The 282,893-nt window shown below is 42.6% G+C and overlaps 2 protein-coding genes across 15 annotated transcripts; one reads left to right on the top strand and one right to left on the bottom strand.

Annotated features, from left to right (window-relative positions):
- Positions 1 to 47,467: 47,467 nt before the first annotated feature.
- On the bottom strand, positions 47,468 to 262,642 carry DOCK9 (dedicator of cytokinesis 9). 14 transcript variants are annotated; one of them, XM_082675481.1, is made up of 54 exons: positions 223,263 to 223,414; positions 200,175 to 200,291; positions 181,551 to 181,640; positions 177,945 to 178,027; positions 176,186 to 176,255; positions 174,090 to 174,185; positions 172,953 to 173,087; positions 167,428 to 167,602; positions 166,425 to 166,492; positions 157,233 to 157,307; positions 155,777 to 155,917; positions 155,161 to 155,364; positions 154,645 to 154,767; positions 151,136 to 151,218; positions 150,418 to 150,540; positions 143,058 to 143,137; positions 142,790 to 142,977; positions 142,589 to 142,654; positions 141,382 to 141,474; positions 140,234 to 140,357; positions 139,761 to 139,882; positions 138,597 to 138,683; positions 138,119 to 138,208; positions 136,731 to 136,846; positions 136,385 to 136,454; positions 135,453 to 135,578; positions 134,836 to 134,907; positions 120,044 to 120,190; positions 119,760 to 119,843; positions 118,920 to 119,031; positions 115,569 to 115,747; positions 115,214 to 115,327; positions 112,891 to 113,011; positions 108,048 to 108,181; positions 105,892 to 106,006; positions 102,417 to 102,483; positions 100,995 to 101,042; positions 98,252 to 98,388; positions 90,455 to 90,570; positions 84,582 to 84,719; positions 84,281 to 84,463; positions 82,930 to 83,043; positions 82,595 to 82,810; positions 81,066 to 81,123; positions 80,100 to 80,177; positions 78,758 to 78,864; positions 67,004 to 67,126; positions 66,374 to 66,487; positions 64,683 to 64,829; positions 60,905 to 61,115; positions 55,417 to 55,607; positions 52,302 to 52,402; positions 52,029 to 52,167; positions 47,468 to 48,428 (listed from the first exon to the last, which is right to left on the bottom strand). In XM_082675481.1, exons 1-54 carry the CDS (start codon positions 223,386 to 223,388, stop codon positions 48,375 to 48,377), a joined length of 6,291 nt encoding a protein of 2,096 aa, XP_082531607.1. In that variant the 5' UTR covers positions 223,389 to 223,414; the 3' UTR covers positions 47,468 to 48,374. The 14 variants fall into 14 exon arrangements, 13 of the variants coding, with proteins under 13 accessions (XP_082531607.1, XP_082531613.1, XP_082531608.1 ...); XM_082675487.1 differs by lacking the exon at positions 47,468 to 48,428 and adding an exon at positions 48,884 to 50,085 and having other exon boundaries at positions 223,263 to 223,486; XM_082675482.1 differs by lacking the exon at positions 47,468 to 48,428 and adding an exon at positions 48,884 to 50,085 and having other exon boundaries at positions 98,252 to 98,319.
- Positions 123,162 to 123,434, top strand: KRTAP3-1 (keratin associated protein 3-1; the record flags this gene model as incomplete). Its single annotated transcript, XM_082675347.1, is given in 2 exon segments — positions 123,162 to 123,401; positions 123,405 to 123,434. Coding segments are annotated over 2 exon segments (270 nt in total), but the record flags the coding sequence as incomplete, so codon positions are not given.
- Positions 262,643 to 282,893: the final 20,251 nt, after the last annotated feature.

Here is a 282,893-nt window from a genome sequence, read left to right as displayed (position 1 = left end):
CAGAGCTACTTACTGGATGTAATACTGCAGTCAGCATTTCTTAATACACCCGTGTCCTCTCAGGATTGCTGTCTGAGGAAGCTAAGTGTGGAAGGGGGGTTACGTCGAGCCTTAAGTCTGAACTCAAATTTCAACTGTCACAAGATTCTGTTTACTCTGGTAGAGTTGGGTCTATTGTTGATATCCTGATAGTAAATCTGATCGGCATATTTGAGTGGTCTGATGTTTCTAGCATCTTTCATGGGTCACTTGGTTTTAACTACTGGGTCAGAGTAAAACAGCTTAGCCAGTCCCGGCATATAGCAACCATGGAACCAATGCTGGCTCTTACTGTTATTCTAAGCCTAGCAGTGCTTTTGTCTCTCTTTTGGTTAAAGAATTTAGTAAAAATAAGTGTACATTATAAACCTCTATGATTACTGACTTCTGAGGACAGCAGGAAAAACCAAGAAAGACACACTATTGCTTTCCAGTAGTTGATGGAATCTCTCCATTAAGGTGACTATTTCCTACTACTTAACGGAGCACATTCCATATTTTGAACCATTTAGGGATAGAAACCCTAACTTTAATGTTTTATTACCTAGAAACTGATAACTCCCTCAGCAACATGATGGGCGTAAAGAGTGCTTTTCTAGGATTTAGACTTGGGAAGGGAAGGAAGAGGCATCTTTGCTGGATCTAACAGAGAAGCTCGTGCCTGCATGCAGAGAGAAAAGTATTCCCTATCATCGCCGGGAGGGAAATTGAGGGAGAGATTTAAGCACTGCATCGTGTGTTGGGGATGACATTTCTTCAGTTGCATGGTGTGGGTGGCAGAACAGTGGTCCCCCGAAGATGTCCATGTCCCAATCCCCAGGGCTTGTGGGTATGTTACCCTCCACGGCAAAAGGACTTTGTAGGTGTGATTCATTCAAGGACCCTGAGATGGGGCATTTATCCTGGATTATCTGGGTGGCCTCAGCACCATCAAAAGTGTCTTTGAAAGAGTCAAAGGAGGAGATATGAAGACAGAAGCAGAAGTTGGGGTGACAGCAATCGCTAGAAGGCCACCACGATCCAAGGTATGTGGTGACCTCTAGAAGCTGAAAGGACAAGGAAATGGATTCTGTCCCTTGAGCCTCCAGAAGGAACCAGCCCTGCCAACACCTTGCTTTTGCCCCAGTGAAGCCCACGTCAGGCTTCTGACCTCCAGAGCTTTAAGACGATAATTCTGTGTTGTTTTAAGCCACTGTTTGTGGTGATCTGTTACAGCAGCCATAGGAGACTAATTCACGTGGGTTTGCCTCAAGCTCTGTAGATGGAGGTTTCATCTCTATTTACATAGATCATAAGACTCACATCTCCTAGCAAGTTTTATTTGTCAGCAACATGTCCTTTTATCACTTGTTTTCCTGAGCTACACTTTCTATCCGAGGGCTTAGGCGTCCATACGCGGCACCTGCCTTTTTGATGGGATTTGGCAGCATCTGTACTTGCTCAGCTGCCTTCTGCAGGTTTCTGACTCTTCATAACCCATCTCTAAAGTGGGGATGCTGCCCTACAGGGTGGCTACCCCAGGACTAAGGGGGTCTGAAAACGGTTTCATAAACCGGGAGTAAAACGAGTTTCCTCGATTATGGCTCTTTTAGGCTGTGCATATGCCTCACAAAGTTGGTCACAGGAGACCCCAGGGGACACAATGCTCCTGCTAGAATATACTTAGCCTCACTCTCAGCAGAAGTAGCTTCTGAGTTAAGGTGAGAACTCCTCTCACAATATTACCCCTGCAGTTAGTAGATGGAAGGACATGGGACTTTGGAATCAGCTTGGAGACAATCTTCCCAGCCATGAGGCTCTGGTCAAAACACTCAACCACTGGCCTTCCATCTCTTCATCCAGAAATGCTAACACCTTCTTTGCAGGTTGGTTAGTAAGATCGAAGCTACATTAATAAGATGAAGTTTGTTATTTACTGCATCCCATGAAGACATCTGGGTAGTGTGGATGGATGTTTGGAATGGAGTGACTTTAAAATAGGGACAAGAATTTGCCATGGGGAGCCCTGGCAGGGGTGAGAGGTGGCCCTTGAAGAAAGAGGCCGTCCCCTCCAGGGTTGCTCTCATTGACCAAAATCAGAAGGTCCTTATGATGTCACCTGGGGAAATCAGGTCATGGGATGAGGAAGTTGTGGACAGAGAAAAGGCAGACTTCTCAAATACAAGCACAGCGGCAAGCACTGACTTTCAGTCAAGCTGTTTTCAAATCGGCAGCAGCATAGTGCGTGACTGTGTGAGTGGCTGCAGGCGTGAAAGGAACGTTCAAAAATTCTCCAGCGCAGCGGTTCTCCACGTGTGGTCCCTGCACCAGCAGAAGCAGCTCCTGGGAACTCCATGGAAATGCAAACTCTCAGGTCCAGCCCAGACCCATGGAATCAAAAGCTCAGAGGGTGGGGCCAGCTGTCTGTGCCGGGGATACAGGTTGGGAGCCACTCGCTGCCCCAGAGCAGAGCTAGGGAGCCACACGGGAGGGGTTGGGGCGCAGGCAGGCGCTGAGCATCACTCACGTCTGGGTGATCAGCTCCTATGATGTGATTCTGGCCTCGGCTCTTCATTCCCTCTTTCTGAGCTCTGTCCTCCGTTCACCAGGACGACGGTGACAAACAAGACGCCTTGCCTCACCTTCCCGCCCCCTGCCCACCCCACTGACATGAGCGTCCCGGGTGAAGGCTCTCAGGACTGCCCTCAAACCTCGCTGGCTCTGCTACCTGCAAGGCCAGGCCTCCCCTGCGGACCTGACTTCCGTCATCTTCCACCGCAGCAGTCCAGACAGGCCTCCTACTTCTCCCTCCCTCCAGGCTCCTTCATGGCTCCCGGCAGCATTAGGGCAGTTAGCGCCTCCCCCCGCCACGCACCCATCAGTCTCCCCATCCTCTCTCCCCGCTTAGATCCCTTTAGCCTCTTTACAATCACCCCAGACACAGCGAGCTGTTCTGACTTCTGGAAAGTGTTTCAGAGCCTCACATATCATATGATCCCCCCCACCTTTTTTTCTTTTTTGAGAAAATAAAGCGTGTGCCATTTCAAAAAGAGCCCAGCAGGACATGCACCAGGCATAACTGCAGCTGAGCTGAGACTTGGTGGCGGGAGAGGCAGGGGGGCCTGGTGTTGCACCCCTGCTTTGATTTTTTTTCCAAAATTGATCAGCTTTGATCAAGAAGTGAAAGGGCTTTTCTTTCCTTCAATGGGTTTTTCCCACAGGAGTCAGGCTAGTTACAGAACAGGCTCTGCACCTGTCACCCAAGGCCCTAGTTTCCAGAGTGGCTCTTCCTGAGGCTGTTTCTTGCCTGATAGATGATTTTTTTCCTTCCTGGAATGTCTGGCCACATGTCCCACCTCAGGGTCCCTGCTCCTCCGCATGGCAGTTTTGTGTGCTTTAGAAAATTGTGATCTTTCCAGCCGGATCCTGCCTGGAAGGCGAGGCTTGCAAGTGGAGAGCGGCTTGGTGGTGCCTTCCAGCCGGGGCCCTCCTTCTGGGGCCCCCAGGATGGGCGCAGCCTGCACACCGATGGGCACAGGCCCTGCCCACCCTTCACTTGTTTTTATAGAAATAGACTACCTCCTTCCCCACTAAGAGAGAACCTATTTTTCCTTTGATACATTGACAGATAGCTACATAAACACAGAACATACTGATGTATGGTTTTCCTAAAGCCATTTAATCAAGCTCCTGGCTGTCCTGCCGGCACCGCTGCTAAAAGCAAATGCGTTATCAGGCCTTTGAGAACGAAGAATTTCAGCTAAACCCGAGGAACATGGAGCTGCTTTAGAAATCTGGGGAAGCCAGTGCTCATGGGACAGTGTAGGTTTTATGACGTGACCCTGGCACGATGCCGTGGCAGGGGCTCAGCCTGGGGCGCTGGCGACCTTGTATCCACACAGACCGAGGCGTGAGCCCAGATGCCGGGGCGTGGGGCTCTCTGTGCAGCCCCAGAGGAGACAGACGTGGGGTATGAAACCGTCCGGCTGCAGCCTGGCACTGGCTCCTCAGCCACGGGGTCCCTCACCACCGTGCTGCCGGCATCGGCCCCTGTTGTTTTGGCGTCGCCCTTCCTGCCTAGTCTTCCCTGTGGGTGCAGTGAGCTGCCTCGTGGCATCCCGAGCCGCCCAGCAGCCAGGCCTGGTCCTGTGTGTGTCCGACGGCCAGGCCTTCATCTTTCTTGAAACCTCCTTCTCTCGGCCAGGGGCCCCCTGGTCAGGGCCTTCGTTTCCTGGGGCTGCCACAACACTGTACCATGGACAGAGAGGCTTAACACGATGGAGGTGCATCGTCTCGCAGTTCTGGAGGCTGGAAGGCTGAGACCAGGCATGGGCAGAGCTGCTCCTCCTAAGGCTGTGAGGGAGGATCTGTTCGCTGCCTATCCCCCAGCCCCCGGTGGGTTGCTGGCCACCTCTGATGTTCTTTGGCTTGTATGAGCATCACCCGGTCTCTGCCTTCACCTTCACCTGGTCTTCTCCCCTTCGGTGCGTGTGGGTCCAAATCTCCCCTCTTACAAGGACACCAGTCACACTGGATTAGGGCCGCCTCCTCCAGCATGACCTCATCTGAACTGATTCCATCTGTGATGACCCTATTTCTACATAAAGTCACATTCTCAGGTGCTGGGGGTTAGGACTTCAGTATATGAATTCGGGGGTGACATAATTAAACCCGTAACAGTCGAGGGCATTTGTAGTACTCGACCTATTGTTGTAGGTTACAGATATCCTCCTACCTTTTAAAAAGGTTTCTACACATGACTGTCTAAAATCACAGGCTTAAGAGGCCCGTCATGACTGCTTCTGATGGTTTTATAAATCACCTACAACTTCTAGCATCTTGTTTCCATAACCACAGATGTGAATCATTGATCGCCATTCCCGTTCTCCTTCAGAAAGAAATCACCTCCAGGGGCCCCAGGACCCAACCCCCTCGGTACATGCTCAAAAGTTGTTTATGCCTCTTTTGCAGGGAAAGGGCAGCCAGGCCAGAGGGTGCGACAGAGTTAGTACGTAGTAAGGTGCTACGCAAAACAGAAAGATCCAGGGACAGGCCTGAGTTCTGCCTCAGGTGTAGGCAGATCAGTTACTCAGGGTTAAGGAAGGCAATCCTTGCTCTCCAGGGACTTCCTGTATCTACACCTGGACATTCTTGTTTTCTAGAAGAACACCCTGTATTCTGAACTTAGAATGAGGCTGACTCTAAATGCTATGACTGCTGAGAGCGAATAAACACACATATTCTCAGGGTAAAGACAGACCTTTCCTCAGAGCTGCTCTAAAAGGAAACAGGAGAGGACGTGAGGGGAAGCGTCTCTCAGCCTCCTGGACATCACTTTCCCACCACCGCAAGTGACGCACTCCAAGCAGGCAAGAGAAACAAGCGTATTAGCGTCGGCCCTGATAATGTCGTGTGTTTCATAGGAGAAAACAATGCCAAAGGCACACAAGTGTCACTAAATTGAAAAAACAACAACAACAACAACTAAAAACCAATCTTCTGGTCTTTGGGGGAGTTTGTTTGGAGGCAATTAAGTTAGAGATCCAAAATTTTAGACACAAAGTTTTTTACTCTTAGATGTTAAATCGCGACTAGAAAAACAGCTTTCTGATCACGGTTAAGTGTGAAGTTAGGCTCCAACACTAGGTACAGAATGCAAATCTTTTCCTCCGTTGATATTTAGGTTGTACATGCCTCATTCTTATCCTGAGAATACATGAGAATATCCATAAGAAATTTCTAGAAGTAGAACGTTGGTAAAATATTATGTGTATTTTAAATTCCGTCAGATATTACCTAACAACTCTCCATGGAAGTGTTAGGTGACTTATTTTTTCCAGTCTTATAATTTTAGAATGAACACGCACAGAAGAGACAGCTATTAAAAAAAATAAACACTATTCATAGTTAAAGACTGCCTGGAAACTTTATCCACAGATTAGTAATACAGTATCAACAGAGTCTGACCATTATTTTTAGAACTAATTTGAGGTAAATTACCCATGTCTTATGACATCACTGTGAACATTTCTGATTCACCTACTATTATACATGGGGGGGGGTGTTTACAGACCAATTCTGTTATTAATAGATTGCTGTTCAGAACTGATTAGAGCTATGACTTGAAAGTCCATCTGTCTTGCTGCAGGGAAGACACTAGTTACTAAATGTAGCACCTAAGCTGAGGATGCAGGTCATAATGGAACCATCTTTGCACGGTAAGAATATTTCCTAACTAAAGTTATGGACAAATAACACATATATCAGAGAGAATATTTTCTATTACCATGTGTACTGGGTTAAATAGTGTTCTCCCAAAACTACTGTGCTTTCCATAATCCTAGAAGGTGACCTTATGCAGATGAGAAGGTGCAGATGAGAAGAGGGAAGATGAGGTCACTCTGGAGTAGGGTGGGTTCTGAATCCCATATGACCAGTGTCCTGATGAGGAGACAGCCATACACAGAGGGAAGATGATGGCCACGTGATGATGAACGCAGAGACCGGAGTGATGTGTCCACGAGCCGAGGCATGCTGGCAACACCCGAAGCTAAGAGAAAGGCATGGGACAGATTCTCCCCTAGAGCCTTCGGAGACAGCGTGGCCCTGCTGACACCTGGATTTTGGACTTCCAGCCCCCAGCAATGTGAGAGAATACATTTCTGTGGCTTTAGACAAACTGGTTTGTGATACTTTTGTTACAGCAGCCACAGGGAACGAACACATTACAGGAGCTTCTGTGTTTTGACTAAATAAGAATAACTTTTGCTCCTCCCAGAACATTTCAGGTGTACCTCCTGCCGTGTCCTGATAGAGCTTACGATGAAACTCCGCAGATAGCAGAGGTTTTCAGCGCTGACTCTGAGAACCCTGAACGGGTCTTCTTACGCGGTATACTTCGTGAGCTTTCTGGTCTTATGTCTGATCCTTGAACCAAACTTTCCTGACGGGCACATGTTCCGTTTCACACATTTCTACGTCATACCTGGGGACTCTGACCCCTCTGTGCGATGAGAGGCTCCTGGCGGCAGCCCAGTGGGAGGCCCTGGCTGGTTTCCAGTCTCGGAAGGACTAGACCCTCCTCCTCCTTCAGGAGAGTCTGCGGAAGATCCTATCCCTTCCCCTTGCCTGTGGCACCTTCCAGCTGCTGAGATGGTCCTGTAACCCTGTACTACCTGCTCACGGTAGCCACACCTGGACCGAATCTGGGTGGCAAGCAAAGGCCTGACAGCCCGTGCACATTGACCCCATGAGTTGACCCCACCGTGCTGTTTCCTCAGTGATATATTTCTGACCTTTGAAACCAGGGGACAAAGTTACAAAACAGCGAGTCCCTGGTTCTTTATGTTGCTATCCCGTGGACTTTATGAGTTCACGGTTCTCATCCATCTCCTGACAATACTGCCCTTATTCTTTCACCATCATCATGGAGGAACATGGAATGTCCTCAGAGTCCACCCTTGTTTAGATTTTCTTATCAGCTCACCTGGGACACCCACATACTTTCTCTCCTGCCAAGGATGGAATCAGGATGTAATTGTGTCCAAGAGCTGCCACCACCCAGAGAAGTGGGAAAACAGAGCTGGCTGGTAGTCCCTGCCCCATGGCTCCATTCATCTGGCTCGACCCTGGAGGACAGAGGCCTCCCTGTGAAGCAGCCTGGTAGCTCACAATCCCTCAATCTGCCTCTGTCCTTCAGTAACTCAAAGGGCAGCAGGAAAATTATTAATCAAAATCCAAGTGAACCAAAAATGGAATAATTCCACTCAGGACATTTTGTAGGGGTGTGAAGGACTATGCAAACATTTACCATTAAGATGGCAAATCCTCCCACTCTGATGTGGTAAGCTGCTGCTTTCCTAACACTTTATACGGGTCTCATAATACTTTGTTCACCTCACCTATAACTCAGTGCGAGAAAATGTTGTTTACGGGCTTGCGCTCCTGCCCTTGAGGATATGAGTCTCCTCAAGGCAGGAAAGTTTTATTCCCTTATGTGGTAAAACAAACAAACAAGCAAACAAAAACTGCATAAATAGGAGATTCAGGTCAACCCCCTGCCAGCCTTAGCTGGACCACGTTGAGTCAAGGCTCCCTTTCCTAAGACTGCCTTTGTGAGCTAATTTTTAAATTCTAGCTACTAATTTGACCCAAATTTGGACAAGCCAGGGTCCAGACTACACTAGATCTTCTTGCCATGACCTCATTTTGGGGGGCACAGTAGCAACATCTGGACATGGGCAAGGGTAGAGAAAAAGAAAGTTGTCAGGTAGAGTCACTTAGGGCAGTGGTTCTCAAAGTGCGGTCCTGGGACTGGCAGCAGCAGCAGCATCTGGGAACTTGCAGATGCAAATGCTTGAGCCCTGCCCTGACCCACCAAAGCAGAGACGCTAGGGCTGCGGTCCAGGCGCGCATTAGAATGAGCCTTTGCTCAAGTGATCCCGACACATGCTGAAGCCTAAAAACCCCTGACTTAGAGTAATGTCAGCCTAAAAGGACCCAATGTCAGAAGTTCTCTCTTTTTACTGCAAGGGAGGAAGACTTTCTCCCAAGGTTGGGATGCCCAAGGCTCCCTTTGGCGTGGGGTACCCTCAGCTTCCAGCAGCACGCTTACAGCCTACAGCAGGAATGCCAGCCTCCCTGGTCCTTCGGCTGTGTTCACAGGTCTACCCAAGAGCTTCTAGAAAGAGGAGAGAATGTGGAAGGACTTTTAAAGGACCAGGTTTGAGGGAACTTCAAGGCTAGTCCCTCCTTTTATACTCAGGAAACTGACTTGAAAAACTCTTCAGAATTGCATACAAGGCCAGAAGGAAGCTGAGGGCTGGAGGGGAGGAATGTGATAAAGCGTCATCACTAAGTAAATGAACTTCTCAGGTCGGCCTGGAGGCCCTGGCATGGGGGGCAGGAAAACCGGAAGCCTCTTCCTAGAACCCGAAGCCTCGTCAACCTCCCTTTTCAGAGTCATATATGTGGCATGCGACAGGGCAGGATCTATGGTTTGCCAGGACCAAAGTGAGGGAAGGAATTGGTGAGAACAACAACTTTGGCATATACCTTTGCTAAGCTCTGGGCTAGGGAGTCGGGTGGGGGTAACAGGACGGAAACAGAATATTCCAAATCTTCCCCAAAAGCATCCCCAGCCCTCCAAAGGTCTCAGAGGCGGCGCTCCAGTCACTGAGGTTTGCTGCCCTTCGGAGACCTAACTCCACCAGGCAGGCTGGTCCCTGCCTCCTCTGGCCCCGACTCTGATAATCACACACACCCTTTAAAGCAAAGGTCAGCAGCTATGGTACGGCACCAGATCCAGCCCCCAACCCATTTTTGTATGGCTCGTAAGCTAAGAATCGTGTCTACGTTTTAAAACAATCGAAAAACGCTTTTAAAGACTATTTTATGACACCTGCAAAGCATATAAAATTCACACTTCCGTGCCCATTGATAAAGTTTTACTGAAACACAGATTCGCCCATTTGTTTCATATTTCAAATTACAAGGGTGCACTTGAGTCGTTGCCACAGACACTGTGTGGCCCCCGGAACCAAAAATATCTACTATCTGGCCCTTTTCAAGGCAAACGCTTCTCTAAGAACTTTCCTTGCTTCTTTCCCTCCTGCTGGATTCACCAAGCTTTCCAAGTGTTCCCCTTTCAGTCACGAGGGGATCTGAAACAATCTTGGCATCATCTAAGTCACAAAGATCTGCTCTTAAGAGGGGAAGTTACTGCTACTTTTTTAAATTAAAAGACATTTCCTAATTATTTGTTTCATTTACTAACTAGACCGAGATATTGAAAATTTAGGACTTGAGTAAACATAAGACTGGTATCTGAATATAAACTTTTTGTTGCTACTCACATGCTATGCCAATCTCAGTTGCAAAACAAACAACCCCCCACCCCCAAACCCTTAAGCGCCAATCTGTAAACTAGAAAGTCAGTTCACTGGGGACTATACTTCAAAAGCTAACCTTGTGTTCATCCACTGACAATCAGGCTGCCGACAGCTACCCCGATTGGAACTGTGTTAGGAAAAGTTCTAATTCGGCATGGATACCATTCAGGTATTTGGGATCTGAAAACCAAAATGAATATTTCAGAGCACCTCCCAGAAAAGTTACATAGAGTGACAAGCAAATGGTGTTTGAGGCAGGACCCAGAGCTCCAGCCCAGGAGTGGGGCTGCCTGCAAAGCTGAGCTCTGATGGGTACCGGCCCCTGACAGCCTGCACTGGAGAGGAGGCTGCAGCATCTTTCTGGAACGAGCATACTTAGCACCGCTAGAAGTCCCAAGGGTGACCCACTAAATACTGCTGCTCCAGGACCACGACTCGGCATGGCACAGAGAGTCTGAGAGCCAGGTGCCCATGCACACCCGGCATTGGGCTCCTACACAGCTCAGTGCTGCCACTGAGGGTGGTATGGACATTTCTGCCTAATGGCTGAGGGAGTCAAGAGCCACAGAGCTTAGCTTACTGATGCAAGATCACAGAGGGAGCAAGTGGCAGAGCAGGAATACAAGTGCAGGCCAAAGTCAGACCGGGTTCTCTCAACCACGTGGCCACACTCTGACAGCCTGCACCCATCCATGCACAGGCTTGCAGGGAGAAGAGGGCTGCTGGTCTCTTGCAGCTCCGTTCTGCTTCTGCGTTCATTCCAGAGCTGTTTATTCGGAAGCAGGCAGGATTAAATTGTTTTCTATTTGTTCCGCCGGCACTCCATGCCTACCTGTGGAGGACCGGCTACTCTCCTCTATGCCTTCTCTTGAAGCTCGAAGACAGCGGCAGAACGTTAAATAGGGCCCCAAAGGGCCAGCCCCAGTTCCTCTTGGACCAGGGCTCCCTCAGCAGCTCTGGAGTCACCTGGCCAGCCAGAGGCAAGAGAAGCGCCAGAACAGCCCCTGAGCGCCCCGCTCCCCCCTCCTGGACGGAGGCTCTGCTGGCCCTGCCATCACCAGCACGATGCAGTCTAGGTTCCAGCCCACTCTCAGCCCACAGGGTGGGAACACAGAGACCGAGGATTCACAACAGGTAGGCAGGTCAAGGTTACTGCGTTCGTTCTTCCAACCTGTGACCGGGCGCCTGGGGTCCTCTGCCTCCGCGCCCGGGGACGAGATGGGGCGGGGAGGCTGCCCGCCCTGCAAACACGCCCCAGCCTGCGAATCCCACCGCCACCCCGGGCTCCGCTGACCCCCGGTCGCTTCCCGCCGCGGCGAGGTGTCCCTGATGCGCGCCTGCCCTCCCGCGGTGCCAGCGTTGCCGGCTCCGCCCGCAGGTCCGCCAGCCGCCGGCGACCGCGGGGACCTGCGTGGCAGCCCGGCCCCGCCCCTCGGCGACCCCTCCGCGGCGCCCCGACTGCGCAGCCCCTGCGCCGGGCTCCCCGCGACCCCGGCCCCGCGCGCCTACCCATGGTGGCGGCTCCGAGGGCTCCCTGCGACTGGCGAGCGAGGAGTCCAGGACGGAGGACTTTTTGCTAAGGCGTTGCTTCCTGTGACTTGGTGTGCAGGCCCTGCCCAGCACCTGTGTAGCTGGAGGCGCTCGGGCGGGGCAGCAGGGCTCCACCCTTGGAGGCGGTGGAACGGCAGAGACAGAGGTCAGAGACCCTGGAGCCCCAGCAGAGGGACACCTGTCCGTAGCCGGCACCTGGACTCCGCTGTTCAGACACCCCTGGCCCTCGGGGGCCGGCCAGAGGCATAGCGCGGGTGACAGGGGGGACCTGGGCCGGGGACGCCCCAGCTTGAGCGCGCATCTGAACCACGGAGAAGGAGCATGAAATTCAGGGCCCTCGGCCTCAGCTGGATTTGCTGACTCAGTAGGTCGGGGTGGGGCTCGAGAATTTGCGTTTCTAACAAGTGCTAAGGTGAGGTTGACAGCTGTTGCTCAGGGGACCGCACTCTGGAAAGCACTGCCTGGGAAAGCACTACGTCTGCGCAGGGAAGCAAAAGTGGGTGGAAGGCTGCTCAGTTTAATGTGTGCGCGGTGCCCGGACTTGTGTCTTTAGGTGGAGTGTGAGTGTGGAAAGCATTTATGGAGGATTCTGCACTTCCTTTCTTTAAGAATAAAAGGGGACTTCCCCAGTGGTTAAGAATCCGCCTGCCAATGCAGGGGACATGAGTTCCATCCGTGATCAGAGAAGATCCCACATGATGCGGAGCAACTAAGCCCGTGCAACTACTACTGAGCTTGTGCCCTAGAGCCCGGGAGCCACAACTACCGAGCCCACGCGCCCAGAGCCTGTTCTCCGCAACAAGAGAAACCACCGCAATGAGAAGCCCGCGCACCGCAACGAAGAGTAGCCCCCGCTCGACGCAACTAGAGAAAGCCCACGCGCTGCAACAAAGACCCAATGCAGCCAAAAATAAATAAATAAATAAAATTGATTTAAAAAATAAATAAATCAAAATCTAATAAACACCATTATGCTATTGAAATTGTAAATGTTCACTGCAGAGTCAGGCAATAGAATATGATTACATTTTCATGGTACCTTTTCTGATTACATTTACTCCGTGGTTCCAGTGTTTCACTCCTGTGCCAAGCAGAATGTTCCAGATGTCACTGTCAAATGGATTTCTTTTCTAAGCCCCACCACTGGTTCCATTTGAGGCACGTTTTAGTTTGCCTTACACAACTGTTGTATAGCTTTTCTTCTTCTTTTTCATAATTGCGTTTAGCTTTTTTCTTACTGCTAGAATAAGCACACGCTTTCACTTTATTCTGAAGATTATCCAACTCTCTAATCATGCTATTACATGGAAACCACTTTCTTCTAGAGGGTTCACCCTTACATCTGGCTCCCATCAGGGCTGAGTGCCCTGTGGGCTTGGGGCACAGTCCTGCTGGGACTCCCCTCCAGGGCTCTTCCCGATAGGATTTCTGCTGTTGGATCCCATGACTCACTGACTTCCTCCCTCCTTCCTTCTCCCCTTCCTTTCCTTCCTTGGAGAACATAATCAGAAAGGGTGCTTGGCAAACACATTTTCTACCTGCCTGAAAACATCTTCATTTTGCTCTTACACCTGAATGAACTTCTTCGTTGGAATTCAATTTCCCTCAGAATTACGAAGACATGGCCTCTTGTCTTCCAGCATCAGTGTAGCTGCAGAGTTCATTTATTTTTTTCACTGTAGGTTTCCTTCTAAGTTTTTCACTCTTCTCATGAGAACGTGCCTAGAGGTGAGTTTATGGGGGTTTTTATACATCTTTATTGGAGTATAATTGCTTTACATTGTTGTGTTAGTTTCTGCTGTATAACAAAGTGAATCAGCTATATGTATACACATATCCCCATAACCCCACCTTCTTGTGTCTCTCTCCCACCCCCCCATCCCACCCCTCTAAGTGGTCACAAAGCACCGAGTTGACCTCCCTGTGCTATGCAGCTGCTTCCCACTAGCTATCGATTTTGCATTTGGTAGTGTATATATGTCCATGTCACTCTCTCACTTCGTCCCAGCTTCCCCTTCCCCCCAACCCGTGTCCTCAAGTTCATTCTCTACGTCTGTGTCTTTATTCCCGTCTTGCCCCTAGGTTCTTCAGAACCTTATTTTTTTTTTTAGATTCCATATATATGTGTTAGCATACGGTATTTGTTTTTCTCTTTCTGACTTACTTCACTCTGTATGACAGACTCTAGGTCCATCCACCTCATTACAAATAACTCAATTTCGTTCCTTTTTATGGCTGAGTAATATTCCATTGTATATATGTGCCACATCTTCTTTATCCATTCATCTGTCAATGGACATTTAGGTTGCTTCCATGTCCTGGCTATTGTAAATAGAGCTGTAGTGAACATTGTGGTACATGACTCTTTTTGAATTATGGTCTTCTCAGGGTATATGCCCAGTAGTGGGATTGCTGGGTCATATGGTAGTTCTATTTTTAGTTTTTTAAGGAGCCTCCAAACTGTTCTCCATAGTGGCTGCATCAATTTACATTCCCACCAACAGTGCAAGAGGGTTCCCTTTTCTCCACACCCTCTCCAGCATCTATTGTTTGTAGACATTTTGATGATGGCCATTCTGACCGGCGTTACGTGATACCTCATTGTGATTTTGATTTGCATTTCTCTAATGATTAGTGATGTTGAGTATCCTTTCATATGTTTGTTGGCAATCTGTATACCTTCTTTGGAGAAATGTCTATTTAGGTCTTCTGCCCAGTTTTGGATTGGGTTGGTTTTTTTCATATTGAGCTGCAAGAGCTGCTTGTATATTTTGGAGATTAATCTTTTGTCGGTTGCTTCATTTGCAAATATTTTCTCCCATTCTGAGGGTTGTCTTTTTGTCTTGTTTATGGTTTCCCTTGCTATGCAAAAGCTTTTAAGTTTCATTAGGTCCCATTTGTTTATTTTTGTTTTTATTTCCATTACTCTAGGAGGTGGGTCAAAAAGGATCTTGCTTTGATTTATTTCATAGAGTGTTCTGCCTATGTTTTCCTCTAAGAGTTTTATAAAGTCTGGCCTTACATTTAGATCTTTAATCCATTCTGAGTTTATTTTTGTGTATGGTGTTAGGAAGTGTTCTAATTTCATTCTTTTACATGTAGCTGTCCAGTTTTCCCAGCACCACTTATTGAAGAGGCTGTCTTTTATCCATTGTATATTCTTGCCTCCTTTGTCAAAAATAAGGTGACCATATGTGCATGGGTTTATCTCTGGGCTTTCTACGCTCTTCCATTGATCTATATTTCTGTTTTTGTGCCAGTACCATACTGTCTTGATTACTGTAGCTTTGTAGTATAGTCTGCAGTCAGGGAGCCTGATTCCTCCAGCTCTGTTTCTCTTTCTCAAGATTGCTTTGACTATTTGGGGTCTTTTGTGTGTCCATACAAATTGTAAAATTTTTTGTTCTAGTTCTGTGAAAAATGCCACTGATAACTTGATAGGCATTGCACTGAATCTGTAGATTGCTTTGGGTAGTAGAGTCATTTTCAACAATGTTGATTCTTCCAGTCCAAAAACATGGTGTATCTCTCCATCTGTTTGTATCATCTTTAATTTCTTTTATCAGTGTCTTACAGTTTTCTGCATACAGGTCTTCCTTTGGTAGGTTTATTCCTAGGTATTTTATTCTTTTTGTTGCAACGGTAAATGGGAGTGTTTCCTTAATTTCTCTTTCAGATTTTTCATCATTAGTGTATAGGAATGCAAGAGATTTCTGTGCATTAATTTTGTATCCTGCTACTTTACCAAATTCATTGATTAGCACTAGTAGTTTTCTGGTAGCCTCTTTAGGATTCTCTATGTATAGTATCATGTCATCTGCAAACAGTGACAGCTGTACTTCTTTTCTGATTTGGATTCCTCTTATTTCTTTTTCTTCTCTGATTGCTGTGGCTAAAACTTCCCAAACTATGTTGAATAATAGTGGTGAGAGTGGGCAACCTTGCCTTGTTCCTGATCTTAGAGGAAGTGGTTTCAGTTTTTCACCATTGAGAACGATGTTGGCTGTGGGTCTGTCATATACGGCCTTTATTATGTTGAGGTAAGTGCCCTCTATGCCTACTTTCTTGAGGGTTTTTATCATAAATCGGTGTTGAATTTTGTCGAAAGCTTTCTCTGCATCTATTGAGATGATCATATAGTTTTTATCCTTCAATTTGTTAATATGGTGTATCACGTTGATTGATTTGCATATATTGAAGAATCCTTGCATTCCTGGAATAAACCCCACTTGATCATGGTGTATGACCCTTTTAATGTGCTGCTGGATTCTGTTTGTTAGTATTATTATTATTTTTTTTTTGCAGTACGCAGGCCTCTCACTGTTGTGGCCTCTCCCATTGCGGAGCACAGGCTCCGGACGCGCAGGCTCAGCGGCCATGGCTCACGGGCGCAGCCGCTCTGTGGCATGTGGGATCTTCCCAGACCAGGGCAGGAACCCGTGTTCCCTGCATTGGCAGGCAGACTCTCAACCACTGCACCACCAGGAAGCCCTGTTTGCTAGTATTTTGTTGAGGATTTTTGCATCTATGTTCATCAGTGATATTGGCGTGTAGTTTTCTTTTTTTGTGACATCTTTGTTCGGATTTGGTATCAGGGTGATGGTGGCCTCATAGGATGAGTTTGGGAGTGTTCCTCCCTCTGCTATATTTTGGAAGCGTTTGAGAAGGATAGCTGTTAGCTCTTCTCTAAATGTTTGATAGAATTCACCCATGAAGCCATTGGTCCTGGGCTTTTGTTTGTTGGAAGATTTTTAATCACAGTTTCAATTTCAGTGCTTGTGATTGGTCTGTTTATATTTTTTATTTCTTCCTGGTTCAGTCTCAGAAGGTTATGCTTTTCTAAGAATTTGTCCATTTCTTCCAGGTTGTCCATTTTATTGGCATATAGTAGCTTGTAGTAATCTCTCATGATCCTCTGTATTTCTGCAGTGTCAGTTGTTACTTCTCCTTTTTCATTTCTAATTCTGTTGATCTGAGTCTTTTCCCTTTTTTTCCTGATGAGTCTGGCTAATGGTTTATCAATTTTGTTTATCTTCTCAGAGAACCAGCTTTTAGTTTTATTCATCTTTGCTATCGTTTTCTTCATTTCTTTTTCATTTATTTCTGATCTGATCTTTATGATTTCTTTCCTTCTGCTAACTTTGGGGGTTTTTTTCTTCTTCTTTCTCTAATTGCTTTAGGTGTAGGGTTAGGTTGTTTATTTGAGATGTTTCTTGTTTCTTCAGGTAGGATTGTATTGCTATAAACTTCCCTCTTAGAACTGCTTTGGCTGCATCCCATAGGTTTTGGGTTGTCATGTTTTCACTGTCATTTGTTTCTACGTATTTTTTGATTTCCTCTTTGATTTCTTCAGTGATCTCTTGGTTATTTAGTAGTGTATTGTTTAGCCTCCACGTGTTTGTATTTTTTACAGTTTTTTTCCTGTAATTGATATCTAGTCTCATAGTGTTGTGGTTGGAAAAGATATTTGATACGATTTCAATTTTCTTAAATTTAACAAGGCTTGATTTGTGACCCAAGATATGATCTATCCTGGAGAATGTTCCATGAGCACTTGAGAAGAAAGTGTATTCTGTTGTTTTTGGATGGAATGTCCTATAAATATCAATTAAGTCCATCTGGTATAATGTGTCATTTAAAGCTTGTGTTTCCTTATTTATTTTCATTTTGGATGATCTGTCCATTGGTGAAAATGGGGTGCTAAAGTCCCCTACGATTACTGTGTTACTGTCAGTTTCCCCTTTTATGGCTGTTAGCATTTGCCTTATGTATTGAGGTGCTCCTATGTTGGGGTGCATAAATATTTACAATTGTTATAGCTTCTTGGATTGACCCCTTGATCATTATGTAGTGTCCTTCTTTGTCTCTTGTAATAGTCTTTATTTTAAAGTCTATTTTGTCTGATATAAGAATTGCTACTCCAGCTTTCTTGTGATTTCCATTTGCATGGAATATCTTTTTCCATCCCCTCACTTTCAGTCTGTATGTGTCCCTAGGTCTGAAGTGGGTCTCTTGTAGACAGCATATATACGGGTCTTGTTTTTGTATCCATTCAGCCAGTGTATGTCTTTTGGTTGGAGCATTTAATCCATTTACATTTAAGGTAATTATCAATATGTATGTTCCTATTACCATTTTCTTAATTGTTCTGGGCTTCTTATTGTAGGTCTTTTCCTTCTCTTGTGTTTCCTGCCTAGAGAAGTTCCTTTAGCATTTGTTGTAAAGCTGGTTTGGTGGTGAATTCTCTTAGCTTTTGCTTGTCTGTAAAGGTTTTAATTTCTCTGTCGAATATGAATGAGATCCTTGCTGGGTAGAGTAATCTTGGTTGTAGGCTTTTCTCTGTCATCACTTTAAATAGGTCCTGTCACTCCCTTCTGGCTTGCAGAGTTTCTGCTGAAAGATCAGCTGTTAACCTTATGGGGATTCCCTTGTATATTATTTGTTGCTTTTCCCTTGCTGCTTTTAATATTTTTTCTTTGTATTTAATTTTTGATAGTTTGATTAATATGTGTCTTGGCATGTTTCTCCTTGGATTTATCCTGTATGGGATTCTCTAGGCTTCCTGGACCTGACTATTTCCTTTTCCATGTTACTGAAGTTTTCAACTATAATCTCTTCAAATATTTTCTCAGTCCCTTTTTTTTTTTTCCTCTTCTTCTTCTGGGACCCCTATAATTCAAATGTTGGTGCATTTAATGTTGTTCCAGAAGTCTCTGAGACTGTCCTCAATTCTTTTCATTCTGTTCTGCGGTAGTTATTTCCACTATTTTATCTTCCAGGTCACTTATCCGTTCTTCTTCCTCAGTTATTCTATTGATTCCTTCTAGAGAATTTTTGATATCATTTATTCTGTTATTCATCAGTTTGTTTGCTCTTTAGTTCTTCTAGGTCCTTGTTAAACATTTCTTGTATTTTCTCCATTCTATTTCCAAGATTTTGGATTATCTATCATTACTCTGAATTCTTTTTCAGGTAGACTGCCTATTTCCTCTTCATTTGTTTGGTCTGGTGGGTTTTTACCTTGCTCCTTCATCTGCTGCGTATTTCTCTGTCTTCTCATTTTTCTTAACTTACTGTCTTTGGGGTCTCCTTTTTTGCAGCCTGCAGGTTCGTAGTTCCCATTGTTTTTGGTGTCTGCCCCCAGTGGCTAAGCTTGGTTCAGTGGGTTGTGTAGGCTTCCTGGTGGAGGGGACTGGTGACTGTATTCTGGTGGATGAGGCTGGATCCTGTCTTTCTGGGGGGCAGGACCATGTTCAGTGGTGTGTTGTGGGGTGTCTGTGAACTTAGTATGATTTTAGGCAGCCTCTCTGCTAATGGGTGGGATTGTGTTCCTGTCTTGCTAGTTGTTTGGCATGGGGTGTCCAGCACTGGAGCTTGCTGGTCATTGAGTGGAGCTGGGTCTTAGTGTTGCAATGGAGATCTCTGGGAGAGCTCTCGCAATTGATATTACGTGGGGCTGGGAGGTCTCTGGTTGTCCAATGCTCCCAACTGAGCTCTCCTACCTCAGAGGCTCAGGCCTGACACCCAGCCAGAGCACCAAGACTCTGTCAGACACACGGCTCAGAAGAAAAGGGAGGGAAAAAAAAGGAAAAAATAAATAAAGTTATTAAGACAAATTTTTTTAATTATTAAAATAAAAAAAGAAGAGAGAAACCAAACCAATAAACAAATCCACCAATGATAAAAAGCACTAAAAACTAAACTAAGATAAACATATAAATCAAAAACAAGTCAGTCACAGACAGCAAACCCCAAGTCTACAGTTGCTCCCAAAGTCCACTGCCTCAATTTTGGGGTGATTCATTTTCTATTCAGGTATTCCACAGATGCAGGGTACATTAAGTTGATTGTGGAGAAACAATCTGTTGCTCCTGAGGCTGTTGGGAGAGATTTCCCTTTTTCTTCTTAGTTCGCACAACTCTTGGGGTTCAGCTTTGGATTTGGCCCTGCCTCTGCATGTAGGTCGCCCTCTGGCGTCTGTTCTTTGCCCAGACAGGAGGGGGTTAATGGAGTGGCTGATTAGGGGGTCTGGCTCACTGAGGCCGGGGGTGAGGGAGGGGTACGGATGTGGGGCAAGCGTGTGGTGGCAGAGGCCAGCAAGACGTGAAAGCCTGAGGCGCACCCTCTTTTCTCCCAGGGAAGTTGTCCCTGGATCACGGGATCCTGGCAGCAGCAGGCTGCACAGGCTAGCGGGAGGGGAGGTGTGGATAGTGACCTGAGCTCGCACACAGGCTCCTTGGTGGCTGTAGCAGCAGCCTTAGCGTCTCATGCCCATCTCTGGTGTCTGTGCTGATAGCCGTGGCTCGTGCCCATCTCTGGGGCTCATTTAGGTGTTCTGAATTCCCTCTCCTCTTGCGCCCCAAAACAATGGTCTCTTGCCTCTTAGGCAGGTCCAGACTTTTTCCCAGACTCCCTCCCGGCTAGCTGTGGTGCACTAGCCCCTTCAGGCTGTGTTCACGCAGCCAACCCCAGTCCTCTCCCTGGGGTCTGACCTCCAAAGCCTGAGCCTCAGCTCCCAGCCCCCACCCGCCCTGGCGGGTGAGCAGACAAGCCTCTCAGGCTGGTGAGTGCTGGTCGGCACTGATCCTCTGTGCCGGAATCTCTCCACTTTGCCCTCCGCACCCCTGTTGCTGCGCTCTCCTCCACGGCTCCGCAGCTCCCCCGCCGCCACCCCCTGTCTCCGCCCGTGAAGGGGCTTCCTAGTGTGTGGAAACCTTTCCTCCTTCACAGCTCCCTCCGAGTGGTGCAGGTTCCATCCCTATTTTTTTGTCTCTGTTTTCTCTTTTTTCTTTTGCCCTACCCAGGTACGTACGGAGTTTTTTGCCTTTGGGGAAGGCTGAGGTCTTCTGCCAGCGTTCAGTAGGTGTTCTGTAGGAGTTGTTCCACAGGTAGATGTATTTTTGATGTATTTGTGGGGAGGAAAGTGATCCCCACGTCTTACTCCTCTGCCATCTTGAAGGTCCTTCAGGAAGATGTTTTTAAATAACAGGGAGAAGGGCCGACAGACCACACATATGGCTGGTTGGGGAGCACAGAAGCAAGGCCTGGGTACTCGATCTCTCTAACTTTCAGTTTCCTCTCTCTCTAAACGGAGCTACTGATCTGTTTGGGCTGTGGCAAAGGGGAGAGGTAGTCTACATTCAGTGTGTGGCATATAACAAGGGCTGTATAGGTACTGTTTTTACATTATTATTCATCATGTGACTCTGGAATATCCCAAATCCAAGCGTAGAGTCAAAACTGAGTTGAGCATCAGTTCTTAGAGGAACTGAACTTCTGCCTGTCCTTTTGCCCCCCACCCCGCCCCAATTTCACCAAAGCTAAGCTCCCAACTACTGCAAGAAGCTGTATGGATCACTAAGAAAGAAAACAACAACGATTAAACGATGACACAAGGCTTTCTTATCACTAGGTACAGGAGGCAACTGATTTCAGAGATGTTTAAATGGGAAAACGTGTCAGAGCCAGTGAGTGATAGTTCATTGGGTTCTACTAGATAATCTCTGTGACTTTGGACCTCACTGGGGCAGGGAGCAGGGGAAGGAGACAGGGAAGGAGATGGGCAGAGGCAGGCAGGAAGCCTCTGAGCTACAGCCAGGACCAGAGGAAGGACTGGGTGGTTTGTAATACTGCACACATGTCTCACATGCACGAACGGCCTGAGCTGCCTGTACACAAGCAACGTTTCCCAGGGACACACCCCGAGAAGGCTGTGGGCTCAGAGACGGACGTGAGAGGCTTCAGAACATTTTGTCTTAAACTTCCTGACTCTTAGGTCGCCCCTTAGCATCTCTAACCTTTGGAAATGTGTTTTATGTCTGTTTCAGGGCAACCTGAGAAAATAAAGATTTTATACCCAGTGTATAAAAAGTACCCTGAAGAGGATTTGTTCCTTTGTTCAGAAATATTTATTGAGCATCTATTATGTGAGTCATATTAAAAATGAGAAGCCCTCCCTGGCGTAGGATTTGCAGTCTTGTGGGATGGGCTGTGCACACTAATGGGTGACTTTTCTGTGTTCAGGTGGCCCGTGAAGAAGAGGAAGCTGTGTAAGGAGCCAAATGTCATACGGGATCTTAAGAGCCTGGGCCCGAAATCCATTTCCACCACTCACTGGCTTTGGCAGCTTGGATGTCCAGCTTTGTGGGGGTCTGTGTGTCTCAGTTACCTCATCTGTAAAATGGGGCTTCACATAGTACTTCTCTCTTAGCATTATTGTAAGGACCCAATGAGTTAACACATGCCTGCCTGTTATGAGTACTTATTAAGTGTTCATTATCTTAACAGTCAGAAGCCACTATCCAAAATTAATTTTTAAATATTAAAAAATTCGAAATAGTATAAAAGACAGTATAAACTCTTTTTCCCATCCTATTCCCCAACTACCTGCTTCTCTTCCCAACAGCCAAATTGTCTTCCAGAGATAATTTAGGTTCATACAAGCAAATGGTAGCACATATATAAATGGCACAGATTATATACACCATTCTGCACCTCGGTTTTTTTAAGCTTGAAACTTTATCTTAGATGGCTTTCCAAATCAGAAGTAAGAAACAGAGGTTTCTCATTCATTTTTTGTTGGTGTTGAATTTTTCTCTGTTATACAGATATCTTGAAAATTGCCTTATAATCTCTTTTAAAAAGGAGCCTTTTTATTTTTTCTATTTTATTTATTTATTTATTTTTGGTTGTGTTGGGTCTTTGTTGCTGCACACGGGCTTTCTGTAGTTGTGGCGAGTGGGGGCTACTCTTCATGTGGTGTGAGGGCTTCTCATTGCGGTGGCTTCTCTTGTTGCAGAGCACAGGCTCCAGGCGTACGGGCTTCAGTAGTTGTGGTACACAGGCTCAGTAGTTGTGGTTCGCAGGCTCAGTAGTTGTGGCGCACGGGCTTAGTTACTCCGCGGCAGGTGGGATCTTCCCAGACCAGGGATCAAACCTGTGTCCCCTGCATTGGCAGGTGGATTCTTAACCACTGAGCCACCAGGGAAGTCCCAAAAAAGACACCTTTTTTAAAATAATGAAACTATTTTAAACTTGAAGAATTTTTATTCTTGTACTCTTAAATTTTAATATTAAAAAATAAATTTTTGGGCTTCCCTGGTGGTGCAGTGGTTGAGAGTCCACCTGCCGATGCAGGGGACACGGGTTTGTGCCCCGGTCCGGGAAGATCCCACATGCCGCGGAGCAGCTGGGCCCGTGAGCCATGGCCGCTGAGCCTGCGCGTCTGGAGCCTGTGCTCCACAACGGGAGAGGCCGCAACAGTGAGAGGCCCGCGTACCGCAAAAAACAAACAAACCAACCAAAAAAAACCAACAACAACAAAATAAATTTTGGATATTCTGATTAATATGTGGCAATAAATTGAAAAATACATATGAAATGGACAATTCCAGAAAAATAGAAATGACATATGGGGCTCAGGATAAAAACCAGAATTCAGAGTTGTAACAATATAGTATCTAAAATGTCCAATTTCAACAACAAAGTATGAGACAGGTGAAGTAGCAGGAAAGTGTTACCCGCCCCCAGCCCCCATTCCGCAAGAGAACACAATCAACAGGAACTGACTGAATGGGCCCAGAGGCTGCATTTCACAGAAAAAATGCTTTGCAGCTTTTATAATTGTGTCCAAAGAATTAAAGGAAGCCATGTTCAGAGAATTAAAGGAAAATATGTTGATAGTGACTTACCAAATAAGAAAATAACAACAAAAAAAATTGAAACTATCACAAGGAACCAAGTGGAAATTCTATAGTTGAAAAGAACAGTGGCCAAAATGAAAAATTCACTAGATGGGCTTAACAGTAGATTTGCGATGGCTGTATCTAGCAGATTTATTCTTCAAGGATAAAAGCATAAAAATACTCCAGTTAAATAAAGATTGGGGTAATGTGTTGCTAGCAAACCTGCCTTACAAGAAATACTAAAGGAAGTACTTCAGGCTGAAAGGAAATGACAACAGATAGTAACCTGAAAAAATTAAGGGTGCTGGAAATAGTAAATTTGAGGGTAAATATAAAACACCGTATAAGTAGACTTTTTAAATTATCGACTCTTAATTTTTTTAAGAAAACAAAATTATGCAAATCAATAACATTATATTGTTGCGTTTATAACATATACAGATGTAATATACAGTTATATGTCAACTATTCAATAATCTAAATTGATAATTGATAATCTAAATGAAAAGGAAAAATTCCTAGAAAGATACAAACTACTGAATTGATTCAACAAGAAATAGGAAGTCTGAATACACCTATAACAAATAAAGAGATTGAATTAGTAAATAGAAACTTCTCCCAAAGAAAAACTAAGCCCAGATGACCTCATGGGTGAATTCTACCAAACATTAAAAGGAGAATTAATGTCAAATCTTTAGAAGCTCTTGGAAAAAAACAGAAGGGGAGGAAACACTTCCCAGCTCATTCTATGAGGCCAGTATTTCCCTAATACCAAAACTAGATAAAGACATCGCAAGAAAAGGTCAGTATCTTTTACGAATATAGAAGAAACTTCCCAACAAATACTAACAAACTGAATCTGGCAACAAACAAAAAGGATTATGCATGACTAAGTAGGATTTATCCCAGGAATGCAAGATTTAACATACAAAAATCAATGTAACACACCATATTAATAGAATAAATGGTAAAACCACATTATTTCAATAAATACAGGAAAAAAATTTGACGACCTCCAACAACTTTTCATGTTAAAAACACTCAGCAAACTAGGACTAGAAGGTACTTCATCAACTTGACGAGGGCCCCCTTTCCCTTCAGATCAGAAACAAAGCCAAGGATGCCTGCTCCCAGCTACTTCTATTCAATCTTGTATCCAGAAATTCCACTACTAGGTGTGGCACAAGAGAGTTGAAAAGACAAAAACATGCACACAAATATTCATAGCAGCATTATTCACAATAGCCAAAAAGTGAAACAACCAAAATGTCCATCACCGGATAAAGGATAAACAAAATGTGGCCCTATCCATATAATGGGATATTATTCAGTCATAAAAAGGAATGACACAGGCTACAACAAGGATGAACCTTGAAAACATTATGATAAGTGAATGAAGCCAGAAACAAAAGCCCACCATAGGAATTTACTTATATAAATGTTCAGACTAGTCAAATTTACTTATATAAATGTTCAGACTAGTCAAATCCAATCTATCCACAGAGATAGAAAGTAGAGTAACAGCTGCCAGAAGCAGGGAGGAAAGGGGTTGGGGACTGACTGTTAGTAGGTGCAGGGTCTCCTTTTGGAGTGATGGAGATGGTCTGGAACTATACACTGGTGAGAGTGTACAATGAACATTCTAAAAACTACTGAATTATATGCTTAAAGGGTGAATTTTACGGTATGGGAATGATATCTCCATTTTTAAAATCCATGAGTTAAAAGAAATTGTACTGGAAGTCCTAGCCAGATCACAAACATACAGCTGGAGAGATTTTCACCCAAGTGCATTCACATATCACCTAATAAAAAATAGAACATTCTTGTAGTTTCAGAAGCACCCCTTGTGCCAGTCACTAAGCCACCTAAAAGTAACCACTCTGCCACCTGCTAACACTGAAGGTGACTTTGAACTTCATATAAATGGAATCATGCGGTATGTACTCTTCACGTCTGACTTCTTTCATCCAACATTACGTTCATCAGATTCACACACGTGCGTGTGTACTTGAAGCACGTTCATTTCTCTTTGTGGATTGCATTCCATTGTGTAAATACACCACAGTTTATCTGCTCATTCTCCTGTTGATGGGCATTTTGGGTTGTTTCTACCTTTTGGCTCTTAGTGTTGTGAACACTTTTGCGTACGTCTTTTATTATATATTTATAAAGCATTTCTCTTGGATATCTTCTGCCGAAGGCTGGTTCATAAGGTATATGTGTGGTCATTTTTAATATGCAATCCCGGATAGTTTTTCCAAGTGTTTGTACCAATTATACTCCCAACAGTGAAACATGAGAGTTACAGGGGGTTTTTTAGAGGCAAAAATATTAAAAATATGTGTTCATCAACATGGCAGGAAAGGCAAGACTGCTGCCATATACTTTATTCGCATGAGCCTAAGGCCATATTGACATCATTTTTCCTTGTCTTTTCTCATGCTGCTCTAGGAAGCTTTTCAGGGCAGGAAGACCCCAGGTCCTGTTACAGCACCCCTGTTACCTAGCCTCTTTCTTAGATGCCTTCAGTACAAACTCTTATGCTGCACTGAGTGAAGGAAAGCACAGGACAAGGCGTCTTTGGGGGCCTGGTATATCCCAAAGGCCCAGAACACTGCCTGGCACATAATAGGAGCTCAAGAAGTATTTGCTGAATGACTGTAGCATCCCTTTTACTCTGGTAGGTAAGTGGATGCTATTATTATCCTCCATTTATTAAGGCAGAGATGAGCTACTGGCTCCAAGTCCACTTTCAGGAGGTGGCAGAGCCAGAATCTAAGCCCAGGCCCCTTGACTCCGGAGCCCAAGAGCTCAGCCATCTGCTCTCCAGCCTCCCATGGACGTTGGCCATGCTTTTGTTTCTGGTGGGGACAAGGTGGGGAAGGAGGGATGCTGGAGCCCTTGGGAAGATGCAAAGTCTAAGAAAGGGCTGTTCTCAGAAGCTGGGAGATTCAGAGTCTTGGGCAACAGGCCGGAGAGCAGGGTGCTGGGAGGGGGATGGTGGTCATGAGCGGAGGTGGACCTTTGGTGACTCAGGTCCACCCCTGGAAGGAAGCAGACCTGCAGGGCTGTGTGCTGGGACTGCATGGTGCGCCCCTTGTAGAACCTCTTTGGTTGAGCTGCCCTTCCACGTGGTGCCCTCGGCTTTCTGATACACAAGGTCTATTGGAAGCTTGTTGCTGAGACGGCCGTTCTTTAGGGACCCTAAGAAGTTCATGTCCTATCTCAGTTTCAGGACCACTTATGTTTTCCTTCAGCAATTGTTTTAGTCACCTACTGAAAATTGAGTTTCTTTCTCCACTGGCAACTAAAACGCCAAATGTGTACGCTTTCCTGTGGGCAAAAGTCTAGGTCTTTAATTATACGCCATTTTGTCTCAGCTCCACTCTTGCCTCTCTTTTATGTTCCTGGCTTGGTTTTCTTCTTTCTACCCACCTTCCACCTGAAATTATTTCTGGAACAATGTGAAATATACATAAATTAGTTCAACATATTAAAGCCTTAATATTAATGAGGAAAGGCCTGTCTTTTCTTGCCTTATCATCTCTTAAGCAGCCCGTGAGCTACTGCTGTTTGCACTGGCTCAGGAAGCACTGGCCTGGGACACTTGGGGTTTTGGTCCTGACTGCCAGCACATCACTGTACCCTTTGAGCCTCCTTCTCCTGTTGTGTGGCTCACTCTGAAGTGGTGAAGAAAAACAAGATAAGCGCAAAGCACTCAGGCAGGTGCTTTATCAGCACAGTAACAGGCATCATCACAGTGACAGCTCTCTTACTGAGACAGAATGCCAGCCCTTGAGCTTCTGCTTACGAATGAATGAGGGCAACCAAGAGTGGGCAGACCGCTCAGGGTCAGGTTCGGGTTCTTGCCTAGAGCTCTTGGCCAGTCATGGAGATGACCATTCCGGAAGTGGTGTGTTGCTGTGGGCACAGAGGGAGAAAGTGACGACTTCAAGCTGATGACCTTCAGATAGAAGAACATTCGGAAGTAATTCTCAGCTGGAGAGGGGACTGGACGGAACTGACCAGCTCTGCTAGCTCACTGCTCTCCCAGCCCCTCCGAGTGGTGGAGGTGACCGCTGTGAGGCTGCACTTGGGGGAGCCTGGCTCTCCTGGATGTCCATGTCTGTGTCCTCAATGTCTTGTGGAGGGAGCCTCCCTCCCTCCTTCTCTCACTCTCCTTCCCCCCACTCTCTCCCCCAGCGTCTCTCAATTCCTTTCATCCAACATGTGGAGCGTTCACTCACCGCCAGGCACTGTGCTTGGCACCAGGAGAGACCAAATGAGAAGGAGACCCCATCTCTGCTCTTCTGAGGCTCACGTTCCAGGCAGGTTATTCTGATACTCAGGAAATAACTGGGGCTGGGTGGGTGGAGGGTTTCAAAGCTGCATCCTCTGTAACCGACCAGCAGATGCTCCAACCAACAGCCTTCACGGAGCTTCAAAACACTGGAACACGCTACTGAAAGGTTTGTGGAATCTTCTTATCTTAAGATTAAAAATCGAAATGATGGTCGTACCTGTTTTCACACATCATATGGTGCATACATAGAATTCCATTAGGCTAACTCATTCCTTAAATATACTGAAGATATTAAAAGAGCTGGCTATTTAGACAGAGTTTTAGCTGAGCGCTGCATCTTGGCGGGAGAGTTGACTTTTGCTGCCAGGCCCCTTGGCTTTGGGTGGGAGACGGGGGGTTGCTTAGAGCAGCGGTTCCCAGACCTTACTGGACAGATGAACCTTGTTGAAACGTAGATTCTGAATCAGAGGTTGGGGTGGAGACCGAGACCCTCCATCTCACAAGCTCCACGTGCTCGTGTGGTTGAGGCTGCTGGTCTGCAACCATCCCACCAACAAGGGATGGGATCAAGGCCTCTCAACGCCGGCACTACTGACAGCGGGACCGGGAAATTCCTCGCCGTAGGGGGCTGCCTTGTGCAGCGCAGGACGCTCAGCCGCATCCCTGGGCTCTTCCCGCGAGATTTCAGCAGCAGCCCCACCCCCGACTGTGACAACCTAAAAAAGGCTCCAAACATCCCCACATGTCCCCTGGGGACCGAACCAAAATTGTTCCCAGTTGAGAACCACTGGGCACATGACTTTCAAAGACCCTCCTCAGTCCAAGTTTCTATGATCACAAGCCGACATCAAAACCCACATGCCACTAAGCCTTTAAAGACGACCCTAGAGCTAGTCTCTAAATGTCCTTTTAAAGGTATGAAGTCTGGGATCAACCTGCCTTTACTACAGCCAAGCGCAGCAGCCCACCCGCCCCCAGCAAAGCCTGGGCTAGCGGCATCTGCACCATTAAAGAGACCCTGGTGTGTGAGAGCCCCACGTGGCGGGGCTGGGGGACAGGGTAGCGCACACTTGCTCTCTGCGCACAGGTGCCTCACTGCGGGGACAGGCGTGAGCCTGCCTTGGGGGACAAGCGCTGTTCATCCCAGCTCAGCCATGGAGACCCTTCCTTGAGAAGCAGGAGGGCAATTCATCGAAATCAGCAGAACACTGATTTTTCTTTACAAGGGAACTTTGCTCCCATTACCCGAGGGGTTAGGAGGCATGCGAAGGCTTTAGATGGGGCTGGACGAGTGGCCAGTGTCTTAGGGCTCATTAGTGCCGGGAAGGATGGGATGGGGCAGAGGCCCAGCGTTCATCTGAGAGCCAGTGTCTCAGCCCCAGGACGAGAGAGAGCAAAATGTGATACGCGGATGCCCATGTATTTGCAAATGCACTATTAGCTCTTACTGCTCTGAAAGAAAAATGAGATGGTATTTCATTAGTAGTTGCATAAACTACTATGTTTCACAAGTAACAAAAGCAAGTCTTTGAATGGAAAGTTACCCGTACAAGAACTACAGAGAAATCTCCCGAGGGAGTGCGAGGTGGGGAGGGCAGGCTGCCACGCATCTAAGGAAGGGGGCGCGGGGCTGTGTCTTGTATTGAAGAAACGGACGGATCTTCCAAAACATTTAAAATCGGTTTTCTTTAAGGAGTAGGAGAGAACGGAGGGACAAGCATAGAAGTTACACTTCTTTAAATGTACCTCTTTTTTCTTATCTATTTTGACCTGGGAACTATGGGAAGTAAAACAATAAATAAAAGACTTTATGTTTTAGTAGTGGTGGGTTCACAGCATAACTGAGTGGAAAGCACAGCGAGTTCTCACATCCTTCCTCTCCACCCTCCCACAAGCACAGCCCCCCACGGACAGCCCGCACCAGAGCGGGACAGTGCCACACTTCTATGAACCCACACTGACGTGCCATTATCACGCCAAATCCATCGCTCACATTAGGGTTTACTCTTGGATTCTGACAAGTGTATGATGACGTGCTTCCACCATTACGGTAGCGTTCAGAGTATTCTCACTGTCCCCAGAAGCCTCCGTGCTCCACCTCGCCATCCTTCCTCTGCCTTAACCCCTGGCAACCACTGATCTTTTTATTGTCTCCCCAGTTTTGCCTTTTCCAGAACATTGGCAAATCCCACAGTAAGTGGTGACGTATATTGTGTGTTCTGTGGGCTATGTGGTTAGTTGGAATCACACAGTGTGTAGTCTCTGCAGGTTGGTTTCTTTCACTAATCAGTATGCATTTAAGTTTCTTCCATGTCTTTTTGTGCTACGTAAGTCTTTCACCAAGTCATAAGCAAGATTAAATTTCAAAAGAACAATCTTTACAAATCGAAAACAAAATAATATAGATGAACTTAACTAGTCCAAGTGACTTTGAAGTGCAGTAATTTAACTGGACATCCCTAATGGGATAAAACCTAAGGACCAAAATAACTGCAAAAAATTGTTTTAAACTGTTTCTAACACTTGGTATTATTGAGTTATATTTTTGGAGAGAGTGTCAGTATTGTTATTCTGAGGTTGTCAAGTATGTAACATGGAATAAAGCAAGTAGGTAATTAGTGGTATTCAAATTCCATCCCGAATGTCCTGAAAGCCAGTCTTGTCGGTGTGGAGGAAAGGGGATAGAGTTGGAGGACAGGAGAGGTTAGTGGGCACCTGCAGTCCTGGACTGAGTTGGAAGTAGCATTACGAGCTCATGTGGGGTGGTTAGCATTTTATAGACGTGCGTTTCCTAGTTCTTCCACTGTAAAGACCTAAAACCAGTGACCAACCCAGAACAGTGAGCACCCCTAGTGTCCAGACCAGTGGCTTGCAAATTTCTAACCAACAAACCCCAGGTATTCTGGGAGAATGGGCTGATGCCATGGCTGGGCCAGAAAATAGACAAGACGAGTCTGGACCACCTCATGATACCCAGGAGCAAGGAAGTTATCCAGGACTTCGAGGGTCGTGGCTTCAGGGACCACAAACAGCCTGGCTCCCACTGGCCAGGATGGGACAATCTGAACATCAGTGAGAATGCCGACTGCAGCGCCATAAAATGTTTAAATCTGTGCATTCATGAGGGCACTAGAAAGAAGAAAGCAAATTGGTCACGTAGGAGGATGCTAGTGAGCTAAGTCATTGTTTTGAGAACTGGTAAATTATAGGGAAAGAGTTAAGTATTCAGTCTGCTTTTCCTACATGAACTGTGCTGAGGGCTAACCAAGTGGTGGATGACGGGAGGTTTTTCTTATGAGAAAAAGTCCAGTTAGTAAGTGAAGACAGAACATCACTATTTTGCAACCTCTAATCAATGAATGGAACTGAGGATCATGTCAGCCCCACAAGACATTCTCTGTCTCAGGAATGGAAGCACTACCACCTCCAAGACAGTTGTGCTAAAAAAAAAAAAAAAAATCCAAATCTACATCTGATCAAGCCTCTGGATCCAAATACCCATAGAGAGGCAATACAAAGGATGGAATGGACATTCTAGGGATGTAATCTGCAAAATCCGGTGGGAAGATCTGTGGGACAAACGGCCCACTTTCTTCAACATGTAAATTTCAAAGAACTAAAAGGTGGAGGGGAAACATATAGATTAAAAAGAGTCCGGACTTCCCTGGTGGCGCAGTGGTTAAGAATCTGCCTCCCAATGCAGGGGACAGGGGTTCGAGCCCTGGTCCGGAAAGATCCACATGCCACGGAGTAACTAAGCCCGTGTGTCACAACCGCTGAGCCTGCACACTAGAGCCCATGAGCCACAACTACTGAGCCCATGTGCTGCAACTGCTGAAGCCTGCGTGCCTAGAGCCCGTGCTCCACAACAAGAGAAGCCACTGCAATGAGAGGCCCGTGCACCGCAATGAAGAGTAGCCCCTGCTTGCTGCAACCAGAGAAAGCCGAGTGCAGCAACGAAGACCCAACACAGCCAAAAATAAATAAATAAATATATTTTTAAAAAAAAGAGTCCAAAGAAACATCTGCTTCTCAACATGTGACTAATGATGAAAAAAACAATTTTAAAGAAGTATGATATTTGCATAGCATCATTAATCCTAATCCACCATTATGTCATATAGAATAGTTTTTCTGCCCTGAAAATCCTCTGTGCTTCATCTATTCCAACCCTATCCACAGCAACTTTGGTCGACCACGATCTGTTTATTGCCTGGATCATTTTGTCTTTCCTGGAATGTCATATACATTGAATCATATAGTATGCAGCCTTTCAAACTGGCTGCTTTCATTTAGCAATATACACCATTTGTGCCTTGAAAACCATTTCCCTTTATTACTTAGTGATATTCCACTGTATGGATGTACCACAGTTTCCAATTGTTTATCAGTTCTCTTTGAGGGACACCTTGATTGCTTCTAGTTTTGGCCAATAATGAACGAAGCTGCTACAAACATTCATCAAAAAAAAAAAAAAGTATGACATTAAAAGACAATTGGAAGTAACACTGACTGGGTATTTGATGATATTAAGGGACAACTGTTAATTATAAGGCATAATAATGGTATCTTCATCTTTTAAAGCTACATCCTGAACTATCTGAGGGTGAACCGAGACAATGTCTGGAATGTGCTTCTAAATGACACAGGATTTGTGACCACCTAGAGGGGTGGGATAGGGAGGGTGGGAGGGAGGGAGATACAAGAGGGAAGAGATATGGGGATATATGTATATGTATAGCTGATTCATTCTGTTATAAAGCAGAAACTAACACACCATTGTAAAGCAATTATACTCCAATAAAGATGTTAAAAAAAAACTTTAAAAAAAATTAATTAATGACAGAGGAGGGGGCAGAGGCTGGGGGTGAGAACAGGTGAGACAGGACTGGCCATGACTCATCACTACTGAAGTTGTGGGGTGGGTTTGTCTCTCTTGTATATGTTTGAAATTCTCCATCATATAAAAGCAAAAGAAAGAAAGATCAGAATCAAGTATATAGGAAGACCATAGGCTAACACAACATTGTAAAGCAATTATACTCCAATAAAGATGTTGGAAAAAGAAAAGGACCACAGGCTCCAGAGGAAGCGACGTCTTTGCCTTTATGTTGAATTTACTTTCAAGCTCTCTCACTGTGGCCCAGCTGCCTGGCCTCTGTCACCTGGGCCTGGAGCCTAAAGGACCATTAGTGATAGCTCTAATCAGGCAGCGTGATGGTTACGAGCATGGGCTCTGGAGCCAAATGCATGCTTCAGACAGAAGCTCTGCCACCTCCCAGCTGTGTGGGTGACCTTGCCCCAATCCGTCACCTTGCCTTCCTCTCCATTCCCTGGTCTATGAGTGGGGCTGACAGTAGTGCCACTTTAGGGGCAGATTAAATAAGTTCACGTTGTAAAGCCCTAGAGCAGTGCCTACTGCGTAGTGAGCACTAAACATGCGTTAGCTTCCCCTCTTTATTCTTTTTTTTTTAACATCATTATTGGAGTATAATTGCTTTACAATGGTGTGTTAGTTTCTGCTTTATAACAAAGTGAATCAGCTATACATATACATATGTTCCCATATCTCTTCCCTCTTGCGTCTCCCTCCCTCCCACCCTCCCTATCCCACCCCTCTAGGTGGTCACAAATCTTTCACTTTCTCTTCAGCTCCAGCTCTGCGATAGGAGCTCTGAGTGAACAAGTGCTAAATAAGAAGCACAGACCACCATGTGGGTACTGCCTCTGCTTGGGGGGTGTGGGCTGTGCCCCAGAGGAGGCCACAGCCAACCAGCACCCACATTACGGAACCCTGGCCCATCAGAGGGCTGCGGTCGGGCCAGGGCACCCCAGGCCAATGTTATCTCACGTGCAAATATGCCAAACCCTCAAGGTCAGGGCGAACTGAAGCAACAGGGAAGTGCTCACTGGGCCACAGTGGGGACAAAGAGGCAGTCCATGGGTCCCTGGGATGTTTCTGAAGTTCTGTCCTCAGGGCAGTACAAGGACAGGACAGAAAGGGACACAGGCGCCAGGCTCTGTGTGCACATCCATGGACCCTGGCAACAACCCTGTGAGCCTGGCCGGGCCAGACAGCGTGAGGCACCTGCCCAAAGCCACGTCGCTGTACGTAGCCGAGCTGGTATTTGAACACACAGACCTGTGTGATTCCAGAGCCCCCTGGAAAGTTGACAAATTTTACCAGATCCTCCCCAGCCCTGGGAAAGTAAAAACAGAGCAACGTTTATGAAGCCCCATTTCATTACACATACCTCATTTTTACATGGCGGGGCCATCAAATGGGCTGAGAAAGGCTTCTGTGATGAGTGCTTGGACTCAGCACATGTTGAGTTCAGATTCTAATCCATTTCCAAGGGGGGTCGTCAAGGAGACAGGTAGACAGAGTCTGGAGTTTGCAGAAGTCTGCGCTGGAGACACAAATGTGGAAGTCGTCATACAGCAGCACGTAGAGGCAGTCAGTCAAGATCACCAAGGGAGTGGGTGAAGGCAGACAAAGGAAGTGATGCCTGGAGCCCTGGGGCCCAGCAGCTGCATCTGAGAAGTAGGGACCATGAGGTAGAAGGAAGGCAAGAGAGGGCTGTGTCCCAGGAGCCAAGGCAAAGTGAGGACTGAGGACTGACCACGGGGTTTGGCCACAGGAGAGGCAAGGGAGGACGTGACAGGAGCGGTGTTGGTGGAGCCCTGGTACCCATGCCTCGGGCCTAAAGCAGCCCCACGACCTGGGCGGCAGAGCAAGGAGGTCAGGGGTGTCTCCATGGAGCTTTGCAAAACGACTTGCTTGCTGCCAGAGGAAGTAGACCTGAGGTCACAGGAGCACAGGCAGAACTGGTACCTTCCCAAGAGGCCCCCAGGGCAAGACAGGCTCACGTTCCTGCTGCTTTTGCCCCTTGTACCCAGTGCTCTGTCCTAGGGCAAAGCCTTCTGGACGGGCACAGCCTTGGTGACACCATGGAGATGAAGGGGCTTGAGACCTGCACCAGGGCCACCCCCTCCTCTCACCCCAGGCTGAGGGAGACGCTCCCTCTCAGGGCACCCCAGGTGGGTGCATGGGGCCCAGGAGGGCACTGCCATGTGGACGACTCAGGAGGAACGGGAGCCCTTGCCCCCTCCTTCCAGTAGAAACTAAAGGAGGGCGACCCTCCAAATCGAGTAGAGGAGAAGCGTTGACTCCTGGTTCCATGGAAAGGGGGGTCTACACCAGCGACAGGGTGAAGCAGGCTATGCCAGGGCATCTGGCATTTCCCACCACACTGAGTCCTGGGACCGAGCAACCCTGGGGGGCCGCACGGCTTCCCTGCAGAGCCACAGGGGGTCTTCTTTCCTCCCCTCAGACCTAAAATGACTTCTGCTGCACCCTCCAATAAGCCTTCCTCCCCACCCACCTCCGCCCCCTGCCCGCTGGTGCAGTTAGCATCACATGTAAGAGGGGAAATCACAGGTAGAAAGAATTCTCACAAAGATTGATGGATCAGATTGATCTTGGAAGGAGAGTTTTAAATGATGTGTTAATTTGTGTGAATCTCCTGTTGATGGAACTTCAAACAGTGAAATAAGAAAGGGCAGGAAAACCCACGTGCCAATAGGCTTTTTAAAAACTTCTTTTCTCATTACAAATAGCTCAATTTCATTTCTTTTTATGGCTGAGTAATATTCCATTGTATATATGTGCCACATCTTCTTTATCCATTCATCCGATAGACCTAGAGTCTGTCATACAGAGTGAAGTAAGTCAGAAAGAGAAAGACAAATACCATATGCTAACACATATATATGGAATTTAAGAAAAAAATGTCATGAAGAACCTAGGGGTAAGACAGGAATAAAGACACAGACCTACTGGAGAACGGACTTGAGGATATGGGGAGGGGGAAGGGTGAGCTGTGACAAAGCGAGAGAGTGGCATGGACGTATATACACTACCAAACGTAAAATAGATAGCTAGTGGGAAGCAGCCGCATAGCGCAGGGAGATCAGCTCGGTGCTTTGTGACCACCTAGGGGGGTGGGATAGAGAGGGTGGGAGGGAGGGAGATGCAAGAGGGAAGAGATATGGGAACATATGTATATGTATAACTGATTCACGCTGTTATAAAGCAGAAACTAACACACCATTGTAAAGCAATTATACCCCAATAAAGATGTTAAAAAAACCCCACAAAACTAAAAACTTCTTTTCTATCATATTTTATTACAAGATATTGAATATAGTTCCCTGTGCTATAAGGTAGTTCCTTGTTGTTTATCTATTTTATATACAGTAGTGTGTATATATTAATCCCATACTCCTAATTTACCCCTCCCCCTGCTTTCCCCTTCAGTAACCATAAGTTTGTTTTCTATGTCTGTAAGTCTATTTCTGTTTTGTAAATAAGTTCATTTGTATCATTTTTAATTAGATTCCACATATAAGTGATATCCTATGGTATTTGTCTTTGTCTGACTTACTTCATTTAGTATGATAATCTCTTGGTCCATCCATGTAGCTGCAAATGGCATTATTTTGTTCTTTTTTATGGCTGAGTAATATTCCATTATATATATGTGCCACATTTTCTTTATCCATTCCTCTGTTGATGGACACTTAGGTTGCTTCCATGTCTTGGCTATTGTAAATAATGCTGCTATGAACATTAGGGATGCATGTATCTTTTCAAATTAGAGCTTTTGTCTTTTCTGGACATATGCCCAGGAGTAGGATTGCTGGATCATATGGTAACTCTATTTTTAGCTTTTTAAGGAACCTCCATACTGTTTTCCATCGTGGCTACAGCGGGCTTCTTAAAAAATAAAGTGGGATGGTGATGAGGATCCCCTTCAAAACGCCCACTAGGCTTCCAGGTAAATGCTCCCTGAGAAGATAGGAACGTTGGGTGAAGAGGTGATAGTGCCTTGGAACCACGTTTCTCAGTAGGCTGGGTTCTCTTACAGTTTGCAGAGCAGAGCCTGTTTTGGAGCGGGAATTGGTAGAATTGGATACCCACAATGAGATGTCTATGCCTCATCACGTGCGCTGCCTCATGGCTCTCCAGGTGGGACAAGGGGAAGGTGGCCCCGGAACGAGCTGCTTAGCTTGCTTTTGAAGGAAGTGAGCTCCAATCCAGGAGAGGCTGACAGACTGGTAAGTCTAGATGCTCCTACACAGCCTTTACTCAGAGCAAAAACTTCCAAGGCTGAGGCAAGCCAAAATTTAGGGTCAAGAAGCACCAGGAGATTCAAAAGACACAGAGAAAACACTGGAGTGAAGTCAGCTGAAATGTTGATGGTAGTTATCTGGAAGGAACGGGGCAGGGGGGACTATGGATATTTTTATTCTCGTTAAATATTTTTCAGTACTTTAGACATTTTCTACTAGGAGCAGGTATTGCTTTCCCAATTAGAAAAAAGCTATTTTTGTAAAGAGTCAAGGAAATAAAAAAGCTTATTAGATTTGCCCAGAACGTGAGATTTTTGACTGGGAAGAGATTTTACAGGGATAAATTAATCTATTCTCAACCAAACAAGTCTAGGGACTTCCCTGGCGGTCCAGTGGTTAGGACTCTGCGCTCCCAGTGCAGGGGGCACAGGTTCGATCCCTGGTCAGGGAATTAAGATCCCACATGCCACGAGGTGTGGCCTAGATAAATAAACAAACTAAACGAGTCTAGAAAGCCTAAAATGTCTAAAAATGTAGGAAATTTGAGTTTAGAATCTGGATATTGTTCTTCATGTTTGGAATCTGCACAGTGACATAAAATGATCATTTTTAGTACTATATAATGTTTTACTTTAAAAGAGTACAATAAGTGAAACAGCAATATCTTATGTTTTTTTTTTCTACTTTTGAAAGTGCTCCACTTTTTTCGTGACCGCCAGGATGCTCAGAGCTAAATTTCGCGCTTAGCCCGTCTTGTACAGTTGTACAGCCACGTCCTCCCTCTGTTCCTTAACTTCCATGATTTTATGCTTGCTTAGATGATTCTACTATATTTTTTTTTTTTTTACCGGTACGCGGGCCTCTCACTGTTGTGGCCTCTCCCGTTGCGGAGCACAGGCTCCGGACACGCAGGCTCAGCGGCCACGGCTCACGGGCCCAGCCGCTCTGCGGCATGTGGGATCCTCCCGGACCGGGGCACGAACCCGTGTCCCCTGCATCGGCAGGCGGATTCTCAACCACTGCGCCACCAGGGAAGCCCGATTCTACTTTTAATATGTCTTTATTACAAGCTCCCCACAATCCTTTCAGGGAGTGGGTGGGACATAATAATAAGAATAAATGATCTTATTTCAGAGAAAACCTCTGTGAAGTCAAGAGGAACAGGGATTTATCTCGTTTACAGATGATGAAGCTGATGGGATCCACTTGAACTAGAACCCAACTTTTCAGACTTCTCATCCAGTGCTTTTCACTGTGCCAAGCTAAGTAGTGGGGCATCAGGATGGCTGGCTGTGACCATGTCAGGGAGGGTGACAGGAGAGGCCATATTGCCACCCACTCCTGGTCACTCCCCATCTGGAAAGGCTGAAAGCAGTTGACCAGGTGACATGCCCACATTGCTATATGTGAAGAACCAGCCAAACAAGACTGCCAAAGCCAACGGTAACAATTAATATTTCCCAATCTTGGTTTCAGAGCAAGGGTTAGTTCCTCCAAACACTTGCTGTCCTCATTTCTGTCCTGGTTTGGTGACATTTTTGTTCAAACTGCTTTCCCCCCCGAGGGTCCTGAGCTTCTCCACACAGCCGGGGAAGCTTTTGCTCTGTCTTCCCTCATGACTGGAAATCTCGCTGGGTTATTCTGTTTTGGGCTGCCATAACAAGGTACCACAGACAGGGGGGCTTAAACGACAGAAATTAATTTTCTCACAGTTCTGGAGGCTGGAAGTCCAAGATTAAGGTATTGGCAGGGTAGGTTCTTTTTGAGGGCCGTGAAGGATGGATCTGTTCCAGGCCTCTCTCCTTGTCTTTTAGGTGGCCGTCTACCCTCTGCGTTTTCACACCATTTTCCCTCTGTGCATGTATGTCTGAATTTCTTCTTCTTACAAGGACTCTCATGATATTGGATTAGAGCCCATCCTAATGACCTCCTTTTAACTTGGTTATCTCTATAAAGACACTATCTCCAAATGAGGTCAAATTCTAAGGTACAAGGGTTAGGACTTCAACATGAATTTTTGGGGGAAAGAGTTCAGCCCATAATGCTTGCCCTCCATCTCCTGGTTTGGACAACAGCCCCTGCAGAGGCCCACGATGCTAGGAGGCCCCGGGCATCCAGGCTGGCAAGGGCATATCCACCCTTCTTCAGCCAGCAGCTGACCCAGATCCTGGGTCAGACAAATCTCAACTAGAACCCCAGCTCCACCATTTACTGTGTGACCTTGGCCATTTCCTCCATTTCTCTGAGGTTTGGTTTCTTCACATGAAACCATCTCCTACCTAACAGGATCATTATGAGAAATAAGAGTAACAGTGTCTGTGAAGTGCTGGCACCTGGGAGGAATCCGCGAGGTGAGGCCAAGGCTGATACTTAAGCAGATTACCAGCTTTAGCTGGGAGACGCCAGGCCTGTCCTATCTCTGAGCTGCCGGGTCAGTCACACCCAGAGCAAAGGCTTCCCCGGGAGAGTCTCTGGGCCTCCTCTCTGAGGGACACATCTTCCCCCTTTGAGCATCTTTCAGAGCTCAGCTCAATACCTTGTGTCCAAAGAAAGAAGTTCTTTCTCAACTTCCCTCATGCCTGGTGACCTCAACAACCTAAGGATGGGTTGGGCCTTGATCCAGGGGTTATGCTGCTTCAGTTTCTAAGGTTTAGTAACTCAGCCTCATTTCTTCACCCATAGTTCCCTTTACAAAGCACAGATCATACATGTGAGGGTTAATTTTGTGTGTCAAGTTGACACACATGGGGTGCCCAGATATTTGGCCAAACATTATTCTGGGTGTTTCTCTAAGGGTGTTTTTGGATGAGGTTAACACTTAAGTCAGTAGACTGAGTCAAGCAGGTTGCTTTCCGTAATGTGATGGGCTTCGCCCAATCAGCTGAAGACTGGAACAGTACAAAAGGCTGATCCTCCCCAGAGTAAGAGAGCGCTCTTCCTGCCTGACAACCTTTGAACAGAACATCGGCGTTTTTTCCTGCCTTTGGACTCAAAATGAAACACTGGCTCTTCCTGTGTCTCTAGCCTGCTGGGCTTCAGACTAGAACTACCCCATTGGCTCTTCCTGCGTCTCCTGCTTCTGACTCACTTCACCCTACAGATCTTGGGAATTGCTGCCTTCCATAACTGTGTGAGCCAGTTCCTTAAAATAAATGTTTACACACACGTGCATGCGCACACACATGCATGCACACACTCGCACACGTCTTAGTGGTTCTGTTTCTCTGGAGAACCCTAATAAAACAGGTAATCCCAGGTGACTAATGCCAGCATACCTGTAGATGTCACCACCCAAATCCCAACCAGTGGGTCTACATTCCAGCAAACTCTAATTGACACTGACTTCAAGGAACCATTGTAACCATTGTTCTCACTTTTCCAAACAAGAGGAGGGCATTCCTTTTCTGCCTCGAAGGTCCCCCTTTAATACGCATATCACCCCCACCTGAAGTAGGAGGTGATATGGCTTTATCCCTGCCTTGTGGAGGGAGGGACAGAGTGAAAAATAAGTTTGCTCAAGTCACGTGTGGACACGGAAGGAGCAAGCTCCAGACTGGTGGCAAGCCTGTTGCTCAATGTCTGCGCAGCGTGACACGCCCCGGACACTTGCCGGATGACATGCAGCCTCATCTGTACACAGGCTCAGCCGATCTGGGAGTAGTGGTGACCCTCCTCTCCCAGGGTTAGCTGCCCAGGTGGAGGAGGGGACCGCTGCATCCGTGCTCCCAGCTGGAGTCTCGACAAGCATACCGGAGCCACTGCTCCACACAGAACAGGGAGAAAAGGCAGGACAGAGGATGGGTCTTGTATGGTCTAATGGAGGAGTCCCCAGAGTGCCTTCTGTGGGACACTGGTCCTGGGACAGGCTTTAGAGAAGCAAAATGGATTGCCTCAATGAATTAATCTGGGGAAATGCCCCTTAGGAGACCTATCTTGGAAGCAAAGTCCATGAAGATGACTCTGAGGAGTACCGTAGGAAGAGCTTGCTTAACTTTGCCTCACTATACCCATACATTTTTAATTTTGTTTCCCCATAATACCAATTAACATCCCACATCCTTTGGAATCAGTAATGTTCCACAGGACATGTGCAGGGAAACACGGGTCCAAACAATTATTGAGCAAGAATTAATACCGAATTTTCTCCTGTTTCCTCATTTGGGCTGAATCTTGATTAAAAAAAAAAAAAGTGGTATTTACTCTGAGCTTACTCAGAGCCAATTAAGTAGTTAAGTTCTTTTTTTTTTTTTTTTTTTTTGCGGTACGCGGGCCTCTCACTGTTGTGGTCTCTCCCGTTGTGGAGCACAGGCTCCGGACGCGCAGGTTCAACGGCCATGGCTCACGGGCCCAGCCACTCCGTGGCAAGTAGGGATCCCCCTGGACCGGGGCACGAACCCATGTCCCCTGCATCGGCAGGTGGACTCTAAACCACTGCGCCACCAGGGAAGCCCTAGTAGTTAAGTTCTTAACTCCTTAACTCCTGTAATCCTCAGGGCCACGGGAGGTGCTGGGAACCATTAGCATCCCCATTTAACAGATGGGGAGACCGAGACAAAAAAGTTAAGAAACTTTCCCACTGTCAAACAGCTAGTAAGTGTAGACTGAATTAAGATACAGTTCACCTCTGGTGGCTTAATTTCCTTGTCTTTTTCTAGTTGCTCAAGTCCAAATAATACCATCCAGCTGTCCCAGGCAGATTCTATAGTCCAAAGTGAACTGTAATTGGAACATCTGTCAGAAAACTTTCAAATACAACTACGAATCCAAGAAAGATGCTAAGCTTTAAAGGAGACAAAATAATGAGCTGTGCCCTTGACCTCGTGTTATGTTTTGAAGAGCAATTTGGGTGAACTGCCACAGTCTTACTTTTCTTGATTCGTTTCTGTACTGCATGGATTTTCTGCAAGGTGCAGCTGTTATCCTTGCAAATCAGAAAAAATAAAATTACAAAGTGCCCTGGGGTCCAGGCAGTGGTCAGAGAGGAGGTGGGCATGGGGGAGGACAAAGGGCATGGTCTGCCAAAAGGAGGTGGTTCTGTCCAAACTCTGGGGGCTGCACTGCTGTTCCGGCCTGTGCTAGAGTTTTCTAGAACAGAAGACACCTCTGTCTCCTGGGGTGACATCCCTGGACAGAGGAGATGGAACTTCCTGACAAATGGCAGAGTCCATCCAATGCCAGCAAGGCCCTACAGAGCACACAGGGACCTCAGGAAGAGAACGTGGCTTTAGGGACTGCATGGTCTCTGGAAGTGGAGGCCATGCAATATGCTGGTTAGTTCCTAGGGAGCGCTAGTTAAAGCAATACCAGGTGTCTTAGTTTCCCTTTGCTGCTGTAACCAATCACCGTAAACTTAGTGACTTAACACAGACTTATTATCTCCCACTTCTGGGAGTCAGAAGTCTGAAATCAGTTTCGCTGGGCTAAAGTCAAGGTGTTGGCAGGGCGGGTTCCTTCCAGAGTCTCCAGGACAGAACTTGTTTCCTTGTCTTTTCTGGCTTCACAAGGCTGCCAACATCCCTTGGCTCGTGGCTCCTTCCTGCATTTTGCAAGCTCATCAGCCCAATTTCTGCTTCTGTCATCACGTCACCTTCTCTGACTCTCACTTCCCCTGCATCCCTCTTACAAGGACCTCTGATTATACCAGCCCACCTGGATAATCCAGGATGGTCTCCCGCTCAGGGGCCATGATTCAGCCCATCACTACAGGGAACAGAGGCTATTGTTCTCTGTGAATACTAAGAAACACAAGTGTTAAAGTACTAAAGATATAACCTTGATCCCATCAGTTGGTGAAGCAGGGAATGGGAAATGACAGGCACGACAGCCAAGGGGATGGCGTGGTTCACAACAGGACTCAAGGCCAAGTTCTCAGGCTCTGTCCCAAGGCTGGAATGACCCAGAGACTTGCTTGGTCATGATTGCACTGAGTTGGTTGCAAACTATACGAGTGCCAAGAGAATGACAAACATGCATCCAAATTCTGCCTGTGCTCATGGGGACCGCCCCCCCCCCCACCGGACTTGTCACCATGAGGAAATGGTGACAAGGAGAATAGGGACACGGATATAATTATGAAGAAGCAGCCCAGAGTCAGGAAAAGGCAACTTCATCATTTTTCTACCATTGTGAGACCTGCTTCGCTTACTGAAACATTTGACAGCATTTGTGTCCCCAACTCGAAGCACAGGCCGGTCACTCTGAGTGTGGAGCTCAAGTGCCACATGCACTCTGCTTGACGCCAGCCACGGTCTTGGCTCAAACAACCCCCTTAAGGTGACATAGCCCATCCTGGCAGTAGGAGCACCTAGCTGGGCAGGAGATAGGATAGGGCGGGCAGCACGCAGCCTCGGGTATCCCTCAGGCTGCCCTCTCACGGCCTCCCACTTCCTTCCCATCCCACCCCCTCTTTAACTCCCTGCAACCACTTAACTGTCCTCCATTTCTGTCATTTTGTCATTTCAAGAATGTTATGTGAATGGAATCATACTGTATGTAACTTGGGGATGAGCTCTTTTCGCCCGTCCTAGTCCCTGGAGAGTCATAGGTGTTGTATGCACCTGTAGTTCACTCCGTTCTACTGTTGAGTGGCATCCACGGCCTGGGTGCACCGCAGTCTGTTGAGGAGCTTCTAGATTGACCTATTATACAAAAAGCAGCTATAAACATTGGTGTAATGGTTTCTGTGTGAATGAATATTTTCATTTCTCTGGGATGAATACCCAAGAGTGCAATCCCTGGGTCATACAGTGATCACATACATGGCTCCTTAAGGAACCGCCAAACTGGCCAATTTACTTTCCCATCAGCAATTTACAAGTGATTCAGTTTCTCTACACTCTCACCAGCATTTGGTGGTGTCACTATCCTCCCCAGTGAAATGTTTATCCTAGTCTTTGGCCCATGTTCTAATTGGATTGATTTTTTTCTGGTGAGTTTTGAGTGTTCTTTATATATTCTAGATATTAGTCCTTTGTTGGATATATTGGTTTGCAAATATTTTCTCCCAGTCTGTAGCTTATAGTTTCATCCTCTTAACAGAGTCCTCTCAGAATGAAAGTTTTTACTTCTACTTTTAAAATTCAATTTATCAATTTGTCCTTTCATGGGTCATGCTTTTGCTGTCAAGTCCAGGCTCCCCAGGGGTCTCCACGGGCACCGCAGGGGCAGAACTCTTGCTAGGCCAGCGCGGCTGAGAGTCCTGGCTCCTTTCAGGCCTTCTGATCCCACCCTGGCAGGTGTGCTGGACCCGTGCTCCAGCCTAGAGAGGGTGGGAGTCTAGCTCCCCACCTGGCCATTGCTGATGTGGGTGTGGGTTAGGATGTTTTTCCTGTGGTGTTGGCTGTAGTAGTGCCACCGTGGCCTAAAAATTTTCTGTCTTGCTACGCTGCCCTTCTCATTTTCCTCTGGAAGAGAGAGCAGCTTCTGTTTCATTTATTTTTTTAATGGTGGTTAAATACATATAAAAGTTACCGTTTTAAGGTGTACAGTTCTGTGGCACAAAGTATATTCATACTATTTTGCCACCAGCACCACCACCCAGCCCACAACATTTTCATCGTACCCAGCTGAACCTCTGTACCGAACCTCTGTACCGATTAAACACTAACTCCCCATTTCCCATCCCCCCAGGCCCTGGCAATCACCCTTCTACTTTCTGTCCATGTAAATCTGACTGCTCTAGGACCTCATATAAGTGGAACCATGCAAGATTTGTCCTTTTGTGACTAGCTTGTTTCACTGAGCATGTCTTCAAGGTTCATCCATGTCGTAGCACATTAGAATCTCTTCCTTTTAAAGCAGCATAATATACTGTTGTATTGTTTACTACATTTTGTTTACCAATCCATTCATCAGTGGACACCTGGGTTGCTTCCATCATTCGGTTATTGTGAACACAGGTGTACAAATGCTATGCTATACATAGGTGTACAAATATCTGTTCAAGTACCTACTTTCAATTCTTTTGGGCATATCCTCCTAAGTAGAATTGCTGGATCATATGGTAATTTTATATTTAATTTTTGAGGGACCATCATACCACCTTCCACAAGAGCTGTACAATTTTACATTCCTACCAGCAATGCACAGGTGTCTCAATTTCTTCACATCCTTATCAAAACTTTTTTTTTTTTTTTTTGGATAATAACTATAATAATGAGCGTGAAGTGGTGTTGATCTTCTTTTGTCTGTGCCTGTAGGTATTTCCGTGTTGCTGAATTCTTCAGCTCCAAGCATGGGATATAAGAGGCATAAAGAAAACTGGGGGACTTCCCTGGTGGTGCAGTGGTTAAGAATCCACCTGTCAATGCAGGGGACACGGGTTTGAGCCCTGGTCTGGGAGGATCCCACATGCCGCGGAGCAACTAAGCCCATGCACCACAACTACTGAGCCTATGCTCTAGAGCCCACGAGCCACAACTACTGAGCCCGTGTGCCACAACTACTGAAACCTGCGTGCCTAGAGCCCGTGCTCTGCAACGAGAAGCCACAGCAATGAGAAGCCTGCGCACCGCAACGAAGAGTAGCCCCTGCTCGCCGCAACTAGAGAAAGCCCGCATGCAGCAACGAAGATCCAACGCAGCCTAAATAAATAAACTTATAAAAAAAAAGAAAAAAAAAAAGCCTTGAACAAAATTAAAAAAAAAACAAAAAAACTGGGGGGCTTACCACTGTTATCGTTCTTTGGGTCCCAGTGTTGCTGGCTGGTCTGCTTCCTTCACTTTACCTTTCAGAGTCTTCTTATGTTTGTTTGTTTTTTAAGGTATAATGTCCAGGGTTTTTAGTTGTATTTAGTGGAAGGGATAGGGAAAAGTTTATTTACTTTACATAGTAGATATACCGTATCAAGAGAACCTTGAATTTCTTTTAACATATAAGTGCCCTCTCCGTCTCTTTTTTCTTGAAATTTACTGAAGAAATCAGATCGTTTGTTCTACACAGCTTCCCACAGAACTGGATTTTGCTGATTGCATTCCCCGTGGTGTCATTTAACATGTTCCTCTGTGTCCTGTATTTCCCAGGGAATTGGTGATTAGATTTAGACTTGATCAGATTCAGGTTACAGTTTTTGGCAAGACTCCGTCATAGATGGTGGTGTGTACTTCCATCATGAGGCATGTATCACCTCTTCGTCTTTCTTGGTAATATTAGCTCCTTCAATCGTTGCTATCTTTATTTTTCTAGTATCATCATGAACTTAATTATATAATTTTAACCCACTGCTATTATTATTCTTGTTTATGTTCACCCCATATCTACCTAGAAGGAGCTTCTTGAAATTCTCTTGACAGGGTCTGTGGTGTCTTTGCCAGTCCCGTGGAAGTCAGGTATGAGAAGACGCTCCAGACTCACCTTGGACATTTTCTGCCCTAAATCTAGAATCAGCCATTCTCCATGGAGCCTGGATAGTTTTGGTCAGAAAGGTATTTAGAGACCACAATTTGGGCACTTAGAGGTGCTCATTAGCTACTGGCTTGGTCATTGTTTTTAAGTCTTTTCAGTTAACCAAGTGAGGAAATAAGTGTGTATTTAAGATAAATATATGATGAGTTCAAATTCATATCTCCATATCAAATTCAGAACTAAAGGGTTTTAATTTAACCTATTTTTGTCTTATAGATGTAACTTTTTTTTCTCCCATGCCAAAAACTTGGTTCCTAATGATATCCACGTAATCACTCAGTTACTTTCTCCAACAGTAAACACACAACAGTCTCAGAATGACAATATAATCTCACAAAAACAAAACACCACTTCCACAAAACAAAACAATTATTGAAAATGTTTTTTGTGTATTAACCAATCATTTATTTATTTGTTGCTACTATTTTTGTCCTTAGGGTACATGTCACTAGAGATGCACAGTGAAATTCCTGTATTTTAAAGTCATTTGAAATAATTCCTATGTATTTGTGTCATCAACTGTATATGTGGTTATGTTATTTCATTTTGCTTTCAATTCTTAGGAATCAAAAATTTATTTTAATAATTTTGTAAATATTCACATGGTTCTAGAGCCAAATCTATGAAGCAAATTATATTTGAACAGGGTAATCCTCTAACTCTGTCCCCTATGTATTATTCCCTCTCTCCCCATATAGGTAATAACTTAAAACTTTTCTTTTTTGATTTTTCCCTTCCATCTAAAAAAAACCAATTATCTCTGCTTCCTTATCCCTCCTTTCTTGAATAATGAGTAGCACACTATTTGCACTTTTCTCTGTCTTGTGTTTTGTACATATGGTATCTTGAAGATCACTCCAAAGCAGTAAACAGAGATATTAATCCCTTTTTATAGCTACACAGTGGAGTCACTGTGTAGATGTACAATAGTTTATGCAAACAATCCCCTGTTGATGGAAATCAAAATGTTTTTGAACAGAGTTTCTACACTGAGTAACTCTGACATACGGTTATGTAAATCCCAATGATTATTACATAAGTCACCTTTTAATTTCACATCCCTACTCTCAACAGCTTTCTCCATGCAAGGGGCTGACTTTATTTATGTATACTACCTAGAGTTAGTTAGTTCCCAGGTGGCAAATATCCCTGATAAAGTACTGAATAGTGTTTTAATTCCCAAGTTACGTCAAAGAATTTTCCCAAAGGGGGAATGGGGAGTTCTTGTTTAATGAGTACAGAGTTTTTGTTTGGGAATATGAAAAAGTTCTGTAGATAAATGGTGGTGATGGTTGCACAACAATAAGAATGTACTTAATGCCACTGAACTGTACATTTAAAAATGGTTAAAATGGTAAATTTCATGTTATGTATATTTTACCACAATAAAAAAAAAGAATAAGATCTATGGAAAACATTTAAAAATTTATTGAAAATTAGCAATAAAGATTTCTTAATGTTAAAAAACACAATTTTCCCCAATAAACTGCTACTTTAATGTGTAACTTTATACCAAAATTAAAATTTTATGCATAAACTAAATGAGGTTTTTAATTGATGTGAATGTGTTTCAGTACAGGGTCAATAGATGTCTTCATCTTAGCGATGGTTCCTTTCTCCACTGTTGTAATTAGTGAGGGTTGGCCACCTTCCAAGCTGACTCTTATCTGACATGAAATCTGTACAAATTACTTCCCAAGTTTAACCACAAGGTAGCAAGTTAGCTCTTTCTAGATACATTTATCTTACTGCACGATGACCTGCATTTTATGGCTTCTAAATGAGTCATTTGTGACCAGGAAATCCAGCTCGGCGACAGGGAGACAAACTCTTATACCTATCCCTGCTGGTGTTAGGGAGAGTCAAGGTTTATTACACGGGGCCGACATGTCAGAGACTCAGGGCAAACGCAGAGAATCTTCTCAAGCCCTAAGTCTGGATCCACTAATGAATGGGCTGCAGCCTGGTGAGCTGTCGTAACTCCTCACATCTCTTCTTCATGACCTTGTCGCCATCTGTAAAATACAGCCTTGCCCACTGACAGAGAAGTTCCAAAGACACCATAAGATCCTTGGCATCTGGGTGCTCAGGATGTACACAGCATCATGATTTCCTTCCTCAACTGGTTATGAAAAAAGACAGCCTCCAAAACCCTTCAAGTAGGAAAACCAGCTATTTTATTTCTTGTGAAAGACTCCTCTTTCTTCCATCGCTGGAACTCTGGGGCTGAGTGGCTCCTCCGCTGGGTCCCTGGGCACAACCACAGGCAGGACCAGCACCTGCAGTCTGAGGCATCACTTGACTCGGCTTCAGCGTTTATGATGATGTAGGGCACAGGCAGTGTGGGCACACCTGGCCGCTGATGCATTGCTGGGATAAATGACCATCTTATCCCAGAGTACTCACCTTCAAAGCAAGCAGGGAGATGATAAAGATGGAGACCTTGGTAGAGTTGAAGAGGAAAAGACAGAAGTATTAACTTGTCTATGTATACTTGGGAACAACCAGTAGAATTCAGAGCCAGACTGCAGTGCAACAAGGCATTTATCCACATCCCCTGGAAGATCTGGCCCCTAGCCCTGCCTCTTGAAATCTGTACCATGGAAACTTTGCACAAAGGCAGAGAAACGGGTATAATGATTCCCACGTACCCAGCCTCAGCTTCCACAATTACCAACATCTGTCACCTACCTACCCTCTTTTTTCCCCCTTAGGTACTTTAAAGCAAATTTCTTTTGCCACATTATTTCACCCCCAAATATTTCAATATCCTGCCCCTCTTAGGACTGTCAGACAATAAATACCCAATACTCACTACCGGAAAATTAGCAATGTTATTTTTAATACAGCTGTGGTACAGAATGTTTAATTACAGCAGGGCAGAGATTCTAGTTAAATAAAATTAAAAACCTTTATTTTTCCCAAATATAAAATTACTAAATTAATGTCTGAAAAGAAAATATAACATGGTGAAAGCTTTACATTACACCACTGTTCACCACAGGATTTATGATTTACCAATGACATACTCCACCGTTTTGGCAAAAGGATGAAATTTTTAAAACAGTTTATAAACCTAACATAGCAAAGACTGTATACATCTCCATATTGCACTTTTTTTATGTACAAGAATAAAACAGTAAAGTCAAGTGTGTTGCATATACTAAGAACAACACAAATCTGTCACAATTAAACTTTATGCGGAAGCTGATGGGAGTATTAAAAATGTAGAAATGTCATACGTGTATGTACACAATGCCAAGACTGTATTAACAAACTCTGTGTACATAACAGTATACTGTACTACTTTAAATGTTTAGCATAGTTGTGTTTATTAATACAGGCCTTTGGTTCTAAACTGCTTGACTAGTCTTAAGCTCACATAGTTTCTTAAGCTTTCATATTTTTTAAATGCAAGTAAATGAGTATAAAAGCACTAAACCTCCGGGTTCACTGGTACAAAAATTACAATGGTCAGTTCCCTTAGGTCATCAAAAACTAGTCACAAAAATAGTTCTTGTATTCAACCTGAATGTGCCACGGGAAAAAAAAAATATTTTCAAGATTTTCCAGCTTAGCCTAGAGGCAAAAGGTTACCCCAGCCTCGATTTCAGTGCTATGTACATTCCAGAATACTTGTTTTCTCCAGGCCGTTTATTTTTAATACTACTCTGTAAGGAAGAATAAAATTTAACTCCAGCTTAAGAGTGTCCGCCACATACCTCTGTTAAGACATAATGAAAATGTTGACTATTGCCAGCAAGGTTTAAAAAAATATGTGTGCTCTCCTACGACCCTGCAGAACACCTGCTATGAAATAACACGGCTCTTTCTTTCCCTTCTCACGCGTTCCCCTCGACTGCTCCTTGGGCTCCGCCTCCCCGGGCCTTGGCATGTGCCCAGTGAGTAGCTTTGGAGATCATCCTGAGTTTGCAAATGACAAAGCAAGTCCCCACACGCGGTCCACGAGATGACGTCACACCACGGAGGACGAGCTGGTCATGCCGTGAACCAGCGTGCTTGTTGGGGTCCCACTGATGGCGTTGAAGATGTGAAGGGAATTCGGCAAAACGCTGGTCTTCTCCTCCAGGGGGCAAATCTCGAGGCACAGAAACACAAGGTTACCCAAGCGTAAACTGCTCCAAATGACACTTCTCACATTTATCATCCAGTGGCCACTGTTACTGTGAGTGGCGGTGCCCTCAGAGAGCTTGGCTTTGGTGGTTTGCAGAGGGAGCGTGTTAGCTCACCTCATAAATGACGTTTTTCAGGTCAGGATTTTAAGGAGAAAGTCAAGAACAACATGTTTTGTTTCCTTTCCAGGTTAGTGAGTGGACAGTCTTCTAACCTCACCAGGTTATAAGGCACCTTGAGGCCTATCCTACACACACTTGATGGGGACACGACCTGGCCTTGTCCCCTGGAAAAGTCTTTTTTAATTGAGTCTGGAGCATCGGTGTTCTCTACCAGCTCCTTCTCTTAGGGTCTTACAGATTTCTACCCTGGGAGCAAGAGAGTGGCTGCCTCGCTGACCCTGATCAAGTCTCTTTCGCGCTCAGTAATGCAGGGAAGAATTCTAAGTGCAAGACTCGGGCTATTGCCAGGTGGAAACTGAGAAGAACATACACACTCAGAGGCTCCCCTGGAAAATCCAAAAGCAAGTCTACTCCAGGTCATGACTCTTTTTGCTCAAGGGTTCAAAGTTTAATCTTCATAGTTGTTGAGATAATGGAAAGTTCAAGGTGTAGTTTAGAGCACGGCATGGCATTGTGTCCATACAATCTGGAAGTTTATTTTAATATTCTCAGCCCACAATTTTCTTCCTACTTTCATCTTTTCTAGTGCCAAGTGCTGGCACCCACTGACCAAGCTCTCCATCCTGTCTGGAGGCCCCATGGAAAAGACCTTGAGCTTTCTGCAAAAACTTGTTCCCATGAGACCTTCTCTTTCTGCTTAATGATTCACATGTTTATTCAGTTTTGTTTTCCTACTTTTCTAAATGCCCAGAAGAGGGCTTCTTTTTGCACGTGCATGGTCATTACGTCAATGTCTGTAGTTGCCCAAACTCAGTAATAACTTTATGTGAGCCAGTTATCAAGATCCAGAGAAATAAAATTAAAAAATGACATTACCATCCCATCTGAACGTGTGAGCATGGAGGAGAGAAAAAAGCAAGTTAAAGCTTAGACATTTAAGTGAGTTTCCTACAACAGAATCCTTCTCACTAAATCATCACATGGTACGTTAACTGACACAAATGGTCTTGGCTTCCATTTTGCGAGAATGAAAGACAGTACCGTAGGGAACAGACAGAAGCAGTCGTGTGCTATCAAGGTGCCAACACTAATCATAAAGACTGAGTCCGTGACTCAGAAGAAGTCGCTGTGGTTGATGGAGAACAGACCCCTCAAGAAGCAATAGGAGATGATCGCCTTTGAGATTCACTCAGTTCCCTGGGCAGCTGTCCCCCCTGATGACCACTGAGCCCACATATGTAATCCTACCAAAAGGAATTCATACACAAGACGACAGTAGCAGTGTAATCAGGAAAGCTGCCCACAATGACAAGGAATAAAGAAGTAGCCTTGAGGAACCCACGAGGGCACCCAGGTCAGCTGTAAACAGTAAAAAACTGAACGACCCTATCTCTTTAAATGGTGAAAGACACTTACTACAACAGAGAATTCCTTAAACCAGGCTGGTAAACCCTCTTCTTCCAAAGGACTGGGTGAATAAAGAAGCTTCCAGGAATGGTATTGGTATTTTTTTTAATGTGAGGTGTTTTTGAGCTAGATTAAGTGATAAAGAGGAGGAGGGTGCTGGTCTCCTCTGGTCATATTAGACAATGACGGGTGACACAGTGTTAGCTGCTCCCCAGGTACCCATGGTTAGGCAGTAGCGGCAGTGCAGCATGCTACACTATCCTTCAGACAGCAAAATTCTGGAAGAATGTCGGAGGGTTTAGGCCATCACTGGGGGCACTTGAGGCCCCAACTGATGTGTGCTCCCCAAAAATGAGAAGCACTCCAGAGTGGCACCTACCTGCTCATGCATGATTTCAGAAAGCTCTCTTGTCATTTCCCTGTAGTTGGCCTTCATTTCCTCCTGATACTCTAACTGGTCCTCTTTGATCAGCCGTTCATTTACCGCTAAGGCTTGACCGCAAGCTTCCACAAATTGCCTGGAACGGTGTGGGAGAGGGAAATCAAGGCATGTACAGAACACAGGATGAGTCCAACTGGTAGGATCTCGTTCTTGAGTGAGCACAGAAATGATCAATACTTGAAGAAAAGAGACATTTCCCGTGTGCTTTACCTGAAAACTTCTTTAAGCAGCTTCACTTTATTGTCAGGATATCTCTTTGTGTTTGTGTCGTCTAAGAAAGCTCGGGCATATGCTAGTGGACCGGCATTGACCTAGATAAAGAACAAAGATCTTAAATTATGTTATGAAGAAAATACCAATTATCATTAATTTAGTTTCAGTTGGCATTTGCTAAAAATGCTGCTTGAGTGAGTTAGTCATGACCTCTGCCCTCCAGGAACTTAGGACACCAAAGAGGAAACCATGAATAAAGCTCATGATGTTATAAGCGATTTGATTTTATCATCTCAGCCTTCATTAGGGCACTTGTGATGATGGTTCATTTTAGGTAGGAAGAACCAATGCTTGGAAAACTTAAGGACCCGTTCAAGGTCGAATAGCCAATAAGCAAAACACCTGAGATCAGAGCCCATGTCCTCCAACTGGTATTTGTGCTACATGACACTGAACTAAGAGGTCAATCTGGCGAGTGCAATGAAAATTGAAAAATTAAGCATATGAGCCAGTTTTAAAAAACCAACTGTTCACCTCATGGAATTGTGTAGATAGCCATGGGCAAGCTGATCTGCTATCCTCAAATGAACTAACCATTCAGTTGGGCTGGAAAGACAAAGATTTGGGGCATTTAGCAACAGGATGAGTGAACCAGAGCCCTGAATGTCTCCTTTAATTCTCCAAGAAGAGTTCGCCGAGGTTGGGTAAGTCAGGAAACGTGGGAGTGTTGAGAGAAAGAAGGTTAGATACACTGGATGGGAAGGAGAAAGTTCCAGGCACCTGAGACATCTTGGGAAAGGTCCTGACCATGTGATTAGTGCACGATTTTTCCTGGGAGGCCTGGTGGACTTGGAAGGTAAGTAGCGAGGGCTGTCCGTCTCGTCTGTGGCTGTCGGTGAAGGGGACGGGCTGTGGTCCTGGTCCACAGTGTACAGGACTTGCACAGTAACTGAGCTGAGAGAATTCACACCAGAGGTGGGGAGACGGGGGGCACAGACATTAGAGGTGGGGCCCTCTGAGACAGGGACAACTAGCTAACCCTTGGTGATAACTGGATATGATTACTGGATATGTGTGGAGAGCTATGTTAACAACCTAAAGGTAACCCAAATGAAGGATTATCCAAAACGATATATATGTTCAGTTTTAAGAAGATGCAGAAGGGAAGCTGATGAGACTTCATGAAGTCCAGCATAACAAGATCTTGGAGTGGAGTGCAGAATCACGGAGCCACCTGATGGCTCTGTCCTGTACAACAGCAAGCCCAGAGGCTCTTGGTGGAAGAATTAAAGAAACACACAAATAAAACAATAAAGTTCATTTCCCCTGACTCCAGCTTTGTTGTTACCCTGGAGGGTGCACATGTATAAACTTAATCTCTTCATTTCATCATGGAATTCTTTGCTTTTAAAGATGATGGGGCATTTATAAAACTCTAAGGTCACTCCTAGAGACTGTCATACGGAGTGAAGTAAGTCAGAAAGAGAAAAACAAATATCGTATATTAACACATATATGTGGAATCTAGTAAAACGGTACAGACGAACCGGTTTTCAGGGCAGAAATAGAGACACAGATGTAGAGAACAAACGTACGGACACCAAGTGGGGAAAGTGGGGTGGGTGGTGGTGGTGGTGGGATGAACTGGGAGATTGGGATTGACATGTATACACTAATATGCATTAAATAGATAACTAATAAGAACCTGCTGTATAAAAAATAAACAAACAAACAAACAAACAAAACCCCTCAAGGTCACTATCAAATGGCAGGGCACATTTTGCCCTTTAGAAGGCTAGACCTGTCCAGCCCCAACCCTTACTGGCACACACACTCTTCCACTGGCCTTAGATAGAGGCTGGATGTTCCCAGGCCAGGTTTTGTTTTAAGCTGCAGAAGATTTTGGCCTCTGGCCCATTATCTAATCAATCATGTGGCTGGAATATTTATCATATTCGCTTGATAACTTATTTTGGCACATTAGTCTTTTGGGCCATAAGGGAAGAGGCTGAAAACATCTGGGAAAACTTTTGCAGTGAATGACAGACATTTAGAAAAATGCTAGGTAACAGCTCAGCGTGGATCTGATAAAAAGTTGACAAAAACTGACTTCAGGAAATGAAACCATTGTATTACAATCTATATGTAACTTTCATAAACACACCCTTCCAGAAAGAGAAAATAATTGGATATGGGAATATATACATAAAGCAGATGATAGAATTATTTATATACATTTAAAAACATCAATAAAGCAAGAAGCATGCTGGTCCCTGGAGGGAGTGATTTAACATCTACTAATTTCTTAGGAAATCATATACGTAAAATACCTGAAAAAAACCCCCATGATTGAAGTGCACTATACAAACATAAAGGTGCATATATCATAAGTGTTTAGCTTGATAAATTTTCACAAACTGAACATATTTGTATAATCAGCACCTAGATCCAGGATGACTTTGTCCATAAATGGTACACATCACTTGAACAGCTATAGGAAAAAATATGTCTTGACCCCTGTATGCTACCACATACAAAAACCAATTCAGATAGATTGCACACCTACACAGGAATCTAAACAAAGAAAACATAGAATATCTCTGACACAGATTTCTTAAAGAGGACACACAAATAAAGGAAAAATTGATTAGCTGGGCTATATTAAAATGAATAATTTTGTTAATAAAAGATACCATTAAGAGAGTGAAACTTAATGTACTTTTTCAGGTGCAATTTTCATAGAAACCAGAAAACAACAGTTTTATAAGAAAACCTATAGCTATCCACACTTGCTTTATATTTAAAAGAGTCTTTATGCTTCCAATTAGGCACACAGAATTCCTCAAATTATTGAAAAACCAGGTTGTATGGAGAGCCACCTCCTACCCCTGGCAGACAACTTGGTGAGAATGACACTCTCGTAGCCCCAAGGCTACCGCCCCTCTGGCATCAGGAGAAACTGCACAAATATTGAAGGGAGGTAACGGGGATCACCTGATAAAGCCAGGGATCTACACTGGACCTTGCTGGTGTGAACGACCTAAAATTTTCCAAGGTCTAAGGATCTGTTCTCTGTTGCCCGGTGGTTTGCTTGGTCCGGCGCCCGGCTCACCTGGACGCTCACACTGCCCTGGAGTTTGAGCTGCAGTTTGATCATGTCCACTTCAGCCGAGGAGCACAGCTGCCGGAGCTCGGCCACTTTCTTACTCATCTCGTCAATGGCCACCTCGATGGGGTTCAGGTCCGTGTGGTGCTGGTACATGACGGGGATCCGCTTCTTCACGTAAGGGAAGCAGTGTATGGCTGTGGATGAACACGGCCTAGAATGAGTCCACAGCTTGCACGTGCTTCACTAGTACTGAGGTAGAAGTGATCATTACTCCCATTCTACAGATAAGGAACCCAGAGCTTGCCTAGGTCACATGCCAGTATTTCGTGGAACCAGAATATTGTCCTCGTTTATCATTGTGCATGACAGGCATCACATAAAGTCAAGAGAGTTGGGTTCTTGTCAACTTTAATATGAGAAGTTTGTCTTTGAAGAAATCACTTTCTCATTCCCGGCTCAATTTTCTCACCCATAAATGCACTACTTCCTTGGAAATTATGAGAGCTGAATGAGCTAGTAGGTATAAGATGGCTTTGCAAATATAAAAAAGACTAAATAAACAGTTTTGAGATATCATATAATAAATTAAGTCCAGAAAAGAGTTCCATAGAAATATGCTTGAGCCATAGAACAACTTTGAATCACATGCTTAAGTTTGTACGGCCAGAGAAATCAATGAAAAATAACATGAGAATATATTTCCAAGCAAAGTATTTTATGAAGCAGAAATTCACAAACTCTTTGAGTTGCATAATAATAAAAGATATTTTAAAACTTTTAAATGATTCAGAAACATTAAATAAAAATATTTAATTTTTCTCACTTTTTTTTTTTAACCAAAAAAGGCGCCACTCGATATTGTTTTCCTTTCTTATAATAAGACACCTGAACATATCAACACCAAAGAGTTCATTTAAAGAAGAACAGAAAGGTTTTCCCGGAGGCACAGTGGTTAAGAATCTGCCTACCAACGCAGGGTACATGGGTTCGAGCCGTGGTCTGGGAAGATCCCACATGCTGCGGAGCAATTAAGCCCGTGCGCCACAACTACTGAGCCTGAGCTCTAGAGCCTGCGAGCCACAATTACTGAGCCCGTGCACCTGGAGCCCATGCTCCGCAACAAGAAGCCACCGCAATGAGAAGGCTACGTGCGTACCGCAAGAAAGACCCAACGCAGCCAAAAATAAATACATAAAATAAAATAAATTTATTTAAAAAAAGAACAGAAAAATAACTGGTTCCAATTTGGTACTGTTTTACATTTCTACCTTATTGCTTGTATGGTATATGTAAAAATCTATAATATTCTTATTTAATATATATTTATGAATAAACAGGTAGACATATGCTTAAAAGCTTATTTTATTTTTTAACAAGCTAAAGTAAGATGGAGTGTTATGTTTGGATTCTTTACTATTTACTAAGTGGCTGGGGAGGGTTTACTCAAAAAGGACTGATCACAAAATGAGAAAGCCCGGCTCCCTGCAAAACACAGAGTTCCCTTGGGTTACCCAGAGTCTGAACAAGGCTGGAAAAGACATTCAACGTGATGCAACCTTGTTTGTCACACACTTACAGGCCTGTTCTAGTCGCTACATGTTTTATCAATCTAAGGCCAAGGGTCTGTGTCTACTATTTCTTCTGTGTTCCTTGTGGACACAGAGTTTTTAAGTGGCAACCCTGGGATTGATAAGTCCTCTTCGGACTGAAGGCTCCTTTGATACATGACAAGAACTAGATGCTGCTGTTTATCAGCCAGGGAGACAGAACACGGCCCTCCGGCCAGAGGTGAACTCGCACGTGATAGACTGACACGCTTTACACAGGGGAGGGCCACTGCATTCTCACTTGTCAGGACACACGTTTCATGAGGCTAACAGCCATGTCCAAACACACGTGATTAGTGTTATCACAGTGTTTTTGAGTGCCACAGTGCGATAGCGCCATTATTTCAGAGAGAAAAACCAACTCCAACAGTGTCTGTGAGATGTGCACATTGCGCTGATTTCACTCAGCCAAGTAAGTCCTGAGTCACTGCTCCTTACGATGGTTAACTGGAGAGTCAACGAGGCAAAGTAGGGGTGTGATGATACAGGAAACTCCAGTCTGTGCGTGAGCCTCCCCGGTCCACGCAATCTGGGACTGCCCCGGCCCCTGCCTTCCTTGTGGGCCTCATCTCTCCTCTCACTGGGGCTCACTCAGCTCCAGCCATGCCTGCCTGCTGGTCGTGCCCTGAATGTGCCGGGCACAGGGACCCCGGCCGCTGGCCTCTGCCCCGACGGCGCCTTCTCCCTCCAGACATGTGCAGGGCCCGCTCCCTCAACTCCTTCAAGTCTGGACTGTCAGTGAAACCTACCCTGGCCACGCCATTAAACTGCAGCCCCCCTGCCCCCAACCCCACAATTCCAACCCCCTTTGCTTTTGTCCAGAACGTGTATGACCTTCCAACACAGATACACTTACCCATTATATTTACTGTTTATCATCTGCCTCCTCCTGCTAGAGTCTAAGCTGCACAAGCCAGAGAGCTCTGTTTTGCTGATATGCCAAGTTGGAACATTGCCTGTGCTCAATGAATTTAGCTGAACTGAAGAATGTGTTACTGCCCAAATGGCTAAATGAAAGAGCAAACTGGCCTGGAAGGTGGAAAATTAGGTGGTGGACTGAGTGAGCCACTGTGTTATTAATCAACGCCCCACACCAGTGATCTGCAGCCCTTCAGGCAGGAGGACGAGGGAGAGATGGCTGAGAAGAGCGGGTGGGTGTACGGTCTGGCTGGACCGAACAGAGGGTGAGGGGCAGGAGGATACTTCCAACCTGAGGAGGAGCCTGGACATGATTTGGAAGACTTTGGAACAGTGACCAGGAAGAAACTCCATGGAATGAGTTCCAAGAAAGAAGGAACAGAGGGAATCACATAGGGAGGCAGGCTCAGAAATTTACACCGAGGGGGCCTGGAGGGCAATCATTAGGTTTTTCAAAGGATTCCACAACTGCAGCTAACTGACTAAACTATCCAGGAAAGTGAGCCAGTCTGGGTTCAGAGGGCAGGGAGGGCAGGGGCTCCCCGACAACTTAGAAGGCCAAAGGTCAGCTCTGAAGCATGCAGTGGAAGAAGAACCTAAGGGATTAATAACACAAGGGAAAACTCTCAAATTCAAAGTCTTCAGAATATCCTGGTCTGTGTGTCTTTAACTGAAGCTGGATGTAGTTTATAGGCTCTTAATAGCATTTTTATAGCCCCTTCTCTAAATCTTTACACTACCCAGTAATTATCCTTCTGAAATTCTCAGAATCTTTCAGGGCAAAAACTGCACCCCTCTTTGGTGCTGTGTTGTGTTATAATCTCCTTTCACTCCTCACCAACCTCAAAAGGCAAGGAGCTCAATGGTGGGTGAGATGTGGCAAAATGAAGTACATTCTTTCCACACCTGGGCATAATTTACAAAATTCTTTGACACCAGATGGATAGTACAAATCTCCTTTTACAGATGAAAAACTAAGGTGCAGCGAGGTTAAGTGACCTGCCCAAGGTCACACAGTGAGGATGTGACTGGGTCTACAGGACCCAGGCCCAGGCTCTGTGCTGCCCACACCTTCTCAAGGTGGTTGTTTCCCAAGCCAACAGCCCCTGTGTCTACTTTGCTTCTCTCTGCAGTGGGGTTACTCTTTGTCCCCTCTGCTCTGGCAGGTACAGAGCTTTGCTCTAGCCCGTTATCTAATCAAAAATATTTCTGTGACATAACTGGCCAGGGAAAGCACCTCATGGTAACTGTTTATGAATCAGTATGCTACCTGAGCAGAATAATCGTAATAAAAAATCCTGATCTTGACTCATCAGTGAGCTAAGTTTATTTAAATCAGCAGTTCTCAAACTTGAGTGGCATCAGAATCACCTGGAAGGCTTGGTTAAACACAACCATCTGGGCCCCACCCCAAGAGTCCTCGATCCAGAAGGTCTGGGTGGAGCCCAAGAATCTGCATTTCTAACAAGTTCCCAGGTGATGCTGATGCTGCTGATATTCGCGCGAATAACCTTTGATAAGCACTGATTTGAGGTCATCACAGCTGTAGAGATAAACGTGGTAAGCTGGTAATTCTCATCAAATGACTCCACCTAGAAATGCAGTTATTTTGCTTAGTAAGAATTTGCTACTGTGTCCATTAGAAAAACAATTCATTTACCTATGGGGAGGGGTTAACGTTTTAGAGGCTAATATTGTTTGTGCCTTACATGTTATCTTATTATTCTAAAAGCAGGAGCAGAGACTCCTTCTTTAAGAATGTAGGGTTTGGGGGTGTTTTTTTTTTTTGTATTTTAATTTTTATCTCAGTTCCCTCATAAGAATGGTGAAAAATCCTGTGCAATATGCTGTTCTGAACTATTTCATAATGAACCATATTCTTTCCTTGGCAACAGCTCTACTGAGACATAAATCACACACCACACAGTTCACCCATTTAAAGTGTACTGTCCACTGGCGAGGGTGGAGCCTCACCTGAAACATGCCACCCTCACAGTGCTCCTTTCACTAACTATTACAATGATCCCTGTTCCCGCCCAGGCGGAACACTTGACAGCATCGACTGCCGGACAAGCAGCGGGTGCTTTCCAGGTTCGACTTAAGTGTGGCCACTCTTTGAAAAATGGGCTTCAATAGCAGAGATAGACACAACTGGCATTCTCAGTAGCCTCCTCACCAATTTTTTTTAAGTCAAGAAAGCGTTTTATTTCAGGTTACCCGTCATTTGCTGACCCTAACCCTAAGAGCGATGGCGTCAAGCTCCCCTAAAGAAGGTAGAAATCACTCTCAAGATGACTCTACACTTGTCAGGAACAGGGAGATGATGCACAGCATAGTTCTGGGGGTGGGTGATCCATGGCTAAGCAGGACCAAAGGATCCATTAAAACTCTGGCACAGCTGAATGGGCAGCCTGTGAATGCACTGAGCTTCCTGGTTCTGGAGGTGCCCAAGCTGAAGGTGGCCAGCCACTCAGAGACTAGGTGGGTGGGGTCCAGCCTCATGTCCCATTTATTCACCCCACCTAGATCTCTGAGCAGGCTCATGCTGGTGTGTAAGGGGTCTCTTCCCATGACACAGATGCAGCACTGTGTGCGGGGGGGCGGTTCTTGACCTGGGGGGGCCACGGGTCTACAGAGTCTGCAAATCACTTGAAATTGTGTGCAAAAGCATTCTGAGCTGTCTTCACCAGATTCTAAAAAGGGTAAGCTACCTGACATTGGGTATGAACTTCTGGTCTGGTGGAAGAATAAAATACAAACAGGTAAATAGAAAAATGTCATGAGTATTCGAAAGCAAGCATTAGATACACGTTAAGCTGAAATGGATATGTAAGGAAAGTTAACTAAGCTCGAAGTGCCTTTCCAATTCTAGATGCTTCTGGGTCCCTTCTGGAGGGCTCTTTATGTTGACATCTGGGCTGATGTCTGGGTGTGATTCTTAAAGAAAGGGGCCAGGAAGACTGTACCTGTCAGTATGGTGCGCCGTTTGCACTGCTCTTCGACGCCTCCCTGCCTTTTCCCAGTCTGGGTGAAGGGCATCTCAAACATGAAGCGGCGAATGTTGTGAGATCTTTCAAACTCCGTTTTTCTTTCTTGCAATTCCTTCTCATCAAAGAATGGGATCACATGAGTCACCTGGATATACGCATACTTGGAATCCAGATCCTTCGGGTTGACCTTTAAATGCATAAAGGAAATGGAATATCGCTATGGCTATTGAAAGGACTCCTCCCAAGCATGCCGAAGCTGTGTGTTTCCACTTCGTATTAGTAAAAGTTTTGGGAAATTTCAGAAAAGTTTGAAAAAAAATAGTACAATGAACACCCACATACCCACCACTGAGAACAATTGCTAATACTTTGCTGTATTTGTTTATATGTGTCTATTCACACACACACGTATATGGAGACTTTTTTTTTAGCTGAAACATTTCAAAGTAAGTGGTTCACATCATGACACTTGAGCCAGCATCTCCTAAACATGAGGATATTCTCCTCCATAACCACAATACATCATCATATGTAACAAAATTAACACTAATTTCCTAATAGTGCCAAATATACCAAGTTGAGATGAATTTCTCAAATGTCCCAGAATATTATTTATAGCTATTTGTGTTTGAACCAGAATCTAATCAATGATTGCATTTTACGTTTAGTTTTGTCTCCTTAGTCTTGTTTAATCTAGACTATTTTTTTCCCATGACATTGACTTTTTTGAAGACATCATGCTAGTTTGTGTGTGGAATGACTCCCCATCTGGATTCCTCTGATTATTTTCTAAGCCGTAGTTTTACATATTTGGCTTAGAGACAAAAATGTTTATTTTACTAATAATGTTTAAAGCCTAGGCCCCCAAATCATAGTTAATCTGTAGATAGATTAGATATAAACAGATGTAGATGAATTAATTTAATACAGGTACAGACTAATCTAAGACTGCTCAGATTATAAATTTAGTTCCTGACAGACTCAGCACATGAATGCTTTTAAAACTACACGGCTAGACCTCGTGGTGCTCTAACTTCTGTGACATGCTAGAAAATTAAACATAGGCACTTTCCATACAAAAAAAAAAGTTAATTTATTAGGGAGATAAATCTACTTTGCACGTATTGTTTTTAAGCTTCTACAGCAATAAAAGGGGACATGAAAGAAATGACCATACAGAGAATTTGGAGACGATCCTGGAATGAGGGCAAACAACTGAGATCAAGATGGGTTTACTGGTCCCAAATTATCATGCACCACTGTTCTCTTAACAGAGACGTGTGTGAAGAAACATGAAAAACAGATGTGCAAGTGCCTTAAACTACAAGTTCAGAAAATACCTAGTCATGAGTTACTTTTCTTTTAGAAAAGGCCATCAGGCCAATCACTATAATTGTATTCGAACCTCTTAGACTTAACTTTCTTCAGCAGAAACAATTTAAAAGCAGAGGAAATGACCATTCTTGCCTGTATTTCAGTGGTGTTTCCCTAGTTTTCACTTTCAAACTTGTATGTGTGCCTCAGCAGAAGGAATAAAGGACTGGTGTTTGAGGAAGAGAAGAAGGTCTAGGACGTCTTTCAGCTGCTGCATCAAGGACCACATATCAAAAGGGCAAGAAGAACTAATGCGTGAGAACCTTAACAGAAGGCTGTTAAGGTTAAAGCCACAACCTGACCCAGACAAAGGTTTTGGTTTCAGAGAAAAAGGCAAGTTGGACCTGAGTGATTTGGTCTAGAAAGGAAGTAGGTCTTAATAAGGTTGTGTTGAGGTTTCTAGCTAAAAATGGACCAACAATGTACATTTGTCCCTTTTCCTTTGCACAACTCTATTAAAATGACAGTATAGAATTAACCAGCAAGGACCAAGAAGAGAGGACAGAACAGCAGTGGATGAATTTAATGAATATCTGGAAGGCAGGTGCATGGAGATGTACTTCCTGACTTGGGAGAGAAAGTTCTAACCCAAGTTCCCATGGAGAGGGGCAACAACAGGGGAGTCAGATCACCCCACAAAAGCCTGTTGTGATAGACTTAATGTCTGCGTTCCCCCAAAATTCTCATGCAGAAATATTAACCTTCAATGTGATGGTATTAGGAGGCAGGAGGTGATTAGGTCAGGAGGGTAGAGCCTTCATGAATGGGATTAGTGCCCTTATAAAAGGGACCCCACAGAGCTCCTTCACCCCTTCCTCCATGTGAGGACCCGACAGTAAGACAGCAGTCTGTGAAGCAGTTAGAAGAACCTCACCTGACACCGAATCTGCCGGTGCCTTGACCTTGGACTTCCCAGCCTCCAAAACTGTGAGAAATAAACTTCTGTTGTTTATAAGCCACCCAGTCTATGGTATCTGTTATGGAGCCTGAACAGACTGGCATCTGTAGAGGACCAGGACCAGGGTTTCGGTGACCAGGAGACGTGTGGGGTGGCAGGTGGCCCAAAGTCTATGTGAGGTGGCAGAACCCTGGGTTCCCTTCCCTAGTTCCAGCCCCACAAGAGAGTAGAGACCGTTCCTTGGAGAAACCGGTCTGGAAAGAGTCTAAGTGGGTTCACCAGTCTCAGCAGAAAGCAGGGGCAAGGAACAGAGCAGGATGCAGGAAGGGCAGGTGAAAGGCTGCAAGCCGGACGTGGGACCTTCGCCCTTGCTCATCCCCTGCCTCCAGAATTCAGAATTATTCCCCCTCCCTTGTCCCCTCCCTACCACCTGGGCAGGAGACTGGAAGAGTCTTCTCTGGAGAAAATGAAGGGCCCCAAGGAAACAGATTCCAGACACTGGGGACTCCAAAGCAGGGCTCAGGCCCCCCAAAAATGAACGAAGGATCCTCCAAAAGGATGAACTGAGAAAAAGGTAGAACTTATTGCTGCTGGAAACTGAGCAGGAGAAGCATTTTTTTTTTTTTTTTTTTTTTTGCAGTATGCAGGCCTCTCACTGTCGTGGCCTCTCCCGTTGCGGAGCACAGACTCCGGACGCGCAGGCTCAGCGGCCATGGCTCACGGGCCCAGCCACTCCGCGGCATGTGGGGTCTTCCCAGACCGGGGCATGAACCCATGTTCCCTGCATCGGCAGGCGGACTCTCAACCGCTGCGCCACCAGGGAAGCCCAGGAGAAGCATTTTTAATGCAAAGAACAGAAGTTCTATCTTGGCCTGAGTTTCCGGAAACAAAGGGATCCCATCTCTCGGGAGATGCCCTGAAGACAGTGGAACACATAAACGTATAGGAAAAACGTGTACGTTCAGAAAGGGTTTTCATGAGAGCGATACAGCAGAGGACAGCCTCTCTAAGTAGAAAGTAGATCTCATTCCTACAAATGTGCTGGCTAATTAGTTCATTCCTTGGTCTCTCTGTCTGCCCATCCATCTGTCCATATATCAGACAGTCAGAGTGTCAAGTAACATGCCAGGCACTGTGCTAAGTGCAAGGAAAAACTACAAAGACAAACAGAACCTAGGACCCTACTCCTACAGAGTTTCTAAATAGCGGGACTAAAAACAGTACATCCTTTCAGATGTTAATTATTTTGTAAAATAATATCTTTAAAATTATGAAATAAAGGTTTGCTTAATGAAAGACACCTGGGACGCACAGAAAGGTATTAAGAAAAAAAAAATACACCTGCCACTCAAGGCCAACCATTCCTGACTTTTTCCTGGGTCTTCTTTTTTCTACCACATTTATAAATATATAATATATGATCAATCATACATAAAAAAACAATATTATATTGCTATAATATGTTTCCAAGCATAGTCATACCTTGCCAGAATCTTGTATCATTTTGACGTTTTCAGAACCAAATTTATCTGAGTAAAGTTTAAGGAGTCTCTGAGAAATTTCTGACAGAGGCGTGAGTTTGGGTTCCTTGTAGATATACTCCTTTCCATCTTCATCTTCAAAGAATCCCTGTGACATAAAGCACAATTAGAGCTATCCTCAAATATAAGCCCAAGGCTTACCACCCAGGAAGGATTCTTTTGTTACAGGAGTTAACAACAACAAAAAAGGGAATGATTCTAAAAACAAAATCAGGCTTTCCGAATAGGAAGGAAAATGATAATAATGTGAGGTCTGGGTGCAAGGTAAAGGCGAAACACAAAATTGCAAACTCATCCAAGAATGCTGTTGTTAAGTGTGGAGGGAAATGAAAGATTGGGGATTCAAGACTGTGTTCCCTCGGTGAAGTCTAATCATGGGATTCAAGCCTGTTTCACATTCCCAAGGAGCAGAACTCACTAAGACTCACTAAGACATGACTCAGCAGCCTGCTATCTGCAGGCCTCAGAAACGCTTCTCCTGATCTCTGCCGTTTACTTGGGATTTTACGGCATAAAAGGAAGCATTCTGGTCTGGCAAAAGTTATGTGAAGTTGGTGTAAATTATGTTTTGTCTTCCTGATGAGACAAATATTAAAGGGCTGTAGCATAAGATCAGGAAATATTTTCATTATCACCAGTCATCATCTGTTTTAGCACCAATCATGTCTCGATACAAGAAGGTTAAGTATTGCATGGGAAGTGAAAAAGGTTGAAAACTAAAAAGCCCCGATTGGGTTAATATTTGAAATAAATTAAAAAAAAAATTTTCTCATCTAAAATGAAAGAGAGAAAATGGTGCAAAAAACACAGTATATAAAAGAAAAAATGCAGGCTAACATGAAACAAAAAACACCCACATCAAACTAGGAGTTTAGATGCAGTGATTTCACTACATTACTTGCTTTTTATGTATTTACTGTAATTACCTCCACATCTGTTTCACTGTCTGTAAACTGGTATTGCTATAAAGTTATAAAAGACAATAAATAACAGGATAAATTGAAGGTTATAGAATGCTCATAGAAAACCACACACCCTGAATAAATGGATTGTAATTTATACTATTTAATCATGTTAGAGACTTGGAGGTTAAACTTTCAGTTAAATTTAAATGACCCCTTTTCTAAAGGGTTTCTGAAATATTACAATGGTAAATCTACTTGCAGAGATATTGTATTATAAAAGATAGAGAAGCACAGGGACAAAGGAAACCACAAAGTCTTAATTTTGGTTTAAAACATGCAGTATAGACGTGTAAGGGAACAGGTGATTTATTTCTGTAAATGGAATAAAATGTTAATTTTGTTTTGGAGTTTGTAATGACTGGACAGATATACATACAGACTTGAAAAGGAAACTTGCAAACCACACTGAGGTACCAAAGATGCCGCTAAGAATATCTTATGGAAGGAGAACTTACCGCTGCCTTAAGAAAGTAATAAAAAGACAGGAAGAAAGAAAAAAAGGCAGAAAGTTTACTACTGAGGAAGATAAGAACCATACTAAACATGACAAATTCATCAAATTAGCATTTCTAGAAAACAGAAAATTTACAAAATACCACTTTGTATATAGAGTTTAAACAAGAAAAAAAGGACTTGGGACGGCCTAGAGAACAGAGAGGAGGCTCACCTGTCCGAAGAAGGCTACTCGGAAGTACGTCCCCAGAAGCCTTCGGCCTGAGTGCATGACCTCGGTCACCTTGCTGTAGGCTCGGTGCAGTGTGTCATACAGATGGGCCAGCCTCTGGAAAGCAGAACAAACCCCATTTCTTCCCACTTGCAACTAGTAGAATTATTTTAAAATAACAATGAAATGATACTACATAGGTGAAAATTCGTTGGGACTTGAGTTTCAAAAAAAAATCAAGAATGAATTTTGACAGCACAACTGGTAGTGATCATTATCCAAGTGTTTTGTTTTCTACCCAAAGGGCCATCCTGCATATTGAAGACCCACTGGATTTCCAGTGCAGTAAGCCCATTCAGTCCTCTGATGACGTTTGCAGTCTTCGCTTCTCCTACTCCATTCCTTAGCTAAGAGGTGGAGTGCCAGAATTCCCACCCCTTGTCGTTTGAGATTTGAGGTCTGGGTAGAGGTGTGACACCTGATGGCTCTGAGGGTGGCGACTGCCAGTGTCACGTGGCGGGTCAGAGGTCATTGCTCAAATGGCCTGCTTGCGCTTTCTGCATATAAGAATGTCTGGGGATGTGTGTCACTCCACTGTCCTCTCAAACGGGAGAGAACAAACCACTCAGATACCTCAAAATCCCTCCGCTTCTCGTAGATGGGGATGATGAGCTTATAAATGTCGGCGATCAGCTCATAGCGTTCGGCCTTCCAGAGTCCGTCTGCACACTGTTCCAGGAGCTCCATGAGCACATCCTGATCAAAGAAGAAGGCCCCCGGCCAGGAAAGAGTGTTACAGGGAAATTGGCATTGTGTTCCTTGCAGAATACATAAACGGTTAAGATGGCCAGGAAGAAAATTTCAAAATATGTAATATTTTTAAACACTAACTTCCATGTTTCTTTTTTTTAATGAGCTATTTTCCAAACATGTTTACAAACAGAAACGAAGGGTCACATTGTGTAACTGTGTAATAGTTAAATGCATGGAAAAAAATTGAAATTGATGGTTTCACACAGGCTCTCAATTTTTGTTCTTAGTTTTCTTTTTCTAAATATAATGTAGATTTTCTTCCTTTCTGAGGAAAATGACAATGCTGAGACATGGAAAGTCACTAAGCATGACTTCAAACAAATTTAAACATCTTAGAGCAATTCAGTAATGGAGTGTGGTAGGCACTACGCCTGCCTCACCAACGTTCTTTCCCTTTTCCTTTCAAAATTTCTTATCTACTTAAGTTTGCGCAGTCACCCTGCCTCCATTAACGCCCTTGAACTTTGGAAGAAGCTAACACTATGACTCAAGGGCTGGGACAGGTGCCTCAGGTTTAAACTAACCAGCATAAATCTATTTTCTGGCCAATCACTGCTTCATCATGTGACCTAAACTGGCCAATCAGGGTGAATTTTAGGACCCTTGCTGGGAATGCTGGGACAGATGCTCTCAGCAGACTGGACATCCCATGGCCAGCCAGGGGCCTGTCTGCCCTATTAACAGAGTGGAGAGCTCCTCCTCCCTTCCAAAGTAACTGTATCTTTTACCACTTTGTTAAACAATCAGATTGATTTGTCAATCCTCTGTGGAATTTACTAATGGAAGTCAATTTATTCGACCTTTATTTAAGCCCATTGGAGTAGGGTTTCATTAATGAGGTTGAGTAAACTTCATGTGCTTATTTGTCATCTATATAGCTTGGGTGAAGTACCTATTCAAATCTTTTCCTCACTCTTCTTCTATTGGGTTATTTTCTTATTATTGGGTTTTGAGAGTTCTTTATATATTTTGCATAAAAGTGATTTATAATTTTCTCCCAATCTGTAGCCTGTCTCTGGATTTTCTTAACAGTGTCTTGTGAAGAGCAGATGTTTTAAATTTTGGTGAAGCTCCATTTATCAAGTTTTTATTTTCTGGATTGTGCTTTATACATTACATCTAAGAGATCTTTATCAAGTTCACAAAGATTATCTCCTATGTTTTCTTCCAGAAGTTTTATAGTTTTATATTTCATATTTAAGTCTAGGATCCTTTGATCCTAGAATACAGTGTAAAGTACAGGTCAACTTATTTTTCCCATATGAATGTCCAGTTGTTCCAACACCACTTGATGAAAGACGGTCCTTTCACCATTGAAGTGCCTTTGAATTTTTGTCAAAAATCAACTGACCATACCTGTGTGGGTCTATTTCTGGCTTCTCTACTTTGTTCCATTGTCTTTGTGCCAATATCACACCGTCTTGATCACTACTGTAGCTTTATAGAAGGGTTTCTCCACAGTGACATGAACAATATTTTGGGCCAGACAACTCTTTTTTCTGGGGGGCTGTCCTATGCATTATAGGATGTTTAGCAGCATTCTTAGCCTTTACCCACTAGATGCCAGTAGCAGTAGCACCACCCTTCCCCCTTTTCCCAAATTGTGACATTAAAAAACCTTTCCAGACACAGCTAAATGTTCCCTGGGCGAGAGGGGGCAAAATCATCCCTAGCTGAGAACCACTGCTTTATCTTGAAATCAGATAGCACGGCTCTTCCAACTTTTTCAAAATTGTTTTGGCTAGTCTAGTTCCTTTGCTTTTCCATATAAATTTTAGAATCTGTTTATCAATTTCTACCAGAACTCCAGATGGGAGTTCGATTAGGATTGCTTTGAATCTATAAATCAATTTAGGGAGAAGTGACATCTTAAAAATACTGAGTCTTTCGCACCACTTATTTAGGACTTCTCTGATTTCTTTCATCAGTGTTTGGTAGTTTTTAGCATACAAATCTCTACAGATTTACACCTAATTTTTCAATGTTTTTGATGCTTTTATAAACAGTACTGTTTTTTAATTTTGATGATTTTTTTTTTTTGGAGTAAAGGCCTTTATTTGAGTAAGATTTAAAGTCATCCAGCATACCTGTTTGTAGGAATTATACAAAATAATTGTTAACAATATGGTGAAACTATGGTATAAGAATCTCTAAACGTGAAGGTTGATTGATTTCTGTACACTGATCTTATGTCCTATGATCTTGCTAAACTCAGTTTTAGTAACTTCTCTTGTAAATTCTTTCAGGTTACTTCTGTCACAAAAGACAACTGCATCTTATGTCAATATACGCAGTTTTATTTCTTTTTCTTACCTTACTGCACTGGCTAGAACCTGCAGCACAATGTCGAATAGGAGTGGTAAAGCAGGTATTCTTGTCTTGTTCCCAATATTAGGGGGAAAGCATCTTAGTCTTTCACCATAAAGTATGATGTTAGCTGTAGGTTTTTTGTAGATAATCTTTTTTCTTGAAGAAGTTCCTTTCTACTCCTAGGATTTTTTTTTTTTTTTAACTCATGAATGGATGTTGAATTTTTTCAAATGATTTTTCTGCATCTATTAAGATGGTCATAAGACTTCCCTTATTTATTCTGTTAATATGGTGAATTATATTAATTGGTTTTTACGGGGCTGGACTAACGGTGCATTGTCAGGGTAAACACCATTTAGTCACAATATATTCCTCTTATTTATATACTGCTAGATTAAATTTGCTAATATAGTTTTTAAGGCTTTTATAGTTGCCTTTTAATATGTTTGTATCCTCCATAGTTCTGTAAATGAAGGGCACGACCTGTGTTTTTCATTACCAGCCTAATGTTTCATTATAGTCCTAATGTCTACGGTTTATAGGTCCAAAGAAAATAAACATTTTAAAAGCAGTTGTGAATCAATTTACCAGAAAATACTACCTAACTGACTTAAACAAACCATCTTTAAAGCAAGACATTTAATGCCTATGCCATATTTACAACATACAAATCATAAAACTGTCATCTGTGTGACTAAACTCTGTACCAATGCTTATAAAGAGGTATATCAGTTATCTCATACTTTTATGGTAGGTCTCATTAAGTGCAAACACTGAAGCCAGAATATGTAGTAATTATCCTAACAGCTACAGACAAAGAAAAAAGTCAGTAAAGGTCCTAACACCATATCTTTTCTTTGTGCATTTGTATTGTGAAGTTGCAAAACCTCTCTCCGTTTTCTCTTAGTTTTGCCTCAAATCTTTTCCAATGGAGAATCTATCCAGGTTAGATATGACAAGATTTTATGATTTTTCTCATGCTTCTCTGATTATAAAAAGCTACATAAAAGAAAAGCATAAAAATAAAACTTGTATAGTGTCAGTGTCAACGTACTTACTTTAGCATATTTGTAAAACTGGGAAGGTAATAAAGGTCTAATCTAATTTGGTAGTTGTGATGATCAAATAAAATTTTATCCATTAAAACGCTCTGAAAACTAAATGCTATATGTAATTAATGGGCCAGTTAAACAAATTTCTCTTTTTCAATCATCACTTTCTACTTTGTATTAATTTTTGAAAAATGAGATCTTACTTCTACTGGATAATGTAATATCCCACAGTGCCACATACATATTTGGTAGGCAAGAATTTCTTGGATGAATGAATCGATCTGCATTTTTGTTAGTAATATAACAATATTACTATTAGCTGTCCTTCGCTGTAGGGAAACGAGTCCTTTATCAAAGCCTTGCAATTCTTACATATCTTAGATCACAGACACTGCACTGGGTATTTATTGAGCATCTTCATTCTCAGTGATGCTGTGGGACTACAGCAAAGGTGAATGAATTCTGAGAAGACCCAATTTCCCATCAGGGATGAGAATGCTGTACAACCAAGGAATTCTTCTGATAACAAAATAGTCAAGGCATGGAAATTTACCCATCTTAAAGCTATTCTTAGGTTTAACTTACAGACTACTCATTTGGCCCCTTCTTTTCTCACTACTGGGTTTTGTTCAAACTATAGTATGGTTCACACTGTAGATGTAAATACACAATGATGACACCCTATTTATTGTGGATGGGATCAGAGAGACCTAAAGGTTCTTAACTCCATGCTTAGCAGTTACAGCACAATAAGACTCTAGAGTAACTTCAATATAATCTCATATAAAATTGAACATTCTTCTCAAAGAGTTATAAATGTTATAACCAGGCACAGTCACTAAACCACATCATTAACTTGATTCTTTCATTCATTCACACATTTTACCAAGAAGCTACTACATACAAGGCACTGTACTCGACACTGGGTTTATAAAACAAACCTATATAAGTAAAATTTAAGTTTCTGTAATTTATAAAAATGGCTCTGTAGATTTTTACTAAACGTGGGCTGGGGGTGGGTTTGGGATAGTTTATCAGGTCATGTGGTATACACGAAACTGGCTTTGAGGAGGAGGCCCTCAAAGACACAGAGAGGTTGTCCTTTGAAGCAGCTAGAACTGATGGACTAGAGACTCACGACCACCGACTGGAAGAGATTTGACGTGCATCCTAAGATACTGAGGACAGAGAAAACCACAGTGATTTCAAATACGTGCCAAACTGCAAGTCAGAAGGTAGACACTCTGAACTGAGAGCAGTAGGCATTTACTGACTTAACGATAGTCTGTGTGTCTCTGAGTGAGTCCAGGGGAGGCCAAGAATCACGTGAAGAGAGCACTTCCTGCTCATAGAGCTCAGATCTCTATGCAGATCCATAAAGAGATTACAAAAGATGGTGGTGAGTGTGCTGATAAACGCACAGGGAATCAGGGACGCAGAGAGGAGCAGCACCTACCCAGTGATGGGGGATGGGGGGCCATGGAAGGTTGCAGAAAGCGATGACTGGCTGAGTCTTACACATCATCAGGCGTTAGTGAGGTTAAGGTGAAAGGTGGGAATAGCAAGGAAGGGGGGGGAGACATTCCAGGGAGAGGGAACAGCCTGGGCAGAGACATGGGAGAGATGGCAGCATGGTGTGTGAGAAATTTATAAGTAGTTTGAGGGCCAGAGTACAAAATCTGAGTCAAACAGGGCAGAGAGATGAGGTCGGGGAGGTGGAAAGATTAAATACACAGATTAAATAGCCACATTCAAAAGTTTTCTAAAAATAAATTAATAATTGAAACATAATTTTATGAGAAATGAAAATGCACACAGACATACATCCACTATCACAACAAGGAAGTATTATATAAGGAAGATGTTACTTGATTTTAAAATGATGTTCTGTCTATACTTCATAAGGCGTCTGCGTATAGCAGCCTTTCAGGTATATTTTGAATGGTTCTAGATTTAGTCACTTAAATATATATCAAATAGAGTTTATGAGTAATCTCCTGGGCCAAATGCTCCTAATTGTGAGACTAAGATTTGAATACTACTTTTACTCATTTGTCAAACCAGAAACACAAGGAAAGTTTAATAACGATGAAATCTGAATTCTTGTGGCATATCAATACTATGGACAATTCAGTTCACTGTGGAAAAATCTGCCATATTTGGTACAAAAAAGTAGACTTCAACCAGGGACACTTCCCAGAATGGCTGGAAAACAGTAATGTTTCATAGAGTGAATAGAGCTTAGTAAATAACTATGAAATAAGTATCACAATTTGATGGTAATTAAGAATTAGGAAATAATACATCATCAACCTATATATGCTACTGGACATTATTTTATCTTTTCTTTTGATTCAGGAGGCATTCAGGATCTATAGTGTATCAGTCTGAATATCACTTTTTATTGTAGAAAATGGTAATGTATACTATAAAAAGCAGAATAGTTAGAGATTTTACCCAATAACAAACTAAAAATGGCTTTTATTTTTAAAAAAAGGCTAAGTCCTTCTCTCATAGAAGGTAGAGTATGGATTACTGAGCATCAAAGCTTAATTTGGTAAGGTAAATTATTCAAGCTAATGTCAACTCTATACCTCGATGTTTACAGCTGGTGCATCAAGTAACAATTCTTTGAATAGAAATAACCAGCAATCACAGACAGCTAAGTTTGAGAGACCATATGTCAACACAAAATTATAAAGAGTCATAAAAACTAAGACATCAGGGCTTCCCTGGTGGTGCAGTGGTTGAGAATCTGCCTGCCAATGCAGGGGACACGGGTTCGAGCCCTGGTCTGGGAGGATCCCACATGCCGCGGAGCAACTAGGCCCGTGAGCCACAACTACTGAGCCTGCGCGTCTGGAGCCTGTGCTCCACAACAAGAGAGGCTGCGATAGTGAGAGGCCTGCACACCGCGATGAAGGGTGGCCCCCGCTTGCTGCAACTAGAGAAAGCCCTCACACAGAAACGAAGACCCAACACAGCCAAAAAATAAATAAATAAATTTATAAAAAAAAAAAACAAAAAACTAAGACATCATAGTAACTAAACATCGGGGCATATATGAATAATATTCTCAACAGAAATTCCACGTATGAATTTACTTTGAATTCTCAGCAATCGCTTGAAAACCAGAACTTACACTGACAGCGGTCAGAGTGGTGACCTTGAAAGGCGATCATACAGAAAGTCTGATAGTTTTCCCCCTTGTTTAAAATCTAAATGCCAAGTTATTTTTTTTCTAAATTGTCAATACACGCAAAGAACTATAAGTAATCACTGGTCGGGGAAAAAAAAAAAACCTCAATGAGCTTTATGCACCTGGAAAGTACACATTTTATGATATTAGACTAGACTTAAAAAGATCTCGGTACACTAAGCTCGTAAGCCATTCAGGAAGCTGTTTAAAATGTAATTAGCCAGTCATTTTTAGGTGTGCCACAGCCATGCGGTTGACGGCACCGAGCACCTGTCTGTGGAAATAGCTCACTAATGCTGTGCATGGGCGCATGTGTGTGCTTGAAAATGCATTATGAGCCTGTGTATTTGCAGGGTATTTAAAGTTTTTTCACTTAAATAATATTTGCCCCATCTTAGGACTGACTGATTTAATTTAACCTTTCTTATGAAGCTAGCTATCTCTTTTATCTACCATTTGGGAATAACCGTAAGCATGTGACCTGGCTCGGGCAATGGCGTACATCATGGCATCATTCACATTTCCACTATATTATCGTTTCTCAAGATACAGTCGAAGATCCTTTGTATCGGAATAATCACCTGGCATGCTTGTTAAAATACAGATTCCCAGGCGCTACAGTCACCCAACTAAATCTGGAGATGGGTGGGGGTGGGTTAGAATGGGAATCTATATTTGTAATAGGAATCTACGTAATTTTTAAGCACACTAAAGCTTGAGGACTAGCACACTAGGTCAAACTTTCTAAGACAGGCACTCCCTCATATATCACTGAGCTGGCACATGGCACACAGCTAGTTTATGGAGTGAATCAACACATGTAAATGTAGAAATTTCTAAGCCACAAAGAACTGAGACAACTTTCAATTCAGATTCTAAGGGACCGTGGTTTAGGTGTTTCTCCTCAATGGCAAGAAAGCATCAGAAGCAGTGTTGTGTGTTGGGGCAGATCACATCATGATCACATCACATCATGCTCACCCTTGTCTCTCCAGCATAAGGAAGCTTAGGAAACATTTGCAACATGAAGCAGGGCAATATGTCCTGGTATGAGACAAGGTCGAGCAGTCAGACAAGTTCCATGGGCCACGTTCCCTACTGCTATTGTTTTCGAGAAGCATTATAAAAGTGAAGATATGCTATATAACTTTGGCGGTTCTAAGAGCACTCTCGGTCAAGGAAAAGTAGATGCTTAGACCACTCTACAGGGTTACAGAAAATTGCCAGGCTTGGATGAGATGTAAACAGAGGAACCACAGAATGTGTTTTGTTGCTAACTCTCTCTTGGGATGTTCTGTAGGTATAAACATTTTATGTTTGTTATTTCTGAGTAGATGCAGTTTGGCTAAGACAAGTCAGTGACCTGCCAGGTGAACCTCACCGTTGCTGGTCTGTGAAACAACACTTGAGGGTGCCAAATACAGTCGATCCTCATTATTTGCTGTGGTTATGTTCTATGGTCACCACCGACACTAAATTTGTGAACACGGAACACGCCCTTCTTGGGGAAATACAGGATTAGGCTCCAGAGAGCCTCTGGTTACAAAATTTTTGGCAATTGATTAGTACATAACCTTGTTTTATGTGTGTTTCTGTTTAAAGACACCTCATTTAGTACATATTGTTGATTCATTAATATTGAACCCACGACCCAAAGCACTGTAACTCCTGCCTGAACAGAGCTTATCTGACAAGTATTTTCTCTGTAAGGCACATCACCTTCCTGAGCTCAGGAACACTGGACAGCACTTCAGCACCATGCTAGGGGGCCAGAGAAGGACCCCTGTTTACAGCACGAGCTGAAACAAGGAGGCAGAATGTTGCCTGTTCAGCCTCAGATGGGAACGTGTGGCCTCAAATTTTTTGCTGCTTTGTGCCTTGTCCCCAAATGACTGTAAAAGCACCTCATGCTGATTCTGGGGTAACAAAGAAATTTTAGCAACTGGGCAAATAATGAGGATGGACTGTATTTTCCAGTTCCCCACTACAGTCCCTTTTGGCCCTGTCCCTCCCTTGCTCTGTGCCATGCGGGCCAATGCACCAGGACTGCTGGCCTGCCTGCTGGGCTCAGCCAGTGGAAGGCCAGCAGGAGACTGGTGGACAGAAGGAGAGTGTGGGGAGGGGGTGCCTCCCTCCCTGCCTCCATGCCAGGACTGAGCCGGGGCAGGTGGCCCCTCTGTGTAGTTTCTCTCTCTCCGCTCCCTTAGCCCACAGGTTGACAGTGGCAACCCAGCTGTTGCTAACCTCCAGGGTTCTGCAATATTCCTTGTTGGTTTCCCTAAACCCTGACCAAACTTTTCAAAATAGTCCCTTTGTTAGACTTGCTTCAATTTCTGAGAGTGCTACCTATTTCCTTCTAGGACCCTGCCTGTATGGGATAATGAGGGAGGGATCTCAAAACAACATGGGCTGCATGGAATTTTGACACCATAGGAAACTCAGAATTCTTCAATCTGCACAGGCTCCAATTTGTGAAACAAAATGTAAACAGGAATGGGATGCTTCTCTTTAATCAAAAGCAGCTGCGGGGGAGTTCGCTCTTTAGATCAGAGTCAAGGAAGATGGACCGCTACCAATAAAAACTCATCTGAGGTCTCCTCCTAGGAGAATTGTGCATTTTTAGGTAGCGCCTCTAAACTCATGTTAGGAGAGCATCTTAGACATTTAAATATATCTAATAATGCACACTAAAAGGGCAATGATTTTTATTAAACTATTGTTCTACACCTATTCCCATCAGCTTTCCCCAAAACTCCTCCTCTGGCAGAGATATTCGACTTTCCCTTTTTCTTGAAACTACGTGGCAGTTTCTGCTTTCGTGACTTTTGGAACACGTTCTTTTTTTCACTGCTGGCTAGTTTCACTCTTAATGTGCAGGGCTTGCTTGGGGCTTTACAACCCCCTGTGACACATCCTAATCAGGATAGATCGTCGTGCACTATGGACCTTGTTAAAGATTTACCAACTTTACACTTCAAGGACAGGGTGGAAAGTCCATATTCTGAAAATAACTGATAAAGCTATCCCTGCCACACGTTCAGTTATTACTCAGAGCGGGTGCCATCCACAAATTTCCCCAATCAAGCCTGCCCTTGACTTCACAGGGCTCATTCCCTAGGCTGCAGAGACTATTCCAGCCTATTACTTAATCTGATGAGCAAACCTGAACTTCACGTTATCATTCCAGATGACAGGTTACCCACAACTGTTTACTTTCGAATCTTTAGTTGTTCTTGGCATTGCTGTTTTCCTTATCGAATCTAAACAAAGTGCTGCGCTCCGGAGGACTGACTGGTCAGCGGGGGACAAGGGTGGTTTCTCCAAGGAAACAATGCATTCAAGCCTCTTTTCAGGGAAGAACCCAGTGCAAGCCCTCCTTGAAGCGAGTTCAAAGCCAAGAGCGTGCGGGCCTTGTTGCCTAAGGGACAGGCACACACGTCAGAGTAAAAAATAAAAAATTACCATTGGGCCAGGCATTTCAAGGTGGAGAAACAGCTGAACTGTTAAGACCATGTAATAACCAACTGGTTATTTTTTTCCCCTTCAGAATACTTAGAGAACTTCATGTATTTTGGTTAAAATTATTTTAATTTTTAAATATGAAGTCACTCTATATATTATCCTTATTTCTCACAGTTAATTTTTAATTTAGAGGGTCATTTGAGACTAGACAATTTTTGGCAGTGGTTCTTAAACTTTTGAGGCTTAAGGTCCCTTTATATAGCATAAACATATTTGAGAATTCTTTAAAAATCGCTGAGAACTTTTGTATACATGGGTGTTATCTCTCAATATTTACAATATTAGGAAGTAAAACTGAAAAAAAGTAAAAAGATTTATTACTTTATACTAAGATAATAAACCTATGACATGTTAATGAAAATAACACTTTTAATGAAAAAACAACATTTTCAAAGAAAAAATTAAGGAGAAGAGTGGCACTGTTTTACATTTTTTGCAACTCTGATGTCTGACTTCGTAGGAGAAGCCTGGATTCCTGTCTCTGCTTCTGCATTCAATCTCTTCAATATGTTGTTCTGGGTGATGTAGACAAAGAAAATCCAGCCTCACAGAGATATTCAATTGGAAAAGTAAGGACCTCATAGACTTCCCGAAAGGGTCTCGGGGACCCCAGGACCACACTTTGAGAATTGCTGATTCATGGTTGGTCAGTGTCATGGAGGATGTTTGCTCATGGGCCCCGCTTACCAGCATGAACATGATCAAAAGTCCTGATATTAATTGCAGGACTTCCACATCATAAACACAAGTATAACAGAGGCAGAAGACGTTTACTCCTTTCTCTGTTCTTTCTCTCCACGTGAAGAAACACGCACACAGAAAATTGGCATTTGTTCAAATTCCTAGCTGTATTTCAGAACTCTCTAGTTTCGGATTTTAAGTGGCTGCAGGGTGATGCTGTTTTGGCAAGAAACTTGCAAAAATTGCTACAATGATCTAAAGTCAAACTTTCTGGTCTCTATGGGGGGTGGGCAAGGGTGGTCTTATCTACTCATGGTGCACAGGCCCTAGCTGACAGCACTCAAGTGGGGGCAGAGAACTGGGGGCCTGGACAGGGGCTGCTCTGTTCTGAGCCCAGTCTGGCCTCTCATGGCCTTGCATGTTTGGGGACATCGGGGAGATATCTTGCGTTGGAGATACTGATCTAAAAGTCAGAAATAAAACCCAGGAACCAGAGAAATTAACTGTTGCGAAGAATGAGAAACTTTATGATTCACAATACTGGGCCTTTTACCCCAAGTGTTCAAGCTCTCAGCCTCACTTCACTATTAACTAGTTCCTCACACTCTCTCCAGAGGAAAGGGGGAGTTCCTGGGAATGGGAATGGCAGAAGCTTTCACTGTTCAGTTTCAGTGTTCTGGAGAATTATCTTAGAGTGAAGTGTGTACACGGCAGCTGCAGACAGAAAATCCCAGTTTGGTGCAGGGGCGGGTGAACGGCAGCACCCGAGACACTGGGGTTACCGGAGCCCTCGCGGGCTGCGGCGCTCACCTCGTTGAAGTGGACGTCCTGCATGCCAACGTCTTCCATCATGGAGGCCTCCTCATCTATGTTCGGGGTAATCACCCTGAAAGCTGTGCATCCTTGTCTAAACATGCCTAGAATTAGAGAGCAGGGGAGACAGTTGGAGCTATCAACCTGAAAGTGGATGAACCGCGAGGGTTCTTCCTGCCCTGTTTGTTTCTGGGTTGAACGAGGACCGATCTTGAAATCTCTTGCGTCTCAGGCCAGCGTTCCCATGGGGAGCCTGGGCGCCACTGTGTGCTTTCCTTCATTCGCTTCCTCAATATTTAACCCTCACTGCCCTCAATTTTTTTTATTTTTCTCACCCCTTTTTATTTTTCACCCACCTTTATTAAAATGTATGTAATCCTTAAATAAACTGAAATAGGTATTGAATCAAATTAATAGCAAGGTAATAACAACAATAGTTTGATTTGGTAAAATGACCCATGCTCAGATACCAAGAAAAATAAAGAAGCCAAAGCCAATCAGAGAAATACAGACTCAAAAACAACTCTGTTTACTTCCAGCTGTCATCTCACCTACTCTGGCTGGGGTAACCCAGAACTCAGATTAGAACTCGCCCTTCTCCTGCAGGAAGCAGTCTACCAAGATGTGACTCGATGGCCGCAGCCGTGAGCTGAGGGGCTGCCTTGGCTGGTTCCATGTCAGCAGCCTGAGGGGTAAGAAGAGGCCTTTCCTCCCATGGAGTCACTGGGGAAAGTTTCATGTCACTTGGACAATGTCAGCTGGGCAAAAACGATCAAGTGAAGAAGGACTTGAAATGTCTTCCTGCTCTACTGAGATTACTGCTTACAGTAAAACAAAAGTCAAAACCTGAACTGAGACCTCCCATGTTTCAGGAAAAAAAGGAACACAGAGTAGTTTGAAATCAAGTCTTGGAAGAGTGGACCCTAAAGTCAGAGATGTTTCTGCTGCACATGGTCTAGGTTTCCAGCCCCTTCATGGGTTGTCTAGCATCTCTGCCAATGTCCAGCTTTCGCCTTGCTTTTGTTTCATGGAGACAAAGATTCCCCTATGCAAAGCACTAACCTGGGAGCTTGAGGATACATGAGTGTACAAAAAGCAGAATTATAAAATCCAACCATCCATGTTTTTGGCTACAGAGTAGATTTAAAAATACAACTCAGCTCTGGTGGAACGACGATGGTGGCCAAAGTGCTTTCTTCTCCTTGCCTGCCATCAAACCAGAGTGGCCAGGAAAAGAAGGGAGGGAAGGAGAGCCAAGTCCATCCCAGCAGAGTTGAAAGAGAAACCCCATACGTCTGAGTGTCACAGGGACGGGGCGGCCGGCCCACCCTCAGCTCACCTCCCCGGCGCCTCCTCTGGCAGGTGCTGTGGCTGGAGGGGAGGAAGGACGGCTCCAGCTGGAGGGCTAGGTCTGCTTCTAAATGTGAGGAGATGTATTACCCGACAGAAGGTCTCAACAGGAAATCGTGCTGGCAGTAAGAGAATACGGAGCCCCTCCCTGGTTTCTTTCTCCTTCCAGCTCTGACGTATGACAAGCCTAGATGCCCTTAAATTCCATTCCAAAGAGCCAGCTGTACCAGAAAGATAGAAATTCCCTGACCTGGCCATCTGTGGTTTCCTCACATTGTGAAGGAATTAGCCAGATCTGGTGCAGCCGTGCTCCAGTACACACATGAACACAACTGGCCTTTCTAAAAGCCCCATGTTCTCAAATTTGAAGTGGAAAAGAGCAACTGGTGTTTAACCAGAGGAGCTGTGACAGAACTCGCGGCCTGCTAACGTGGGAACAAGCACTTAGCACACAGGTGGGTGGCACTCACTCCTGCCAGCTCCTTCCATGGGGCGGCAAGGTTTCCAGCCTGCAAGCTGCCTTCACACACAGCAAAGCCGACCGGGCTGTGCTCCAGAAAATACTGCCTGATCACCTCCTGTTACAGCTGCCTTTTGATTGGTAAACAGTTCCGGTGGGAACTATCTTAAGGGAAAATAAAATCTTTTCAGCTGGAGATTGGCTGGTCAGGGACTCCCAGATGCCAAGCTCATTAACTAGTTTTTGCAATATGGAGTTATTAGTAAGAGGTTATATGACAAAATGCCACCTACTTTTGTTTTGCATTTCTGCGGTGCCTACCACATCAAGCAAATGTCACACCAGTGAATAGAACAATGAATATACTGTACACATACACATACACACACACACAGAAATCCCCCATGTCCACATCTTTCTTAATGGCTCTCACTTGTCTTTGCTGCTTTGTGCAATTTTATATTTATTTCACAAAACCCAGGAATCGTTTCTTACCTTTCCGTGTGAGATATTCTGCCACCAGGGCTGTGACATGGACATAGCACATTGCTGCCTAAAACAAAAGACACGTTTCAGAATCACCAATTATGAAGAATGGCACAATGCTCACAAACAGAAATCTAATGACTATATGTACTTATATTAGATCTCAAGGCATCAACTAGTGTTTCTAATGGCCGACATCTTACCTTTTGAAAAAAGTAGAACAATTCAAATAAATTGAAATTTTTAAACTTTGAATTGAGACAAACGATGGTAAATTTGCTAAGACCTATTTCTATTTAAAATTACTAAATTTAAATGTAAAAGATTTTTAAAAAGCATTTTTTCTTGCTATAAAATTTCAGCATTATTTCTCTTAAAGGGAAAAGAGGATCATTTGAAGAAAAGGCATGTGCATTCTTAGATTCAGAGATGAAGTTATAACTTTCTCCAAAAATTCTAAATGAAAATATTATTTTATGTTAAATGGATAACATTATAAACACCTTAAAACGAAAGAAAAAATAAATTCTTTTCACCAAGTTGCCATGGTTTACAAAACATTAAAGATAGCTGTTGGAAATGAACCTACCATAAGGTTCCAATGTCTGAGCCCTGGTTCTTGTCAGAATGATAAAAAAAATTACTACTACTAACAGTATGTAATTCATTTTCATTATGGCTAATGTATATCTTAGATTAAACTTATGGTCAAACAGAATGGACTCAATCAATAGGTAAAAATAGTTACATAAAATTTTCAGATACAGAACACAGTTTTACTAATTTAAGCAGTTAAAGGGGTTTAAAAGTAAAAGCAGACTTCTTTGGTGGTACTGTTAATCACACCTAAATGCCTCGGGCATGAACCCTGAGCAGAGTTTTCATGGGAACATGAATACTTCCCGCCTTACAGCCTACAGTTTTCCTTATTTCCCCCATTTTACAGATGATGTCATAGAGACACAGAGGGGTTAAGAACTGGCTCAATGTCACCGAGTTAGTCAATGTTGGATCCGGGATCCAGTCTGCCTTGGAGCCCACACTCCCCCTCTGCCCCCGCCATTCTGTCGCTTATTGAACTGTGCAGCTCTGTCCATGAGGGAGCTCTGACATCTGCCACGACTACAGACAGAAACTGACTACCTCAAACAGGAAAAAGCAATGCCCTGTCATTCATGACTTCGATACAGGGAAATCTAATTTTATCATAAAATAGCTGAATTTTAGATCTAGAGAGGAGTTTTGATGCAGAAACTGAGTGCACCTAACTAGCAGGCACCTGTGTGAGCATGGATGTTTTCTAAGAGCCTTCAAACAATGCTCTTTTGTGATGGAGACATCCCCTTACGATGTTGTAAATTGTTAAAATGCTTAGATGACCATGAAGGAACGCCAAGCCCAGCACTGTTTAAAGTATCACATATTTTTAACTGGCTTCTTTGAATTACTGGGAAATTTTTCTCATAATTGGCTTCCTTCAGTGAATGGGACACAATTTGTTTTCTCAAAAGCCCGGATTGACATGCTTGCGGGGCTACCTCGGACAGGTCCCCGTTTTTGACATGGATCCGGGCCATGCTGTCCAGCCACGTCTTCCGGAGCTCGGGGGTGCTGGCGTAGGACTTGGCCAGGCTGTACTGGAGGTCCACCAGCATCTCGGGGTCGTTCTCATGCTCCTTCATCTGGGCCGTGGCCATCAGAACGGTGCGGATCCTTTTGGTCAGGTCCTTCACGTCCGAGGAGAAGGTGGTGTGCTGCAACAAGGGTGGAGGGGGACATGGGGCTTTCAGCTGCATTCTGTCCGTGTGCATATGTATCGGATGATGAGGCGGAGTTTTGGGGGTAAAACATAAAACGAGACCGGGCCACCCACCTTGATGAGCCTGTCACTGTTGGCACAGTTGTTGATGATAGACAAGGACTGCTGGAATCTGGTTCCCCCAATGCCAACAACGTCTGCTATCAGTTGGCTGACGGAAATAATGACCTTAGGGACACACAAACGTGAGCAAATCATTTCACCTTCAAGTGACGCCCCAGGCTCAGCTCCTGGCTTTGGTTAGGATGTGCACGGGGATGGGGCAACGGGGAAGGTGCGAACAAGGATCGCTCCAGTGTGGGAAACAATGTCTGAGTCATCTTCCCCCTTCCAAGAATTATTCTAGAAGGTGATTTTGCTACCCTTCCATCTCGGTTGCACATCAAAATGCTAATCAGGAGAGTGTAGAGGAATGAGAATCAGATAAGCCCACATCACTTGGATGGTTACTTACCTATCACTTTCTCTAATAAAAAGGAAGACCTTATTATTTACCTCTTTGGTTTTTGGCTTGAATTTATATGTACTAAATATTCAGTAAGTGGACTGTCTTTTGCATTTATTATTAAAACATGTACATATGAACTATGCAGTGGGGGAATCTGTCTTTTTGGGGGTCTATAAATAGCACCGCCTTGGGCTTCCCTGGTGGTGCAGTGGTTGAGAGTCCGCCTGCCGATGCAGGGGACACGGGTTCGTGCCCCGGTCCAGGAAGATCCCACATGCCGCGGAGCGGCTGCGCCCGTGAGCCATGGCCGCTGAGCCTGCGCGTCCGGAGCCTGTGCTCCGCAGCGGGTGGGGCCACAGCAGTGAGAAGCCCGCGTATCGCAAAAAAAACCCCCAAAAAACAAATAGCACTGCCTTTACCCAGTTACTCAGCTAAACCGTGGACCATGCCCCTCCCCCCATTCCCCCTTCCCATCCTTTACCTTCACCACACCCAGGTATAATCAGTCACTAAGTACTGTCAACTCAATCTCCTCTCCCTTCTAACCTCACCATGCCTGACCCAGGACAGCATCCTCTCTGGCCTAAACTTAACCATGGTTTCCCCACGGTCTCCCGATCTAAGGCCTTGACTCCCTGATCCATTCTCAGCCTGGAGTCCTGAGGTATCCTCCTATAGGTTCTATAAATCTTTACTCAGTAGAATTTCGGTCAGTCGAACATTGATTCGACATTTAAATGTCAATTTACCAATAGAAACACATCCTGGGCCCAAATCTTACGATGTGGAGGATGAAATAAATAAAACCAGTAAATGTGACTTTTGAATTTTCCATCTAGAGGTCAGATCGTTCAGTACTTACACCGAGGTAACCTGGTAGATGTGACACTCAAAATTTTCCTGCTAAAACATAATTCCACACAGCACACTTGACCTGGAAAGCTAAAGCACACGCACCTGCAGATGCGTCCGGACAAAGGACTTCTTGCCAGTGTAGTCGAAGTTGTTCCTCATCAGGAAGTACAGCAGCTGGGAGGCCTCAGTCCTGATGGAGCTCAGCTTGGAGTTGCAGCATTTCAGGACCTCATAGCACAGGGCTGCGCACATGTCCGCTCTCCGCTCATAGAACGTTGAGGGAAACTACATGGACATGAGGAAGCAAATGAACCCAGAGAGGTTAAGTGCCTCGTTCAGCTCCAGGTAGACACAGGAGAATGGGTGAGAATCAAGAATGACCTTCCCTGGTGAAACAACGTACCTTATAGATTAATGACCTTAAGGCAGTGAAGACATTTTTTAAAGCCGTTTCAGACTGATGTTTTTGAAGAAAACACAGGTAGACGTCAAAAACCTTTTTCATGAGGGGATTATGTCCGTGGTCAGCCAGGAGCTGGTTCTTAAAACACACAAGGACAGCTTGGTCAGTGAGACACGCCAGACACTGCTGATTGGTTTCATACAACTTTCAGCCTCAAAGGTTACATTTTTCAGGTGCTAAGACAACTTATAATTTAAACAAACTTCCCATGAATCCTCTAGGAAAGCACAGAAGTCTCTTGTAGTACAAACAAACTTATCAATAAATTCATGCTTTGGAGAATTTACTTTTTCTACTAAGGGAGAGACCAATTTAAAACTTCCCAGCAAACTGTACTACGGTTTAAAGGACCACTGTGCCTCAGTACTGATTGGGCTTCTATTTATTTACTTATTTTTACTATCACCAGCAACTAATACGGAGGTCATGTTTGCGACACCTTAATTCCAACAGAGAAGTGCCATTACAGGTGTCAGCTAATCAATGGGCTGGAAAAAAGCACTGAAGTGAGGGGTATGGAGCAGGTCCTCTAGCAGTGAGGGCTGGGTTTTCTCCCCCGCCACAGGCTCTCAGGCACTCTGTGAAGCCATGAATCACCAGGCAGTCTGGTAAGGGGGAAAACGCACAGGCTTTGGGTCAGGCACCATTTCTCACGTGCACAGATCTGCACAGGTAAATTGAGCCTGGCCATTCTCATCTGTGAAACAGCGACCCTAAAACTAAGCTTGCATAGTTACTGGGAAGACTTGAGGTCAAGTATATAGCTGATGCCCGCTCTGATCTAGCTCAGTTAAGTGGCAAGAGGGTCACCATTAATTACTTCTCCTCATTCTTCAAGGTTTTCTCCCACCAGCAGCAAATTCACACTGGTTTAACACCGTGAAAGCCTGGTTGGCTACAACTCCCAATGATTGCTGCACATGCACAGTGGACAGAGGTGTCTCCCAACTAAAGGCCAGCATGCAGCCACATGTGCTTGACACCGGAGAGCTGCATCTTCAAATACAGACAGGCCTGTCAGGACAAAGGTGTGTTTGGGAGAATGTGTGCATTTTGCACAAGTAGGCAAAAATGACTATCACTGAAAAAAAATGTCCAGAGGTCAGTACCTCAAACCAACCTTACAGTTTAGCCAAAGGAACAGAGACAGCTTATGTCCAAATAGTTCGGCTGCACAGCAAATTATGGCTGGAGTAACAGTTTTAAGATTTATCTCGTCTTATTGTTGGAGAAAAAGTTTTACTTAAGGAATAAGTTTTGTTTTTTTAGGTCCAGTAATTCACGGGTGTATTTACAGCTGGTAGGACACCTGGAATCCACAGTGATCTTTATATCATGAAACACTGAAGTACAGTATTGAATTCCATCATGTGAAAGAGAAGCAATTTAATGGAGCAGAAAATGTGACTTAATTAACTGAATATGATGTAATTCTCAACCATGAGCAGCTGTTCACCAACCGAAAAAAAAAAGAGGTTGTTTCCAGTGTTTGGGGAACTGCTTAGTGTTTACTGTTTCTGAGCAGTTCTTTTCCCAGGAGTCACAGTCCTTCCTAATTATGGCTGGATTAAGGCTTGCATGAATCTGGGTATGAGCTTTTATTTTCTCAGCCATCTTTGCTGGAGATATCCAGGAGAGACGGTTCATACAAAAATCGCTAAGACCTCTGGCCTTGCTGTCTGAATTGGCCTGTCTCCAAGTTGTTACCACTGGAGTTAAATTTTCCTTCCTTTCACTCTCTCTGGTCAAGGTTTTTGCTTCCCATTTTCAGGATTTAGTCTTCTTTGGGTTCTGATCACAAAACTTGCTTGAAGAATGGAATAAAAATGCATACAGGGCTTCCCTGGTGGCACAGTGGGTGAGAGTCCGCCTGCCGATGCAGGGGACACGGGTTCGTGCCCCAGTCCGGGAAGATCCCACATGCCGCGGAGCGGCTGGGCCCGTGAGCCATGGCCCCTGAGTTGCGCGTCCGGAGCCTGTGCTCCGCAAGGGGAGAGGCCACAACAGTGAGAGGCCCGCATACCGAAAAAAAAAAAAAAATGCATACAAAGATATAAACAACCCCTCATTTAAAGGGGTAAGGGACCTTTCGTCCTGAACACACCCCAGTTTACCAGCTGCCTTCCTTATTTTCCAATCAATTTTCTTCTCTCTCTCTCTCTCTCTCTTTCTCATTAAAAACGTTGAACATTCAGAAAGGCTCAGAGCAGGGAAAAAAGCAAAACAAAAATCACCTTCACTTTTCCACTCATAAATAACCATTGGATAACAATGGAGTATCTCATTTCTACCTCTGTCTCCCTATAGACTTTTACTGAGGATGGGAGAATTTCAGAAATTAAATGAGACGTTAGAATAATGGGAAAGGCATGACTTATTTCTAGCAATAAGGTGGAGAATAGGTTATAAATAATTCTCAGGAATTGCCTGATGTGGATTCAAGTTTGACTGTCGTTACCAGCCTCCTAAGGGAAATGGGGCTTTCAGAGAATGAACACACATTATCAGTAATTTCTAAAGAGCCAGGAACAGGAGAAAAACGAACTTAAACCTCAGGTGCCAAAATGAGATATCTGGAACCACGTTATTTAAGACAGCTACATCCTTCCTAGGGATATGGCTTGATTTTTATTTAGACACTGATTTATAGAATAACTTTAAAAATCTAGCTTCGAGTAGCACTCTCTCTGTCGCAGAGACTCACCAATCACCAGGATGACCTAAACCCCAGGCTCATGGTTGTGCAAACTGGACCCCAGGCTCCCTAGCTGACCCCCATCATCCACGTGCTCCCCACCCTGGTCGTTCACAGCGATCCTTCTCATCGTGTACTTGCTGGTTCTCACCATGCACCTCAAATCAAGAGAAGGCACTACAGAGAATTACTTAAAATACATTTTCAGATTAAATTTATAAGTACATTAAAAATATCATCAACTATTTAAAGGCCAGATTTGGTTTAGGACTGTATTAATAGACATTTTAAAATAGCCAGAGAAGAACCAAGTTTTTCTGCATGTAATCACCTTGGTTTACAAAACACACCTCTCGTGTATTAAACAATATCTGTGAAAGTGCCCACACAGTACCAGCGTCTGGTAAGCGCTTGGTAATTTTCTGTTTTCTGTGTGAGAGATCATTCAGCTACCTTGATATTCACCCAGCTTAGCTCCTTCCCCCATTTCCTGACCTATCTCAGCCTCAATCTCCTTATCTGTAAAATGGGGGATAAGAAGATCTACTGGGCCAGGCTGTTGTGAGGACTGACGCTGAAGACACAGAAGGCACTCAATAAACGGCAGGAAGCTAATATAACAATAAATTGGGGTTCAGGGCTTAAATCTTTTCAAACATTTCCTCTCATTAAGAACGTGATTTCTTGATTGCCTTTGGCAACTTATTAGATGTGGTCAATTAAGAGGCTCACTAACGATGAGGCAACATTTGTGGAAGAAGATTTTTCTGCAAACAATTATGTCAGTTAACTCAATGTAATAATTTAATTTTCCCGATATGCTCCAATTGATGCCTCAGCTGAGTAAATACTTGCAAAGGAAGATCCAAGTGCTGCTGTGCCAGTGGCTCTTGGACCTGTGAACCTAGGCCAGGTAAGCCTACAGCTTGGCATGACATCCTTTAATGCCATAATATTTGCCCATCTTCCCATTTTTTAATGGGTCTGTGTGTGTGTATGCGCTGAGCTTTAAACATCAAAGATTTCTGCACACAGGCATATAGACTCTGATAGAGATCACCTCAGCTCTAAAACACAATCTTCCCTGTGCGTCTCAGGAATCAGACCCTTTACCATAGGATCAGGAAGGCGTGAGCCTAGGGAAAGCGCTTATTGCTAAACTAGAGTCAACATTTGAGCTCCTACTGTGTGTCAGACACAGGACAGATGTTTTTGGATACTTCATATCAATTCATTATACAGTAGGAATAATTGCCACGTTCTAAGTAAGGAAATCAGGGCTTAGAGATGTCAAGCAGACCCACCCAAAGCTTAACATCTGGCTAATGGTGGAGCTGGGGTCTGCAGCCCATGGTGTTTCTGTACACATGGCTGCTCCCAAGTGTCCTGGAGCCTGGTCTGTAGCAGCAGAGTGCTCGTCCATTCTAAGGGTCATCTCACTTTAAGCTACAACAGCCCTGGGAGGCAGATCCTATTTTTTCAATCTTACAAATGAGAAATCTTAGGTCTGGAGACATGAAGTGATTTTCCCAAAGACATTCACCCAACAAATTTACAATCAGCCTTCAATCAGAGACCATCAGATGTTGTCTCTCTCTTGAGTCAGAACCTATTTGGTGGCCAGACACTGGAGATCCGGGAACCTCGACAAATACTCTTCTTTAATATGAAGCAAGCAATTTAAAGGAGGTTGAGTATGAACTGCAGGCTGTGCAGTAAGGAAACTGCCACTATTCTCACAGTGCTGCCAGACCACACCTGTGCCACGTGGTGCCCTCACCTGCCCGTGGCGCCAGAACACACCTGCTGTGCAGCCCCGGGGTTTCCTGCTCATTTATATGCTGAGGCCCAGGGAGAGAGTGGAAGCAAGTGTCCCAACTACTGGTTTGAACTTACGGGTGCACAGTTAGCACTGATATAGTCCAGGGCAAATGCTCACATTACAAATTTCACTGACTATTTACTTAAAAATCTCCAAAAGAAAACAGAAAGAGGTTCAAAACATGGTTCTAGTAGAGTAGTGGTTCTCAGGCCATACTGTCTGTGCACATATCACTCCCAGAGTTTGATTCAGTCAGCCAGGGCCCGAGAACCTGCATTTCTAACAAGCTTCAGGGCCTGCACCTGCTGCCAGCCTGGGGACCATGACTGAAGGTCACTAGAGTAAGGCTCCACGTAAGATGACACTGCTGTCCCCATACTCATCCTAAGGGTCTGTATGCCCTCAGCTCTCGACTGGGTTCCTAGTTATGACATTTCCTGGGGACGTGAGTAGCATGGCTGCTACGAACAAAGGTAAATTATAATAAAGCAACATGATATCAGGTAACTATTTTTACTCTAATAAAGAAACGTGCTTCATGAGAAGAGGAGATGAGTAAAGCACAGATTGACTTTGGGTATGTTTCCCAAATACCCTTGCAAGTAAACATACTGATTCCATATTCAGAGCATATTAACACTAATTCAGCTTCTCTGGAAATGGAAGTAGTTATTGAGTGAGAACGGGAAGGGTTAGGTTCCTAAAAACAAGAACGTGGCTGAAGAGACCATCTTTACCTACGTAAATGTTACTTGCTAAAACCTAAAAATAAGACCAAGATCACTTTTTACTCTCTATACTTGAAATGTTTCTATCATTTAATTTAGTAACAGATCCAAAAAAAATTGAAAAGGTGAATGTTTTTAGGTATTGCTTCTCTACATATAAACATCTAATTTTAATTGCTACCACATGTGGATATGTTTAAAGATAGTAGAGGCAGAAATGCCCAATTAGGTTCCTGTATTTATCATTCTCGAGGGCTCAGCAAAGCCACCTTCCCCGGTAAACGCTTTCATCTGGCCAAGCGTCAACCGCCTCCTGGGACTGTGTCCACCTTTTGCAAGCAGGTGGCACACCCTGACCAGTTAAGCTGTATTATATTTCAGGGAATTCAAGTCATTAACAGTGGAACGGTTTCATTAAGGGAATTTAAGGATTAATGGTTTCCTTACAGGGGCAAAAACAGTTGCTGCAGTAAAAATACAACATAAGAAGTTCTTGCTGATTCAGTTAAATAAACAGAATGAATTTAAAAGGTGAGGCTCTGACCATGAACAGCTGTTCAATACAAACCTTAAATGCCAGTGTAAATAGAGAGAGGGTGTCCAGAGCTGTCAGGCACACCTCAGTAGCAATATTGGCTTCAAGTAACGACTGGTGGAGAACATCTGCGTCCGAGTGGCCATAGCCTGCATGAATCATAACACAAGGTTACTGCCGGCGGCTGAAGAAGAAAGGCTGGCTGACGGTATAGTCACAGTCAACTTTTGATTATTTCCAGAAGGCTTCCTTCAGGGCCTTATCTCCCTGTTTGCCTTTTTTTTTTGGTGGCGGGGTGGGTAAAAGGAGGTATTAAAAATGTTTCCATTCAATTATGACTTTTTCAGCTCTGGGAGGGAAGTAATAGCAGTAAACATTTATTGTGCACTTGCTATGTGCCAGCCATAATTCTATGAACTTTACATGTATCACCTTATTTAATCCCTCAATAGCCCTATGAAGTGTGTACATTATTAAACCCTTTTTGCAGATAAGGAAATGGAGGCCCACAAAGGCTAAACAACTTGTCTTAAGTCACACAGTTGGTAAACAGGGGAGCTAGGACTGGTACATGGACCAGAGTCACTCAATTGCGCCACTTGACTGAGCTGTTAAGATGGTGTGGTAGTGAAGGAGGCTGAGATCTCTGAAGCTCCCCACACAGACAGAGGCTGCAGCACAGCACAGGGAAAGAAAATGAGCTGAGGGGCAGACTGCTGGTCAGTGAATCAAGCTCGTCCCCTTACTAGCTGTGTGACCCTGGGCAAGTTACTTGACCTCTTTATACCTCAGTTTCCTCATCTGTAGAATGGGGATAATAACAGTATCTACCTCAAAGGGTTGCGGTGAGCATTAAATTCATTAATTGCTGTGAAGCTCTTGGAATAGTGCCTGGCACACAGTGAACGCTATGTAAGTCTCAAGTCAATAAAGTAAGGATCTGTTTTATCAGTTGGAATCATGAATGATAACCAAGAGTTGACTGCACTGATAACAGTATTCTACTTGCTTTAATAAAAAAGCACAAAAGCCACTATGACTGAAAGAAATGTTTAAGAAAAGGAGAGGACTTGAGAATCATAATTTAAATACAAACTGATATCTTCTGTATGTGGCTGTAAAATCAATTTAGTATTGATATAAATGTAGTTTGACATACAATTTGAGATTAAATTATGAAATGGTATGCATTAGCAGAAATATATACAAGGGATGCAAAGGTGTTTCAGTATTGATCTAGATTACAAAGAAAGATGGCAATATAATAAAACGTCAGGTAATGTCTTTCTCCAAGGAGCAAAACAAATCAACACTTACTATGTAGGTAATTTTCTTAATACTCCAGAGAGGAGGACATTTTGTACATAGATCAGGAAAATGAAGTACAGAAAGCCTAGAGAATTTTCTTGAGGCCAGTAATGGGATAAAACCAGAAACTACACTCCCAATTCCTTATCCAGGTTACTGTACCATAATCCCTATTATTAAGATAAAATAAAGTAACTAGCATGATGTTATTCTGACTTTAATAAATGTCAGAGATAGAGAATGATTTTTGAAAGACTACAAAAAGCTTTTCTAAAGCTACCGAGTTGCTTTTTAAAGTATGATTAAAAAAAAAAAACTATTATGTGCTTTCATCCAACTTTGCTTTGCTTTTATAATGGTGGTTTTGAGTGGCCTGCATTATTTTCACAGTGTGACAGAGTCATCGTGTCCCTAGTAAGGCTATGGAACACGTTTGGCACCGTGCTAGTTCTGTTTCTTTATATTCCTGGTTTGCTTTTAGGGTTTTTTTTGGTAAGAAATCTAGCAGAAAGGAAGACAGACATTTTTTGGTACTAATATTCACTGAACTGCCTTTGTAAGTCAAGGTATTTCCTCATTTGGTAAGGTTTGTTTGGTGAGATAGCCAACAAAAGAGGAAAACAAACTAATGATTATCGTTACAGTGATCACAAACCAGGGCAAGAGAGGACCAAAAAAAAAAAAAAAAACCGAAACAAAAAACAAAAACAAAACAAACAAAAAAACCACCACCTTTTATCAGACCAACCAAAATTATCACACAGGTCAAAAGGACCCTATACTGAGGGCTGCCATTTATCCCAAATGAAGTTTTATAATCTGGGTTAAACTGTAACAAGGCACTTGCTTTGGTGATTAACTGTATTCTCTGCACAGAACTATCCTTTTCTCTTTCTAGATAACCTATTGGATAAGTGTATCCAAGTGTGATTCTTATAGATGAGATGGTCTACACACTGAAGAACTCCAACAGAGTTTACTTATACCTGGCTGAATGTCTAGAACAATTCAAGAATTGCAATTTGTCAATGTGCTATTTTTTAAACATATATAATCAATGGGCCATGCTAATTAATGACAAAATTTCTCTAAGCTACATTACACTATCTAATCTCCTTTAGAATAAGAGTCAATTCATACAGAAATCTGTCTGCCTGTGTCTGAATCATATAAGAATAAAAGAAACAGTCCTTTTAGCCACAATTGGTTATAATTTGCTTTTCCTTAAACGTTTCGTCTCAAAAATCAGCAGGTTCCTGAACCAGTGTTACTTAAACATCCCTAAAAATAAGTGGCAGCATGGGACGTTGTGTGAGTGACAGAGACTGACTGGACAACCTGCCAAAGGATACCCCCGTGGGGACAGTCTGTCTCAAGACCTGGAACAAAGCTGGGCATGAGGGAAGACTCTAACCAATGGTCACCTTGTTACTGGCTAACACAGGAAAATGAAACTGAGCTGGCAAACCCAAGAAGCGGTCTTAAGAGACACAGTAATTTCTCAGAGCATCAGTCAGCAACTTTTTAAAGCTGACTAAGCAGATTCTGACCAAGGCCAGTAAGAAGTACTGTTAACCCTACTGACTTCCACTAGGGGGTAGTGGTGCCTTGGGGCACAGGCACTGACGTGGTCACTGAGGCAGGTCAGGGAGGGAAGGACTTCCCTGATGCGCCATCTCCAGCAGGCACCTCAGGGGGTGCTTTAGAGACCTTAGGATCCACTGCTCACATGTACACAATTTTCATTCTGCTGTTACTCAGATAAGTGATTTATTCTCAAATCCCCAAACCTTGCAAATACTCAAAGGACGAGGATGAGATTTTTTTCCCTCTAATGTCATCTGCTATGGTTAGACTTACCTAACTTTACTCCGTTTTATGAAGTCCTGTTTCCTGAAAAGCTCGGTTTAGTAATGCTGAGGACATCTGTAAACTACCCCTCCCTCCCCAGTGCCACATCAGAGGTGATGTGGTCAGAAAGGCAGCAGCCTGATCCACTGCCACTCGCCTTTTCCAAAAGTCAGAGGACATTTGGGCTAGAAGAATAAGTCAGATACATATTCTCACAGGAGGTACTTCCTTCTTGAAAGCTGCCTTCACTCTTTATGAAACCAGAATTCTTGTTTTTATTTTTAGTTTTTTTCTCTGGCCCATAATATGAATCCAGAAAAACAATACATTTTATGAAAAAAATATAAATATTGAACAGCTAGGGATCTTCTTGCTAAAAGAAATCCCCAAATGTAGAAGACCGAGCCTCCTAGATACATCAACTCACGGTCTACGGCTTTTACTAACTGCACGTATTTATGCAAAGTATCAGATGGATCCACCACTACACAATCTATTATTGATCTCCATCTCATTTTTATTGCTAAAAAGTTTTTCCCCACAGATGGGCAAGAAGTGGAGAACAGAATAAGGAATGACATTCCAAGGCAAAACATCATGTGATTTGCTGTCTGCCCTCTGATTAACCACCAAAGAAACAAATAGGTTCAAAATGATTTGTGAAACTAGTCTATAATCTCAGAGTTTATACTTGAGGAAATGGTTATACTACCTGCTTTCTAGTCTCAGATTACCTTGCATAAGTGATTGTCACTTAGACAATCAGATACTTAGCTGTATCCGAAAATGGTATGGGATACAGACCCCATACTGTGACAACACTTGGTTTAAGCATATCATACCTTTTAATTTAAAGTCCTCTTTAAGGATACTAAAAATATAAAGAATGACCGACTTTAAATGGGCATTGTGTCAGGTTTTCTCAACTCTGAAACCCTATCAATGGCAAGAAGCACCAATCGATGACAGGCTACCATGTTAGATGTAATATTCAGGATGTATCTGTAAGGTAAGATCTGCTAAATCTGTAAAATATATCCTGACTTCAGAAATGCTAGCAAAGGGGCAAAAATCTATCTCCAAATCAAGAAAATGTGGCTTTATAGACATTTTATTTACTATCTTGAGTACAGACATTTAAAGCATCCAAGCCCATTTCACCTATTTTAAAAGATATATCACCCATGCTTAAGAACTTCTGAGAAATATTGATTTTACTTCAGAGACTATATGCCTCCCCTGCATTTTTTATATTGATTGAATATTATCTAAAATAAAGGAATTTAATTATCATCTATATTCAGTTTCTTACTTGAGATTCATAGATATCAAAGAATATCAGAATTAGATGGGGTCTGAACAGGCCATCTCGTCTAACTCCTCATATGATGCTTAAATGACCTGGACGGTATCCCCAATGGGTCCTCATCAAGTCTCTGTTTTCACATCTCCAGCTGCCAGTACCTATACCAGCTAATAGGTAGTCCAGTTAGAAAATGCTTCCCCATATTCACCTGAGATCTAATTCTCTGCAACTTAATCCAGTGATCTTAAATTGTCTCTTATACTGAATTATATGAAATACAGGTTTTCTTCAAGGGTTTCTACCTCTCGGCTGGCTTCTCTCCCATCACACCAATGGGAAATATGGATTATCATGCAAGTGAATTTAACATATTCCTAGAACAATACATAACATTAAAGTAAATACAAACTGTTATTTTATATTTTTTTGCAAATGAATCACTTATTTGCAAACACGTTTCACTTAGTTTTCCCCTCATCACTCAGTTTATATAAAATATACAAAGTATACTCCGAGCACCTATCACTCTCAATTTGTCCTTTGGCACAAGTCTTTTCTACTGATACACAATGAGTACATGTTGCAGTAAACAGGTCAATGCCTTAATGTTGTAAACATTTACTTTTTATAAGCCTGGGCAATGACCCAAACAACAAACTCCTACCCTTTGAGTGTTTTTAAAATAGTTAAGACCACTGGCCACAGTGAAATTTTCATTATTTCCTATAAAAATCCAAGAGTAAGGGTAAGTGCCCGCTAGCGTTACACGTGTGCTGCGTGTGGTGTCTTTTCCCGTGTCCTACTGTTAATAGGCAATGGAGACAGTGCGGCTTGGCCTGCATCGGCTTAAGTTCCTCGCAGTCCTCTGCTGCCCCCTGCTGGTCACGCTAAGATCTGACAAAGCCTTTCCTACTCAGAGAAAGGAAATGAAAAATGCAGGTGTATAGGGGACTCTTCCTATTTTCATTCTTTTCCAAAATAAATTCATTTTAGACTCTGGCATCCCAGCAAGTCTCTCACATATTGGATCTCTGTCATACTGGTTGGCCCAATAGAAGGTACTGTATTCGTTAAATAGGAATTTTCTTAAAGAGACATACGTGGCTACAAATTCCCCATACAGTATCTAGGTGAAGATGTAAAAACTCATGTATGTATGAGTTCACACACATACACATGAATACATACAGTATACACTCCCTTCTTTTTGGCTTTTGGCCGAGATGATGATTTGGAACTCAAAAAGCTAATGGTGGTAGAGGCTGAAGCCTCCCAAATACAGAATCACAATTAGAGATGTAAGTGAAGACTGAGTTCAGGGTGGAGATGCAAGGACTATGGGACATCAGAAGCTATTCGGGGAAAGCAGGAATTGTGGGCACACATTAAAAGGCTAAAATAATCAGCTACACAGTCTTGACTGGGAAGGCAAACGGAGAAACTTTGATCGAGAATGGTGTCACTGAAAACGGACTAAAGAAAAACTTCGGGTTGAAATAGGAGAGGGGCAGGAAGGACAAGGTTCTCTGTGGGTAGCAGGAAGAGAGAATGGAAATCAACCATGTTAACAATAGGGTTTTTGGCAGTAGAACACAGCCAGCTGTCTCTCTCCTCCAATTCAAACCACCACCGTGAAATCCATTTGCAGAGGGAGGGGTTGCTGCATGTCTTGGTGGATTAAGGTTATTTATTCATGTGTTGATCATTCAGTTTATTTTTGTTTGTTTTCTATGTTTCCTACATGATTATTTTTGGAGGTGGGGCCTTGGTCTGCTTATGATTTTTTTTTTTTACAGTGCTTTAAAGTTTCAGCATTTATTTCAACTGATAGTGAGGTACTGATAGTCCCTGTATTATAAATTATCTGGGCAAAGGCAATGTAGCAAGTCTTGCAAAAAGTGGGAATTTGATTTCTCTTTGCTAAATAGGAAATGAAAACTAAAAATAATGAAACTCCTTGTTTTGTCTGTTTAAACCCTTTGTCTGCAGAGCTAAAATAGCCCTAACAGACAAGATGTTGAAAAGTCAAGTTCTGTAGCCTTAGATGTGTCACTAACGCACATTCCACAGCTAAGTATAGAACCCAGAACTAGCATTTGAAGCCTACCAATTCAGTGTGTGGCAGACTGACATAATATTGATTTAAATTAAGCCTTGAATTTTATAAAGAGAGACTGTACCCACTACATTTAACTTTCTTGGGGGTGGAAGAGTGGGAAGGTGCCATATTTTGATTCCTCAGCATTTTTACTTTGAACTATTCTCAATTTAAGGTGTCAGGAATATATTGTCTATACTCTTAGCCTGTACTAAGAAAGAGGTATGGAAATCACAGTGAATGGAATGAATTCTTATGATTAGAAATGATGAGACGATATTACTAACCATGAATTAAAGACACTGCTTGCAATGAGTACAAATAATTGTCTAGATAGAACAATAACTAGCTATGTCATGCTTGGAGCAAAGATGGGACAATTTAGAGAACATACCACTGACAGAAATGATGACATTAGTTTATAAAGTGCTACATGGTTGATATCTTTTAGGTTTTCTGCTTCAAGAAACCCTTAAGAAGACGAAACACTTAGATTTCTAGAAACAGCACATGATGCTACGCCCCCTCTGGCAATTGATAAAATTAAATTAAAGATATGCTCCCATGTTTTGGCAAAGTCTCTACTGTGAAGTTAGGAAGCCCCAAAGTTAGGAAGGCGAGATGAACAAGAAGTCTCGGTTTGCAAGTGAAGCGGCCTCATAAGCAGACTTCAACCTGATTAAATCTTACCATTGTCTACAGAAATTCCAAGCACACTTGATATCTTTCTCACACTGAAAACACAGAAAAAGTCACTTTGTTATTGGCTTTTCCACACCCTCACACATTGATTCACGGGCTTTACGGTTTCACAGCAGTTTAACGATTAACATACATTCAGGGCTAGAATGTCAGAATGTGGACGCTTGATCAATTACACGCATGGGGTCAGGAACTTGCCCCAGATGTTCTTGGGAGTCACACGGGGAAAACTGATGATAAGTTGGCCACTGGCAACAAATCAAAATACTAAATTAAAAATATCAGAGAATGTCTGGCTATCAGGCCAGATTTTGTTTTAAAAATACCAAGCAGATGGCGTGGGGCAAAGGGTCTAGGCTTTCAGGTCTACTGCTGTAGTTGACCGCGTCCCACATTATGTCATTCTCCTCCGAGGAAGGGAACTGCGCCACGAGCTCTTCATCCTACTGCTCTGAGCTGGAAGAAAAGTCGATTTGGTGATGTGGTGTGGTGTGGCCAGGGGCTCTCCCCTCTGAACTGTCACATGGGATGGCTGGCTGTTACGATGGTGTGTCATGGGACTTACTGTGGTTAAAAGTGAGAGAGTTATCCAGGCTGCCCAGCTGCTGCAATCTGGCATGCATCATTCCTGTTCTGTTACGGGAAACAGGCAATGTCTGAGATTTTCGATCATGAACTATGGGTCCCAACCCCTCCTGGTTCCTGCAACATGAGTGAAATGGGATAGAAGCAAAAGTTAGATTTGTTACACTGCAGCGAGATGGGGAGCATTAGTTAGTGAGGCCAGGACACAGCACGAAGGAGACTGGCCACGCACAGACTAAGCACAGAGGAGCCTGTTTGGGGCCACAGGAGCCAAAGACACACACAGGCAGCAGCACTTGGCAGAGTTCACAGCAAAGCATCTGAAGACGAAGGAGCAAAAACCAGGCCAAAGCAGAGACCTTTTCGGTTTTGGAAAGTCATTTAGAGATGCTACTTTTTAAAAACGTGAGCATCAGTCCAATGTGGTGCTAATGACCAGCATTTGGACAACAGCCAAAACACCACGAATCTTTTTGGATTATATATGTTATTAAACAGCAAAAAAAATTTTTTTAGTTAAAATAATACATTGGAAGAAACAGAGAACAAACATGCAATGGGAAGGATTATATGAGGCGGTTTAACACCTTTATTCTTACCCAGGAAAGGAGGAGAAGAGCCACAACCTTTGTTAGACTTGTCAGCAGTCAAGTGAAGAAAATAGAAAAGTGATCTGGATTAGCAATCAAACAGCTAACTTCCTACTGTGTACCATCACCAGAGCAGATGAAAAATGAGACCAGCGCTGGAATGACACCTGTCCCCCGTCCCGTAGCCAACCGTCTCCCTCACTGTGTTATTGTGTGGAGTAGAACAGGACATGCATGGAATATCATCGGGCAACATGCTGCTGGGTGATTTCAAAGTGACACAATGAGAAGGCGCAGTGTTCACAGAACTGGACCACCACGGAGGGCAAACACTGACAACGTTTAAATCATCACTCAGGATCTCTTCCATGTGCAGCAGAGACCATGGCAATTTTCTATAAAACAGGGCACGTCTTTCCACTGTGCACATTATGAAGTAACACCATCCTCCACCCCGCCTATCTATGCCCATTTATTTTTAAGACAGTCCAAGGAAGCATACTTTTACATGCAAATATATACAGGGTGCTTTAAGAAGTCAGAAGATTTTTCTTTAAAAAAATTAAATTTAGAGACGTAGAAAAAATAAGTTAACTGCTTCACAAAATCCAATTCCAAAATAGTCTGTTGGGGCAGAAATCTTCAGCTTTTCACATTCACCGTGTTCAGCTCTGAGGCTTTTTATTCTATTTGCACAACATTTTCCAAATGCCATCTTGTGAGGTGGGTGACACCACGAGAGGGTGTGAAGCTCCCCCAGCACAGTGTCTTTCTGTTCCAAATATACTGTTTGCCCATCTTCGTGGGACAAAGTCAAAAAGAATGAAGTTATTGTATAAGGACACATTGTATATATTTGCATTTAGTACCCAAAAAACTCAAATGCAAAAATTACTGTTACGATAAAAAATAAGAGTTAAGATTAGAGAACGTTAAATGCCACCACATTTCAATTAAAAATAGAAAGTATTAATAGGAAGAAGGCATAATATAGTCTCTCTAAATCTGCTTTTTAAAATAAAACATACTTTTATTTGACATAAACAGAATTCTGAAACTTTCTCAAATATCTCAAGAAAAAAACAATGTTACCATAAAGAGCGAAATCTTGACACTCAAATAGAAAGTCTATTAAAAATCTATTTCGTATTTCATTGTCGTAAAGCAGAATTATAGATAAGAGAAAAACCTCAATGACAACTAAATTTTAAAGTTTTTCTTAAAACATAAATATGTTTACTTATAATTAAATTTTAGCAACAATAACAATAGAAAAATAGGATGCTTAGACCAAGACCCCATGAATACATTATCACAGGATACACAGCAACGGAAGAAAACAAATACAGGCACACTGAATGGCAACAGGGAAGGAGTAGGAACTCGCTAACGACAAGAGGCAGTCCGAGGAAAGCCTCCAGAGAAGGAGCTGCGTGGCTGCCCATCAGCAGTGAGTGTCCAGCTCTCCTCAAACTCAGCGCAGAAGCGAGAGGATGGCTGCGACAGGGCAGTGAGGGTCTATGATACTCAACAGAGAGTTCTGGTCAGATAGCAACAGAGGGCACAGACAGCTTATTCAGAAAAAGAGGAGAAAAGGCTCAATTTTAGAGATGGTTTTTGTGGCAGTCCAAACAAATTTGAGATGGACTGAAAACATTCTTTCATTAAGGAGGAAAGTGGTTAGATGAGAAATTACTCTCTTTGTAAGTTGGGAGGTGGAATGGTAAAAAAAAGGACCTTTGAAAGTAAAAAAGGGAAAGAGAGATCATTGAGGAAGGAGAAAAAGAAAGAGAGGGACGACACAGCCAGAGGAACTGGGAGAAGAGAAAGAGGAGACAGAAGGAACAGAGCACGAGGGACGATTTGGAAGGAAGTGGAGAAGTGCAGCAACAGGCCACGGAGGAAAATCTTTCCAGGAGGTATGCCTGAGACAGAACAAGACAGAAGGAATGTAGGAACATAGGCGAAAGATGCCACCAGATTTCATGGCAGCAATCCAAAGACCTGCCACTGTCTTCATGGTGGTTTATGAGAATTACAACCGCCAATCCCCACAGACGACAGTTCCCACGCTTCTGGATCCAAGCAACACAGAGAATGACACAACACTTCAAACTAAAACTCCCACAGTACCTGGCGATGTATCGCTTCCCCATGTACTGGAACTGGTGCAAGCAGACTCTGCGGAGAGAATGAAAGATTATTAGGGAGCGATAAAGTCATTGGAGATAAAATTATTTTTGACACATGGCTTTGTTTAAACCCATTTACGGTAACATGTTCAATAAGCTCTTACATCTACCACTAGTCCCTTACTTCTGGTTTTCAGAAATTCTCTGGAAGGTCCCTCTAAACCCAGAGAAAATGATCAAACGCAAGGGAGGCCGCATATTGTGCTGTTATCAGTGCCATGGTGGCTGGTTTGAGCAACACAGAAGAAAGGCCCAGGACCGACAGGATTGACTGTTGACTCTGGGTGTGGATATTTACTCCACATCTGCCTTAGAAGGCATGGTGGAAACCATATGCACTGTTCCAAGTTGCTTATACCATTCTCATTCAGCCTATGTAAGGAGCTTTCTTTTTTCATTCAAGTAAATGGACTGGTTCCTTACAGACATCAAGTATGTATTTTTTTGTTTTATTTTACTGTATTTTATTTACAACATTGATTTAAAAAAAAATCATATATTTAATAAGAGTCAGTTAAAACAACGTCTAGTAAGTTCTTCTGAACTTACTAGAATCTTGTCTCACATGTGACAACTCCCACCTTTAACTCAGCAGAGGAAGTGACCATGAATTTGGGGACCAAGACTGTGATTCCAAAATGCACAAAGCTCTGAACACCATGGGTTTGCCCCGAATTCGTGCAAACACATTTGGCAGCAAATCATGACCCCAACTAACAGAGGTAAAGCTACCTGGTCATGATTTAACCTACTACTGTGAACAATCATAGTACACAGAAGTAACTTCTTACTACAGAAACAATCATGTGCTTGACTGTGGGGTGCTGCGGAATATACTCTCTATGTAAATTTTTCAAAAATCCAAAAAATTCTGGATTTGAAAACTCATCTGGCCCCACTAGTTTTGGATAAGGGATTGTAGATTCGTGTTTCTGGAAGTAAAAAGCTTAAAGGAAAACAGAAACTTAAACTGAAGTAATAAAATAATATAGACTGTATTTAAGATTTCACTTTTACATATTTTTTAATTGTAGCAATTTTTATGTCTCAGTTTCTAAGTATCACCCACCGAATTCAGCTAATAAATGTTGTGTTATTTTATTAAAATGGCTTATACGCACAAGTAGTAACCTCTCATCTACAATAATCACATATCTAATCATTTAAGGCTGTCGCTGTCCACTGGGTCATGAGCCCCTGAGAGTGGGTGTCAGGGTTAGGTCCAGGAGAAAGAGCTTAAGGATAAGTGTGGATGTGAATATATATTGCATTCTTGGTTCAACTGTTGGTGCACTGTATTCTTCACACCTCTTAACTAGCCAGGAAATATCAAGAGTCAATGAGCAAAGACGAAACTACTCACTCCAATATTGTAAAAAAATCCATAAGTTCAGATGTTGAGGCCTTGTTCCAATATGTAAACAAAGCATCTGGAAAGTAAACATTTATTTGATTAGAATTATAATGCCCATTTCGTACATTATAAGATGGGAAGAGACCTCAGAGTGTAGGCCTCCAAACTTTCCTCGGCCCCCTTTTATGGTTGATCAAAGGATAAACCACAGTGACTAATCTATTATAATCGGTAACATGCACAACAGGCTTAGTCAGTATGAAGAAGCTATATTTGAACTTTATTTCAGCATGCATCATCTAGCCCTGCATGGTACCTATTTAACTTATACATAATGTGCTCTTAAATGGACTAGAAAATTACCCACTACAGAATCCCTCCCCAGTAGAGAATCTGTTGAAAATTCTTACATGTACGTAAGTAACCCCTTCCACACACACACACACACACACACACACACACACACACACACACACTGCAGTGGAAGCATGTATCCTACAGGCACTGTTTTGCCCTTTGAGTTTTAATTCAGCAATTAAGCCTGGATCTATCTCAGTCTTTTCCAAGCTGCATAACAGTCCTCTCCATGGATGTACTACCACTGAGTTAACCAGTTCCCCTACTGACAGACATTTACTTGCTCTTCCCCCCAATTCTTTGCTATTATAAATCATGCTTCGGTAAAAATCCTTTTAACATGCGTCCTTGCACACTCGTCCAACTACATCTAAAGGAGAAATTCTTAGAAGTGAACTAGCCATGTTAATAGTGTGCACATTTAAAAATTGACATATATTGTCAAATAGCCCTCCAAATAACAGTGTATGAGAGTTCCTATTTCCTTGCACGATGGTACAAGGTACCAGTGGTCAAGAACCACACCTGCTCTTTACCAAGAGCAACTGGGCACATCTTTAGTTAAGGCAAATCCTACAAATTCACTTACAGGAAGCATTCTCTGTGTATGACTCTTAACCATTCGACATTGCACAAAGAGTGTTAGCGAGTGATAGTTAAACATTTTTGCCTTCTCATATTTTACATTGAAGTTGAGAAATGCGTTAAAAGATTTCTCTCAGGGAAAAAGCCACTGAGTCTTTGGGGCCTGAGATGAGCAAGAGGCTGGCCGCAGAGCTGCTGGAGGCTCATGAAGATGCATGGCAACGGACTTTTATTCTACACTTGTCAAGAACAGTGACAGGCGGGAGAAGCCGTGGGATACATACCAAGTACCTGCTATGCACCAGGCACTGTGTTAGGTCTCATGATTTCACATATATCCTGTCATCGAATCCTCACCATGATCTGGGGCAGAGTTTCCATTTACAAATGAACTAATGAAGGCTCAGAGAAGCTAAGTAACTCTCCCAACTACCAGCTGACAGAAGGCCGGTGGAATGGCGATTTAAATCAAGTGCACCCGATTTTGAAAGCCACGGCTGGCCTCTTAGACCAGAGGGTGGGTCGGGGAGCTTCCATCTCTTGGGGGTTTCAAGTTTAGAATCCAGAGGGACGGACTCTGGTTACTTGAGGCTGGTGTGTTGGGAACCCAGGGAGTTCCCTGGATGCTGGGCCCCTCGGGGTCAACTTGCAGACACCTGAGGCCAGCAGACAGAACCAGCTGGCTAGCCGGGTGGTACCATCGTGGCCTGTCCTTGCTCTGTGCTCTGGCTATTGGCTGAGGAGGGGGGAAGACAGGGCTAAGCTCTATTACGGAGAAAGGAGGCACAAGAAGGCACAGAGGGCGAGGGGCCCTGTGTGTAGAAGGTGCGCATTAAATGTGGGATAAAGGAAAGAGTAGCGACAGAGCTAGTTACACAACTGATTTTGGTTATCTGTCTGGTAAACTATTCTAAAGGCAATTTCTCCCCCACCCCATACTATACACAAAAACCAATGCTTGGTAGATACTAAGATTTAAATGTGAAAATTTAAATAATACAGCTTTAATACAGGAGAATATCTTCAGAGCCTGGGGGGTAGATAAAGATTTCTTAAATGAGACACACAAAAAAATTCTAATTATAAAGGGGAAAAAAAGTGTAACAACAGTAGATGTAAAAAAAAGGATATTCTAAAACTGTTTTGAAGAAGTTGTTGCATTTTTTAAATATGTGCCTGGCCTTCCAAAAGGCTGACTTTAAAGGGTAACTTTCACTTGGATGCAAAATTTCTTGTATATTTGTTTTTTAAAAAGTTATTTTCTAAAAAAAAAAAAAGTTATTTTCTAGTTACACATCACATTTAATATTTGAAATGTAAAATATTTTAAAGAAAACTTTCAATAAAGGAAAAACAGGACTATAATGCTGGCTGAAACTCACTACCATGATGAAAATTGAGAACGTTTGACTTAATGGGAAGAATTTCAACTTTCTAACTGAAAAATCAGAATAAGAGCCTGGGGCTTTTGTATTTGGTCATTATTCACAAAACAAAATCTTGTCTGTTTGTGTTTTTCAAAATAGCTATTTTAAAGTAACAAGCTGACAGAAGAGTAAAATCCTCCAGTTCCAAAGCATTTTAAGGATCGTATGCTGCTCCTAACTTCTGAGCTACAGGTCAGGCTCTTAGTGCTGCTGAAATGGAAGCTCGATACAAAAGAAACACTATTTGCAGCAGAAGTACCTTCCCCTGGATGCTCAATGCCCACACCCCCTGCCACCAGACAAGTGGGCTTCAGGTCTCCACAAATGGCATTTTACTTTCAGAAGAGTTTGTCTTCTCTCAATGACCTTAATGAAGCTCACAGTACCCTTCCTAATTTGTTACAGGAAAATTAAGAAGATTTTTGACCAAGGTAAGAACTGTGACATTATACTATGGCACAGTTTCATGTGATTGCATATATCACACAATCAGAGTTGGAACTGTCCTGCCATGGATGTTTACAAGCTTTAAATGGTACTGATAAAGCATGAATGGTTGTGGTCATTTCTATTTAAAAATGTGGCTGTCAAACCCTTAATCAGAAGCTTAATCTACCAGAACACCACTATTTCCATTAGAAAACTAAACACACCCCACCTCTAGTTAAAGCCAGGAATGTCACACACACTGTAAATGGAAGAGCTGTTTAGGTCACCAACACTACATTCTCTAATTCAAGAGACTGACTAATAAAATTATACAAGTTGCCAGTAAGTTTGCTTGGACAAATGAAATTAAAAAGAAAAAAATCAAAAGCTACTTCATTTATCTGCTTCTGTCTCCCTTAGTGAAGATGTATGTCTGAGCTTAATATAAATTTTTAAAATACGCCATTCACATTTTAGCACTCTTTCTGAAATACAATAATTAATGAAAATAAATTTCCAAATTAAGACTTTTATTTCTAGTACATTCAGTAAATTAATATGTATTTCAAACAAGAGAGAAAATCCCTTTAAATCCTTAAACACTTTGAACCAACTACAATTTTTAAAAAATAAACCAAATACTGAAACAAGGAAAGTAAAACAGGTATCTTCATTTTTTTACCTACCATCAGACATGCTTTTTAAGATGTAGAGGAAACACATCAGCAGGCTCTTAATCTCAGACTGGTCAAGTTTGTCACAGCGAACGACAGAATTTCCCAAAGTGCCACTTTGCTGGTGCTAAAGAAGGAAACAGAGGTGATTTTTCTCCTTCGTTACAGGTAAAACAAAATTAGGTTCACTTTTCTCCCTTGGAAGAGAAAGAGTCTTAGAATTGAGTCAAATCATACAAATTGGAAGGTATAAATGATTTGTCAACGAACTACAAGCACACCGTCACCAAATACACACAAGTGTTAATCCATGGAAGCTCTGTCTTGTCTCCTTGGCACACTCTGCCGGGACAAGCCAGAAGGCACGGACCTTTCAAACTGAAAAAAAACAGTCGTAGTTGCCGGCTTAGTGCCGAAATGCCAAGCAAAACTTCATGCAAAAAACTGTGCGTGCTAAGATCAAAGAGAAATGATGATTCAGAAGATAGTACCAAACCAAACATATCCTCAGGAAAACGTCAAGTGGCTGAAAACAGCAAATTAAGTCCAAGGGGCTGCTATGGATCAGCCACTAAAGCCTGGAGCTGAGTCACTGTTATTCCGTTACATCCTGGGGCAGCCCTGGGGGAAAACCACAGGCAGGTGCCCGATAGGGACAAACAGGGACACCTCAGTGCAGCAGGACCAAAGCCCCTAAAGTGATGAGATCACGCCATCATCAGCTTAGCTCAACACTGCAAACTTCAGAAAGCTCAGGGCGCAGGGTGAGGGCAGCTTTGCCACTAGACAGCAGGTTCACACCATGTTCAAAGCATTCACTTAAAGAAAAAAGAACAAGAATCTCATCTCATTTAAAAAACACAAGAAATTTAAAAATCTTGAAAGTTATATTTCCAATTGAAATCTGGAAAATTTTTTGCCAAATACCAAAGCAGAAAGATCAGTGAAAAAATATCTTTCATTCAAGGTACTGGTGGGCAATGGAAAAGATATATACTAATCAGGTTTAACTAATAACATAACACGAGTATTTTTATTATAAGAAGAGACACACTGCATTTAGCGGCAAAGCCGTGGTGCCGGCGTACCTCCCGCCCACCCACTTCATCAGCGCCGCTGGGAGAGCCCAGGCCTCCCTGCAGCGGGAGCAGGGGCGTCGCCTGTGGGGCCTCTTCCGGCAGAGGCAGCAGCGTTAGCAGCGAGAAGTCCATGGTGACCCGGTGTCTCCTGGCTGACTGGCCGCTCTCCTCCTCTCCAGCTCCGCGTATGACACAAGCCGAGTGCCTTCTGAGCAGCTTCTCCCTCTACGCACGAAGGCATGTCAGGGTCAAGGGAAAAGTTCGACAGGTCATGACACCTGCGCGGAGATGCTCGGACGGCTACAGAACCGCAGCTGAGGGTCATCACGGCGAGGTCGGCCACACAACCGCGGTAAGGTTACGAACCTGACCCCGAGGAAGGGCGGCTTCCACGTTTCTGAGAACTAGGAATACATCCCTAAGAGAATCACTTGTTTATTGGTACATAAACCTGTAACTTAACCTATACATAACTTGTCTATAACTTGAAATAACTTAGGAAAACAGTGGCCGAGGTGAGACTAATCTACTATCATGGTTCCAGGTTTAAATCCAAGCTTTATCCATTTGCACAAAATTCCAAACTTAGGTATTTCAAGAAAACAATAGTTAAATATGAGGAGGATGTGTTGTGCTGGGGGCACAGTATGAATAGAGTGATTTCAAATAAAGCCTTATCCCTGCCTCATCTGTACTACTGATTAATCTTTTCTGGAGCCAGCTTCGGATCCAATGCCCATTCGCATGGGTAACTGTGTTATAATTGGTGTTCCCTGGCACACAGACCGTGGGAATTCTAAGCAAGTGGCATTTTGATTTCCCTACCTGTTCAAACTGCCAGAACCACTGGCTCAAAGTGCTCCACTGTAAACACTGCCCTGATGAAATCCTACAACAGGAACCAGGGGGTTTCAGGGAATGGGCTCCATCCTTAGACCATACTCTGAGATCATCTACCCCAGGTTAACTGAGTTGTTTAAGGAAAAAAAAAAAGGTCATCCTTACTGAACACTAGAACATGAAGCATGTTTACTTTGGGCTAAATCCATTAGTTATAAGAAACACTTAAGTTACGTGAAAAGAAATTACCTTATCCAGGGAATTGCTCTTCTCACTATTCCTTTCTGGAAGGCTGTTCCCGGAATCTGTGCTTATGAGGGATCCTCTTGAATCAGCATTTCTCACACTACTGATGTTTGGAGTTGAGTTTGTATACGGAGAAGCTAAACAGAAATCAAGCCAAGACCAAAGATTTGGTGAGACAGAACAAAATAAAAACAAGTACTGAACTGTAATAAGGGAAACTGCTTCTTTGGCACTTATTTTTCCTGTGAGAGCTGGCTCAAGAGTTTCGTTCAATTACCTCTCCTGTAAAGAACCAGGCCATTTAGATTGAGATACAAATAACCGTTAATCTGAAACATTCAGACATAACCATCAATTCACTTATGAGAAACCACCTTGGATTGCTCAGACTAAAGGAGAACATGCTGGTTCAGACTGGGGTAGAATAAAGACTTCAAAAAATTAAAAAGATAAATCCACCTACAACTATCAAATTAAAAAAAAAACGAAACCATGCAATAAACGTGCAGTACTCAAACGGCAGGCTGAGATACCCCAGAAAACTCTGAGGGGTGTCATGGGACATTTTAAAGTTTCAAGGAAAACACAGTGATACTTGACATCTGCCAGAAACTGTAGTTTCAACCTCCGACTGTGCTACATTCCTTTCCGTGATGTCATATCTCTGTGAAGCGCGGTATTTGGTGGTCGCGATGATAAAATGCAAGTACTGGGTGAAAATCAGTGTGGAACAGGAAATGAGAATGTTGGTGAGAGATCTGATTCCAAATTTGAGAAGCCGTGTAGCGCCCAACAGGCACACACAACCCATTAGTAAGAATCGTGGTTAGTAAAAATAAAAATTTTTTTCTTTATGTATGTATATAGTTTTCAAATGCCTACTAAGTTGTTAGGTTATAAGTACTTATTATTTGGCCCTAAGTACCTAATAAACAGAACCATTAGGTGTTTCTTTTGGCCTTGGGGACTCCATGAAAAATTACTTTGATTAATAAGGGTGCTGTGAATTGAGAACGTTTGGGAATCTCTGCAATAAACAGTTACAAGCAGAAAGGAAATCTAACTTGGAAATAAAATTTGTGACATCTGTTGAAAAAAATAGCATTTTAAGGGAGAAGTCAGCCCCTACCTCAATACTGTGGAATTTTTAAAAGTAATAGATCGACTTCCTGCTTAGATAAGATTTAAATAAATCACATAAGTAAAAATGACTCTTAGACTTGCACATTCTGGCTTGAACCAAAAGGCATGCCTCCGGCTGCAAGGCTGGGCTGGCAGTGCACACTGCGCAAGACTTTCGGCGCCACGCTGCAGCAAGCTGTAAGCACAGCCTCCCACCCCCAAGCTGCTGAGATGCCTTTCCTTGGCACCTCAGAACAGGCAGGCCCTTTTTGGGTTTCAGCCTGCAAATTAGCTGCCATGGGCTGATACATCTCGAAGTTAATCCTCTCCCCGCCCCTAACACTCAGGTTTATCCACCACCATCTCTGAAACCAGTTCAGTGTATTAAGTATATCAAGCAAAGAAGGGCAAGGGAATCTGAAAATGTGAGTGCGGGCAGGAACACGTAAACCACTGACCAGGGGCTGCGCCTACCCAGAATAGGAACTGTGTGATTGACTGCCACAGGGTACAGGTAAAAACCCTATGAAAAAGCCAGGGGCCTTTTTCTATACTCAGAGAGAAAAGAAACATGCACTGTGACCAAATTATAACTATCGTCTTCCTAATATAACCAGACTTCATACTTAGTGTAGAACACAGAACTCAGGAGAAAAAGGCTCTCAGTAAAGTAAAATTAGACATTAAATTCTCAAAGTTTTAGGCTCAGTTCCAGAACAAGAGTTCTAATCTAAGGCAAACAGATGTAAATGCAATAAATCAAAATCAACATGCTGGGGCTTCCCTGGTGGCGCAGTGGTTGAGAGTCCGTCCACCTGTCGATGCAGGGGACACGGGTTCGTGCCCCGGTCCAGGAAGATCCCACATGCCGTGGAGCAGCTAGGCCCATGAGCCATGGCCGCTGAGCCTGCGCGTCTGGAGCCTGTGCTCCGCAAGCGGAGAGGCCACAACAGTGAGAGGCTCGCGTACCGCAAAAAAAAAAAAAATCAACATGCTTAGTAGAACTATGTTCCTGGTGTGTGTGTGTGTGTGTGTGTGTGTGTGTGTGTGTGTGTGTGTGTGTGTGTGTGTGTGTGTGTGTGTGTGTGTGTGTGTGTGTGTTTAATATCCTGGCCCAGTGCATAACTTTTAAAAGAAATTTAGTTCAACTCTCTCCCCTTTGTACAGACAGCAAAATGCAATACACTGAGTAGGTAGGTAAAGGAACCCTGAGCCTAAGAATGCATGCCTTGAGAATGTAATTTTTTTTTTAATTTATTTATTTATTTTTGGCTGTGTTGGGTCTTCGCTGCTGTGCCTGGGCCCCCTCCAGCTGAGGCGAGCGGGGGCCACTCCTTGCCGCGGTGCGCTGGCCTCTCACTGCGGTGGCCTCTCCTGCTGCGGAGCATGGGCTCCAGGTGCGCGGGCCTTAGTAGCTGCAGCACACGGGCTCAGCAGTTGTGGCTCACGGGCTCTAGAGTGCAGGCTCACTAGTTGTGGTGCACGGGCTTAGTTGCTCCGTGGCATGTGAGATCTTCCTGGACCAGGGCTCAAACCCATGTCCCCTGCATTGGCAGGTGGACTCCCAACCGCTGTGCCACCAGGGAAGCCCCTAAAATGAACGTAATCTTTGAGTAGTTTTTATCCAAGCAATGAATCGGTTTCAGAAATTTTCATGCACCATGTTCCAAAGACATTAAAAAAACCGCTGAGGGTACATTCTCAGTAAGTGTGGAAACAGAATTTCCTTAAGAGACGTAAGGAGAAAGTCAGCTCTTGATAAGCACTGGGACTAAAACTAACTGGAAATTCCTTGATGAATAAAAGAAGAATTGCTAAAGCTACCAGAAAACAACTAGTAAACCCAGTTCAAAGGTGGGGGCTGCTTTCCTGGAAGGCATTTCTAAAAGGAAACAAGGATTAAAGTGTTTAAAGATGGGGGCAACATAGATAAAAGCCTGAGTATAAATTAAGTCTATTGTGGTGAATTCCCATGAAAAGTGGATCCAGATCTTGAAATTCAAGAAAGAATGAAATGGGACAAAATTAGCCTTGAGAATTTTTTGTAACTTCACCATGAACACAGAGCAATCAAAGGCCATTTACGTCATTGAAGTTGTGCTAAAGACCCCCCTCGGCTCATCTCTATGTTCTCAAGGCACCCCAAACCCTAACAAGGTGAATGTGGAATTGGAGAATCAAGTCAGAGTCAAAACATCACCTCATTCTAGTTTCATCATTTCCACAAAGTCTTGAATCCTACAGAATACTGGTCAGAGAGGACAGAGAGTTAAGATTTAGGCTACTAAGAGTCTATCACAAAGCATGAATAACACTGAAGAACTGTGCTTGTTATAATGGCAGTCAAATAATAACACTGTTTACCTTGCCAAGCACTGCACACATTCAACTAGCTCTTCATCCCTCACCACGACTCTATTTTTGAGATGTGGACACAGGGTAAAGAGGAGAGACACCCTGCCCATGGCAATTGTAAATGGTTGAGTCTGGATCCAAAGCCACATCTGTCTGGCTTTAAAAACATTGCTGGGAACCGCTGCAGACAAAGCCCCTGAAAGGACCCCTTCCCCACTCCCAGAGAGCGGCTGGGCTTGTGGACAGAGTGAGGCAAAGGAGACAGAGCGAGGGCCCCATGAGAAAGGCAATGGAAATACCATGTGCCAGGCTCTGCGTTTTGTATGAATTAACTCATTTCATCTTTACAACGCCAAATGAGGTAAGTATGACTATGAAAAATACACAGAAACAGAAGTAAGATTAAAGACTGGTATGGGCATTACGGGATAAATCTGAGCATTGGTATGAGGTTTCCAATTTTACAGTCTGGCCAGTTTCATCACCTACATGAAATACCACGTTAGCAACTAGAACAACACAAAAGCTAAGGACATAAACTCAGAATGAACCACAGTCCTGCAGATTGATTAGGTAAAAGGACTGCCCTTTATTCTGCCCTATGAGTTAGTTACATTATTGGGTGGTCTAAGCATTAGCCACAGCAGGATGCTTCATTTATTCAGACTGTGGTGTAAAAGAGAAGAAGAAATGAAGACAGCATAAGCCTGTGAGTGTCTGTGAAGATATATATATATATTTTTGTACCATTATCTTTATGAAGGAGCTGGCACGTGTGCTCAATCAGAGTATTAATAAATACATTTCTCAGGCATTTTCTTATGGAAAAACTACTCAATTTGAATCTTGATTTATGCCATCTGTTTTCCTCCCCATGGGGGCTGCTCTAACATTATTTCAGAGAGAAAAAATATTGTAGGATAGAAGATTTTAGAAAACTGATTTCAGGACTTCTATCTAGCCATAAACCAGTATCTCCATCAGCAATTAGTCTGTCACATCTCATCTAAATCGTTAACACTACAAATACATCCTACCCACCACACACACACTTGCAAAGATATTCTTTTCCTAAAAGTATAAACAATCTAGTTTGAAGATTTAAAATGAAAAATTAACACGCATTAAACAAAAAGCAAACAGGACAGATATGTGGTTAAGTGTACTACATGTGTTATTCCTGAAATCTGAGATCTTTATTTCAGTGTAGAGTTAAGGGGTTTCATAGCTGAGGAGCAAAATCAGGAAAAGAATATTTGAAGTAGAAACTCAAGACTTCAAAGTTCTGATTTGAAAGCTAACAAATGATTGGATTAAAGACACCTTCCGAATTAGACTGCAGAGAAGCAGGTCAGAGCCCGAGCATTACCAATGCCAGAGATGGCACCAAAGAGGTCCTTGTGCAGACTGGCATCCAGCGAGCTCCCAGACTTCTGCGGTGTCACTATCGGGTTCACGGCTGGCAAAGTAAGGGATTCCTCCTTCACAGTCTGTCGAGGAGGAGAGAGACAAGAAACAATTGAAGATGACTTTAAAGGATTCACCAACAGTTCTTGCAAGTGTGAGGGCGAGCATAAGAACAGGACAGAACAGGCTGGCATGTTAAACGTGCCTGAGTGGGAGGAGCACAGCGCGGGGTGGAGGTGGGGTGTGTGGGTCAGAGGAGCGGCAGGAGGAGGGAGCACGGGGCACGTCAGGTCTGGGGTGGGCAGAGAAACCTTGGCCCGTGAAGTCCTGTATTTCCCCAGGAGGTCTAGCACCCTTCCCTTTCCAGAGCTCTGATGCCCAACATTTCTGTAGATTATTTCAATATGTTTCTTCCTTCAGAAGAAGCCCCATGTGCTCTTTCTAACTGGAACGTTGTTTTTTTTCTCTCACATCAGAAATCTTCCCAAATGAGCAACAGTGACCTCACAGTAGCAGCAGTGAAAACCTCTGCAAGGTGGGTGCTTCGTCTGAATTCTCAATCAGTAGAGAAATTATGTTCATTATGAAGTTATGTCATAAAAGGGATTTTACTTTCATGAAAGCCAAAGCAAAAGCTGGTGTTCATTTTTCTCAGGATTGAAGCAGTACAGATAGGTAGCAGTACACCCTGAATTACTTATTCCGATTAGAAAAGCAGACAAATTTAGAGAATACACATGTGAAATACAATGTTGTAGAGGGTGAGATTAGTGTGGTGCATTCCATGTAAGGACAGTGAACATTCACGCTCTTTGGAACTACAAAAACTATTCTATAAACACGGTTCATCTCAATGCACCATCACGTAGGAGATGTATAGAAAACAGGACAAAGCACCACTGTTGGGGGAAAAGGGACAGAAATACACACAAGGGAGCTCCCCCGGTGTATGCTGTAATGACAACGTGGCAAGATGAACAATGGAGCCGGTTCACGGGTCCAGAATAAACAGGAAAAGGGCACTGCTGAACTGCTAACACCTATCCAAATTAATGCCAGATTGTCTCCAACCAAAACACTTTGAGATCATTTCTGGCATCATCCTTCAGTCAACTTAATTTCCAGTATATCTTTAAATGACTGCATAAAGCTAAAGTAAATTAAGGTGGTCAGTTTGGGGAGGTGGGGTCATTCACCCTGGCCCCCCAACATCTAGTCTGATTATCTTTCTAATTTTACAGAGGAACTTCAGCCCAAAGAGGTGGCTTTTCCAAGACTGTGTAGTATGTTACATCAGAACCGGGGCTAGCACTGAGCTCTTATAGCACGGAGGTTAGAACTATGCTTTTTTTTAAAAAACAAAATAAACTCCTTCCTCTATAACTTTTTGTTGGATACACAAAGAAGATCCTGAAATCTTACAAGAAAACAAGCCATCAGGAAAGCATGCCTTTTTATAATGATTTTTTTTTTTTTTTTCTTTTCAGTTCGCGGGCCTCTCATTGTTGTGGCCTCTCCCGCTGCGGAGCACAGGCTCCGGAGGCGCAGGCTCAGAGGCCATGGCTCACGGGCCCAGCCGCTCCGCGGCGTGTGGGATCTTCCTGGACCGGGGCACGAACACGTGTCCCTTGCATCGGCAGGCGGACTCTCAACCACTGCGCCACCAGGGAAGCCCTATAATGATTTTTAACAGGAGTTGAAGGTTTACTGACTGACTCCGTCTTAGCCAGAAATGCAACTTACCAAGACTACTGTAGATTATTATGGTTTTAGGGGCACAAAAAGAGGAGACGTGTATAGTTGAATAGTGTCCTTCCAATTGCATATCCACCCTGAACCTCAGAATGTGACCTTATTTGGAAAGAGGGTCTTTGCAGATGTAATTAAGATGTAAGATAAGACGATGTCATCCTGGATTAGGGTGGGCCCTAAATCCAAGCACTGGTGTCCTTATAACGACAGAACAGGACACCAGAGACACAGACACACACCAGGGAGAACACCATGTGAAGACAGAGGCAGAGATTGGAGTGATACAGCTATAAGCTAAAAAAAGCAAGGATTTCGGGCAACCACCAGAAGCTAGGAGAAAGGCGTAGAACCAGCTCTTCACCCAGAACCTCAAGAAGGAACCAACCCAGCTGACATCTTGATTTTGGACTTCGGGCTTTCTGACTGTGAGAGAATAAATTTCTGTTGTTTTTGGCCAGGCAGTTTGCGGCATTTTGTTAGGGCAGCCACAGGAAGCAAATACAGGCTGTGTCTATGTGAATGCGCTTACGTACACTGCCAGGGTTCACGGGGAAGGGAGACACATCTCTCACGTTGATCCGCTGGACATTCTCAATCAGCAGACCGAACAGAGGCAGGTAGAGAGTGGCTATCCTTGCTTGATGGCTCTGAAACAAAGGCGCAAAGCGTAAGTTTATCCCGGACTCAGAATTTAACGATGGACTGAGCTAGCACTTGGCCATCTCCTGTATTTGGATCCTTCCTATAAAGATTGCTGTTAGATTTTATTGTATAAAAAGAGAAAGTCTTAGTGCTGTTACCACTAATTTTCTAATTGCTTATTTCTTTATATTACTCAAAATGAAGGACACTTATCAATCATATTTCCTTCCATTAGAGAACACTCACCCTGGAAGCATATCTGTCATCAAAAGAATGCTTTATCAGCAGGTTCTTAAGCACACCAATGGCAATCAGCCGGACCTCCCTGAACTCCTGGAGGGCGGTCCCCACCTCCCTCAGTAACAGTCCCACCAAGAAGTGGTTTCTGCAGAACTCATCCGTTAATGAGTAGTCAAGCTGGAGATCTGAAATGAGGATAGAAACCGCTTTAGTTAGAAAGGATGTAACACTCTTTGAATAAAATAAAAACCGAGCCCATCCTTTGCTTTCAGCCTCCCCTGTGTGTGTTATCAGGTGGTCACATCTGGCTTCCAAGGGGAAAGGGCTGATAACCTAAAATACTGCTCTGCACTCCAAAGTGAAAACAAAATTTAAATACAAATAAATGCACTGGATTTTGATTTTAAAAGGTATTACATCCTACATAATTATTAAGTTAGTGAATAGTTTCAGTACCAATTTTTAGAATACAGGACAGCATGTTATATTACAAATGTAATTTTGTTATTGATATGAAATTTAAAAATAAAATTGTAGTAACTGACATCATTGCGGGGGAGTAAATTGTGCATAAGAGACACGTAATTAAAGAATAAATATAGGTGGTCTATTAAAATGTTCTTCACTACATGAGTTCATTTATCGATTTCCTGGTCATTAATGCCCATATATGCCCATTAAAACCCAATGTGTTTAAAATGAACGAGTTACCATATTACCTATTATTTTGCTATCACTGAAGATCTTATTTGACTTAGAATTTTCTAAAATATACTCTTAAAACTTCTTTACCTCAAAAAGCCAATAGAAAACTGATATAAATTAGAACTAAAATGGACAAAGCACCAAATCAAACTAGTAAGTCATCAGCAAGCTAAGTGACAAGACTGAAAGCTCTTCTGGAAAAGAGATAATAAGCAGACGTGAAACCTACTGAGGGAGGGTAAATAAAAGCAGCTAAGCATCACACGCTAAAGCTGAAATACACCTATCCAGAAAGCTGTGGCTCGGATTTAAATTCTTATACTGAATCCATTGTTAGAGGAAAGTCTATAGGCCTCTCCTTTAACTTTAATGCCATGTTAGTTGCTTCTAAACCTACTCAAAGTCTGACCCAAGTCCTATGAACTCTTTAGCAGAAGGAAGGGAAAGAGTGTTCATCTTTCCAGAATACTCATGTCCACTGTTTATGATTTTTAAGTCCAGTTTACTGAAAAGACAGTTCACAGCTTGAATTCACATGATCCCCTTAGAAGGAAAACTATTTATGGGTTTAATTGCACACGTGTGTGTGTGTGTACGTGTGCATGTGCAGAGAGGAGAGTGGAGGAGCAGGTGAGAAGGGTAAGAGGAAGGAGGATGCTGAAAAAAAAAACGAAACTTTATTCCTATCAGTGCAGTTATGGAAATTATCTGTAGCTGACCCACCACCTGCCTAGGGCAGCCCTTCTAGCCACCAAATACCCCGACAGTCTACTAAGAGCTTGTGCGAGTCTGTGGGGTACCTGAAGGGTCTCCTCCTCACTCCTCACTTGGTTCTACAGGATAGACACCTGGGCCAGTGGGGAAGACGGACATTAGCACATGTTCACTGCCCAACCGCTGGGCAGCAAGAGCTATCCTCAGCACCCTGAGAGGTGAGAGGAAAACGGTCACAGTCTCCAAGGACAGGTGGGCTAGGAACTGAAGGTGGGGTGAAGGAGGGTCTGGGGTGCAGGGTAGGGAGCAGTTCACTCCAGGTGGGGCGCTGGGAGAGGCAAGGGGGAGACCTGGCTGGGCCCACAGGGGAGGTGCTGAGTGACTGGCCAGGAGGAAGAGAGGATGCCCAGGGAGGTGCTATGTGAGGCTGAGAAGTGCGGGAAGGGCCTGCCATGTGTGAGGAGCTGGGACCAGCAGGTGTGCCCGGCATGTGGGGAACAGTGCAGGGTGGGACAGGCGGGCGGGCTGGGGTTGGATGGGGGATGCTGAACAGCCCAGGAGCTCAACCCCTCACCTTCTTCAATTATCACCCCAAAGTTGCCTTCTCAGTGAGGCTTTGCCTGGCCACCCGATCTCAATGCCAGCCCATTTCCTATCCCCTTCCCTTGCTTTATTTCTCTCTCCTTAGCACTTATCACTCTCTCATGTTCTACATATTTCACACAGGTAAGACAGCAGGGGATTTCATCCTTCTTGTCCACAACTCTATCCCAAGGCTAGGTAGAGTTGGTGCTGAGCAAGTATTTGCTGAATGCATGACCACCGACTTCAGGCCGCAGTCCCCCTTCTTGCTCTTTAAAAGGCAAGGTATTTACGTCTCTGAATGAATTCCTTTGTGAGTTTCTCTCTGAATTTCAGAGTCAGTTGATTTAGGTGTCATTAATAGTTTGGTGGCATCCTTCCACTTTTTCTCTCCTTTAGCATAAATAATCCTGAGCACATACAAGGTGCTAGATATTACTTGACAGATCCAAGAGACGAATTTGATTCATTTGACTTACTCAGTGAAGACAAAGAAATCTCTGTGAGCTTAATTCTCTTCAAACTCAGAAAGGATACAGAACAGTTAATAAAGACTCAGCATGCAAACATAAAAAGCATGTGAAAAGCCATGTTGCTTGTGACATAGGTTACTGCTACTGCTATAAACAAGGACTATGAAAATGGTGGAATAATACATTTTTGAAATGAAGCAGAGCTTTTTGTTTATTTGCTTTACTTCTTAAAGAAACGTCCTAGAGGACCTAGTGACCCCAGGAGCAAAAAACCAGATGACTCCTGGGGATGCTGTGGCAATGTCTTAGCTACAGTGAGAACAAATTCACTGGTTTATCATCAATTTTAAAACTGATCCAAGTATATGGCAAATGCCTACATGAATAGCATACGTAAGCATTTCAGCAATCACTTGCATTCTTTTTCTTTTAAAGGAGGAAGATGCAAGAAAGCAAGCGTCACACCCCACACCTACCTACAGGAGTGTCATTTGACTCCACAGCTGGTGAAAGAAAAGCTAATTCACAAGAAAAAAGAAAAGTGAAACAAATAAAAATAAACTACAGTAAATAAAATGGATTACTATTGTTTAAGCAATGGAACTTTTCAATGAAAAAGAGTCACACTGGCATGATCTGTAGTCTGGTAAATTTGCACACTGGCATGATCTGTAGTCTGGTAAATTTGCTAAAAAAAAGTAAGTTCCTACATAGCATTTTATCAATTTTTTTTAATGGAAATTTAACAAGAAAAAAATCAATTCATCAATGAAAAATATCAGATAATTTGAATGTCATGTGTGAACTAATTCTCTTTTCTTATTAAAAATGAATGGCTCTCTTTCTGAAAAGACTAGGATTAATATATTTAAAGATAAATTACCTTGATATCTTTGAATCCTGCCTTTTCCAAATGGCATTGGTAAATTCAATGGAATATAATGTTCATGATTGCACACCACACGGAGAAATTCAAATTTGTATTCAAAGAGGGTCTGCAGGAAAAATATGGTTAGTCGTAAGTTAAATGCCTCAGTGGATACTTTATACAGCCTCCTGAAAAACCTATTAGGAATCACACACTTGTCTTTAGCCTCTTCCCTGTCTTAGAGCTGCAGGCTCTGGGCTATTTTACAGATTTCAGAATGTCTGCAGGGATTTGTTTGAAAATTGGGAACACATTTCATTAAACAATGTCCTCCACTGACTTTTAGGGCATTTATGATTTATGCTCCTCTTACTTCAATAAAGGATTTCAGGCAGCTTATAATTATAGGCACAGGTTCAGTGCAATAAAAAAATGCGTAAGGCAGAGCTTTAAAATAGACACGCAAGGGAAGAGACAGATAATTCTAGCAGAGAAAGGCTACATGGTTATTTCTGTTACCTTGTTAAATAAACTATGATTTGCAACACATATACTTTTAGTTTTGCAGCTGAGAAGTCATTTAAGGTATTTATGAGAAAAATCAACAGGTATTTATGTTGCATATGGAATTACTGTGTCCTTAATATCTCACACATTAATGCAAGTACTAGTTAGTACTAGTTAGTATCTCCAAGAGAGGAGAATGAATAGTGCCTCTGGGACTGAAAGAAAATTCTGATGTGAACCAAGAGAAACAGGTGGGTATCCAGATGTCACTCAGAGAGACAAAAAGAACAGTGTGTAACACACACACACACACACACACACACACACACACACGTGCGCACAGGCTACCTTAGGATCTCCAGGAGCAAAGCAGCTGATGTAGTTGTTGATCTGCTTAAAGACAAAGCCCCTATCCATGAAGGTGAAACATCTCTGTGGAGGAAACAACCCACAAAGTTTAAGTATTTAGGCTTTTTTTGAAAGTTGGCTTCTAATCTGCATTTATTGTAAGTTTATCCTTTGGCATAAAAACCTGCCATCAACGTTCACTAAGCATCTATATGTACGAGTCACTCTGCTAGAAAAAGCACATTAGGCACTCGGCAGACACCCTCTTCCCCGGAGGCCCCCACCTTGATGAACACAGCCAGGCTATGATTCGCATTCTTAGACGCCTCCGGGTTATCTCGAAACTTCTGAGTGATGTGTGGCATCAGCATATTCACAACAGTTTCCACTGCATGATGATAGGATGCAGGAAATCTCTGGTTTCGCAATAACTAAAAAGGATGTAGAGCAAACATTTATTATTTCTTAAGTTGCAACCTTCGAGGGGAAAAAAAACCCCACCTCATCCCTGAGTTCATTTCAAAAACCCAGGGCTCTCATCTTATTTATCTGAAATTAGATAAGATAAATTATTCTTTCTTCTCTCGAAGTACTGTATGAGTATTCTAATACTTCAAATAAATGCTGTGGATCAGGTCTGAGATGTTAGACTTCAGTACGATAAAGACCACTGTGGAGGTATTTATAAAAATGTGGAGATGCACCTTTACTTCCAGAGATTCTGATCAGACCAGCATTTTTACTGCCTTTTACTTTGATTCTCATGCCTGTATCTTTCAGAGCTTTCTTTAGAAAACACTGTCTTAGGTTTAATCCTCAAGTACTCAGACTGAACACACACAGAATGGTGACTGTATGTCACTAGTTGAAACTGCTTAGAAGTCCTCTTTAAATTGACTTTACATAATAATTTTTCCCCATCAGGAACGCTTGCCTAAGAAATTACACACAGGTCACTTAGCAATTAGCTACCACTTACCATATATCTTCTACACACCAGGCACTGCACTAGATATTTTTATGTACTTTTTCATTAAATTCTTAAACACCCTCATATTATAGAGGGTCAGAGAGGTTAGGTAAATGTGTCTTCAGTCACACAGCTAACAATAACAAGATTCAAAGCCAGATCTACAATGAGTTTAAAGCCTATGCTCTTTCTGCTCTGTGATGCTGCGCTGCCCCCTCTGGCCCCAGTGCATGGAACCATTTATTGAAGGCCTGGAATGTGAAGGGGGCTGAACTGGATGCTCCGCGACACTTACCCGTGCATGCACGTGATTCTAAGAGCACGTAATTCTAACAGCCACAACAGGGGGGTGTTTTCATCCCCACATTACAGATGAGATGAAACTGAAGCTTGGAAGGATTCAATAAAAAATACTAACTGACCTTTAATATCTTTCCTTTCCTTCTCCCTTTCAGTGGCCGAACTCCTGGGTTTTACAGGGCACATGGCTGCCCAGCTAGAGACTGCATTTCCCAGCATAAGTTGTGGCAAGATAATGGCCATGTGACTAGTTCTGGCCAATGGGCTGTAAGAGGCTTGCCTTTCTCATAAAAGGAGCTGCTTGCCTACCAAGTCCTCCTCTTTGCCACTGCCTGGAATGTGGAGTGGTGGTGAGCCAGCTTCTCAGCTATGCAGACGAGGGTGACACCTGGGCTGGAGAGTTGGATAGGAGCTTGAGCCCCTGAATGACCTTGCGGGACAAGATCCCCACTGTCTGAGCTGCCTACTGGCTCATAATTTTCCAAAAGAGAGAAATGAACCTTCTGTCTTAATTTAGCCACTATTATTTTGGCCTCTTTTGGAGCAGCCAAACCAGTATCCTAATATCAAACAAATAGTATTTTGTAAAACTAGAACTGGAGCCTAGGTATTTATGCTATGAAAGCATGCATTATTTTATGCATTAAATACCAGAACCTACTATGAAATTTTGAAATGCCAGCTTTGTAATAATCTCAGTTCTCAAACCAATAACAAGACAATCTTTGTAAATGTACATAAACTCAAGAATCCAGTGAGGGAAGGATCAAGTCATAAGAAATGGAAGTTTACCTACTTTCAAAAACAGAAGAGTAAAATTTTAAATTCCAAAAGGACTTTGTTCCATATGTGCAAACCAGTAACTCTATATCCTGAGGTGTCAGCCTCAACAGATGATCAGCTTCCAGGAACCCAGGTAAGGCCAACTCTAACCACCAGGCATGATCGCCAGCTACCTAAGCTGGCCATTCCTAAAAAAGAGGTCTCCCAAGAAAAGCCTACAGAATGGGGCTGAGTCAACAGCTGCTTAAACCATGAAAAGTGGACGGGGAACTCTATAATGGCAGCATGGGGTGGACCGAATGGAACCCATTAGTCAATATTATTATAACTAAAAGTGGGACAACCAGACTCCTATGCCTCTGACGTGATACAGTAGCACCAGCCAAGGTGTATCCTTGCCACAAAGAAAATCAAACCTGGATGGAAATAAGCCTCTAGATATCACTACACAAGGGTACAGGATACAGAGGGTACAGAGAATCATGTCACGTATCACTGCAAGGTTACAACTGGCCAAATCTAGAATATGGAAAATTCTGCAGGACAAATGGTCTACTTTCTTCAACAAATACACTGCATTAAAGAAACAAACAAATGGAGAGGAAACAGTGTGAGGATCCAAGAAACTTCAGAGACACATCAACCCAATGCAGTGTGTGGACTATGTTTAGATCCTGATTCAGACCAACTGTAAAATGACATTTTTAAGACACCTGGGGGAAACGGAATACAGATGGGGTGTTGGATGATAATAGAGAAATATTTCTAACTTTATTGAGTGTCATATGGTGCAATGGTTATTCTTTTTTAAGGCTTTATCCATTGGATATTATACACTAGTTTTATAGATGAAATGATAAAATATTGGGGAACTGCTTTAAAAATACTCTAGGAAAAAAGAAGTATGAGGGTGGATACCTAAAGCAAGAATGGCAGAGTGTTGATAACTGTTGAAGCTGGGTGGGTGAGAGGCACATGAGATTCATGAAACTATTCCCTTTCTTTTTCTTTTTAAAAATGTCTATAATAAAATTTTTTTAATGGTGAGATAAAGCTCTCCCTGCAGTGACAAACAGCTATTGTCTAGAGTCCTCATTTGGCAACAAAGCAATGAGGCAAGACACACACTGAAGGGTAATAAAGACTGAGGTAATGAGATGACTTTATGGAGATTATTATAAACTGAGATGGAAGAACATGATCTAGGCTAATGAGCTGATATCTAGGGGAGTGAGTGTTATAAGCGCTGGCTCAGGAGAGGACAGACACTAAGACAGCAGGAGACTTCTCAGCCAAACGAAACCTACCTCCTGACCATGTCCTGCAGCCGGATCTCCCTTTGGTAATGCTGCAGCGTCCACAGTGGCCCGGCCACAACCATCTATGCCTCCAACAAGGGCTGCCGGTGCTCGGTCTGCCGGCCCAGCACCTGCCCACACCTGATCTGCCTCCTCCAGCCCACCTGCTGCGCCCCATGCCCCCCACCCTGCTGTCAGCCCGACACCTTCATGCCCTCCTGCTGGCTGCTCAGCTCCTGCCACCAGACCCCTGGCCTGAGTGGGATCTCCCTGATGACCCACACTCAGCCTTGAAGCGAAGGGCCCTGCGGGCCCTGCTGCTGACAGCCACGTCTCCACAGACACCAGCGAGGGGCTATACCATGTCCTACATCATCTGGGTGCCGCATCCACTGCCGCCCAAGTCGCTGCCCACTGCGCAAGGACATCCAAAAGCCTTCACGCGTTCAGTGCTGTGCTCCTTGCTGTGTTCTACTCTCCTGGGTGTAGAGACCTCTCTTCTACAGGCCATTTCACTGCTCAGTGTTAACAATAAATAAGACTACTAGTTAATAAACTTCATTCTCCTGGCTTAGCAAATGACAGTAACAACAGAAAAGTAATGGGATAGACAAGAAATTTGCCAATGACATTTCCAGCAGTCTCAAGTTACTCCCTCTCACTGGAATCCCTACATCACTTCTCTCTTTTGTCCTGCAAGTTCTTTCCTTCTCCCGTGTCCTCGTTTTCATCTGCAGAACTCGGTCTTCTCTCTAACCTTTCTGTGTTTACTTCTCTCTGCACCCTGCTGGTGCCATATCCTTACAGGGAAAAGGCTGCCCTCCCCTTCGTGCTGGCTCACGTGGGCATGGGGGTGACCCATTCAGATCAGGAGGACGAGCAGCCCTCCAGGTAGACAAAGGAGGGAAATGGAAGGAGTCTGGGCCTCTGTAACTCTGTGGAATGGAACCCCCATACTACCCTGGACTTTGAGGTGAGAAGAAATAAACTTTTTCTCTTGTGTGTCAATATTACTTTAGATCTCTGTCACAGCAGCTGAACCCATAGCCCTAAAGCATAAGATCTCCCAAGAAAACTGATCACCTCCACCTTCCCTGGTAAACCATGCCCCGATTCTCTCTTTGGAAAGCTCCATTCTACTGTACGCTCACACTTAATATCCAGGTGGCCTTTTATCCCCCATTCAATCTGACTTTACTACGTTCTAAGTCAGATTTATTGAGGTTTAATTTACATACACTAAAATTCACCCTTTTAAGGTACACAGTTGGGTTCATCTGGACAAATGAATACAGCTGTGTAACCACTACCACAGCTAAGATACAGTCCATTTCTATCACCCAAAAAAACTTCCTCTTGGGCTTCCCTGGTGGTGCAGTGGTTGAGAGTCCACCTGCCGATGCAGGGGACACAGGATCGTGCCCCAGTCTGGGAAGATCCCACGTGCCACAGAGCAGCTGGGCCCGTGAGCCATGGCCGCTGAGCCTGCGTGTCCGGAGCCTGTGCTCAGCAACGGGAGAGGCCACAACAGTGAGAGGCCCGCGTACCGCAAAAAAAAAAACAAAAAAATTCCTCTTGTCCCTTTGAATCCCCTCCCCCACGCTGGCCCCTGGAAACCACTGCTCTGTTTTCTGTCCCTGTAGTTTACCTTTTTCTAGAATGTCATATAAATGAACACATACAGTGTATAGTGTATCGTGTATATGTGACCACAGTGACCTCCTTCACATAACATAATGCTTTCGAGATCCATCCGTGTTACTGGATGGAAATCAAATCAATACTTTGTTCCTTTTTATTACTAAGTAGTATTCCATTGTATGGAGTTACCACAACCTGTCTATCATTCACCAGTTACTGGACATTTCCAGTTTTGGGCTCCTATGAATAAAACTGCTATGCACATTGGCATACAGGTCTTTGTGTGGATATCTGTTTTCATTTCTCTTTGGTAAATACTTTAGAAGTATAATTGCTGGGTCAAATTATTGGTTCTGTCTTAATATCCTCTCTTATTCATTCATAATGGTTTGTGTCCTCATCCTCAAGCCTACCTCTTCCCTCCCAATGCTAGATCTTCATCAGCATCACCAGAAAATGTCATTTAGAGAGCTAAAAAAAATAAATAAATAAAAGACATATAAACAATGACAGGTGCATTAATCTGTTCCACAGACTATTTAAACTCCAGGAGGAAGGGAGACTCATTGGTACAAAAGTTTCCCAATCACTCTGCTAACATTTACACTCTCTTCCATCTTGTCACTACCCTGCCTTTCTATGGTCTCTACCAAATCGTCTGCTGCTGGACCACAAAGCTCCCCAAAATAATCCTTCTAGGCCCAGGCAAAGTTCCAGCTCCAGCTCCACGTGAATCTACCACGTTGGAGCTTGTACACCTTCCTGCACTCTCCTCTGACTGCATGTTCTCCTTCTCCAAGGACTCTGTGAGCTTCAAGGTTGAGGACGCACCCTCCACTCTACCTGCATTTCTCCTCAGTGCTCTGCACAGAACAAACTATTTGAAACAATGACTCATGGATGGAAGTATGGCTATTACTGTTCTGCCATCATGTATGTACAGAGTTCACACATATGGTTTAGAGGAAGTCCAGGCAGTACACTTAGAACATGAACCATATACCACCCTTTTGTTCACTCTTCAAATGAAAGCTCTTTCCTTGCTCAATTAAGACAGAAAATGGTTGAAAGCTAAACAACTGACACTTAAAGGTAGATATTCATCCTGTCCACTGCCAGGTTTCCAGCTTCCCCGAGGAACACCTGTGGAATGCTAACAATTTGCGTGATTCAGTATGGGAGGGAAGGAAACTCAAAATGAGTCTGCTGAAATTACAGTTGCTAAAAATAAATGACAGAAAAAACACACCTAAAATATGCTGACCTTAGAGGCAGAGTGGGAACTCCTCAGTAAGCCCCAATGAGGCCTGTTTTGTATCTTTCTCAAAAACTGCTTATTACAAATTCTAAGGACCTCACCTATAAAACACTCAAGTTTGGCACAGTCATATGTTATCAATCCAAACTTTGCAGGTTCATCTGCGGTAGTAAAGAAATTGATTACTTTAGATGCTAGTTCAGAGAGGCTCCGATTCACAGCTCTCCTCCGCAAGTGTAGCAAAGTGTAGTTTGCTTGGCCGCGGACGGGAAGGTGGACATATATACATGGTTGCCTTCATCTTCGGTACAACAGCGTGCAGATTTATCCCTCCTCATATATGGGCATCAGATGGAACAACCCTGCCAGCACCGGGACTGGAAAATGAAGGCCTCAGTTCAAGACACACTATGCCCCCAAATGCTGATCCACGGCAGATATCCTTGGGCAGGGCTTTCAGCAACACTGAAAGCAACATCTGGCTCTTACATGAATCCATGGCCCAGGTGCCCCTACAAGACAGTTGTGTGCCTGTTCATGGCACTTTAAGACAGACTCACCAATGAGGAAGAAAGTCAAGGTCGGGATTATAAACACATTGGATTATACTGACAACCTTCAGCCTAAAAACAGAAAAACTCTGAGGGGATCTGATCATGATTCTGGAAATCACAAGTGGTACAGAAATGGTGACTATGAACTTGTTCCCTAAATCCAGAACACAGGGATCAGGGACTAGGACATGCAATTCTTAATATGTAAATATAAGACAAACATTAAAATAAATAATTCAAACATAAAAACTCATTACTCCTAAGATATGAGGCAAAGTTAATGCACGCTTCAAAAACTGAGAGAAGTTCCTAGATCAAGGTGTGGTTTAGGGGAAGGGTGGCATGATTTAGGGGAAGGATGCTATCTTGGGTGACATGGAAGCAGAAGCCACAGGAGAGACCCTCTAAAAGTGAATAATGTCAAACTCCCCAAAGTGGGGAGCTGGTGTTTTGAATCTCTTTTTATAGTAAATTATGCTGCGATTAAGCTTTCTCCTTTTGGATGCCTGTGTTTCTTTGCAAACTGGATAATTTTAAAATAAACTACTTCTAAAAACTGTCTGAATGCTGTTTTGAGACCAAGATATAATTAACTTACAGAAAAGGTTCTGCATGGCAGCATCTGAGTGCTTTGTGTAAAGTTCCAAGTACAAACTATTCCCTCGTGGCGTTGGAGAATGGGGTTATAGGCTGGGAATGGCAGAACACTTGAGATAGGCTGATCCTGCCTCTAGCATGACTCTTGGCTCTGCTCAATTGTGTGACCCTGGGCAGGTCACTTCATGGGTACAGACTTCCGTCTCTACCTCTGTGAAATAAGGGAGGAGTTGGACAAGAAGTTAGCTTTCTGGTCCCTACTGACCCTAAAGTTCTACGGTTTAATTTGCCATCTTGAGAAAAGATCACACACAATTAAATTCCTTTATTAATTTTTTATCACAGTTCTCAGATAGATGACACTGATAGTTGATTTTAAATATACTTCTCAACCAGTCTCTCCATGAGGAAGCTTGCACAAACCTCTCAGATAGCCTCATCCACAAGAGGGCAGACAGAAGCAAGATGAACTACAATCCTGTAGCCTGTGGAAAGAAAACCACATTCACAGAAAGATAAACAAAATGAAAAGGCAGAGGACTATGTCCCAGATGAAGGAACAAGATAAAAACCCAGAAAAACAACTAAATGAGGTGGAGATAGGCAACCTTCCAGAAAAAGAATTCAGAATAATGATACTGAAGATGATCCAGGACCTCAGAAAAAGAAAGGAGGCAAAGGTCGAGAAGATGCAAGAAATGTTTAACAAAGACTTGGAGAACTAAAGGATAAACACCTAGAAGAATTAAAAAACAAACAAACAGAGATGATTAATACAATAACTGAAATGAAAAACACACTGGAAGGAATCAATAGCAGAATAACTGAGGCAGAAGAACACATAAGTGACCTGGAAGACAGAAGGGTGGAATTCACTGCAATGGAACAGAATAAAGAAAAAAGAATGAAAAGAAATGAAGCCAGCCTAAGAGACCTCTGGGACAACATTAAACTCAACAACATTTGCATTATAGGGGTCCCAGAAGGAGAAGAGAAAGAGAAAGGACCTGAGAAAATATTTGAAGAGATTATAGTCAAAAACTTTCCTAACATGGGAAAGGAAATAGCCACCCAAGTCCAGGAAGTGCAGAGAGTCCCAGGCAGGATAAACCCAAGGAGAAACACGCTGAGACGCACAGTAATCAAACTGACAAGGATTAAAGACAAAGAAAAATTATTAAAAGCAGCAGGGAAGGGCTTCCCTGGTGGTGCAGTGGTTGAGAGTCCACCTGCTGATGCAGGGGACACAGGTTCGTGCCCCGGTCCGGGAAGATCCCACATGCTGTGGAGCGGCTGGGCCTGTGAGCTATGGCCGCTGAGCCTGCACGTCCGGAGCCTGTGCTCCACAACAGGAGAGGCCGCAACTGTGAGAGGCCCGCGTACCGCAAAAAAAAAAAAAAAAAAAAGCAGCAGGGAAAAACGACAAATAACATACAAGTGAACTCCCATAAGGTTAACAGCTGATTTCTCAGCAGAAACTCTACAAGCCAGAAGGGAATGGCACGATATCTTTAAAGCAATGAAAGGGAAGGACCTACAACCAAGATTACTTTACCCAGCAAGGATCTCATTCAGATTTGACAGAGAAATCAAAAGCTTTATAGACAAGCAAAAGCTAAGAGAATTCAGCACCACTCAACCAGCTTTACAACAAATGCTAAAGGAACTTCTCTAGGCAGGAAACACAAGAGAAGGAAAAGACCTACGAAAACAAACCCAAAACAATTAAGAAAATGGTAACAGGAACATGCATATTGATAATTACCTTAAATGTAAATGGATTAAATGCTCCAACCAAAAGACATAGACTGACTGAACTGATACAAAAACAAGGCCCATATATATGCTGTCTACCAAGAGACCCACTTCAGATCTAGGGACACATACAGACTGAAAGTTAGGGGATGGAAAAAGATATTCTATGCAAATGAAAATCAAAAGAAAGCTGGAGTAGCAATTCTCCTATCAGACAAAATAGACTTTAAAATAAAGAATGTTATAAGAGACAAGGAAGGACACGACCTAATGATCAAAGGATCAATCCAAGAAGAAGATATAATAATTATAAATATATATGCACCCAACATAGGAGCACTCAATACATAAGGCAAATGCTAACAGCTATAAAAGAGGAAATCGACAGTAACACAGTAAGAGTGGGGGACTTTAACACCTCACTTACATCAATGGACAGATCATCCAGACAAAAAATTAATAAAAAATACACAAGCTTTAAATGACACAATAGACCAGATAGATTTAATTGATATTTATAGGACATTGCATCCAAAAACAGCAGATTGCACTTTCTTCTCAAGTGCACACGGAACATTCTCCAGGATAGATCATATCTTGGGTCACAAATCAAGCCTCAGTTAATTTAAGAAACTTAAAATCATATCAAGCACCCTTTCCGACCACAACACTATGAGATCAGAAATTACAGGGGAAAAAACTTAAAAAACACAAACACTTGGAGGCTAAACAATAGGTTACTAAATAATCAAGAGATCACTGAAGAAATCAAAGAGGAAATCAAAAAATACCTAGAGACAAATGACAATGAAAAGATGATGATCCAAAACCTATGGGATGCAGCAAAAGCAGCTGTAAGTTCATAGCAATACAATCCTGCCTCAAGGAACAAGAAACATCTCAAATAAACAATCTAACCTTACACCTAAGGGAACTAGAGAAAGAAGAACAAACAAAACCCAAAGTAGAAGCAAAGAAACCATAAAGACCAAAGCAGAAAGAAATGAGAAAGAAATGAAGGAAACGATATCAGAGATCAATAAAACTAAAAGCTGGTTCTTTGAGAAGATAAATAAAATTGACAAACTATTAGCCAGACTCATCAAGAAAAAAAGGGAAAAGATTCAAATCAACAAAATTAGAAATGAAATAGGAGAAGTAACAACTGACACTGCAGAAATACAAAGGATCATGAGAGATTACTACAAGCAACCATATGCCAATAAAATGGACAACCTAGAAGAAATGGACAAATTCTTAAAAAGGTATAACCTTCCAAGACTGAACCAGGAAGAAATAGAAAATATGAAAGACCAAACACAAGTAATGAAATTGAAACTGTGATTAAAAATCTTCCAACAAACAAGAGTCTAGGACCAGATGGCTTCACAGGTGAATTCTATCAAACATTTAGAGAAGAGCTAACACCTATCCTTCTCAAAATCTTCCAAAAAATTGTAGAGGAAGGAACACTCCCAAACTCATTCTACAAGGCCACCATCACCCTAATACCAAAACCAGACAGAGATACTACAAATAAAGAAAATTACAAACCAATATCACTGATGAATATAGATGCAAAAATCCTCAACAAAATACTAGCAAACAGAATCCAACAACACATTAAAAGGATCATACACCATGATCAAGTGGGATTTATCCCAGCGATGCAAGGATTCTTCAATATATGCAAATCAATCAATGTGATACACCATATTAACAAAGTGAAGAATAAAAACCATATGATCATCTCAACAGATGCAGAAAAAGCTTTTGACAAAATTCAACACCCATTTATGATAAAAATCTCCAGAAAGTGGGCATGGAGAGAACCTACCTAAAAGGCCATATACAACAAACCCACAGCCAACATCACTCTCAATGGGGAAAAACCGAATGCATTTCCTCTAAGATCAGCAATAAGACAAGGATGTTCACTCTTGCCACTATTATTCAACATAGTTTTGGAAGTCCTACCCACGGCAATCAGAGAAGAAAAAGAAATAAAAGGAATTCAAATTGGAAAAGAAGAAGTAAAACTGTCACTGTTTGCAGATGACATGATACTATACATAGAGAATCCTAAAGATGCCACCAGAAAACTACTAGAGCTAATCAATGAATTTGGTAAAGTTGCAGGATACCAAATTAATGTACAGAAATCTCTTGCATTCCTATACACTAATAAAGAAAGTTCAGAAAGAGAAATTAAGAAAACAATCCCATTCACCATTGCAACAAAAAGAATAAAATACCTAGGAATAAATCTTCCTAAGGAGGTAAAAGACTTGTGCTCAGAAAACTAAAAGACACTGATGAAAGAAATCAAAGATGTCACAAACAGATGGAGAGATATACCATGCTCTTGGATTGGAAGAATCAATATTGCCCAAAGCAATATACAGATTCAATGCAATCTCTATCAAATTACCAATGGCATTTTTTACAGAACTAGAACAAAAGATCTTAAAAGTTGTATGGAGACACAAAAGACTCCAAATAGCCAAAGCAATCTTGAGGGAAAAAAACAGAGTTGGAGGAATCAGACTCTCTGACTTCAGACTACACTACAAAGCTACAGTAATCAAGACAATATGGTACTGGCAGAAAAACAGAAATATAGATCAAAGGAACAGGATAGAAAGTCCAGAGATAAACCCATGCCCCTATGGTCAACTAATCTATGACAAAGGAGGCAAGGATATACAATGGAGAAAAGACAGTCTCTTCAATAAGTGGTGCTGGGAAAACTGGACAGCTACATGTAAAAGAATGAAATTAGAACACCCCCTAACACCATACACAAAAATAAACTGAAAATGGATTAAAGACCTAAATGTAAGACCTGGCACTATAAAACTCTTAGAGGAAAACACAGGAAGAACACTCTTTGACATAAATCACAGCAAGATCTTTTCTGACCCACCTCCTAGAGTAATGGAAACAAAAAGAAAAATAAACAAATGGGACCTAATGAAATTTAAAAGCTTTTGCAAAGCAAAGGAAACTATAAATAAGATGAAAAGACAACTCTCAGAATGGGAGAAAATATTTGCAACTGAATCAATAGATGAAGGATTAATTTCCAAAATATATAAACAGCTCATGCAGCTCAATATTAAAAAAACAAACAACCCAATGCAAAAATGGGCAGAAGACCTAAGTAGACATTTCTCCAAAGAAGACATACAGATGGCCAAGAAGCACATGAAAAGCTGCTCAACATCGCTAATTATTAGAGAAATGCAAATCAAAACTACAATGAGGTATCACCTCACACCAGTTAGAATGGGCATCATCAGAAAATCTGCAAAGAACAAATGGTGGAGAGGGTGTGGAGAAAAGGGAACCCTCCTGCACTGTTGGTGGAAATGTAAATTGATACAGCCACTATGGAGAACAGTATGGAGGTTCCTTAAAAAACTAAAAATAGAATTACCATATGACCAAGCAATCCCACTACTGGGCATATACCCTGAGAAAACCATAATTCAAAAAGAGTCATGCACCCCAATGTTCACTGCAGCACTATTTACAATAGCCAGGTCATGGAAGCAACCTAAGTGCCTATCGACAAAGGAATGGATAAAGAAGATGTGGTATATATATACAATGGAATATTAGTCAGGTATAAAAAGGAACGAAACTGGGTCATTTATAGAGACATGGATGGACCTAGATACTGTCATACAGAGTGAATTAAGTTAGAAAGAGAAAAACAAATATCGTATATTAACACATATATGTGGAATCTAGAAAAATGGTACAGATGAACCGGTTTTCAAGGCAGAAATAGAGACACAGATGTAGAGAAGAAACATGGACACCAAGGGGGCAACGTTGGGGGGCAGGTGGTGGTGGTGGGATGAACTGGGAGATTGGGATTGACATGTATATACTAATATGTATAAAATAGATAACTAAAGAACCTGCTGTATAAAAAAATAAAAATAAATAAATATACTTCTCAGGAATGTTTCAAAAGTGTTCCTTACCTCCTTGAACATGGCTCCTGTGGTCTAACTGCACGCTTTCCCACATGAACTCCATGAGGGCACAAATCATACTACATTTAACCGTGTAACCTCTGAGCCTGTCATATAATAAGGGCTCAATGAATACTTCCTGAACACATCAGTTCTTTTTAAAAATATAATCAGGTTTACTAATCTCTCTGAAGTGATCCCATTTATTTAAAGACAAAAATGATGAAAAATCCAGTAGTTCAGTTATGAACTGAATTGTGTCCCTGTTCCCAACCTCCCCCCCAAATTCGTATATTGAAGTCCTAACCCTACCTCAGAATGTAAGTGCATTTGGAGATAGGGTCTTCAAAGAGGAAATTAAGTTAAAATTAGGTCATCAAGATGAGCCTTAATCCAGCAGGATTAAGAAGAGATTAGGACACAGACACACACAGAGGGAAGACCATGCGAGGACACAGGGAGAAGAAGGCCACCCACAAGCCACGAAGAGAGGCCTCCTGAGAAACCAACCCTACAGACACCTTGATCTCAAGACATCTAGCCTCCAGGATCACAAGGAAATAAACTTCTGTTGTTTAAGTCCCCTGGTGTATAGTACTTGTGATGGCAGCCCCAGCAGACGACGACAGGCCTAGAGCCTGTCCTGTATAGGGCATTTTTAACAGAAAGGCAAAATAACATGTGTGTGTGTGTGCATGCCTGTTTAGCTGCATACTGCCAAGTAGACAATCTGCTAGATTTTTCCCTTGGCAGGCTGTGCTGGCAAGATTTAGATGGTGCGCTACTCTGTGGAAGGCAGGGCCCACCTCCATCTGGCATCTCCCTGTGCACTAAAATTGGATTTAAAAGAAAAAAGAAAAGAAAGGAAACCTCCTGAGCAGGCTCCAGCTCTACTAGAAGAAAAGCACAGCTTTAGGTTCTGAACCACCAGCCTTCCACCTGACAAGATCCACCAGCCTTTCCCCAGGCTTCCTCTCCATCCAGATCCCTTGTCCAGGGGACCTAGATCTTGAGCCTCCCTCCCTGGGGCTCCGCCCTCCTTCCCACGTGCATTGAGGAGGCTGCTGGGCCCCAGGACTCCTGCTCCCCACATGAGCGCCTGCTGCTCCCGGCCATAGTCACCAACACCCCGCTTCTGTACAGCTATGACACAGTAAGAATCCAGTCATACAGCAACTCCGGGACTCCGAGAGTCTCAGAAGCAATTCTGCGCACAGCCACCTTGGTTTACTGTGTTGGAATTCCATAAACATTTATCTACACTGAGCCTCAGCCAGCCAGCGGGGGCATCAGGCCAGAGTCTGTTCATCTCATGGCAGAGACCAGTGGGAACCAGGGGACAGCACGGGGACCCAGAGGGTCACACACACCCAGGCACCATGGGGAGGATGCATCAGGGGAGACGGAGTTGTCTCAGAGTCCACTAATTGGCCATAGAGGATGTGTGATCATACCAGACTTTCCCATCTAAGTTGCTGAGAAATCTCTACAATGTTCAAGACACTTAACAAACACTGGGTAGTTACATTTGAAATGAACGCTTAAACTGCTACTCCCTTTTCAGCAGATGTGAAGATTTCTAAGCTAGTCAAAGGAAAAGACTTATTTTTCTCTGGATTTAATAACACAGAGCTCCACGAGTGTGGGCTCTGGAGCCAGACTGGCCCAAAGCCTGGCTCCCTCAATTCATTGCAGGGTGATCCTGGGTAGTTAACTCAAGCACTCTGGTCTCACCTTCTTCATCTATAAAACTATAAGACTAGTACTTCCCCCATAGGGTTGTTATACAGCCAAAATGACTTACTACTTGGAAAGCCCCTAGAACAGTACTGTGACTGGAACATAGAAAGCAATAATAAGTGTTAGCTACAAACACAATGAAAGAGAATTTCCCGTAAGAACTGCCAGGTAAGCCCTGAGAGGAAGTGACATACCTTAACCTTGGAGTTCTCTATCAAATGCTGAGCCATGGATTTGATCAAAACTTCAAAGAAAAACCATGAATACTGAAAGAAACAAAAGAATCCAGTAAGGAAAACAACAAATCAGAAGGTGAGACATTTACTCCCTTAGGCTGACAATGTCACTGATGTGAAACAAGTGTGACCTGAAAACATAGCTGAGCCTCTTGGCGAATGGCTGTCAGAGCAGAGGTGCAAGGCAGATGCACCCGCTTCCACGTGTCCAACAGTAAACAATGCCGTACATTCAGCACGGCACAGCCAACCAGAGGTGCCAGCTCATTCGCACTGGCGTTTCCTCTCGGTTGGGTCCCACCCGTGGACACTTGCCTTTATAGTCTCTAACTCAGTGTGCTCCAACGGTTTGAATATAATGACTGTGAAACTTTGAACACAGTAATACCTTGCAGCTCTGTTAGGAGCACAAGTACAAGCAGTGAAGTTGGTACTGAAGAACTAACTCTGTTACCCCCTTTTAGGAGGTGGTGATTATCTCCAAAAGCACACAAAGAGGGTGAAATCGATCAGGCCATGAAGTCTGAATTTTCTTGTTTCAATACCACAGAGCCACACTGGCCCTCCTGACATACCTTAAGTAGTTTGTTGCTGGTGAGGAAATCGGCGGAAGGCTTGAGAATTGTGGTCATGGATTTGGTCAGTTCTTCATGCACCGTCTTGTATTCGGAAGCAATATATGGCTCAGCCTTATAAGCATACTTTGAAGAAAAGGGAAAGATATTTTAATGCACCGGTTCTCCAAGTTGGGCTGAAAGCTGGAGAGGCTCCAAAGGATGGAGATCTGGGACTGAGATACAACTGCATGGGTGGGAGAGGAGGTGTGGAAACGGAAGGTGGGAAGGGTGGTTGTCATGTGACAGGAAGAGGGAGCCCAGGGTGTCTTCAGGGAGCCCATCAAAACATGTGGATCACCTGACTCAGCTGGTGGTTCCTCCAGCCCAGAACTCCACCTCCCAAGGGCTTTAAGCAATGTGTCGCATGACACTCAGGAACTGATTCCCTAAAGCACCCCAATTTTACTTTTTAAACTAATACATAACTATAATTCACAGAGGTGTCGAAGGTTACATAGAACACGTGTAACTTTTGAGAACAGTAAAGGCCACCATGTTCACGAAATATTGTATGTAAATGACAAACTTGTTGATGTTTATCCTAACGGCACCTCTTACTTTCCTTCATAGTCTTCTAATTTGATGGTGGCCACAGCTAACCTTCCCATCTTTCAATTTCTATGTCATTTGGGTCACATTATTTGCAAAACCCATAAAAAGACGAAATGTAGCTGAAAGAATGAAATTAAGTAAATAAAGGAATGGCTGCCCCTCTCTGGACTTCCCTGCGTTCAGGTGCAAGCACCAGCTATAGGCATAGAAGATAAAGCAGAGGTGTTAAGTTTCATCCCAAATACATCCCCAAATGACTAGATTAAAAAAAGTAAGTCCTCAGAAGGAAAATTGGAGAGCCACAGATTTAAATGACCGGGGCAGTTTCATTTACATACCTTAACATATGACCTCAAGTGGCTCTCCAATCCTTCCTCATGGCACTGGGCAACCACATGAATAATGACCCTACACATCACAGGAATGAATAAAGCAATGAACAGTAATGTGAAAATGGAAACATTTCATTATTATCACAGTAGTAGTAGAACAATGACGGTGCTATTGGCACCACAGGAAACGAGGAAACAAGGAATCAGATGGGGTCCCCGCATATGGGATCAAAAGAAATTTCTTAACTATAATGTTCAACACATACTTGCATCCCAAATACGTATGACTGTGCTCCAGATGCGGACAGACTGAAAGGGAAGAAGAGTATCCACCTCTCTCTGCCTCTCTCACCGTGTCACGTTGACGGCGACTTCCTCCTGGGTTGCTCGGGTGAGGACACGGAAGAGCTGGTTTAGGATGGTGGGCAAGAAGGCGATCATCACGTGACCTTCCATCGCATGCAGGCTCTACAGACGTGGAATGGCAAAGTTCATGTTACCTTTTTAAAAGTAAACCAACCCCAAGAAGTTTCCACTTAGTTCCAAATAAGGATGGAAGAAATTAAACAAATGGAGACAGTGGCAGGCAGACTAATGGGCAAAGATGTCCACGTCCTAAACCCCAGAACCTGTGAATGTGTTACATGGCAAAGGGGAATTAAGGCTGCTAATCAGATTAGCTGGCCTTGAGACAGGGGACTCTGCTGGATTATCCAGGTGGGCCTGAAGTAATCACAAGCATCCTTAAAAGCGGAAGAGGGAGGCAGGAGAGTGGGGGGAAGAATGCTCAGAGATGCAACATTGTTGGCTTTGAGATGGAGGAAGGGGCCACAAGCCAAGGAATGAGTGCAGCCTTTAGGAGCTGGAAAAGGACAGGAAATAGATTCACCCCTAGAGTTCCAGAAAGGAACTCAGCCCTGTTAATAACACCCTGGTTTTAGCCCAGTGAGACCCATGTCAGATCTCTGACCTACAGGAAGTGTAAGAAAACAAATTTGTGTTGTTTTAAGCCACCATTTTTTTGTAATTTGTTACAGCAGCAATAGAGAATGAATAAAAGGCTCTTATTCAAGTCACATGGCTCTTATGATATAGCTGAAAGGGGACCTGGAGCAGTGATTTCAGAATCCCCATTCCATTTTCCTTGCTAAAATCAAACGAATTCCACTTCTCACATTTCTTCTATTTTGTCCCCATGCTTAGATTGCCCTTTTTCGAAATGCTCCCCTAGAATCACGTTCTGGGTGAAACTCCCCTAGACCAACCCTCCTGCTCTCCCTGCGCCATGACTCCAGGAGCCCCCCAGCCTGCCCAAAGCTGGAGTTGGTTATGTGCATCATTTCTGGGTTTTTTGCCCACCTAGCATGCATTCACCAAGTTTATGTTGTCCCCTACAATGAATAAGAAGTTACTTAACAGTGGGACTAAAGTCACTGCTTTTTATGTGCCTGTGACTGTGCTCTGCACCCAGTGAGCACTCACAGGGAGGGCCTCTAAGTGGGTGGTTTTCTATGCGGAATAACGTGTTTTAGGTCCAGCCTGAGAAAAGGATATGTGGGGCTGGAATGAACATCACAGTGGTATTATTTCCGAGTCCACTTCTTCCCACTATCTAAAACCATATAGATGCCATCAGTGTGAGGGCATCTAGCTAAGAGCAGCCTCACTCACCACCAAATAAAAAAACCCAACCTACTGTACACTCATTAAAAAGGGATTACTAAGAAAGCTATGTGATACCTTCAGGTATTTTACAAGTTCGCTCCCTAAGGCTTGGGCTCCGGATTCGGTTTTCTGACAGTACTGGAAAAAATTATGGAAGTGCTGATCCTGGGGAGATAAAAGAAGACAAGAAAATGAAAGCTTATCAGCATATCTGCTGTGGAAACAGAAGTATTTGCTTCTTGCAGCATGTATCTTTTATTTAGACTATAAAATATCATATAAAAATGAAAGCATCAAAGAGATAAAAATAAATTTAAAAAAAGATTTCAAAGATCCTCCAACAAAAGAGGAAAACTGTTAAGAAATGTTACTTGTACTATTCATTTATATCATTACATGAGAGCACCTTATATGCACTTTCTTTCTTCAAAAAAGGACTTATAGAGTGAAAATATATCTATGTAATATATCAATTAGGATTTTATTTTGCCAAAAAATCACACAAACTCATTCACAAAGCAATGACTGCTAATTCTAATGGAACAGCGCTTACCTGAGTATACACTGTGGAAACCAGGTGAGTTGAAACTTTTAGCAGTGGCTTGCTTCCATCTACCCATTTAATTTCTGGACCATAATGCTGAAAACATATGGAGGGAAGAAACATCCCAACAGATTAGTGACATTAGCTTCAAACATCATCTTCAGTGAAGGTACTGATGAGGTGCTGAAGGCCAGACAGCCTCAGTAACTTGATATTTAGGCCTGGCTCACAGCAGGAATGCAACCAGTACTAGTTTCTGCCTACTTCCTGATATTCTAAGCTACCTTTTCTGTGTACTTGCAGCTGTATGAATTACTGTCCATTTGAGAGGGAAAGACTCCCAATACTACCAATGACTTAACCAAACTTGAGTTCAGGGTTCCGAAAGTCATGGCATAAGGTACCAGATAAAGTAAATAGGATAGTAAGTATTCCTGGCACAGGCAAAGAGTCCATCATCTGTTTGTGTTTAGTTTTATTTCTGAAACCTCTATTTTTCTCATGTTCAGACTAGGAATAATAACTGAATGTTATATGATTTACCCTTATTTTGGAATATTTTAACTATTTGTTCATAACATGGGCCCAAATTTGGCACTATTTAAATGCAGAGAGATATTAAAAGCCATTCACAATGAAACAGAACAGATCTTAACTAAGCATGCTATAAAACTGAAGTCTATAACATTTAAGATGGCTAAAAGAATATAAAACCAACAAACCAATTGGAGAAATCTGAGAAAATTCAAGCTCTAATGAATCAGAAATGTATCAGAGTGGACTACCATGTGGGTGAGAGATATGCTTACTAGACTTACAATAAGTTGGAAGACAATTCCTAACCATTTGCATGACTCTAAGAACCTATCTTTATTTGAGCACGGCTAGTTTTCAGAGACAAACTTCCATCTCATACAGTACCTCCAAGTTTCCATTTCCCTGCTGAAGTACTGCTAGTTCAGGGCTTATAAAATGCCCAAACTGTAATTCCAGATTGTGATAACTGTTAACAGCACTGCCTTCCAGTGGCCTAAGTTTACTTGAAAATGAATAACTAAAACCAAAATGTGGGACTGGCAAAAACACTGCATGCTTTTGTGTGTTACTGTTGTTTTAGCTGATTTTTAATGCTTTCTGAAGGAACTGTGATCAACCAATCTTAAAGTACTGTACCCTGCCCATCCCAAGCTCCTGGTAGCCAAGGTAGCCGGATGGGAGATTGGCTGAGACAGGGATGTGCTGCTCGCTAGTCACCACCCTTCCATCTTTCAGGAGAGGAAGCCAGGAATATCCAACTGTTGAAATAAAGAACAAAAAAAATCACCGTAAGTGTAGGAAAATGTATGAAGACAGCCATGTTACTAAATTGCCTGATCTTTAAGAACTGTTAATACCAATCAGTAAGAAACTGAGAAGACCCTGAATATAGTCTCTGCAGAACAGCGTCTATAATGTACGATGGCCTCTTTGGGATGAGAATTCTAAAATTATCTCCTATAAAATGGACGTATGTGAGCCAGGCATGCTATCCTTACAAACGTCATCTAAAATCACCTTCACAAAAGGATGCAAATTCAGAATCAAGACAAAATTTAAGAACCTGATGTGTAAGTTGTGAACAATCAAAGGAATGATGAAATTCAAACCTTGTGTTTCAACAACATCCTTCTTCTTTGTGCTTCCTTTGCTTGAATTATCACAGCTGACGTGGAAGAATGTGAACAGCAAGTGGTGCTTTTCATGTAGCTGGGTGGGCAATTCTATTTTAATCTGCAAGGAAGACAAAATAACAATCTTTTTTATATTCCAAAACAACAACGTGTCACCCAGGTACAAACGTGTATTTGCTCTCCAAACTGATTTAACGTTTGCAGTTAAAGAGAGCTGAGGCTGTAAAGTTGTGCTAAGGAAGAAATGGATCCTTAATACACTGTACTGGTCTAAATGTTTGTGTCCCCCACAAATGCATATGTTGAAATCCTAGCTCCAAAGGTGATGGTATTAGTAGGTGGGCCCTTTGGGGTGATTAGGGCATGAGGATGGAGCCCTCATAAATGGCATTAGTGCTCCTGTAAGAGATCCTATACAGCTCCCAGGCCCTTCCTGCCATGGGAGGACACCACTGAGAAGTCTGTGACCTGGGAGGTGGCCCTCACCCAACCATACTGGCACCCTGATCCTAGACTTCCAGCCTCCAGAACCGCGAGCAATTAATATCTGCTGTTTACAAGCCACCCAGTTGGTGGTATTTTGTTACAGAAGCCTGAATGGACTAAAAACATTCACTGACCAAAAAACAGGAGAGTTGGTATTTCAACTCTAGAAAGAACTGGAAAACTCATGACAGAAACCACTTCGTTAACTTAACACAACCAAGGCATAATGAAAAACCAGGTTTAAACATTTAAAAGTAGGATTCACATAGTAGTTTTTGAACTGCATTGTAATTCTACATAAGGAAACCCAAAAATAAGAAAGGAAGATTCTCAGGTCCAACAAGTATTTAACTATACTTAAGTATGCATTTGAACGGAAATATTAATTGTGGTAGGGATACGGGAGGAATTTTGAGTTTTTCTTTTCTATATTATCTGCATTTTCCAAGTTCTTATTTTTTGTAATAAATGTTACTTTTATAATTAGAAAACTTATGTCAAATAAATATTTCAACATTTAGTTCTATTACTGTAATTTCAGTATGCAGCTTCTCTTGAATTCTGGTTTACTAGGCAAAGAAAGTGGAGTTTTCCTTAAAACTGGTTAAACTGGGTTTTCTCTTGAAAACCTCACTTACCTCATCATAAAATTCTGGGTTTTGGTGATGGTGTAGAACTGCAGCAAAGGCGCTTCTTGTGAATACTGGCCCACCAGGTCTGCCATAAATGCACTAAAACAAGAATTAGCAAAGGGAGACACCAGTCTTCAATTAATAGAGTAAGAAATTAAACACAGATGTGTTGTAAAGAAAGCAGCATTCCTACAGCATAAACTAAGCCACCTTTGATGGATTTCTCCTGCTTACAAGACTCCAGACCCACAAGCCCTCTTACTCCTAGATCCTACCCGCCCCTGGCTTATCTCCCAGCCCTCCCCTCCACTCCCTCCCCCACCCCTCCCCCACCCCTCCATGCCCTGGACAACGCCTGCTCACTTTCACCTCCATGCCTTTGCTGACACAAACCCTCAGTCTGAACGACCTTCCCTCCCATGTACAGCAAGCAAACTCTCATGCATCCTTCAAGAAATGATTCATTCCTTCCTGTGTCCCCTCGGCAATTTTTTATACTAATTATTCAGTTTTATCCAAAAAACCATTTCTGTACCTTCTGTGTGCCAGGAGCTTTTCCTCCATGACTTCCTTTCCCACTAAACTGTGAATTTCTTGAGGGCAAAAACTATATTATATTCTTTGCATCTTTATCTCCTTCCCTTTTTGGAAAGTCATTTCCACACAGTTACAGTAAAGAATTTGGGCTCTGGAGCCAGAATGCCTGGGTTTGAACACCGGTTCCACTAATGTATGGCCCTGAGCGATTCACTTAAATTCTGTGCATTAGTTCCCTCATCTAAAAAAAATTCAGATAGTAATAGTTCCTAACTCAAAAGACTGTTATGAGCCTAATTAAAGGAGCCTAATTACCTATAGGGCTCTACGAGCGGAGCCTGGAATATAACAAGCACTCAATAAACATCACCAATAATCTACTATTATTATTACATACTAGAATAAACATTTTCAAGTTAGGTGCATGATATGTTTACTGAATTGAACATGTTTAAGAAAACCCCCTCCCTAAAGAGTATAACAAAACAGACATTATCAATTAAGAGCAAGAACTCAATTATTCCAAATTCTGTAAGGTTCAGCATATGTGGTTATATTCTGTGATGTCACATATTTTGTGTTTGTGTCAATTAAAATGTGCTAAATCCCTTTAGTTGTACAATATCATGCAACTGCATTTTTAAAATGGAAAATTACGAGCACATAAAATACAAACCTTCAGAGGCTGAGAGTCTTCCTCATCTGAATCTTTGAATTCAATGCAAATAGCAATATTTCTGGCCTGCAGCGATAGTTAAATAATAATAAAAAAAAGAAAATAAAAAGCCAAAGTATGTAAATATCTATAAAAGAACACGAGAAGCCAAAACCTAAGAGAGCTGGGTATCAAAAATAAAACCTCAATCTTTGCACTCACCTTGGCAAAAGACTTTTGACTGTCATATTTCAAGGACTTAGGATAAACATAAAGGTGGTGGTTGTAGATGGTGTATGGCTGAGTGTGTTTTGGTATGCAGGGCACAAATTCCTCTACCTCAAATGTGATTGGCATTTTAGTACACGTTTCAAATTGCTTCGTAGGAATGTATGATGAATTGACATAATCTAAAAAAATTAAAAACAAACAAATTGAAGTAAAAACCAAACAAAAACTTGTCTGTTTATTACACAGAACTTACACTTACTAGGAAAGTCTGAGGAAACACTATCAATTGTAATGTCGAGATTGCCCAAAATCACGGGGAGTTTAGCCATCTTCTCAGGTCTACAAACGAAAGAAGAGAAAAATCAAACAGGTTAGGTTAGCTCTGAATTCTAGAGCAGCACTTCCTAGAGAAATATAATGCAAACCATAAAAGTAATTTTAAACCTTCTAATAGCTATATTTTAAAAAAGTAAAAGGAAACAGGTAAAAATTAGTTTTAAAAATATTTTATTTAACCCAACATTTAAAAAATATTATCTCAGTATGTAATGAGTATAAAAAGTGCGTTCTAATTCTTCGAAACCAGGTGTGTATTTTACACTTGCAGCTCATCTCAGTAGGACCTGCTGCATTTCAAGTGCTCGATAGTCACACGTGGCTAGTGGCTACTGTGCTGGACACCACAAGTCCAGATAAGAATATTAGCAAAATGTTATAGCAGAAGTTTTCCTGAACCATTCCATCCTCAGCATACATTCTTGGCTCATGTAGATTCATGAAAATTCAGAAGCCATCTTAGGCTCCAATGTCTAGTGAAATGCCAGATACAAAGAAGGTACTCAGTGAGATGCCTGGTTTTTGTATTTGGTCTGACTCCATCCAATACAGGAATATCCTCTGTGACGTTCCTGACCTGCCTCAGCCCTTCCTAGTGAAATGGAAATCTTCAACATAGCCGTTTCGATACCCAGACTGCTCTTCATCACAGCATGGTAAAATTCACTTCTCTGAAGCTTCCACTCATCAAGGAGCCTAGTTATGTTTCTCTGTGTAACACTTTTAACCATCTATAACAGCTATCACACCTTCCTGAAGTCCTGGATTCTCAGTCCTTTTGCATCTCCCTCCAATGCCATTTCTCTCACATAAGAATATCCCCTTTACATCATGGCTCCCAGAACTGCATAGATAAGGCCCAGTGTGGTCTGCCCAGGTGGGGTAGAGCAGCTGTCTGGTTTTGAGCAATATACCCTTCTACTGATGCAGCCAAAATTCTATTACTTTTAAACAGTCACGCCACCCTAGTGACGCACATTAAATTTACAAGCACCTAAACTCCCTAATTTTTTTTTCATATGCTTCACTATCGTGCTATATGTTTCCATCCTGTATTTATACAATTATGTTTTTAGAAGTCAGAACAGGATTTGATTTTTGTCTCGGTGAAATTTTATCTTTTTATGATCGAGTCATTCCAGTTGATCAAAACCCTCCTAAATCCAGATTCTAACATCTAATGTATTAGATATGCCTAACAGCTTTATGTCATGAAGACATTCATCAGCACTTTACATTCTCATAAAAGTCATTGATGAAGATAATGCACAGAATATTGCAAGAAGCAGCTCCTTCTCAAACCTCTAGAGGCCCATCGCCAGACTGATACTAGCCACTCATCACGCCTCCTGGCTTCTGGTCACTCCAGCACTGAACAACTGTTCACTCTCTCACATGCGCTATACTCCTCTGACCCGTCGGTCACCTTAGAATATACACTTTGCATTCCTCTGCTGGACCAGCGTGGCAACCCAAGTAAAAACAGAGAAGCAGAAACTTGGCTAGGATAACTTGTTCTACGTGACGTGACTTGTTCCTAGAACACAGAACACTGCCTCCTGGTTCTTCATCGGCCACCTGTTTAATAATGTCTTTGAGAACACTGGCAAGAAACAGCACAGCTCAGTGGCCAAGATTCAGCATTTGGTTTTGTTCCCAGTTTTGAAAAGTTCCTAACTCCTGATTTTATGATTCCTCAGACATTATTGTTGTCTTAAGCAATCTCACATGTAACTTAAAATATATCTTGTGGTATTGTGGATCTGAACCAGGAGGTCCCTAACAGTTTCAAATTCTTGCTTTCATATGACTGACTACAGCCTACATTGAGCATAGTCATCTTTGCCCATCACCAGCTCCAACTTACACAATCACTTTCTCTCAGGGTTCCTCTCATTTCCACTTGTCTTTTGTTTACATCTGAGTTTAAATGAACAATTCCTTGAACTCCTGAGAGAGGTAACTGTCAGGAAGGCAAGTCAACAGATATTCATCATTCTGCCTTCAGTTAAAAAGGTTGCTGGCCAAAAGATGTCCATGTACCGTCCAGCACTACCCCGATACTTTGTCCCTGTGCCACTGTGTGATCTGTTCACAAACACAATACCCTTTTTTTCTAGCAGGAAGACTGTGCCTTCGACAATCATTCCCTGGGAGCTGTCAATGGCTTCCCAAGCACTGTTAACTACCGCAATGATACTCCACCAGAGCCTCCCTCACCTTTACCCAAAGCTCTTGGGGCATCATCCCTCAGACCAGGGGGCTTCTATGCAGGTATAAATTTTCTTGACGTATACTGCCTTGCTCCACCTCGTCATTTGAGCAACTTAACTCTGCAACATACCATAAAACTCTGTGTTGACAAAATCTTAGAGACACCTACAGAGTTGCATCTGCTTCCTTGAGTCAGAAATATTATGTTTAATGTAAATGATACTTTTAAATGTACAATAAGTACACGAGAGTACTATATTTCACCCCTTCCTAGTTATTTCTACCTGTGGATAAATATACACCTTCTGCAAGATTTTTTTTGATTATCACTATGACATCATGCCCATGTAAGTTTGAGAGATTTGGATTTCTAAGCAACAAATTTTAATTAAATTATCTTCATTCACTGGAACTCTTTCTACGATGTGTTACTTACTTCTATGTCTAACTATACTTACTTCTTTTTCTGTTTCCTCCCTCTACTGAGAGCTTTTACTTCTAGTTGCTACTCTGTAGTGGCATTATTTCCATTCATTTCCAAGCAAGCACCGATCTGAGCTTAGTTCCATATCAGGTAGCACAGGGACTCTGTGGAAGCTGTTTCTACCAACTCAGTTTTTTAAAACATAATCTTAATCCTATTTCAAAACTTTATGATTTTTATTGAACTTGGCTTATTAGAGATCAAAACGTCACACACATCAAAAATTCTACAGCCTTTCATATGTGCATTTCCAAAGTGACGGGGTGGGGGGGGGTTGTGTGCGCAAGCATGTGTTGCACAAAGAGAATTCTCTCATATCTGAAATCAGTTTGGAGGTTTTTTTAATGCTAAAAATTAGTACCTACATTCTATGTAAAACTTGTAAAAGAATGCTTGAGCATGAAAACCCATCTTAAAACTTCACTGATTAGATAAATGTGTAATGGAGATGCATGTACGGAGCCTGGCATTTGGAAACGGCTTCTGTCTACATGTGAACTTAGGAGTGAGGCTCAAACTCCCTCTCTTGGGAAAAGGAAAGGTTTTCTTTTCCCACTGCCCATACATTCCTGCTGGTTCAACCACTCCCCCAGAGGAAAGGGCAATGATATCACAAACTAGCAGTCATCCCACGCCAAGAGGGTTGGTGTCCTTACCTTTGTGTTTCTGGAGCTTGGCCCTCCTTTCCCTACTTCCTATATTGATCCATTAAAGTGATCAATTGGTAATACAGACATGCTTGGGTGTGTTGTTGGTGTGAGTCTACTCTTCTAACTGCATTTTGTAAAAGGAAATATTCCCTAAAAGCTCTTCTGTCACGTAAATATATATATATATATGATTGAAAGAAATCTGAGATATTTTTGTTTAAACAAAACCACTGAACTTATGTCTATGATAAATTTCAATAAGCATCTATCAAGTGTTTACGCTGTGCTACAATGTGCACTACACTAGGCACCGTGGACAGAAGACAAACAGGATCTGATTCCCATCTTCAAGAAGCCAAAAATCCAGCAGATACTGTCAACTATTTAAGATATATGATGGCAACTACTTCCGTAGCATGTATACAAACGTCTACTGAAAACTGGAGGGTCTAGACGTATTGAGAAGGAACAGGGAATGAGACCAGTGCTCACGGTGAGAGGAATCACCCTGACAGGCATTCTCACTTATTCCCCCCACAGTTCTAGGAGGCAGGGCTATTATTATCCCCCCTTAAAAAGAAGAGGACGCGGGTTTCCCTGGTGGCGCAGTGGTTGACAGTCCGCCTGCCGATGCAGGGTACACGGGTTCCTGCCCTGGTCCAGGAAGATCCCACATGTCGCGGAGCGGCTAGGCCCGTGAGCCATGGCTGCTGAGCCTGCGCGTCCGGAGCCTGTGCTCCGCAATGGGAGAGGCCACAAGAGTGAGAGGCCCACGTACCGCAAAAAAAGAAGAGGACACTCAAGCACAGAGGCCAAGTGACCTGCCTGAGATCTCCCATCACGGAAGTGACTTACGGATTAGGCTGCGAACAATAATAATGTCAAACTTGGGTACACAGAATAGAGAGGTACAAATAAACACAAATATGTAAGCCTCATGCAGAAACCCTTATAGTATTATTACCTAAACTACTTAATATGGTAGCATTAAAAAAAGGTCTGCATTTTAAAGAAAATGTTCTATTTTTATACTTTGCCTTCAGATGCACTGCAGAAATAAGACAAGACACAGCCATCAGCAAATCAAACAAACATAAAAAACCATATCCCTCTTCTTGGATAGATACTTCCTGGAGCACATATGTTAGCAATACTATCTATCTGACAGAATTGTTTTCTTACTAAATCGTGGAATGTCCCCTCTCATAATTACTACAAGGGAGAGGGGCAAAGTGGCTGATGAGCTTTGCCAGCTGTTTTCTAGACACTAGGGCAGCTTCAGAACACTTTTCTCATCCATTGTCAAATGACATTTTGAGACAATCATGGGAGCAGAAACCATAGCTTTGGATCCAAGCTGGTGCCCAAGCCACTGATATGAGATTATTCTTTGTTAAAAAAAAAAAAAGAAAAGAAAACAAAGAGGAAAGAAAAAGAGCAACACTAAGGTTTTTTAAAAAATGAAAAAAGGGATCCTCCACTCCCCTAACTCAACTGTGAAAAAGAAACACGGGCACTTCTTTGGACGCTTACTGAAAAAGGACAGCAGCTTTCCTCATGCCACTGCATTTTTTGCTGCTGACAGCATTGGGTCTCTATTTTCGGGTTTCTGAGTCTCTCGCTGGCCATCTGGACCACACTCTTCCCAGCAAACCCTTCCTACTGAAGGCCTGTTGTGCAGGGAGAACCCACCCTGTGCTCGGGACCAGTGGAGGCTTTGCTCTTTGCTGCCTGGTCACAGGCTCTCTGCTCGGATCATGTTTTGATTGATGAATCTGTGAAGTTCCACCCTCCAGGTTCCACCCAGGAAGCCAGACCTTCAGCTGGGGCCACCTCCAAAGAGCAGCCACTGTGGCAGGAGTTTCAAGCTAACCAGCCTAGGCAGTGACTTCTGAGACAGGGCTCCCAACCCCCATCACACACAAAAAACTTCACTACCTGTTTTGTTGGAACATATGGGTAAATGTTAGTTAAAAAAAAAAGTTCATGTAAAATCATGGAAAGCTACAAAGGGGAAGGTGAAAAATCACCCATAAACCCATCCCTCAGAGATAACCATGACTACCATTTGGTGTATAACCCAAATGACTATTTTTATGTCCTTCTATCTTTCCATCTAGCTAGCTGTTCGCCTATCCATTTCTTCATTTATATACAAAAAAGAAATATATGAAATAGTTTCTTTACAAAAATGATGTCACATAGATATACTTTCTCCTCCTTACCAATACAGTGAGCTCACCTTCCTAAGTGAGTACACAGAGACCTACATCATGAGTGTTGAGAATAGCATGGTAGGCTAGTGAGAGAAAACTGTAATCTATTTAACTAAAGGTGACTAGAGTTTTTTTTAAAAATCAACTTTTTTTATTCTATAAGCAAGGCTGAAAACTTCCTGAAAATCAAATAAAAACTTAACAATACTCTATGACAACACAGTATGTATAACAATACACTACCCATTACCAATAAGTAAAGGTTTTTGAAAGATGTTAATTATGACTCTATTTAGAATTCTGTAAAAACACAAGAGAGAGATGAAAAAGGTGAAAATGAAGTTAAAGAAAGCTAAACAGCCATTCTGAATTCTAGGTAAACTTATATAGTTACTTTGAAATGCATTTTTTTCAAGTAAAAAAATCAGACTGAAAGGCACCTAAGGTATAGAATAGTTACTGGCTGGCTCTTGGCTCTTCTTCTGATTTCATTAATACCTTCAGCTCTGTCTCCTTCCCAGAATTTTCCCAGAGAAATTGTAAAACCCACGTCCCTAGCAACGAAAATCCGCGTCATGGGTTCAGCAGTGAACTTCTTACAGTGGAGCACCAGAACAGCCCAGTGGTTAAGGGCCCAGATCCTCAGTCCCCTGACTGCCACCAGCTGTACAGTGCTGGACACCTCACTCAGCCTCTCTCTGCCCTATTGCCATGGGTTGAATTGTGTTCCCTGAAAAGATGGTGAAGTCCTAGCCCCCAGAACCTATGAATGTGACCTTATTTAGAAACAGGATCTTCACAGATGTAATCAAGTTAAGATGAAGTCATTAGGCCCTAATCCAATATGATGTGTTCCTATAAGAAGAAGGAAATTTATAGACAGAGACACACAGGAAGACAGCCGTGTGAAGACGGGAGGCAGAGATTGAAGTTATGCTGCCAAAAGCCCAAGAATGCCTGGGGCTCCCAGATGATGAAAGACACAAGGACAGATCCTCCCCTAGAGATCTCAGAGGGTGCGTGGCCCTGCCAACACCAGGACTTCAGGCTTCTAGCCTCTGGAATTCTGTTCTTTTAAGCCACCCAATATGTGGTGCGTTGTGAGAGCAGCTCTAGGAAACAAATATCCTCACTAACATAGGTAAAGCACTTAGAACAATGCCTGTGAACTGTTAAGTACTAGATGAGTTACCGTCCTTGCCCCCATCACCCATTCAGTTAACGGTACCACGAATCACTCCATCGTGCAAGTCAGAAAACTGGGAGTTATTTACCTGAGACTACCACCCATTTCTCTCTCCTTCCACCCTAATACCCAATCAGGAAGCCAAGACCCAGTAACTGCACCTGTCTAACGTGACGTGAACTAGTCCTATTTCCTACTCTTCCTATGTCCACTTGCGATGGCTTTGCTGAGTCCTTGCCCACCTCTTGTCAAAGGTTCCTCAATTGTCTCTTTCCTCCCTGGGCTCATCTCTACCCAACAAACCCTTCACAGCACCACCAATAACATTCTTTATACAATTCAAATTAACCAGGTAACTCTTACGACTTTAAACCCCTTCTTCCTGCTCAAGGACTTGAGGAAAAGTTCCATGCTCATCCAACACGCCCTGGTGTATGAGCTGAGCAACTGAAAAGACTGCTCCTGCTTTCTCCCTTTCCACTGAACAACTTCTGTTTTTCAGGTGTGGAAATAAGTAAGGCCTTGAGACTCACTTCCGAAAGTCTGCAAGTAACTTGAGCATGTCTTCATTGGATAGCTTATTGCTGTCTTGCTTGTAGAGAGCAGAAAATCTGGCATTTTTGTCAAGGTTTCCAGATGCATCCTTAAACAACGTCCTGAAATAGCAAAACAACATGTCTAAGCTGTTTCCAAATGACCAAAATAAATCCATAACTTGACTCCGGTTTCTATGTGAAGACTAATTATTATTCCACTGGCTATAGCCCACAGAAATCTCATTATCTAAAGACATGGCATATATTTATGAGAATGAACACAACTAACTCAATTTACATAGAAAACATTTCCAGCAAATGGCTTGTGCTTAGGAAATAACATACACAGCCAAATGCTTAAGAAATAGAGACCACAAATAAAGAGGATCTGCAGGCCTCACTGGGCTGCCACCCACTCCCAGCTGGAGGCATGTGGCTGGAACCTGGAATCCCTGCTCTGCAACAAACACTCCTGTCCATCCTGCCAGTGCCAACACTGCTACCCTCCAGCTAGCGTCTCTCCTCTCTGTGTCTCTAGTAAAGGACTTTTCAGATATGGAGCTTACTTATTTTTCAGTTTTACATACTTAAATCCTCTTTGTCTCTGGACAAAAAAACAGAATAGGTCAGTCTGTCTGTCTGTCTGTCTGTCTGTCTACTATCTATCTCCATATATCTGTATCCATATAAAAGGAATAAAAGATGTTCTCCTTACCTTGCTGCCCAAGCAAATGGCATTCTGTACTGCCCTAGTCTTTGGCATGCCTGCTTGGCATTCTTCAGCACCTTCTGAGCAACCTTGAAGACATCAGAATAAAACCATGAGTTACTGTATCCCACAGACTAAACAACCTCTTATGGTAGTATCAGATGCATGGACAAGCACACCTTACTGCAGTGAATGTGGCTGGATTTATACTCAGTGTAGAGTATTCTGCTTCTCACATTCCCTAGCAGTGATTTTCAAAGACTATCAAATGAAAATTGTTTCCAAAATGTATGTCTTTTCTCTGGTCTTCACAGGCAACAAGCATGCCATTTCATAGGCCTTTCTATTTCTTCATGACTAAGGGCTATATATTATGAGTCCACTGAGTTATTAATAATTACCAATACTTGGTATTCATGCCAAAATATATCACATTACTAGAGTTTAAATGAGAATACTAATGAAAATACTAAGCTTTCCTGACTCCTAATGTGTACTGACTTATGCAGACTCCCCAGATTTGGGGGATATATATTCATTATTAAGACATTACAGGTATTGACTTAAGTTAGGCCAGTGTTTTCAATCACTATGTTCTTGTTTTCTAGGTATAAGTTACCATTACTTTCACTTCTAATGACTAATTTTGGTTTGTTGAGGGTGGCTGGATTAACTCTATAGTGCACAGGGAAGCAGATTTGCTTTTGGCCTATGTATGCATGGCAGGTCTATTCATCAACTATACCCCTATTGCTAAAGCAGATGACACCGAATTTCCCCAAATTTGCTTCTTCTGGAATACTGCATTGCTAGCACTACAAGGTGTGACTGATTCAGAGTCAGAGCGGGGGGCTGAAGGGTCTTTTACATTACTTAAGTATATCGGAGTCAAACCAGTTTTGGGAAATGTGACCTAGTGCCTGTGAACTAAAGTGTGCTCTGCAGAGCTGCAGCAGCAGCCCCACTGGGAGCCTGTCACGAATGCAGAGTCTTGGGCCCCACCCCAGACCTCCTGAGTCAGAACCTGCATTCTGACCAGACCGCCGGTGATCTGTGTGCGCCAGGTTTGAGAAGTGCTCATCTAGAAGACTCAGAAGGACAACAATAGAGCTCTCTGTCTCTGAGTAAAACTGAAACCAGCTGTGTGAGTCTAGAGCACTAAACCTCTCTGGGCTCTACTTTCCCACCCGAAAAATGAAGAGCTTGGGCTAGACTTGCTATTATCCGTTCCAGTTACTAAACATGATGATTCTACCGTAACCGTGGGGGGGAACTGCTGCCTTCATGAATGACTTGGAAAACACTTCTCGATTCAAACAGGTGTCGGGAGCTCATCCAGCCCCTCCCTTTCTTCTTCAAGTGGGGCATGTCCATGCAGGGACTCGGGGATCATAGAGTAAATGGTCTGCCTTCCTGGGGTGGCCATTTTTACTTACACATTTTCAGGTAGAAATGATTATTTTTAGGTTCTAACAGTAATGACTATGTTGTGGAGTAAAATGCAATATTTGCGTACAATTTAAAGCCAAAACAGGCCTCAAATAAGTTTCACTCTCACCTGTAGTGAACGAGGACTGAACTCTCAGACTTACTGAGGGTATAAATGGAACACAATATATATAAAAGTCAGAGTGAAAAACTCAATTTTGCCCTTTGGGTTTCCCCCCGCTTTTCTTTCTTTTTTAGAAAATCTATTCGTGGTGGACACCTACAGAGACTACTCCTAAAAATTTCCTCCAAAACAATAATTTCCTCCAAATGATGTTCTAGACCATCTTGGAAAACATGAAGAGACATTTTGATATACAGAAAAAATCATCCTTCAGCAAAATCTCTACCGAAGCTCCTCTTTTTATATGAGATGGTTGAGTCTTAATCTCTGCTTTAATTTACTGCATTGGAGGTGTGAACGCATGGCTGAGCCTTACGTTCCATAAGTAATGAAGCAGGAGCAAATTCAACAGATGCTCAACGGACCCTGGAAAGTGTGGCATCTAGCCTGGGGGGTATGTGATTTTCACACCAGCGTCAGCTGCCAAATTTCAAACCATGCGCGTGGCAGGCAGAAGTAGCAAAGCTGGTGCATACCAAACTTGGAAATGTGATGCATACGTGGCGGGGGAGTAGATCTTATCTTGGGCATTCATTGATTATCAATCAAACCATCAAACAACTAAAAGAGCTTCTCATCCAAGGTTTTACAGACTTGATTTTAAAAATAAAACTGTTTCTCTCCAGAGACCAAATTTTACTCTGCTTTTTATCAGCCAGAAAGGCATATGTTTGAAGCCATGTGCCTGGGTAAATGGGCTTCTCCTTGACTGGAGCTGTAATAATTGATAATGACATCCTCCTATATGCGTCAGTGATTTAGTACCCACAGCACTGTCTCGTATGTAGGTGGTGGGGGGGGGGTAGCAACATCATCTTTCAACTACAGATGGAACACCTGGGGCGCAGAGAGGTGACATGATGTATCCAGGCTAGTTAGGAGCTCAGCACCCAGGTCTCTGACTCCTGGAACCTGTTCTTTAAAAACCGTCCTGCATCTTGGTGGACACACCTGTGATGTACAGTGGCCAAAAAGAGGAAGACAGGAAGCTCTGAATCACTCAGAAAACCCCAGTTAGAGCCTCTGGGGTGTCCCCTCCTACTGCTGACCAGTCCATGTCAATGTATCAGGGTCTCAGATGACCACTAATACAAAATTCTTTTTAAATAACTAAAAGTACTGTAAAACTGGCACAGGACAGCACTCAACAGCTGACTGGAACCAGGTAGCTCAATGTGCTAGAAAATGACAGTCAAGTGCCAGTTGGCAACTCCAGCTGTGGGACACTGAGCAGGTAACTAAACCTTCATAAACCTCAGCTCTGGGGAGTGTGAAAGGTATTCTTGGCCTAGATGACTTCTAATATTCAATAACTCTACTGTATGTCCACACCTAGGCACTCCCCAGGTAATGAACAAACACCAAAGTAATGAAAACACACCAAACATACAACTTGTACGTTTCCTTTCCCTCTTCCACCTAATGTCACAACACCTCTGCCACCGTAGCCCCATCCCACCTGACAAAACACAAAATCTGCTGACACTATCGGCTAGATCATCCGAGTCAGGTCACCTCCTAGTCTCCAGTCTCACATTTAAGTGTAAATGGACCCAAATTTATAATTCCAGGACCTTGGAGACATGCCAACAAGTGGAATGAACTCTATTTAAATACAATATACGTACTTTTTAATGATAGAAAGTTTACTACTAAGCTGGAAATTCCTTTGCCAATTATTTCAGGATGTCAGGATAGTCTAGGCAAATGAAGTATTTTATTTACACATGGAACTACTTTTCACTGAAAATTGGACACACAGGTTAACTATAAGACAATCTATGAGACTAGTCTACATCTCTTAGAACATAAATATGGCTTAACTGTGATTTCTTTAAGCATTTCTATATGCATTTTTTTCTGATTGCTGTTAATCATCACAAAGCATGCAGGTCATCCGTACCTTAGAAGAGTCTGAACTTTTCATGTAGGGCTCAGCACCATGGGTGATGCTCCCCTGAAGCACTTTTTCAATTCTAGCCACAAGAAATATATCAGGATGAGGGCACGTGACTGAAAATATTCCCTAGGGAACAAAAGATTTTCTTCCATGAGCAGAATTTACAGCCACATTAAACTAATCCCATCAACATGAAAGATTCTCAAGCAGCCAAGAGCACTGACACAGTACAGCTATTCAGAAGCACCCAGGGCCAAACTGGTTAACTCATCAACAGTTCATCATCTGATCAAAAAGCCTATCTGGTGGAGGAGGCAACTAGCAGAAAGTTTAGAAAAAAGAAATCAAAAACTACTTCTTCTCTTTCAGCTTGCTTTTACTGTCTCATTATATATGCTGTCAATATAATTAACCGTCTCATTTACCCCAGTTGTGCATTACAAAGTTTCATTACGTATTTACAGAGCACGTGCAAAAGAAGCCTTATTGGCATGACCGCTGGGCTCACGCTGCCCCCACCTGCTTCGGATACTGCATGGCGGCTTCGTGAAGGATGTCCTGCAGGGCAGGCGAGCTCTGCCTACCGCCGTTCATCAGAGACGGGGATGTGGTGGCCAGCATCTGCCTCACTGAGAAATGGTTCAGGTCCACGTGGAAATCGGCAGAAATCTTTCGGTTGTATTTTATGTCAAACAGGGATAGAGTAACAAAGAAAGGCTCGACCTGAACAAAACAAAACAATCCAGACCATCACTATGGCTCAAACTGTCAGGAAAAAAGAACGCTGCTATCAGAGAATAAATGACTAGACCTACGTGTGATTGTTGCTATAAATTACTGCTAAAGAGCAATAGCCTCCACACCTGTCCTGTATCACAAACATCCTGTCCAGGCAGCGGAAACAAGCCTCGGCACCTGTACCACAAACATCCTATCCAGGCAGCCGAAACAAGCCTCGGCACCTGTACCACAAACATCCTGTCCAGGCAGCCGAAACAACCCTCGGCACCCTGATCTAACACCGCACCGCCCTGATACCAGGAACTAGGTCTGAATGTCCCAGCTGCATTGCAATAGGCACATCTGAAACCTCTGAATAGGTTTTTTAATCTTTATTTTTTAAAAGGAAAATTACATTTGTAGTGGGTCCTTCTTCATTTTCAGCAACACAGCATTGCAAATTGAAAGATAAATCATTGCACTTGACAAGAATTCTTTTTCCAAACTTTTCTTCAAATGGCTTCACTTCTGGCTCAGCTGATGAGAAGTCAAGCTTCTTTAAAAGAAAATGCAAATATATCAATGTATTATGCTCTCACTAAAAAAAAAAAAGAAAAATCCCATAATAAATGTATCCTAAGGAAATTGCTTAAAATATGGAAATGCTATATACCTTAATTTACTCACAACAGTGTTACTATTTTATACATTTATATAGTATATAATAATGGTCAAATAAATGATGCTGTATCTACTCAATGGATCATTATGCAGAGCTTAAAAATTATTGTTATGAACAACTCAAGTGTCCATCAACAGAAAAATCTATAAGCAAAATGTGGTGTATATATACAATGGAATATTACGCAGTCATAAAAAGTGGAGTTCTGACACAAGTTATAACAGGGACGGACCCTGAAAACATTATGCTAAGTGGAACAAGCCAGACATAAAAAGGCAAATATTGTATGCTTCCACATATATGAACTTCTTAAATAGGCAAATTGATAGAGACAGAAAGTAGAATAGAGGTTACTGGGGGTGAGGGGAAGGAGGCATGGTGGGCTGTTGTTTCATGGGTACAGAGTTTCTGTTTGAGAGGATGAAAAAGTTCTGGATATGGATAGTGGTGACAGTTTTACAGTAATGTGAATCTACCTAATGCCAGTGAATAGTACACTTAAAAATGGTTAAAATGGTAAATTTTATATTATGCATATTTCACCACAATAAACAAAAGATCATCAAAAAGCAAATATATATATATATGTGTATATATACGGTTATGAAGTCTGTGAAGAGACATAGAAAAATACTTATGTTTAAAGATAAATGGTTAAAAGAAGTTCTATAAAAAGACCACAAATGAAGAAGAGGAAAATATGGGAGGAAACACAGCAGAACAGTTGGCCCCTCAAAGCAGCCCTATCTGTAGGCAACCCTGGAGGCCCTCCCAAGCCGTGTTTTGGATTTTTTGGGGACACAGATGTGGACCTCATGTACTGCAAGGCTTGTATTTGCAACTGAGCCTGGGCTAGTCAGAAAATATCACAGTCTACTGGTCATCTGTAGCGATGCTTGCTATTTTCTGATGGTGATTTTGGGGGGTAAATTATATATGTTCTTCATGGACTTGAGAGTGTCTTTGGATAAATCAATTTTCAACAATCTATTAAATATCAAATATTCACAATGGTTGTGCTATGGTAATGAGATTACAGGTTGTTTTTATTTTTTCCTCTTTCTCCTGAATTTTCTATATTGTTATACTGCTTGTTATCCAAAGTATATAAATAAGCAAACAAACAAACAAATAATCTAACAAAGGTTTTCTTTCCTTCAACTAGTTTAAATATTAAAATAGTTCTTACCTGAGCATCTGGGTCCAAGTAAAAAAGTTTAACTCTGCTTTCACTTTTCAGCTTGATTTCTGCTTCTCTGGTACTCTGATAACAAGATAAAGAGAAAACAAAAATTACATTGAAAAAACCCTTTTCTTACAGAGATGTCTAAATATGTTTGAAAGCTACCCCATCCTGAAGAGCCAGACTGCCAGACAGCTCTGCCCTCATCTTGGAGGGTCACCTGCATGTCAATGAACAAGGATAGGCTATCCAGTATGTAGCATACAATGTAAGTGCTATGGGGTAAAAAGAGAAGACTTGATCCCTGCCCGTATGAAGCTGATAATCAACTGCAGCCAAAACCAATGCAAAGAAAGCAAAAGAGAATAACTAAGCATTAATAGCAAGAAAAGCTTCATAAAGTCATGGAATAGGGGACAAGCCTTGAATGAAGGGGTAGAATTCAGATAGCAAAAAGGAGGAAAGCATGAGCATTTCAGACCAAATGAAAAGGATGCACAGAAAGGATAGATACTGAGAGAGGAAATGAGCCCAAAGGGTAGAAAGGACTTAGGGTCCAGCCTGAGACTGAGGGTACAAGCAAAGGAAGAGGAAGGCATATGTTTTGGATGGTGGAATAAAGAAAACTGTGGCATATCTTGAAGGACAGCCATAGGTGTCGGGAGCAAGCAAGGGGAGAATTGCTGATTCACTCAATAAATATTTATGAGCACATATTTTATGTCAAGCTAGGGACACAAACATGAATGAAATGCAGTTCCTATCCCCAAGGAACACCATCTGGGAAGACAGAAAATAAACAGCAATATGAATGGCAAAAGAAATCGTACGTACAGTGAGCTAACCTGCACTAGGGGTGGCCGCCAGGAAAGAGCTCCCAGAGGAAGGCCCATCTTGAATGACAAGGACATTTGGCCAGAAAAGGAGAGAAGGGCATTCTAAGAGGAGGTACTACAGGTATAAAGGTACGAGTCACACCTGAGCAATGATCAAGTCATTCATTACAACTGAATGGTAGTACATGATGAAAAAAGTAGAGAAATGAGTCAGATTTGTATGGTAAGGTCTGGAGATTTCACTCAGAATCCAAAAAATCCTGCGATATTTTAATCAAGGGAATAAAATTACCAGTTCTGCATTTTAGATCCACCCCTCGGGTAGGGCTGAAGGTCCCTAGGAGGTCCACATGGTCTCTCCTGAGTTATCACAACAGGCTCCCAGTCTCACAGCAAGGCCCATAACAAATCCCACCTTCCTAGCTTGGCTGGCCTGCTGACTGGACAATCCACTAATTTGGGAGGAAGAGCAGGTTTGTGGAGAAGATGGTAGAGTCTGGAGGTGCCTGCAGGATTTCTAACCGGAAACATCCAGTAGACACAGGGTATTGAGCACAGGGTGGGGAGGAAGGGACGTGAGCACAGGGTGGGGAGGAAGGCTGGAGTTACAGACCAGGAGAACATCAGCATAGAGGTGAGGATGCAAGTTTTGGGGGTGGGTGAGAGTCCCTGGGGGAAAGTGTGAAGCGAGTCTGTGGACAGAAATCCAGGGGCCCCAACACTGAAGGGATGGACAGAAGAAGAGAAGTCATTCAGGGAAAGAGACATGGTGGCAGAGACGGGGGCTGGAGAAGTGGGACATGGGAACAGGGAGAAGAGGGAGCTTCTTAGACATTCACAAGATAGAAGTCATCTCCAGCCACGTTATGCCACACCTGATGCCTCTAAATCTATATCCTGTTCTTCCTGGCAGTCATAGTTCTTAATAGAATGTCCTCTCTCATCTGCTCCTTTGCCCAAAGACCATGAGTCACATCTCAGCACATAATGGGTGGTGACAGCCACAGGGGAGAGGGCTCTTGTCCTCTCTGCTGGTGGCTTAAAGAGGTCTACTATTACATTTCTAATCACGGCCAATGAGAAATAAAGCATCTTAATTTTCTCAGCCATGTAGTTGTTGTAACAGGTTCTTAGCAATGACCCAAACTCTACCCTGACCATATGTGACAAACTATCTACATCTAGCAGAATGAAATGACCACCAGAATGCCAGCTAAGAAACTGGGTTCTAGTTCTTGTTCAGTTGTTAACTGGCTGCATGAACTTGAGCAAGCCACTTAGCCTCCTTGAACTCTATTTTCATTTCTGAGTGGAAGTGTTCAACAAGATGATGGCTCGAGTCTTATTCTACAACAAAGTTTATCTTGATGCTCTCCCTGCAGCTTTAAGGCTTCTGGAGGCTCAGGGGCATTCCTACAAATCATCGGCTCATGCTTACAGAGGACAGGGTATGCCTGTGGCTGGGGACGGGGGTGTGTAGGACAATGTTTTAAATCCATCTTGCCCATCCCCTTATCCTAATTTTTCAAACCAAAAGAGCCAGAACACGTGCATGTAGAATACACTTAACTGAACCCAAAGAATTTGCTTTACTTTGTATACAACCCATGGCGTTTCCTAACAAAAACATCAGTACTAGGTGCTGCGAGCCACCACCAACAGTAATACATTCTCCTGAATTTTTGCTTGAGTCCTTCAACAAGAGCAAACGCTATGATCTCAGACACTGGAGCACAGCAATGGGTTCTTAACGTAGATGCATTTCCTCATGTCTTTCTGAAAGATGCTTGTTGACTCAAGTGGAGTAGGAGATGAGAAATAAATAAAGCAAGAAAGACTGCTAAGAGCTCTATATAATTAGAAGACAAACACAGATGCAGACACATTAACAGAAAAAAAAAAAAATCAACAACTAGCCAAAATAGACTCAAAGTATCCTGATGTTGCCACTAATATCCAAGGGATATATTCTTCACTAGAAAAACCGTTTAATGGGGAAGAAGGGACAACGTTAGATGTAAAAATAACGTGAAAGCTTATAATCCACCTTGCACACACTGACAGCTCTTCTATGAGATAGATGAAAAGCAGGCTCAGCTTCTTAAAGCTCCTCCCATCCTTCCCAAGGCCCAGAGTGCTTTAAACAGATGGGACACCTGATAAACAGTGTTTGAAAGAATTACCAAGTAAAACCTAGGCAGTAAGAAAATGTGGCTCGGGAAGGGCAGGGCTTTCCCCCAGAGCCAGGGAATAATAAATATTTGAAAGCATCATAATGATAAAAGCAAATATTTGTTGATAATAGCCAACATCTCTATGCTAGATATTATCCTAAGTGCACATTTAAATTTGGTACAAACTTAGGAGGCAAGTCTTATTATTATCCTTGTTTAAGAGAAAAACACTGGGGCTCGAGGGGTAAATACTTTGCCCCAAATTCACAACCCTAAGCAGAAACCTGGCTTCTAACTGAGGCTGTCTGGCTTCAGAGCCCAGATTCTTTAACTATTAGACCAGAACAAAATAGGTAAAGAATATGAACAGGCAAGTCAGAGAGCAGGAAAACCAAATGGCAAATAAATATACAAAAATATGAAAAATACCACTACTAAAACAGTGGGATACAAATTAAAGCAGTGAAACATCATTTTTCACTCCTCTGGTGAGTATGCAGAGAAATGGGAATATGAATTGTTACAACCTTTTGGGAAAGTAACCTGGCAATATTTAAAGCACTAAAAGCACAATAAACTGTGACCCAGAAATCCCACCTTGGGGAATTCCTCATACAGAAATAAGAGCATGAGTATTTCAGCTTATAAATACATCATGATGTTTAATGTGCACTGTTTGTATAGGCTAAAAACTGAAAATTATCTAGATGCTCATGAATAGGGAGATGGCCGAATAAAGTGTTCAGTATCCATATTTGGAATATTATGCAGCTATGAAAATGAGTGAACTAGATCCTCTATGGCCCCAGGGAGACATCTATGAAAAATTTTTAAGTCATAGAACAAGTTTCAGAGTAATATATATATCATGAGCATATTTTTAAAAATAACTAAAAACACTGCATATGTGTAAATGTTTCCATGAGCAATTGGTTCGGTAAAGAAACAATTATAACAGGTTAATAACATCAGTGCTCTCAGGAATCTGGGGATGGAGGTTGAAGGGAAAAGATGAACTTTTCTTTATACAACTTTGAATATTTTTACTTATTATAGCAAGTACATTTATTTTCACTTAAATTTTAGTAAAGACAATAAAATAAATTCCTGTAATAAGTACTTTCACAGTCTAAGAGCCCACAAAACATAGCTGTAAAAAAATATCCCACAGGGCTTCCCTGGTGGCACAGTGGTTGAGAGTCCACCTGCCGATGCAGGGGACGCAGGATCGTGCCCCGGTCCGGGAAGATCCCACATGCCGTGGAGCGGCTAGGCCCATGAGCCATGGCCGTTGAGCCTGCGCGTCCGGAGCCTGTGCTCCGCAACGCGAGAGGCCACAACAGTGAGAGGCCCGCGTACCGCAAAAAAAAAAAAAAAAAAAAAAAAAAAATCCCACAGACTATGCCATCCAGCACTTCTCAAAGTGACAGAGACCAGCTCTGCTCTTAAAATAACCTGTGGTCAGTCCATACCGTAGATGCAGGAAGAACCCAGCTGGTTCTTCCCCAAACCCTGTTGCTGGTCCTACCCACTGCCCATCTAATAATTCAGTATAGAGGAAAATAGAGAGAGAAAAGTGACAATGACAGAGCCATTCTCTATAAAAACGGACACTTCTCAGATACTACAGAAGAGAATGATTTGTCTAAAACAAAGGCTATTCCCCCCACTCCTGTATTCTCTAAGTTTAATCACTAATGATACACCCTGACAATGTTTTCTTCCTTGTCTTAAGAGGCAGTTATGAACCAAACATTCAAGAGTTTCCAGAAGAACTACCATAAAGTTTAGGCATACCCTGTGTCTTCAGTTTATCTCTGAGCAGGGAAAACAATCGAAGGCCAGAGCATCATATTTTGAGGACGGCTCGTCAGGAAAATACTGTGTTGACTGTTGGCTCATTTAAACAGAATGGGTTGCAAACAGGAAGACTTAGCAAAATCCTTTGAAGCCAGAATACATACTTTTAACTTAAAGAGCTGTCATGATTTGTTTCCACTACTTCCATGATATCTAACTCCCAGGGACCATCATCTCATCCTCTGTGTCACAAAGCTATAATAAAGCATTCTAGATAAGGAAGCCCAAGAAATGGAGCACCAGCTGACCTCACAAACACAACCCTAGCCGGTTCCTTTGTATCATAACACAATGACATAATTTTCTGGATTAGGATACAGAGAAGGAAGCATTTATTACAGATGTGGTTTAAAATCTCAGAGAAGGTGTCTGTGAAACTGTTTGGGTTCTGACAAGTACTGCTGAACTTGGCCTCCTGATGCTCACTCAACCTCAATGAGACCATAAAGTCTGAGACACCAGACTCTAGCCTGTGTTCAACTGTGGAAGATTTACCAAGAAAGGTAAATTCATTCACTATAAAGAAGTTACAAGGTAACAGAATGGGAGCAATTTTGGTTCAACAGGAACCACATGGGGAGGCCAAACTAAGAGTGAGCAGCTGTTTTTTGAGTACACAAAGAGCTCAAAAATAGAAAAGCTATGGAGGAAAATATAAGGTGGGAGCATGAGGGTTTTCTTCATACTACCTTTACACAGGAGGTGATATATATACATACATACATATATATATATTCATTTCAATGTTACCTAAGGTAAATGTAACCAGAAAAAAATATTTATCAAATAAATAGTAGTCGGGTTTACCACATGATCATATTACCCCTTGACATTGTAGGGAAGAAATCAATTAACTAACTTTGACTACAGTTTGTGTTTATTTCATAAAAATGTTTATAAGACTGTGTACTCTGATACTATAAATGCTGTTACGTTTAGAACAAACATATGTTTGGCTCCATTTTAGACAATAGGAGGAAAAGAACAGGTTTTAGGGTATACACAGTGTGTCCCCATAAGAAAACAATAGAGATGTTCAGTACTAAATGTACAAGCAACAAAAGGGCCAAGAACATACAAAATATTCTGAAAACCTAATTCCATATCACTCCTACTGTATGTCAAGGGCCCCTCCATCACATTCCACAATGAGACACCAGCTATTTTTGTACTAAAACAACTTCCTGTCGCTCATATCCTGTTTGGTTATGTTTCCGTCACAGTGGAAAACAAAAGCCGGGGCAACAGGATGAATGAAGCAGAAAGAGGAGTTGACCTGAGTGGAGCCTGCCATTAAATTACACCTTTGCCTGCCCCCACTGTTCTAGTCCTTTCTCTGCAATCTGATGTAACTGTGGCCTGATCTCCCCATGGACCTTTCCCTGGTACTGCCCTCTTAACCTCCTCACCCCGACTAAACTCTCCCTCCTTGCCTAGCTGTGCAACTCGAGCCTCCCTCCCCCTCCCACACGCCCTCCCACCCCTATTCAATCTCACACTCTGGAATCCATTCCTTCTAAAATCAGGATGACCAGGTATCAATCAACCTCCTTCCTTTTTTAACAGGTACAAATGATCCCACCCCAGATACACTGGAGGGGGTTATAAATAGTCAAAACCACTCACACTCGGGGCCCTGGATGATGAAGGGGCTGAGAGCCAGGCACACTGGTGCCTGAGCCCCTCACACTGCACTTCTGCCACCAAGCAGGCGGACAAGAGGCATCACCAACAGACACCTGCCCCACAAGTGGGATGGCAGCATGCTGGTGAATAACAGCACACCTTAATTTTCTTTTTTTTTCTCTTTGAAAAATTACCTTCTGCACTTTTTCTACCTTCTTAAATTAAAATAGTTTAAAAACACTTGAGAGCTGGGGCGGGGGGCGGGAAACAACAGTTAAGTCCCTTATAATGCTGCACTTTTTAGGTTCTGACCATGATCCACAGTTAAGAAATACATTTACATCACAACCCAACACACACATACACAAACACACTCACTCTCTTTCTACATATATATATCAACATATGATATATGCATGATATACACATATATCTTAAATAATATCTATCATTATTAAAGGCAGTGCACTTTACTATCCTCTATTCAATTCTATCCATTTTTTTATTCTGGGTCACATAATGTTGAGCTAAAGAAGCCTGACACAAAGAGTCATATGTATGATTCCACTTTTCGGAAGGTCTAGAATAGTCAAAACTAATCTACAGTCATAGAGGTCAAAACAACGAGAACGTCAGCTGGGATGGAGGATACAAGACAGTCTGCCGAGGTGCTGGAAATGTTCTATATGTTGGGGGTTATGTGGGTGCACAAACGTGAAATCCATCAAGCTATACAATTAGGGCCTGAGCATTTTACTCTATGTAAGTTCTACTTCAATAAAAAAAGAAGACAAAATTTAAAAGTAAATGAGAAATGGAGATTGAAACCAATTAATTTAATTTAATTAGACCAATTTAATTACTTTTTACCAATAGCTTCAGCTAACTTGGTCATTACCCACCAGTTTGAAAAACATCTTCAAATATGTTTTATAAATATGTATATATATATATATTTTTTTTTAAAGAATAAATATATGTGATATATATCTCCTTAGGTCTTAGGATCAAGGAATTCTGAAGGCCAGGTAGTAGTAGGCAGTGAGAGAAGAAAGGAAGGCACAACTCCTGTTTGTCTTCACAAGAAAAAAAACATTTCTAATTAATCAACATTAAGCTCAAATAATATGACTCTTCTCCTAGGTATCCACTGTGTTCACCCAGTAAGTGTAGAAAGTTAACTTTTAAAATTCTAGATTGCACTACATATATTATCTGTTTCAACAGAGATTTTGCTTTGAGAAATCATGAACCCCAAAACATAACAAAAAAGCGAATCTCAATGCAAAATATGACACACAGAAGTTCATAACATGAAAGCACAAACACACAAGCTAAACCCTTCCCAGCCTAGAAGGAGGTTACAATGGTAGCACTAAAATTAGCTTTAATAGGCAGGTGCTAAAAAGATACTGTGGTAACAGTCAAGTGCTAAAGAAAAACAATGCTCTGAAGTCCTAGCCAGGGAGGGAGATTTTATATTTTAGAACAGCTATGTTGTCTTAAAGTAAAGGTCAATGTTGAATGCTAGTCTATTTATAATGGTATATAGATAAACCATGTTTTCTATTACAGTGTTTAAGATACGGGTGTGTAGCGTCTCTATTTCACTGTATTCACACACACACACACAAAAGAATAGAAAGGCAATAACAGAGTAAGAATATAAAGGGCCAAAGAAGACAAGGATATTTCTCTCATTTAAAAAGAATTATTCAGAGATGCACACAAGGAGGCAAGTACAAGGATATTCATTGTGGCACTGTTTGTAATAGAAAAAATTGGAAATAATAGAACTGCTAAAATAAAATGCTTACACAATGCAATAAAGGGTATGAATTAGATCTATATACCAACTTGGATGGATCTCAAAAACAAGGCTAATTTAAAAATAAAAACAAGTACAGAATAATATGTTAGCATTTATATAATATGTTAAACGTACAAAACACAGCCACATATTATTACGATAGATATATTGGTAAAGATATGAAAATCAAATGGAAGTATTTCCAGAAAACTGGTTGTGGTTCCAGGTTGTGGGGGAAGAAGGGAATGGAATACAGATGATGTTTAAAAAAGAATTTCAAGTATAACTGATATTTTTATTTCTTTAAAAAATGTTGAAGCTGAAAAGACAACACAGTAACAGGTGTTGAATCTGGGTGGTGGGAATATGGTTGTTTTGATCTTCGTGCTTTTCAGTAACTTTTTGAGTTTCTCAAGATTATAAAAAACAGGTATAACTTTTTTTTTTTTTTTCATTCAGACTGACCCGGGAAAAATTCATATAACTCAGGCAACCCTCTTTGGTTCAGTAACAAGATTATTACTTATCCATCCTTTTTGGAATTGTCTCTATTAACTTGAATAGGGGAAGCGTATGTGTGAACATATTAAGTAACATGTTACTATGGAAACATTTACCTGTGCACCTTGGTTATTTCTTCAATACTTCTAATGTGGCATTAAATATTATGTGGGGAAAAAAAAGAATAACAAAAAGAGAATACTTTGTAAGGCACTTTCTGGAAAACAGACTCAAATCCGACTTAAGAAGTCAGCCATGTGTTTCACCTCACCAAATGCTGAAGTCAAAAAATAGCAGTAACTACACCATGATTTTAATAATTTACTCTAATGTATTTGTTAATCCTTTCAATATCATTCTATGAAGAGCAGAAGATTTAAGATGATGTTACCTTGGCAAGTTCAGGCAGGTAGCTATCTAAACCGGAAACGGAACCTTCTATTTTGCTTTGTTCATCATCTAAAACAGCAAAACAGATTACCTAAGTCACTCACAGTTGAAAGCATTTTATTTAAAACAAGAGGAGGAAGGCCGTTTCTCTTATGTGCCCTTTCACACAGTGGTTTGCAACTCTGGATACCAAACAGAAACACCTCAGAGCTTTTAAAAAATGCTGATGCCAGGCCCAGTGGTGAGAGCTGAACATTTGATGGCTGGAGCAGCACGGACAGTGTCTAACCAGAACTGTCAAGGGCTATGGACAGCAGCACACATGGCCACACCCACCAGGCACCAGCCCAGGCCAACTAAACCAGAATCTCTGGTGGGACAAAGGAAAGAGTACTTGTTAAAAGTCTCCAGGGACTTCTAAGGCACAGCCAGAGTTGGGAATCACCTGTCCAAGGGCCTGAAATAAAACACGAATTGTCAAGAACATAGCCAGATTTTCCCAACCAATTTAATCTGTGGCTTCTGCCCATCCTAACTTTGACTTGAAAATTCCAAAGGATATGATTAATGATAACAATAAAAACTATAATTAGTATTTGAAGTGCCGACTCTATGCCAGGTACTTGAGATACATTATCTTGTTTAATCTTCCCATTGACCAGCAAGTTCTGTTTTGATTCCCATTTTACAAGAGAGTAATCCAAGGCTCTGAAAACATAAGTGGCTCGCCCAAGGTCTCACGGCTGAAAAATGGTATTGCTGGGACTTGAACTCAGGTATTCCTTTCTGCCTCCAAAGCTGTGATTCTTCTCATTATACAAATGATGTCAGGGTAGGACATTCTACTGGGACAAAATCTTTGCTGACAGGTTATCTCTAAGGAGCTCACGTCTGTCCCACCTCCATGTACCTCTGCAGTAATCTAGCTACTTCCTGTGCCCTCTGGCAAAACAGAAGACACCCGCAGAGTGTGCATGCACCTGGGGAAAGCTATACCTGCCTACCTTCATGAGAGTCTCCGTTTCGCTTTTCTTGCATTGCAGCTTCAAAGTTGAGCTGGAGAATCTTGTTCAGAGTTGTGATCCACTCTTCCATTTCCACTTCACTGTCTGCTGCCAAAAGGTAACTACTTTTGTCCTGCATCTTGAGCTCAAAAGCAAAACGCCTGACTTTGTTGTTCTGAAACAGAAAAAGGGTAAAGAGACACATTTCAGAAGAACTGGAACAGCCTTAAAAATTCTTCTCTTTATTATCTGCTGATGGGTACTATCTCATCGGCATTTCGGACCAAGTTATTTAAAAAGGCAAGCCCCTTCCCAATAAACCCCCATCTGTATCCACCTTCCCTGAATTATTTTCTTCATGGCTTTATTTCCCCATCTGACACATTACACATTTTACATATTTATTTGTTGTCTGTCCCATCCAATGAAATGGAAGCTCTTCAGAGCAGAGATTTCTTTTGTTCAGTGCTACATCCCTATTTCTAGAACACTGCTTGGCAAATAATAGGCTCCTGAAAAATATCTGAATGAATGAAATTTCATTGAAAATTTTCAGTTCCTCTAGCTCCTATCATTTTTAATGAAGTAGTATGTGGTATCACATTTTAAAAGCAAACCATTATCTACCAATATGTCTGATTTCCTTACCTGGAACTTTCTCATCATTTATGAGGCCCAAAAGGTATTTAGACACCATGTCTACCTTCCTCCAGCTTCCCTCGTGCCTCCAGCTTTTATGCCTGTGAAAGGGTATCTTACTCAAAGTATAAAAACCGCAGTCCATGTGCATTAAATGACGAAGGATGAATGTGCACGAGGCCAGGGTTTCTCCACTTTGGCACTATTGACGCTTGGGGCCAGTAACTGTTATGGGGACCGTCCTGTGCACTGTAGCCTGTTTAGAAGCAGCCTGGCCTTACTCCTTGGATGCCAGTAGCATAGCCCCCCAGTTGTGAAGATCAAAACATGTCTTCAGATATTATCAAACATCCCCTGGTGGGTAAAATCGCCCTGGTGACTGCACTAGATAGAGGTTCAGCTCCGAGGAACATGACACAAGACTCCTGGTACTTACAGGCTGAGGGACGTGACATCACAAATTCCCACCAATGTGCGGCGTCCGAGCAGAGCCTTCGCCCACTAAAATTCTAGCTGGTTAGCCGCAGTCCCTGAGGGGGCTCTCAGTGAATGTCTCGGGGACAGGGTGGCCCTCCCAAAGTCGCCTCTGTGACCTCTGCAGCTGGTTCTCAGGAGAGAACTGCTCCCAGCAGAGCATGCAGACCACTGTGCACAACGCCTCACACCTCACTTCACAGAAAGAGTCAGAGAAGGGGTCAAAGGCCAGATATGAAAGGAGTTCTCTCCCCGGCACTCCTCACCTACTCATTACTATGAAAATAAGTTAAAAGTAGGGTGAGCATTAGGCCTTGATTCTGAATTATTCCTCTTTCTGAGCCTCAGTTTCCTTATCTGCAAAATAAGTGTAATCAACTTCAAGGTTCTAAAATACTTTTAGGGCTCAAGATTCGTAACTGGATTCTTTTCAGGTCTAGTTTTAAATTTTAGCATAGGCATTTCTTTGAACTCATAGCATTTAATCAGCTCATATTTTTACAATGTCCAAAAGCAATATTAAAAAAAAAAAACCTGAAATACTTAAGCCTCAACTTTTGGAGGTGAGCTTACAAACAGATGTGGAGATAAAAACAAATTATTTAAACATATTGAAGCCTTAGACACAATTCGTTAAATGTAAAACACCATCAGCCACACCTGCAAAAAGAATATGAAGGAAGGGATGGCCACTGAAGCCAGAACTTTAGATTCCGAAATGTATTCCAGAGACTGAGTGATTGGGGACTCCGTACTGTAAATCACCTATACTCTGCTGAAGACAGGCAACAAAACTCTTATAAAACAAAAGTAATTACTGCTACTTTCCAAATGAGTTGCCAAATATATTTAGTTTTGCTTTAAACATTTTTTTAAAGTCAATGCCAGAAAACTCAACTAAAATGTAACTGAAAAGGTCTCTCAGCTTAAGAATCCAAATGGAACTCCTACTTGGCAATCCCACCCAAGAAGTTACTTCACGGTCATTGACAATTCGCTCTGGTACTCCTTCCTTTATGCTGTGAATAAACATACTTTGATATAATTTGGTTTCTACAGTGGCAGCTTTCAGCTGAGTTTGGGTTACAAGCTGAGAGTGCCATGTGCCAATTAGCTGTTGATGCAAAAATAATTCTCAATGAATATTAAGTGGTGCTATCACCTTGATCTAGGGTTTGGTCCTGCACTAGAGGACCAAAAACAATGTTTTTTTTTGGGGGGGGGGTTGTTTGTTTTTAAATTAGTCACCAGTAACTAAAAATACCAAGATTTAACTAAAATTTTGTATTTCTGGTTTTCCTGAACCAGATGAGCTGGCAACCTTGAGCTGGCAGTGCCACCCAGCACATCAGCTGCCCCTTTAAACGGGACCACTTGTGCTCCAGTTTGTCACAGTCCCCAGCATTTCCTATCACTTTACACCCAGGCCTCTTCTTTCACTTAATTTATCTGCTTGGCCCCTGTAGCCAGCTGAGTTTGGACCCCCAACTTCCATGCTGACCACGATGAAGCAACAAGGTCTGGACTTATTCTCCCAACATAACTACTAGAAATAACTGGGCAAAATAGATGAAACAACTGTTTTTAGGTATTTTGCAACCATCAGGGCAGCCCTGTGATCCCTGATAGAAAGGAAATAGATGAGGTGAGCCCTACCATCACCTCATCACTTCCTGCCTGGAGGCCATATCTGGACCCAGGAAGGTGAGCCTGAACAGAGTCCAACAGTCTTGCTAACTGAGGAGGCTGCCCAGAGTTCAGAAGACCCAGGCGGCTAGAACATGCAGGACAGAGTCTCCAGAACAAGAACAGACTTCTCAGCACAAATAGATAATAGAGATCTAAACTCAGTAAAAACTCATTCATTACATGTTTATTTTCTCCTTATGTCATGCCTTAACAAAAAAGCTTACCAAAAAAATCAAAATCAAGACACAATAACCTAAATTTCAGGTCACCATAGATAAGAGATAAGGAGAAGACTGTGAAGAATAGGGAATAACATAAGACTCCAAAACAACACAAGCATCTAGAAGACAATGGAACGCCTTCAAATTCTAAGGTAAATTTCATCTAACTCTCAAAAAATTAAGATCTTACACATGATTTCCAGGAAGCTCCTGGAGGATGTGTTCCTCCAAAACAAGAAAGGAAAACGAGAAAGAAGACGACATGGGATCCTGGAAACAAGGAATCTGACACAGCCAGGACAGCAAAGGGAATTTCCAGGATGGTGACTGTGCAGAGGCTGAGGAAGCAGTCGGTCCAGCTTAGAGCATGAAGGAGGGCTGCAGGAGCTAAAATCCTCTCTAGCATCACATAATGTCCACAACTGATGAATGAAGAGCAGCGAACACTCCTTACCTAACAATATGGAGGCAAATCCCAAGAAAAAAAAAACAGTGGAAAAAGTTGAAAATGGCCATTTCAGGGAGTGGGGAGTAGGTGAAGTGAGGTGATGCTGGCAGGACTGTGCCTTTAGTGCTACCTCTCTGTACTGTTTGACATTTAAACCAGATGAATGTATTATTTGGATGAAAATGCAATTTAATTTTAAGTAAACATGTGAACGCATAAGCAAGTATACCTGAGGGTCAAACCAGAGCTGTGTCTCTAACCTTAGTCACACTGGCCCCACAAAACCTTTCTTAGAGAACCGAGCTTTGGGCTAATGTCATCAGCGAACACTGAGTCATCTTAAGGAAGAATTCTCTGATAACGGTGACTGCGTCTATTGTGAGGAGCCGTCAAGAAGACTGTTCGTTCATCACACAGCGCCCTCTGTATGAGGGCCCCCAAGAGAAACGCCTGAATGGGCTTCATTCTGAGATTACTCGGGCAGCTTCTGACTAATTGGACTGTTTGTATCTACAGACACTGTGCAACTGAACGGGTCTCCAAGCTAGAAAGCGTAGAGCCTGGTTTGTCACCCACCATAGCGGGTGTTAGTGAGGTCTTTAAAATACATGCTTTTTCCTTAACTTAATCCCACTTCATCTCTTCCCTACCCTGACTCCTTTCACACCACTTTATATTTATATTAGCCTGTGTTTTATGTATCCTTGTAAACTGCTGCCTTAGATATTCCTGGAAAACTGGAGGGATGAGTGGATGGACGGACGAACAGACAGATTGGGGAAACTGCCAACCTGCTTTCAAAGGCAATTCTACAAAGGCATGGAAGGAGGCACACCAAACTGCTAATGGTAGCTCTTTGAGAAAGGGAGATATGGGGGTCAACAGGGACTTCTGCACTACCTGTACTGTCTAACATTTCATAATACAAATACATTCATGTATCATGTATAATTAAAGTAACTTTTAAGACTAACTCTACAACTGTAACAGCACTATGATAACAAACCCTAACCCCAACCCTAATATTGGCTGAATGCTTACCATGTGCCAGCACCGCTCTAAGCTCTTTACATGTATTGATTAATCCCTTCCATAACCATATTCAGTATTATCATTATCCCTATTTAACAAATGAGGAACCTGAGGCACAGAGAAGTTGAAAAATATCTCCAAGGTTATAGAGCTGTAAGGGGTAGAGCAGGGATCTGAACTCACTCTGAATCTGAAACCCAGTCTCTTGGCCAATATACCACTGTGCCATTGATACTATCATGATAAAAGTCATCCCAGAGATGCTAAGAACTGTTCTGAATATTTCCAAGTTAACTCATCCAATCCTCTTACCCTATTAAGGAAATATTATCATTATCTGAATTTTGCATGTGAAGAAACTTCAGTTAATAGCCAGTCCAAGGTCACACAGTTAAAAAGTAGCTGAGGATTTCCCTGGTAGATCAGTGGTTAAGAATCCGCCTGCCAATGCAGGGGACACAGGTTCGAGTCTTGGTCTGGGAAGGTCCCACATACCGCAGAGCAACGAAGCCCGTGCACCACAACTACTGAGCCTGCGCTCTAGAGCCCACGAGCCACAACTACTGAGCCTGCGTGCCACAACTACTGAAGCCTGCGTGCCTAGAGCCTGTGCTCCACAACAAGAGAAGCCACTGCAATGAGAAGCCCGCGTACCACAACAAAGAGTAGCCCCCGCTCACCGCAACTAGAGAAAGCCTGCGTGCAGCAATGAAGACCCCACGCAGCCGAAAATAAACAAACAAATAAATAAATTTAAATTTAAAAAGTAGCTGAGCCAGGTTTTAAACATAAAAACTCATATGCAGAGCACTCGGGCCTCCTACGACATAATTCGGCATGTGTGTTGTACCCACTATCTTCTAAAATGATGAAAAACAAGCCTTTAACTCATTTTTAAGTCTGCTATTACACTTCTACCACGAATATTGCCATTTTTTGAAGTGTTTGCTTAAATCTGCTAATTCATAGATGGTACTTTTACAAATGAGAAAACTCAACGATAAAACTCGCTTCATATTTACCTGAACCACACCCATACAGGAATCCAGAAATATTGATCCTTTTGGTTCCTTGGAGATCTTTTCATCTTTATAAAAATTCAAATTGTAGGACCCATCACCAAGTTGAATCAAGTGGAAAAATCGTCTTTTAAACGACTGAGAGAAAAATACACACATAATTATGGTTTCAAGATGAAAACAGCCACAATCTCTCTCAATAACTCACAAGTACACCCTATGAAAAAACCATTTCAGTTCTCTCCAAAACAAATCTAATTCTGGCCAGCGCCCCAGGTAACTGGGTGAGTTAAGACTCTCCAACACATCTAATAATTTTACTGAATTTAAATTCTGTGGAGTTGGTTCACTAAGCATTCCTGGGTCATTTTTCTCACCCACAGAATCAGAGATTTTTACATAACCACCCAGAAGCGGTGCAGGGAATTCTAATTTGGGATGGAGCTCAGTCTAATTTGGGATGGAGCTCAGAAGGATGGAAACTTTCTCAAATCCCCAGGGTGTCTTGCTCACACAGAGTAGGAACTGTTCTCTGCCTCACGGAACTGGACGATTTTCCAGCCTCAGGATTACAACAATCAGCATTTCCCCTGATTTAACTTTTATCCCCTGCTCATCCTACCTCACTTCCATTGTTTCTCTTTATTATTAATTCTGGCCTTTCATTGGTCCTACTTCTCTCCTGAATAGTTTTTACACTAGTTTTACTTTTCTCTTGACAACCCCCTTCCAATTTAACCATTTTCCCTTTAGTCCTTGATTTTTGCTTTTCTTGACTTTACTGCAGGAAGACCTCCATGAAAGTGCTTAGGTGTAGCCCCTCGGTGATGTTCTACGAGGTACCAAGTATCCCTTTTGTAGTCAATACGGAGAAGAAAGGCTGTAAGGCGACTGCACCTTCACACCAGCCTTACGATGATCTCATTACGCTGGTGGTTGGAGGGTGACAAGGGGAGCGGGTGGAAATGGGGCTGTACCAGTGGGGGTCGATCACCGATCACCAGGGAGGCATCTCACTCACCAGACAATGTCACTTTTGTCAGAAAAAACAGCATGCCCATTCATCTTGAGCATCATTTCCAAGACCCACAGGAAAAAAAGGGCTTAGTAAGGGGAAAGCAGGGTGATGGGCCTCCTTACCCTCATGGTCACGCTTATTGCACTGTTCATGTTGCCTTTGTACAGCCAACCGTGCTTGGTGATCCCACCCTTCTGAGAGCCGAGGGAAGCAGCATCCTAGGAGACAAGGGCAACGTCGCAATCAATCTCCCGATATTACTGATGGGAAATCCGTTCAATTCATACCAGGTTGCCCCTCGCCCCTTTACTGGAGTAACTGTCTGGCACTAACACCTACTGTGTCCACTTATCAATAAAAGAGGTGGAACAAGCCTAGTCCATTAAAAAGCAAATGCTAGTCCATTAAAAAGCAAAGCTTGTTCTAGTCCAAGTTTTTTTTTCCCCCCCAAGTATTTTAAGTGTTTAATGAGCCACAGAAAGTACATACCATACTTAACCACTCAAGTTGTAAGGTCTCGCCCGGTTTGATGAAAAATGTTTTCACATTACACTCCCATATAGTTGGAGGACAAAAGCAAATTCCTGGAAAACTTCCCAGATGCTTAGTTCAGGGAAAGGTGAATAAGAAAGGAAGGAAATATGAGGCAGGCAATAAAGAAAGCAGAGATAAAATGCTGGGGCAACAGAAATGAAGGAAAGAGAGAGGCAAGACCACAACAGGGAGAGAGGAAAGGAGGAGAGAGAAAAGTGAAGGGCGACAGCTAGAAAAGTAAAGAAACATGTTTCCTCGAGTTCTGACCCGAACACTGAGATCTGGGTTTAAGGGCATGGGGCTGCCAGCTGCTGCTATAAATAAGTCAGGCTTATATTTGCACATATAATAAGCAGACAGACAGATGAAATATACACACACACAAATACACAATGTGGCAAACCTTCCACCACATCCTGACCCCCACCCTTTCCTTACTCTCTAAGACCTCTGCCTTGTGACTCTGCCCCCTAAGACTGTGTCCAATACACACTTGAGTAGGAGCCTTAGGAAGAGAGGACTACACTGTCAGGTCACCCAGCTCACACCTCCTGAGGACTAGTCTAATTATGATGTTTATTTTTGTAATCAAGTAGACAACTGCAGAAAGACCTGTCTTATGCTTTGTCTGAGACCACCTCAATTTTTTTTTTTTTTTTTGCGGTACGCGGGCCTCTCACTGCTGTGGCCTCTCCCGTTGCGGAGCACAGGCTCTGGACACACAGCCTCAGCGGCCACGGCTCACGGGCCCAGCCGCTCCGTGGCATGTGGGATCTTCCTGGACCGGGGCACGAACCCGTGTCCCCTGCATCGGCAGGCGGACTCTCAACCACTGCGCCACCAGGGAAGCCCACCTCAATTTTAATATTGGTGGTTTTACTGTTGTTATTATTAGTGATAATAGAAGTAACTTACCTGTCTAGGATTTTACAGTTTGGTGTGCGCTCTTATGTGCATTATTTCAATCGGTCCTCCTCTTACTATTAATCAGCACCAAGTTTTTAATATCTTATTTTTCATTTTGAATGACCACTCACTCTTCCCAGAATATTTTTAAAGTTGTTTCTAAAATAATTTGCTACCATGGACATTGTTAACACTCACAATTAGGCATCTAATACTGAGTAGGGAAGAGTAAGTAATGCAGAGATGGGCAGCACTAACTTTTTATTAGGTTTTCCTTGCTCAGTGGACACGGTCACCTTAATGCCTGGCTCTCTTTATACACTTCTCTGGCCATAACCGTTCCCCCAATAGTAGGGGGAGTGGGCTTGTTAAATTCAGAGGTTCTGGGTACTATCTACTTTACTCAGAGCCCTCACTGAAGAAACAGCCATTTAAAATCTACTGGCTGCCAGTTTGTTTCAAATAGCCTGCTGAAAAACAACCTCAACTTAGGATCTAAGTAATCTTGATCTTTTAACAATGTAGCCAAATCTTGTCCAGGACTTTGAAAATGATCTCAGAACAAATAAACAAGGACCAGAGGAACAGGCAATGCTAAGCAGTCAAGTTGAAACAGAGACCTTATTTCAATCAATCAAACAATACATTTTAAAAAAATTCCTCCCCGGTTTCAAGGAACATTCCAATTCCTGTTTTGGCTAAATGTTGGTAATTTTCCAATGAATCTTCTAAATCTGTGAACTAAATGAATCCTTCGATCCGCCAGCAAGCATCCTACCTCATCTTTGTCCACCTCCTCATCAACTTCATAGACATGAACTGGAAGTTTATCCAACTTGGCCACTTTGCTTTAAAAAGAAGAAAGAATCTTGTTTTATAATTACCTAATCTATGAAGAGATGCTGCATTTCTTCCCCCATCAAAGGAACCAGCATTTAACAAATCCAAAGCTGGCCCACTTGGCTAAAGAATAAAAACAACAGATGAAGTTGCTTTTCAAAGTGGGTGATGCAAGAGTTAGAGAGCTCCCAAAAGCCAGGCAGACAAGACGGCATGGCTTGTTGGGAGTTACGTAGATTAAAAATGGGAAAGTGTATTAATAAATAAACACATGGTAGAATAACTTTTAATACGAAGTTTAAATGAGGTCACTCCATCTGAAGTGATTGGAAACGACAGTCTTAATGATGATGGTATTAACAACAAAAACAGGACAATAACGATATCAGTCATTAAACGGTTATTATGTGCTAGGCACTGTGCTATACTTCACATGTGTTACTCCGTTAGTCCTTTAGATGGTGGGGACTGGTGCTAAGACCACTTAACAGATGAGGACACTAAGGCTTACAGAGGGCAGAGTAAGTAGATGATGCAGGCCGACTACAGAGTCTATGTTCTTAATCACTGTTACAACCTTCGTCTACTTCTCATCACACAACTGAAATTCTTATTAACGCCAAGAGGTAAAATCCACCAGCAGTAAAAGTATATCGTATAAAATACACCGAATCCCCGGTCGGTTCTCTTTCAGTCGTGAGAAGAGCATGAACAAACGTATCAGTGAAGATAGCTTTACCGACCAAACAGGAAGAATTAAGTCCCCAGATAAGTACTGGGTACACACAGAAGTAAGGAGCGTACCCATCTGGACAATGCTGGAAGGGAGTGTTCTCAGCAGAGGTTTAAAAAGAGGCAATTGGGAAGTTGGCTGGACGCTCTTAAGGAGTGGCTGAACCACACAAACAGAAAAAACAAACAGCTAGGTCCACCGAGAATAGTATAAACAGTTCAAACTCATAGATGGAACAAACCCTAAGAAAAATTTATTAACAGGGTCTTAATTAAAATTTTCATTGGCAACGGTTACTTTTGAAACACAATCCATCATTATGTGCTTTCAATTTTCATAATAAACTAAAATCTGCCAACTGTGTTATTTCAGGATGTACCATTTTATAACAGATACCCTCTCAAGGCAAGACCTATCTATACCTGGTTTACTTTAACTACTGCTCATCAATCTAAACACACTTGCTTTTGGTATATTTTAGAATGAGTTAATACTTTAAAGGACGTAAAGAAATTTGAGAAAATGCTTGTTCTTTGATGTACATTTTTTAAATATAAAATTTGTTCAATATAAAATGCTTTTCATGTCTCTTCAAAATATTATTTTTAAGATAAAACACACCTCAGCATATTTCAATGCACTTACATTTTGTTTTCTGTTTCTCACTGAAAAAAATCTCACCTGTTTTTGTTTCATCAGTGGTACCCTGAGCAGAATCACTGAACATAATTAAACCATCCATGTGTTTCTTACCACCTACCAATTCCCAGAGTACCAGGTTTGAGTACTATTAACAAATACCCTGTAAACAATAGCTAACCCATATACACACAAACCATCTAGAAATATTTTCTCTAATCACTCTGATTGCATGTGAAGTTACACATCTCCCTAGGCATTTCAAGTACAAAGAACTTTCCCTGTGTGTATAACCCCATCTTGTGTGGTCTGATCATTTACTCACTTTGGAAGCTGTCGAAACTCTCCTGAGTAATCTTCATATTTGTAGTTCACAAGATGCCAGTCAGAGTTATAGGTTTTGATGCACTATTTGGGGAGGGGGGGAGAGCATAAAAAAAAAAAAGCATAAGAGAAAAAGAAAAAAGACATGTGATGACTTTTGGAAAACATTTGGGAAAGTTTATGAATGCACACCCACACCAATATCAAAAAAATTCTTTCCCCTCAACCCTCTCATGCCTGAAATGCCACCATTAGAGGTTCCTATGAAGCTTAAGAACCACTGAAACGTTACACTTGGGAGAGGGGTCACTTAGGTCATCGTCATTCATGATCAGAGGATAAGCAGATGTTACAAGGAGACAAACCTCACCTCCTCTTGCTGCATTTACATAACAATGTGCTGTTTCTGACTTAAAACCACTTGGCTCCTAAGAAGTCATGTGGGCTTCTAGAAGAACATGAAAGTAAATGGAAAGTGTGAACCTAAAGATACTTCCATAGTATTTACTAATATTAAAACTTGCTCATTAGTCAATATTACATACATTTGCCCTCAGATTTTCATTTTATTTATAAGAGACAGTGTGAGGTAATTAGGAAGAAAGATTTAGATTCCAATTCACAGTGGCACCATGATCTCTTCACGTGTACATGTGTGCGTGCATGTGTACAAATGTACAAAGTATGGAGCAGTCCATTGCCCAGATTCCACAGTGACACCAACCTACACGGACTGCATTAAACTACCTCGCTATCTGACAAGCTCGACCAACCAGCACGGTGTCTTTCATTCATCTGTCCAGGAGGATCCACTGAGTAGTGTGTAGAGTCTTAAGATTATAAGGTCTCCTCCACCAGATCTTCAAATATGAATGAGTCAAAATCAACAGGTGAAGCATTTGATTTATTTTCCATCAGCGAACTTGCTTTTCTGTATGGACAGCTCTAGACTACACATATATAGATGTCAGTGTGGCAAAAAATGAATGAATAAAGTGAAAACATAGGTAGTTAAATGTATTAGTCGTACCTAGTTGACTTGACTCTGGCTGAAACATCATGAACAAAGTCTCTATTCTGTTTACTTCACTTTGTTGTTTATACTGTGAACCTTTTTATCCATTTCATACTTCATGCCCGAAGGCTTTCTGAAGCAAAACCCCAAGGTCATGAAAGTAACTACAGCTAATGCCTCTTGTGCCAGGCTCTACACTAAGCACTCTATTGGCAAGGTTGTGAACGGAAGGTAGAATAAGTTTTTTATATTATCATTCTGAGGTGGAATAAAGAGCAGAGAAGGGTTAAAAACAAAGTCAGATGTGGGAGCTGAACAACTTTTCAATTTCTTTGCTAAGTAGTTACAAATGTTTTTAAATACCATTTTATTCTTATAATTGCTTTTTTTTTTTTTAATTTCAAAGCATTTTCACATTTAGAACATCAGACATCCACACTCAAAATCACATTCCAAAACCAGTATGACTTCAGAATTATCTGTAGGTTTGGGTTTTCCCATCCTACCCCTGGGTCCATTAGCATAGCTAAGTCAGGTCAGACTATGTATGACACAGCCTTGTGGACATGCTCTATTATCTTTGTTCTGGTTTTTCACCAAGCCCTTCAACTTCAGCTTTCATACCACCAAAGTCTCTTGTAGGATATTAAACCTATTCCGAAGTATAAAATGTACCTGCCCAATTAAAAATAAATAAATAAGTATACACTTGTACATAATCAGTGCATTTATGAACAGAACACCTGAGTGCCCAGATTTTTAATATCTTACGGAAAATGGGTAAGAAAGATAATTAGAATGTTTAAATATTTTAAACTATAAGGAACTGCAAAAAACACAGTTAACCAGGTTAAGTAACTAGCTTCACTCATTTAATAAGCCATTGTTGACCACCCACAAGGCAGGCACAGGCAAAATTCCAAGGCAGGTGCACAGAACAAGGCAAGCAACCCGCACCCCTCTGGAGGTGTAGAAAGTCTAGGAGACAAGGGGTTCAATCAGAAATCAGTACGCAGAGAACTGCATCTCTAAAGAGACAGGGATCTGACTGGGCTGATTTCATGACTGACCTTTCAAACTTGTGAAATTCAATAATATTTTGAAGTTATACTGGCAGGTTTTTGAAGTTTTGTTTTGTTTTGTTTAAAGCCATTAGGTCATCCTCCTGTGGACAAGAGTACGGGGCGGAAGTGCTGTTGCACTCCACCCTGGTGGAAGAGGCCCAAGAGGGTGTAGCTATGCTGGCTCCTGCCCCACAGGGTGAAGTCGCTATTGCCCAGCCTGCAGTGATGGGAGAACCTAATGGAGAGCTGTCCCTCAAACACAATATTTTTTTTAAGAAACTGGGAGAACTGAATTAGTAATTAACAATTTTACTATATGCTTTAAAACAAGGATCAACAAATTTTTTTCTGCAAAAGGCCAGATAGCAAGTATTTTCAGCTTTGAGGGACACACTGTGTCCATTGCAGCCATTGGTGTCTGAGCTGTAATGTGAAGTAGTCACAGGCATATGTGAGCGAGCAAATGGGTGCAGCTGTGCCGCAGTGTACCCTTCTTTACAAAAACAGGCTGCAGGACAGTTCGCCTAATGTCCTGCTTTAAAATAAACATTTGAGACTCTGTAAACATATTTGGCTGTGTTTGTCTTGCATTAATATTACGAATAGAGTGGCAAAGGAGGTAAGACAAGAAGTTACCTTTTCAGAATGCTAAGAGAACAACACACTTCAAAAATTTTAACTATACATTCAAGTTTTCAAAAATCTCAGTGAAACTAAATGTTGTTATTGTAATGGTCCTTTGCTTAGAACAGCATAGCTTCCTTGTAGTGGGCAAATTTATTGATGGGCATATTTAGCTCCTAAATATCAACTAGAAAAATGGGGATAAAAATACACTATTTTTTAAATGAAGGAGCACTTCAAGAAACAAAATTAAAACATCTAACTCGTTCGTCCTATCTAAAGGCACCTGTAGGAAGAAACAAACACCTCAAGACAGAACAAGCAAGCAATCTCAAAGCAATAATTTTTCTTTCCTCCTTAACGAAAGAGTCGTTTTCTGTATGTTCAAACAAAAGTAATAATAATCATATATTGATCAGGGATAGTTAGGCTCTGCTCATTGTTACCTGGTACTTCATGAATATTGAACTAATCTTGATAATAAATTACAAGTATAAACACATAAATGAAGTCAACGAATACATAAATGCATATGCTGAGTCTCCATTAAAAACAATATAACACCATTGTAAAGCAATTATACTCCAATAAAGATGTAAAAAAAAAAAAAAAACCCAGCAAAAAAAACCACACAAAAAAACAATATCAAAGTCTGCTAGGTGTCCAGTGAGTTCATTCACAAGTTACTCCTATTCTAAGGCTATGAGATAAGTTTTGTAGAATTCATGTTTTGTCATCAAATTGACCCCTGTTGACATTTCTGTCCAAGTTTCAGACTCTGAAAACTTCTTATTATTTTTCTATTCTAACTTCCACCATAAAAATGTAATTACCTCTTTGACACTTTCTTGAAAATATCACTGAAATTTTTAAAAGGGGAGGAGGCATAGAAGAAATACATTACCTCTGTAACAAATAAGCTCTGAGCTTCCTGCTGTGCGTTGGCAGGGATGGTGGAGCATACGTACCGCCCCTGTCGTCTCAGGATGGCCGTCTGTGAAGGAAGCACCAGGACACGCTCGGTTAAGTGAAGACGTTAAGGCGCCAGCCTCCCAGGGCACTGGGGCCCTTCCCCTTCCTCTGCAGTCGCACCCTGTGGACCCCAGACTCCAGTTGGCTCCTTAAACTTCAAAAGGTGGGGGCAGTGGCTCCCAAGTCCTTCTGGATCACGGGCTCAAGGACCCCTCCAGGCAGGAAAGAGGCCCCTTTCAGAGACCCTAACACTCCCCCACCCCACGTGCTTGATCTAGTCCCACGAAGTTGCCTTTTACTTGCCTGGATTGCGGCAGTTTTAAAACTGTGGTAAAAGAGACATAACATTCACCATTTGAACCATTTTTAAGTGTACAGTTCAGGGGCATTAAGTACATTCACACTGTTATACATCCATCTCTTAACTGCCTTTTACAACTGTTCTTATTCACTGCCACATCCCCAGTGGGACCCGTAGCAGGTCCTTAATATTTGTTGACTGAATCTGTGACTGTGAACACTACCTTCCCTCCTGTAACTGAGAACTGCTCCTGTTTCATGAGGCTTAACTGCTTATTCTAAATAATAAAATCTCTCATGACTTTAGGCAGCAACACATCTACCCTAATTAACACTAGTGTAGGGACTATAATGTCAATTCGAGTTAACTAGGCCTTGGGCTTCAGGAAGGAATGTTCTAGATTTTTTCTCCCATGGACTGTAATCCTTGGATACTATTAACAGATCATAGTTATAAAAACAGCACACAAGAAACCAGCTTGTTGACAGAATCTATCCCATTGGTTCCTGAGGCTAATTACTAAGCTGGGATCTCCCAGCATCTGTCCCATCTGTTTTTCTTCTTCCTAAGATTGGAGGAAACTTTGGGTCAGATCTGTGGTCCCTCCTCTGCCAGCACAGGGGAAGAACTCCAGGGCATACATTTTTAAATAATCTTATTTCCTGCCCGTATTGTCTCCCTGTTGTGTCTGCTTCACCTGTCTTTACTCTTTGCTTGCACTGTGACCATCATTGAAAGCAATCTTAAAACCTACTTTTACAATAAGGCTTCCTTATTCTACAGGAAGAGAAGGAAGGAACTCTGTTCTCTACCAAAGTCCTTCACAGGTGAATTTTTAATTCATTCAGCCTCCTCCACGAGGGCTTTCAACACCCTGGCTCTTGGCTTCTTTGTGAAAGTCACAAATGGTGACCCTTCTTACACACCTGGTTCCATGAAATGCCATAGAGATGAATGACAGTAGGCACTGGAGGCATAATCTATTCAAAAAACTTCAAAGTAAAACATCGATTGTCAAAACTGTTAAGAATCAGGTATACCAGTAAAGGGGAATTAAGAAATTATGTGCACTTCAAAGAAGGACACATTCTATACCCCCACTTACTGCGTCCTTATCTTGATTTATTTGGGTCTATCACGATTTTTTGAAACTAATTATCGTACTTTAAAAATGTTCATGAAATGGCTCAGGTCAAGAAATAGGACTATTAGGGTCATTTCCAGCTCATTCCCCATCAGAACATTAGGAAGAAATAAAATTTATTACAGAATTTTCCTAGTGGAATTACCAACTCAAGAAACTTTAATTATGTGACACTTTTCCAAACACCCCTTTAAGGTAAGAAAAATAATAGGAAATGAAACCTTTTTATTATTGTGGATCAAAGTGCATTACGTTTTCAATTTAAAAAGAAAGCAACTTTACTCATTAAAGATAGACGACTTTTAACAGATAAGAGAGCACTGGGCATAATTAAACCAATCATCCATGTGTTTATTACCACCCACCAATACCAGAAGGGTGTAAGAAAGAAGAACACAGAAGCACAGGCTGGTACGAGAGGAAAGAGTCTAAGAGGGGAGTCTAAATCCGACAGGGAGGAGAAGTGGACATCAAGAAGATGAAGACGTGCACTGAGGCAAAGATGCTTACGCTACACTGTACAGGATGAGTACAAGTTGTGTTTAGTACAAAAAGGAAGAGAAATGTGAAGATAAGCCTACCCTTAGAAAGTTAAAATAACAAAATCAAGTCATAATAGATGAGATTAGTTTTTTGCATACACATAAAAAGCAAACCCATTAAGTCCTAGAATTAAAAATATATACGCCAAAGAAAAAACTGCCTAAAACTCTAATTAGCTTGAATTAAACATCTCTAAAACCGCACCAACCTACAGCCTAGTCAATGGTTTTAACTAGGGAAAGAATGAGCCAACAGAAAGAACAGGGCTTGTATGACCAAAGCAATTTTGTCAATGTCTTTGTCATCATTTAATAGGAAAGGCTGGGATCCATCAGGCTGTGACCCACTGGGGGACTCCTGGACTTGGCTCCAATGAGGAGTCACAGTTTGATGTCACCAGTTGCCAAGGTCTTTCCTCTTGTTCCTTCTGCTTTGAGTTTAGCCTCACTAACCCACTTGTTTATCATAATTCCCATTTCGACTCTCCTAATCAGAGAACACACAGCCAATGAATATATTCTGATCTGCTTATTAATTCTAGTTCTCAAGGCACATTATTAAATGGTATTCTGGTTTGTTTAACTTCTCCATATATTTTATGTATTAAAAGTCACATTCAGGTAATAGTCTACTGTATGTCAAATCGATTCACATTAAATTTCTGTAGTTTTATTTATCTGGCTTATAACAAGAGTCCAAATCAGTACCAGCAGATTTATACTCAATGAACACTAAAACTCTTCTCAAATATGAGCTTAATTTTCTTTTTCATGGTTGTGGTATTCTTTCCTACTTTACTATTTTTTTTTTTTAAATATTTATTTATTTATTTATTTGCTGCATTGGGTGTTTGTTGCTGTGTGTGGGCTTTCTCTAGTTGCAGTGAGCAGGGGCTACTCTTCATTGCGATGTGTGGGCTTCTCATTGCGGTGGCTACTCCTGCTGCGGAGCATGGGCTCTAGGTGCATGGGCCTCGGCAGTTGTGGTGCGCGAGCTTAGTAGTTGTGGCACACAGGCTCTAGAGTGCAGGCTCAGCAGCTGTGGTTCACGGGCTCAGTTGACCCGCGGCATGTGGGATCCTCCCAGACCAGGGCCCGAACCCGTGTCCCCTGCATTGGCAGGCAGACTCCCAACCACTGTGCCACCAGGGAAGTCCCCCTACTTTACTATTAACTAAAATCATATTCCTGCTAAAAGATGGGTCTGTGTCCACCTTATATAAATCATCATCAAGGTGGACATTCAAAGAACATCAGTCCCATCCCTTTGTTTGCAAATAAATTATTTCCATTCTACTAAAAAAGCTGTACATCTGCAAGGGGTAGGGGGAAAAAAACAGTGCACACTATGAAGTGTGATAAGATCTGAAAATTAAAATCTAAACATAGCTAGCATCTCAAACATCCTTTGGGATATAAATCTCACAATACAAAATACAATTTAAAGCCCAGCTTCCCTGGTGGCGCAGTGGTTGAGAGTCCGCCTGCCGATGCAGGGGACACGGGTTTGTGCCCCGGTCCGGGAAGATCCCACATGCCGCAGAGCGGCTGGGCCCGTGAGCCATGGCCACTGAGCCTGCGTGTCTGGAGCCTGTGCTCCGCAACAGGAGAGGCCACAACAGTGAGAGGCCCGCGTACCACAAAAAAACAAAAATAAAAATAAAAGCCTTCTTCTAGCAACTATAACAGATTCAATTATTTTCAGTCAATATTGTTTCTTAGGTTAAACACTGGCAGTGCTTGACGCACAGAAATCCTTAATTACCTTGGCCAAGTATGGGCGTGAGTCTTATGAGGCCTTCCACAAAATTTTAGGACTAATTGAAAAGGTAACTTAGGACTGCAAAAGGAGGAGAAAAAGGTGAAGTCCTCTTCTAAAGGACTTATATAATGATGCATGGACACCTGAGAGCCTAGGCCAATCTTTATGGGACATTTTTTTTTTAATGGAATGAACTGATGAAATGCAGAGGTGCCCCCAGATCCAAATATAAAGGGTACAATTTACAACTATCTCCAAGTCTAGTTAGGAGGACAAATTTCAAATAGAGCCTTTTTTATTTTAAAAACTTATTTTTCCTCTTGGTTGAAATGATTCCCTCCAAAAACTGGGGTCACTTTAATGGCTATGAGTCGTAATCAGGAATGCGGGATGCTCAGCCCAGGGAAGCAGGGTCCCTAAAGGGAACATACAGAGGTACCACGTTTCCTCACCTGGGCACAACCCCGGGGCCGTCCGGGCATGTCCTGCCCCTCTTCTTCACCACTCACTGCTCTTCCCCGATGGCCTGCTGTGGCCCTGTTTCTTTAGCTTTAACTTGGAATCCCTCTTACTAATGAACTTCCTGCCCCCAACCTGGCCAGGGCTCTGTCTTTCCTCCGTAGGGTGCTGGCTAACACGCTACCTTGACCCCACTGAGGCTGGGATACCAAGAAGCTCATGTTTCAAACCACAGCAATGTGAAGCACATAATTTAATTAAACTCCCTATGGAAGAATGTGAGAAGTGATCTTGGAAGGAGGCTGGACTTGAGAGCCAGGAAACCTGAGTTCTCATCTGAGCTCTGCCTCTAATTAGCTGTGTAATCTTGGAGGAAAGTTTTAACTTTCCAAATCCAGAATTTTCTAGGATCTCTAGGTTTTCTTTGTGGTTTAAAAACTCCATAGTTCCATGGAATTCTAAGTCTCTCTCTCACAAGTGGTTTATTATGAGTGCTACGAATTGCTTTGTGAGAAACTAAAAACTTAAAAGACATCCAGAAAAAAGATGAATACGCTGTATCTTTTTTGATTTATAGTCATATTACCCCACTTACTTTTTTAATGAAAGGAATTGTTTTGATGTGTTTTTATGAAAGGAATTGGATTAAAAGGAGGGAAGATTCACTCTGTAGACTTAAATACAGGCGTTAGTATTAACGAAGATGTTCTTTTGTGTCATCATTTCTTTATTTTTCTAATCCTCTCAACTCATAAGGCACCAGATTTTTTTTATTAATCACTTTACAATGGGCATTAAACTATAACAAAACAACCCTCTTAATTCCTGGTGGGAAGTATGCATATATACTGGGTGTCTAATATATCATATTTTATAGGACTTACGATTCAGACATTGAAACAAAAGGCCCACCCTTCCCCTGGGACACAGGAACAATGAGCTGGAGACAAAATCCCAGAGAAGTGGGTGAGCTGTAACCTGAGCCAGCTGTGCGTATCTACAAGGACTCTCCCCATCTCTCCTGTCCTAAGGAGTGCAGGGCAGGGAGTGTCCGCCCTCAGACAGAAAACAAACATCACGGGCAGCCCAGGAGGGAGTGCGAGCTCAGAGGTGGCTGCTCCTCGGGTGTCCTAAGCAGAACAACTCCGAAGGAAGGCGAGGCCAAAGTGCATCACCTGAGACACAGAAGAGGTGAAGAGGGTTCTCCTCAGTAATCAGTCAGTAGGTATGGCTGCAGAACAGAGAGAGAGAAGGGATTCCTATGCTCCTGCCATCTTACCTCTAAGATGGGCCTTGAGGCCTGGGGAGTGAGGGTAGGAGGGGCCAAGGCGTAGTGAAGGGAGGCAAGTGGATGTGGCAGAAATCAAAGCCCAGGTGGTCTGGGTAAGACTGAGCTCTCAGGCGGGCATGGCCCATCTCCCTAGCTAAAGAGTAAGCCCTGGGTTGAATTTTTATTGTGCTCAACTGCACCAAGTGGATTTTCAACTGCTCCCTGCTAGAGAGACGGCTCTCAACACCTCCTCCCTCTGTCTCTAGGTCCCTCTGAATCTGCTGGAAATACCCCCTTGGATGCATGTCCGTACATTAAACGTTTTGTATCCTGCGCAGTATTAAACCTCACTTTAGACAAGGCTGGGAACTTAGCTGTAACTTACTGAGCACAGCAGTAATGGAACCTTTCCAAATATCTGGCAGATGCATTTGTTTCAGAGCAGATGACTAGCTTTTGAGAGGATTCAGTTCCAAGCTAGGCTGGAAACTGAAATCCACACAGGGCGTTCCCCGCATCTCACTGCAGAGATCAGACCCACAGTGTTCCATGAAGGTCAGACAAGTCCATTTCCAGGGAAGCGGTTTCCTGAGGATTCTCAATGTTTAATGCACTAATAATCAAGAAACAAACAGGGCAGGGGACAAGACAAGGGTCCAGAGAAAGATGTCCCCTTAGGTTTCTGGAGGGACTTAATAAAAAACAACTCCCGAGAAACTAAAACATTACAAGGACGGAGCCTAATATGGGCAGAGAAACGGACATCTCTCTGCCTCTCTCTGACAGCTCCTCTTCACTAGTCCCTGCCCGGTGCCCAGGTTTCCATCTTTAACTGTCTCTCTCTCTTCCCTCAACAGCATCACCCTGTGCCGTCAAGGACTTTCCTTGCTGTACATCCCCATGACAACGCACCGATTTAGGGGGCTCTTGTGTGAACCTCAGTGTGGCACCCTCCCTGACGGGGATGTCTGCCTTCCCTCAACCAGCCCTCTGCACAGCTGCCAGTCATCTTTCTGAAACTCTTATCAATAGCGTCATGCCTCAGCTTGAATTCTTTCAAGGACCCCCACCACCACTGCCATGAGAATAAAGTCCAGACTCCTCAGCATGACCTGACCTTTGGTGACCCATGGTACTGACTTCTCTGGACTCCTCTCCTGCCCGTCTCTGACCCTCCAGCACGCGGGCTACTTCTGACTCCCTAACGTAGCAGCCCCTGCGCCTGGCTGCAGGGCTGCTCACTCCCACCTCCTGCAGCACATGGCACACACGCAGTTCTGTGGAAATTACTCAGAAACCTTGCTGCATCGCCCACCAGACTCAAGAACCTCAGACTGTGCTAGTCATCTTTGCTTCTCCAACACCCTTACATAACGTCTGGCCTAACCTGAATGTCTGAATGAATGGGCAGTCAGGACTTTTAAATGGAATCACTTGGGGCTCCGAATGAGACAGTGTCTTAGCAACTGGTGAGACATCAGGTAGCTCTGTCACTGCATAGTGTCCTGTTTCCTAAAGTGTCATATATGTACATTTATAAATGTCAGTAGACCTTTGATAGTCATAAAAATTTCACTCTGCTACCTTGAAAACCCCCAAATTATGTATTACATAACAGCTTGGTCAAATGCAGTAAATTATAACTAAATAAGTTAAATGTTCAAAACCCTTAATGACCAGACTCATCAATTGGGGGGCGGGGGGTGTTTGGTATTACAGAGAAGCTGGTTTCTTTTTTTTTTTTAAATAAATTTATTTATTTTTGGCTGCGTTGGGTCTTCGTTGCTGCGCGCGGGCTTTCTCTAGTTGCAGCGAGCGGGGGCTACTCTTCGTCACAGTGCGCGGGCTTCTCGTTGCGGTGGCTTCTCTTGTTGTGGAGCACGGGCTCTAGGCACACAGCCTTCAGTAGTTGTGGCACGTGGGCTCAGTAGTTGTGGCTCGTGGGCTCTAGAGCACAGGCTCAGTAGTTGTGGCACACGGGCTTAGCTGCTCCGCGGCATGTGGGATCTTCCCAGACCAGGGCTCAAACTCATGTCCCCGGAATTGGCAGGTGGATTCTTAACCGCTGCGCCAGCAGGGAAATCCCTCTAATCACTTAAGTATCACTGCAGAAGTGAGGACGGGGCTGGCTACCCAGAAAACCAGGAGAGGCCTTGCAGCCACCTGAGTGGACACGTGGCAGGTCCAGCTTCCCCATGAGTAAGGGGCTCAGCCTGCTCCACATCATATGACTTTACAACTAAAAACTGCCAACCTCAAAAATAAAACGATGTTACCTAGAGGAGAGGAAGGCGACTCCACTAAGCATCCTGGGCACTCAGCTCCCTCCCTGCTGCCTGGCGGGCATCAGCCAGGGTGTACAAAGAGCTTCCTTGAATGGTGGTATCTCTTTGGATTCTCACACATCTAATGAGAACCCCAATTTTAGGGCAAATGTTATCCCTGAATTACAGGTTAAGAAAGGTGAATTTACATGGGAGCATCATTTAAAAAAAAAAAAAAAAGGAAAGGTGAATTTTAGGAAGGTTTATGGCTTACTGAAATACCCAGATTAGTGACAGACAGACCTGGGGCTAAAATCTAGACCCAGATGACTACATCTCAGGTCTTGCCACTACCCTATTGTCTAGAACAACTACCATTCTATTCGGTAACAGAGCCTTGAGGAAGGGGTAGGCAAGTGTAGCTTCTTTCATTTTCTAGTTGTCTGTGTATGGTTCCCTATGTCTTCTTTAGAATGCAATTTTAGTTGTTAAAAACACCATACCTTTGTGCGAATACCTACCGTAGTGAATATGCTTCACGTTAAAACATGTCCATTATTTATATACTTCCAATATCCCAATGAAGTTTCCTTTCAGGACTTGCCTTAGGGAGGCACACGCCTTCATTCACACGTAAGGCCTCGCTCGTGCATCAAGGATAATTTCACACAAGCCCCTCTGCGCATTTACCAGCACCGCCAGGACGGTCTGCTCAGAGCAGCCCTTCAAAGCCTGGGACGCCAGGCAAAGTCCTATCTTACACACAGTGGAGCAGAGGTTATGCTTTGCGGATAAAATGCTAAGCAGATGGGGAAGTCCTGATTGGAGGACTTCTGACATCAGGGGACTTCACGGAACTCCCTTAATTTATCCTCACTGGATCTCAGGCACACACTCAAGGGTGCTGCTGATGCAAGGTCCATCAAACCCACACAGGACACTCGGCAGGGCCCAGGTTCTGCCAGGCAACCCTGGTAGGAAGAGGCAGAGGTATGGACACAGCAGGACCCATTCAGGTTGTAGGAACCACGAGTGTGTGCCTAGTAATATGTTAAATGGCATCTGATGATTCTGAGGCCAAAACCCAGCTTTTCTTTTTCTTGAAGGACTTCTGAGTTTTGTTTTTGCATGCAAACATGTCTGCCTCTCTTCTACTCCCTTGACCCACCACCTTGAGCTGTGCCCTTACGACCACAAAGGCAGCTGGTGCCGAGATCTCAAATCCATCCATTTACTCAAAACATATTAAATGCTTACCACGAATTAAGCACTGTTGTAGGAACATCACAAATGCAAAGGTGAATTTTCAAAAAGCTATGGTTTATAATAAAAAAACAACAACTATGGTTTGCCACTCTCACAGAGGTTTTATTTTCTATTTGGGGAGAAAATAATAAAGTCTTATAGTTACAAATAACCATAATAAAGAATGATTTTCAGTGAATGCTAGAGATACGGTATAAATAAATCTCCACTGCTTGCACTGTCTTAAGATTTCATCTTGGCTCAAATCTTCCTCTGTCAATGCCTGTGAGTAGTGTTTAATAACCTAAGACATATACATGAATCACATAGATAAAAGTGTCCTTCTACCCATCACTGGTTACACATGAGGTCTGTGCTTACCCAATTCCACTCACTGTAGAACCTTCACTGGTCTCTCTGACCTATTTAAAATGTGAGCAAACGTTATTTTTAAAAAGCAAAGAAAATTTGAAAAAGAAAGAAAGAGAGTGAGTGAGACAGAAGGGAGGGAGGGAGGAAGGAAAGAAAATGTGAACTGATATGGGGAAAACATGCATACAGTAATGGACTACTAGACTCATCCAGTATCTTTTATTCTACCTGAGAAGAGAATAAAATCTTAGATTCACTTATGAAGGTAATATTTTGTGTGTGTGTGTTTTATTTCATCTAGTTATTTATGTAGGTAATCTTAACTCCCCACTCGATCATAAGTTTTCCTAAGCACTACATGGTGTTTCTAACAAAAATCATGTCATACATTGCCGGTATGGTGGGGGAGGGGGGGGAAAGAACTACTTCCCTTACCCGGCTGTCTTGAGGAAAAATGAAGAAAATGTCTAAAGTGCTAGTAAACATAGAAATCAACCTGACAAGTTTTTCCTCTAATGGTGTTCACAAAAGGCACCACAGCTCCCTGAGGTGCCCAGCTGCTGGCGCACCATCACACCGCATTCTGTATGAACGCCCCAGCTCCCTAGGAGAACAAAGAACGCGCATCAATCATGTCCCCTAGAGTTGCATCCCATGGAGCATGGCATGGGCCACCCTCCACTGAAGAACGGGCCTCCTCTGCTTGCACAGAGCACAGGGACCCAGAGGTACACCCGTGGGCAGTGAGGAAGACCAGAGTACCCACCTGGGTGTCACATCAGCTGAACCTCACTGGTTATGGCCAGACTGTCCTCCTACCCTACAAGGCTGCTACCTTCATTTAGAAAGGATGGCACAAATCAAAGTTAATTTCTGTATTTTCTGATTGAGAATCTGATATAGAAGCTGATTTTCAAAAGCAATTTTCCCCATCACCAAAGGAACACTGAATTGGCATACTTCCAAGGCTGATATTCCTTTAAAGTGGGTGAGCTGAACACAAAGGTTTTAACAAATTAAGGAACAAATGTAACAGTCAAGGTAATAATAATGACCAAGGTTCCTAAATCACTTCTTTTCCTGCTGCATTTCTAACAAGAAAGGTTACAATATATACCTTCCAAGGGCCTAAGGATCCATGTCGAGCTTACATTAAATGTTCAAAATAGTCATTTGAGGAGCTATACCCATAACTTACTTCTTATTTCAGTTTGATTTTATATATCATTTAAATTCATTAGACCTGGTAGTTGGGCTGAACATTTTCACGTCTATTAATCTTCTGAATTTCTATCCAACAATTATTCAGTGCTCACACATGTCAGTTCACCTTTCCTGTGGGCCCTCCACAGTCACCCACACTCCACGCTGCCTACCCAGCACTCCACCTGTGGGATGACAAACACAGCAACGTCCCTTCTCCCAGCGCCACCTTCCATCCCTCCAGCTCCCCTGCACCAGGCACTTCAGCTTGTTCATCCTCAGGGTCCTCCCGTGTCTTCTCCTCCCCATCCAACATCCACCTCTGAACACTCCCCAGCAGCCGAGAGTCCTGAGGACTCAGCTTCCGCGTTTTTGGGTCCCGCAGCTCCACGCCCACCCCTTTGCCATCTTAACCCCCATCCTTTGTTTTCTTTTCTCTGTTCTTAAGCTGTTAACATTCCCAACAAGGCTGATTTCATCAAAATCTTAGGTGGAAGGAGCCCGCTCTTGGTTGGTGATTCATACATTCTCACTCTCTCTTTCTCTCACTCACTTCTTCCATTCAATGAGCACTTCTTGAATTCCTACTCCGTGCCATGTGTCCTGTGTGCTCGGGAAACATCAGTGAATACGACTGAGATCCCCACCCTCACGGGGTTCACATGAATAAACAACAAACATGTGAGTACCTTAGAAGCAGGTAAGTAATATGCTGAGGAAGAAAGAAAACAGAGCAAGGTAAAGAGGACCTGGAACGCCAAGAGGGTGAAGGGCATGGCAGCAGGCAAGGGCCTCACGGAGAAGTAAGAACTGGAGAAAGGCCTGCAGTGAGTGAGTGAGAGCTGGATAAAGAACTCTCTGGAAAGAGGAACAGCCTGAGAAGAGGCCCTGGGGCAGGAGGCTGCCTGGAGTGACAGAGGAGCCCCACAGAGGCCAGTATGGCTGCAGCAGAGAGTGGGAAGGCGACTGGTCAGAGAGGTGCGGTGGACAAGAGCACGGCCACAGTAAGACTTCCCTGGGTGAGGTCATCGGACCTACCTTGAAACTTAGTTTTTAAAAGATCACTCTGGCTACTCTGTTAGCATAGACAGGAGGAAGGGCAAGGATAGGATCTGGAAGACCTGATAGGATTAACCAAGGTAAGAAGGGATGAGGGCGGTGGCCACAGTTACAGCAGTAGGGGTACTGACTGATGACTCTTACTGTTACGCCCTCCCCATCCCAAGCCCCGTAGCCTGCTTTCCAAACCCTCCTGACTCGCCCCCAGGCTGCTCTTCACCTCCAACCTGACATTAGCTCCCTCAGCCCAATCCGCCTCTAAATTTCTCAAATACCCAATCCTCTCCTTCCCATTCAGAGACAGAACTCTCTCTCCTTCCTGAACTCTTCCTGCAGAGACCCTTCATTCCATCCCCACAGGGCCTCCTAAAGAGCCTTGCTTCAAAACGCACCCCCAGAGCTTGCATCTTCAATCTCTTCCTCATTCCTGGACTTCCCTTCCTAGCTCATTCTCTCAGTCCTGATAAAACCTCCTGTTATTGCTCTGACTTACGATGATCCCTTCTCTCTGCTACCATTTAACGCTAACCTCTGTGCCCCATGCACTCGCTTCTTCAGCCCTCGCAAGAAACGACCATCACAGGCAATGATGCCCTAGCTATCAACTCCGAGGACCATTCTCCCACGCCAGTAGCAGGAGCGCATGACGGTCTGCTCTTTTTGCCTGCCTTCTTCAAAACGCCTCTCACTCCCTTCCAGGGCCCCACAGTTTCCTGGTCCTTTTCCCACTTTCTGTATCTGATTCCCACCCCCGCTTCCTCCTAGATGAAGGTGTTCCCCAAGACTCAGTCCCCTGGAGGGCACTCTCATGCTCTCGGTCCCTGTGGCCGCTGTCTCACATTTCTGCGGGTGAGCCCAGATTGATAACCCTGGCTTCTCTCTTAGGCTGGACTTCTGCATTTCCAACCACTTTAAGGGCTCAGCACCTGGACGCCCCACTATCTCAATGTTCCAAGAATAAATTCCCATGGGATTCAATTTGTCATGACAGTGGTCACATTCTCCTTCTTATTATTAATATTAATTTAATATCTTCTCTCCTAAGTTTTGAGCAATTCGAAAGCAGGAACCCTGTCTGAGCTCTTTGCACAAAGAGTATAACTCTAAACTATATGCTAAATAAACACACTCTTCAACTCAGCTGATCAGTGCTATCCAAAAAATAAGCTTTTCTTTTTAAGACATACTTGATGATAAAAAAAAAAAAAATGACCTGTCACTGTTTTCTGTAAAAGGCAGAATTCTTGACCTGGAATTAAAATCCTCATCTCCTGAAGGTCTGGACAACGTCAATTTGGAAGCATTATTTATCCAGATTTTTCAGGTAGGTTCAATCCTAGACATGAACTAATAACCCAAAACCCACAATGTTCACAGAAACTGACATTGTTGGCCACTGAATGCAGACCGATAAAAATTTTGAGGAACTTTATCAAAAGAACACTTTCCAATAAAAAGCCCAAAACAAAGTATTGAGATTATTTTTTGGCAGCATATAATAAACAGCAAGGACAAAACACTGTGGAAAAAAAAAATTCTTTCTTTTCAAAAGGACAGATGGGAAATGAGATGAGGGACTTCCAGCCCCTTTGTAAGTAGTGGGGCCTGGTTTCCTTTTCAGGTCAGTGGTTTGTAGATCATTATCAGTCTCATGTAAGCAGAAGAGGAAAAGAAACAGAAGAAAAATAAAAATCAGGATGTTATTTAAAGGGAAATGGATTGACCACATTTTTCGATACAATGCTGAGAACACTCTAGGATTCTCCTGTATCTAAACTTTTCCAAAAGTGAAAATTTCTAGAGTTGCCAATTATTAATAATTTTCCCATCTTTTAAATTCTCTTGCTAAAGAGATTTGACATTGATGATACACCATGAAATGTCAATAGCAAGAACACCTGAGAGACACTCCTTGCCCTGACTTCTCACACAACTTCCAGGAAGACAACAATTTCACGTCTGTACAGCACAGAAAACCCGTAACATCCTGCTCTTTTTTCTTCATTGTGGTATAATGTCCACAACATAAAACGTACATGTCAACCACTGTTAAGAGTACAATTCAGTAGCGTTAAGAATATCCTCATTACTGTACAGCTGTCACCACCATCCATGCATAGAACTCTTTTCATCTTGCAAAACTGAAATCTGTAGCCATTAAATAATTAACTCTCCATCCCCCCTCCTCCATCTCCTGGCAACCACCATTCCACTTTCTGTCTGGATAAATTTGACTATTCTAGGTATCTCATGCAAGTGGGATACAATATTTGTCCTTTTTTGACTCATTTCAATTAGCGCAGTGTCCTTTTTTGACTCATTTCAATTAGCGTAATGTCCTCCAAGTTCATCCATGTACAATATTTGTCCTTTTTTGACTCATTTCAATTAGCGTAATGTCCTCCAAGTTCATCCATGTACAATATTTGTCCTTTTCTGACTCATTTCAATTAGCGTAATGTCCTCCAAGTTCATCCATGTTGCAGCATGTACCAGAACTTCCTTCCTTTTTAAGGCTGAATAATATTCCATTGTGCATATACACAATTTGTTTATCCATTTGCCCATTGATGGACACTTGAGTTTTTTCTTCCTTTGGGCTATTGTGAATAATCCCATTAGGAACATGGATGTACAAGTATCTCTTTGAGTCTCTGCTTTCAATTCTTTTGGGTATATCCCCAGAAGTGGAATATGACATTCTCTCTTTATTTCTTTCATACAAACTCTATGCCTTGTTAGTTTATATCAGACACCAAAGTCTAATGTTTGTGAAATATAAATGGTATCCATAAATTGCCTCCCGACGTCCTTTTTTACTGTTTACTACCTTTTCCATATTCTATCACTTTATAAAATTGCACAAACATTAGTAAGCTGTGTAACAAGCCAGGATACAAGGAGCTCAAAAGCCAGCTATAGAGTCAGTGGATTGATGCCAGCAGTTAAGAATGTCACCACCAACAGTATCATCCAGTAAAAGGCTTCCACCTGAAGGAGGAGAACCTTGATTGGAAATCAACGGCCAGACTCACATGGAATTCTGTGTCTCTGACAGGAAAGGGAGGAGCCCTGGGCATTATTTACAGTTATGCTTAGATCTGTCATTTCTTAAGCAATAAGTCAACTTACCTTTCTTTTTTCTTTTTTTTTTTGGCCTCACCACACAGCATGTGGGATCTCAGTTCCCCAACCAGGGATCGAACCCATGCCCCCTGCATTGGAAGTGCAGAGTCTTAACCACTGGACCACCAGGGAAGTCCCTCAACTTACCTTCCTTGATCTAAAACATTTTAATCTTAAAGGTTATCATCTCTGTCTAATTGCCTGTTAAAGTTTACCTATTATTTACCCACGGAAAAGTAAGTTCTCAGAGTTTTGCCAAGTAAACTTGAAGAGGCCACAAAACTTTAAGAACAATAAAGGTCCATTAGTCACCAGAAAGTGTGCTTCTTTTATGACTCTGTTTCGCTTCCATTTTATTTTTTTACTTTTATTTTTTTGCGGTACGCGGGCCTCTCACTGTTGTGGCCTCTCCCATTGCGGAGCACAGGCTCCGGACGCGCAGGCTCAGCGGCCACGGCTCACGGGCCCAGCTGCTCCGCGGCATGTGGGATCTTCCCGGACTGGGGCACGAACCCGTGTCCCCTGCATCGGCAGGCGGACTCTCAACCACTGCGCCATCAGGGAAGCCCCCATTTTATTTTTATTTCAAAAATTACCTAATTTTCCACCAGACCAAATCATTGGCGCAGCAAAAAGTTTTACAATTCTAGTCACTGGCATTTCCACATGTGCTCACTGGTATTCATAGTCCCTTCATGAATCAAAGAAAACTAACTAATTAATGTTCATAATAACTTTACAGATTTTATATGAAGCCAGAAGCACCCAAGCCTGGCATCCAGTGTACAGAGGTCATGTGGATGTGGAGGTGGATGGGTGGGGAGGGAGGTGACAGAGGCACCAGCACAGCCCCGTCCTCAGGGCCACAGCACGGGTGGGGACACTTGAACACAAAAAGCGTGAGAAGCCATTACTGAAAAGCTCTAGACAACGCACTCAGGTATTCATGTAACAATGTAGACAGTAAGTGTTAGAGGAACTAAGAGAATGGGGAAAAAAATTACTGTGGATTTGAACAACTTCAAAAGACAGGGGATTTGAAGTGGCCTCAAAGGGTGAGAGGGTTCTAGAAGGATGGGAAAGAAGAGATGATATTGCCGGGAAGGAGAACCATAAAGCCAGGGTAGAGACAGAACAGAACGACCCCAAAGCGCCAGGGTCTGATTCTGAAAAAAAAAGCAAGCGTAGTCTATATGAGCCACGGTATTCCTACCCCAATCTTGGCAGATAAAACTTCACTTCATAAATATTCTGACAGCTGAGAACTGTCCTTTTGCCTTTTTAAAATTCACATTGACTCTGTCTCTCGGGTTTTTTTCTTTTAAACACTCTTCTCCCACCTTAGACAAGTACACCCAACAACAAACCTTATCTCCATAAGGCTCATTTTCAGAGAACTCAGACGTTCTTAGGGGCTGACCAATACCAACATGGGTCTACTTGCGACCTGTACAAATGTTATCATCACTATGTACACCTATAGTTTAGTAAATTGTCATTTTGAATATAGTTGACAGGACTTCACACCAAATTCTATTATCCTAACAGGTAACTAATATTGTTTAACTAGTAAATATAGGATTGCAAATCAACCCCACTATGCATTTTGCTCACTATCTGACCCACTTCCTAACCAACTTGCTACCATTTTTCCATACGAAGTAAAATACTTTCCCCTGATCTAATCTGTTCCCTCTGCCTCTAATAATACAATAATAATTCTGCTCCCATTCTGCCTAAAAATGCAGGGACAGACAGAAGGAATCTGTGACATCACTAAGACATTTGGCTCATTCCACTAACTAGACAGTTATTAAAATCATCAAGACAATTTAGCAAGAAAGCATATAACCTTACTGGATTAGAATACAGGAGTCTCCTAGAAAAAAAAAACTATCCAAACTTCACTGTGCCCCATCACAATTACTGTGATGGGGATGAAAGCTGAAATTCAAGCTCCTTAATCTTTGAAAAAACTTCCCCCAAGCAGAACTTAACACTGTTCATTCAATCTTGGCCAGCAGAATGTCAGTGAGTTCTCTGCTGTTCCTAGAATATTTGTGTCTGGTATCCCCAGAGAAGTTGTTATAGGCAAAAGGGACAAAGGAGTTTTTCTCAAAGTTTCAATCATCTGTTTCTACAAATGCTTAAACATCCAGGTTCCTTGTCTGTGAGATAAAAGATGAAATTAAATTAAGTGTATATTATTTATGTGGTTTGTTTGCTTCTTAAGCAGTTTTATCTCAGGTTTGCAAATACAATTTTGCATTCCAGGCTGCAAAACTCGAAATAACTTTGTTACTCTAACTGATACCAAGAAGAATACATACTTCACGCTCAGAGAAACTTGAGGTTCAACCTTTAGCTTCCTCAGAGCACACGACAGGAAAAATACGTCAACATGGAGTATAATTTGTAATCATCTAATTTAACTTCTCATGCTAACAAATGATGCTAACAAAAGGCATCATTCTGAGGTTTCCATTTATTCATCCCTTAGCTAGGTAATCTACTCTTGTAATGAAGTTTTCAAGGCATCATATTTGGGGGCGTGATCTGAAACCATTTATGAGCAGAACGTACTTTGGCAGCAGCATCCCACTAATAATCAATTTCATTTCCGTGGCATTCCTTATTTTTCAGGAAAGAACTGAAGAATAATCATTTTACCCACAGTTAGAAAAAGTGAACATTTGTGAAAATTCTCACCTTTGTTGTAAACTGGAAGCTTTTAAATTTGGTGGGAAAAAAAAAACTTCAAGGAATATAATTTAACAATTGTTATTAACATGGAAATTTCTAAAGACAATTTGGTACATAAAGAACTGTATATATAACAGGCTATGTTCTGGGGAGTGGGATTAAAAAGAAGGTGGTAGGGGAGGCTTTTAATGTCAAGCGTTTCAATAGTGCCTGTTTGTTTGTTACAAGTATGTACTAGTTTTTAAAATTAAACAACGAAGAATCAAGGAAGCTTTAAAAAAAAAAATAAGGCAGTTTAATTCACAAAAGACAGGTCTTGGATGGTAACAGCATCAGGTAGAGAAGAAGGAAGTGCCAAGATTAAGTCCCAGGAGATCAAGGGCAATAACTGGAATCTCCAGTAGACAAAGATGACTCCAGGTTGCCAGGCATCTAACGGTACTGGGGTTCTATCACTCCTCAGTGGCTCAAAGCTCTTGTGGGTCACTCAGGCACAGGCCATAGTCTGAAAGGCTTCAAGCAACAATCTAGAGCAGCTCACAGCAGAAGCTGGGCTGAGTCCCCTGCTGGCAGCTACTGAGCTCCCAGGAACAGCACCTGTCACTGCATCAGTGAGGTAAATGTTAGGACATTCCTCAATGTCAGAACCCCCAAACCCTTCTCTATGAGCCCACACACAGTTCAGGGCCTCTCTCAAGGCAGTCTCCCAAAGTGACATTCTAAATGGATGCATGGCAAAATCCTCCACTGCTTCCGAGCAAATCCCATCCTTAAGACTCTAAGGCACTTGGCAAAACCCCTAAACACCTCTTCAAACAAATTTCCTAAGACATAGGAGACACTTGTGTCTACAGAATTAGCCCAGAGTATAGCACTTCTATTCAAGATAAAAGATACCCACTTGAAAAAATATTTGTGTCATATACGTATGCGTGTTTATGCATATGTGTACGCATGTATTTGCATGTACATGCATACATATATGTATACATATGTAACATATATTCAGATCTGCGTGTGTACACACATACACCCACATATATACACATATATATGCAAATATAATTCCACACGGCTCTATTTACACACACTTAGAAGTTACCTACCTGAAAGTCATCATAAGGGAAGAGCAGCATCTCCCTTAAACAGTCGTTCAGGATCTGTGTCTTCTTCTGGACGATGACATTTTCATAGTCGAGTGGCTCAATCAGCTTTGGTTTGGCCTAGAAGGTGAAAAGATAAGCAATTGGAACACTCTCATAAGATAAAAGTAACTTCTTAAGACTAAAGAACTTCATACATCCTACTCTACATGTTTTTGTACTTTCCAACTTTTCTACAATGAGAGTGTATCAGTTTTGCTATCAGGAAGAATCTGAAACAAGAGAAACAAGTTGTCTTCAAAGGAAAGAAAACACTTCATGGTCCTCATGCTTGTTTGGTTATTTAAACACAAAGGAGGCTATGGAGTCTGGTGGAACTTCCAGTCACGTCTTGGGTCACCCCTGGCTAGGTCAGTCCCCTTCTAAGCCTTAAGCTTTGCCAGAACTGCCCTGCTTGGAGGTCCAGCCATGGTCTGGCAATGAAGGCCACCAGCTCCAGCCGTGACCATCTCTTCTTGGCCCTAGGCTTAAAGCAATCCCCAGAGCTCACTATTTTATATAAAACTCTATGGAACTCATCTCTGAGTCTCAAAATATCCCTGTCTAACCTGAACTATCTATACACTTACATATATAACACCTAAACATAGAGAAATGTGAGCTGGACCAAAATCAGGCAAGCAAGGGAAAAAAGTACTTAAACCAGGGCTTGTGGGTGACCCCCAGGGGGTAGGGATGATCATCCCTGGAATGCACTAATCCAAAGAAAGAGGCAACGAGCAACTGGGAAAGAAAAGAGAGAATATGCCTTTTCTAGCTATTTCCAAACTTATTCTCAGTAAAAATCTCAGCTAGTTTTAGTCATTGCCACAGTGTTCAGTGATCACTTCCCACATGCAAGGCACTAACTGGGCTAAGTCAAGGATAAAGATATATATTCAACTAACTATAGCACAGTATGCCAAGTGCTTAAAAAGGCACACGTGCGCGTGTGCGCGCGCGCACACACACACACTTATCAGAAGTAAATTCATTATATCAATAAATTCATTACTGCAAGATTATTTTTGAAACTATTAATAAAAAACATCTGATAACACAATTTCAACAAATGCTCTATATATTAAAATGACAATTCATATACAGATAATAAATTTAATAAAGACATCGGGTATGTGCCATCTAAATTAGGAATTGTAACTGAGACTTCTTTGTGTTCCCCAAATCTGTCTCTTTTCCTTCCAAATAGAACTGGACTACATTTCCCAGCCTCCCCATGGTTAGTGTGGTCATGTGACTGTCTTCTGGCCAACAGCGTGTCAGTGGAAGGGATGTGGTCGCTGCCAAGCCTGGCTCATAAAAGCCTCTGCTATAGACTGAATGCTTGTGCCCTGAAAACTCATAAGTTGAAACCCAATCCTGAAAAATAATGGGATTAGGAAATGAGGCTTTGGGGAGGTGATCAGGTAATGAGGGTGAAACCCTCATGAATGGGATTAGTGTCCTTATAAGAGAGACCTCCAAGAGCTCTCTCGTCCCTTCCACCATGCAAGCGCACAGCAAGAAGACAGCATCCATGAACCAGGAAGTGGACCCTCACCAAACACTGAATCTGCCAGTGCCTTGATCTTAGACTTTTCAGTCTCCAGAACTATGAGAAATAAATATCTGTTGTTTAAGCCCCACTCTATTGATATTACAGCTGCCCAAGCTAGCTGAGATGGCCTCTCTCCCCTGTTCTCTCCCTATTCCCCTCTGCCAGCAGCATGCACAGGATCCAGCAGTGGACTCAGGAGGCCTGAGGAAAGGGTGAAGCCCCAAGACGAAAGGAGTTTGGATCCTGAATCACCTTGCTGAAGGCTGTCTGCTTGAAACAGGCACTGAGATAGCCTGAGAACAAGAACTAAAGCATCTACTGTGTTATGCCAATGAGGTTCTCAAGTTTCTTAATGAAGCAGTCAGCTTGCTCTGCCTAATATAAGAATAAAATGTTCATATTTAACTTCAATTACTTGATTTAGGTAGACTCTACATGACGTCATGATACGCTGAGGAAAAAACACAGTGCTCAGACATGTGCACAATTATTATAATTGGGTAACAGTACATGTTTATGGACGGAGATTGAAAATATATATACACAATCAAAAAAATTAAAGCTATCTTGTGAAAGTGTAGGTAATTTCTTCCTCTAAAATATTTGTAATGTTAAAATGTTTTTACATTCAAAAGAGGCCAAATAAAAGATTTACACAAGTAATTATTTTTAAGTAAGAACTGACACAAAATAAAAGTATTCTCCAAAATATTTTAAGTCAACTTAAATCATTTCTTCCTTTATTTTATTTTGTTATGTTGTATATAGTAATCAATCTACAGGTGCTTGTTGGCAAAATGGATCAATGTCACAATCAGTAACATTTTCTTTAGGAACCAGGACTATATTCCTGATAAAATCCAAAAAGGCACAGAGCTTTCTACAGTGACAGAGCTCAGGATTCTGACAGCTAAACTTCCATTACAAGGAGGTCAGAAGGAGAAAGACTGCAGGATGGAACAGACACTGTGCTCCCCCCCTGCCCTGTATGTGTCCAGCACATGACTGCAGCCAGCGAAGCCCAGAGCGGGTGACCTAGTTTTGCAGCCCTGGGCACCTCCACAGGCACTAGCTGGCCCAAGGGAATCCTCAGCTGGGTACCTCCCCTTCCAGCCCCTCAGAACAGATCATCAGCTCCACTCCCTCCAGGCCACAGGGTAAGGTCAGACTGCTTTCTCAGAAAACTGCCGCAGTGTTAGCCCTGGTTAGCAGAGGGTGCTGCGGGGACACTGCTTAGAAAGGGGCTTTTCTCAGGCTCCAGTGTTCTGGAATTGTTCCTTGGTTTTTGGGTTTTTTGCTTTGTTCCTATAGCCCAGCAGCCACTGGGGGCTTTCCGGGAGAGACCCAGTGGCGCACACCCTCCTGAAGTTGCACAGGCACCCCAGCAGGTGGTTCCCAGCCTCTAGCCCGCAGATCCTCAGCAGACTGACTTCTCCACTGTCCAGAGACCAGGGCCACACTCCCTCCACCTAGGCCTGAATCTTAGCCTTGGGTGCAGGTTTGGGGGGTGGGGTGGGGCAGGCGGGGGTTGGGGGGCTCTTCCCAGTTTGTGCTTTCCTTGGGTCTCTGCTCCCTGGATAGACTAGGCTTGTATTCTTAGAGCAGGGGTTGGCAAATGTTTTCTGTGAAGAGCCGGAGAGCAAATATTTTGGCTAACTTACAGTTTCTGTCATAACTAGTAAACTCTGCTGTTGCAGAGCAAAAGGAGCCACAGTCAACAAATGGGCACAGCAGTGTTACAATCAAACTCTATTTACAAAAACAGGCAACCCAGTGGTGTACGTCAACATCTCAATAAAACTGGCACGGCAGGGGGAGGGGCAGTACAACAGCCAGATTTGGCCCACGGGCCATAGTTTGCTGATCCATGCTTTAGAGTTACCCTTACTCCCTAGTAGTTGATCCCCTTTTACCAATTTAATAATTCTCTATATTAATTTTCCATGTTCAATCAACTGATGTGTTTTCTGCGTCTGGACTGATACAGACAATGTTTACAGCTTCTTAAGTGCATTTAATGACACTTCTCACCATTTGACTGAACTTGGATTTCTTAAATGTTTAGTAAATGAAAACAACTAACATATTCATAAATCAGTTTTGCTATTTAGCATACCAAATAACGCTTTTGTTAATTAGATGAACTACTGTTTTCCCCTGAAGGTATCTTGGCAGTATTTTATGTAACATTGTAGGTATTAGGATTACCTTGCTTTTGTGGGCCACTGTTAATTTTTGAGGTGTTTTCACACAGATGATCACACTTAATCCACTGTTAAATTAACTAGACAAGGAGGCCATCAGTCTGAGGTGGCAGTCTATGTAAGCAAACTGAAATGTAAGCCTGTAAATGCCTCAAGGTTAATGAAATCAAAACACTAAGGACAACCCAGCACAGCCAACTAGGCTTCACGCTAGTGCCAATCAATTATTCCTTTCTTTGCTTCTGCACTTTTCTTTATGTAAATCTCTCGCCAGCTCCTATCATCAGAGTGTTCCCAACCACTGGGAATTGGGTGTTGCCCAATTTGAATCGATTTTTGCTCAAATAAACTCTTGAAATGTTTAATATGCCTCAGTTTATCTTTTAACGCCACTAAAAGGTAGGCATGGAAACATCACTCCATTTGACTGAGGCTGGAAACTGAGGATCACAAATTGAGCTGATTGCCTGAGCGTCCCAAGTAGCCGGCAGACGGGACTAGAACCCAGTTTTCTATCAGTCAGAACCCTTCCTTCTCCAGGCTTCCTTGTTAAGGGTCTGTGCTCACCAATGCTCAACTATGGCACGTCTGTGGAGAGTTTATAAGCCAGCGTTTCTGTTAAAGACTGATGATGCATGTTAACCAGGAAAGCCCACAGAAGAATGGCATAAGGGAAATCTCAGGGAAGAATGAGAAATACAGGAAATCTCAGAGAAGAATAACACGTCTCCAGGACTCCAGGACTGGGAAGATTTGAAACTTGTGCAAATCCTTAAGTTGCTCAACGAAGTGACTCCTGGAGACCTGACTGGGCAGAGGTCTTCAGCAGCTGCAGGGAGCACGGTCCCCGACAGGACCGCTGACTCCAAGGAAAAGGGGCCAATGGAGAGCAACTCACCTGCTACCTAAGTTAAGAACAAGGCAAAAAGCTCTTGCTTCAAACACGAATAACTGGCACAATGTGGATTCTACATGTGGATTTTAGGAGGAAGAAAGAAAGAAACTATCCGAGGAGAAAGGCTGAGAAGGGAGACTGACTGGTGAAGACAGAAAAGAAAAGAGACAAGAAGGAGATGGGGGAGAGAAAGGGACAAAAGTAACAGACACCTAGGCGTGGCGGAGGTAGAAGATGCAGGGATGGAGGAAACATAAGGGCAAGATAAAGAAGACAGAAAGAAATGACAGAAGAGAGGGGCTTGGGAGGCTTGAGGCGGACCTATCTACCAAACTGTGGGTCAAGAGCACAATCGCCTATTTTCCACTCTTTCTTTAAACTGATGATTCACTGGTTACAGCTGTTCAGTGTTCTTCAGCTCCACTAAGCTTTTCCAGCTGGTCACAAGTGTGGGGGACAGCCCACTAGTGTAGGAAACTGGCCTGCAGCATCACTGCTAACAGGAATGTACACTAACAGCAAAGTGAAATTAGGTTAATTATCAGACTGCCAGTCCCCTAGTCCTGGTTCAGAAGAAAGAGGTTTTATTAGCACAGAGCTGGCACATGGCCTTGGCTTTAAAGCCATCTCAACACACCTAAGTTCAATGCTTCTCCTGGTGACATAACTCCAAGAGTGTTGGGCTGCACCCCAGAGTCCTGCAATCCTTGCAACTGCCCGGCCATGAGGCCAGAGGAAGAACCTGGAGTCGGCGACATAGACATCAACGATTTACTGAACAGGGAATCCTACAAGCCAGAGGCCGAAGTCCCAGAGCAACAGCTGACCATGTACAGCTCACGGCAGGTAGGACACGACAGCAATCTTCGCTACACAGAGGAGGAGGATGCTATCAGTTATGGGGACATGACATCAGAAGGCTCCTCGGTTGCCAGGGGCACTGCTGGAACACATCCCCCTGCAGCTCTTTGGGCTAGCAACCGTAGTGAGGGCCGCGGTTTCCTGTTGATGACCAAACATACTGGAGCTGGTCTAGTCCCAGGGCTAGAACAGTCACTCTCGGACCAATCACACTGGTAGTTACTGACTAAACCGTCAACTTAGGAGAGGGAGGCAATCACGTGCATAAAGTAAGGGTGACGCAGGGCAGGGTCAGGCAGGGGATGTACAAGACAGCAAGAGAGCAGCCATCTTATGAGTCCTGATTATACAAAGAGCTACTTTTTTTCTTTTCTATTGAGATAATTTACATACAAGTTCTTGATTTTTTATCTTCAAACGAAAAAAAATCTGAGTCCAGAATTACCCAAATTGATGAAGGGTCAATACTCCTAGAACGGCTCCTAGGCCATCGGAACTACCAGATTCCGGAACCCTGCACATTTACCAGTTTGAATTTTCAATATCCCAGGACACTGTGTCTCCCTAGGCATGGTGGGGCTCGGCCAGCTCCCGAGTCTAGGACATTGAGAACAGGTACAGTGCATGTACTGTGCATTTACAGTGTGTAGAAAAGGTAACTCAATCTACACACGAGTCCCTCAGCTTTCTCCCCCGTTTGGAGGTTAAAAGTCCTTATCTATGAACATTCAGTTCTCGGTTACTGTGAAGTCAGACAGGGCGAGGACTGTGGTACTTTCAGTCCACAACAGTCTACAACAGCGGTTCTCAAAGTGGGGGCCCGGGAACAGCACCTCCAGCATCACTTGGGAAGCTCACACAGATGTACATTCTGAGGCCCCATCCCAAGCCTGAATCAGAAACTCCAGCAATGGGGACCATGCTTGAACAAGCTCTCCAAGGGATTCTGAAGAACCCCTGGTCTATCATGATGACCCAGGAACTGTGCTGGAATTTGTAAATTTAGGGATGAACAAGGAACAAGTCCAGTGTTGAGCTCCCTAACCTCCTTGGGTTACAGACCCCTTTGAGACCATGGGGCCCCTCCTCCCAGAAATGTATATACACATTACTTTCTACATTTTATACCCAGTTTTGGGGGGAGGGTTGTCCCTCCCTGGAGAATAGCCATGGGACCGAGTCACAGAAACCCTGGACTAGTGGGACAGGCAGGCTCGTAAACACCTAATTCAGTATAGTGAGAGGTGCGGGCAGACGTTAATGCAGAGCTAGGGCGGGAGGTGGTGTCAATTACTGTCCACGGCTGCAAAGTTTCCTCACTTCACCAAGGAAGTGCTGCTTCACGAGTGCTGAGGGAAGAATGAGAATTCTTCAGGTGGGCAAGGTTTTGAACTCCTTAACGTGATGGCGCAGCCCTCCTTGGGCAAGCAGGTGCACAGGTTCCAGTCACATCTCCAGCCCCGCGCGCCCATGACACAAGCAGTGTGGTTCACTGTCTCTGACAAGCCTGCTCCTGTCATTCCCCACGCCTATACACCTGTCAGAGTCCTACAGCCCTTCAGGCAGAGGTCCAAAGATGTTTTATTTTAGCAGCAGAATCCTTCCTCTAAAGAAACAAATCTGACAGAGGCAGAGATGCCGAAAAAGTTAAAGCGTAGTTGCTCTGGCCCCAGGGCATGCAGTGCATGGCCATATAACTGGGGCACCACCTCAACCCATTAAAAGGCAGCCTGTCCCGTCTCTGACCACTGCATCTGGGTTAGTAGCAGTCCTAGGGTGCAGTTCCTTCTGCCCTGCATTGAAATGACCCATGGACAGCTCATCTCCTCCACTATTAGTGCCTTGGGACAGGGCCGGGCCTCCTTATCTCTGTGCTCCCGCAGCATCTAGCCCAGGATCCAGAGACACATTGACTCTCATTAAGACAGCTGAATGCCCCTCACTTGCACAGACCCCTCTCCAGGCCCCATACACGTACGTCCCTGTTGAGTTCAATTGCTGCTTGGCATCCTGGTGTAGGAAGATTTACAGGAACATGGCCCACTATGTCGGTCCCCCAGTGTCATATAGGCAAATCGATATGAGGTGCAACACAGGGGCCATACTGCAATATAGGCACATCCCAAGGTGCTTGGGCCAGAAATGGTAGGAGGTGCTTGAGATTAGTCATTGCGCAAACTGAGAATGCCCCCAAATCACACAGCTCCTGTACAGAAGAAACCTAACAGAGGTTTATCCAATCCTAAAAGCTTATGTGATGTTACCAAATGTTGCAGAGCTAGAAGAAACTTTTCTAAGCTATGATTAATGAAATACAAAGTTCAACTAACCTTGCTACAGGAAAGACTGAACAACCTATTCTTGCCACACAGAATGATGATACAAAATCATGATCATATGAGAGGTAACAGGAGAATGAAGCCAAAAAATGCCAGGAAGAAAGTTATTACTGAGGTGTGCCAAGAGACTCATTGATAAAAATGTGTTTTCCTGTATTTCTGATGTTGATAATTTGGCTTTTTAAATTTTGTAATTTGTTGTGACTTCTTTTCAAATTCTAAATTATTCTAAACTCAAATTCTAAAACATTCACTTCCAGGCCAAATTTTGTATTTATAAATTTTATATTTAAAACTTTTAATTATTTTTCTTAAAAGTCCCCAAAATTCTAAGCTTCATTGCTCAGAAAACCTGGATCTGCCCTGATAGGGCCATATATGCCACACAGATATTGATCGAGTTGAAGGCAGTCTACAGTACAGTGCTTAAGAAAGCTGAGCTGTGCAGTTACGTGAGGTTGTTATTGGGCCTCACTGAGTTAATGTTCGACACAGCCTGGCAAACAGTAGGCACACAATAAATGTAACCATTATTATTATTATTAAATATGTTGCTTGCATGACAGTAATCTTAGTTTTTTGTTTGTTTTTGAGTGGGTGCTACACATACATTCAACTTCACCAATCTGTTTACAAAAACTTTCCTCTATCCTCCAAGGAACATATTAAACAGACAACAGTGGCAGGGACTCTCACAAAAAAAGGAAAAACAGAAGGCCGAATGCAGAGGAAACTATTAATATATAATAATAAATAGAGGTGACAGTGGAATTCAGGGACTGAGCCCAAAGAAAACCCGAATAGACGCTTACGTTATAAACTGAACTGAGTATTGATGAGGTTCGTGTCAGGAAGGGCTGAGAACAGTTGGGGGTCGGGAAGCACTTTAGACCCACCCGCCACGAGGGCAGCTCCATGAGATCAGCAGGATCTACACTGAGGAGGAGAGAAGGGGGGGGTAAATCCCAAGGGACGCTGCTCATCGAGGGTTGTGTGGTGCTTCCGCAGGGCAGAAGATGGAGCAGAGTCACTGGGGCCCACACACGGTTTTCTATCAAAGAATCAAAGCCTTGGCTTCCTTGGAAGAGACTCACAGGAACAGCCTGAGGCCAGGGCCATGTGACCAGACGGTGGGGAGAAGCATCTCCACCTCAAGGGACATCATGGGCACAGGTAAGCCACTGACACCAAGGCCACCAGTCCCCATCTGCTGGTCAAAGCAGTGGGCAGCAGGCGAGCCTCCAGTGATCACGTGGCTCTCACGGGCGCCAAAGGGCGTGATCCACGTGCCCTCCCATCCATCTCCCTCTGAGCCTCTCTGAACTCAGCCCTTCCTACAGCATTTGCTGCTCTGCGTCTGGCTGTTCAACAACCACGCAGATTGAAATTCCAGATCCACAGGCCATCAGAAGCCAGGGGATCTTCTGAGCGCCAAGAAAATGAGATTCCCCTGGAATCCAGCAGAACCGGAGAGCATCAACCCACAAATGAGTTCAGTGTTGGCCAAACATGTATGAAGCCTCAAAAACCATGGGAAGAGATACACAAAAAGGCTTTCTGATTCTACTGCTCTTCCCTCTGACATGATAGCTTCCAGTGCACTTTCTAGTCATTTCTTGCCTTTGTGCGCCTGGTAATTAAATGTTAACACGAGCTGAAACCCTGAATGCCACTTCTTGAAATAGCAAACTGAGGAAATGGCAGCTCCTGGAGCACCCTATTTTAAGCAATGAGAAATGCATCGCTTCTGCTTATAAAGAATTTAGGACTTCCTTGATTTATCTGCAGAGCTATAAAAGCCACTCGACCAGCTGAGATAAAAATCCCTCACGGAACTGAGTCCATTTTCAAAATGGTGCACTTCTCAACATTGCCAACAGGACCCCAGCACTGTCGCTGGGGAGAGGGGGACGACACGGCCTGCAGGAAGGAGGAGAGGGCTTCTGCAGCCAGATGTTAATCAGCGTGGCCCCCGAGCCTTTCTGCACTACCGTCTTGCACACAACTCTCACTCACTCTATACTCGCACCGGGAACTTCTTGAAGTTGTCAGCTTTGAAGGAAAAGTCCTCAGCTTCCTATAATTAGGGTGGGTGCAGGAAATTAGCAGCTGCCCCCCTTCCTCACGTGCAAATGCTATTAGCAGTTACATGTTCCTTCTCTCCACAGATTTTCACTGAGCCTATCCATGCGCCTTGTGCCAGGTCTTTGGGACACTGAGATAAAAAGGACACACAGCCCCCACCCAAGAAAGCTCACAATTCCAGAGGGAAGGCGGATGTGTGAACAGTCCCGAGAAGAATGACAGCAGTGGGAACCCAGGAGTGGCACCTGACCCACTAGAATGAACCTGACTCCCCTCCCCCTCCCACTCCAGTTAGATTACAAGCTCCATGAGGGCAAAGAGTTCTATTTTATTTACTGTGTCTATATTATTTCTGCTTTGTCCAGCCCCTGAACAGCACCTGGCATAGCACAGGCACTCAGTGTGCAAAGGGGCCCAACAACGCGGGTGCTTCCTAAAGGAGGCGGTTAGAGCTGAGTGTAAGAGCTGAACGAGTCAGCCAGGATTCAGGGTGGACTGGGGGCTCCTGGCAGAGAAAATGGAGAAGGCAGGGAGTGCACTCACGGATGGAACCAGATTTTGTGGGGGCCTGAAATCTGTACAATCGAAGAGGGAAGGGGGTAAAGAAAACACAAAGTCATGAATAGGAAGTTGCTGGAGTCTCTTCCAGGGCCTGTTGATCCCCTCTGAGCAGGGTGAGTTCAGGAAGCAGCGGGCAGTTCAGAATAGCTGGGCAGAGTTGCATGAAGGGAGCAGACGGCAGCTGGCCAAGGGCTTGGGGCACCAATGTCTGCATCACTGGAAATCCAATGTGATGCAGAAAACTATGTTTACGAGAACTCCTTTCTGAAAGGGTACTCGATGCGGCTGCAAAGAATACATGGACAAGCCGCCTGAGGTCAGCAGCGGAACTCCTGGAATGGATATGCTTAAGAAACGATGGATAGTTACCCGCAGGGCCTTGGTTTCTCTGAATAGGTGGGAACACTGGAGTCAGAGACGAACAGCTCTGCACAAGGGGTCCCGTTTCACCTCTGCCCCAGGCAGCCCTCAGTTCCCCCTCTAAAATAAACAACTATCTAAATAGCATGTCGTTTTGGGTTTTTTTTTAGATTATTTATTTATTTTTGGCTGCGTTGGGTCTTCACTGCTGAGCGCAGGCTTTCTCTAGTTGCAGCGCGCTGGCTTCTCATTGTGGTGGCTTCTCTTGTTGTGGAGCACGGGCTCTACGTGTGCAGGCTTCAGTAGTTGCGGCACACAGGCTCAGCAATTGTGGCACACGGGCTCAGTAATTGTGGCTCGTGGGCTCCAGAGCACAGGCTCAGTAGTTGTGGTGCACAGACTTGGTTGCTCCACGGCACGTGGGATCTTCCTGGACCGGGGCTCGAACCCGTGTCCCCAGCATTGGCAGGCGGATTCTCAACCACTGCACCACCAGGGAAGTCCCATGAATAGCCTGTGTTTGAGGTCGTCCCAATGATTAGCTCACCTGGGGTACGCACATGTCTCAAAGCCACCCCTAGACTACAGCCTGTGGTGAAAGATGAGGCCACAGTGGCAGGCGGGCCATGTCGAGAAGGGCCCTAAGGAAGCCAGCAAACCGGTGAAGACTGAGAGACATAAAACTACGTCCATACATCTTCCAGCCGTGGAAAATGCCTCCCATCTCCTTGTAATACACATGGTCTTCTTCCCTTAACCCAGGACATTAGAACTTAGGAGACCATGGTAACCAACATATTGCTCCTTCAGCAATACATGCTCTTCTCCAGACTGTGGAGAAGTGTGTGTAGGAACAGTGGTCTCAGCAGCTGTTCAGAATCGTGCATGTTTAAAATGAGCAGGAGGTTCAGTAATACTAGAACTACAATTGTGCAAACATCAGAACCTGAGATTATCTGCTCTAGCCCTCTCGTCTTACAGACAGAGACACCTGGAGCATGGATGGGAGTTAAGTGACTGTCCTAAGGTCCCAGAAAGAGTTGCTGGCAAAGCTGGGCCTGAATTCCAGGTCTCCTGACCCCCCAGACCATGCTCTTCCTTGGTCCCTGTTCTTCTTCTAAGCCTCTACATTTTAAATTTTGCAGGTTCACTGATGCAAAGCACGTGCTATAGAAAAGTGGAGGAAAAAGGGAGCCCTATCTAAGCTTGGACTGAGAAGAAAGCTCAAACCTGAGCATTAAACTGTAACAGCTGATGAACCGGAGAATGTCTAGAAGAACGCATAATGAACACCAGACTTGTACACATCTAAATATGTTTCTCATGCTGAAATGTGGTGTTACACTCAGAACAGACTAACACCAAGAATAACACACTTGTGAATATAGTTTTTTATATTATAAACACTGATAAGATGTTGAATTCCCTTTTTACACAGTACTAAAAAGAGCACTCAAATGAGAAAACTTGTCACTGAGAGATTTTATTTAATCAGGCATGTCAGTATGAGCAATACCTGGACACTCAAAATCAATCAATTTAATGGAAGGATAAGTGCCTGGGTTTTGTATTTGTCATTTTTATAAATAACTGTGGTTTTCCAAAATTATTATCCTATTACTAAAATGAGCAGAATTAAAGACTCTATGAAAAACTGTCAAGTCAATAGCATCTAGAAAATGGAAAGGGAATTGAGATAATAATGAAGGTAATAACACCAGTTAACAAAAACCTGTACAACTGCTTGTATGTAGTCAGCTGTGCTCACTGGGGGTGCCAGAGAGAGCAAGGGATCTAGGGGGCTTCCTCTATGCCCTGTGCCTCTGGAGCACAAGGAGAGAACTGAGTGGAGAAGGGACCACCCTTGCCGACAGCACCTCAAGTGTCTTCTTTCTATCCTGACACAGGGCATGAGCCAAAGAAGGGGTAAAGAAGGGTGTGAGAAGGAGAGAGAGAACAGGCGGAGAGCCTGAGGGACAGCTCTGCAAGCATCTCTCACACACACATCCATCCCAGCGACTAATTCTGGCTGCCATTTTTTCACATGTGCAAAGTGATGATGAAAGCAAAAGAGAAAGAGATGCACCATGGTAGGTGCCTAAATAATTCTATCTTAAATCTATACTACAGACTCTGTTCCAACTAATAATTTCCCTCCCCTTTTTTTTAGCATTATAGCCTGAAATTTTTAATTCTTCCTATGTCGATAAAAGTTATTTTCGAAACTGAAATAAAGAGGTTAAGTAATTAGGCTAAAGGGCTCGAAAAGCCAGATTGAGTCAGATTTCCAAACAACCTACTTTAAGCTACTTATCTGAAAATATTGGTGGCGGGGGATGGAATTCATAACACATTTCTGGTTCACAGGAGCTTCTGAGCATGTCATCACCAGAAAGGCAGTTCAGAGACCACCAAGGGCAGGTGTGGGGAGTTAGGATTGAAGTCCTGGTCCCCAAAATATTTACTACTGTTGCAGGTGGCGACAGGGGGATGGGGATTCCTTATATCAGTCCAGTGTTTCTCAAAGCATGGTCCCAGACCAGCTGCATCAGCATCGCCTGGAACTTTTTAGACATGCACATTCACCCCAGACCCACTGAATCAGAAATTCTGGGGGTGGGTTCCTGCAATCTGATTGTGATCTGTGTGTGACTGTGACGCCACCCAAGTTAGAGAACTACTCTACTAGTCTACCTACCTTTGTGTGTGTTTGAGAATTTCATATTAAAAAGTATTTTTTTTAAATCCTAGCTTGAGGGACTTCCCTGGTGGCACAGTGCTTAAGAATCCGCCTGCCAATGCAGGCGACACGGGTTCGAGCCTTGGTCCGGGAAGATCCCACGTGCTGTGGAGCAACTAAGCTCGTGCGCCACAACTACTCAGGCCCAGAGCCTGCGAGCCACAACTACTGAAGCCCATACGCCTAGAACCCATGCTCCGCAACAAGAGAAGGCACCACAATGAAAGGCTGCACACCGCAACAAAGAGTAGTCCCCGCTCACCGCAACTAGAGAAAGCCCGTGCACAGCAATGAAGACCCAATGCAGCCAAAAATACATACATACATACATACATACATACATACATACATACATACACACATAAGGGAGCTTTCTAAAAAAAAAAAGAAAGAAAAAAATAATCTTAGCTTGACTCCTTGTTTGCTATGTGGCCTTGAGACAAGTTACTAAATCTCCATATCCACATCTGAAAATGGGAAAAGTACCAATTTCTCTTATCTTTATCACAAGGTTATTGAAGGGTTTCAATACACAGTGCCTGGTACAGAGCAGGACCTCACCAAATGGTGGTCACGGGGATCATACATAGTTAAGTGTCATTCAGATACAGGAGAATTTTAGTCCCTACAACATAAACATGCCTTTGCTGGATCACACATATATCTTCTCTTTAAACCTCCCCAAATTTCTTATGGTTGTATCATCACCATTTCACAGATGCGGAAACTGAAGCTCAGCGGGGTTACATGAATTAACAAAGGTCTCACAGATGGTGACCCATGCGTCTCCAGGCCCCAAGCCCAGGACCTTTCCCATCACCCACTAGCAAGACACGTGATGGAATTTCAGAGTTCCAGAACAGGAAGCGCTCCCCTAAATGCTTCCACTTCTCTTTGTATGAGAAATGCACAACACTGCTCTATACTGTGACGCTTCAGCCTGCACACCTCCAGCAAGGACAGAAATCTGAGCCTTTCTGCCCTGCTCTGAGATCTGGAAACGTAAGCTACACTGAACTGCCCAGGCTCCACGATCTCACGGGGGAGAGAGAAAAGGCAGAGTCCTTTCCTGAAGGATATTCATTTTCCATATCAAGTACATTACAAATCATACTCCAAACTATTAAATCTTCCTGAAGAATCAGGTTTGAATGTGAGGTTTTAATGCCATCAGGTAGAACCTCATTTACATTACCTCCAATACTTCAAGGACATGATCTTCACAAGGAAAACCCAACCTTAAACTTAAATCATGCATTTCCTCCCCACCCCATCCAATGACTCACCCACCAAAATGACAACTTTCTGGTTTGAAGTGTTTCTGCTATGGAATATGTAAGGTCATAGACCTGCACCGTTCACTACAGTAGCTACTAGCCACATGTGACTATCTTGAATTCAGATGTGTTATAGGTGTACAATAGACACAAATTTACAAACACTTAGTATGAATAAAAGAATGTGTAATGCCTTGATATTTTATAAGGATTAAATGCCAAAATGATGATATTTTTGGCAATATTGGGTTAAAACTATATTACTAAAATCAATTACACCTATCGATTTTACTTTAATTTGGCCATAAGAAAATTTAAAATTACATATGTGGCTCAGGCTATATAGTTCTATTAGACAGCACTATTATAGACTGTATGAAACATATGTTTTTTTAACACACAGGTAATTTTTAATACTTCATGGCAAAACAAAGGACAGACCACTTCCTGAAATTTTCACTTGGGGACACAAGACAAATTTGGGAAAAACTACCCTATTAGGGACAAAACAGGTCGAGTCTTGGTCAAGTAAAGCAGGTGACCTACATTGTTCAGTGTTGCTAACAGGCCCCGCTTTCCTTTCTTTCCCCCCAGGAAGAGTGGTCTTCTTTGCCCTACATCTTGTAGGTCTCCACTACCCTTTCCATATATAATCAATTTACTGGGATTCTGGTAATAGGTCACACAATGATTTTTTCCAAATGTCCTACAACCATTAAAGGTGATGTTACAGTTTCAGGTGTGGCTGATGAGAAGAAGTAGTACTCACATGGAAAGGGTGCTGGCTAAGAGGAAGAAATAGAAGAGTTTTGACCCTGGTCACCTAAGTTTGCACTTGTGTCCTCAAGTCACAAAGTGTTAGCTAACATTTTAATTTAGATCAAAAATAACAGAAGCAAAGGAGAGTTTGGGGGCACAATACCCACATCACATTTAGTCAAGCAGGCTCCTCTAGGTGCATCCTTTTTTACTTTTTGGCATTTCAACGTACTTGAATATTAGTGGCTAAAGTGATGAAGGTGGAAGAGGGAAGAATGAAGAGGGAGAATGATCCTCAGATCCTGTCTCCCCCAGAAGCCCTTTCTGCAACCTGTTCTTCGCATCCTGCAAAAGTGATGCTGAGAAGAAAAGAAAAAAAAGGCGGGGGGAGCTTTGACATTATGGCAGAGACAATACAAAGAAAACCATGGTTCCTGTGGGGCAGAAGCCCCCGCATTAGTGAGGGAGACTAGAGTACAAGCCTTAGCTACAACACAGCAGAGATGCATAATAACCTAACACGCTAGAATAATGATGCCATGATGGGCCACGGAGAACAGAGTCTATGGGAAGATGTGGGGAGAGAGTTTTAAAAGCTTCTTGGAGGAGCTGGCATGTGACCGGGACTTGAAGGATGAGGGAGAATGGTCGGGCAGTGAAGCCACGCCAGGCAAAAGAAGCACTGTGCCCGGGTGTGAAAGCACCCCCGGTTGAAGAATACAGGGCCTGGGTCAGGACGCATTTTGTAAAGTGCAGTAGATGAGGGAGACCTGCAAGCAAGTTCAGGGCCAACTTCTGAGGGTCAAGTGGGCCGTGCTTTGCCTTCTCTGTAAAGGCAAGTCAGGGGAGGGGTTTAGGGAGGAAATTAATAACCGTATCTGCGTTTTGGAAAGATTGGTCCGGTGGCACTTTGGAGCATGGCTCGAAGTAAGAAAAGACTGAATGGGGCTTCCCTGGTGGCGCAGTGGTTGAGAGTCCGCCTGCCGATGCAGGGGACACGGGTTCGTGCCCCGGGCCGGGAGGATCCCGCGTGCCGCGGAGCGGCTGGGCCCGTGAGCCATGGCCGCTGGGCCTGCGCGTCCGGAGCCTGTGCTCCGCAGCGGAAGAGGCCACAACGGTGAGAGGCCTGCGTACCGCAAAAAAACAAAAACAAAAAAAAACAAAAAAAAAAAAAGAAAAGACTGAATGCAGTAAGTTGACCAGGGCAGCCAGACAACCCTCGGAGATGAGGAGTCTGGAGGACAGACACCACGACTACCTCCATCTGACAGAAACGCAATCTCAGCTTAGAAATGTCGAATGTTTAGAAGACACAGGACCCAGGACTCCTGACTGTGAGCGCAGGGCCCTTGGCACCACGAACTTCTGCTTCTCCCTTAGTAGTGACAGCTCTCCACGAAGGAGATCCCAAAACAGAATTTCAGACTGGCTCTTCCCCAAGCACCCGGCAGAGCACTCAGAGACCCACTAGTAAGCGGCACGTACATTTGTCTGGAAAGCGAGCACTAAAAACTTCTGAAGCCTCAAAAGGGTACTCTAAGAGCAACTTCGGAAGAGCTGTATGTATCACATTACAGGGATATTTCAAACTTCTGGAAAGTTGAGGATAAACTATAATTTCCAAGTCTTCTTGTTTCTAAAAATTATACTCAGTCGTGTCATCTGTAGGCTCAAGCCAGGTCTTCTTGCCTCTCTTGTACAGTAATCCCTGGTAACTGCAAATTTGCTACCACTTCTATTTATTTCTAGGTTTGCCAACCCACTGCACTCATCTTATTCATTACATTGGGTGGAAATCCAGTATCCCCTGTTTTACAGCTCCTACAACTCAAAACCCAAACGATTTTGGATAAACTAAGCTTAGAACCTGAAACTGAAACTCTAGGATCTGGATCTGACTCCATCACAGGTTATTATGGGACCAAAGCTAATGACCCTGAAATACAGAGCTTTAGCCCCAGAAGAGACCTTCGAGATTATTTACTACACACTTCTCATTTTACAGACGAGAAAAGTACTAAAGCCAGGGCCGGGCTGGCACGGAGTTGGGGAGGGAAGGGTGGTCATCCTCAGAGATTGAAAGGCAGATTCCAGACCAAACCTGAATCTGGTCTCCAAAGTGCTTTCTCTGAGACCACCCAACACCACCCACTGCCTGTGACATAGTTCTGCTATCTTGTATTTAGCCACTACCTGTCAAAGGGTAGAGCGCACTGGGCAAATGGCAGCCTCCTCTAAACACTACGGGGACCACGGTGCCTATTCTACTGATTAGGGAATAAACATTTCAGGGTTATCCTGGATCGTGCTGTAAATCAGTTTAAAAAAAAAAAAAAAATCTAGGGGGGGAAATAAGATGTCTCCAGACTGTCAGACATTCCACCAATCTGTGCTCCTGTATAACGTTCCGGGAAGATGATAAAACGGGACACTCAAAAGGAAAGTGACGTAACTCCCAACTCCATCTTGTTCACGTTTCCAACTTCCTCAGGCATGACCATCCTCCTCTTTATTTTTCCGAGCTATTCAACTGCTGTTGTTCTGTCACTTTGAAACTGGCCTTCCTCTAACAATTTAAAAACTTTTTTAAGGACAGAGAATTTTGAACCCCTCTTTTCCATCTTTATAATCCCAATGTCAAGCATAAGGAATACACTCATTTTTGTTAATGAATCATACATATGTGTTCACTTATGGGTTCTGGAAAACCTGACTGGCAGCTTAAAACCCAGGCTCTGTCACTTCCTAAATGTATGACTTTGTGCAGGTTACCTAACATCTCTGTGCTCAGTCTTCTCATCTGTAAAAAGACTAATAATAACAGTACCTGCCTCCTGGAATTGGGAGACTAGCTGAAATAATGTTTAAACAGGTTTAAAACAGTGTCTGACACAAAACGAGGCACTATATAAATATTTTCTATTTTTATCCTTACAGCGGAAAAAAAAAAAAAAGAAAGAAAGCAATTGCTATTACCTTGTTATAGAAAAACAGTCACCAGCCACTCTGCCTCCACGATGATGACAGACATGAGAAAAGAAACTCACTGGGGCTGGGTGGATTTTTATGCTCTGTACGAGCAAGCCTCCCAGAAGACGTGAGTGGCTCAGCGCTGTAAAGAGGCAGTGACACGAGCTGTGGAAGCTCCTTCTCTGGGGTAAGAGAAGCATGCACTTCCCAAAGATTCCTTCCACCAACCGCTCCACAAAATACGGTGCAATAGCTGGGCCTCAATCACACAGACTATTCATGTGAACAGAGGTCCCTATGCCTTCAGTAAAGCAAGGCTAGGCCTGCTTTAGGTGCTAAAAAATAGAATGTGTCCTTGCTGGAGCTGATGATGATTTAGGTGTTTTCTGCCTAAGTGGAAAAGGATGGGTGAGATTAACACTCACTGTGCCTAAAAACTACCACGTGAAAAGCATTTCTGAGGAAGGAAGCCCCTCATTCCCCAGACCTTGCTGCCTGAGGAGAGGGAGCGTGTATCTCACTCACCCCGGTATCCCCAATGCACTACCCAGTATGTTTGACAAACCTCAGTACTTATAAATGTGGCTGAATGAACAAACAAACAAATGAAGGGGAAAACCAAAGAGCATAGTGAAGGCTTATGGCTCTGAATCAGTAAAATGTCCTGTTGTTTGTCACCTGGGAATATGTCATTACACAGAGCTTGAAGGAACTTCCTTCCTTTACCACTCAATATTAAAAAAAAAAAGAAACTACATATTAAGTATCGTCAACATAATATAATTAATTATTTCTAAAGACTTCTATAGAGATGCAGAAAAACTTTAGAAGAGCTTTATAAGTATAATTTAATTAACTCAATCACAGTCCTCTGAAGTCTTATAGGATATTGACAACAACATAATCATTACCCATAAGCTTAGCCTTCAGGGTTTGTACCTTAATTCGTTTCTGCTATTTCTAGAGTAAATAGAACTTAAGGGAGAAAAGGCTTCTCCAGGTAACGCACTGACTTGTCCAACCAGCAGCCCAGTCTCCTACTCCTTTCTACACTGGTACACATGCTCCTTTCTCATGTGGTCATTTAGCTAATCATTTGTTCTTTAAAATGTTAAAATAAGAACTCAGATTCAGTGTTTAACACTTGAAGATTCCAGAAAATTATAAAAAATTGGGAATCCCCTGGCAGTCCAGTGGTTAGGACTCTGCACTTCCACCGCAGGGGGGCACTGGTTCAATACCGGGCCACGTGGTGAAGCCAATAAATAAAGTTCTGATTGCTGTTTTTTAAAAAAAGAAAAATATCAAAAATAGAAAAGGTGTTTCTGAAAAGATACTTCTTTAAAAATACCTAAGGAGCATACCTAACACGTGAAAACGCAGCTCTCTCCATCTTCACATCTTACAACCTTCAAAATTCGCAAAATAAGACCTGTGCTGCACTCCTCACTCGCCTCTTGAAAGTAACCCAATGCAAAGGCAACACACAGGACATATACCCCAGCCACTTCTGACTCTCTGAGGCCACACCCTTTTCCTCTAAATTGTTGAGCTGTAACAATTAGAATAAATTATTTCCAGGAATTACGTTAGAGTTTGGGGGGCAAAAATAGGTATTCAAATTCAGTGGGGTAACTAACTTGTAGACATCAAGAATATCCTGATTGTTCCCCTATTAGTCATTCACAACCCACAAAGTCATTTTTCTATAGGGTTGGCAGTGAGCCTGGAGAGGAATGGGGAAAATTCACCATGTACTTCCTCCTGTTTATTGTCACAGTGAAGGGACATGACCTACCTGCATAGGTGCCTGTAAGTTGAACCTTGCAGCCTCTGAAAATCCGTAATGTCCAAACATATACTTCTCTTAGAAACATTGACTTTACCTAGCATGGAACAAGTAGCCACTGCTAAGGGAAACTTAACTGTTGCCCTGGCAGAGGGGAAAGAAACACTGACTTCTGATAGAGGTTTTACAGAAAAAGCACTTCTGTCCAGCATAAGTGCTTTCAGATACGTTTACTAGTACATTCACTGTTAGTCACTCACAGCCCACAAAGCCATTTCTCAATGATTATACATTGCACTAATGGCAAAGAATTGGAAACAAATGGAATCAAATTATGGTACAGCCATTAAAAAGGATGGCATAAATCTATACGTGGTGACAAAGAAAGATGTTCTTGATATGTTCTGGGAGAAAATTAATGCATAAATTTATAGTACAATGCATTTTCCAAACACACACAATAAGTTATATTTTTATGTACACAGGAGAAAGTTTTACACCAAATAATAAATGGCGGGCACTGTTGGAAATTAAAGGTAAGGGCACTTTACATTTCCCTATTTTACACCATTCATATTTCTAATTATATGCATTAATTACTTTTTTGCTTTCTAAACTACGTAATATTTTCCCCAAGGAGTGATTGTGTACATAACTAAAACCAGCCAAAACTTGATTTCAAAGTAAGTTACTTACAAGTAAACATTACAGACTTGGGGATTCTCAACAGGCACACGGGCTACTAACATAATAGTAACGAACAGCACTGCAACACACAGATCTCATGGCTGTGCTGGCATACTTTTAAAAAATCATCTTGCAGAAAAGCTGTATTCCGAACAGTGTGCTGAATTCTCATTTGTTGTGGGCAGTGAGAATCACAGGTAAGGAGATCTGCCCTGGGCAGAGGCTCTGCTTAAATATCCTTGCTTCTCTTATCTGGTAGTAGCTCTTTTTATCTTGCTTAGTTACCCCAATGGAATAAGAGAAACACCATCAGATAAGAAAAAGCTTCTTGTTGTATCACTGTTGCCTTCCCCTCTCCCTCACACCTCTCTCTGCAGGTGCACGGGCCAGAGCTCTCCATGCTGCCAGAAGCTTCTGGGTCCCCACAAGCACTCCCACCAGGTGCAGCTGCAGCCAGCACAGCCTTATCCATTACAGTGGAAAACGTACTCCCCGTGGAACTGCCTGGAGTGAGATTTGACCTAAACAAATAACTGGGACATAAGCGGCTGATTTTTTGAGCACAAGAAAGAGAAGCAAGTTTTTTAAAAGTCACTTGGGTGGTTTAAAAAAAAAAAATCACAGAGCATCTTTCTACAGTGTATTTAATCCTCTGGACAAATATTTCTACACATCTGGAGAATCACTGACAAAAGATTTTTAAGAATATTCACAAGGGAACCCAAACCACACAACTTCCTCCAAGAAATCATAAGCGACATCAGCTGGGAGCTTTAACCGGTTAAATCTATTACTGCATGGAAGCTGCTCAAGCTTCTCAATGGATAAATGAACTATTGTGCTAGCAGAAAGGAATCCAAGATAACGAATAACATCTCTAAACAATGCTGGGAGCGGGGAGGGGGGCCTAAATGTCTCAGATGAAAACCTACAGTGAAAAAGCCCATCACACTTTACTGACTTTCTCAGTTCGTGGTTAGCAACATAATTTTGAAGGCAATGCAATATAAGGCAGTCTCACAGGTCAAAGGCAATTTAATTCAAATCAAATCCATTACAGAGAAGTTTAAGTTCAGATTCTTAAAGACATTAATTGAAAATTAAGTTCATTAACCAAACACTTTATAACAGCAAATGAACCTCCGTGTTAAAAAAAAAAAATCACTATATAACATTGCAAAGTACAAGTTTAACAATCCCTTTAACAGATCATTTGAAAGGCTCAATTGTCCCCACCACAGGGCATGTTGGTGGTTTTTTGCAGTTTGCTTAAAAAATTATGTGCCTTTATTGTACTAAAGAAATTCCGAGAGAGAAGCACAACCTACTCACTGATGATAACAACAAAACCATTTTTCACATTCCTCCCTTACAAAGTCTACCGAAGCACTTAACCAAACTGCTCTGAGTTTAGCTAATGTTAAAAATAGAAACTTTTCTATTAACTGGTTCAAAGCTTAGGTTATTTCTTACTTTGCTCAATTCAAGGCAAACCTGTTAAAATGAGTGAGAATACATGTAACTAACTTCAGCAGTTATGTTCCTTAACACTCCCCCCATGTCATCATCATAATTTTCACAATCACATAAACACATAATGTAAATATGTTTTAATTTTGCAAAAGACGTTTTTCAATCCTATAAAAGGCAATTACAATGTGCCTCTTGGGTTTACGTTTGACAACAGTGCAGCTAGGTGAGACATGAACAATACATAGTTGTTCTATACAAAGGAGCCTCCTGGAAACCACATTCACCCACGAAACATCAACATATCTTTCCTCCCAAAGAAGAATCAAAGTGGAACTGAAGTCAATCTACAGGAGGAAACAGAGAAGAGAGTTCGCCAGAAACAGGCAAGGCAAGTTTAAAATCAAACCAGAGAGCCAGAGGCCCCGAGCATGCACACGCAATAAAAGCACTGCGTGGAGAAGACAGCAGAAGCCCCGTGGATGGGGCCCTCTTACCAGCACTGGCCCTGGGCTCTCTGCTTCCACTTCTCCCTGGGCTGCATCCTTGCACTGCAGGGGGGACTCGATCACCAGCTCCTTTTTGACATTTCTACTACTTGTTCTGAATTTATCAGCCTGCATCCTCGGCTGAAAACACAAGTCAGAAAGTCTGGCAACTGGGACAGCTGCGAGTCCTTGGCTGTGCAAGGCACCAGCATGCCAGGGGCCTGAGGACAGAAAGGAAGCTGACTTCCCAGGCACAAGTGGTCAGCCCTGCCGGCTGGGTCTGCAGAGCCCGCTAGGGTGGGAGGGCCAGCCTCCAGGGGTGTTACTACTGCTCGGAAAATGGGAGGTTCCCACTCATCGGCCAAAGGAAAACAAACCCCAAACTGCACAATGCACAGTGCACTGCCTCTTCGATAAAGGCCGGCCTCATCGTGCCTGCTCCACGCAGCGTGGGCCACATCGACCGGAATCAGAATAGTGCTGTGTTGAAAAGAAAACCAGTCACGGTTAGACTCCTTCGTAATTACTTCAAATCCGGAGCTGAAGAGAAGCTAGGTCATCTGGCTGTTCTAAAATTCTTAGTTTTCGGATGCTTTCCTTCGTGTTATGGCTCAACACCAAATGCCTGGCTGATGATCAAAGCAGGGAGGTGCAAACACCAAGGGGTTCCTGTAGTCGGCACCTCATGCGTGCAGATGTAAGTGAAGAGTTTCTCCCTGCACGACAGCCCGCGGCACGCAAACTTAATTTACCTACTATTTTATAGTAGATGAAAGAGGAGGTCATCACACATTTTCACAAGATACCGCATGTCACAGTAAATTAAACAAAATACTACTTTAAATCCATCAATATGTATGTGAGTACCAATTTTAATAAGTCTGGTACTAGGTACTGAGAGGATCACAGTAAAAATATAAGGCAGAGTAGAGTGTCTCTCCCTTCCGGGAGTGTCAGAGCAAGTTGAGAAGGCAAGATTAATAGACATCATAAATAACAGATTCATACAATTAATAGAGATTTACACAAAAGCACAGGAAAGTAGATGGGTCACCATCCCATGGTTCAATGGTGATAGCACTTAAAATGTGTTTTCCCAAAAGCCTGCTATTTTAATCATTTCTTCAAATTACTAGTGAAGTAACTTTTAAATCATCTCAGGAAAAACCAAAACAAAAGTGTTAAGGGATTTATTAATAAACTACATGGAAAATGCACATTAAGATGGGATTAAATATTAATCTGTACTTCCTGGGATGCTGCAGATTTTCTCCCAATCAGTTATTCTTCTTGTTTCACTGAGACTGGGGAGAATTTAGCAAGAGTAATAATAGAAGTAGAAGTAAACAATGGAACGAGGTATCACTTAACAACAAGAGGTGCCACAAGGTATACAGGTGTATCTATCCAGGAAAATACAGAAACTATCACTAAGGTATAGGTACAAGTCTCTTCCTCTCCCGGTCAAGTGACTGAGGCTGAGAGGGCTCCGAGGGGGCACTGGGGGAGCCAAGATGGCGCCCTATGTCCACACGTTCTTCTTCCCACCAGGGCCCGCGAGGTCACCCCAGTCTCTGTCACTCAAACATCAGGAATCTTTCTGAGTGTGGATACTATTGGGTAATGAGTCACAAGGGTTCTACGAGTCCATTAAAAAAAATTAGTAGTTTCTATAATATTTTTTTAAACTACCCAATTCCTCAACCTTGGGTAATCTTTCAGGGTAATATAAACTCACCAATTCTGTGTTCCAAAATAATACAATCTATGGATTTTTAAAATCTATCTTTGGGGAGGGGACTTCCCTGGCAGTCCAGTGATTCAGACTCCGTGCTTCCACTGCAGGGAGCACAGGTTCGATCCCTGGGCTGGGAACTAAGAGCCCACATGCAGCACAGTATATCCAAAACAACCAAACAAAAAAACCCACAACAACAAAATTAAAAAGAAAAAACAAAAAAATTGTTTTTAAATCTATCTTTCAAAAGTTACAAGAGGATAGAAAAAAAAACCCAAAGAGCCTGTAACATAAATATAGATTTGAAATAAGTTAAATCAAAACTTAGAAATGTTCTATAAATCAGAGGAGGCAAGCCATAAGCACTAAACAGACAAACTGAGCCCTAGTAAAGCACAACATAACCAACAGTTGGAAAACCTTTTCAAAATGGCTCGAGATGTTCTAAAAAGCCCAATTCTTCCTCAAATCCCCATCATCATTAAGCCAGCAGAAGTTCTAGACTTTAAGGAGAGAACTGCTCTCCTATTTATTGGGTCAAAATACTCTGACATTCTGTAAGTAATGAGAAGGAATTTAAAAGGTTATTTATTTTATGAACACTGTAAGTGCTCACTGTGTCCCAAACCCTGCAGAGGTAATGTATTTAATCTTTATAACAACCCTATGAAGTAGGTAACATGATTATTCCCATTTTACAGATGAGGAAACTGACGGGCAGAGAGGTTACGTATGTGCAGAAGGTCACACACTGCATTGGCAGTATGGATGCAGTGTACACACTCTTCACCATGATGCTATGGTGAACCAGTTTTCTATTCCAACGATGCCAACAGCTAAAAAGCACAAATAGGTAAAAGCTACTGATCAACGATTAAAGATAAAGGCAGCATCTGGGTTTAATCCAATCGAGGTAATTTCCGTGAAGAGGTAAAACTGTAAAAATGGCATAGCACAGTGCCTAATACATATGTAGGTATTTATTTAATGGTAATTACTATTGCTGCTGTTGCTATTCCAATCTGAAGAAATTAACCTTAGTCTTAAATTCAGGACTTTGGCTGTGTGATCTAAAACGACAACTCCGCCTACTGTGTTGCTACAACACATCACAACGCGCTTAGGCAATTTAAAATCCACTGCTCTTCCCTCTTTGCGGCTTGATTGTGACAACAGCCTTCAAACAGTTGTCTTGATCCCCCTGTGTGCATGCCATGAGCATCTTCTTCTTTAAGTTTTTCTATACTTTTCAAAACTTTAGCCATGAATTTACATTTCTTTTGTAATCAAGGAAAAAACTCTGAATTGGCTCTGAGCTTCCAGGTAGCCAAGACAGAAAGGCAAACATAATCAGTTCCATAATTCATATCAAAACAAAAAAACATACCAAGCTGTAAGGCAAGTAAATTTTTTGAAGTTTCTCACACAGAGAGTTACAGAAAAGAGAACTGATTAATGTCTAGACAAGGTTCTCAACATGTTTATAGGAAATGCAGCAGCAAAATTCACACAGCTTTCTCACCACCACCTCAGAGCATTATACCGAAATCCCAGATAAAGGAAAGCAGTTGTGAGAGCAAGACATTGGTCTAGCCTGTCACCTTCGAGTGGGTCCACTTTTTAAGAAAGAAGGAAATTCTCAGGATCTAGAGGAATGGAGATACTACTGTCACCAATCCTGCCACCTAACTTCTCAGGCAATGTAAGGGGCCCTTGTTCGATTCTGCTCATTGAAGACAGACCAACACTTTAGAAGTCTGCCTGTCAAGGGGAGGCACACAGTACAGAATTTAGCATCCGAACCTAAACCAACAAGTAGGATGTGGTTTCTCTAAGGGATTCATGAGATCGATGTCTGAGGACATGAGAATGACACCTGGTCACAGCAGCCACAAGAGGAAATGCCATCTTAGAAGGACAGGAAGTATGTGGTCAAGTTCTACTTTACAACATTCAAAGAACAAGGCATAGGCTGGACCTCTGGATTCAAATCCACAAACATTCACCAAGCTCCTAACTCTAGCGACCTCAAGTTCTTTCACACACTAACCACTTTAACTCTTAAAATAACAAATACGTCTATCAACATGCATTAAGAGTATAGAGTTTTACTGTTAAAACAGAATGGAGTAAAAACCATGGGAAAGTAGGAACATTTCAGAGACAAGATGAAATGGATGTTTCTGTATATGGGTTTCAGCTCTCAGATTTTGATATACATACAAATTATTATACAGGTTGGGTACAAAAAAAACATGAAGACTTTACAGGAAATTTAAGGAATTTTCCAAGGGTAATTTTTTACTATAAGGAAGGCTAACTTTAGACTCCAAAGCCCCCATCTTCCTCCTCCCACCGTAAGATGAAGTTCCATCACATTCTGAAAAGCAAGAAGTTGAATAAAGGACCCTTTCCCCCAGAGGACATCTCAAGACCCTGTTTACATGCCACCTTCCCTCTGAAACTCCCTGGATCCTCCTGGCCAGACTGAATTAGCTCCTCTTCTGATGCCATCTGGGCATTAGTTTCATTTACCTCCAATCTTGGAGCTTTTCACAGTCTACCTTTTACTAAGTTTGTATGTGCCGCACTCTTCAGTGAGACTGTAAATTCATGGGGGCGGGGACTGTATCTTAACCACCTCTGAGTCCCCAGTGTCTGAGGTACTGCAAGCATTCAAAACATACTGGCTGAATTGAACTCTTATGGCAGTTTTATGTCACCGTTATCTTTAGCCCTAAAGTGCAATTTGGTGGTTGTAAAGTTATGCAAATATTTTCATTTGTTAATGACCCAAATTAAGGCAGAAGCATTCAACTGTTCATAAACTGAAACCCAACGGATCATTTACTAATAATTAAAATGTTCCTTTCTCCCAGCTAAGAAAATGTTATTCTGCAAAACTTGCTAGACATTTTTAAAGACAAAGGTATCCTTGGAAACAGTGTAAGTGAACCTTTAAGAAGTACAAATAAACTTGTTTTTAGCAATGAATTATATAAAAATTCAAAATGCATTTTGCTGTACTAGTAACTATATAAAGAATGACTGTGCAAGGAATAAATGTCAATTAACTCAACAGAATTTTTTTACTCTCCTATTAGAGGTTCTTGGCATATCAGGAGGATATTTAAAATATAACAATTAACTTTAAAGGCATATATATATATATATATATATATATATGCCTTTAAAGTATATGTAAAGTATATTTGAATAAATAAAGTGTACTCTACTTTGGAGTAGATAAATACATATTAGATATACTCCAAAGTAATCATTCCTTTTCTCTTTTGTGGGAAAATGTGAAACAGTAAGAAAAAATTATTAAGAAAAATTGCAAAAAGGAGCAAATGACTGAAGATTTTCCACAGTGTATGGGTCAGCTTGCTAGCCAGAGAAAAGAAAAGGTGTTGGGAATATGATCTGTCCCTCTGAGAAAACAAAAATATGGTACACAGAAGTAGCAGAACAGAGTACAGGACAAGATTGGAGGCAATGGGTGCAGGGAGCAAAGTGCTAAATAGTCAGTAACAGTACAGGAGGGATATGGTGACAAAAATGCAGGACAGATGTGGGGACAGGTAGAGGTGGGAGGGGAGAGGAGAGAGGGTTTCTATACCAGACCCCTGGGGCCTCTTAGAAGAGTTAATATCAAAAGTACATTCTGATATAAAGTCTGATGCTCACCTCAGTGACTTCTGTCATTAGAGATTTAATCAGATAATCACAGAAACGAGATACACATCATCATCTAGCCTAGTGTTTCTTAGCCTGGAATCCAATGCTGAACTTGGGAGGAAAGTAGTCCACGAACCCTCTAAAATTACATCCAAAATTTTGTGTTCCTGTAATTTCTGAGGAGAGAAGCCCCTAGAGTTTACCTAGTTCTTAGAGAAGGGACCAAGGGAAGACCCTCCACTCACAGAATAAGGTAACGGGTCCAGAGGGACCAGCCAGAGTCAACCAAAGGTTTAAGATACAAAGCGCTTCACTTTAGCAGGTTCAAATTCAATTTGAGTAGAGATAAAGCAATTTAAATGGTTTAAGTGGTTAAATAAACAGACCATTAGATGGCAATCAGCAGTGTCAACACCTGCAGTCTTACTCATTTGCTGATTGATGGCCAAGTCAGCAAATGAGTCATCAGATGAAGCCTAATGCCCAGGGGACACCCAAAGGCCAACACAGTAAACCTCCAAACAGGGCAAATAATAGAACCAATAAAAGTTATGCTTTTTGAGAACTTTTAATGACATTGAGGAAATGCCCACAATTATACACATATACAAGACTGAAAACAACAGCAACGACAAAATGTGACTGCTGGTTACTTCTGGTATGTAACATTATTAGTGATTTTATTTTTCTCACTCTTGTTTTCCAGATTTTCTTCAAAAGCACTTATCACTTCTAGAGTTAGAAATAAACAAATATGCTGTATTACAAGGTAATGGCATAGAGAAAGCTCACACTGAGGTTTCAGCCCCACTATACTGCTCAACAGGATAGAGCTGTGTGCTCTTAGAGAAGTCACTTCACCTCTCTGGGTCCCACACACTTTACCTGTAAAACAACAGAGAACTTAACACCAAAAGATCTTTCCAGCTCTACATGTCTATAATATTAACTGTTAAAACTTCCCCTATTGATGGCATTTGGGGAGAAATAAACCATCCAAATGGAATGTTAAACATTTCAAAATCATATTGCCCTACTACACACAGAAGAAAAACACAAAGACTAAAAGGTAGATATATTTCTAAACATGTCAGATCCTCACTTCCAACAGAGCTGGGGCAGAGCTGACAGGCTGGCAGAGGACAAGAACTATAGGATGTTCTATTGGTGAAGAAGCAGGAAGGGGAGGCCTGCTGCCCTCTCTCCCCAGGGTGGGTGAGCCCACAGGGCTGGGACAGTGGGGAACAGGCCCTAAAGAAGGCTCTGTTTTCAGATGAGGAAAGTAAGATGGGCAGAGTCCTCCCATTTCTACTGGCTGCTCTCTGGTACCGGCTGTGGGAATCTAGAACAGCGACTTCGCCATTCTGGGGGCCCAGTTCCCTCACCTGGAAAACGGGGATCAGAAAGTCCACCATTATTATCCTAGCTAGATACTGTTCACTCCCAAGACCCAGGTGGATAATGGACGTGTCCCACCACGTGGAGGAACGCTGCCTCCAACAGCTGTGAATGATCTAGAAGCTTCTCAGTAAAGACAGCCTTTCCCACCCGCAGCATCCCCTTTTCCTGCCTCCATTCTTGCACAGCCCCCATCACCATCTGGCACTCTATATTCTGTTTTCCTTATTTGTTTAGTGTCTGTCTAACTCCAATTTAAAAACAGAAGAAGCTATGTGAAGACAGAGGTTTTTGTCTATCTTGTTTACTCTTCTATTCCCAGGTCCTAGAAGAGGGTAGGTGCTCAAAACACATTTATTGGATGCATCTACTAAAGGGTCGGGAACCCCTCAGTCTGGATATAGAGCTCTTAACACTCTGCATACCCACAGTTTTTCTGTGAACTATTTATTTTAGTCACTATAATGATAATTCGCAGCCAGCAGTGTCAATGATTTGTTTCAGAGATGGAAATTTACAAAGCCAAGAAAAACATAATGTGCCTGGGATTCCTCTCAGGAAATGAAACTCCCGGCCTGAGCTACCAAAGCCGGGCCTGTTGCAGCCTCAACCTTGACTGGAGCATGTGTTATCTCCCCTCGGCAGCTTTGAGCCCGGGAAGGGGGGACGGCTATGTACTGTGTACACAGTAAGTAATCCATAAATGTTTGCTTATAGAAACAAAGGATGAAACTGCCTCACCTTGGTTTGATTTATCACAAACTCAAGCATCAAGGGAGTTCACATGAAGTTGAATTTTCTAACTTTCCTCACCACGTGACAAATACTGAGGTGAAGGGCCAGAGAATGCATGCTTGGTAAGAAAAAAATAATCAAAACCTTTTTTGAAAGCACTAAAGTTTTTCTTTCAAATGCCTTATTTGGTTATAAATGGAAGACAAATGTCCACTCTTTCACTTCTCCCCATAACCACCTCTCAAAACAACATAAGGAAAAACACGAATAACCACGCCCCAGGTTTACAGGTTTCATTAAAATATTTGTGTATGTTAATTTACTTAAAGCATGTTCCATCAGTGTTTATAAGGCGCAAAGCCGGGGGACCATCTTGATGCCTGCATCTCTAGACGACAGAGATGGGACAAGCAGGAAGAGGTCACAGGGCTCTGATTACTCCCAGGTATCACAGTTCATGGCCATCAGCTCCCTAACAAGGGGGAAGGAGAGAGAACGGGTCCAGCCAACACTGCACACCTACTTCTGCAAAAAGGAAAACACTCCCAGGCTGCAAGGGGCAAACCCACCATGAGGAAACTTCGCAAAGGGGGTGTGGAGTCTCCTCCAGAAGATCTGGCCAAATGTAGCCTGCATTTAAAAGACAATGATCATTTACAGTCATACCGGTTCCCTAACAATAATTGGGAAGTCCCCTCTTTTAAAAAGCAGTAGATTATGTCCCTTCCATAAGATAAACTCATCAGCAGCCAGGATGATGTGTCCTTCTCATCCTGCTGCCTAAATGAGGGCCCTCCCTCCAAGCTCATTGTGACTGGTTTCCTTTGTGAAATTAAGAGACTGACAAGGAATAGAAAATAAAGCCGACAGTTTTAGGGGGCTCAAATGTTATTCCTGGACAATACATCCTGACAAGTCAAAGCTTCCCCCCCGAGTGCTTGTAAAAATACATAACTAAACTAAATGAATTTTTCATAGATAAGCTACAAATAAAGGTGACCAGAGGTGGAGATACAAACAAGGCAGGTGGGGAGGGCAAATGTCAAAGGAAGGCAGGCCATCAGAGCTTCTCTTCACTGCCAAATCAACACACACACATCACACAACTCAGAAACCAACAGTGGTGGTGGTGGTGATGGAGCTGCAGCATCTCTGGTCCTGTACTGAAGGTTGAACAGTCCAGTGTTACTTCTGTCACATTTCTAAAGTATTACACATGCAACACAATGGACTTCAGCGTTCCCCCCTCACACAAGGGAAAAAACTCTTCTTCCAGGAAAAACACAGTTAAAAGAGAGAGGTGGAAAAAAAAAAAAAGAGAGCAAGAGAGAGACATGTTTAATCAAGCTCTGAAAAGTGCAACACCAGGGGCCTTTCCACAAAAGGGGACCAGGTCTTCAAGTCCCTCTGTCGATTCGAAAATAGCAGGTTAAATAAATACGAAATAAATGAGTCTTCCAAAGTTGTATGAAGCATTCAGGAACCTTCCAGGCATACACTTCAATTTATGCTTTGCCAAGACCTAAACCTAGAAGTCAATAATTATTTATTTATTTAGGTAACTGTCACACAGGAATTTCAACACAGAAGGGGAGCGAAAAGGGAAGAGAATGAGTGGCTTGGGGTCTGGCAGAGATGGGCAAGGAAACCATTCCCAAGTCCCTACTATGTGCTAGGCTTTCAACATACATACTCATTTAATTCATTTCAATTTAACCGTTACAATAATTACACTATATGGAGGTATTTTTGTTTATAGAAACTGGTGTTCTTATAAATTAACTAACATACCCTAAGTTGACATAGTTGCTGTGCTTTGGAGCTATGCTTCAAAATTAATTTTAAACCTAGTAATTAAGTAGGTCGGAATATTTTATGGTTTTTTTTAAAATAAATTTATTTATTTATTTTTGGCTGCGTTGGGTCTTCATTGCTGCGCACAGGGTTTCTCTAGTTGCGGTGAGCAGGGGCTTCTTTTCGTTGTGGTGCACAGGCTTCTCATTGTGGTGGCTTCTCTTGTTTCACAGCTCAGGCTCTAAGCATGTGGCTTCAGTAGTTGTGGCACGTGGGCTCAGTAGTTGTGGCTCGTGGGCTCTAGAGCACAGGGTCAGTAGATGTGGCGCCTGGGCTTAGTTGCTCTGTGGCATGTGATATCTTCCCAGACCAGGGCTCGAACCCGTGTCCCCTGCACTGGCAGGCGGATTCTCAACCACTGCGCCACCAGGGAAGCCCCTAAGTTTTATTTCAAACATAATTTTACCTCCCTTTCAAATATGTATCTCCTTAAGGGAGCCACGGAAAATACTGGAGAGTTTTCTGAGGCCTGAAAATATTAGAATGGAAGATAACAGGAAGTGAAAACTGAAATGCTATGTTAACAGCAGTTGTGTCTGAAATATGGAACAAAGGCTTTCATCTTCCCTACTTTCTACTTATCTATACTTTTTAGACTTTCTTTAATAAGCATGAATTACTTTAAACTAAGCACATTATTTAAACCTTCTAAAGCCATTTATTACCATTTGGGAAACTTTTTAAATTATGTCTAAAAAGTAGCTAATGCATATATAATACTTCCTCCATGGCCGGGACTGGGATAGGTTAAGTGAGGCACTCAACTGAGGAACAGAATTTAAGACAGCACTAAAAACTCAGTAATCAAGATACATAAAATTTAATGAAATACTAAATCAAAGTTAATACCCAAAAAAAGCCATGACAGACAAATCAAAACTTGAAATAAAGATAAGATCAGTACTACTGATTGTTTTTTCTTTTTGCTTCAGGCTCCAATACAGCTCTGCTCAGCATGGGCTTACTCTGTGCCTGGCACTATGATAAGCAGTATATTTAGTCCTCCACCAACCCTTGTTTTACAGATGAGGAAACCAAGGCACGGAAGTTAGGGAATTAGTCCAAGGTCACAGAGGTGCTCTGCGGTAAAACAATTTTAAAAAGATTAATAAGAGGTCATTTTTACTTGCCTTGACCATAAATATAAAATCAGCATCTATTTTTAAAACTGGTCTACAAGTGACCAGATCTTCAGATTATCATCCACAACTTGAAAGATTTAAAACTGAAGCTCAACATAAGTGCTTCTTCCTTAGAAGACTAGGTGAATACAGGGGCAATTTGGGCAAAGGACCAAAACCTCACTCTCTTGAAACCTTTTTTATTTTGTTGTTCACACATAGGTGAAACCTCCTAATAGTTCAAAGTAGGGAACAGAGTAGATGGAAATAGGGGGAAGTAGGGAAGGTAGATGGAAATGTGAGGGCAAAGACTTTCCTTCCATTTTAATCCCCCAAAGGAAGGCAGGAAGGAAGAAACAAACAGTATAACCTGGAGATCCAGCTCCCAGGGCAGGACAGTCTCTCCATGTGCTAAGCCGTGCAACCCTTCAACCCACAGCCTGCCAGGCTGATGCAGCACACAGACCCACTGTGGTCCCCCCTGCCCTCCTCACCAACCCCATCCCAAGTCTTATGCACAAGGACTACTGACTGTTTTGCCTCCTCATGCGTCACCTTCATGCCTCCAGAAATGCTGTCTGTCAATCTGGAATGTTCCCCTACCACCTCCTGATCTTAACCTGTCAAATGCCTGCTCGCCTCTGTATTATACAGATCCAAGACCCCACCCAGAACTTCTGAATTGAAACCTTGAGCTGAGACCCAGGGATCTATAGTTTTCACAGCTCCGCAGGTGATAACTATGCTGCAGGCTTTCACCTAAGTCTGAGAATCACTGATCTTAATTCAATAACGTAAAAGGTATAGGAGGAACACCCACAATGTTTAAGCCCAGATCCAATACAAGGAAACATGTAGAGTATGGGGATGAGGCCAAAACGTTTACTTATCCTCCAGGGGATGAACACACACCTTAGCCTAACTGAAACACCATGGCAGGTTTCCACTCATTAGTGACTGATCAATTCTATTTAGCTGCACTTTTTGGAAAAACACAACTTTGTGGGTGGGCTCTTCCACCAGAATCACCCTTCACCCACTTTCCTTGCTCCTTCTTCCCCGACCCATGCCAAAATAAAATGCCTTTCAATTTCAATCCAATAAGAAAAGATCTACAGAGCAGGACAAGCTTCACACATCTCTCAAATTATTTTTGGTATGATCACATACTGAAACAGGCGCTTAGCAGTATACTTTCCTGAGAAGAATATAGAACAAAACCAACCCTAGGGTTTTGTTGCCTAGAATCCCTTCACAAACACCTTGTTTGCCAGCTGATTTACAAGCTCTTATCCAAGTTCGAATTTGTGACCATTATGGTGGCTAACTAAAAGCAATGAAGCAATCTGTTTAGAGAAAGGCCACATGCATTTCTAAGGATTTCCTCTCTTCCTGCCATAAGAGGAATAAGATGCCAAAGTGACATCCTCCATATGTATCCTCCACACTGCAATTAGCCCAGTAATGAAAAAAAATACCCCTAATCCAATATTACAGTCTAATGTACTATTTTCCTTTTAAATAGAATCTCAGGTGTGTACATTGGACTGATAAACATGAGCTTTCCTAGTTCCTGATTTAAAACTTAAAAAAATGGTAAAACAAAAAACCTTAAACAAGTTTTGTTTAGCAGCATTTTTAAACTGAGACTATGTTAACACTTTCCCTAGCATGTCATTTTGAAATAACGGCAGCATATACTAAAATATGTGTTCATTCATTTGGGGGAAAACACAGGACTTCAGATTTATTGCAATAGAGTTAAATCAACTATAAGTGTCAGCAGACCCATCTCCCCGGAGCTGACGTGCCACCTCAAAGTCTCCACTTGTCTCAGGGACATATGCTCATCAAATGAGGACAACAAACCATCTGATGGTCAAGTTCTTTCAGCTCAAACTTTCTGCAATTAACTACTACGTATTAGCACCACAGCTAATTAGGCTTATTTTATTCTTCTACTGTGACACTAATTTTGTTATACCCTGTGCAAGCCAGCACTTACCACAAAAGAGAACTTGTTAGGAACTTTCATTAGAGTAGTTAAAAGAGCCAAGAGGAATGCTCTCCCATATTTACTCATTAATCCATTCATGATTTAGTGGATTCACACATTAAGTCTCCTGCCCACCTCAATCACTCACAAGCATTTCTTAACCACAGGGCACTGTGCAAGGACGGAGAGGTAAGGAACACACAGTCCAGCGGGGGAGTGAAGATGGGGGGATGCAAATGAGTAACGTACATACCACGTGTGGCAGCGACTGGCCAGAACGGTGCTGTCCACTGAAGTAGCCACTAGTCACACGGGGCTATTGAGCATTTGACATTTGGTTAGTCAAACGGAAATAAGTTCTAAGTGTAAATTTCAAAGGATTTGGATGAAAAAAGAAGAATGTAAAATATCTTATTCATAATTTTTTATTGCTTACATGCTGAATAATACTTTGAATATACTGGATTAAGTTAAATATATTATTATAAAATTAATTTCATCTGTTTCCTTTTAATTTTTTTAATACAGCTACTAGAAAATGTAAAATGACAGATATGGCTGGCATCGTATTGTTATTGGACAGAGCTGGGCTAGATGCTCCCCAGTACTGTTTCTTCTTCCTGGGTAGAAAGAAAGACCACCTTTTCCAATCTGCTTGGCAGTTAGGCTGAAACTATGTGATTGTACGCTGGCCAAGGAACATAAGAAAAATGAGGTAGCAAACTCTAGGTGCAGTTGTAAAACAAGGTGCACAACTGTCCCAGCTCTCTCTCTCTCTGTCTCTTTGATGGGCCCACTGAAAGCAGAGACTCCACAGGCAGCTCTGAGGAAGTCCTAGGTAAGGGAGAAGCCACAGATGTACGGAAACTAGATTCCTGAATCATCACGTGGAAGACCACTCAAGGTATACCCAATGAGATCTTGTCACAAGCGAGAAATAAACCTGGTGTTAACCTACTGTCATTTGGTTACAGCAGTTAGCCTACCCTGACTAATTAACACGCTAAGAAAAAGTACCTCACGAGACAGATGACTACCTGCTCAAGAACTCTCAGGATAAGCTTCAGAGATGAGGCGCCACGCGAAAAGGTGACTAAACATGGTGGTTCTCAAACTCCATCATGTCAGAATTACTCAGAGAGCTTGTTAAGACGAAGACTGCTGGGTCCTCTTCCAATCCTCTCTAGGATGATCCAGCTAGGGAGGGAGGTCTGTGTGAGAGCGCTAGCCCTCTAAGGACACAGGGTCTCCCCCAAGACCCTCCTCTGAGCTGCTGTCAGTCTCCCTTCCCCCAATCCTCCGGTGCAGGAGGCCTGGAGGGCCGGTGAGAATCTGTAGCTCTAACACGCTCCCAGGTGTGCTGACGTTGCTCGTCTAGGCAGCACACAGCACACTTTGAAAACCAACGTCTTTAAAGAATAAGATTTGTCAAGCAGTGAACCGAACAAAAGGCATTCAGGGCAAAAGGAACTACTATCCAGAAAGGTTTGGAGGGTTGGAAGAGCACGGTATGTTTGGGGAGCAGCAAGATTTTCAGTGAAGAAGCGTCACAGGTCCTGGGAAAGGAGTAAGGGGGAGAAAAAGCCAGAGAAATGCAGACTTGTATTCAGCAGTCAAGAGTTTGAATCCTACCTGAGTCCTCAGTGAGAACCTTAAAGCAGAGCTTTCCTTTCCACAGCATAGGTAGCAATAAAAATAATTACTCTAAAGCCAATATGAATGTCTGCTAATACTTCAACTACCTGCAAAATTCCTGGGAAATGACAGGGGTAGAGTATGGTGATTTATTCATTATGGACAACTGTGAGACTCCAAAATTGTAATTCTTGGATGAACCACCCCTTTATTATAATCTTGTTATGTGACCTGAGAAACGATTTAACTGCCATGTAATTGCTGTGTTTGTGCTATAAGCAGAGTAACACCTGCCTTCAGTGTACTTTTACGGAAACTTTTGGGAAATTAGATATGGAAATTTTAAAAATTTGCTCCTAGGAAAAGATATATAATTTACATGCAAAGAGTGTCTATTATTTTAACCAGGTGCTACTCAACCTGGTGAGATACAAATGGCTAGCTGTCTTGGAGAGAAGCAACCAGAACTGACAAACACCACGGCAGAGGACAGATGGGCCTGTGCTGGGTTACGGAAGGCAGGGAGTATGAGGAACAGGACTTCACTAGGAGCCCCTTCCAGGGGCACAGATCTAAGCGCCCTACTTGCCACTACTCGGGACACACACACACACACACAACAGTTCCCAACTCACTCAATATTAGTGTCCTCTGAATAGGGCAGTGAGACAGATAACCTCTAAAATCACTGTTAACAATATTCTACGAAATCATAATCTAATTTATGACTATACCAAATTTCCAACCCTACCACAATTGTTTATTCACACAGGCAACATAGTTTTTAAAAATTAAATGGTGAAAATAGATTTCTAGGTGCAAGATGCTGAAACAGGCATGCTGTCTGTGCTGTATCCAAATGAACGCTGGGGAAAATAGTGTTTTTCTTTCTCTCAGTAGAAGGAGAAAGACTTCTATTTGAGCTAAACATATTCTTTGCTCAAATACAAATGGTCCCTTTGTGATCTAATGGTCCCTTAGTTATCATTTGAGGGAGGGGGGAAGTGATTTAAAATAGTTTGTTAAAAAACAGTTTATTAAATGTTTTCTCTCACAGTAGTTAGAATTAGATTCATAATACATGGAATTTGCTTATGTCAAAAATTCAAGGAGGGGCTTCCCTGGTGGCGCAGTGGTTAGGAGTCTGCCTGCCCATGCAGAGGACGCAGGTTTGTGCCCCAGTCCGGGAAGATCCCGCATGCCGCGGAGCGGCTGGGCCCGTGAGCCATGGCCGCTGAGCCTGCGCGTCCGGAGCCTGTGCTCCGCAACGGGAGAGGCCACAACAGTGAGGGGCCCGCGTCCGGCAAAAAAAAAAAAAAAAAAAACAAATTCAAGGAGCAAACTGGTTTTACACTAAAGAGAAAAAAATTATATCCCTTTCAGCAATATAACCTTAATATAGTCAAGCTGCAATATGAGAAGATACCCTTTCGATATCCTTCACTCACACACAACTTTGTCAAAGAAATTTCGCATATATTATCAATTTCTTTTATCAGGGCACTGTCATAGGTTTCCAACATTTATTTTGCCAAGCAATAATACTAAAACACAAAACCCAAACAAACAAACAAAAAACAGATAACATTAATCACTACCATTGTTTCATATAGAAAGGTTATTAAAACATATACACACAAACATACTTGCCACCAGGAATGTCAATCTTACCTTTTTTTCTTAAAAGCTTTTAAATCTTTAAGAGCTCACTACATTCCCTTATTTTTCTCACTTGCACACAGATCAGAAAGAGCTTTGTCATGGTTTGAGGACCAGCATTTGAGAACCTAGGAGGGAGGCAATCAAATGCTCACAGGAGTTGATGAGTGATCACCTAGCTCCCTGCAAAGGTGGGTTTGAGTTGGCTCTTAAGGTATAATTAAGGGAGCTTCCAGGTTGGTAAATATGTGGAGATTCAGGGAGAGTGGTGTGACTGGAGAGAGCATTGAAGCTCTTTCCCCATACCTCACCCTATGCATCCCTTCCATCTGGCTGGGCCTGAGATCAGATGCCAGAAAGGACCAAGCCAAATATTGCTGACACTACTCCTGCTTTTGGAATCTGACAAAAATATACAAGCCTGCAACCCTGAGTGGCCTCGCCCTGGGAGACTTTTTCATACAACATGATGATGGACTGGATAGTTATTAATGACTGAATGAGATTCTAGTAATGTGCCAGTATCTTTTGACCTTTATGATTGTTTTGCTGTAAGAGTTCCTTGTTTGAAGACCAGGGGGCGGACTGTGATACTGTGATTTATAATAAGAAATACATATTTGGCCTTTGTCCCATTTCTGGCACAGAGCTCCTAACAAAATAAGAAGAATAATTCAGAATTGGATTGGTGCTTCAAAGTTTAAAAAAAAAAAAAAGAACAACAATGAACTCGACTTCATTTACTTCAGAAAAGTCCAGAATGAAATGCCCACTGCAGAGGAAGGGCTGTCAGCATGAGTCTCAACAGAAGCTGGGATGTGCACACCACCTCCCCGGACAGAAATGCTGATGGAGACAGGCACCCTGTTCTGCCTGCATTATTCTGAGCACTTAGGCTAGTTTTGAGCACTCACCCTCCAGACTACAGACTTAACCTGAAACATGAGATACTCCAATCTAGCAGTTCTCAACTGGGGGTGATTTTGCTCTCCTCCAGGGGACACTTGGCAATATCTGGAGACATTTTTCGTTGTGATGTCTTGTGGAAGAGGCATCTAGTGGGTAGAGGCCAAGGATTCTGCTCAACTTCCTACAATGTACAAGTCACCCCCCCTACAAAGAATTATCCAGCCCAAAATGCTAACAGTGTAAAGGCTGAGAAGCCCTGCACCAACCCTATCAGAGGACTGACTGACTTCTCAAATGTACAGATCTTCTTCTGCAACAAGAGAATGCAGGCACAAAGAGTTCAGTGTATCCATCCTACAATTATATCTTATATAATCATGTTATTTATAATCATATATGTGAGTGTACATAATATTATATATATACATATATAAATATTTACAATTATGTCCCTAATCAAGGTCAATTAATTCACTATCTTTGTTCCTTCCTCCCAGTTGTGCTCCTAATATAAAGTGGTATATAAAGTGGTAGTTCATCTTCCCTTTTCTTTCCATTCTTTTGTATGACTTCTGGAAGAAAATTAGAAACATGCTTATCAAAAATCCAGGCCTTACATATGGTAATTTTTTGTGTTAAAAATATTTGATTATTATGTTTTAGAATAGTACATTCTAGAAGCCCAACAATATTAAACATTAAGTTTTACATTTCTGTTCACTTTAAATTGTAAACAAGTAAAAAACTTGAAGAAGTTAGTGAGGGATGGTTACTACCAGTCCACAAACAGGAAATTGTATAAATGACCAAGGTGTTCTAAAGAAATGTACACATAGAAAAACATCCCTAGTGTCTGAATCATGCTGTTAGAAGTCTCTCTGCTGGGTGGCGGTACTCAACCGTCTGGGTCTATGTGCGTGCAGGTCATGCGGCCACCAAGGACCCCGAGTCCCACCATGACAGAGACACCCTTTCCCAGGAAGACCTTTGCTTGTGGACATTCTATTAATATGGTTCCCTCACGTAAAGCTAATGGCAGGGCACTGATGGGGGTGATAACTTTACAGTGGCTCATCACATAACGCCAGCAAGTGGGCTGGGAGGAAGGAGCACCGGAGACATGTTGACTCGCCAAGGTTTCTACAAACGTGTGCAGAGCTCCCAAGGGAATCATCCTGTAAGTAATGAGCTACACAACTGCTGGTTTACGTATGGTCGTGATAAGCGTGCTGAAAGAAATGCAGAAGATGCTTAACCAGTTTGGGGTCAAATAAGCCTCTCTGAGGAAGATACTTTGTGTCCAGAAGGAAGAGTGAAGTTGAATAAAGAATGGCTGAGTTAGAGCAAGTTGGGGGTGGGGTTAGCACAGCACATGCAAAGGTTCTGAGGCACAAAAGAGCTTGCCCATTTGGGGAATGAAAAGACAGCCCACTCAGTTTCAGTGCAGTGGTCCAGGGGAGAACAGCACATGCTGAGCCTGGTGGGGTAAGCAGAGTACAGATTCACCCTGATAGGTGTATTAAAGATTGTGTGTTTTAGCCTGGGCTACATGGGAAGCCATCAAGGGGTTTTAGGCAGAAAATGATATGTGGCCACACGTGCACAGAGATGAGAACAGAGCTTCAGATGCAGATCTGGTGGGAGTCCACATATAGGCAGGTGGTGGCTAAAACATGAAAGTGGATGACATCACCCAAGATGTTGGCCCTGAGTAATACAGGTGCTACTACTAGTAATTACCACAAACCCAGCTCACCCACACTGCTTCCAAGGTGCAAACCAGCCCAACAATGACAGTGGTCACACACCTTTTTCCAGACCCTGAGTACTAACAGCAATTCACCATTAGGTGACTTACACCTTCTAAAGTCATTCTGAGCTAAGATCAAGACTAATATTACACAGTTATTTAATTTTTCATATATTTATATCCCATACTCCAACTGGACTGTACGTTATAGTTCCTTGATGATGTATATATATTCCAATAATCAATTTTAAAATAAAAGATTTTCTGACCCTGGAAAGATAATCTAATCCAAACCTGCCCTTACACAACAAGAAGGACAGCTCAAGGAAATTAAGCAAACTGGCCAAGGTCTATCCACTCTGGTCATGGGCTGTTGTGTTACAGAAGGATGCCCATGACCACACCTGATTTCCTATGTAAATCTTTATTTTTTTAAATCAATTTATTTATTTATTTATTTATTTTTGGCTGCGCTGGGTCTTCATTGCTGCGCGTGGGCTTTATAGTTGCAGCAAGCGGAGGCTACTCTTCCTTGTGGTGCACGGGCTTCTCATTGCTGTGGCTTCTCTTGTGTTGTGTGGCTCTCTAGAGCACGGGCTCTAGGCGTGCGGGCTTTGGTAGTTGCAGCACGCGGGCTCAGCAGTTGTGGCTCAAGGGCTCAGTTGCTCCACGGCAATGTGGGATCTTCCCGGACCAGGGATCGAACCCGTGTCCCCTGCATTGGCAGGCGGATTCTTAACCACTGCACCACCAGGGAAGTCCCTGTTTATGTTTTATTATAATATTAATGTGGAATTAAATTGCTCTGCCATTGGTAAAGCAAACAGCACAAGCATTCCACAAAAAAAGTCTGAGTGTTCTGAAATCCAAAGAAACTGCATCTGTGCTAAGCCCAATCTGTACTCATTTCTCAGCTGGCTTAACAGAAAGAAAACAAGAAAAGATGCATGCTCACCCTTCCGCAACCTGTGAGCAGAAAAAGAGCCCTGCAGGGGGTGTTCACTCTGGAACACACCTGCTTAACAGGGGCGCCTACTGCTGCCACCCGAGTGGCCGCGCATCTCCGTAACTTCAGGGAACAGACAGTGAAGTGGGGTCCCTCCATAGATGATTATACACTTTCCTCCTACTGAAAAGGTATGGTTCCCCCCCACCCCCAATCAGGAATGATATGAAAATTCTGGATAAAAAAGAACTCACCAATTTGGCTTGAACTTCTAAATAAAGCCTTTTGTTTAACCTCAGTCATGCTGAGCCCTCAGAGTGGCTTTGCCTAAAACACTGTAAAGAAGACCTCTCTCAAGGGCTTTGATAACGTGTCTCCTGCTTGACCACTAGATTCCTATTTGCCACACCTGAAATAAAACCAGGTCGGCAGCAATGTGAAATAAGGTTTGTCTTCAAAACCACCTGACATCCTTTGGCATTCTCTCACCACCTACCACCCACATTCCATCCCCAGGGCCCACCTCTCTGGACTATCTTCCAGGGTTTGCCATGCTCAGCCTCCACTGTTTCTTCCCGGGAATTCACTCTCCATCTCTGTGTGTTGCTGATTCACAGCTCATCAGGGTGAGACGTTAAGTCCTGAGTGGTCAAGAATACTCCAGATGCCTCCCTGATTTTGTGCATCTTTGTGATAGAACAGAAGGCACTTCCATGCGGGATCGTGGGAAGACAGTTTAGAAGCATGCCATTCTGCAACCTTATAGTTAGGGAGGGGCTGGCTCTGCCGGGTGTGGTACTGCCCAGCCCACCTATGCCGACAAATCCCTGCTAAATCCCCAGAGTCCTCTTTGCTAAAGCCCTGAGGAGTTTCTCAGACTGTGAGGCAGAGGCCCGTCTGCTTTTCCAAGCTGTGCTCCAAACCACAGAAACATCCCAGGATGGTGGTGAAAGTTACACCACAGTGCCCAACCTGACATCCTCCTCCATGGCTCCTGGGCACTTGGCTGGCCTTCTGTGAGGGAGTCACAGCTGAGAACAGCTAACGTGGGACGTGGATGGATGATGGAGCCATAGGGCAGGGATGAGGGGACACGTCACAGAGAAAAGCCACACGGGGTGTGACGAGGGCACCCACGCGTCTCCGTGTACACGTCTCATCTCACTAAATGGAACGGAAGCCCCTGAAGGTAGGAACCACCCCACCTTCGAGGTTCCAATTGTACTCACCCTCTGGTGTCAACTAAGGGCTGATCATTTGTCCAGGCAGACAGAAAAGCGGAAAAAGCCTGTCACCAATGTGATGAGCCCTTTTTAACCTCAAGTGCACTTTACAGCACTCCTGGTCTTGGTTTTTCCATCTGAATCACACAGGCAGAGAGAGCCCAAAGCCAAGCTGCCAAAATATTTTACAAGTTTTCAACCCAAGAGACTTGGTAAGATTCATGAAGTCTGAAAGAGGCTTGTGGTTCAGGGAGCACAGTCTTGGTCAGCATCTCCTCCTTCTAGGGCAAACTTGCGAACTCCCCACCCAGCTGAGATTTTCCCAATCTACCTTCTACCCAGGACAGTAAGAGCAACACCAAGGGAGGCTGCACAGCTGCTAACACTCCAACTGCTTAAACTCTAGGCACACAAATTCTTCTAGATCATTCAGATTACTCTCCATTACTTCCAAAATAGTAACGGAGAGAGGCGATGGGGGCAGACTGTCCTTCATGGTGGGCAATCCAAGGCCATCTATATTTGCTTATGGATCTGAGCAGCCAGATTCATCTTTAGGGCTATTTTCTAAATTAGTTTGCAATCCCAAATGTACAGAGAGTGGATAGTGGAGAAAGACAGCCACAATGTCACTGGGTCACGGTGAGGCACAGAAAGAAACAGAGAAAAGGGATGGGGGGAAGCTTAGAATCACAGTTTTGTTATATAAATAATCTAACCACAGACAACAGCATGGACAGGAAGTCAAAGGTATGCGTCAACTCCCCCTTTTACTTTTGTGATAAACCCAAACTCAAGAGTTTGGCACTAGAAGCTCATACATTGTATACTTGGAAATAAATGGCCTAAGTCTTCTCTTAAAACCTAGTGTGGCAATTCCCTGAGTTCCTTCAACAGCCTTTCCAACTCATTAGTCTTGTTGTTCACAGGCTCAGAGGGTGGGTGTGTGGCCTCAAACAAGGTTCATAGGAGCAGTTTATAAACACACAGACACACACACACACATACACAGGAAGATGGCCAAGGAAAGGATAACAAAACAACTCTTTTTTAATAAGAAAAGCAAAAATAGTTTTAAGGTTTTGTTGTTTTTTTTTAAAATTCATTTCCCAATAGAAGGAATTCTTAAACAATGAACCGTCTTGCTTGTTTCAAGATCATCTGGCCTTCTCCTGAATTCTCTAATTGCCTGCTTCCAGCCAAGCCCTACATGTCTGGGGTTGCAGGACAGAAAACATAAGCAATCCTAAAACTTATCTTCAATGGTCTTTTTTTAAAAAACGTTTCTTTTTTTAACAGAGGGTGATTAGAAATAATAAAAATGAAAGAGGTTTTCAAGTTTTGGTACAGCTAGAGGTTGTTTTTAAAATTGAGACCATTACTGTCTGCTTTCCCTTTGGACAGTGCCCAGCATTTTTCAGATAAACACGCATCTCCAGAAACTATCAGAACTTCCTCTTGTTTTACAACACTGGTCACGAGAGAGTATGATTTGGACAGCCGCCTGCATCCCTCTGTAACACAACAGGCCATTCTAAAAGGTGGTTGAATTCTAAGGGTGAAAAGTGAAAACAAATTTCAGCATCAACTCTCTTGCATCCAAGTTCCCAGAAACTATCCATGTGCCCTCATTTATTAATTTGGCGAAGAAGGACTGTGAATCCCACTCCAGTTAGTGGAAAAGGGAAACCAAAAAGAAGACAATGATGTCTACTTTGCAGGAGTGGCTAAAACATTCAGAGCTCTGCCTGTCTTCAGTATCCCATCCCACTCACCCCCCAAATCAGATTTATAAACACAGGAGGATCTGGTGTAACTTAAGGCTCTGGGAAAGAACATACATAGAAGGGGCTCCCACCTACCAACTTTAAGTTATAAGTACACACCAGTCCTTTTAATAGCCCTTCTCTGGATTTTCTCCTGCCCTGTTAGGTCCTTCTTAAGATGTAGCACTCAGTTCTCAGCCCTGACTCAGGTACGCCAGCAGGTCATGGATCTGAATGAGAAAGCAACATCTCAGTACCCTTTCTTTATAAGGTCCCAGGATTTCAGGCCCGGTGATGCAATTTGCAGATATTTTCAGTTCACAAGAGCGGGAGCCAACTTTTCCAAGGCAGGGTGCTAGATTCCCAAGCTCATCTTTCTGGAAGCTTGGTAGTTTGCAGTTGGCAAGACACAGCAGAGAAGGCCACTGCTAGACGTTAATTAAACATTTGAAGTTTGCCCTAGATAACCATACACAGAAAACCAATGCCTACTTGGGGGAAAAAAAAAAAGAAGAAGAAGAAAAATGAGGTAAAAACATTCTCCTCCTATAATCTAAACAAAAACCCAACACACACAGAAACTAGCATACAAACTCCATTCTGCAGTTTGGAAATGAATGACAAATTGCTCCAAAATCTTCCATAACCTGCAGCGCTACCCTTAGTTAGCAAACTCTAAAGTGCAAATACCCTTTGACAGATAGAATTCTGTAAGCTATTTATACCATGTTGTGAAGGTTTTAATCAGATAAGAGCCTAACATGTAGCTGAGATCATCCACACGCAGACTGACAGTGACAGGAAGGGTGGGGGTAGATTTCTCGAGCACTGAGGGGGCAGGTGGGTGCCCAGAGCACGAGGCACTGTAGTGGGTGGTTCCAAAGGCCAAGGTGCAGCAGCAGGAGAGAGGACGTTTGACCCAAGTACAACCTTGTCCTTGGTAGTGTCAGTAATTATCTCCCTGCAAGGATAGGCTCTTCTGCGAAGTTATCAACGACACAGACTAAACAATGATTCTAGCACTCCCCTCGCCGCTCCCTTCTTACTGCTATGGAACTTTTTGTACATATTATTGGGATAATTACCTAAATGTGCTGCCTTATATTTTTACTGGCTATGATGAAACCATTTTTCATCTCTGTTAGGAAACGATGCAAATTTGGTTTAAAAGACTTTATTCTAAGAGGCTTTAGGTAAAATAAGTCCCCCAAACTCTTTCTTAAAAGGAAAAGCTAGAGTGCTACAGTTCAATGTACACATGGCCACCAATTCCTGCTGATAATCTAAATAGAACATACTGGGTTGGCCAAAAAGTTCGTGCGGGACGTTACAGAAAAACCCGAATGAACTGTTTGGCCAACCCATACTTTCACTCTTCTGGTCATAGACAGCGGTAATAAACTGAATCCCTCGTCCCATACAAGCCCTTTGTGGCTTTTTCTTTCCGTTTCACTTGTGTGTTATGGAGACCGGGGTTGGGGGGCGGGGTAGAGGGCGGGAGTAGGGTACCTTTTCTGTAGAAAAGTCAGAAGGCACAGCACAGGCCTTCCTAGACATCACATTAAGGTAACCCTGGGTTAACTTTAATTAGCTCTTACAGTCTAAACAAGATGATGGCCAGCCTATGGCTCAGAGAGGAATCTGGGGGTTTTCTGAGATGCAGGAAGACACAGCAGGGGACACCAGAGAGGGAAAAGGACCTCCAGGAGCCTAGGCATCTGCCACAACACAGGAGCAGGTTCACCAAGAAATTACCGAAGCTCACGCTTCAGGACCCTCCCTGGCATAGGCCCCTCCTAAAGTCCTGTACCTAACTTGGTCTTTTCACTTTCTATTAGTTCTCTTAAAGAGGGCTCTCAACTGTAGGAGCTTCAGGCCCTACAAAAGCTGGATCTGTCCCTGACCTGAAGGTTCCTCGGGTATTCAAACACAGCAAGACCAAAAGTGAACTCATGATCTGCTCTCCCCCTTCCTCTGCTCCATGCCAGCTACGCTTAAACCCGTCCCTCCCCTTCCATGCCTGCATTTGATTAATGGCATCACCACCTCCCAAGTCAGAAGACTGGGCGTTGCTATTCCCTGCTCTCTCATCCATTTCCAGTGTGCAGCAGTCCTTTCCCTCCATGCCTTCCATCAGAGGGTTTGTCTGGAGGGTCAGAGCTCTCACCCTGGTCCTCCTGCTTCCAGTCTCTTCCTTTCTGATTCCAAACCCCACTCTGGCATGAGGAGGATGGTCTAACCCCACAGGGCCCCGTGGGCCTCCAAACTGAACACTGGTTGCTCAGCACATGAGGCAGCTCTTCACAGACAGGCCAACTCACCTCACACCCAGCTCTGAGCCGCTCAGCCCTCCCTGCACACCTCCCAGCACGTTGTTCCCCTTGGCTACAGGTCCTCCCCACGCATGACCACACCCTAATGCCTTCAGGGTTTGCGTTTATCCTTCAAGACCCCCTGAAATGCCACCTTCTCTTCGGTCCTTCCCAGTAGCCCCCGATCAGCTGTTCCACACACCCTTCGACCTCCTGTGGAATTCAGCTATTGCTTTCTACTGACGTTTCCTCTTATCTCCCAAGCTGGACTGGGCTCCTTGTCCTGCCTCATCTTTTTCTCACTCATCCAGTGTTACGAGGTTCATTCACTTCTGAGTACTTTCCCACACCCCATGTGTGCTGTACCAGAAGGCTGGACTCTACGGTATGACAGTTAAGAGCACAGGGCTCTGCAACTAAATGACTGGTTTGAATCCCAGCTGTGCTACTAACTACTTACATGACTTTACACTTTATTCACCTTTCTCTTTGTTCCCCGATTTGGTTTCCTCATCTATAAGATTAAGGTAACATGAGTACTTCACCAGGTTGTCATAAGAATTAAACGAGTAAATAAACATATGGAGCTTAGAACACTGCATGAGAACTAGTGAACACTCAATAAACGTCAGCTATTCTGATAAGGGTAGAAGGAGGGGCCATGACTTTATTCAATGATCAATTATTCCTCTGCTCCACTATTTAAGACCCTTCTAAAGGGCAGAGGGGATACGTACCTTGTGCAAGAAGGATACTGTGCACACAGCTCGCTAAACGTTTCTGTGAGTGGTTCAGATGACTCTGCCGGTGCTCTATAGGCAGGAGGCTTAAACAAAAATATGCAGGCAAAGTTCTTCAAGCTCTGGGTATTTAGGGGGCTGTAATCCTGCTTCCAGATGCAAACCTCACCATGCTCTACCTCCCTGACCACTCAACTCTAGACAACTATTCCAACTCCCTTCCTTTGCCCTTCCCGGGGCCTTGGCTCTCGGTACTCTCAGCTCTCTCACCAGGAGACTCTGTCCACTCCCATGCCTTCCTCACCAGGCTGGGATCCACAGTTCTACCTATAGCCCAACAGTCATGGCCCCCCTCAAACTCAGGATGACCCAAAATAAAATCCTCCTCTCCATCCCAACTTCCCCAGACTCATTCCTTCAAAGCTGTTCCCCAGCTCTGTAGACGGCAGCCTGGAGGTGCCCAAGGCAGACATTTGAACACCCTTGACTCCTTTCTCTCTCATTTAACTATCTCTTAGATCCAGATACCACCCTCCATCTCCACTACCAGCCACCTTAGTCCGGCCACGACTGCCTGTCATCATGCTGCCCAGGCCTCCTCACTAGTGTCCCCATCTTCAGACACCCTCTTTCTCCAGCCCATCATCCACTCTACAGTCTGAGAGATCTTTCTAAAACATCAGTCTGACCATGTATTTCCTAATCTAAAACCTTCAGCAAATGGTTCTCCTCCAATATTAGAATAAAGTTCCAAAACACCCACCATGATCTGGTCCATGCTACCTCTCTAGCCGCACTGGTCACCACTGTACTTTCAGCCCAGTGAGCCCTCTCCAGCCTCATGAAACTAGAGCAGCTACAAGGAGGTCTCAGCTCTCCCTCCCTAGGACTTTGCTCCTTATGCAGAAACGTCCTCCTACCCTTTTGGTTGGTTAACTTCTTTACCTTCTTGAGACTCAAGTCAGACATCACCTCCTCCAGGAGTCTTCCTTGACTCTGTCCCAAAGGTGAGCTAGGAGTCCCTTGCAGGTTTTCTCATGGTAGCTAGGCTCATCTCCATCACAGCCTGCATCCCACGTAGGAGATCTCCAGGCCTTCTGAGAGCACAGACTGTGGCTTATTCACCATTGTATTAAAAGGTATCCAATGGATATTGGGTGTGACATAATACGAATTATTTGGTCTCTGCCCTGATTCCTGGCACAGAGCTTCTAAAACTCCTGTAATTCCGTGACTAACAGGGGTGACAGAAGTATCTTGTTATACATAATAAACCCCTTTCAGTTTATGTTAATGAGGTGACTCTTAGAGCAGGAGGGGTTGGTTACCTGAGGAACCAATCCTGTGAATAGTAGGCTGTATCTTTCAGCTCTGCTTCCTGACTTCCCAGGAGAGGAGAGAGGCTGGAGATAGAGTTCAATAACCAATAGCCAATGATTTAATCAATCATGCCTACATAATGGAGCCTCCTAAACACAGAGGTTTGGAGAGCTTCTGGGTTGGTGAACACATAGAGGAGTTAGGAGAATGGCATGCCTGGAGAGGGCATGGAAACTCCATAGCCTTTCCCCATACCTTGGCCCATGCATCTCCTCCATTTGGCTGTTCCTGAGTTGTATCTTTTATAACAAACCAGTAATAGTAAGTTCGGTGTTTTCCTGAGTTCTGTGAGCCATTGTAGCAAATTATCGAATCCAAGGAGCGGGGACGTAGGAAACCCTGACTTACAGCTGATTGGTCAGAAGCACAGGTGAAAACCTGTGGGCCCTGGAGCCCTTGACCTGTGGGATCTGCACTAACTCTGAGTAGTTGGCGTCCAAATTGTTTAACATGAGGGATAAACCCCACATATTTGGTGTCAGAAGTGTTGGGAGTACAGGAAATAGCTTTTCCAGTAGAGGGGAAAAAACAAGAAAACAATTTCAGGGTTCTCTTCTGATCGCTCTTTGACAGTACAGAAAGCTCAGAGAAATAAGAGTCACTTGTAAGGCAACTTCTTTGATGATGCTGTTACCTATTTCATAAGCCTAGAAAACACAAGGAATACCAAACGTGCAGAAGGATAAAACTATTAGCAAGGACTGCCACCAAGCCCACATCTTAGAACTGTATAAGCAAACAGACCCTGTAAAGGCAGAACATACTCTAGAAAAGCAGAGAAAACCTATCCGTCAGCAACTACCATGTCCCTCTGCTTAGGTTCACAAGTCACATCTACTTCAGTTTTCTAGGATATGGGTTTTTCCTTGGCAGAGAAGCAAATGTTTATTGAAATGCATCCGAGGATAAAGCCTTGGATTGTTCACTGACATGCGAAAAAAGTAAAGTACCCCTTTATCCAATATTTCAGTACTGAGGTGACAACAAAAAATACACACACATACACAAATAGACAGTCACACACAGACATATGCATATCTAAAACTTAACACACAGGGCTTCCCTGGTGGCGCAGTGGTTGAGAGTCCGCCTGCCGATGCAGGGGACACGGGTTCGTGCCCCGGTCCTGGAAGATCCCACGTGCCGTGGAGCGGCTGGGTCCGTGAGCCATGGTCGCTGAGCCTGCGCGTCCGGAGCCTGTGCTCCGCAACGGGAGAGGCCAAAACAGTGAGAGGCCCGCGTACCGAAAAAAAAAAAACAAAAAACTTAACACACACATAAAACGTAGGCAAGGAGGGAAATCAATTATCTTTAGAATTCATATAATGTATAAAGGAAAAACTACAATTCACTCTCCATCTATTAGGATACAGATAAATTTCCTGCAGACACCAACACAATTGGTTTGGAAACTCTGGTAGTACCTCTGCTTATAGTTTGCTGGGACTCCCTTTGTTAGGAGAGACCGGATACACAAAACATGTAGATTCAAACCAAGGTCACTTGAGGATGCAGCTGCCACACTGGAATTTCTTTCATCAAAATGCACCAGAGATTCCTTATTAAGACAAGCTTGATCTACCTTATGAGCAGGGATTTCACAAGGAAACACATTTACAAATATACTTAACCCTACACTCAATCCTTAACCCTCAGCCCCTGAATCTTTACCAATACCTGCTTTATAAAACTACCTAAATCAGCAACTTACGCAGTATAGCCTATTTATAGATAAATCTTTAAAATGTAGAATTTGTTTCTTCAAATTTCTTGTTTCCATTTTTACTAAACTGTAATTGAACTCATAGCTGGATAAGAAGTTTGCTTCTATAATGGACAAAGGATAGTTCCCAAACAAAGCCTAGTACATAAAGGAACATAAAACATAATGAAGGCAGGATCACAAATCAATGACTAAGGAATGGATTATTCAAAATACAGGAATGGGAAAAATGAGTGTTGGGAGTAAGGAGGAAATCAAGTTAGGGCCTCAACTAAACTATATACTAAATAAATTCTAGATTGACTAAAGCGAGGATTGGCAAACTTTCTATAAAGGGTCAGCTAATAAATCTTTTAATCCAGAAAGTAAATAATATAGACCTCTACCGCAACTACTCAATTCTGCCACTAAGAAAGAAGTCATAGACAACATGAAAACAAATGCCAATAAAACTTTATTAACAAAACCAGTTGGCAAGCAGGCCCCTTGGATAAAAAAGTCAAATGGTAAGTAAATAAATAAGCAAGCAAACAAGTTCCAAAAGAAAATACTGGTGAATATCTGATCTGAGATAGGCAAGAATTTCTAAGTATAAAAGTAATGGAAGAGGGACCTCCCTGGTAGTCCAGTGGTAAAGAATCCATCTTCGAATGCAGGGGACACAGGTTCGATCCCTGGTCAGGGAACTAAGACCCCACATGCTGCAGGGCAACTAAGCGAGCCACAACTATTGAGCTCGTGCGGCTCAAGGGGAGAGCCTGTGTGCCACAAACTACAGAGCCCACACGCTCTGGAGCCCGCGCACCACAACTAGAGAGGAAAAACCTGCATGCCACAACTAGAGAGAAGACCGAGCACTGAAACAAAGAGACCACAGGCCTTAATGAAAGATCCTGCATGCCTCAACAAAGATCTCGTGTGCCACAACTAAGACCCAACACAGCCAAAAAAATAAGGGGGAAAAAAAAAAGTAATGGAAGAAGTCACAGAGGAAAAGACTCTTATGCTTATCACATACACTTAAACTTCTATTAGTAAAATAAGTACTATAAAGAAGGTAAACAAAATTAAAGGCAAATGACAAAATGGAGAAATACTTGAAAAGAATATGACAAAGGATTTGAGTTTCAAAATTGTATCTTTTATCTCTCAAATTGGCAAAACGATCCTGGCAATCATCATATATAAAACAAGACTAATATTCACTGGTGCTAGGAATGTAACTTGGATCAATCATCAAGCAATAAAACAATATGCCTTAAAGGGCCTTTAAAAAATTCATTCCTGCCTTAACAAGTTCATGTTTATGAATCTAGCCTATGAAAATAATTACAGATCCATAAAAATACGTTTGGGTAAAGATGTCTTCAATAAGCTTAGTTTATAACAACCTAAATGCCTAACAAAAGAAAAGCATTTAAATAAATTCTAGTATATGCATTACAATGGAATATTATGCACTTATTAAACACTGTGTTAGCAGAACATTACAGGCGTAAGTAAATGGCCATAAAAAATGACAAGAGAAAAAGGCATCGGAATTATTTATGAAATATTATACCATTTTTTATATTTGCATAAGCATGGAAAGATATTAGAAAACATATACTACATGTTAAGCAGTAATTAATTCAGGGCTGTGGGATTATGGCTGATTTTGTTTTCCTCTTTATTCTTCTCTGTAGTCTCTATATTTTCTAAAATAATTACATATTCTAAATATGAAAGACGACCAACGTTACTTTTAAAAAAGCAAAAAAGTTGTTGCTTCTCACCAGATCAATGGGAGAAACATAAACCAGCTATTGGAATACCTAAAAAGACTTGAGCAAAAGCAGTAACAGCCCTACTCATCTGTTTCTACTCAGTATTTCTCTGCTCTTCCCTCTTCAGTATCTATGAAATAGCTACCAACTCTAAAAGGTTGATGACCCCCCAGAACAAACACATTCCAGCCCCCCACAATGGAACATTTCAGAATTCTACGGGGATATTTAAGAATGCTAGTGGTCATGCTTCCAGAAGTTGAGGCAAAAGTAGTACTAATCTGAACCCTGGTATGACTATGTTACTGCCTAAGTATACAGCAATCTAAGTTGATATTATTCTGTTGAGCAGATAACTCCATCAACAGCTTAATAAAAAGCAATAATGATTTACAATAGCCAGGACATGGAAGCAACCTAAGTGCTCATCGACAGAGGAATGGATAAAGAAGATGTGGCACATATATACAATGGATTATTACTCAGCCATAAAAAGAAACGAAATTGAGTTATCTGTAGTAAGGTAGATGGACCTAGAGTCTGTCATACAGAGTGAAGTAAGTCAGAAAGAGAAAAACAAATACCGTATGCTAACATATATATATGGAATCTTAAAAAAAGAAGAGTGGTTCTGAAGAACCTAGGGGCAGGACAGGAATAAAGACGCAGATGTAGAGAATGGACTTGAGGACACGGAGGGGGAAGGATAAGCTGGGACAAAGTGAGAGAGTGGCATGGACACATATACACTAACAAATGTAAAACAGATACCTAGTGGGAAGCAGCCGCATAGCACAGGGAGATCAGCTCAGTGCTTTATGACCACCTAGAGGGGTGGGATAGGGAAGGTGGGAGGAGATATAGGGATATATGTATACATACAGCTGATTCACTTTGTTATACAGCAGAAACTAACACAACATTGTAAAGCAATTATACTCCAATAAAGATGTTTAAAAAAAAGCAATTATGAAGGCAAACTGCTTGAAGTTACAGCAGAGAAAACAAATTTTCTTGTCTTCAATTTTTAAAAATCTCAAAACAATATTTCTGGAGGACAATCTGGCTATACATACAAAAATCCTTTAAAAAGCAAATATATTGAGCTCCATGAGCTGTTTGTATATTTTGGAGATTAATCCTTTGTCTGTTGTTTCATTTGCAAATATTTTCTCCCATTCTGAGGGTTGTCTTTTTGTCTTGTTTATGGTTTCCTTTGCTGTGCAAAAGCTAACAGAAAACAGTATGGAGCTTCCTTAAAAAACTAAAAATAGAACTACCATATGACCCAGCAATCCCACTACTGGGCATATACCCTAAGAAAATCATAATTCAGAAAGAGACACGTACAACAATGTTCACTGCAACGCTATTTACAATAGCCAGGACATGGAACCAACCTAAATGTCCATTGACAGATGAATGGATAAAGAAGATGTGGCACATCTTCAATACAATATTTTATGGCTGAATATTACTCAGCCATAAAAAGAAACGAAATTGAGTTATTCATAGTGAAGTGAATGGACCTAGAGTCTGTCATACAGAGTGAAGTAAGTCAGAAAGAGAAAAACAAACACTGTATGATAACGCATATATATGGAATCTAAAAAAAAAAAAAAGGTACTGATGAACCTAGTTGCAGGGCAGGAATAAAGAGGTAGACATAGAGAATGGACTTGAGAACATGCGGTGGGAGGGCAAAGCTGGGTCGAAGTGAGAGTAGCATCAACATATATATACTACGGAATGTAAAATAGTTGGCTGGTGGGAAGCAGCAGCGTAGAACAGGGAGATCAGCTCGGTGCTTTGCGATGACCTAGAGGGGTGGGATAGGGAGGAGGGAGGGGATATGGGGACACGTGCATGCATATGGCTGATTCACTTTGTTGTGCAACAGAAACTAACACAGTATTGTGAAGCAATTATACTCCAATAAAGAGCTACTTAAAAAAAAAAAAAAAAAGCAAATATACTTTGACCCAGCTACTCCAAGTCTAGAAGTTTATGCTAAGAAAATAATTTGACAACTGTTTAAAGTACACATGCAAAGATGTTTATCACAGCATTTACAATTGGAAAAAAATGGGATAATGGGTATAAGTTAAATAAAATGTCACTTCCTCCAATGTGAATGTTTGTGTCCCCTCAAAATTCATATATTGAAACCTAATTCCCAATGTGATGGTGTTTGGAGGGGAGGCCTTTGGGGGTGGAACCCTCATGAGGGGGATTAGCGTTCTCTATAGAAGAGGCCCCAAAGAGATCCCTCACTCCCTCCTGCACATGAAGTTACAGTAAGAAGACAACCAAAAAGTGGGTCCTCGCCAGACACCAAATCTATGGCTGCTTTGATCTTGGATTTCCCAACCTCCAGAACTATAAGAAATAAACGTTTGTTACAAGCCACTCAATCTATGTTATTCTGTTATAGCAGCCCGAAATAAACTAAGACACATCCATACGATGAAATGACACCATTAAGAATTAGATATACATGTATACTCATTGACATAGAAGGATGTTTGTGATATCTATTTAAAGCAAACAACAAGACTATAGAACAAAATAACATGTATATTGTTATGTATTAGTCAGCTTTGGTTGTCATAACAAAATACCAAAGACTGAGTGGCTTCAACAACAGAAATTTATTTGCTCGCAGTTCTGGAGGCTGAAGTTCAAAGTTAGGGTGGCCTAACTTTGAACTTCATCCTGGATTGGGACCCTCATCCTAGATTGCAGAGAGCTGCCTTCTTGCTGTGTGCTCATATGGCAGAGAAAGAGAGATTTCTTACTCTTCTTAGAAGGCCACAGTCCTATTGGATTAGGGCCCCACCCTTATGACCTCATTTAACTTAATTACTTTCTAAAGACCCTACCTCCAGATGCAGTCATACTGTGGATTTGGGCTTCAACATATGAACTGGGGGTGGAAGGAAACAACAAAATTTAGTCCACAGACACCCATTACATATGTAACTTTTATGAACAACACTATACATGGATGAAGTTCTTGAAGGTTTTTGCCTCAAAATATTTGTGTCAGTGGTTACCTCTGTGTAGCAAACACAGCACGCTTAGTTTCTACAATGAATGTTAAATTTCCTGCTTATGATTTAATAAATATTAAAAAGACGGTAAATTTTTAAAAAGCACCAGGGAAAGGTACAATACTCGCTCCTGCTAGCTCATGCTGGCTGCACTCACAAAAAGCAGCATCAATAGAGCAACGCAATCTCAGGACACAGGAAATGGATCTAGGAATCAGAGCAGACTGTTCCTTGAAAACATCAGCCCAATTTACTGCTGTGATCAAAATAGGCAACGAAATCCACTGGGCATCATTAGGAAGGATAATTAGAAATAAAATGGAAAACACAGCCTACCGAAAGCCACGGCCCCATGACCGGACCTAGAACCAAAGGAGTGTTCCAGAAGGTGGCCAAGCAGGTTTCCGCTTTCTTACAATTCAAGACACTTGTAACAGTGCAAGAAACAGTTATGAGAGAACATCTGAAAAAATAAAGATCTAGCCTTTACTTTCCCCGCTGCCTCAAGCTGATAGGTATTATACCACTTTTCACTTAGCCCGTCATCGATTATACCGTTATCTCCCCTTACGCTCCCGCAACCCATCTATCCCTGTAGCTGCACAGACACGTACAAGCAGGACCGCAGGCTCTTATGGCCGTATCGCCTTCAACTCTGTTCTCTTTGCACAGTGCACATACGATAAACCAAAGGATTTTCAAAGCCAATAGGTGCTTTACGTTAGGAAGGACTGTTTAGCCTGGGGAGACTAAAGTGGTCTGATAAAATCCTACACAGCAGTAAAGGCTGAGAACATGCTGACGACGTGTAGCACATCTTGAAATAGGAAAACCATGAAAAACTTCAAAGCTTTAAGGAAGTAAGAAAAACAGATTAACTATCAATTTACCATGGGTAAAATTATCAATATATTATCCCAACATGTCACAAAAGAAATTGAGGACAAGAAAGTTTGTCTTCTCTCCTTGTGACTTGCAGCAACGTGCTCTCTATGAAGCTACTGACAAAATCCCAGCAGCCATCAAGGGTATAACTAAGTGACTTCTTTCACGTCAGTTACAACTGGCAAAAAGAGAACATGGTACAGCATAATCCCACAGGTCCTCAATTCCTCCACAGAAACATTAAGAGAAGATTCTATTACTGGCTATGAGTAAAACAGGGCAAGTCCTAGTCAATAGGGCTGGGTGCATCACAAACCTTCACAGACAAGGAAAAATGGGATTTACAAGTGTTTTGTCTCAGCTCAAGCTGCCCCTCCTCATGGAAGGTGCCTGGGCCAAGCCGAGCCCTCACATCCTTGACCGTGCCCTGTGCATTCTATGTCAACTTCCCCCGGTGGGGACCTGAGCTTCTTCATCATTCCTGTACATCCAGCACCCGGCACAAAGAAGCACTCAAGGGTGTTTCTTGAATAACCTGGACATTCCATTAATTAGAAAAGAAAGACTTTAGAAAACTCTATACTCAAGAATACAATCTACTCCAACTCAATCCCGTCCCTCCATTGTGGCAGAATTACTAATCAAAATCTAAGTGTGGCACACTGGACATTCAGTCAGTCCACGACTTCCAGATAAGCCCTTTTCCCAGTGTACCACCCGCCACGGGGCTAATTCATGCCTTTTAGACATAAAGAGAACCTTCCTGTGCAAGATCGCACAGCTGCAGCCTTACTATAAAGCTAACGTCTGCGCTCAAGACATCTGATTTTTAATGAGCTATAGTGTAACTTTTAAAGAAGTCACCCAGGTGATTTTTAGTAACGGATGAAGATGTAACGTGTAGCTTAAGCGCTACATGTGCTGTAAGTGAGTATTATATAAAACTGTCTTAACTCTGATGTAGCCATTGGCACAGCAAAGCACACAACTTGTGTGAAAACAAAACGTAAAAAAAAAGCAAGCTTAATAAAATTAGATTTTTACGGAATTAAATTAACATTAAAAAAAGACATCTGATTTTGCTTCAGAGCCACCTTGAAGGTTTGTTCTTCACTACAGTTCTCTATTCACTTATTAATTCATACTCTGCTTTGTTTCAAACGGATTTAAAGTGATTTACATAAAAACATACAGAAGAGGATTAAAAGTATTTTAATAAGCAGATGAGAAGAAGCAGACAGCGACAAAATAGTCATACAGGAAAGTAAGAAGCAAAGTTTAAGGGAAATATAAAACAAATCATTTTGAAAGAGCCTATGTATGTTAGAATCGGGTCATATTGTGAAACTGTTAAAAGATAAGCTTTCTTTTATTTATTTATTTATTTATTTATTTATTTATTTTTTGCGGTACACGGGCCTCTCATTGCTGTGGCCTCTCCCGTTGCGGAGCACAGGCTCCGGACGCTAAGCCTCAGCAGCCATGGCTCACGGGCGCAGCCGCTCCACGGCATGTGGGAGCTTCCCGGACTGGGGCACGAACCCGTGTCCCCTGCATCGGCAGGCGGACTCTCAACCACTGCACCACCAGGGAAGCCCAGATAAGCTTTCTTTTAACAGTCAACTGAAGAGGTGGCTGAGGTCAGTTACATGAATCATAATGTATATAAAATAAAAATGAAGTAGTTCCTCAGGAAAAGCAAAACCATTCAGAGCATGAAGACAAGAAATTTCTTCCAGGGCTCCTCATAAAAGGAACGCTAAAAAATAGAAGTAATTATAATTGCTAACAATTAGCACTAACTTACGTGCAAAACACTGTTCTAAGAACTTTAGACATATTCACTCATCTAATAACCCTATGAGGTAATAAGCACTGTTATTATCTGCATTTAATGGATAAGGAAACAGGAACAGAGAGGTTAAGTAAACTGCCCAAAGTCACACAGCTAGCAAGTTGTGGATTTGGGACTCAAACCCTGAAGGCTAGCTCCAGAGTCGCCACTCTTAACCACTACACTATAGTGCCCTCAACACCCTCATAGCAGACATCACTTTTCTAAGGATGTTTCTTATGATGTCCTTCAGTGTGGGCAAGAGAAAAATGCAAAGCTTAGTTCAGGAGCAGCAATTCCTCTGAGGCCAAAATGAGCCAGTCCACCCCTGTGGGTTTCTGACAGATAGGCAGATATCTCCGGTATTTTAGAGTCTCCAGAAGAATGGTAGCTACATGAACATTACTTTTCCTCCACAAGGTTTGTTATGCATTGAGTGACGGGGGTGGGGGTTATACCCTGAGGAGCAGTGAAGTACAGTGCTGACCTGCTGACGGTTAAGGTCGAGCCACAGGCTGGCGTCACCACCTGAGCTGGAGGAAGGACAGACATCCTCCCCACCAATGCTGAGGCGCCTGACAAGGACGCACATCTGCCTGATGAGAAGGTCAACCTACTTTGCATGGAGCAGGCCCAAGGGACGGCCGATGGGCAGGGCTCCCTTAATAAAGGGTTTGGCTAGATCAAACCAAAGGATGAGAAGGTCCTCAAATGCCCATGCCACAGAACAGGTCTCAATAGAGCTAGTGTGGACAATATCCAAAGATAGTATTATCAAATCAATTGTCACTCAAGGATCATAGCAAACCCACAGAATGGCCAGCCTTGGACCCCATAACTTCTTAGGGTAGCTCCAAGAAAGACTGGTTCTAGAAGATAACCTATCTTCTCAACAGCTTCTCCAAGTTCAAGTTCAGGACCATAAAACCATTTCATCAGAGTTCACTTATTAGCCAAGGACTTACTAGGAATCAGGCATTGTTCAGGCTGTTGAGGGCAGAGCGGTAAGTAAAACAGACAAAAATTCCTGCCATCATAAATCTTATTCCTGTTTAAGTACCATAAGTAACAGCACTAATTACTATTACTACACTTACGCTATTATTCTTGCCTAACTGTATGTCAGCTGAGATCAATATTATGAAGAAATTATAGCGAGGACCCAGAGGAGGGTGCGCTGGGGGTGCAGCAGGATTACACCAGTGGTCAAGGAAGCCTTGCTGCCATGGGGAGATCTAAGAAAAGCCCTGCAGGAGGCTGGAGGTGGACCAGGTAAACGTCTGGGTAGAGATCCCAGGGAAGAGGCCAGTGAGAGAGGAATGAGGAGAATGAGGAGGAAACAGGGTGACAAGGAGGAAACAGGGTCTGGTGGGCAGGCTGGGGATGGACCTGGAAGCCCCCGTAAGGATTCTGGATCTGACTGAGCAGAAGAAGGATGGTCTGACTTTCCTTTCCAAAGGACCACTGTCTGCCACGTAGAGAAGAAGGCACAGGGCCAAGGAAAGGGGCAGGGAGACCAGTTTGGAGGGAGAGGGTGCATCTTTCCACCCACAGCACCTCGGCCACATGCACACACGGTCCTGTTGTGCTCCGGGGTCTGCTGGTGTGGGTGAGGGTGGTGGCAGAGAGCATCTGACCAAAGGCACAGGACCTGTGCTTCAGAATCCAGTCCCAGAGTACCAACAAAGGCCCCGGCAGGTTAGAATTCCTTCACACAATAAAAGAAAAAGAAAAACATGCAGAGTCTCCCAAAGGCAGGTTAACCAAACAAAAGTCAGTGTGGCCTAAGGGGGCAGAAGCTGGTGGCATGGGAGAGGCACTGGCATCACGGGCCAAGCAGTCCCACGGCTGTCAGGGTTATGGACTACACTCCTGGGACAGACACTGTAATGAGCCAGTCCTTCTAATCTCTGAAACCAGCTATTCTCAAAAGCATATCCCAAAATACTTTAGGGTTTAAAATATTTAGTAGTTAAAACAGCACCACTTAAATTCCATACCCACGCATAACACTCACTGCCTTCCAAAACGCATCTGATGCTCATGCGATACTCTCCTTTTCTTTCCTCCCAAGGATTTTGAGAGCTAACATCACATAAGCCTCTCCACAAAACACATCCCCTCTAGGGGCTTCTGCAAGGCTGGGGCGACCCGGTACGATCCGGAGGTGCATATGGCACGCCAGCCTCTCAGTCTCAGATGGCAGCCTAACGACCAGGAACGGTTTTGGGGTTTCCGCACACCCTGCCCTCGCCATACCGAGATCCTGCTGGCCAGCCCCACACACAGAAACTCCCACGTGTATTATTCCCCACTCGTTTTGACACACACTGTGAGAAGAACAAGGAAAAATGGCAAGGCATCCTGAGGGAGGAGGAGACCAATATGCAGCTTTCTCATGAGCCTGGTATTTGTGAGAAGGCCATGGAGAGGCACACCCATCTGTGACTTGACACCTCCTTGTGCATTGGGAAAGGAGGAAAGAACACAGAGGCGTCAGCTAAGCTTCCTTTTACTCTCAAGAGCCTTCACCCACAAAATTATAAATAGCTGGATTTAAAATAATAAAACTGCAAATATTTTTCTCACACCCATTACATTACAATTTTCTTTCATGTTCCCTTTACATTTCTCCCCCTGACTCAAAGGACTAACCACAAGACATTAGTAAGGAAAATCTAGCCAGGTAAAAGGCTAAGATGTAAAGGGACTGAGTAATTCACCATCATAGGGAGAGGGTTCACTCTATTAGACCTTAAATACAGGCTTTGCCCAGTATTATTTCTAGAACTATACTAAGAACATGTAAGCTCACAGAGCTAACTTAGAAAACTGGTCTGTAACCAAATATCTTACTCCAGCTGCTCTCTCTGTATGTATTTCAGATTTGATTAACACATGACATTCTCACACATACAAACAGGCACTTCATAATTTAATTTTAAGGCCACTAATTACCCATTCATACACACAAGCTACATATATATAAGCACACTGAGATAAATATATTTGCTTTACAGGTAAAGACTAGTTTATCCTAACACCAGCAAACTACTTGTTAATTAAGAGACAGCATTTACCAGACAGGAGGAGATCAATAGTTCTGAATCTTCTTTTGTCCAATTGTATGCTGTGTATTCAAGGGCATTATTCTCTCCTTGCTGTTTGCACATATAAGCACAGTTTCTTTCAAAAACGGTGCGGATGCCTTTAAACAGAATCACACTAGTAGTGCAACCCATCCCCAAGGTGTGGATGTTCAGGTCTCTAGCAATCTCTACTCCATTTCCACATCATCTTCCTTGGCTCTTCAGAGCAGGCTCCCACGGCACCATCTTCGTGACAGGCAGTTGCCGACACAAGAACAGAAGGGAAGCTCCGAGCTGTTGTACTAGATTCCGCTTCTGCCCAGCAGCCTGACAAAAAAATCCAAGCTCCAAGTGTAAAACAGGAGGGGTGGTGCAAAAACAGGATGACACACCTTCAGATGCACCAAAACCTTTAAAGTATTGCTTTTCCAATAGATTGCTTCACTGTTAGTACCAAAAACAAATAAGCAGAAGATTTACATGTGGTTACTGGAAAACTGCCGGCTCCTGGGATTTGCTTGGGATTGTTCTGAATCTCAGAACCTGCCCAAAATGAAAAAGACGGTGCCAGACAGCCACCCTGCTGCAGATGCTGCTGGAAGGCACAAAGAATGTTCATCTGCTGCAAGAAACCTCCCTCCCAGAATGCTTAGCCTAGCATCTATATTAGCAAACATCTCTTTCCTTGACCTAAATATGCTGTTTGTTTAATCCTGCATCCGCGAGGAATAGGGAAGCAAAAGAAAAAAAAAGTCCGAAAACGAGAGGAATCACTAAGATGACTGCTGCTATGGAAACATGTGTAAGCCCACTTCAAACAACCTTTTGCGTGTGTGGGTAACAGCTTGCTGACAGCAAACCACAAGGGAACATGAAATTGCTGTGTCAATCTTGACTTCTGCCCATTTCCACTCTTTGCTAGAGAGGGGGCTAGCAAGTTTGCACTGCTTGGAAGAATTCTCCTATGCCTGGTACCGAAAGATGCAAATGAGAAGATGGATACAGGATTACCTGGCACCTGCTGAAGCAGCTCCCTGGTATGCAATGGTAAATGCACACTGAAGTCCCACAGGCAACAAGGTTATTATTTTTGGTGCATAAGTAATCCAGGTCCTTCCACTGCAGACTGAACTCAGTAACACTACACTACCTTGTATATATATCTTTGGGGATGGCTGATAGGAAAGCTCGTCATTGATATAATACCAAGTTGACTCTTGCCACTTTCCTTCTAGAAAATGAAAAGCAAACTATGTAAAAAGACCACGATGAACACACAGGGCAAACCCCTCCCACCTACAACATGCATCTAGAAAAGAGTTACTGCTCTTTTAAAATCTGTTCTGATATTCTTCCTTAGTTCACAAGGCAACAGATGGTTTTCATTTTCTATCTACAGATTTCAAAGTTAGAGTGAATTATAATAATTGAGTACCTGCAGGTTGGTAACAGAAACCTGTGTGATGTAGTGAAAGCAAATCTTTAGAGAATACCATGCAGTCACCTAATTCTAAAATTTCTGCTTTCTATGGTTAGTTTACCTATTAGGCCCAATAGATAAGCAAAAGTCTAGGATTCGTCTATCTCCTGAATTTTTATGCAGGGTATCAAACAGCTATAGAGATCAAAGGAGTAGAGATACCGGCCACATGCAAAAAGCAAGCAAACAAAACCAGAATAACTATATGTGGTCAAAAGCAATCAGCTTCAGAATGGTAATTCTGTTAAAAAAAGAGCTACAGTATTCAAGATTACACCCAAGCCCTGATATCATAAGATCTAAGTCTTCATGTGACATCCCAGTGCTGGCAGATAAATAACATGGAAACTTATCTACACAGAAACTGAATCCTATAGACTATAAAAGACTAAACACCTGGGTTAAAAATTGTCTGTCTTGAGATTTCAGAAGACTCACCAACTAACCTAACTTCTGTACTATAAGGGGAACAATTTAAAAAGTAATAGTTGGGCTTCCCTGGTGGCACAGTGGTTGGGAGTCCGCCTGCCGATGCAGGGGACACGGGTTCGTGCCCCGGTCTGGGAAGATCCCACATGCCGCGGAGTGGCTGGGCCCTTGAGCCATGGCTGCTGAGCCTGCATGTCCGGAGCCTGTGCTCCGCAACGGGAGAGGCCACAACAGTGAGAGGTCTGCGTACCACACACACACACAAAAGTAATAGTTAATTCAATATAAAGATAATACCTAGAAATTTAAACTTAATTTACCATTATTACTTATTTTAGACAACCTGGGTATAGAAGCCAGCAAATACTGCTCAATATATAAAAGATTATGTTTGAACTTTACAAAGGATCATAAATGATAACCAAGCAAATTTGAAGCTGCTGGTATATTCTATTTGATTTACCAAAAAAAAAAAAAAAAAAAAAACCGTAAGTTAATACTTAAAACAATGGAAGAGAATGAAACAATTTCCTAACAGTCATTCAGAGGAAAAAGAAATGTTTCCTTAAGCATTTAAGCAACTTGTATCAATTTTAAATATTAATCATTTTCCAACCAACAAAATGAGTGGGCAAGAAAAACAGAAAACGTTTAGAGCAAAGGATTCAACAAGGCCAAAAAGTGAGTTTCATGCTAATAGAAGCATGACAAAAATGAATCATTCAAAATGTGTGTCTGGTTTCACTGATTCTTCTGCATCATAATGATCTTGGATTAGTCTAAAATGATAATTACCATGAATTCCATCAGAGGACATGAATAGATGGATGGTATCTATTGGCAACCATTTCAGCTACCTACAGAGTACATATTTCAATTTGGAGATCACGTTTACTCTCACATCTTGAAATGCCATCTCTAATTTATACAACATCCAAGACTGGATGTCTGCCCTTGACTCCCTTTGAGATCCAAGCCCATGTCTTCCTCTCCTGCTAATAATGATATCTGGCTCTCCCATCATCACCTCACCCTCAGATGTTCCAAGTCAGTCATCTTTTACTATAACTACCATAGTACGACCACACAGTGGAATATTACTCGGCCAAAAAAAGGAATGAAGTCCAAGTGCACGGTACGATGTGCATGAAGCTGGAAAATGTCACGCAGAGTGAAAGAAGACAGTTACAAAAGACCTCATATTATACGATTCTAGTTAAGTAAAACGTCCAGAATCAGGCGAATCCATAGAGATAGAGAGTAGCTTTGTGGCTACCAGGGAACGCAGGAGGACTGCTAGCGGGTACGGAATTTCTTTTAGGGGTAATGAAAATGTTCAGAAATTAGTGTTTCTAGCATACATGCTATCTATACACAATATACAGTCTGTGAATATACTAAAAACCACTGGATTGAACACTTTTTCTTTTTTTTATTGAAGTACAGTTTATGTACAATATTATAAGTTACACGTGTACCACATAGTGATTCACAATTTTTAAAGGTTATATTCCACTAATAGCTGCTAAAAAATACTGGCTATATTCCCTGTGCTGGATAAAGAACACTTTGAAAAGGTGAATTTTGTTGTATGTGGATACAACAAAGAGCCCGAATCCACTTCTGATGTTTTACTGCTAACAGCTCTTAAGTCTCACCTCTCCTTCTTCCCCTGTGGGCGAAGGACAAGGAGTGCCAGGCTGGCTCCCTCCCTTAGTGCCAGAGGGAAATTCAAACCACTCTCAGGAACCCTCACCCCCGCCCCACCCCCCAACCACCACAAAACCCCCAAGCCAGTCTCCTTTCCCTGCTCAGTCAAGCCACACCACTTTAGGACGTGCTTGGGTACAGCCCTGCTCCCCTCAGAGCGCTTCATTATGTGAGTAATAAGCCTTTCACACCCTCCTGGGTGGTGTGTGTGTGTGTGTGTGTGTGTGTGTGTGTGTGTGGTGTCATTAGTCTCAACATCCAAAGCAAATTTGGGGGGAGGGGGGCAGGTGTCAATCCTGTTTCTGTGGAGTGGCTCCAACGGTAAATTATATCTCAATAAAACCATTATTTAAAATAGGAGAGGCGAAGAGGATAGTATCTATTCTACCTACCACATAAGGTTCTCAAGTTCAAATAAAACCACAGGAGAGAACTCAACCGAGACATTGCTATAGACACGGAAATAGCTGTTGTTTTATACTTCACAAGGGATTTACCGTGCACCTAGAAACAGCCACCTTGCTTAACAAATTCAGCAACGTCTGAACGTTGCTCTGGCCCCACTTGTCAGGAATACACTAACCAAGTAACATGGGATGTACCTGGGGCTGCCCTCGGGTGCGCATTTTAGGTCTGGGAAAGGGGCGCCACGCTGCACAAAACACCAGAAAGCCTGTATGAACAGTAAATCCAGGGAGATTAGCTGGCCACATCGGGGGTCACAACACACCTCAGCCATCCGGCCACAGAGACCACAGCAAACAGGTCTCAAGCTTTGAGCACACACCCCCGGCCCCACCCCAAGCATATCCATCTGGAGCTGCTGCTCCCATTTGCAGTTCTCGCCTTGCCAAGTACCTTTCTGTTTTAAGTATCTTCTAATAGTCAGATTTGTTTGACTGGTAGATTTACTTAATACTTTCTCAGAAAAATGTGGATAAAGAAGAATCTGAAGTGACCCCTAAAAATATCTTGAACTACAAACTGGAATGACTATTGTATCTCAAACAGATATAATGAGCCTTCCACCCGGGTCAGACCTTGGGTTCTACCTTAGGAGGCCAGGAAGGGAGTGGAATTCTGTCCATTCTGAAGTGCTGAAATGAAGACCTCATGTAATGATACACAACCCATGATATAGCCACACTTCATAAAACCTAAATAAATAAATGGAGTATGGGTAGAATTCAATCTAACAGGTCATTTATTCTATTTAAGTGCCCTTATGATGGCCAGTCCAGACAAAGAGCTTATTTCCATCCCTAACAGTCCATATTTCATATGTTAATGCAGTGAATTCTGCTGAACAAAGAAACCTTATATAACTTGATCTATCAACACCCTATTTTTTATTCAATCAGTAATAATCAATCATAAGTCGAGTGTCTAGCACAGGGCCTAGTATATACCACATGCCCAATAAATGTAGTTCTCCCTTCTCCCTTTTACCCCAAATTAAATTTTTTTCTTCCCTGATATTAAGAGTAAAGAGTGAGATAGTTCTTCCAAAAATACAAGCATCCCTTACATAAAATTCATGCGTATGAGAATGTGAGATCTAATAAATTCAAACTACAAATTACTTGTAGTGATAAAAATTAATTAAAAGAGAGAAATGTGGGTGCTGGAACAGGAAAAGGGAGTTAAGATAGTTGGTGAAGGAGTGGAGGCTTCAGTCAAGATCATTAAAAAGTTTTTTTTTTTTTAATAAGGGAAATTATGGAAGTGTTATTAAATAAAAATCTTTTTAAAAAATAAGGAAAAGGAAAACTTTCCCACCACCGTGCATTTCAGGAACATAAACCTTAAAATTTGATTGGAGGAGAGTGGGTAGACTTACCATGTATCCAAAACCTTTTATCCATCATTTATCTTTCCCACCTCAAAACACTGAAATGCCAGGACTGTTACCTCTAGGTGAGCAGAGATGAAGGTGGGTGTAGGTACAGTGGTGCAGAGGAGGGTGTCAGACCCCTGAGAGAGCCCCGGTCTGCACTCCTGTCTGTACCACTGTGGTGAAACAATTAATTTTGCTAAAAAAAAAAATGTATCTCTAAAGTCATGAACACATAAAATACTGGAGTCAGGTCTGCTGCTAACAGTGGTACTTAATCATTTCCAGAAGCAGAGAATGCAAAGTTACACAGGTGTCTCTGTGTTGGTGCTGGAGCATTAACGAGGCAGCCAGTCCCTGTGGGATGCTCTGAATACCTGCATGCTCATTGGGTGACCAGGTAAAATGGAGTGGAAGCAACCAACTCAGGCTCCATGAGACTGAGGGCGGTGGTCTTCCAGAGATGACCAGTCTCCCGAAAAAGGGGGAAAGAATCCTCCTTTTTTTGACAGGAGACCAAGTTGGACAACTTTTCAAATAAAACAGATCTCCAAAAGGAAGAAAAGTTTGCACTAAGAAAACCAACTTACTTGCTGGTAGGAATGCGAAATGGTGAACCACTTTGAAATAGGGTATGACAACTCCTCACAAAATTAAATAGAGAATTACCTTATGATCCAGCAATTCCACTTCTGGGTCAATCCCCAAAAGAACTGATAGCCTAATTTTAAAGAGATATTTATATACATCCATGATCATAACAGCACAATAGCCAAGAGGTGGAAGCAACCTAAGTGCCCATTAAAGATGAATGGATAAACAAAATGTGGTACGTACATGCAATGGAATATTATTCAGTCTTAAAAAGGAAGGAATTCTGACACATGCTACAACATGGATGAACTTTGAGGACATTATGCTAAGTGAAATATATAAACCAGTCACAAAAAGACAAATACTATATGAGTCCACTCATACGAGGTACCTAGAATAGACAAATTCATAGAAACACAGAGCAGAATGGTGGTTTCTAGTAGCTGAGGGGAAGAGGAAATGCGGAGTTGTTATTTAATGGATACAGGGTTTGTCTGTAATGATGAAACAGTTCTGAAGATGGGTGGTTACGCAACAATGTGAATGTACTTAATGCCACCAAACGATACTTAAAAAGTTAAAATGGTAAATTTTATGTTATGTATATGGCATGTTATATATACATTAAAAAAAAAGAAAAGCAACTTACTTACTAGGCACTGCTCTCCTATGACTTCCAGGAACAACTGATGTGAAATAACAGAAAACCAGGAGGATAACTAGTCTTTTCTCCCATTCTCTCCTCCTGCCCCTCACGGAGGGCAGACAAGCCCAAGGAATAGGTTTCATATGCTTATTTTTCTCCTATTTCAAATAGTTTATATTAGATTAGTTTATATACTATAGTTTATATAACTAATAACTACGATATTTCCTCATTTAACACTTGGTAATGAACTTCTTAGAAAAACCCTTTGAACTACGTACCATCACACAAAAAAAAGACAGCTTGAGATTTAAATTTCTGATTCATAAATGACTTCTACTTCTTCATTTCGAGCTACAAAATGAACGAACCAACAGTATTTATACAGGTGCTGATTTATCCCTCAGCTCAGGAAGCTGCAGGCAAAGTCAGAACTGCAGTCACTGTTATGGGAGGTCATGGAGCAAAACCATGGTTTCTGAGGGAACTCAGTTTTTTGAAGAGAAATCAATAAACCCATAAATGCCAATCATATGTCAAATATGAGAAGCTGCCAAAAGAGCTATCTGCAAAGTTTTATTCCTCACTGAACACACTGGTAGGGGAGGGGCTCAGTGGAGGGGGGCTGATGGCCCAGAAAAGCACAATGAATACAGTAAGCGTTGAGGTCCAACTGTAAATGAGACACTAAGCAAAAAACAAGGAAGGAGAGCAAACTCACAATGGCAAAGTGAGACTAGAACTCACAGTGACCTCCTCTTGGCCTCCCCCAGCCTCTTCCGAGGAAATTCTATTTTAGGCAGACATCTGAAGAAATCACTTAGTGGCAAGATATACTGAGTTTAAACAACATAAAACATATGCAGCATAATTTGTGTACAAATGCACTCATGAAAACAGTTCATGTGCTTCAAATACGGAGTTACAGCTATTGGAAAGTTGTTCTTACATGTGAAGAGAGAAAATTCAGATTCCACACACTTCAAGTACTTGTATCTTATGTTTTAGCAGCTGAATATTTAAAAAATTTTTACTGTCATTGTGTCAGTATAGAAATATTTGTCTCAACACGAATGAGGAAAGGAAATAAAATGGAAAACATAAACATAAAATTTGAGTTTGCCATTTTAAAAACTATTGCAATTATACTTCAAAAAACAAATTAAAAAAGAGATCAGATTTGTGGTTACTAGAGGCAGCGGGAGGGGGAAGAGGAATTGGATGAAGACGGTCAAAAGGTACAAACGTTTTTAAAGAAAAAAATTAAAAGTATGCAATATCATCAGACTTTCAATCAGATTAATCAAAAAGCAAATAATAAGAAATAAAGATACCACAGTGGTTACTTCTCCAAAATATAGGTGGGAAATGGAATTTTTCAAAATATTCCTATGGTTTTGAAAAAACAGAATGAAAAGATACAAAATAAAATATGTACTCCTTTATCTAGGCCAGTGGGTCAGAAAGAACTAGATATATCATATATCCCCACTTATGAAAGCTTATAAAACTCCATTTTCTACCTGACTCCTTAAAAAGTTTTAATTTCTTTTTACAAAGACACAAATTCAGAGCCTTCGTAAGACTCTCTTCTATACACAGCCTATGGGTGGGATATGGCTTAACTATAACTGGTTTTAAAAGAACGTTACTTTGAGTAAGCACTCTCTGATGTGTAAGTGGACTTAACTATGTCAGGGAAGTGTGAAACTTTTCTGGGAAACCAGTCTCCACATAACAATTGGACAGATTACAGATATTGCCATCCCTCCATGCCAACTAAAAACAGACAAAACCCATAGAAGATACACATTTGGCCAACAAGCAAATGATAAGTCACTGGTGAAATGCAAATCAAAACCACGAGACAGCACTTCATACCTACTAGGGTGGCTAAAATAAAAGAGACAAATAATAACTGTTGGAGAAACTCGATCACTCATACACTTTTGGTGGGAATGTAAAATAGGGCAGCTGCTTTGGAAAACAGTTGGGCAGTTCCTCAAACGGTTAAACATAGAGCTACCATATGATCCAGCAATTCCACTCCTAGCTATATACCCAAGAGTAACTGAAAACATATGTCCACACAGAAGTCTGTGTATGAATGTTCTTAATAGTATTACTCATAATAGTCAAAAAGTGAAAACCCAAATGTCTATCAATTGATGAATGGATAAACAAAATGCAGTATACCCATACAATGGAACATTATTCATGCTACAACATGGATGAACCTTGAAAACATGATGCTAAATGAAAGAAGCTAGTCACAAAGGACAACATGTTGTATGATTTTGTTGGTATACAATGTCCAGAATATGTAGAGACAGTAGATTAGTGGTTGCCTATGGCTGGGGGGCTGGGTAGGGTGGGATTAGGGGGCAACAGCTAAGGGGTACAGGGTTTCATTGGGGGGTAATAAAATTTTTCTAAAATTGATTATAGTGATAAATACACAACTCTGAATATGCTGAAAACGACTGGATTGTACACTTTAAAAGGGTAAATTGTATAATACATGAATAATGTCTTAAATTGTTAAAAAAAAATAGTACATATTAGGCACAGGAAAACACAGGCAGAACACTCTTTGACATAAATCATAGCAATATGTTTTTGGATCCGTCTCCTAAAGTAAAGGAAATAAAAGCAAAATAAACAAATGGGACCTAATTAAACTTAAAAGCTTTTGCACAACAAAGGAAACCATGGACAAAATGAAAAGACAACCTACTTCATGGGAGAAAATATTTGCAAATGATATGATCAATCAGGGGTTAATATCCAACATATATAAACAGCTTATACAACTCAACCTCAAAAAACAAACAACCCGGGCTTCCCTGGTGGCTCAGTGGTTGGGAGTCCGCCTGCGGATGCAGGGGACACAGGTTCGTGCCCAGGTCCGGGAAGATCCCACATGCCGTGGAGCAGCTGGGCCCGTGAGCCATGGCCGCTGAGCCTGCGCGTCCGGAGCCTGTGCTCCGCAACGGGAGAGGCCACAACAGTGATAGGCCCACGTACCGCAAAAAAAAAATAACAAAATAACAAAATAACCCAATTAAAAATGGGCAGAAGACCTGAATAGATATTTCCCCAAAAAGGACATGTAGATGGCCAACACGCACATGAAAAGACGCTCAACACTGCTAATCATCAGGGAAATGCAAATCAAAACCACAATGAAGTATCACCTCACAACTGTCAGAATGGCTATCAATAATAAAAAAAAAAAAACCTCACAAATAACAAATGTTGGTGAGGATGTGCAGAAAAGGGAACCCTCGTACACTGTTTGTGGGAATGTAAATTGGTGCAGCCACTGTGGAAAACAATATGGAGGTTTCTCAAAAAACTAAAAACAGAACTACCGTATGACCCAGCAATTCCACTCCTGGGTATATAACCAAAAATAAACAAAAACACTAATTCAGAAAGATACATGCACCCTAATGTTCATAGCAGCACTATTTACAATCACCAAGACATGGAAGCAACCTAAGTGTCCATCAACAGATGAATGGATAAAGAAGATGTGGCACATATATACAATGGAATACTACTTAGCCATAAAAAAAGAATGAAATTTTGCCATTTGCAGCAATATGGATGAACTTGGAGGGCATTATGCTTAGTGAAATAAGTCAGAGAAAGACAGATACTATATGATATCACTTGTATATGGAATCTAAAAAATACAATTAGTGAGCATTACAAAAAAGAAGCAGACTCACAGATACAGAGAACAAACTAGTGGTTACCAGTGGGGAGAGGGAAAGGGACAACATAGGGGTGGAGGATTAAGAGGTACAAACTAGGGACTTCCCTGGCGGTCCAGTGGTTAAGACTCCATGCTTCCACTGAAGGGGGAGTGGGTTCGATCCCTGGTCGGGGAACTAAGATCCCACATGCCACAGGGAGGCCAAAAAGAAAGAAAGAAAGAAAGAAAAAAGAGGTACAAACTATTAGGTATAAAATAAGCTACAAGGATATATTGTACAAGGGGAATATGGCAATTTTTTTTTTTTTTTTTTTTTTTGGCCACACACACGGCATGTAAGATCTTAGTTCCCCAACCAGGGATCAGAATCCACGTCCCCTGCATTGGAAGCACGGAGTCTTAACCACTGGACCACCAGGGAAGTCCCGCAAATATTTTATAGTAACTATAAATGGAGTTATTTGTTTAAACTTTAAAAACTGTGAACCACTATATTGTACACCTGCAACTTATTTTTTTTTAAAGTTGAATTTCTCCTGAAGTCACTCTATCCTCAACAGTTATCTCTACAAAGCATATCACTATGTCCAACACAGCAAGTTCCCAAAAGCATCCCTAGCGTTGTATATGCGAAAGAGAGTACAGAAGAGAATGGTAAGATGACTTCTTAAACAACAGTCAGTTAAAGCCATCCTGCTTTAGCTTTTATGATGGATTTTGTAAATAGATTAGTTACAGGGTAACCTGTTCTCTAGCTGTGATCTTACCACTTCAAAATGGGTGTAATTTGAATAAATTTTGTATGGTAAAGGATCAATAAAATGATTTTTTTTAAGAGTTAAAAAAAAGCTATCCTGCTTTATTAAATTCACAGAGCACTTCAGGGAAAACTTTTGTCGAGTCAATAACTTGGCTCATTCATTCTGTTAGGCAAGGTCTGGGCCTGAGGGCTGAGCCATCTATCCCAAATCATTCTAAGAAATTTATTTTGCAGATCTTTTCCCACAAAATTCTCATCTCTGCTTTAACCACAAGGCTCTCAAGATCCAAGAAAAAAATACCACTTGGAGAAAAAGTCAGAGGAGGGGTGGAAAGAGATAGATTGTGAACAGGGGGTCTGAAATTTTATTTAAATCACAGAATTGGCTTTATTTAGGTCACTCTAATCACCTAAACAATGTAGGAGATTTACATTTTAAATGTAAATTTTATGGTAAAACAAAGAAAAACACTATAAATAGTGCTGGGCACATCTTTAATAGAGTGGGTTATGTGGACCTAATTCCTGCTACATGCCAGATGCTGAGCACAGAATTCAGTCGCATGGTCTCACAATCTTCTAAACAATTCTAAAAGTTAAGTTCATAGGTGAGCTCACTCGTGACTGCCACGCTTTGACCTTGTTACAAGTAAACAAGATCTCCACAGAAACCCATCCTGGTGTGTAGGACCACTGAAGGACTACAACCAACACTGACATCGTGTGGACCAGGACTGATAAACCACGTGGGGTTGGATGTGAGAAACCCACAAGTTCAAATGTCTCCTTAGACTGGTAGCTTTCAAAGTACTGTCACCATGAATTATATTAATAAATGAATTTTAAATCACGATACAGTGTGTATAAGAATATCTCCCCAAGAATACATACCCTTACAACATGTGTTACACTATATTATTTTCTATCCTAGCCTCTCTAGTCCATGCTAGCTCATTGGAGGGAAGGAGGGAGGGAACTGGTCACAGCCCACTAAACTGGCTTCAGGACCACTATGGCTCATGGCCTGCAGTTTGAAACCACCACATGTACCACTTATGAAGTAGTGTCTGTCAGCACTTGGAATTCACCAGTGTCACCACATATCCCATTCCCTACAAGCAGCTGGCCCAAGAACAGAATGGAAGGGCCTACTGAAGACAACAGTTGTAAAAACATTCCGAAAGGACGGCCTTCTGTCTCACACGATATACTATATGTTTTGAAGCAGCTGTCTCTCCCCAAGTCAGAAGACACTACTAGCCCAGAAATCAAAGGGTAGAGGTGGGAGTGGCCACTCTCACTGTAACCCTAATAACACACTCCATCCCTGCTGGTACAGAGGGCCTGGTTTTAAAGGGAAGAATGCTTCCATTTAAGGGACAAACAGTGCACAATGAATTGAAGGGTGAGACCTGGCCATTTGGAGGCTCCTCAAGCTGCTGAACCAGAAGGCAAATGAGGAGGATACTCTACCAGTTAGGGTAAGATGAAACTGGGCTGCCACCTTCCAAAGGGTCAGCAAAGACCATGGCTGTAACCCAGGATGGATTCTTCAAGGCATCTCTTAGTATTTCTATCTCCAACAGTACAAGTTGATGAAAAACCACAGCAATCCAAAGAAAGTCAAGACTACTGAGAATTCAGATGTTCAGATAAAGAAGTCTAATCAATTGAGGTTCTGGCTGGGGGCAAAGGACATATGGAATTAGTAAGAGGACAATAAAGATATAATTATGAACTACTCCCAAACAGCCAGTTAGAGAAATGAACACTGCAACACCTATGCATATTTCCTTCCTGCTTGGGTGTATGTGTGTACCAATTTCATCTCTTCTCCTCCTTCTCCACTTTTTTTTTTTTTTTTTTGCGGTACACGGGCCTCTCACCGCTGTGGCCTCTCCCGTTGCGGAGCACAGGCTCCGGACGCACAGGCTCAGCGGCCATGGCTCACGGTCCCAGCCGCTCCACAGCATGTGGGATCTTCGCGGACTGGGGCACAAACCTGCATCGGCAGGCGGACTCTCAACCACTGCGCCACCAGGGAAGCCCTCTCCCTTCCTCTTGTATTACTTTATACAAGCATTGTTGTTGAAACTTTACAATTTAGACTTCGGGTAGCACATATTCACGAGACTGCTACTGAATTTAAGGATTAATTAACAAAGCCCAGAAATGGATGATGTTACTCCTCCCTAAGATGGATACAGTGAGACTTTGTGACTCCTTGCTTGAGGAGCCAATGAGAACATCTTCATGTACTTGAAGGATATCTACGTTCTGTTAGGCTGAAACACGTATGGAAGTTCAAGTATGTGTAGAGGGTGGGTCTGCATGCTGAGTAGTCAAGGGGGTGGTCTGTGCCAGTTATTAAGCTACTGTCTCCCAGCTCCAGCCCCACCATTCCATACTCAGCTCTGGGATGCTAGAGCTGGTCCTCTGAAAACCACATTGTTTTACTAGTTGGGTCCCAGTTAGGCTCGCCAGCAGGGGGCACCAGAGGGAGACTGCAAAGCCTGGGGAGGAGAAGGAGCTTGCTCCTTGGTGCCAGCTTCCTGCTGGCTTTGGTTCCCAGTGTCACCCAGCAACACTGCTTCACCCTGGCGGCAGCAGTTCCTTCCTGTGCAGCAGCTGAATCAGGTTTGCCTTTTCTCCAGCACTTACAGAACCATCCTCACTATGCTCCCCCTCAGAAACACCATCACCAGCTGCCCAGCACCCACTCCTCAGAGGTCTGGGTTTCAGCTCTGGGAATCCCCCCACTCTTAGCATCTAAGATTTAATAACACAATCTCAACCCTTGGTCCCCCAAGCTCCAGGGCTGATGGCTGCTTCCTGCTGCCACTAACTCCATGATATGTTAATGTTCTCTTTTTAACTTTTCAATTACCTGCTTAACAATTTTATACCTAATAGCAACTCTATTTAATTCTATTAAAATAACTGGTGTGATTTCTGTTTCCTGGCTGTACCCTGACTGTTATGCTATACAGTCATTCCTTGTAATGTGCAGAGAATTGGTTCCAGGACCCCCTGCAGATACCAAAATCCAAAGATGCTCACGTCCCTTATATAAAATGGCATAGTACAGTCAGTCCTCAGTATCTGCAAGTTCTGCATCCATGGATACAGAGGGCCAACTGTACTAGGCTCTAAGGAGTTTTTAAAAACTAGGATCGGGCTTCCCTGGGGGCGCAGTAGTTAAGAATCCGCCTGCCAATGCAGGGGACACGGGTTCGAGCCCTGGTCCAGGAAGATCCCACACAACGTGGAGCAACTGAGCCCGCATGCCACAACTACTGAGCCTGCTCTCTAGAGCCCGCAAGGCACAGCTACTGAGCCCGCGAGCCACAACTACTGAAGCCCACACGCCTAGAGCCCTCACTCCGCAACCAGAGAAGCCACTGCAATGAGGAGCCTGTGCACCGCAACGAAGAGTAGCCCCCTGCTCACTGCAACTAGAAAAAGCCCGCGTGCAGCAACCAAGACCCAACACAGCCAAAAATAAATAAATAAAATAAATAAATTTATTAAAAAAACAAAACTAGGATCACCAAAGAATGAGAATGGCTAATAAGCACTAAACAGATGCTCAAGATCATTAAGGAAATGCAAATTAAAACTGCAATGACATCCCATTACATACCTATTAGGATGGCTAAAATTTAAAAAGACTGGCTACACTGACTGTTGGCAAAGATATGGAGTAGCTGGAACCCTCATATATTGCTAGTAGAGCCACTCTGGGAAACACATTGCCTAAAAATGTTAAAGAGTTACCACATAACCTAGCAATTCCACCCCTAAGTATCTGCCCAAGAAAAATGAAAGCACATGTTCACACAGAGACTTGTACACTAACATTTACAGCAACATTATTCATGATAACCAAAAAAGTGGAAACAACCCAAATGCCCATCAACTGGTGAATGGATAAACAAAATGTGTTTTATCCAGAAAACAGAATGGAATACTATTTGACAATAAAAAGGAATGAACTACTGACACATACTAGAGCATGGATGAACCTGAAAAACATTAAGCGAAGTAAAAGGAGCCAGACACAGAGGCCATATATTGAGTGATTCCGTTTACATAAAAGGTTCAGAAAAAGCAAATCTTTAGAGACAGTGGATTAGTAGTTGCCTAGAGCTGGGGGTGGGAACTGAGAATGACTGCGAATGGGCATGAGATTTCTTTTGGCAGCGTCAGAAGTGTTCTAAAATTAGATAACGGTGATGGCTGCACAAGTCTGCAAATTTACTAAAACTTGTTGAATTGTACCTTTAAAATTTAGAATGAATTTTCTGGTATGTAAATTATACCTCAATGAAGCTGTGATACAAAAGGCTAGGAAAGGGCTTCCCTGGTGGCGCAGTGGTTGAGAGTCCGCCTGCCGATGCAGGGGACACGGGTTCGTGCCCCGGTCCGGGAAGATCCCACATGCCACGGAGTGGCTGGGCCCGTGAGCCATGGCCGCTGAGCCTGCGTGTCCGGAGCCTGTGCTCCGCAATGGGAGAGGGCACAACAAGTGAGAGGCCCACGTACCACAAAAAAAAAAAAAGGCTAGGAAAAAGATTTGAAGAAAATCTAGTGACGTAGGCAAAGGAAATAAATCATGATAAGAAACCACGATGCACTAATAAGTAAAACAAAATGTTTGTGTCTGGACGTAGATGTAATTATATAATTATGTGATACACACAGGATGCCTAAGAACAAACCATTCCAGTAAATAGAATATATTTCTTTCAAATGCTTAAGAATAGGTCTGGTGTGTAGCACTAAAGAAATGCCCAGCTTGAGTGAAAGATGGTTTGACTGCTTCAAAACTGAACAAATAGGATAGTACCAGCATTCAGATCTAGCCAACGTCATTAAATAGGGAGATACTGTTTTAAAGTTGAGAAAATTATTTCCTGTGAAAGGACAGGCTTTTTTTTTTTTTTAAGGAATGCCTCTTAACAGTGATAGTGTCATTGCCAAGAAAGACAGACTGATGATGCCTTATTACGAAACAGCAAAGACTGACTGACCATAGGCTTATAGTATAACTAAATACATTACATACATCACTGAAATTGTTCTTGACCTTGAAAACAAGGTTGAACTGGAACTCGGATATCATTACAATGTAAAAGTAAAGGATCTCTAAAGATGGGAACACTCCCTCCACTAGACTAATCATTCAGACAGGCAAATACTTTTTCTTAAAATGAATGACTCAGATTTTGAACTCTTTTGTTGATTCCTGGATGATATCTATGCTTACTACAGAGAAAAGAACTACTCTTTAGCCCAAGTTCAGGGCATTCATATTTTAAGAAGACTTTTCCCCAAAAGTCCATGTAAAATATGTCAAAAAGGAATATAATGATAACATAAATTTTATAATAAATATTGTTTTACATAATTAATGTTTTTAAAAGCTAATGTTTACTATTATAACTTTAAAAAATAATCTTTGGTGCTTTTATAGTATAAAATTATGTTCTGCAAAAGAATCCCAATTTGTAACATTGTACTTAAGACAAATATAAGGTAAATTTAATGTTATCCAGGAACTAATTAGGCCATGAGACATGGGTTGCCTGTATTACTCTCTCATTACAGATGACAAGACCAAGGCTCAGAGAAGTAAACTGATTTGACCAAAGTCATAGAGTTGGTATGTGGGATATGAACCAAGATTCCCTGGCTCCTAAGTCCCTGCTCTTTCCAGCATGTCACAAATCCCATTAATAATGATGATGATTACACAAGAGGTATTTAAAATTATAAAGTATCCATAAAAAAAATAAAAAAAATAAAAATAAAAATAAATAAAAAATAAAAAAAAATAAAATAAAATTATAAAGTATCCATACATGTAAGATGCTGAAAGAAAATATGAACTTCCAGTGCTTTATTTAGTTATATTAGTTCCTTAAAATAGATCTAGTCCTCTATTTGGGAAACGTAAGGCTGGGCTAGGTCCTTTTCATCAACTGAAAGACTTTTCAACACTCTAGAGCTGAAGAACATTGAAGAAGATGCTCAGTAAGCAGGTAGGTATATATATATATATATACATTTTTTTTTTTTTTTTTTTTTTGCGGTACGCACGTCTCTCACTGTTGTGGCCTCTCCCGCTGCGGAGCACAGGCTCCGGACGCACAGGCCCAGTGGCCATGGCCCACGGGCCCAGCCCCTCCACGGCATGTGGGATCTTCCCGGACCGGGGCACGAACCCGTGTCCCCTGCATCAGCAGGCGGACTCTCAACCACTGCGCCACCAGGGAAGCCCAAGGTAGGTATATTTTTTTATTATTCCAGCCGCCCTACCAAAACTTCTAAAATACAAAGTGGTTCATGCACAGCCAGTGCAAAGTCTCCATTCAAAAGGCCAGCCTCATGTTCTACTCAGTACATAAATTCCTCATATCCATGGAAGGTAAGGAATTATTCCTCCTGTTCCTGATGAGAACCACAGGGAATTCAAGGGCTGATGTCACAGCTACCTGCTTAGGACACACCACTGATGGGAGAGACAGATTAGAGTCCTCCAATTTCCACAAATGAACAAACTCAAGGCCACTTCTGGGAACACATGATTCTTAATTTCATAATGACCAATAGCTTGATTATATCTATTATGTGACCAAAGAAACAGCTTGATGATTCAAAGTTTCCTGGGAAAAACTAATGATGCACTTCCTTCTTTTAACCCATCAGAGTCACCAATGTAGGTCACTAGCTGGAGGTCACCAGGAAATCAAGGTACATCCTTACTTACACTTAGTGGCCTTGGTCCAAGGAAGTTTCTCAGTTTTTAGTTTTCACCCAATGCATAGGAATATGACCATATACATTTAATCCATTACCTCAGTGCCAATGAAGACACAGTGGAGATTACATACTAATGTTAAAACTGATTCCAAGATCCTTTCAAATATATGAACTCCTAAAACTCCCCTATTTGGGAAATAAAAGACTGAGGCCAGGTCCTTTTCAACAACCAAAAGAAGAGGTACTATAAATTTATTAATTTATATGTTATAAATTGATGTTTTATTACTTTCCCACTGAGGATATCAAGCATGTATAATTTTAAAGGAATTCTGAAGAGTCTGTTTCAACATATCACAAAATTTTTGGTACTTGGCAACCAATAAGAACACCAACCTAAATGAAAGTCTTTATTCAGCAGATGTCTACCTAATTTAAAATTAATAGAAATTACGAATGGTAAAATTTCACATTCCCATAGAAAGTTCAAAGATGCCTAAAAATGAAAGTTTTCATTTCACTTCATTACACGTGAATAGCAGATTCAAGTAGTCTAAGATACCACTGGCTTTTAGGAACAAATGTGTCAACCAGGGCTTCCCTGGTGGCGCAGTGGTTGAGAGTCCGCCTGCCGATGCAGGGGACACGGGTTCGTGCCCCGGTCCGGGAAGATCCCACATGCCGCAGAGTGGCTGGGCCCGTGAGCTATGGTCGCTGAGCGTGCGCGTCCAGAGCCTGTGCTCCGCAACGGGAGAGGCCAAAACAGTGAGAGGCCCGCGTACCACAAAAAAAAAAAAAAAAAAAAAAAATGTGTCAACCAACAACTGTTAAAGATTAGTTCCCTGCTATAAAAGCTTAAAAACTTAGGACATATGATGTTTTAGCATATCTAGAAACAGATAACAGATTTATATATATATGGCCACTTTCCTAACCATCAGGTAAGAACTAAAGACTGAGAAACATTTTGATGATACTCTCTACTTCTTATACATCACTTAATTCAGCCAGGCCCAGTAGTAAAGAAGACAAAGATAAATGTTCCATCTTGGCTTTAAAAGAGAAAATCAGGATAGGGAAGACAGATTAGATTACAAGACCTGGGCTGCTCTAGAAGGAAAAACCAGGACCAATATGCAAAACTTCTCTAACAAGCAGGAGCAGGAATGCCAGTGAGGGATGAAGCACTGCCATGGCAACTGAACTAAATGACGTCAAAGGTCCCTTCAGGTCCTACAATTTGATGGGTTCTCCGCTTTACAGGCATTGACCGTGAGTGTGATTTCAGCCAGGCAAAATGGGAGTGAGCGCATCTTTGGTCGCACAGGTAACCTAAAGGGATGGCACAGAAGGCACAATATGCCTTATGTATAAGGTGTATCTTACATATTACCTAGTACAATAATGTTACCAGTGAGGACACTGAGGTTCAAAGATGTTTAAAGAAGACATGACCAAAGACAACCCTCAGAATGTGAGAAAATATTTGCAAAGGAAGAAACTGACACAGGATTAATCTCCAAAATATACAAGCAGCTCATGCAGCTCAACATCACAAAAACAAACAACCTAATCCAAAAATGGGCGGAAGACCTAATAGACATTTCTCCAAAGACATACAGATAGCCAAAAAAATGCATGTAAAGATGCTCGACATCACTAATCATTAGAGAAATGCAAATCAAAACCTCAACGAGGTAACATCTCACACCGGTCAGAATGGTCATCATCAAAAAATCTACAAACAATAAATGCTGGAGAGGGTGTGGAGAAAAAGGAACCCTCTTGCACTGCTGGTAGGAATGTAAATTGATACAGCCACTATGGAGAACAGTATGGAGGTTCCTTAAAAAACTAAAAATAGGGCTTCCCTGGTGGCACAGTGGTTGCGAGTCCGCCTGCCGATGCAGGGGACGTGGGTTCGTGCCCCGGTCCGGGAAGATCCCACATGCGGCGAAGCAGCTGGGCCCGTGAGCCGTGGCTGCTGAGCCTGCGCGTCCGGAGCCTGTGCTCCGCAACGGGAGAGGCCACAACAGTGAGAGGCCCGCGTACCGCAAAAAATAAATAAATAAATAAAATTTAAAAATAGAACTACCATACAACCCAGCAATCCCACTACTGGGCATATACCCTGAGAAAACCATAATTCAAAAAGAGTCATGTACCACAATGTTCATTGCAGCACTATTTACAATAGCCAGGACATGGAAGCACCCTAAGTGTCCATCAACAGATGAATGGATAAAGAAGACTTGGCACATATATACAATGGAATATTACTCAGCCATAGAAAGGAATGAAATTTAGTTATTTGTAGTGAGGTGGATGGACCTAGAATCTGTCATACAGAGTGAAGTAAGTCAGAAAGAGAAAAACAAATACCGGATGCTAACACATATATATGTAATTTTAAAAAGCGGCACTGATGAACCTAGTGGCAGGGCAGGAATATAGAGACGCAGACGTAGAGAACAGACTTGAGGGCATGGGGCGGGGGGGCGGGGG

The sequence above is a fragment of the Grampus griseus genome, assembly GCF_964374135.1.
Source record: "Grampus griseus genome assembly, chromosome: 18".
Classification (NCBI taxonomy): Eukaryota; Metazoa; Chordata; class Mammalia; order Artiodactyla; family Delphinidae; genus Grampus; species Grampus griseus.
Note: the sequence above shows the minus strand (reverse complement) of the source record. Positions and strands in the feature narration are given on the sequence as shown.

Bases quoted from the DNA above. Each gene is read 5' to 3' on its own strand.
- DOCK9 (XM_082675487.1), bottom strand. From the start codon at position 223,388: ATGCAGGCTGATAAATTCAGAACAAGTAGTAGAAATGTCAAAAAGGAG. The intron at 142,655-142,789 runs GTGAGTGCAAAG...CTATCGCTGCAG, and splicing joins GTCAAAAGTCTTTTGCCAAG to GCCAGAAATATTGCTATTTG. The intron at 98,389-100,994 runs GTACTGTGGGAG...CTCATGTTGCAG, and splicing joins GGGAAGCGATACATCGCCAG to GAACCAGGAGGGGTTGGGAC.